At 53.8% G+C, this 262,599-nt stretch overlaps 11 protein-coding genes and 1 long non-coding RNA gene across 22 annotated transcripts; 7 read left to right on the forward strand and 5 right to left on the reverse strand.

Annotated features, from left to right (window-relative positions):
• The first annotated feature begins 3,948 nt into the window (after positions 1–3,948).
• On the forward strand, positions 3,949–13,164 carry EBI3 (Epstein-Barr virus induced 3). Its single transcript, XM_010367259.2, has 5 exons — positions 3,949–4,246; positions 5,978–6,110; positions 8,167–8,345; positions 9,707–9,864; positions 12,577–13,164. Exons 1-5 carry the CDS (start codon positions 4,135–4,137, stop codon positions 12,727–12,729), a joined length of 735 nt encoding a protein of 244 aa, XP_010365561.1. The 5' UTR covers positions 3,949–4,134; the 3' UTR covers positions 12,730–13,164.
• Positions 13,165–17,493: 4,329 nt separating this feature from the next.
• LOC115899212 lies at positions 17,494–23,554 on the reverse strand. The gene is made up of 2 exons (XR_004058922.1): positions 23,300–23,554; positions 17,494–17,728 (listed from the first exon to the last, which is right to left on the reverse strand). It is a non-coding gene; the product is annotated as an uncharacterized LOC115899212 (long non-coding RNA).
• On the forward strand, positions 23,273–47,755 carry YJU2 (YJU2 splicing factor homolog). The gene is made up of 8 exons (XM_010367258.2): positions 23,273–23,371; positions 25,481–25,581; positions 27,244–27,388; positions 31,347–31,481; positions 35,339–35,520; positions 39,358–39,478; positions 45,383–45,533; positions 47,245–47,755. The coding sequence occupies exons 1-8, from the start codon at positions 23,348–23,350 to the stop codon at positions 47,355–47,357; spliced, it is 972 nt and encodes a 323-aa protein (XP_010365560.1). The 5' UTR covers positions 23,273–23,347; the 3' UTR covers positions 47,358–47,755.
• A 9,201-nt stretch (positions 47,756–56,956) lies between these two features.
• SHD (Src homology 2 domain containing transforming protein D) lies at positions 56,957–70,213 on the forward strand. The gene is made up of 6 exons (XM_010367257.2): positions 56,957–59,180; positions 62,393–62,498; positions 62,577–62,765; positions 64,642–64,765; positions 68,360–68,479; positions 69,937–70,213. The coding sequence occupies exons 1-6, from the start codon at positions 58,884–58,886 to the stop codon at positions 70,121–70,123; spliced, it is 1,023 nt and encodes a 340-aa protein (XP_010365559.1). The 5' UTR covers positions 56,957–58,883; the 3' UTR covers positions 70,124–70,213.
• A 1,367-nt stretch (positions 70,214–71,580) lies between these two features.
• On the reverse strand, positions 71,581–82,192 carry TMIGD2 (transmembrane and immunoglobulin domain containing 2). 2 transcript variants are annotated; one of them, XM_010367255.2, is made up of 5 exons: positions 81,948–82,192; positions 76,975–77,334; positions 73,808–73,849; positions 73,616–73,714; positions 71,581–72,235 (listed from the first exon to the last, which is right to left on the reverse strand). In XM_010367255.2, exons 1-5 carry the CDS (start codon positions 81,991–81,993, stop codon positions 71,967–71,969), a joined length of 816 nt encoding a protein of 271 aa, XP_010365557.1. In that variant the 5' UTR covers positions 81,994–82,192; the 3' UTR covers positions 71,581–71,966. The 2 variants fall into 2 exon arrangements, with proteins under 2 accessions (XP_010365557.1, XP_010365556.1); XM_010367254.2 differs by having other exon boundaries at positions 73,604–73,714.
• Positions 82,193–84,516: 2,324 nt separating this feature from the next.
• On the forward strand, positions 84,517–99,824 carry FSD1 (fibronectin type III and SPRY domain containing 1). Of its 4 annotated transcripts, none has more exons than XM_030936929.1 (13): positions 84,517–84,678; positions 85,846–85,941; positions 86,098–86,229; positions 87,835–87,936; positions 88,876–88,898; positions 89,077–89,198; positions 90,456–90,665; positions 93,450–93,548; positions 94,620–94,779; positions 95,146–95,225; positions 98,965–99,125; positions 99,327–99,415; positions 99,512–99,824. In XM_030936929.1, the coding sequence occupies exons 1-13, from the start codon at positions 84,664–84,666 to the stop codon at positions 99,534–99,536; spliced, it is 1,314 nt and encodes a 437-aa protein (XP_030792789.1). In that variant the 5' UTR covers positions 84,517–84,663; the 3' UTR covers positions 99,537–99,824. The 4 variants fall into 4 exon arrangements, with proteins under 4 accessions (XP_030792789.1, XP_030792787.1, XP_030792786.1 ...); XM_030936927.1 differs by having other exon boundaries at positions 98,965–99,216; positions 99,512–99,819; XM_030936926.1 differs by lacking the exon at positions 84,517–84,678 and having other exon boundaries at positions 85,740–85,941; positions 98,965–99,216; positions 99,512–99,819.
• A 212-nt stretch (positions 99,825–100,036) lies between these two features.
• Positions 100,037–114,145, reverse strand: STAP2 (signal transducing adaptor family member 2). Of its 4 annotated transcripts, none has more exons than XM_010367249.1 (13): positions 113,921–114,145; positions 109,545–109,616; positions 109,266–109,388; positions 107,591–107,647; positions 105,394–105,494; positions 104,170–104,304; positions 102,967–103,036; positions 102,775–102,877; positions 102,606–102,671; positions 101,074–101,244; positions 100,894–100,986; positions 100,449–100,661; positions 100,037–100,191 (listed from the first exon to the last, which is right to left on the reverse strand). In XM_010367249.1, exons 1-13 carry the CDS (start codon positions 114,020–114,022, stop codon positions 100,127–100,129), a joined length of 1,371 nt encoding a protein of 456 aa, XP_010365551.1. In that variant the 5' UTR covers positions 114,023–114,145; the 3' UTR covers positions 100,037–100,126. The 4 variants fall into 4 exon arrangements, with proteins under 4 accessions (XP_010365551.1, XP_010365552.1, XP_010365555.1 ...); XM_010367250.2 differs by having other exon boundaries at positions 100,449–100,523; positions 113,921–114,119; XM_010367253.2 differs by lacking the exon at positions 101,074–101,244 and having other exon boundaries at positions 100,449–100,523; positions 113,921–114,119.
• Positions 114,146–117,937: 3,792 nt separating this feature from the next.
• Positions 117,938–136,151, forward strand: MPND (MPN domain containing). 2 transcript variants are annotated; one of them, XM_030935791.1, is made up of 13 exons: positions 117,938–118,005; positions 118,097–118,380; positions 120,018–120,254; positions 127,879–128,011; positions 129,976–130,060; positions 130,255–130,351; positions 130,902–130,974; positions 131,051–131,127; positions 133,374–133,542; positions 133,638–133,708; positions 134,201–134,290; positions 135,224–135,316; positions 135,981–136,151. In XM_030935791.1, the coding sequence occupies exons 1-13, from the start codon at positions 117,999–118,001 to the stop codon at positions 136,065–136,067; spliced, it is 1,503 nt and encodes a 500-aa protein (XP_030791651.1). In that variant the 5' UTR covers positions 117,938–117,998; the 3' UTR covers positions 136,068–136,151. The 2 variants fall into 2 exon arrangements, with proteins under 2 accessions (XP_030791651.1, XP_030791652.1); XM_030935792.1 differs by lacking the exons at positions 129,976–130,060; positions 130,255–130,351; positions 130,902–130,974 and having other exon boundaries at positions 135,981–136,147.
• A 257-nt stretch (positions 136,152–136,408) lies between these two features.
• SH3GL1 (SH3 domain containing GRB2 like 1, endophilin A2) lies at positions 136,409–176,677 on the reverse strand. 3 transcript variants are annotated; one of them, XR_748406.2, is made up of 11 exons: positions 176,425–176,677; positions 142,821–142,889; positions 142,396–142,468; positions 141,449–141,592; positions 140,174–140,307; positions 139,813–139,971; positions 139,498–139,601; positions 138,731–138,855; positions 138,443–138,499; positions 137,580–137,911; positions 136,409–137,153 (listed from the first exon to the last, which is right to left on the reverse strand). XR_748406.2 is itself a non-coding variant. In XM_030935793.1 (11 exons), the coding sequence occupies exons 3-11, from the start codon at positions 142,827–142,829 to the stop codon at positions 137,715–137,717; spliced, it is 1,002 nt and encodes a 333-aa protein (XP_030791653.1). In that variant the 5' UTR covers positions 142,830–142,889; positions 143,588–143,780; positions 176,425–176,632; the 3' UTR covers positions 136,410–137,714. The 3 variants fall into 3 exon arrangements, 2 of the variants coding, with proteins under 2 accessions (XP_010365549.1, XP_030791653.1); XM_030935793.1 differs by adding an exon at positions 143,588–143,780 and having other exon boundaries at positions 136,410–137,911; positions 176,425–176,632; XM_010367247.2 differs by having other exon boundaries at positions 136,409–137,911.
• A 3,800-nt stretch (positions 176,678–180,477) lies between these two features.
• CHAF1A (chromatin assembly factor 1 subunit A) lies at positions 180,478–223,846 on the forward strand. Its single transcript, XM_030935715.1, has 15 exons — positions 180,478–180,682; positions 184,092–184,142; positions 186,811–187,667; positions 196,198–196,254; positions 201,429–201,658; positions 202,508–202,568; positions 202,980–203,048; positions 207,557–207,783; positions 208,335–208,503; positions 208,605–208,685; positions 209,583–209,675; positions 210,959–211,223; positions 212,410–212,873; positions 222,728–222,824; positions 223,359–223,846. The coding sequence occupies exons 1-15, from the start codon at positions 180,631–180,633 to the stop codon at positions 223,457–223,459; spliced, it is 2,874 nt and encodes a 957-aa protein (XP_030791575.1). The 5' UTR covers positions 180,478–180,630; the 3' UTR covers positions 223,460–223,846.
• Positions 223,847–225,465: 1,619 nt separating this feature from the next.
• UBXN6 (UBX domain protein 6) lies at positions 225,466–238,604 on the reverse strand. Its single transcript, XM_010367244.2, is given in 12 exon segments — positions 225,466–226,082; positions 226,540–226,688; positions 226,780–226,910; positions 226,992–227,119; positions 227,121–227,212; positions 227,329–227,413; positions 228,029–228,104; positions 228,779–228,876; positions 232,842–232,970; positions 233,932–233,996; positions 234,406–234,569; positions 238,065–238,604. Coding segments are annotated over 12 exon segments (1,326 nt in total). The 5' UTR covers positions 238,148–238,604; the 3' UTR covers positions 225,466–225,956.
• A 16,165-nt stretch (positions 238,605–254,769) lies between these two features.
• HDGFL2 (HDGF like 2) lies at positions 254,770–259,316 on the forward strand. Its single transcript, XM_030936863.1, has 4 exons — positions 254,770–254,931; positions 257,985–258,061; positions 258,155–258,378; positions 259,309–259,316. Exons 1-4 carry the CDS (start codon positions 254,860–254,862, stop codon positions 259,314–259,316), a joined length of 381 nt encoding a protein of 126 aa, XP_030792723.1. The 5' UTR covers positions 254,770–254,859.
• The last annotated feature ends 3,283 nt before the right edge of the window (positions 259,317–262,599 follow it).

The raw sequence follows: 262,599 nt of genomic DNA on the forward strand, positions 1-262,599 counted from the left end.
CATTCTCCTGCCTCAGCCTCCCGAGTAGCTGGGACTACAGGCGCCCGCCACCTCGCCCGGCTAATTTTTGTATTTTTAGTAGAGACGGGGTTTCACTGTGTTAGCCAGGATGGTCTCGATCTGCTGACCTCATGATCCGCCCGCCTCGGCCTCCCAAAGTGCTGAGATTACAGGCTTGAGCCACTGCACCTCTTTTTTTTTTTTTTTTTAAGTGGAGTCTCCCTCTGTCACCCAGTCTGGAGTGCAGTGGAGCGATCTCAGCTCACTGTAACCTCTGCCTCCCGGGTTCTCGTGATTCCCCTGCCTCAGTCACCCGAGTAGCTGAGACTACAGGCGCCGCCACCACACCTGGCTAATGTTTATATTTTTTCTTTTATTTTTGAGATGGAGTTTCGTTCTTGTCCCCAGGCTGGAATGCAGTGGCGTGATCTCAGCTCACCGCAACCTCTGCCTCCTGGGTTCAGGTGATTCTCTTGCCTCAGTCTCCCCAGTAGCTGGAATTACAAGGCACACACCACCACGCCTGGCTTGTTTTTGTATTTTTAGTAGAGACGGGGTTTCACCACGTTGGCCAGGCTGGTCTCGAACTCCTGACTTCAGGTGATCCACCCGCCTCGGCCTCCCAATGTGCTGGGATGACAGATATGAGCCACTATGCCCGGCCTTTAGATAAACTCCATCTTTTTTTTTTTTTTTTTTTTTTTTCTGAGACGGAGTCTCGCTCTGCTGCGCAGGCTGGAATGCAGTGGCCAGGTCTCAGCTCACTGCAAGCTCCGCCTCCTGGTAAACTCCATCTTAATGCAATATTTCAAAAAGGCAAAATGGGTGCAAAAAAAGTGCATGATGAACTAAGTATGGAAATGTTAAAGAAAGGCAGGATTGGCTGGGTGCGGTGGCTCATGCCTGTAGTCCCAGCACTTTGGGAGACCAAGGTGGGAGGATTGTTTGAGCCCAGGAGTTGAAGTCCAGCCTGGGCAACATGGGGAAACTCCATCTCTATCAAAAATACAAGAATTAGCTGGGAATGATGGTGCGTACCTGTGGTCCCAGCAACTCAGGAGGCTGAGGAGCCCAGCAGTTAGAGGCTGCAGTGAGCCATGATCGCACTACTGCACCCCAGCCTGGGTGACAGGGCGAGACCCTGCCTCTAAAAAAGGAAAAAAAAAAGAAAAGAAATACACTCTCCTAAATCCTAAGCCTGGCCATGGTGGGAGCCCCTCCCCCCAGCCTCTCCCTGCCCCTTGGCAAATCCCTCGAAATCCCCACGGGTTTCTTGGCATTTTTCAGCAAACAGAGGGGAGGTGGGAGTGGGAGTGGGGATCCCCGAGCCTGTCCAGCCTGCTCCTGGGGGTTTCCTTGTTTCTGGGCATCCTGATCACTGGGATATCTGGGGTGGCAGCTGCTTCCCCAGGCCTGCACTCCTGTGTCTCTCTGTCTCTCTTCTCCATGTCTCTCTCTTTTTTTTTCTTTTTTTGAGACGGAGTTTCATTCTTGTTGCCCAGGCTGGAGTGCAGTGGCGCGATCTCGGCCCACCGCAACCTCCGCCTCCCGGGTTCAAGCGGTTCTCCTACCTCGGCCTCCAGAATAGCTGGGATTACAGGCACGCGCTACCACGCCCAGCTAATTTTTATATTTTTAGTAGAGACAGGGTTTCGCATGTTGGTCAGGCTGGTCTGGAACTCCTGACCTCAGGTGATCCACCCGTCTTGGCCTCCCAAAGTGCTGGGATTACAGGCATGAGCCACTGTGCCCAACCTCCCTCCATGTCTCTGTCTCTATCTCTTGGTCTCCATCTCTGTCTCTCTTGCCGTTTTGTCTCTGTCTCCCTGTACCTTTGTGCCTTTCTCCTCTCTTTTTTTTTGAGACGGAGTCTGGCTCTGTCGCCCGGGCTGGAGTGCAGTGGCCGGATCTCAGCTCACTGCAAGCTCCACGTCCCGGGTTCACGCCATTCTCCTGCCTCAGCCTCCCGAGTAGCTGGGACTACAGGTGCCCGCCACCTCGCCCGGCTAGTTTTTTTGTATTTTTTAGTAGAGATGGGGTTTCACCACGTTAGCCAGGATGGTCTCAATCTCCTGACTTCATGATCCGCCCGTCTCGGCCTTCCAAAGTGCTGGGATTACAGGCTTGAGCCACCGCGCCCGGCCTCTCCTCTCATCTCTGTCTCTCTGTGTCTCTTTTGCTCTGTCTCTCTCATCTCCCCATCTCCCATCTCTCTGACTCTTTCTATCTCTGTCTTCTTTTTCTTTGACACAGAGTCTCACTCTGTCTCCCAGGCTGGAGTGCAGTAGCGCAACCTCAGCTCACTGCAACCTCCGCCTTCCAGGTTCAAGCGATTCTTCTGCCTTCGCATCCCAAGTAGCTGGGATTAGAGGTGTGCACAACCATGCCCGGCTAATTTTTGTATTTTTAGTAGCGACGAGGTTTCACCATATTGGCCAGGCTGGTCTCAAACTTCTGACCTTGTGATCCGCCCGCCTCAGCCTCCCAAAGTGCTGGGATTAGAGGCATGAGCCACCTCACCCGGCCCTCTGTCTTCTCTTATCTCTCTCTCTCTGTGTCTCTCATCTCCCCGTATCTCTATTTCTGTCTTCCTCTCTTGTTTCTGTCTCTCTTTTGTCTTTCTCTGTCTCTGTCATCTCCCCATCAGTCTATCTTTTTTGTTGCTGTTGTTTTTGAGACGGAGTCTTGCTGTGTCACCCAGGCCAGAGTGCAGTGGTGTAATCTTGGTTCACTGCAACCTCTGCCTCCCAGGTTCAAGTGATTCTCCTTCCTCAGCCTCCAAAGTAGCTGAGATTACAGGCACCTGCCACCACACCCAGCTAATTTTTGTATTTTTAGTAGAGATGAGGTTTCACCATATTGGTCAGGCTGGTCTCGAACTCCCAACCTCAGGTGATCCATCCGCCTCAGCCTCCCAAGGTGCTGGGATTTCAGCCGTGAGCCACTGCACCCCACCATCTCTCTATCTCTATATATCCTGCTCTCTCATCTCTGTCTCTCTGTCTCTGACTCTTCCCATCTCTGTTTCTCTTTCTCTGTCTTCCTCTCTTATCTCTGTCTCTCATCTGTCTGTCTTCCTCGCTTATCTCTGTCCGTCTCTCTTCCTCTGTCTGCTCTCTGTGTGTCTCTTTCTGTTTCCATCATCTCCCTGTCTCTCTCTCTGTGTGTGTGTGTCCTCCTCCTCTCCTCTCTGTCTCTCTGCCCCTCTCATGTCTGTGTCTCTGTCTCTGTCATTCCCCTGTCTCTCTCTCTGTCTCTGTCATCTCCCTGTCTCTCTGTCTGTGTCCTCCTCTTCTCATCTATGTCTCTCTGCCTCTCTCATCTGTGTCTCTCTCTGTGTCTCTGTCTCCGTCATCTCCCTGTCTCTCTGTCCTCCTCTTCTCATCTATGTCTCTCTGCCTCTCTCATCTCTGTGTCTCTGTCTCTGTCATTCCCCTGTCTCTCTCTGTCTCTGTCATCTCCCTGTCTGTGTCCTCCTCTTCTCATCTATGTCTCTCTGCCTCTCTCATCTGTGTCTCTGTCTCTGTCTTTGGTATCCCCCTGTCTGTCTCTGTCTCTGTCATCTCCCTGTCTCTCTATCCCTCTACCTCTGTGTCCTCTCCCTCTCGTCTATGTCTCTCTGCCTCTCTCATCTGTCTCTCTGTCTCTGTCATCTCCCTGTCTCTCTATCCCTCTACCTCTGTGTCCTCCTTTCGTCTCTCTCTGCCTCTCTCATCTGTCTCTCTCTGTGTCTGTCTCTGTCATCTCCCCGTCCCTCTATCTCAGTGTCCTCCTCCTGTCTTCTCTGTCTCTCTGCCTCTCTCTCCAGTGTCTGCCTCTGTCTCCCTCCATGTCTCCGAGCCCCTGCCTGCCTGCCTGGGGTTTCCCCGACTTCAGGGCAGCGGAAGGAAGGCCAGCAGGTCTCCACTTCTCCCTTTCACAACCTCCTCCCCCTGCCCCCACCCTCGGGGCCTTCCGCGCAGGGCTGGCCTGCACTCCCCAGGGGGCTGGGGCTCCTCCGCACCCTAATTCATCTCCCTAGGAGCCTGGTCAGTGAGTCAGACCTGAAGGAAGTCGAAGGGGGGCCTTGACCCTGGACTGGGCTTTCCCCTGGGCAGGTCCCAAGTCCTCACCATCTCCCCTCTCAAGTCTCCCATGACGTTCCCACCCCTGCTCCTGAGAGCAGAGCTGGCCGCAGCCATGACCTCGCAGCTTCTCCTGGCCCTTGTCCTCTGGGCTGGCTGCCTGCCCTGCAGTGGAAGGAAAGGTATGTGGGGGGGCTGGGGGACCCAGGCAGACGGACGTGACGCGTGGACTGGCCTCGGATCATGTCTGAGGTGGGAACTCACGCGCCTCCTGTGTGCCCACTGGTGGGATGGAGTTACCCTCCCATTGTACAGATGGAGGAACTGAGGCACAGAGAGGCAGAGTGCCATGTTAGGGGTGGAAGGATGTCACCTTGTGGGTGATGGGGCCTGGCAGTCACAGCTTAGAGGTATCCATAGCGCTGCACAGACATAAGTACGGATTCAAGTCACAGTCAATCATTTTGTTTCTTCTGGTGTCTGTTTTTTGAGACGGAGTCTCTGTCGCCCAGGCTGGAGTGCGGTGGCACCATCTCGGCTCACTGCGACCTCCACCTCCTGGGTTCAAGCGAGATTCTCCTCCCTCAGTCTCCCGAGTAGCTGGGACTACAGGCGCCTGCCATCACACCCAGCTACTTTTTGTATTTTTAGTAGAGACGGGGTTTTACCATGTTGGCCAGGCTGGTCTCCAACTCCTGACCTCAGGTGATCCACCCTCCTCGGGCTCCCAAAGTGCTGGGATTACAGATGTGAGCCACCGCACCTGGCTGACATTCATTTTGCACTGGAGAACTTTTCCATGTCCTTGAAGACAAAATGGTTACAGCAGGGCATTGTGGCTCATGCCTGTAATTCCAGCACTTTGGGAGGCCAAGGCATGAGGATCACGTGAGGCCAGGAATTCGAGAACAGCCTGGGCAACATAGTGAGACCGGCCCCCACCAATCTGTACAAAAAATTTAAAAATTAGCTAGATGTGGTGGCACGTGCCTGTAGTCCCAGCTACTTGGGAGACTGAGGTGGGAGGATTGTTTGAGCCCAGGAATTGGAGGCTGCAGTAAGCTATGATTGTGCCGCTGCCCTCCAGCCTGGGTGACAGAGTGCGATACCTTGTCTCAAAATAATAATAATAATAATAATAATAATAATAATAATAATAATAAATAATAATAATTTATAGGCTGGGTTTGGTGGCTCACACCTGTAATCCCAGCACTTTGGGAGACCAAGGCAGGTGGATCACCTGAGGTCAGGAGTTTGAGACCAGCCTGGCCAACATGGTGAAACTCCATCTCTACTAAAAATACAAAAATTAGCCTAGCATGGCAGTACATGCCTGTAATTCCAGCACTTTGGGAGGCCGAGACGGGCGGATCACGAGGTCAGGAGATCGAGACCATCCTGGCTAACACGGTGAAACTCCATCTCTACTAAAAAATACAAAAGACTAGCCAGGCGAGGTGGCGGGCGCCTGTAGTCCCAGCTACTCGGGAGGCTGAGGCAGGAGAATGGCGTAAACCCGGGAGGCAGAGTTTGCAGTGAGCCGAGATCCAGCCACTACACTCCAGCCTGGGCGACAGAGCGAGACTCTGTCTCAAAAAAAAAAAAAAAAAAATTGCAAAAGAGAGAACACAGTAAAACATCTCCCTCTTACCCAAGTTCCTCTCTGTAGATGCTTAAACCTCAGCTTCCCTGTCTGGAAAATGGGCTGATAGTTCTCACTTGGATGCACTGCAGTGGGGATAAAAGATGACAGATGCCTTTCGTCCATGTACCTATTTATTCCACAGGCCTTTATTAGGCACCTACCATGTGCCTGGCACTGGCTGGCAACGTGGCAGAAGCCCAGCGCACAGGAGGGCTGTGACAATCTGGGGGTAAACCAGAAGCTCACTCTTTCTGTCTTCCTGCAGGGCCCCCAGCAGCTCTGACACTGCCCCGGGTGCAATGCCGAGCCCCTCGGTACCCAATCGCTGTGGATTGCTCCTGGACCCTGCCGCCTGCTCCAAACTCCACCAGCCCCGTGTCCTTCATTGCCACGTACAGGTCGGAGAGCCTGGAAGGGGACCTCGGGGACACTGGACTTCCTGGAGAGCCCTGGGGTCAGGAAAACTGGAGACCCAGACATCCCGAACCCCAGGCCGATGGAATTCTAGGGCAGCCCTGCCAAATAGAAATATACTTTCAGGGCCAGGCACTGTGGTGCATGCCTGTAATCCCAGCACTTTGGGAGGCTGAGGAGGGCGGATTGCTTGAGGTCAGGTGTTTCAAACCAGCTTGGGCAACATAGTGAGACAATGTCTCTACGAAAAATTTAAAAAATTGGTCACGTGCAGTGGCTCATGCCTGTAATCCCAGCTACTCCAGAGGCTGAGGCAGGAGAATTGCTTGAACTCAGGAGGCGGAGGTTGCAGTGAGCTGAGATGGTGCCATTGCACTCCAGCCTGGACAACAGAGCGAGACTCCATCTCAAAAAATATATAATAAAATACTTCCTGGGTTGGGCACCGTGGCACATGCCTATAATCCCAGCACTTTGGGAGGCTGGTATGGGAGGATCACTTGAGGTCAGGAGTTTGAGGCCAGCTTGGGCAAAATAGTGAGATCCTGTCTCTACAAACAATTTTTAAAATTAGCTGGGCATGGTGGCTCATGCCTGTAATCCCAGAACTTTGGGAGGCCGAGGTGGGTGGATCACGAGGTCAGGAGATCGAGACCATCCTGGCTAACACGGTGAAACCCCGTCTCTACTAAAAATACAAAAAATTAGCCGGGCATGGTGGCGGGCGCCTGTAGTCCCAGCTACTTGGGTGGCTGGGGCAGGCAGGACAATCACTTGACACAGGAGGTGGAGGTTGCAGTGAGCCAAGATCGTGCCACTGCACTCCAGCCTAGTGACAGAATGAGACTCCGTCTCAAAAATAAAAAAAAAAAAAAAGAGGCCGGGCGCGGTGGCTCAAGCCTGTAATCCCAGCACTTTGGGAGGCCGAGACGGGCGGATCACGAGGCCAGGAGATCGAGACCATCCTGGCTAACACGGTGAAACCCCGTCTCTACTAAAAAAATACAAAAAACTAGCCGGGCGAGGTGGCGGGCGCCTGTAGTCCCAGCTACTCGGGAGGCTGAGGCAGGAGAATGGCGTGAACCCGGGAGGCGGAGTTTGCAGTGAGCGGAGATCCGGCCACTGCACTCCAGCCCGGGCGACAGAGCGAGACTCCGTCTCAAAAAAAAAAAAAAAAAAAAAAAAAAGAAAAGAAAAAGAAAAAAATTAGCTGGGCATGTTGGTACCTGCCTGTAGTCCCAGCTACTCGGGAGGCTGAGGTGGGAGGATCACTTGAGTCCAGGAGTTTGAGATCAGCCTGGGCAACATAGCAATATCCTGTCTGTACTTAAAATCAAAAAAATTAGCTGGTTGTAGTGGCACACATCTGTAGTCCCAATTACTTGGGAGGCCGAGGTGGGAGGCTCACTTGAGCCCAGAAGTTAGACACCACCCTGGGCAACATACTGAGACACCTGTCTGTAGTAAAAAATATAAAAATTAGGAGTGGTGATGCGGCGCCTGTAGTCCCAACCGATCTGGAGACTGAGACAGGGAAGATCCCTTGAGTCAGGAGTTCAAGGCTATAATGAGCTAGGATCCTGCCACTGCACTCCAGCCTGGGAGCCAGAGGGAGACCCTGTCATGAATGAATGAATGGATGAATGAATGAATGAATGAACGGATGAATGAATGAATGAGCGGATGAATGAATGAATGAAGAGATGAATGAATGAATGAGCGGATGAATGAATGAATGAATGAAGAGATGAATGAATGAATGAATGGCTGACATCCCAGAAACCTTTAGAATCCAGGACCCTAGTATCTAGCTTGGGTTGTAATCCCCGACCTGAGCCATCAGGGGCACTGTGATGTTGGGGCCCATGCCCCGCTCCCGGGAGGGTGGCATGGCCACCACCAGGACCCCACCCCAGGATGCCCATCTGCTGCCCCCTCCTGTTCCTGCCTGTCCTTGGGGTCCCGGGTCAGGCCCGGCAGCAGGAGGTGCTGAGGCCACAGGCGCTCGCCGAGACGCTCAGCGAGTCCCACCCTGTGCAGGTTCGGCATGGCTGCCCGGGGCCACAGCTGGCCCTGCCTGCAGCAGACGCCAGCGTCCACCAGCTGCACCATCGCGGATGTCCGGCTGTTCTCCATGGCGCCCTACGTGCTCAATGTCACTGCCGTCCACCCCTGGGGCTCCAGCAGCAGCTTCGTGCCTTTCATAGCGGAGCACATCAGTGAGTGCGGGCGGCAGTGGGGGTGGGGGCGGGGCTGCCGTCTCCTTCCAGCTCCCCCCACCCCACCTCACCTCCCACCTGTCCTCCAGTCCTGCGGCTGCACCGTCACACTTCAGCAAAAATCTGACTCCTTTTTCCCCTTCCTCTACCAGTACGTGGAGCACCCCCATCACTGACAGCCCAGTCCCCTCCATCCTGAGCCCTGGCCCCACAGTCTGTCCTTCCCAGAGCAGCCACCAGAGGGCGCCTGAGAGCACCTGAGTCAGGGCCTGTCCCTCTGCCTACAGTCCTCTATGGCTCCCACCCGCCTTGGGGTCAAAGCCCAAGTCCTTCCTACTGCCCACCAAACCCTGGACAACCTTCCCTGTCTCCTCCATGCCCTCCCCTCCTCCCTGTCTCCCCCTTGCTCACTCTGCTCTAGCCACATGGGCTTTCTCGATGTTCCAACATGCCAGGAATGGTTCTGCCCCAGGGCCTCTGCATGGGCGGTGTCCTCTACCTGGAACACCTTCCCCAAAATGTCCCCATGACTTATTCCCTCACCTCCTTCGGGTCTCTGTGCATACATCACCTCCTCAGTAAGGCCTCTCCTGAGTAGATTATTAAAAATTGCAAGCCCTGGCTAGGCCCAGGGGCTCACACTTGTAATCCCAGCACTTTGGGAGGCCGAGGCAGGCAGATCACCTGAGGTCGTTTGAGACCAGTCCTGGCCAATATGGTGAAACCCTGCCTTTACTAAAAATATAAGAATTAGCTGGGCGTGGTGGCAGGTGCCTATAATCCCAGCTACTCAGGGGGCTGAGGCACGAGAATCTCTTGAACCCGGGAGGCGGAGGTTGCAGTGAGCTGAGATTGTGCCACCGCACTCCAGTCTGGGCGAGAGAGCGAGACTCCATCTCAAAAAACAACACAAAACAAAAAATGTGGCCACTGCCATTCTTGCACTCCCCAGCTTTCTCCTCTATTCTGTGTGACTATGGATTTCTTATTTCCCGCCTTCCCTCTGATGGATTATGAGTTCCATGAGGACAGGGGTAGGTCAGTTAAGGTCACCGCTATGTCCCCTCTGTGGCAGCCCCAGGCACGCAGTTTCTCAATAAATATTTATTGGTTGAGTCAGGCATGGTGGCTTACAGCTACTCGGGAGGCTGAGGCAGGAGAATCGCCTGAACCTGGGACCTAGAGGTTGCAGTGAGCTGAGATCGTGCTACTGTACTCCAGCCTGGGTGACAGAGTGAGACTCCGTTTCAAAAACAAAAAACAAACCAAATAGATATATAATATGTTGGTTGGTTGAATGAATGAGTGAATGAATGACTGGACTTACTGTCCCCTGACACTGCTTCTTGCTTGTCCGTCAGTCAAGCCCGACCCTCCAGAAGGCGTGCGCCTAAGCCCCCTCACTGAGCGCCAGCTCCAGGTGCAGTGGGAGCCTCCCAGGTCCTGGCCCTTCCCGGAGATCTTCTCACTCAAGTACTGGATCCGTTACAAGCGTCAGGGAGCTGCCCGCTTCCACCAGGTGAGGAGGATGAGACGGACGCCGGGAAGGGCGGTGCCCGGCAGAGGGAATGGCGTCTACCGAGACCAGCAGGTGTGCTGGGCTCTCGCATAGAGCTTGGGATTCCGGGTGCATTAAATAAGAGCAGTCCAGGCCAGGCGCGGTGGCTCACGCCTGTAATCCCAGCACTTTGGGAGGCCGAGATGGGTGGATCACGAGGTCAGGAGATCGAGACCATCCTGGCTAACACGGTAAACCACCCCACCCCCTCGTCTCTACTAAAAAAATACAAAAAACTAGCCAGGCGAGGTGGCGGGCGCCTGTAGTCCCAGCTACTCCGGAGGCTGAGGCAGGAGAATGGCGTAAACCTGGGAGGCGGAGCTTGCAGTGAGCTGAGATCCGGCCACTGCACTCCAACCTAGGCGACAGATCGAGACTCCATCTCAAAAAAAAAAAGGGGCAGTCCAGCAATCTGATTCCTGGGCCTCTGACTAAACGGATGGAAAGCAGGGACTTGCACAAGCAGTTGCACACCTGCTTTTGTTGTTGTTGTTGTTGTTATTGTTTTGAGACAGAGTCTCACTCTGTCGCCCAGGCAGTGGCACAATCTTGGCTCACTGCAAACTCCGCCTCCCAGGTTCAAGCGATGCTCCTGCCTCAGCCTCCGCAGTAGCTGGGATTACAGGCACGTGCCACCACGCCCAGCTAACTTTTGTATTTTTAGTAGAGATGGGATTTCACCATGTTGGCCAGGCTGGTCTCAAACTTCTAATCTCAAGTGATCTGCCTGCCTTGGACTCCCAAAGTGCTGGGATTACAGGCGTGAGCCACCGAATTGTTCACTTTATTGATGGATTGATTGATTGAGACAAGGTCTCGCTCTGTCACCTAGGCTGGAGTGCAGTGGCGCGATCTCAGCTTGCTGCAACCTCCGCCTCCCAGGTTCAAGTGATTCTCCTGCCTCAGCCTCCCGAATAACTGGGACTACAGGCCACCACACCCAGCTAATTTTTGTATTTTCAGAAGAGATGGGATTTTGCCATGTTGCCCAGGCTGGTCTCAAACCAATGAGTTCAGGTGATCTGCCTGCCTGAGCCTCCCGAAGTGCTGGGACTACAGGTGTGAGGACTTCATCTGGCCAATTAACCATTTTAAAGTGAACAATTCTGGCCAGGCAGGGTGGCTCACACCTGTAATCCCAGCACTTTGAGAGGCCAAGGTGGGAAGACTACTTGAGTTCAGGAGTTGGAGACCAGCCTGGGCAACATAGTGAGACTCCCATCTCTACAAAAAATTTAAACATTAGTTGGGTGTGGTGACACACACCTGTGCCCCCAGTTACTCAGGAGGCTGAGGTGGGAGGATCACTCGGGCCTGGAAGATTGAGGCTGCAGTGAACCACGTTGGCACTACTGCCTTCCAGCCTGGGCGACAGAGAGACTCTGTCTACCAACTTAAATTAAATAAAATAAAAAGCATGGTTAGGCTGGGTGCGGTGGTTCATGCCTAGAATCCAGCACTTTAGGAGGCCAAGGCAAGCAGATCACTGGAGGTCAAGTGAAACCCCGTCTGTATTAAAAATACAAAAGTTGGCCAGGCGTGGTGGCTCGTGCCTGTAATCCCAGCACTTTGGGAGGCCGAGGCGGGCGGATCACGAGGTCAGGAGATTGAAACCATCCTGGCTAACACGGTGAAACCTCGTCTCTACTAAAAATATGAAAAATTAGCTGGGCGTGGTGGCGGGCGCCTGTAGTCCCAGCTACTCCGGAGGCTGAGGCAAGGGAATGGCGTGAACCTGGGAGGCAGAGGTTGCAGTGATCCGAGATCACGCCACTGCACTCCAGCCTGGGCAGCAGAGCAAGACTCTGTCTCAAAAAAGAGGGCCGGGCGCAGTAGCTTATGCCTGTAATCCCAGTACTTTGGGAGGCTGAGGCAGGTGGATCACGAGGTCAGGAATTTGAGACCTGCCTGACCAACATGGTGAAATCCCACCTTCACTCTAAAAATACAAAAATTAGCCGGGTGTGGTGGCGTGCACCTGTAATCCTAGCTACTCAGGGGGCTGAGGCGGGAGAATCTCTTGAACCTGGGAGGCGGAGCTTGCAGTAAACTGAGATTGCGCCACTGTTCTCCAGCCTGGGTGACAGAGCGAGACTGTCTCAAAACAAACAAAAATTAGCCAGGCATGGCGGCGGGCGCCTGTAATCCCAGCTACCTGGGAGGCTGACGTGAGAGGTTTGCTGGAGCCCGGAGGCAGAGGTTGCAGTAAGCCAAGATTGCCCCACTGCACTCCATCCTGGGCGACAGAGTAAGACTCTGTCTCAAAACAAAACAAAACAAAAAGCATGGTTAATATAGTGAGACCAGAGGTAAAGGGAGGTTTGGGGCCCTATCCCAGAGGTCCTGGTTTAGTCCTGAGGAGGAGAAAGAAGAGGATCCTAGGGATCAGAGTGTCTGATGAACAAAGACCCTCATGGGTGAGACGTCTGCAGGGGCTACTGTGGTCCAGGAAGGATTCATGAGAGAGGTGGCTCTGGGGGCCAAACAGACAGAGGCCAGGATTGGGAGGAACCCATGATGCTATTTGGGGTGGGGCCGCACAGCTGGGGCCAGCGTCCCAGATTGGAGCCTGCAGCAGGCAGGGAGGACTGGGGGCTCCGTGGTGTGGTTCTGTGCACAGCGGCCCCTCTCCATCTTCTCATTCTAATGACCTGACGCTCTCTTTTCCCTCAGGTGGGGCCCATTGAAGCCACATCCTTCATCCTCAGGGCTGTGCGGCCCCGAGCCAGGTACTATGTTCAAGTGGCGGCTCAGGACCTCACAGACTACGGGGAACTGAGTGACTGGAGTCTCCCCGCCACTACCCTGATGAGCCCGGGCAAGTAGTGAGGGCTTCCCACTGCCTCCAGACAGGACCTGGGTCCTCGCCACCCTAAGCCCCGGGACACGTGTTGGAGGGCGGATGGGCTCTGCTCAGGCTGGGCTGGAGTCCTTGCTTTGCTGCTGCTCAGCTGCTGGGCAACCTTAGATGACCAGCTTTTCCCTTTGAGCCTCAGTTTCTCTAGCTGAGAAATGGAGATGTACTACTCTCTCCTTTACCACGGTGTGGGGCTTACTGAACCGTCACTGTGAGATATTTTTTATTGTTTAATTAGAAAAGAATTGTTGTTGGGCTGGGCGCCGTGGATTGCACCTGTAATCCCAGTTATTGGGAAGCCAAGGTGGGAGGGTGGCTTGAGGTAGGAGCTCAACACCAGCCCGGGCCACACAGTGAGACCCCATCTCTAACAAATTAATATAAAATAAATTAGCCAGATGTGATGTGGCACACCCACAGTCCCAACTACTTGGGAGGCTGAGGTGGGAGGATCGTTTGAGTCCAGGAGGTTAAGGCTGCAGTGAGCTGTGATCATACCATTGCCTTCATGCCTGGGCAACAGAGCAAGACCCTGTTTAAAATAAAAAAAAAATCATAGTTGAGGCCGGGCCTGGTAGTTCACGCCAGTAATCCCAGCACTTTGGGAGGTTGAGGCAGGCGGATCATGAGGTCAGGAGATTGAAACCATCCTGGCTAACACGGTGAAACCCTGTCTCTACTAAAAATATAAAAAATTCCCCGGGTGCGGTGGCGGGCGCCTGTAGTCTGAGCTACTCCGGAGGCTGAGGCAAGAGAATGGTATGAACCTGGGAGGCAGAGGTTGCAGTGATCCGAGATCGCGCCACTGCACTCCAGCCTGGGCAACAGAGTGAGACTCTGTCTCAAAATAAAAACAAAAAAATCAGAGTTAAAATGAAAACTCCAGCTGGGTATGGTGGCTCATGCCTGTAATCTCAGCACTTTGGGAGGCCAAGGCGGGTGGATCACTTGAGGTCAGGAGTTCAAGGCCAGCCTGGCCACCACAGTGAAACCCTGTCTCTACTGAAAATACAAAAATTAGCCAGGCGTGGTGGCGGGTGCCTATAATTCCAGCTACTCGGGATGCTGAGGCAGGAGAATTGCTTGAACCTGGGAGGCAGAGGTTGTAGTGAACTGAGATTGTGCCGTTGCACTCCAGCCTGGCCGACAGAGTGACTAAGACTCTGTCGGAAAAAAAATATAAAGAAATGAAGATTCCTCCCTTGGATTAGATGAGATCTGGTGAGGACTCAGCCCTAAACCAAAGGACACAGACACCACAAACCCCCACGCCCATACTGTCAGGGCTAGACCAGGAGACATCATGGGCCTGTGGATGCCAGGGTGGGGGGGCGGGGGTTCCACCTGGAGTGGGACAGTAGAATCCATTCAGGGGCAGGCATGGTGGCTCACACCTGTAATCCCAGCACTTGAGAGGCCAAGGCGGGTGGATCACAAGGTCAGGAGTTCAAGACCAGCCTGGCTAAGATGGTGAAACCCCATCTCTACTAAATATAATAATACAAAAAATTAGCCAGGCATGTTGGTGTCTGCCTGTAGTCCCAGCTACTCGGGAGACTGAGGCAGGAGAATCGCTTGAACCCGGGAGGTGGAGGTTGTAGTGAGCCAAGATCACGTCACTGCATTCCAGCCTGGGTGACAGAGTGAGACTCCATCTCAAAAAAAAAAAAAAAAAAAGAATCCATTCAGATTAGCAGTTAGGTTGGTTCACTTCCTTCTTTTTCTCTTTTTTTTTTTTTTTGAGATGGAGTCTCGCTCTATCGCTCAGGCTGCAGTGCATTGGCGCGATCTCGGCTCACCGCAAGCTCCGTCTCCCGGGTTCACGCCATTCTCCTGCCTCAGCCTCCCCAGCAGCTGGGACTACAGGAGCCCGCCACCACGCCCGGCTAATTGTATTTGTAGTAGAGATGGGGTTTCACCGTGTTAGCCAGGATGGTCTCGATCTCCTGACCTCGTGATCTGCCCACCTCAGCCTCCCAAAGTGCTGGGATTACAGGCATGAGCCACCGCGCCCAGCCGGTTCACTTCCTGAAAACCTGCCCAGATGTCAGCCCCATTGAGGATAGACACCCATAAGGTATGAGTGGCTCTGGGGAGATTTAACTGAACAGTGGGCAAGGAAGGCAGCCAGGCCCTGAAGGAGAGAGAAACAGCCTTGGGCTTGTCTGTGGGTTCCACTTGGGTCGCCAGTCAAAAGTCACCTCCTTCGAGAAGCCTTCCCTGACTACCCCATCTGTGGCAGGTAGAGTAACACTCCGCAATCCCTCAAAGACATCCATGTCCCATCTCCAGAGCTCATGAATATTTTGCCTGACGCAGCCAAAGGAACTTTGTAGAAGTAATTACATTAATAATCTCAAAGATCTTTAAAGATTAAAGATCTTTCATCAAATTAATGAAAATGGGCCAGGCACGGTGGCTCACGCCTGTAATCCCAACACTTTATGAGGCCAAGGCAGGAGGACTGCTTGAGGCCAAGAGCTCCAGACCAACCTGGGCAACATAGTGAGACCCTCATCTCTAAAAAAATAAAACAGGCCAGGCTTGGGGGTTCATGCCTGTAATTCCAGCACTTTGGGAGACCGAGGCGGGCGGATCACGAGGTCAGGAGTTCGAGACCAGCCTGACCAATATGGTGAGACCCTGTCTCTACTAAAAAATACAAAAATTAGCCAGGCGTTGTGGCATGCACCTGTAGTTCCAGCTACTCAGGAGGCTGAGGCAGAAGAATCACTTGAACCTGGGAGGCAGAGGTTGCAGTGAGCCGAGATTACACCACTGCACTTCAGCCTGGGCAACAGAGCGAGACTCTGTCTCAAAAATAAAATAAAATAAAATAAAAATTAATAAAACAAGTTAGCCAGTTGTGATGTCATGTACCCATAGTCTCCCAGCTAATCAGACTGAGGTGGGAGGATCTCTTGAGCCCAGGAGATCAAGGCTGCAGTGAGCTATGATCTCACCACTGCACTCCAGCCTGGGCAAAAGAGTAAGACCCTGTATCAAAAAAAAAAAAAAAAAAAAAAAAAAAAAAATTGACCGGGATCGGTGGCTCACGCCTGTAATGCCAGCACTTTGGGAGGCCGAGGTGGGCAGATCACGAGGTCAGGAGTTTGAGACCAGCCTGGCCAATATGGTGAAACCCCATTTCTACTAAAATACAAAAAAAAAAAAAAAAAAAAATTAGCCAGACATGGCGGCACACACCTGTAGTCCCAGCTAATCGGGAGGCTGAGGCAGGGGAATCACTTGAACCCAGGAGATGAAGGTTGCAGTGAGCCAAGATCGTGCCACTGCACCCCAGCCCGGCAACAGAGTGAGACTCTGTCTCAAAAAAAAAAAAAGTATTTCTAAAAAATTAATAGATGCCAGGCATAGTGGCTTACGCTTATAATCCCAGCACTTTGAGAGGCTGAGGTGGCTGGATTGCTTGAGCTCAGGAGTTTGAGACCAGCCTGGGCAACATAGTGAGACACTATCTCTACAAAAAATACAAAAGTTAGGCAGGCATGGTGGCACATGCCAGTGGTCCCAGCTACTCTGGAGGCTGAGGCAGGAGGATTGCCTGAGCCCAGGAGGTTGAGGCTTCAGGAAGCTATGATTGTGCCACTGCACTCCAGCCTGGGTGAGACAGTGAGACCCTGTCTCAATAGAAAAAAAAAAAAAAAAGACTAATAGGGATGGGGTCTCACCATGTTCCTCAGACTAGATTCCAACTCCTAGTCTCAAGCAATCCTCTCACCTTGGCCTCCCAAAGTACTGGAATTACAGGGCTGATGAGCCACCATGCCCAGTCCATTTTTTATTTCTGACCTGTAAAACTATAATAAATGTTGTAGGGAGACGCAGTGGCTCATGTCTATAATCCCAACATTTTGGAAGGCCAAGGTGGGAGGATCACTTGATCCCAGGAGTACTAGACCAGCCATGGCAACATATCAAGACCCTGTCTCTCAAAACAATAATTTAAAATGTAGCTGGGCATGGTGGCATGCGCTTTTAGTCCCAGCCACTCGGGAGGCTGAGGGTGGAGGATCTCTGAGCCTGGGAGCTCAAGGCTATAGTGACTGTGATCACAGCACCACACGCCACCCTGGGTGACAGAGCAAGACCCTGTCTCAGAAAAAAATATAAATACATAAAACAAATGCGTGTTGTTTTCAGACACTGAGTTGGTGGCCATTTGTTACAACAGCCATAAGCCCCTCAAGCATCACCTACAATTGCCCCCTTTCCATCACTATCCATGGTCAAAAGACAAAGCTGCAACCTTGGCCAGGTACAGTGGCTCATGCCTGTAATCCCAGCACTTTGAGAAGCTGAGGCAGGTGAATCACTTGAGGTCAGGAGTTCGAGACCAGCCTGGCCAACATGGTGAAACCCCGTCTCTACTAAAAATACAAAAATGAGCCTGGTGTGGTGGCACAGGCCTGTGGCCCCAGCGACTTGGGAGGCTGAGGCAGGAGAATTGCTTGAACTCGGGAGGTGGAGGTTGTGGCGAGCTGAGATCTCACCACTGCACTCCAGCCTGGGCAACAGAGTAAGACTACATCTCAAAACAACACAAATGCTGCAACCTATATAGTTCAGAGATCTTAATTGGGTTTTCTTTGCAATTCTGGAATCCGGCAACACCTCATTTCATCAGATTGAATTAGCTACTGAAACGCCAGCTGTTGGGTCTAGGTCTTGCTGCCGTCTGCACAGAAAGCCAATCACCGAGACAACAAGGATTGCCAGGGAGGAAGGCTTTATCCTGCGGCTGCAATCAAGGAGAAGGGGTGGTAAAGTCCCATATGTCTCCCTGACCAACTAAAATTGGGGAGTTTACATAGCTGGGGAATGGGCGAAAACAAATTCAGGGAGGATGTTAAGGAAGTAATCTTGATGGATGATGGGGTCTGGACTCTTCATTGTCTGGATCTGATGATCTGATGAGTTTCAGTTCCTTGCCTGATGGTCAGTTTCCTGAGGAAGGAACCAAGATGAGACAAATGTAAGTTTCAAGTTGTAAGACTAGGGAGGATCCATTTCTATGTTTATTCAAATAATCATAAGTATTCCTTCTATGGAACAATTGGACCAGTTTCAGAATGTTTCCATGAGCTGAGCAGAGAATACTAGGGGTTCTTTTTCTTTCTTTTTAGTCTGTTAAACCTTCCACTTTTGCAAAGCAGGTTTTATTTATTTATTTATTTATTTATTTATTTATTTATTTATTTATTATTTATTTAGAGACAGAGTTTTGCTCTTGTTGCCCAGGCTGGAGTGCAGTGGCGATCTCAGCTCACTGAAAAGGAGGTTGGCTTTATAGACAGGAAAAGGCTGAGGAAAGCAGAAATAGAAAACAAAAAGTAGATTGGTCCTTTCAAAGTTACTTTTCTTGTAAAGTTTAGAGCAGAGGGAACCTTATCATGCTGGCTGAAACAGGCTTGTTCAGGGATTTTTTTTTTTTTTTTTTTTTTTTGAGACAGTCTCGCTCTGTCACCCAGGCTGGAGTGCAGTGGCACAATCTCCGCTCACTGCAGCCTCCTCCTGGGTTCAAGCGATTCTCCTGCTTCAGCCTCCCAAGTAGCTGGGACTACAGGCGTGTGCCACCCCGTCCAGCTAATTTTTGTATTTTTAGTAGAGACAGGGTTTCACCATGTTGTTCAGGATGGTCTCAATCTCCTGACCTCGTGATCCGCCCGCCTCAGCCTCCCAAAGTGCAGGGATTACAGGCGTGAGCCACAGCACCCTGCCTTTTTTTTTTTTTTTTTTTTTTGAGACAGAGTCTGGTTCTGTTGCCCAGGCTGGAGTACAGTGGCATGATCTGGGCTCACTACAATCTCCGCCTCCCAAGTTCAAGCAATTCTCGTGAGTCAGCCTCCCAAGTAGCTGGGATTACAGGCACCCACCACCACACCCGGCTAATTTTTTGTATTTTAAGTGGAGATGGGGTTTTGCCATGTTGGCCAGACTGGTCTTGAACTCCCAAGCTCAGGTGATCTGCCCACCTCTGTTCATGGATTTGACTATTCCCTCTCTTTCTCTCTCTCCCTCTCTCTCTCTCTTCCCACTTCCTTCTGGTTCTCGATTTCTTGGAAAATCAGAAAAACAACTTAGTTTCAGCTTGGTGGTGTCAAACTTCTGCATGAGGGACTTTATTTTGGTTTGGTCTTTTGGGCCTAGTGCAGCAGCACAGTCCAAACCAATGGCCTCCTGTAAACTTTATTTAACACCATTCCATGTCCTATATTATTGCCCTCCTGGTGCCAGAAAAAAGGGTCCCTAGCTGGGCATGGTGGCTCATGCCTGTAATCCCAGCGCTTCGGGAGGCCAAGGTGGTTGGATCACCTGAGGTCAGGAATTTGAGACCAGCCTGGCCAACATGGCAAAACCCCAACTCTACTAAAAGTACAAAAATTAGCCGGGCATGGGGGCAGGCGCCTGTAATCCCAGCTACTCTGGAGGCTGAGGCAGGAGAATCACTTGAACCCGGGAGGCGGAGCTTGCAGTGAGCCGACATCACACCACTGCACTCCAGTGTGGGCGACAAGAGTGAGATTCCGTTTCAAAAAAAGAAGAAAAGGCCGGGCACGGTAGCTCACACCTGTAATCCTAGCACTTTGGGAGGCCGAGGCGGGCGGATTGCCTGAGCTCAGGAGTTCGAGACCAGCCTGGGCAACATGGTGAAGCCCCGTCTCTACTAAAATAGAAAAAAATATATATTAGCTGGGCGTGGTGGTGGGCACCTGTAGTCCTAGCTACTCAGGAGGCTGAAGCAGGAGAACTGCTTGAACTCAAGAGGCAGAGATTGCAGTGAGCCGAGCTCGAACCACTACACTCCAGCCTGGGTGACAGAGCGAGACTCCATCTCAAAAAAAAAAAAAAAAAAGGCCGGGCACGGTGGCTCAAGCCTGTAATCCCAGCACTTTGGGAGGCCGAGACGGGCGGATCACGAGGTCAGGAGATCGAGACCATCCTGGCTAACACGGTGAAACCCCGTCTCTACTAAAAAATACAAAAAAACTAGCCGGGCGAGGTGGCGGGCGCCTGTAGTCCCAGCTACTCTGGAGGCTGAGGCAGGAGAATGGCCTAAACCCGGGAGGCGGAGCTTGCAGTGAGCTGAGATCCGGCCACTGCACTCCAGCCTGGGCGACAAAGCCAGACTCCGTGTCAAAAAAAAAAAGAAGAAGAAGAAGAAAGGAAAAGCGGTCTCTATCCAGACCCCAAGAGAAGGTTCTTGGATCCTGTGCAGGAAATAATTCAAGAGAAGTTTCAGAGTGCAGGAAAAAAGGAGTTTATTGAAAGCTACTCAGTTGGCCAGGTACAGTGGCTCACACCTGTAATCCCAGCACCTTGGGAGGTCGAGGAGGTGGATCACCTGAGGTCAGGAGTTCGAGACCAGCCGGACCAGCCTGACCAACATGGAGAAACCCCGTCTCTGCCAAAAAGACAAAATTAGCCGGGCGTGGTAGCACATGCCTGTAATCCCAGCTACTTGGGAGGCTGAGGTAGGTGAATCACTTGAACCTGGGAGGCGGAGGCTGTGGTGAGCCGAGATTGCACCATTGCACTCCAGCCCGGGCAACAAGAGCGAAACTCCATCTCAAAAAAAAAAAAAAAAAAGACAGTTACTCAGTTACAAAGTAGGGCATCCTCAGAAAACGAGAGGAGGAACGCCTTGTCTTTGTTTTAAGTTTTTTTTGTTTGTTTGTTTTTTGAGATGGAGTCTTGCTCTGTCACCCAGGCTGGAGTGCAGTGGCATAATCTCGGCTCACTGCAACCTACACCTCCCAGGTTCAAGCGATTCTCCTGCTTCAGTCTCTTGAGTAGTTGGGATTCAGGCATGCACCACCACGCCTGGTTAATTTTTATATTTTTAGTAGAGACGGGGTTTCACCATGTTGGCCAGGCTGGCCTTGAATGCCTGAGCTCAAGTGATCCTCCTAACTCGGCCTCCTAAACTGTTGGGATTACAGGTATGAGCCACCATGTCCAACCGGTTTTAAGTTTTTCTTATATAGGGGTCTTATCCATGTGAAAGCGATGTCCATGTGCGGGTAGGCTGACAGCATGACAAAGTGTGCTTTGTTGACTTAAAGAAAGTTATCCTAGCTGGGTGCAGTGGCTAACACCTGTAATTCTAACACTTTGATAGGTCGAGGCCTAGGATTCACTTCAGCCCAGGATTTCCAGACCAGCTTGGGCAACATGGTGAAACCCTGTCTCTACAAAAACTGTAAAATATGAGCCAGGTGTGGTGGTCCCTATAGTTGCAGCTACTCAGAAGGCTGAGGTGGAGGATCGCCTGAGCTGGGAAGTAGAAGTCACAGTGAGCCATGATTGCGTCACTGCACTCCAGCCTAGGTGACAGAGCGAGACCCTGTCTCAAAACATATTCATACATATCCTTGCCATCTTAGTGCCTAAGTACATTACACCATGACTAGAATGATATTTTCTTTTTCTTTCTTTTTTTTGAGATGGAGTTTCACTCTTGTTGCCCAGGCTGGAGTGCAATGGTGCAATTTCAACTCATTGCAACCCCTGCCTCCCGGGTTCAAGTGATTCTCCTGCCTCAGCCTCCCAAGTAGCTGGGATTACAGGCATGCACCACCACACCCGGCTAATTTTGTATTTTTAGTAGAGACGAGGTTTATCCATGTTGGTCTGGTTGGTCTTGAACTCCCGACCTTCACCGCCATGCCTGGCTAATTTTTTTTTTTTTTTTTTTTTTTGAGGTGGAGTCTTGCTCTGTTCCCTAGGCTAGAGTGCAGTGGCGCGATCTCAGCTCACTGCAACATTCTGATCCTAACATTCTGATCATTCCTCATGCCCTGAAATGACCCTTTTTATCTATTGTCTGTCTGTCCCATCAGACAGTGATCCCCGTGAGGGCAGGAACCTTGTGTCTTTTCTGTTTTAACGTAGAGACGGGGTCTTGCTATGTTACCCAGGCTGGTCTTGACCCCCGGGGCTCAATCACTCCTCCCACTTCAGCTTCCCAAAGTGCTGGGATTCCAGAGGTGAGCCACCTTGCCTGGCTGGAGTCTTAGGTCTTGGTGTCTCATGGGTCTGCATTTAGTGAGCAAGTCATCTTGTTAGAGGCATTTGAAGCAGAGTGACTCCATTTTGAGTAGGGGCTGGGTAAAATAAGGCTGAGACCTACTGGGCTGCATTCCCACACGATTAAGGCATATTGAGTCACAGGATAAAGCATAAGTTTGGCACAAGATACAGGTCATAAAGACCTTGCTGATGAAAGAGATTGCAGTGAAGAAGCCGGCCGAGACCAAGATGGCAACAAGAATTACCTGTGGTTGTCCTCACTGCTACACTCCCACCAGCACCATGACAGTTTACAAATACTATGGCAGGCTGGGCGTGGTGGCTCACACCTGTAATCCCAGCACTTTGGGAGGCTGAGGTGGGTGGAACACTTGAAGTCAGGAGTTCGAGACCAGCCTGGCTAACATGGTGAAACCCTGTCTCTATTAAAAACACAAAAATTAGCCAGGCATGGTGGAACGCGCCTGCAATCACAGCTACTTGGGAGGCTGAGGCAGGAGAATCACTTGAATCCTGGAGGCGGAGGTTGCAGTGAGCCAAGATCGCACCACTGCCCGCTAGCCTGGGCAACAGAGCAAGACTCTTTCTCAAAAGATAAATAAATAAATAAATAAACGATTGCCACAGCAACGTCAAGAAGTTACCCTATATGGTCTAAAAGAGGGAGGTATGAATCATCCACCCCTTGTTTTAGCATATCATCAAGAAATCACCATAAACATGGGCAACCATGGAGTAGCCATTCTTTTATTCATCTACGTTCTAAATAAACTTGCTTTTGCTTTGCACTGTGGACTCGCCCTGAATTCTTTCTTGCACGAGATCCAAGAACCCTCTCTTGGGGTCTGGATCCGGACCCCTTTCCTGGAATAATCTGACATAGAGGGAACGTCCATGAAAGGAGGCTGAGGAAGGAATGGGATGGGAAGTCCTCTTTAAAGGGAAGGCACAGGTGGGCAATGGAGGGACATTTGGGAGACTCTGCGTATGTTTAGGAAGTGGGTTTGGAGCCTGATCTTTAAGTCAATGTCTGTGACTCAAGAGGCGTCCAGGGTCCTCTTAAGTCATGCTATATGTGGCCCCAACCCCATGTGAGAGCTGCGGGCACAGGAACGATGTGTGGATTCCCAGAGCCCAGAATACAAGGCAGGCGCATAATACATATTTGCTGAATAAAAGAATGAAGAACAAGGGCTGTAGCGACGTGCAGCCAGGTCACGTTACAAAATTTTAACCAGCCGCTGCCCGCTTCTAGGGGGCGCAGCGCACTCTACAAAACTCTCCAATTCCGTATGGCTCCCGGAACCCTTACTTCGCGCTACTCAGGTTGCAACTCCGGAGGGAAGACGCCGGGACTTCCAGCTTGATAGACGGGGATTGGAACCAATGAAAGAAGTCGGTTATGTAGGCTGCAGCCAATAACAGAGGATGAAGGAAGTGACGTTTACGGAAGTGAGGCTTCCGTCGGAAAAGCTCGGTACTTACCCAGGCTTACCATTTCTCAAGTGCTTGCGAGGTGATTAGGAGGCAAAGATGTCGGAGCGAAAAGTATTAAACGTAAGTGTTGGGCGACTGGGGCTTTCCAATCGGAGCGGGACATCCCGGAACTCCGGGAGAGGGAGGAGCTTCCTCGGATCTCCTCTTTGGAACCCTTCTTTCCCAACGGCCTTCCACGGGACGGGGCTTCCCAGACTCTTCCCCAGACTCCTCCCCATCGCCTTCCGTGGGGGGTGGGCCTTCGCTAAGTCTTCCCTTCCGGGCTTGGGTGTAGCCAGTCACCTGTGGGGCGTGGCTTGGCCTTTTACCCAATCACTTCACCAGATAGAGTTTTTCCCGGAGGGAATGATCCAATCACGTTATCTGGGGGCGGGGTTCCTTAAAATACTGGCGGTCTTGTGCCCTCCTCTTGAGGGGCGTGGCTCTAAGAAGCCCTGTCCCTCTTGGGGCCTGTAGCCAATCCTGTTCTTTGGGTGGGGGTGTGTGTGTGTGTGTGTGTGTGTGGTGTGTGTGTGTGGTGTGTGTGTGTAGAGGGGTGTGTGTGTGTGTGGTGTGTGTGTGGGGAGAGGGGTGTGTGTGTGTGTGGTGTGTGTGTGTGGTGTGTGTGTGTGTGTGGGGAGAGGGGTGTGTGTGTGTGGTGTGTGTGTGTGTGGGGGTGTGTGTGTGTGTGTGTGTGTGTGTGTGTGTGTTTGTTTTTATTGGGGTCTGGTCATGCAGATACCCTCTGCCTGACAGGGGTCAAGATTCCAGACTCCCAGAAGAAAAGCAGAGGTTCAGTGTAAACCATACTGTTCGCACAGTTCTGTTTTTTTGTTTTGAGACTGAGTTTTGCTCTTGCTGCCCGGGCTGGAGGGCAGTGGCATGTCCTTAGCTCATTGCAGCTTCTGCCTCCTGGGTTCAAGCGATTCTCCTGCTTCAGCTTCCTGAGTAGCTGGGATTACAGGTGCCCGCCACCACACCCGGCTAATTTTTTTTTTGTATTTTAGTAGAGATGAGGTTTCATTATGTTGCCCAGGATGGTTTCGGACTCCTGAGCTCAGGCAGTCCGCCCACCTCAGCCTCCCAAAGTGCTGGGATTACAGGCGTGAGCCACCGTGCCCGGCCGCATGCAGGTCTTTCTAGGAGAGCAGTCCCAGGCTTGCTGTAGGAATTCCTGGGAAACAGGAGCCCTGGGATACAAAGGGAGCATGAGTATGGATTATGACAGATAACTCCACTACACCACTGGAAAATAAAGCACTTTGTGTTTGAAGCACCTACTGGGTACCAGACACTGCAAAGAGCAGTTTATCCCCCTTGCCTCAAAGAACGCGTCTAAAGACTCTTGGAGACAGAAGACAATGTGCCCGTTTCACAGAGGAGTAAACTGAGTCCCGCAGGTTTCAGCTACTCAGGATTCAGATCCAGGGACATGACTGTGTAGGAAACGATGTAGTATAGTAATTGGGAGGCTGAGCTAACAGAGTCCTGGTTTACCCTCTACAGAGTTGCTGGGGAGTTGGAACACCTTGGGAAACTCAGTCTCCTGCCAGAACAACAGAAGCGCTAAGCAAAGCTTAACCTCTACAAAGGGCAGGGTATGGGGCCTCACGCATGTAATACCAGTACTTTGGGAGGCCAAGGTGGGTGGATCACCTAAGGTCAGGAGTTCAAGACCAGACTGGCCAACATGGTGAAACACCATCTCTACTAAAAATACAAAAATTAGCTGGGTGTGGTGGTGGGTGACTGTAATCCCAGCTACTGGGGAGGCTGAGGCTGAGGCAGGAGAATTGCTTGAACCCGGGAGGCGGAGTTTTGCAGTGAGCTGAGATCACGCCATTGCACTCCAGCCTGGGCAACAAGAGCAAAACTCGGTCTCAAAGCAAAAACAAACAAAAAAACTGGCTTTTTAGAGCTTCCCATGTAGATAACATTTCACGTGTATTGTCATGACTGGTATTTAGGAGAATCAAATGCATCCTGTATGTCTCCACTGAGAGAGAGTCAGGAAGCTTGTGCCTGGCCTCCCTCCGACTGTACTGAGTCCTGCCAGTCCTCCCTGCCTATCGCAGAACCTAGGGTGGGCTTGGGGACCCCCGACACAGCTCCCCAGAGCCCCTTCCCTCTGCCATGTCCTCCCCCTGCTTCTGAAAGTAACTCCCCCAATGTTTCCTTCCTCCCCTGCAGAAATACTACCCGCCGGACTTTGACCCATCAAAGATCCCCAAACTCAAGCTCCCCAAAGACCGGCAGTACGTGGTGCGGCTGATGGCCCCCTTCAACATGAGGTGAGCACCCCCCGTGAGACCCCACACACCAGCCATGACGGAAGGACGCAGTGCCTGGCATCCACAGAGGTGACTCGTCCTGTGTTCAGACCAGATCACAGGTCCTGGGTCAGACATTGAACACTCCAGGCCTCCTTTGCCTCACCATTTGGGATTAAGCTCTGGACCTTTTAGAACCCCCCTCGCCAGTGCCTGCCTTGAGATCTTGGTGGTTAGTAAACGTGTGAGCAGAGAGGATAGGACCCCACAGAGTTGCAGCCCCATGGATATATTTCAGCTCCTCCAACAGCCAAGCTCATCCTATCCCAGGGTCTTTGCACACACTGCTGCCCCTGCTTGGAACTCGCTCCCTCTACTTTCTTTCTTTTCTTGTTGTTGAGAAAGAGTCTTGCTGTGTTGCCCAGGCTGGAGTGCAGTGGTGTGATCTCGGCTCACTGCAACCTCCACCTCCCGCCTTCAAGTGATTCTCCTGCCTCAGCCTCCTGAGTAACGGGGATTACAGGTGTGCGCCACCACGCTCGGCTAATTTTTGTATTTTCAGTAGAGTTGGGGTTTCACCACGTTGGCCAGGCTGGTCTCAAACTCCTGACCTCAGGTGATCCGCCCTTCTCAGCCTCCCAAAGTGCTGTGATTGCAGGCATGAGCTACCACGCCTGGCCTTCTCCTTCTACTTACACATGCTGGGCTCCTCTTGTCTGCCATAGGTCATGGCTCCAATCTCACCCCCTCTGGGAGGCCTCCATTGTCCCCACTCACAGTACCCAGATCTTACCCTTTGTAGCACTTTAGAATTATTGTATTTCACCAACTGTAAACCCCACACCTTTTCATGCTGTAGCATATCTGAAATCACACACCTGACGAGGAAAGAGGCATCTGGGTCAGTGAAATTTGGTTCATGCCCATGTGTTGATGGCCTGTCTGCTCCTCCCCATCCTTCATTCATTTATTCATTCAACACTCATTCACTGGGCACCTGCTGTGTGCCAGGGTCTGTGCTGGGCCCCAGAAACAAAGTCCCTGGCCTCATGGAGCCCACAGTCTACTGGGAAGTGGAGATCATAGGTAATCAGGCAGGTGCACGGGCCCCTGGGGCAGTGGCGGATGAGGGAGGGCTGTAGGTAGCTGGGGTGGTCAGGGCGACATCAGGCAAATTGCTGGTGGTGCTGAGGTCTGAGGATGAAGGGTGTCATCAGCCATGGGACCATAGGAGCAAAAGCCTTGAGCTGGGACTGAGCTGGGGGTGTTTGCAGGCTCAGACAGGAGGCGGGCGTGCTGGGCTGGGGAGCAGAGCCCGGAGTAGGAGGGGAAGAGGGAGGTGGGGCAGCATTTTTCTGTGCGGCGTCTTTCCTCCTGGAGGGTGGGGTGCCCCGTAAGCACCAAGATTGCTTCTGGGAGCACATGACAGGCAGGCCTCACTTACTCAGGGGGCTTCCCAAGCAGGCGACCCTTGGACCGAGCCCCAGAAAGATATGAATGAGAACATGAAGTTCTCAGGTAGAGGAAATTTGGACACAGGGTAGGGCAGCCTGCCTCGTGAAGGAGGAAGCTCCCCATCGCTGGAGGCAAGCAAGCAGTGATCTTGCAGGATGCCGCAGGGATAGCCTACCAGTGGGAGCCAGAGTCCCAAGACAGCTCGCTCCCCTACATCCCGCCCCACAGGTGTAAGACATGCGGAGAATACATCTACAAGGGGAAGAAATTCAACGCTCGGAAGGAGACGGTGCAGAACGAGGTCTACCTGGGCCTGCCCATCTTCCGCTTCTACATCAAGTGCACGCGCTGCCTGGCAGAGATCACCTTCAAGGTAGACGAGACGGCCAGCCAGCCCGGTCCCTCTCCCCCAGCCCACCTCAGATCAGGGCAGGCCTTGGGGTTCCTTACTCCCATCCTCTCCATCCAGGGAATCTCCTTTCAGTTTATCCCCAATTAACAGACAACAGTTTGGGGGAGATGTTCATGGCAGCATTCTATATAAAGACAAAAAGACGGAAGCAACCTAGACAGATAATAAAAAGGGATGAGAAGAACAAATTAGCTTGCAGGCTGGGTGCGGCTCACACCTGTAATCCCAGCACTTTGGGAGGCCAAGGCGGGCGGATTGCCTGAGGTCAGAAGTTCAAGACCACCCTAGTCAACATGGCGAAATGCTGTCTCTACTAAAAATACAAAAATTACTGCACGTGGTGGCGGACTATAATCCCAGTTACTCGAGAGGCTGAGGCAGGAGAATCGCTTGAACCTGGGAGGCAGAGGTTGCAGTGAGCGAAGATTGCACTGCTGCACTCCAGCCTGGGCGACAGAGCAAGACTCCGTCTAAAAAAAAAAAAATGCCGGGCACAGTGGCTCATGCCTGTAATCCCAGCAGGTTGGGAGGCCAAAGCAGGAAAGAGAGCCCCTGAGGTCAGGAGTTCGAGACCAGCCTTGCCAACATTGTGAAACCCCATCTCTACTAAAACTACAAAAACGAGCTGGGCGTGGTGGCTCTTGCCTGTAATCTCAGGTACTTGGGAGACCGAAGCAGGAGAATTGCTTGAACCCAGGAGGCGGAGCTTGCAGTGAGCCGAGATTGTGCCATTGCATTCCAGCCAGGGTAACAAAGTGAAACTCCATGTCAAAAAAAAAAAAAAAAGTTAGCATGCAATGGAATATTACGCAGCCAATAAAAATCACAATTTGACTTTTAATTGTTACCCTGAGGATTTGAGGAAAGGCTGAAGAGAACGTAAAATTTTCTCTTCCTATGCTCAAGTACTCTTTGAGTACTTTTTTGCCATAAATTTTCTTTCTTTGATTAAAAAAAACCTTTTGGGCTGGGCGCAGTGGCTCACAGCTATAACACAGCACTTTGGGAGGCCAAGGCAAGTGGATCAGTTGAGGTCAGGAGTTCGAGACCAGCCTGGCCAACATGGTGAAACCCCAACTCTACTAAAAAAAATACAAAAATTAATAATAGTAATAATAATATTTTGGCTGGGTGCAGTGGCTCACGCCTGTAATCCCAACACTTTGGGAGGTCAAGGGAGGAGGATTACTTAAATCCAGTAATTCAAGACCAGCTTGGGCAACATAGTGAGACTCCACCTCTACAAAAAATACAAAAATTAGCTGGGCATGATGGCATGCACGTGTAGTCCTAGCTACTTAGAAGGCTGAGGCAGGAGAATCAATTGAGTCTGGGAGGCCAAGGCTGCAGTGAGCCATGATTTCACTGCTGCACTCCAGCCTGAGTGACAGAGTGAGACCCTGTCTCAAAAAAAAAAAAAACTTTTTTTAAATACTTCTAGATTTACAGAAAAGTTCCAAAGATACTAGAGACAGTTCTCACCTACCCCTCATCAGCTTCCCCACATATTAGCATCTTACATAACCGGGTTACATCTGTCACACTAAGAAACTAAGGGTGGGAGCAGGCATGGTGGTTCACACCTGTAATCCCAGCACCTTGAGAAGGCGAGGCTGGAGGATTGCTGGAGACCAGAAGTTCAAGACTAGCCTGGCAACATAGTGAGACCCTGTCCATCTCTACACACACACACACAAATTTTTAATTAAGAAAATAAACTAGGCCGGGTGCGATAGCTCAAGCCTGTAATCCCAGCACTTTGGGAGGCCGAGATGGGCGGATCACGAGGTCAGGAGATCAAGACTATCCTGGCGAACATGGTGAAACCCCGTCTCTACTAAAAAATACAAAAACTAGCCGGGCAAGGTGGCGGGCGCCTGTAGTCCCAGCTACTCGGGAGGCTGAGGCAGGAGAATGGCGTAAACCCAGAAGGTGGAGCTTGCAGTGAGCTGAGATCCGGCCACTGCACTCCAGCCTGGGTGACAGAGCGAGACTCCGTCTCAAAAAAAAAAAAAAAAAAAAAAAAGAAAGAAAAGAAAAGAAAAGAAACTAAAGGTGGAGGCCGGGCGTGGTGGCTCAAGCCTATAATCCCAGTACTTTGGGAGGCTGAGACGGGCAGATCACGAGGTCAGGAGATGGAGACCATCCTGGCTAACCCGGTGAAACCCCGTCTCTACTAAAAAATCCAAAAAACTAGCCGGGCGAGGTGGCGGGTGCCTGTAGTCCCAGCTACTCAGGAGGCTGTGGCAGGAGAATGGCATAAACCCGGGAGGCAGAGCTTGCAGTGAGCTGAGATCCGGCTACTGCACTCCAGCCTGGGTGACAGAGCAAGACTCCGTCTCAAAAAAAAAAAAAGAAACTAAAGGTGGAATGTTACCATTAACATTGTAGGCTGAGGCTGGGCGCAGTGGCTCACGCCTATAATCTCAGCACTTTGGAGGCCAAAACGGGAGGATCGGTTGAGCCCAAGAGTTAGAGACCAGCCTGGGCAACATGGCGAAACCGTGTCTCTACCAAAAAGAAATTTAAAAATTAGCCAGGTGTGGTGATGCATACCTGTAGTCCCAGCCACTCGGCAGGCTAAGGTGAGAGGATTGCTTGAACCCAGGAGGCTGAGGTTGTAGTGAGCCATGATCCTGCCACTGCACTCCAGCCTGGGCAACAGAGCGAGACCCTGTCCCAAAAAAAAACAAAAAACATAGTGTTACTATTAGCATTTAGACCGAAGGTAGATTTCAGTTTTTCTGCTAAGGTCACTTTTCTGTGCCAGTGTGTAATTGAAGATACCAGGTTGATTTAGCCTCTCTATTCAATAAACAATAACAGGGGCATGCTCTATACATATTCATACATAGGGTTTACAATCAAAGAAAAGGTGTTAATAAATACAAAGGGCGGAAATCACAACATGTGCAGAGCCTTGGAGATTTTTTTTTTTTTTTTTTTGAGACAGGGTTCCACTTTGTAGCCAAGGCTAGAGTGCAGTGTCACAATCTCAGCTCACTGTAACCTCAACCTCCCAGGTTCATGTGATTCTCATGTCCCAGCCTCCAGAGTAGCTGGGGTTATAGGCATGCACCACCTTGCCCCGCCTAATTTTTGTATTTTTAGTAGAGACAGGGTTTCGGCCGGGCGTGGTGGCTCAAGCCTGTAATCCCAGCACTTTGGGAGGCCGAGATGGGCGGATCACGAGGTCAGGAGATCGAGACCATCCTGGCTAACACGGTGAAACCCCGTCTCTACTAAAAATACAAAAAAACTAGCCGGGCGAGGTGGCGGCGCCTGTAGTCCCAGCTACTCGGGAGGCTGAGGCAGGAGAATGGCGTGAACCCGGGAGGCGGAGCTTGCAGTGAGCTGAGATCTGGCCACTGCACTCCAGCCTGGGTGACAGAGCGAGACTCTGTCTCAAAAAAAAAAAAAAAAAAAAAGGGGACAGGGTTTCACCGTGTTAGCCAGGATGGTCTCGATCTCCTGACTTCGTGATCTGCCCGTCTCGACCTCCCAAAGTTCTAGGATTACAGGCTTGAGCCACTGCGCCTGGCCTTGTATTTTTAGTAGAGACGGGGTTTCGCCATGTTGACCAGGCTGGTCTTGAATGCCTGACTTCCAGTGATCTGCCCGCCTTGTTGGAGATTTTATTTGCAGTCATGTTGAGGGTAGGGAGTGGAGACTGCGGGGGAGGCAGTGGGCAGATGAGAAGAGTCTTAAAGTCCATGCCAGGGCGTTGGGCATTTTTGCCCAAGGAGATGGGAGGAGCACTAGAAAGAAATCTCACCGGCCAAAGCAATAAGACAAGAAAAAGAAAAGGCAGTAGAATCAGTAAAAATCAGAGAGAAGGGGCCCTGAACTGCTGGCGCTGCTTTAGAAGATTCTGGTGCCTGGAGATGTAGGAGCTGATGTCTGTCTATCTTCCCCCCAGACAGACCCTGAAAACACAGACTACACCATGGAGCACGGAGCCACGCGGAATTTCCAGGCTGAGAAGCTCCTGGAGGAGGAGGAGAAGAGGGTGCAGAAGGAGCGGGAGGATGAGGAGCTGAACAACCCCATGAAGGTGAGTCGGGGGCCGTGCAGGTGTTCATGAGCACTGTGTGTGTAGGTGCATGTGTGTGCTGGGGGGGTGTGCCTTTCCTGCCTCAGGTCCCCAAGGAAGGAAGATGGGGTAGGGGACGTGGTTGGCAAAACTTCAAGATGTCCCCAGGAGGCCAGGCATAGTGGCTCATGCCTGTAATCTCAGCACTTTGGGAGGCTGAGGTGGGAGGATCACTTGAGGTCAGTAGTCCTAGACCAGCCTGGCCCACATGGCAAAACCCTGTTCCTACGAAAAATTTAAAAAATTAACACTGGGTGCAGTGTTAATCTGCCTGTAATCTCAGCACTTTGGGAAGCCAAGGTGGGCGGGTAATGAGGTCAGGAGTTTGAGACCAGCCTGACCAACATGGTGAAACCCTGTCTCTACTAAAAATACAAAAATTAGCTGGGCGTGGTGGCGTGCTTCTGAAATCACAGCTACTCAGGAGGCTGAGGCAGGAGAATCACTTGAACCTGGGAGGCAGAGGTTGCAGTGAGCTCACATCACACCACTGCACTCCAGTCTGGGCAGCAAAGCAAGACTCCATCTCAAAAATAAATAAGTAAAAGAAATTATGTTCACTTCCAATAGGACAATTTTGTTTTTTCTCAGAAATATTAAAATGAGTCAGGCATGGTGGCTTGAACGTGTAGTCCCAGCTACTTTAGGAATTGAGATAGCATGATCACTTGAGTCTAGGAGTCCAAGACCAGCCTGGGCAACATAGTAAGACTCTGTCTTTACAAAACATTAAAAAATTAGCCAAGTGCTGGCCAGTCATGGTGGCTCACACCTGTAATCCCAGCACTTTGGGAGGCTGAGGCGGGTGGATCACGAGGTCAGGAGTTCAAGACCAGCCTGGCCCAGATGGTGAAACCCCATCTCTACTAAAAATACAAAAAATTAACTGGGCATGGTGGCAGGCGCCTGTAATCCTAGCTACTTGGGAGGCTGAGGCAGAGAATTGTTTGAACTCAGGAGACAGAGGTTGCAGTGAGCCGAGATCATGCCACTGCACTCCAGCCTGGGCGACAGAGCAAGATTCTGTCTCCAAAAAAAAAAAAAAAATTAGCCAGGTGCTTTGGGAGGCCGAGGCAGGCGGATCACCTGAGATCAGGAGTTCAAGACTAGCCTGACCAACACGGCAAAACCCTGTCTCTACTAAAAATACAAAAGTTAGCCGGTCATAGCGGCCTGTGTCTGTAATCCAAGCTACTCAGGAGGCTGAGGCAGGAGAATCACTTGAACCCAGGAGGCGGAGGTTGCAGTGAGCTGAGATCGCGCCATTGCACTCCAGCCTGGGCGACAAGAGTAAAACTCCATCTCAACAACAACAACAAAAATTAGGCAGGTATACTGGTGTGCACCTGTGGTCCCACCTACTAGGGAGGCTGAGGCAGTAGGATCACTTGAGCCTAGGAATTTGAGGCTGCAGTGAGCTATGATCACACCACTGCACTCCAGCCTGGGAGACAGAGCCAGACTGTCACTAAAATATATATATACAGCCACAGACACACATATATACACACACACACACGTATATACATGTATATATATAATAATTTTTTTTTTTTTATTTTGAGACGGAATCTCGCTCCGTCACCCAGGCTGGAGTGCAGTGGCACAATCTCGGCTCACTGCACGCTCTGCCTCCCGGGTTCATGCCATTCTCCTGCCTCAGCCTCCCAAGTAGCTGGGACTACAGGTGTCCGCCACCATGCCTGGCTAGAGTGCAGTGGTGCAATCTCGGCTCACTGCGTGCTCTGCCTCCCGGGTTCACGCCATTCTCCTGCCTCAGCCTCCCAAGTAGCTGGGACTACAGGTGCCCACCACCACGCCCGGCTAATTTTTTTTGTATTTTTAGTAGAGACAGGGTTTCACCATGTTAGCCAGGATGGTCTTGATCTCCTTACCTTGTGATCCGCCCTCCTCGGCCTCCCAAAGTGCTGGGATTACAGGCGTGAGCCACCGCGCCTGGCTAATAAATTTTAAAATGACTGTTCCCTGCTGTCCCCTCCTGCTTCCATATTTCCCATCCATTCCTATCTATTCCTGGACCCACTCACCTCTGCCAAATGTGAGTTTTCTAAGCAAGCCACATCAGAGCAGATCCAACGTTTTCTATGACCATACGGAGCAGCTGGGCGGGAAATGAGCTTTGGCAAGGATTTGGTGTGTGCCTGAGCCTGTCGCACTGCTGTCTGCGTGTGAATTTAGTTACACTGACAGCGGGGGGCTCTTACCCTGGTATTAGTCAGCTATTGCTGCATAATAGGTTATCCCAAAACTTAGAGACTTAAAACAACAAACATTTATTATCCCACAGTTTCTGAGCGTCAGGCATCCAGAAGCAACTGAGCTGGATGGTTGTGGCTTAGAAGCTCCCATGAGGTTGCAGTCAAGGTGTTGGCCAGGGCAGTATCATCTGAAGGCTGGACTGGGGCTGGAGGAGCCACTCACAAACTGGCTCCCCCTACTGGCTGTTGGCTGTCGGCCTCAGTTCCTCACTGTGTAGGAAGCTGCTTGAGCATCCTCACAACATGGCGGCTGCCTACCCTAGAGCATGTGACCCGAGAGTGAGAGCAAGGAGGAAGCCTTGTGCTTTTACTTCCTAGTCGCAGAAGTTAATATGTCGTCACTTCTGTCATATTTCATTAGAGCCAGCCCCTGCTCAAGGGGAGGGGAGTCATCTCCGCCCCTTAAAAGGAGGAGCATCAGAGTTTGTGGACATATTTTTAAACTGTCAGAATTGACTTTTTTCCAAAGGGCAAATACAGCAAGGTCACAGCACTGGGAAGCAGCCAGGCGGGATTCACTCCCAGCCCTGCCTGGCTCCTCGGGGGCCTGTGGTCGCCGGACTTGCCTCCCTCAGCCTCAGTTTCCTTTTCTGTAAAATGGGGGTTGTGAGGATTAAATGACATAGCATATGGAAACGTCTTAGCCCAGGGTTCGGTGTACAGTAGGTGCTCAGGTTGTCTTTTACAATTTTTCCTTTTTATTATTATTTTTGAGATGGAGTCTCACTCTGTCACCCAGGCTGGAATGCATTGGCATGATCTCGGCTCACTGCAACCTCTGCCTCCCAGGTTCAAGTGATTCTGCTGCCTCAGCCTCCCAAGTAGCTGGGATTACAGGTGTGTGCCACCACGCCTGGTTCATTTTTGTGTTTTTATTTTTATTTATTTATTTTTTTTTAGATGGAGTCTCACTGTCACCCAGGTTGGGGTGCAGCAGTGCAATCTCAGCTCACTGCAACCTCTGCCTCCCGGGTTCAAGCAGTTCTCCTGCCTCAGCCTCCCAAGTAGCTGGGATTACAGGTACATGCCACTATGCCCGGCTAATTTTTGTATTTTTAGTAGAGATGGGGTTTCATCATGTTGATCAGGCTGGTCTCGAACTCCTGACCTCAAGTGATCCACCCACCTCAGCCTCCCAAAGTGCTGGGATTACAGGCATGAGCCACCACGCCTGGCCAAATTTTTCCTTATTATTCTTACTGAAAGATGTATTATTCATACTGAAAGTTCCACCAGGCCAGAAATCCAGGCTACCTGAGTCCAGGGCCGGCCTCTTTCCACCCCACCCTGCCCAGGGGCTCAGATCCTGGCTCCACCACTGCTCAGCCCCATGTGGTCACTTTCCCTCCCCAGACCTGAGTGTTCTCACCTGTGAAATGGACACAGAGCTCTGGGCATGGGCAGGGGTTTCCCTGAGCAGGATGGAAACACTGGGGTAGGGGGTTCCTCCCTTGGCCCGTGGCGGCCCCCGAGGCCAGGCAGGGTTTGCCCCGGGGTGCGATCCCCATGCACTCAGCCCCACCGCCCTGCCCCCACCAGGTGCTGGAGAACCGGACCAAGGACTCCAAGCTGGAGATGGAGGTACTGGAGAACCTCCAGGAACTGAAAGACCTGAACCAGCGGCAGGCACACGTGGACTTTGAGGCCATGCTGCGGCAGCACCGCCTGTCCGAGGAGGAGCGGCGGAGGCAGGAGCAGGAAGAGGACGAGCAGGAGACCGCGTGAGTCGGGGCCGGCCCAACCCAGCCCCACCTCGCAGCCTCTGCACTGGCAGGCGCTGCCTCTGCCCCAAACCCTTCCCCCGCTCTCTGGAGTGTCGCTTTTCAGGGACCCCTTTCCCACTGCCCATCTTACTTTCTCCCTTGCGTCATCTGTCTCGGGGGTCCCCAGCCCACCGCCAGGCACGGTGACTCAGCACATGGTCACCCGCAAGGCTGCGGTTTGTCACAGTGAGAGGACACAGCAGATTCAGCAAAGGGAAAAGGCATTTGGGATGTGTCGGGGGCCAGGCCTTCCAGATCCTCTCCTGGTGCAGCATCGCAGGACACGCCTCATCCCCCAGCCTGAGCCGGGAGAACTGGAGAGAGGCGCCATCCTCAGGAAATCTCATAGAGACCCAGCGTGGGGTTCCTATGGGAGGTCCCACAGCCCCCGCTGCCTGGCCCATGCCGGGATTCCAGACTCGACAGGAAAGCAGGGGTCAGGCATAAACCATGGTGTTTGCAGGAACAGCTGAGGCCTCAGAGCCCGTCCCATCCATGAGGGTGGGAGGTCCCCAGCACAGGCTCCCGGACACCCACCAAGGGCCGCCCTCACCAGCCGCCTTCTGAGGACACAGCCTCAGGCCTCCTGGGTGAACACTTTTCTTTTCTTTGAGACAGGGTGTCGCCGTGTCACCCAGGCTGGAGTGCGGCACTGCAGCCATAGCTCACTGTAGCCTCTATCTCCCAGGCTCAGGCGTTCCTCCTGCCTCAGCCTTCTGGGTAGCTGGGACCACAGGGGCACATTACCATGCCCAGCTAACTGTTTTTATTTATTTTTTTTTTTTTTTGAGACGGAGTCTTGCTGTGTCGCCCAGGCTGGAGTGCAGTGGCGCGATCTCGGCTCACTGCAAGCTCCGCTTCCCAGGTTCACGCCATTCTCCCGCCTCAGCCTCCGAGTAGCTGGGACTACAGGCGCCCGCCACTACGCCCGGCTAGTTTTTTGTATTTTTAGTAGAGACGGGGTTTCACCATGTTAGCCAGGATGGTCTCGATCTCCTGACCTCGTGATCCACCCGCCTCGGCCTCCCAAAGTGCTGGGATTACAGGCTTGAGCCACCGCGCCCGGCCAACTGTTTTTATTTTTGTAGACAGGACCTCGCTATGTTGGCCAGGCTGGTCTTGAACTCCCGGCCTCAAGCGATCCTCCCGCCTCAGCCTCCCGAAGTGCTGGATGACAGGTATGAGCCCCTGCGGCTGGCTGGTGAATGCCTTTGACGCCAACCACCTCTGAGCCCGCATGCTGATCCCCTCCTTTCCTGGTACCTCGTCTCCCCTCGGTCCTTTAGATTCTGAGCTGTAAGGACAGGGACGTGGTGGCCTCTCCTGCGTCCCCAGGGCTTCGAGCAGGTTTGGGTTTATGGTAGGTTCCTCATCGGTGCATAATTGGTGCGCAGATCAGCGATGCCATGCAGAACAGTGTTGGGAGCCTGCGTTCATCCCGCACCTTCCGGGCGCTGGGCGCGGCTCTAACCTCACTACCTTCCGGGCGCCGGGCGCGGCTCTAACCTCACTATCCGCACAGCCCTGGGAGTCAGTGTGATTTTCGTCATGGGCAGGAGGGCTGAGGTCCAGGGAGGTCCAGACAAGGGCCGCACCAAGATTACCCTCCAGGCTCCATCCAGACAGGCTGGTTCCAGCATCCAGGCGCTTAACCACACCACTGCCCTCAATGGACATGGAAAAGTTAATGTAAAAACGTAGAAAGGGACGGGCACGGGGGCTCCTGCCCGCCGCCATCCTGCACTGTGGCAGGCCGAGGTGGACGGATCACCTGAGGTCAAGAGTTCGAGTCCAGCCTGGCCAGCATGGCCAAAGGCCACCTGTACTAAAAGTACAAAAACAAATTAGCTGGCCGTGGTGGTGGATGCCTGTAATCCTAGCTGCTCTGGAGGCTGAGACAGGAGAATTACCTGAACCCAGGAGGCGGAGGTTACAGTGAGCCAAGGTGGTGCCGCTGAACTCCAGCCTGAGCGACAGAGCAAGATTACGTCTAAAAAAATGTTAAAATTAAAAATTAAAAAGTAGACTGGGTGCGGTGGCTCACGCCTGTAATCCCAGCACTTTGGGAGGCCGAGGCGGGCAATCACCTGAGGTCAGGAGTTTGAGACCAGCCTGGCCAACATGGAGAAACCCCGCCTCTACTAAAAATACAAAAATTGGCCGGGCACGGTGGCTCAAGCCTGTAATCCCAGCACTTTGGGAGGCCGAGACGGGCGGATCATGAGGTCAGGAGATCGAGACCAGCCTGGCTAACACGGTGAAACCCCGTCTCTACTAAAAAATACAAAAAACTAGCCAGGCGAGGTGGCGGGCGCCTGTAGTCCCAGCTACTCGGGAGGCTGAGGCAGGAGAATGGCGTGAACCCAGGAGGCGGAGCTTGCAGTGAGCTGAGATCTGGCCACTGTGCCCCAGCCTGGGTGACAGAGCGAGACTCTGTCTCAAAAAATAAATAAATAAGTAAATAAATAATACAAAAATTAGCTGGACATGGTGACGTGTGCCTGTAGTCCCAGTTGCTTGGGAGACTGAGACTGGAGAATTGCTTGAACCCAGGAGGTGGAGGTTGCAGTGGGCCAAGATTGCACTACTGCACTCCAGCCTGGGCAACAGAGAAAGACTCCATCTCAAAAAAAAAAAAAAAAACCACACACAAAAATTAGCCAGGAATGGTGGCAGGCACCTGTAGTCCCAGCTACTCGGGAGGCTGAGGCCGGAGAATCGCTTCAACTCAGGAGACAGAGGTTGCGGTGAACCAAGATTGCCCCACTGCACTCCAGCCTGGGCCACGGAGCGAGACTCTGTCTCAAAAATTAAATGAAATGAAAATTGGCCAGGCGCGGTGGCTCAAGCCTGTAATCCCAGCACTTTGGGAGGCCGAGATGGGCGGATCACGAGGTCAGGAGATCGAGACCATCCTGGCTAACACAGTGAAACCCTGTCTCTACTAAAAAATGCAAAAAACTAGCTGGGTGAGGTGGCGGGCGCCTGTAGTCCCAGCTACTGGGGAGGCTGAGGCAGGAGAATGGCGTGAACCCGGGAGGTGGAGCTTGCAGTGAGCTGAGATTCGGCCACTGCACTCCAGCCTGGGTGACACAGCGAGACTCCGTCTCAAAAAAAAAAAAAAAAAAAAAAAAAAAAAAAAAAAAAAAAAAAAAGAAAATTAAGGAGACATAGGGACACACGCCTGCGGACCCAGCTACTCAGGAAGCTGCGTGGGGAGGATCGCTTGAGCCCAGGAGGTCGAAGTTGCAGTGAGCTATGATTGTGCCACTGCACCCCGCCTTGGGTAACAGAGTGAGACCTTGTGTCTTTTGTCGTTGTTGTTGTTTTGGGACGGAGTCTCGCTCTGTCGCCCAGGCTGGAGTGCAGTGGCGCCATCTCGGCTCACTGCAGCCTCTGCCTCCCAGGTTCACACCATTCTCCTGCTTCAGCCTCCTGAGTAGCTGGGACTACAGGCGCCCACCACCATGCCCGGCTAATTTTTTGTATTTTTAGTAGAGACAGGGTTTCACCGTGTTAGCCAGGATGGTCTCGATCTCCTGACCTCGTGGTCCGCCCGTCTCGGCCTCCCAAAGTGCTGGGGTTACAGGCGTGAGCCACCGCACCCAGCCTAGACTCTGTCTCTTTAAAAAAAAAAAAAAAGTAATCTGTGTGCCCCCTACTCCCTCCCACCTCTGCTCACTGAGGGCAGAAAGAGGTCTCTAGGCACCCGGGCCCCTCGCCACCCCAGCAGGCGCATCCCAGGCCCTGTTCCCCATGCAGAGCACGTCCAGGTTCCCATCTTCCATCCCACAGAGCCCTGTTGGAGGAAGCCAGAAAGCGAAGACTGCTGGAGGACTCCGACTCAGAGGATGAGACTGCTCCCGCGCCCCTGCAGCCAGCCCTTCGGCCCAACCCCACCGCCATCCTGGACGAGGTGAGGGGGGCTGCCTGAGTCCCGGGGACTCCCAGGTGAACTAGCGACAGCTGAAGCCAGGGGTCAGCTTGACTTTTTCTTTTGTTTGTTTGTTTTTTTGAGACAGAGTCTCGCTCTGTCACCAGGCTGGATGCAGTGGCACAATCTCGGTTCACTGTAACCTCCGCCTCCCAGGTTCAAGTGATTCTCCTGCCTCAGCCTCCCAAGTAGCTGGGACTACAGGCGCCCACCACCACACCCAGCTCATTTTTTGTCTTTTTAGTAGAGACGGGGTTTCACCATTTTGGGCAGGATGGTCTCAATCTCTTGTCCTCATGATCTGCCTGCCTCGGCCTCCCAAAATGCTGGGATTACAGGTGTGAGCCACTGTACGCAGCCAGAGCTTGACTTTTTCTTAAAAGGCCAGTCTGCATCCTAACTCCTCCACTCTGTGGCTATAGCCCAAAACAACCATGATCAGGTGTAAATAAGTGGGCGTTGCCTGGTGCCAATAAAGCTTTATTTATAGGCTGGGTGCAGTGGCTGCTACCTGTAATCCCAGCATTTTGTGAGGCCAAGGCAGGAGGATCGCTTGAGGCCAGGAGTTTGAGACCAGCCTGGGCAACAAAGTGAGACCCCTTCTTTACAAAATTACAAAAATTGGTCTTGGGTGGTGGTGCATGTCTGTGGTCCTAGCTACTTGAGAGACTGAGGCAGGAGGACCGCTTGAGTCCAGAAGGTCAAGGCTACAGTGAGCTGTATCAGTGTCACTGAACTCCAGCCTGAGCAAGAGTGAGACCCTGTCTAAAATAAATAAATAAAAATTAAGGCTGAATGCAGTGGCTCACGCTTGTAATCCCAGCTACTCGGGAGGCTGAGGCAGGAGAATCGTTTGAACCTGGGAGGCAGTGGTTGCAGCGAGCCAAGGTCGTGCCACTGCACCCCAGCCTGGGCGACAGGGTGAGACTCTGTCTCAAAAAAAAAAAAAACGTAATTTATTAAAACCTGTGGCAGGCCTATGGGTCTGTAATTTGCCATAAGCTGCTGAAAGAAGGGAATGTAAAGAAAGAACATAGAAGTTTATTTCTCAATCACGTAACAGCCCTGGGCTGACACTCTAGGACTTCCAGGCAGCTCTGCTCCATGGAGCCATTCAGGAATTCAGGCTCCTTCCTTCTCCTGGAGCATGGCTTCCTGCGCTGTGGTCACAGCTGGCTCAGAGCACCTTCAGGTTCTGGCTGTGGGAAGGCAAAAGGTGTGTGGAGGACCACCCAGCCTCAGATGCGGCCCAGTTCAGTTCTCTCACACCATAGGCCACAGTATAGTCACAAGGCCCCATCTGGCTGCGAAGGAGACTGTGAGATGTATCCTCCAGCTGGTCTGTGCCTGGCTGTGCTGCTAACTAGAACAAAGGGAGGCCGGGTGCCATGGCTCAAAGTGCTATAATCCCAGCACTTTGGGAGGCTGAGGCGGGCAGATCATCTGACGTCAGGAGTTCAAGACTGGCCTGGCCAACATGGGGGAAACCCTGTCTCTACTAAAAATACAAAAATTAGCCAGACATGGTGGTGCATGCCTGTAATCCCCCAGTTACTCGGGAGGCTGAGGCAGGAGAATCACTTGAACCTGGGAGGCACAGGTTGCAGTGAGCCAAGATTGTGCCATTGCAACTCCAGCCTGGGTAACAGAGTGAGACTCCATCTCAAAAAAAAAAAAAAGTGTGGGTGGAAGGAGCTTTGGCAGATGACCAGCATTTTCCACCACAGCTGACTCATCCAAGGTGGCCTCAGCCACTCTGGTTTGTTCATTGAAGAAGGTGGTAAAGGTAGGGGCTCATAAACCAATGACACAGACACACAGAAACGATTGTTCTTTATTTCTTTTCTTCTCTTTTTTTTTGTTTTAAACACAAGGTCTTGCTCTGTTGCCCAGGCTGGAGTGCAGTTGTGCAGTCCCAGCTCACTACAGCTTCAACCTCTTGGGCTCAAGCAGTCCTCCCACCTCAGTCTCCTGAGTAGCTGGGACCACAGGCACGCACCACCATGCCTGGCTAATTTTTCTTTTCTTTTTTCTTTTTTTAGACAGTTTCACTCTTGTTGCCCAGGCTGGACTGCAGTGGTGCAATCTTGGCTCACTGCAACTTTTGCCCCCCGGGTTCAAGCAATTCTTCTGCCTCAGCCTCTCAAGTAGCCGGGATTACAGGTGCCTGCCACCATGCCTGGCTAATTTTTGTTTTTGTTTTTGTTTTTTCAGACGGAGTCTCGCTCTGTTGCCCAGGCTGGAGTGCAGTGGCGCGATCTCAGCTCACAGCAAGCTCCGCCTCCTGGGTTCACGCCATTCTCCTGCCTCAGCCTCCCGAGTAGCTGGGACCACAGGCGCCCGCCACCTCGCCCGGCTAATTTTTTTGTCTTTTTTAGTAGAGATGGGATTTCATCATGTTGGCCAGGCTGATCTCGATCTCCTGACCTCAGGTGATTCAACTGCCTCGGCCGCCCAAAGTGCTGGGATTACAGGCATGAGCTACTGTGCCTGGCCCCTAATTTTTCAAATTGTTTTTGCAGAGATGCGGTCTGGCTGTGTTGCCCAGGCTGGTCTCCTGCTCCTGGCCTCCAGCAGTTCTCCTGCCTTGGCCTCCAAAGGCACAGGGATTACAGGCATCAGCCACCATGGGTGACCCCCAAGACAGTTTTCTAAGAGATCCTTTCTTTGAAGCTATATCCCCTGATTCGAGTTCTCACACTGTGGTTCTTGCATAAACTACTCCCAGAATTCATTGTCTACAGCTTCCTCTCTTTTTTAAAAAAAAAATGTATCAACAGAGTAAAGCTACTTTGAAAGCAGTCCAACCTTTTATGATATATTCCCTCAGTCTTGTGCCTGTACTTGATTTTATAGCAGATGTTTTCTTTGGTTTTACATGATACACCTTCATCAAGACTTTTCAAACCTTCACCCTAACTTTTATAGGAAGGAATATCTCCACACTTGCATTTTCTTGGTTTATTTTAGAGATGAGGTCTTGCTCTGTCACCCAGGCTGGAGTGCAGTGATGTGATCACAGCTCACGGCAGCCTCCAACTCCTGGGGTCACATGATCCTCCCACCTCAGCCTCTCACGTAGCTGGGACTACAAGTGCATGCCACCACAGCCAGCCAGCTCATTTTTAACTTTCTTTTTTTTTTTTTTTTTTAGAGACGAGTCTGTATGTTGTCCAGGCTGGTCTCAAACTCCTATCTTCAAGCAGTCCTCCCACCTTGGCCTCCCAGTCCTTCGTTTAGTTTAATGATGATGAGAACCACCTGTAGAAACAGGTTTGGGAACTAACCTAGGTATCTTATTTTTATTTTTGAGACGGTCTCGTTCTTTCGCCCAGGCTGGAGTGCAGTGGCGTGATCTTGGCTCACTGCAAGCTCCGCCGCCCAGGCTAAAGCAATTGTCCTGCCTTAGCCTCCTCAGTAGCTGGGATTACGGGCGTGTGCTGCCACACCTGGCTGTTTTGTAGTTTTATTTATTTATTTATTTATTTATTTTGAGACAGAGTCTCGCTCCGTCGCCCAGGCTGGAGTGCAGTGGCCGGATCTCAGCTCACTGCAAGCTCCGCCTCCCGGGTTCACGCCATTCTCCTGCCTCAGCCTCCCAAGTAGCTGGGACTACAGGCGCCCGCCAGGTGGCCCGGCTAGTTTTTTCTATTTTTATTTAGTAGAGACGGGGTTTCACCATGTTAGCCAGGATGGTCTTGATCTCCTGACCTCGTGATCCGCCCGTCTCGGCCTCCCAAAGTGCTGGGATTACAGGCTTGAGCCACCGCGCCCGGCCTGTAGTTTTATTTTTATTAATAAAGTGACAGGGTTTCACCGTGTTGACCAAGCTGGTCTCGAACTCCTGACCTCAAGTGGTCCACCCATCCCCGCCTCCCAGAGTGTTGGGATTACAGGTGTGCGCCACTGCACCTGGCCATCTGTGCCTTTTGACTTGTTTTCCTCATTCTGACATCAGCCCAGAGCCATTACTTTTTTTTTTTTTTTTTTGAGACAGAGTCTCGCTCTGTCGCCCAGGCTGGAGTACAGTGGCCGGATCTCAGCTCACTGCAAGCTCCGCCTCCCGGGTTTACGCCATTCTCCTGCCTCAGCCTCCCGAGTAGCTGGGACTACAGGTGCCTGCCACCTCACCCGGCTAGTTTTTTGTATTTTTTAGTAGAGACGGGGTTTCACCGTGTTAGCCAGGATGGTCTCGATCTCCTGACCTCGTGATCCGCCCGTCTCGGCCTCCCAAAGTGCTGGGATTACAGGCTTGAGCCACCGCGCCCGGCCACTTTTTTTTTTTTTTTTTCGAGACAGAGTCTCGCCCTGTCACCCAGGCTGGAGTGCGGTGGCACAATCTCGGCTCACTGCAACCTCCGCCTCCCAGGTTTAAGCGATTCTCCTGCCTCAGTCTCCCGAGTAGCTGGCATTGCAGGCATGTGCCAGCAAGCCTGGCTGATTTCTTGTATTTATAGTAGAGATGGGGTCTTGATCTGACCTCGTGATCCACCCACCTTGGCCTCCCAAAGTGCCAGGATTAGAGGCGTGAGCCACCGCGCCCGGCCCAGAGCCACAACTTTAAGGAGGCCTCTCCACCACCTTAGCAGTGGCCGCCCCTCACACCGTCGGCTTGGCACTCAAGGCCTCTGCCCATCCTCCATCCCACATAACCTGCCCTGGCACTTCCTGAATCACACTGTGGCTTCTCATCACACCTTTACCCGTGCCATTCCCCTTACGTGGGATGCCCCCTTGTCCTTCTCGCTTGGTGAACTCCTACCCACCCTTCAATACCCAATGCAAGACGCCCTTCCTCTGAGAAGCTCATGCTCACAATTCAAGCTCATGCACCCTGGCTTCTCTCTCACCCAGATGGATCTAGTCCTGCGTATTGGTCTTCTTGTTCCTCTCCCTCCCCACACAGTGAGCTCCGTGAGGGTAGAGCACCCACTGGGACTTCCTTAACCCAGTGGTTACCACTTCCTCTATTTAAACATAAAACAGATTAAAGAGGCCAGATGCAGTGGCTCACGCCTGTCATCCCAGCTTTTAGGAACGCTGAAATGGGAGGATTGCTTGAGCCAGGAGTTCGAGACCAGCCCGGGTAACAGAGTGAGACCCTGTCTCTACAAAAATTAAAAATTAGCCCGTCTTGGTGGCGTGCACCTGCAGGAGGCTGAGGCAGGAGAATCGCTTGAGCCCGGGAATTCGAGGCTGCAATTAGCTATGTATGATTGCACCACTGCACTCCAGCCAGGGCAATAGAGTGAGACCTCCAAAAAAATTTTTAATAAATAAAATAGATTAACGGGTCCCTTCTGTTGCAATGAAGGAACTGGAGGTCTTTTCTACCCGCCCCCAACTCTTTCCCAAGGCGGCTTCCTCCATTTTCACACATTCTCTCAAATACATTGAGCACCTCCTTGTGCCAGGAACTGTTTGTGGCACCGCAGAGCCAGAGACAGGAGCTCAGGGCAGCGCTGGGGAGAGAGTTATAACAGCCAGCAGAGGGCACTGTGAGCGTGGACATGCAGCCTGCATGTGAGCCTGAACCATGATGGGCTTCTCAGAGGAGGGGTGTCTTGTGTTGGCTATTGAAGGGTGAGTAGGAGTTCACCAAGCGAGTGCAGGGAAAAGGGGGCATCCCTGGTGAAGGGAATAGCATGGGTAAAGGCGTGGAGATGAGAAGCCACAGTGTGATTCAGGAAGTACCGGGGCAGGCTATGTGGGATGGAGAATGGACAGCGACCTTGAGTGCCAAGCCTAGGGCAGTGGGAGCCATAGAGGAGTTTAGAGCAGAGGAGGAACATGGTCAGCGCAGCAGTGGAAGAGTGGGCATGGGGCAGTGAGCAGGGGTTGAGGGCAGCGGGGCCAGACCCCCACACATGTCCCCATCACCTGCAGGCCCCAAAGCCCAAGAGGAAAGTGGAGGTCTGGGAGCAGAGCATTGGCAGCCTGGGTAGCCGGTCCCCGCTGTCGAGGCTGGTCGTGGTGAAGAAGGCAAAGGCCGACCTGGACTGCAGCAATGGGCAGCCTCAGGCAGCCCCTGCCCCAGGTAAGGTCACAAGAGTTCCCAGAGCCGGGCGCGGTTTCCATAGTGACCTCTAGGTGGCGGCAGCGCTCCCTGTGCAATTACAGAGGCTTCATGGGGTGGGTTGGGGGTGGCCTGCAACCCCCACAGGACCAATTAGTGGAGTGAGCAGAGAAGGCGGGCGGCTTCTTTTTGTCTTTTTTCTTTCTTTCCTTTTTTTTTTTTTGAGACAGTCTTGCTCTGTTGCCCAGGCTAGAGTGCAGTGGTGCCATCTCGGCTCACTGCAACCTCCGCCTTCCCGGTTCAAGCAGTTCTCTGCCTCAGCCTCCCAAGTAGCTGGGACTACAGCACCACGCCCGGCTAATCATTTGTATTATTAGTAGAGTTGGGGTTTCTTCATGTTGGTCAGGCTGGTCTCGAACTCCCGACCTCAGGTGATCCAGTCACCTTGGCCTCCCAAAATGCTGGGATTACAGGCGTGAGCCACTGCGGCAGGCCTCTTTTTGTCTTTCAATTACAAAAGGAGCCAGTGCTTGCTTTTAAAGCCCAAATCACGTGGGAGTGTATAAAATAAATGTTGAATCCGTGTTTCCCTGCCCAGCCTTCGCTGCCAGCAGGTGCCAGGATCCGCCGTCCCACCTCCGGGGTTGTCTGTATGGCATGTGTGTCTCTGTTGTCACATACCTGGTGCTCTGTAGGGAGGAGAGTCCCACACCCCCAGCCCCGGGGGATGGAGGATAGGGGTGGGGTCAGCGTTGCCAGGTGGTTAAGACCAGAGTTCGGAGCCAAGCATCCTGGGGGCAGGTCCTTTGCACGCCTACCTGCTTGTCCCATGGCCTTGGCCAAGGGCCTTTCCCCCCAGCGGGGCCTCAGTGTCCTGTCCTGTAAAATGCAGCCAAGGGGACCTACCTCGCGTAGGTAGGGTCGGCTCCCGGTTTGGGTTGATTCTGTGAGCAGTGGCACTTGAGTAGACCCTGGCACACGGCGAGCCTTTGGGACATTGGAGACATTTTTATCAGTGCTGGTAAAAATTATGCCATCTGGCCGGGCGCAGCAGCTCACACCTGTAATCCCAGCACTTTGGGAGGCCAAGACCGGCGGATCACTTGAGGTCAGGAGTTCAAGACCAACCTGGCCAACATCATGAAACCCCATCTCTACTAAAATTAGCCAAGCATGGTGGCGGGTGCCTGTAATCCTAGCTACTTGGGAGGCTGAGGCAGGAGAATTTCTTGAATCTGGGAAGCGGAGGTTGCACTGAGCCAAGATTGCGCCACTGCCTGGGTGACAGAGCGAGACTCCGTCTCAAAAAAAAAAAAAAAAAAAAAATTATCCCATTTGTCAGAGGAAAAGCCTGAGACTCAGAGTGGCTTTCAGAGCCGGGCATAGAATCTGCCCCTCTTAATTACCTTAGTGTGATTTTTCCTAAGGCGATTAAGTCCACAGTGACTGGACTTTGAACTTTGCACCTTTTCCATTTTTGGCAGCGCACGTTGCCTGCCTGGGCAGGGTTTGCGTGGGCCATTGTTCGGAAGTGGAGCTGTTGAGTCCCGGGTGTGCAGACGTAAATCTGCGATGGGTCCCATCAGGTGCCATCCAGAAAGGCCAGGCCATTGACATGCCGTTGCCTCTGGGCTTTGCAAACCTGCAGAGGTGGCCGGTCCTGTGCTCCAGGCCTTGTCCCTGGCCCGTCTGCTCTGGAGCTGAGATGAGCTAACTCTCACTCTCCCCCCAGGAGCCCCGCAGAGCAGAAAGGAGGCTGACCCTGCACCCCTGACGCCTGGCGCATCCTCCCTGAGCCAGCTGGGTGCGTACCTGGACAGTGACGACAGCAACGGCAGCAACTGACCCCGCCTAGGACCCCCGCCCTGGGTCAGGGTCACACGTCCAGCTTCAGCCACGTTGAGGCCGGCGTTGCTGGTGGTCGGGGCAGGAGGCCTTGGCGTAACCGGAAACCCTACAGACAAGTGCCAGCGTGCTCCAAGCACATAGGGTCAACAGGAACCTCAGCCCCAGGAGGTCGCTTCTCTCTGCCCTCACCAGCCTCTCAACACCTCGGGGACACCTGCTGCTCCTGCCTCCACCTGTCACCATGCTTAGGACTGCAACATCCCTAGAGCGTCTCAGCTTCTAACACTACTTCAGGGTGGCAGTGTCTGGGGCACTGGGCGAGCCCACTGGCCTCTAGATGGCCTCATCTCTTCCTTCCACAAACTGTCTAGAACCAATAAAAGGAAATCTGCCAATCGCCCGGGCCCCTTCTCTCTCCCAGAGTCTGAGGAGGCCCCAGGGCAAGGCTCTGTTAGCACAATTCAAGGGGCATTCACAGAGGTTTGTTTTTTGAGACAGGATCTACCTCTCACCCAGGCTGGAGTGCAATAGCGTATTCTTGGCTCCACTGCAGCCTTGAACTTCCGAGCTCAGGTGATCCTCCCTCCTCAGTCTCGTGAGTCGCTGGGACCTCAGGTGTGTGCCACCATTCCTGGCTAACTTTTTGTATATTTAGAAGAGACTGGGTTTCGCCATGTTGCCCAGGCTGATCTTGAATTCATGGGCTCAAGCGATCTTCCTGCCTCGGCCTCACAAAGTGCTGGGGTCACAGGCATGAGCCCAGATATTTATATTTAGTTGTCGCCTAAGTGTGCCCAGGCTTACCACCTGGGCTTTTTTGTTTTCTCTTGTTTTTTTTTCTTTCTTTACCTTTTTTTTTTTTTTTTTTGGAGATGAAGCCTCGCTCTTGTCTCCCAGGCTGGAGTGCAATGGCGCGATCTTGGCTTACTGCATCCTCCACCTCCCAGGTTCAAGCAATCCTCCTGCCTTAGGCTCCTGAGTAGCTGGGATTACAGCCACCTGCCACCACATCCTGCTAACTTTTGTATTTTTAGTAGAGACGGGGTTTCACCATGTTGGCCTGGCTGGTCTCGAACTCCTGACCTCAGGTGATCTGCCTGCCTTGGCCTCCCAAAGTGCTGGGATTACATGTGTGAGCCACCATGCCTGCCCTTTCTTTCTTTCTTTCTTTAAAAAAAACAAATTGAGAAACAGGGTCTGGCCATGTTGCCCAGTCTGGACTCGACCTCCTATCCTCAACCAACCCTCCTGCCTCAGTCCCCTAAAATCCTGGGATTACAGGAACATGCTGCAGTTCCTATCCTGGGCCTAGCTTCCCTCCCCCGACCCCCACCTTTTTCATGCAGGATCTTAGTCTTTCACCAAGGCTGGAGTGCAGTGGTATAGTCACAGCTCACTGCAGCCTCAATCTCCCAGGCTCAAGTGATCTTCCCACCTCAGCCTCCCAAGTAGCTGGGACTGGAGGCAGAGCCACCACACCTACCTAATTTTTTAATTTTTTTCTTTTCTTTTTCTTTTTTTTTTTTTTTTGAGATGGAGTCTGTCTCTGTCACCCAGGCTGGAGTGCAATAGCACAATCTCGGCTCACTGCAAACTCCACCTCCCAGGTTCACGCCATTCTCCTGCCTCAGCCTCCCGAGTAGCTGGGACTACAGGCACCGCCACCTCGCCCGGCTAATTCTTTTTGTATTTTTAGTAGAGACGGAGTTTCACCATGTTAGCCAGGATGGTCTCGATCTCCTGACCTCGTGATCCGCCCGCCTCAGCCTCCCAAAGTGCTGGGATTACAGGCTTGAGCCACCTCGCCCAGCCCCGACACCCTTTCTTATGTTAACTAATTTTTTTTTTTTTTTTTTTTTTTTTTTTTTTTTTGAGACAGCATCTCACTCTATCACCCAGGCTGGAGTGCAGTGGCATGATCTTGGCTCACTGCAACCTCTGCCCCTGGGTTCAAATGATTCTCATGCCTCAGCCTCCAGAGTAGCTGGGATTACAGGCACACACCACCATGCATGGCTAATTTTTCTATTTTTAGTAGAGATGGGGTTTCACTATGTTGCCAGGCTGGTCTCGAACTCCTGATCTCAAGTGATTCGCCCACCTCAGCCTCCCAAAGTGCTGGGATTACAGGTGTGAGCCACTGTGCCCAGCCAAAAAAACTTCTATGTATTAAGTTTTACAATAACATACAAATAAATAAAATTATACCAAAAGTGGTGATGACTATGATGAAAATAAAGCAGGTGAGTTCTAAGAGGGTGCAGAGAGGATGCCTTGGGGGCATGTTTATTGTTCACCTCTCCCTCTGTTTGTTTTCTTGTGCTGCATAACAAATTATTCCAAAACTGAGCAACTTAAAAAAACAACAGAGAGCAGCCGGGCGCGGTGGCTCAAGCCTGTAATCCCAGCACTTTGGGAGGCCGAGGCGGGCGGATCACGAGGTCAGGAGATCGAGACCATCCTGGCTAACACGGTGAAACCCCGTCTCTACTAAAAGAATACAAAAAAACTAGCCGGGCGAGGTGGCGGGCGCCTGTAGTCCCAGCTACTCGGGAGGCTGAGGCAGGAGAATGGCGTAAACCCAGGAGGTGGAGTTTGCAGTGAGCTGAGATCTGGCCACTGCACTCCAGCCTGGGTGACAGAGCAAGACTCCTTCTCAAAAAAAAAAAAAAAACAGAGAGCTGGGTGTGGTTTCACTGGGTCTCCTGCTTTAAGGTTTAGCAAGGATGCGATCAAGACAGAGGCCAGGCTGGGCACAGTGGCTCACGGCTGTAATCGCAGCACTTTCAGAGGCCGAGGCAGGCAGATCACTTGAGGTCATGAGTTCAAGACCAGCTTGGCCAACATGGCAAAACCCTGTCTCTACAAAAACTACAAAGATTAGCTGGGCATGGTGGCTCATGCCTGTTATCCCAGCTACTTGGGAGGCTGAGACAGGAGAATCACTTGGACCCAGGAGGTGGAGGTTGCAGTGAGCCAAGATTGTGCCACCGCACTCCAGCCCGGGGGACAAAGTGAGAGTCCGTCTCAAGAAAAAAAAAAAAAAGGACACAGGCCCGGGCTGGGGTGTCATCTGAAGGCTCAACTGGGGAAGGACCTGCTTCCAAACCTTTGTGGTTGTTGACAGAATTCAGTCCCTCACGGCTGTTGGCCACAAGACACTCAGTTTCTCACCTACACAGACCTTGTCTGCAGCTTGTCTTTGTCCATTTGCTGCTGCTTTCGCAGAACACCACAGATGGGGTAAATTACGCACAGTAGAAGTTTATTTGGGCCACGTGCGGTGGCTGATGCCTATGATCCCAGCATTCTTGGAGGCCGAGGTAAGTGTATCACTTGAGGTCAGGAGTTTGAGACCAACCTGGCCAACATGGTGAAACCCTGTCTCTACTAAAAATACAAAAATTAGCCGGCTGTGGTGGCAGGCGCCTGTAATCCCAGCTGCTCCAGAGGCTGAGGCAGGAGAGTAACTTGAACCCAGGAGGCAGAGGTTGCAGTGAGCCACTCCATCCAGCTTGGGACAACAGAGTGAGGCTCCATCTCAAAAAAATTGGTACAACCCAGCACGCTGAAACCAGCCGGCACATTGTGCGTGCTCACAAATGGGTTGAGTGGGCATCACCCCATTCCCCAGTGAGGAAGCAGGTTCAGGGAGCCCCAGGTTTCACCTCCTCCCTTCCCACACACCACTCTTTCATACACCACTGGAATTTTATTTTTATTTCTTTTTTTTCCCTGGGAAGCTTTGTTCTCTTACCCTGTATCCCAGGGGCAATTCTGCTGTCGGCTCCCAGTTCGCTCCTGGGGATTCCCAGGGCTGAGGGAGTAGAGGGGCAGGCACAGCCATGCATCGGGCTCTGTTCCTCCTGACCAGTGGGGGACTCCTCCCTGCCCTGCCCCACTTCCCAGCGCCCCCTACCTTCACCCTCTGAAGCCTGCCCTTCCCCCATCCCTGCCGACAGTACCCGTTCCCCACCAGCCCGCGTCTGTCATCTTGTCTTCGGGAGCTGTCAGCCTTCGTCTGAGATCTCCTCCATCAACTCCTCTGGGGCTGCCTGGCTGCCGGAGCACATCAGAGGGACGAGGAGGAGGGGTGATGGGAACCCCTTCTGCTGGAGCCTACTGCCACCCCAGCCTGGGCTTACAGGAGAAGAGGGGCCACGCCGTGTGAACTTGGGGCTCCCTGAGCCTGTTTCCTTATCTGGGAATTGGATGACACCACCCACTCGGTCCACAAACGCCCCCGGGGACATCCTCTGTTGCTGCCCCATTTATGGGTAAGGGAGGCTCCAGGGTGAGGGAGGGAAAGGGCCTGGGTTTGAATCTCCAGGCTCCAAGGCCACGCCTTTGGTCATCCGCCCCACTGCAACTCCACTGCAATTGCCTGCATGTCAGACTGGAGTCCTGGACGGGCTGGTTCATGCCTCCCCCATCAGACAGGGGCCTCTAGAAGGAAGGCTCACATGTCGTCTAACAGACTGGGACCTTGTGAGTTAGTTGGGGCCATGCCTCCCGTGTTGGACCGGGGCCCTTGACGTTTACTCCATGCCTCTGCCATCTGACTGGGGACGCTTGAAGTTTGGACTATGCCTCCCTTATCAGACTGGGGACCCTTGAAGGCAGGCCTGTGTCTCCTCCTTTACTCTGGGATGCTTGAAGTCAAGGCTACGTCTCCTGCATTAGACAGGGGGCCTCTGAAGGTTGGACCTGCCTCCCCCATCAGACTGGAGACTCCTGAAGACAGGCTCATGTCTCCTTCATCAGAGTGGGAACCCCTCAAGGTAGGGCCATATCTCTCCCATCAAATGGAAGTTCCTGGCCGGGCGCGGTGGCTCAAGCCTGTAATCCCAGCACTTTGGGAGGCCGAGACGGGTGGATCACGAGGTCAGGGGATCGAGACCATCCTGGCTAACACCGAGAAACCCCGTCTCTACTAAAAAATACAAAAAACTAGCCAGGCGAGGTGGCGGGCGCCTGTAGTCCCAGCTACTCAGGAGGCTGAGGCAGGAGAATGGCGTAAACCCAGGAGGCGGAGCTTGCAGTGAGCTGAGATCCGGCCACTGCACTCCAGCCTGGGCGATAGAGCGAGACTCCATCTAAAAAAAAAAAAAAAAAAAAAAGGAAGTTCCTGAAGTGAGAACCACAACTCCTCCATCAGACCGGGGGCTCCTGTGGACAAGGCCATGTCTCTGTCATCAGACTCTGAGTTACGAAAGGCAAAGCTGGCTGGGCACTGTGGCTCATGCCTATAATCCCAGCACTTTGGGAGGCCAAGGCGAGTGGATCACCTGAGGTCAGGAGTTCAACACCAGCCTGGCCAACATGGTGAAACCCCGTCTCCATTAAAAATACAAAAATTAGCCTTGTGTGGTGGCATGCGTCCTGTAATCCCAGCTACTCAGGAGGCTGAGGCAGGAGAATTACTTGAACCTGGGAGACGGAGGTTGCAGTGAGCCAAGGTCATGCCACTGCACTCCAGCCTGGGTGACAGAGTGAGACTCCGTCTCAAAAAAAAAAAGAAAGAAAGAAAGAAAGAAAGATGGCTGAGTGTGGTGGCTCTCACCTGCAATCCCAAAGTTTTGGGAGGCCGAAGCAGGAGGATCACTTGAGGCCAGGAGTTCAAGACCAGCCTGGGCAACATTGCAAGACCCCAATTCTAGAAAAAAAATTTTTTTTGAGATGGAGTCTCATTCTGTTGCCCAGGCTGGAGTGCAGTGGCATGATCTCGACTCACTGCAACCTCTGCCTCCCACGTTCAAGCAATTCTCCAACCTCAGCCTCCCAAGTTGCTGGGATTACAATGTGCCCGCCACCAAGCCTGGATAATTTTTGTATTTTCAGTAAAGATGGGGTTTCACCATGTTGGCCAGGCTGGTCTCAAACTCCTGACCTCAGGTGATCCACCTGTCTCAGCCTCTGCAAGTGCTGGGATTACAGGTGTGAGCCATCACACCTGGCCCTCTAGAAGAATTTTAAAAATTAAAAAATACAGGCCTGGCCAGGTACGGTGGCTCAAGCCTGTAATCCCAGCACTTTGGGAGTCTGAGGCAGGTGGATCACGAGGTCAAGAGATGGAGACCATCCTGGCCAACATGGTGAAACCCAGTCTCTACTGAAAAACCACTGAATTGTACACTCTAAATGGGTGAATTGTAGGATATGTGAGTTATGTTTTATGGGGTTTTTTTTTTTTTTTTTTTTTGAGATGGAGTCTTACTCTGTTGCCCATGCTGGAGTGCAGTGGTGCAATCTTGGCTTACGGCAACCTCCACCTCCCAAGTTCAAGTGATTCTCCTGCCTCCCAAGTAGCTGGGTTACAGGTGCCCGACACCACACCTGGATAATTTTTGTATTTTTAGTAGAGACAGGGTTTCACCATCTTGGCCAGGCTGGTCTCGAGCTCCTGACTTCAGGCGATCCGCCCACCTTGGCCTCCTAAAGTGCTGGGATTACAGGTGTGAGTCACCGCACCCAGCCAATGTGAATTATATCTTTAAAACAAACAAACAAACAAAAAAACGCAACAAGTCCGTGCACGGTGGCTCACTCCTGTAATCTCAGCACTTTGGGGGGCCAAGGCAGGCGGATCACGAGTCAGGAGTTCAAGAGTAGCCTGGCCAACATGGTGAAACACCATCTCTACTAAAAATATAAAATTTAGCTGGGCGTGGTGGCGGGCACCTGTAATCCCAGCTACTTGGGAGGCTGCAGCAGGAGAATCGCTTGAACCCAGGAGGCAGAGGTTGCCGTGAGCTGAGATCGCACCACTGCACTCCAGCCTGGGCGACAGAGTGGGACTCAACCTCAAAAAAAAAAAAAAGACCGGGCGCGGTGGCTCAAGCCTGTAATCCCAGCACTTTGGGAGGCCGAGACGGGCGGATCACGAGGTCAGGAGATCGAGACCATCCTGGCTAACACGGTGAAACCCCGTCTCTACTAAAAATACAAAAACTAGCTGGGCGTGGTGGCGGGCGCCTGTAGTCCCAGCTACTCGGGAGGCTGAGGCAGGAGAATGGCGGGAACCCGGGAGATGGAGCTTGCAGTGAGCCGAGATTGCGCCACTGCACTCCAGCCTGGGCAACAGAGCGAGACTCCGTCTCAAAAAAAAAAAAAAAAAAAAAAATTTTAAATAAAAAAAAAAAAAAAAGAGCAAGGAAACTAGGCAAAAAGCACCAAAATCAGTGCCTGGCCATAAGTGCTTAACAGGGGTGAGCTGCTATTCTCTCATTTACCAGGTGAGAAAACGGTCTCTGTCATGGACCAGTGTCTGACAGGCTGGGATTCCGGAACCTGGGAGAACCTCCGGAGCATAGTTCCTTGGGCCCCACCCACCCTGGAGGAGCCCGCCATCAGCTGCCTCTCAGACCCAGAATGCTAGGGAAGGAGGGTCCCCGCTCCCCCGCCCACCTCCTTGTTATTACCCACTCAGCGCCCACCTCCTGGTAGCCCTCCCTGGTTCCCTCCTCTCCTGGTAGAAATCCAAAGCTGGTGCGGTGGCTCAGTCCTGTAATCCCAGCACTCTGGGAGGCCAAAGTGCTGGGATTACACTCCCAGCACTTTGGGAGCGGGGAGGATTGCTTGAAGACAGGAGTTCAAGTACAGCCTGGGCAACATAGCGAAACCCCATCTCTATAAAAAAAATTAGCCAGGTGTTGGCCAGGTGCGGTTGCTCATGCCTGTAATCCCAGTACTTCGGGAGGCTGAGGCAGGTGGATCACGAGGTCAGGAGTTCGAGACGAGCCTGACCAACATGGTAAAACTCTATCTCTACTAAAAATACAAAAATTAGCCAGGCATGGTGGTGCATGCCTACTATAATCCCAGCTACTAAGGAGGCTGAGGCAGGAGAATTGCTTGAACCCGGGAGGCGGAGGTTGCAGTGAGCCGAGATCACACCACTGCACTCCAGGCCTGGGCAACAAAGCAAGACTCTGCCCCCCAAAACAAACAAACAAAAAAATTAGCCAGGTGTGGTGGTGTGCACCTGTAATCTTAGCTACTGGGAGGCTGAGATGGGGGGATCGTTTGAGCCCAGGATGTTGAGGCTGCAGTGAGCTGTGACTGCAATGCTACACTCCAGCCTGGGCAACAGAGCGAGACCCCTGTCTCCAAAAAAAAAAAAAAAAAAAAGGAAAAGAAAAGAAAAAGACATCCAAAGCTCATGAGGTTATGTGGCTGATTCAAGGTCACGAGGCAAGGTGACTGGACCCCCAGCCTAGATCTCTGTCTCTTCTACCTCCTCCTCCTGCCTCTCCTGCCAGCCTCTCCCCTCTCCCCTCCTTGGGGTAGGGTGGGGATGCAGCCCCAGGAGAAGCCAGCTCCAAAGCACAGGAAAGTCAAATGCCGTTTGATTCTGGCCCAGGGGCCTCTAATTGCTATTCCTGGCACAGACTGTAATTAGAAGGCCCCTTTCAAATATTTATACCTCAGACATCTAGTTTTATCCGGCAGGGAGACGACTCGGATTTGATGAGATCTGTCAACAGCTCATCCCCGCACCCTGGAATTGCCTTGCGGCTGACAGAAAGCAGGACAATTACCCGCTGTGCTCCCTGGCCGCCCCGTGGGACGCTGCCTTGTCGCTGATCTGAAAGGGTGGGGGGAAGCGGGGGTGACCATGCACTTCAGGAAGGAGGAAGGAGTTCAACAGGTGTGTGTTGGGGAACACAGCCAGTGCAGGGAAGGGGAGGAACAGAAGGGTCTAGACACCTGCATCCTTCAGGGACTTTGCCTTGTTGGCTCCAGGCCTCAGTTTTCCCATCTGGATAATGGAGCTCATCATGGAGAGGAGTTGCAGGACGGATTCCATGAAGACCACTTTGGGAGGCCGAGGCCACTGGATCACCTGAGGTCAGGAGTTCAAGACCAGCCTGGCCAACATGGTGAAACCCCATCTCCACTAAAAGTACAAAAATTAGCTGGGCGTGGTGGTAGAAGCCTGTAATCCCAGCTACTCGGGAGGCTGAGTCAGGAGAATCGGTTGAACCCGGGAGGCGGAGGTTGCAGTGAGCCGAGATCACAACACTGCACTCCAGCCTGGGTGACAGGGCGAGACTCCGTCTCAAAAAAAAAAAAAGAGAGAGACTCCAGTGCCACCCTAGGCCAGGCCCCATGGCAATGTCCAGGCAGAATGAGCTGTGGAGTGGCTCTGAACAAGTCCCTCCCATCTCTGTGCCTCGGTTTCCCCATCCATAAAACGAGGAATCCAGGTGATAACTCAGTCCCTCCTGGAATCCTTCCTAGAGCTGCCTGGGTTTTCCTGTTAGAAACCACATCTTTTTTTTCTTTTCTTTTTTTTTTTTTTTTTTTTTGAGACGGAGTCTCGCTCTGTCGCCCAGGCTGGAGTGCAGTGGCCGGATCTTGGCTCACTGAAAGCTCCGTCTCCCGGGTTAACGCCATTCTCCTGCCTCAGCCTCCCCAGTAGCTGGGACTACAGGTGCCCGCCACCTTGCCCGGCTAGTTTTTTTGTATTTTTTTAGTAGAGACGGGGTTTCACCATGTTAGCCAGGATGGTCTCGATCTCCTGACCTCGTGATCCGCCTGTCTCGGCCTCCCAAAGTGCTGGGATTACAGGCTTGAGCCACCGCACCCGGCAGAAACCACATCTTTCAAATAAGGAAAACCAAGACTCAGGGAGTGACAGACCCTGCCCTCAGCCCTGCCGGGCTGCTAGGAGGGCCCAGTGATAGCAGTGTTAGTTCTGACTGCTGTCTCATCCTCCAACTGTCCCCTCCAAGTTATGACTTGTGCCCAACCGGGGGGCTGGCCACCAGTGGAGAGAATCTGGGGTCCCATCATTCCTGACCACCCCTCACTCCAGTCATTAGGGGCAGCTGGGCAAGCCCCCTTATGGGGAAAGAAAAAAAAATGGTTCTGCACTGGAAAATTGGTCAGTGGCTTCCTTTTCCTCTCCCACCCCCCAAACCTCTCAGTGCCCTCACCCTGAGACAACGGCAGCGGCAGCTGACAACAGGCAGCCAGTTCAGGCCAGGCCCCTCTCACTTCTGCCCCTCTTCCCGCCACCCACCCCCCAGAAGCCACAAAGGGACAGATGCAGAGGACAGGCGCCAGGCACAGATACCATCTCCCTTCCCCAGGCCAGCTGCCCCAAACCCTCCCCCTGCCCGCAATTAGTCCCCTGGGAAGGGAGCGGGGGAACAGAGCAGAGCCCTTTTGGGGGAGGGGAAGCCTGATCCCCACCCTCCCTTCCTTTGCCCCCCTCTTCCTTCTGCTGCGTCAATGTCAATTTCAACCAGTGACCTCTCCACCAATTTCCACACCCCCACTCTGCCGGTCCGTTTCACCGCCAGACATCGGTTCCATTTCGACCCTCAGTGGCGGTCATTCCCACCCCCTCTGCTGGTCAATTTCACCCCTTCTGGCGGTCAAGTCCAGTCCCCCATTTCCCGGGCAATTTCCCCCTCCCCTCCTTCTCCCCCTCCCCTACCCTCCCTCTCTCCCTCCCCAGCAGTGTCACTCCCAGCCGGTCCCCACCTCCCACGCTCCGCGCTCGCTGCGGCCAGTCTCGGGCGTCCGGGTCAGTGTCCAGCTGCCGCGGCCTCGGCCCCGGCGACTCCCGCCCCCAGCCCCCCCTTCCCTCCGCGGGCAGCGGCTCCCTCCCTCCCCAGAACAGCTGAAGGTCTCAGTCACCTCCGAGGGGAGCGCAGGGGGAGGGGAGGGGCGGGGGACGCGGCCGAGGGGAGGCGGGGGAGCCTTGACGCTGCTGCACGGGACGCGGCCCCGGGCTGGTGGGAACCGGGGCGTCCTCCCGCGCTCCCCCCTCCCCAGCGTCCCACCTCCCGGCGGCGGCGGGGAAAGTGTCTCCGAAAGCGTGAAGGGGGATTGGAGGAGGTTTTTATTTCCCTTTGTGCGGGTGGCTGGGGCCGGATCGAGGCGGCCCGGCCGGGGACCGCGGGATTGGGGGCTCCCCGCTGAGCCCAGACGAGCGCGACAAAGGATGCGTCCCGCCGGGGTCACCGTCTCCGCGGCCCAACTTTGCGCGCGGCGCCCGCGCCCCTGGGGAGCCCGCCCGCTGCGCTGAGAACCCAGGCGTCCGGTCTGGGCGAGGGGCCGGGAGCGTCCGCAGGTGGCGCTGGCCCCGATCTCCCGACCCCAGGAAGGGATCCCAGAGCTTCCCGGAGGCGGCGGGCGGCCGAGTTGCTCCAGGGAACCGCGCTGCCCGCGGAAACTCCGCGCGCCTCCGCGGATGCCCCTCGCCCTAGCCCCTAGCGCGCGGCATTCCGGGCTCTGCGGGACGCCCCTTCCCCTGCGGTGCTTCCCAAACCGGGCTAAAGCGGGCTTGTCCTCCCTCCCTCCTCTGTCGCCTCCTTTTCCTCCCCGTCGTTCACCTTTTCCTTGCCTCTATCCATCCAGAACCCCGCCAAAGGGCGCACCTGATCTTTCTCCTCCTTCCCTGCTCTTCCCTTCCTCTCCTCCTCCTCCTCCTCCCTGAGGAAAGGGGCCTGGAGAAGGGCATGTGGGGGCCCCTCTGACAGTGGCCCGATTGGGGTGACAGGCGCCCAAATGGCCAAGTGGCTACGGGACTACCTGAGCTTTGGCGGTCGGAGGCCCCCTCCGCAGCCGCCCACCCCGGACTACACCGAGAGCGACATCCTGCGGGCCTACCGCGCGCAGAAGAACCTGGACTTCGAAGACCCCTATGAGGACGCGGAGAGCCGCTTGGAGCCGGACCCCGCGGGCCCTGGGGACTCCAAGAACCCCGGAGATGCCAAGTACGGCTCTCCCAAGCACCGGCTTATCAAGGTGGAGGCTGCGGATATGGCCAGAGCCAAGGCCCTTCTGGGCGGCCCCGGGGAGGAGGTGCGTGGCTGGGCGGCCCCGGGGGATTGGGTGGCCGGGAGGCTCAGGCTGGGCTCTCTGGATGGTGGAGAGCTTGTTTTATGTGTGATCACAGCGGGGAACCGGAACACCAGACAGACCCTTCCCAGTACCCCAGACCTCCACCTGCTTGGGGAGGTCTGTTATTTTATTTATTTATTTATTTATTTATTTATTTATTTATTTATTTATTTATTTATTTATTTGAGACCGTGTCTCTCTCTGTCATCCAGGCTGGAGTGCAGTGGTGGGATCTCGGCTCATTGCAACCTCCACCTCCTGGGGTTCAAGCGATTCTCCTGCCTCAGCCTCTCCAGTAGCTGGGATTACAGGTGTGCACCACCACACCCAGCTAATTTTTATTATTTTCAGTAGAGACGGGTTTCACAATGCTGGCCAGGCTGGACTCAAACTCCTGACCTCAGTTGATCCTCCTGGCTCTGCCTCCCAAAGTACTGGGATTACAGGTGTGAGTCACTGTGCCCTGGCCGATATCTGTCCCTTTTCAATGCATAATGCTGTTTATCCTCCTGCCTCTCTGACCACCCTGCTTGGTCTCTGGGTCCTCCTCCTCCATGGCCATCCCCCGCGCCGCCCCCCCCCAGCCCCCTCCGCTCAGCACCCCTTCCTCTTCAAACCTGGTGGGATCTTCCTAAAATAGATCTGAGTGAGTTGCTCCCCTGCAGGGCACCTAAACACCCCACCCATGACGCTGCCCTTCCTACCACTATGTTCCCATTTTGTGTAAGTGAAACTGAGGCTCGCAGAATGGCAGTGACTTGCCTAAGGTCTCATGGGGTTCTAGCTTACTAGGATTTGAACTCAGGCCACCAGGTGCAGCAGCTCATGCCTGTAATCCCAGCACTTTGGGAGGTTGAGGTGGGAGGATTGCTTGAGCCCAGGAGTTCGAGACAAGCCCAGGCTAACAGAGTGAGACCTTGTCTCTACAAAAAAAAAAAAAAAAAAAAAATCAAAACATTAGCCAGTTGTGGTGCACACCTGTAGTCCCAGCTACTCAGGAGCCTGAGGCAGGAGGATCGCTTGAGCCTTAGAAGATCAAGCCTGCAGTGAGTCATGATTGCGCCACTGCACTCCAGCCTGGGTGACAGAGCAACACCCTGTCTCAAAAAAACAAAAACAAGCAAACAAAAATAAGCCTGGGTGTGGTGGCTCACATCTGTAATGCCAGCACTTTGGGAGGTGGAGGCAGGTGGATCACCTGAGGTCAGGAGTTTGAGACCAGCATGGCCAACACAGTGAAACCCCGTCTCTACCAAAAATACAAAAATTAGCCGGGTCGCCTATAATCCCAGCTAATCCTGAGGCTGATGCAGGAGAATTACTTGAACCCAGGAGGCAGAAGTTGCAGTGAGCCGATATAGCGCCACTGCACTCCAGCCTGGGTGACAAGAGCAAGACTCCGTCTCAATAAACAAATAAATGAGAAGTAAGACGTTGGTAAGAAGAGCCAGGGACTCGAGGAAATCCGTCAGATGGGATCAAACTCTGCCTCTTTTTTTTTTTTTTTTGAGACGGAGTCTTGCTCTGTCGCCCAGGCTGGAGTGCAGTGGCCGGATCTCAGCTCACTGCAAGCTCCGCCTCCCGGGTTTAAGCCATTCTCCTGCCTCAGCCTCCAAGTAGCTGGGACTACAGGCGCCCGCCACCTCGCCCGGCTAGTTTTTTGTATTTTTTAGTAGAGACGGGGTTTCACCGGGTTAGCCAGGATGGTCTCGATCTCCTGACCTCGTGATCCGCCCGTCTCGGCCTCCCAAAGTGCTGGGATTACAGGCTTGAGCCCCCGCGCCCGGCCCAAACTCTGCCTCTTACTTACCAGCTGTGTGTCCTTGAGCAAAACACTCTTTCTGTGCCCTGGCTTCCTTGTCTGGAAAATGGGGACGGTGTGCTTACTACATGTTGGTATTACAAATCAGCACAGGTAAAACCTTGGCAACAGTGCTGGCACCTGAGAAGCACTGAAGTGGGCGAAGGAGGGAGGCAGGTATCTGTGCTGGGGAAATGGGATCAAAATAGAGGGAGACGTGGGAAGCTGTCATCTGTCTGCAAGCACTTTTGGGTAACAGACTCCCTCTCCAACCCCCAAAAAGAACTCTTGGAGAGTTCTTTTTGTGCGGTGGCTCTTGCCTGTAATCCCAGCACTTTGGGAGGCTGAAGCGGGCAGTTTATCTGAGGTTGGGAGCTCGAGACCAGCCTGGCCAACATGGTGAAACCCCATCTCTACTAAAAATACAAAAATTAACCAGGTGTGGTGGCAGGCGCCTGTAATCCCAGCTACTTGGGAGACTGAGGCAGGAGAATCGCTTGATCCCGGGGGTCAGAGGTTGTAGTGAGCTGAGATCACACTACTGCACTCCAGCCTGGGCAAGGGAGAAGACTCCATCTCTAAATTAATTAATTAATTAATTACGGCCAGGTGCAGTGGCTCAAGCCTGTAATCCCAGCACTTTGTGAGGCTGAGGCAGGCGGATCACGAGGTCAGGAGATCGAGACCATCCTGGCTAACACAGTGAAACTCCGTCTCTACTAAAAATACAAAAAATTAGCCAGGCGTGGTGGTGGGCGCCTGTAGTCCCAGCTACTCGGGAGGCTGAGGCAGGGGAATGGAGTGAACCCGGGAGGCGGAGCTTGCAGTGAGCTGTGGTCGCGCCACTGCACTCCAATCTGGGTGACAGAGCGAGACTCCGTCTCGAAAAATAAATAAATAAATAAAATAAAAATTAATTAATTAAAAATAAAAACTCGGCGGGGCGCGGTGGCTCACGCCTGTAATCCCAACATTTGGGGAGGCCGAGGCAGGCAGATCATGAGGTCAGGAGATCGAGACCATCCTGGCTAATACGGTGGAACCCCATCTCTACTAAAAATACAAAAAGTTAGCCGGGCGTGGTGGCGGAAGCCTGTAGTCCCAGCTACTCGGGAGGCTGAGGCAGGAGAATGGCGTGAACCTGGGAGGCGGAGCTTGCAGTGAGCCGAGATCGCGCCACTGCACTCCAGCCTGGGCGACAGAGCGAGACTCCATCTCAAAAAATAATAATAAATTAATTAATAAAAATAAAAAATAAATAAAAACTCTTGGAGAGGTGTCAGAGGGCCCTGCAAGCAGGCAAAAGGTGCAGCATCACTTAGCAGGGATGCCCCTCTGAATCCTTGTCGTCTCGCCTTCCTTCTCTCCACAGCTGGAAGCCGACACTGAGTATTCAGACCCCTTTGATGCTCAGCCTCATCCTGCACCCCCGGATGATGGGTACATGGAGCCCTACGACGCCCAACGGGTCATGAGTGGTGAGTGGGCAGGGCTTGGGAGAAGGTGACAGGGTCCCAGATGGGAGCAGGAGCTGAACAGTATCCTCGACCTCCTAGAACTGCCCGGCAGAGGGGTACAACTCTATGACACCCCTTATGAGGAACAGGACCCAGAGACAGCAGATGGACCCCCTTCTGGGCAGAAGCCTCGGCAGAGCCGGATGCCCCAGGAGGATGAACGGCCAGCAGATGAGTATGATCAGCCCTGGGAGTGGAAGAAAGACCACATCTCCAGGGCTTTTGCAGGTGCTTCTCAGACCCACACTCTGACACCTGAATGCCCCATCCCTGCATTTCCTCATCCGTCATGTCTCCTGTTTCAGTTTACAAAGTAGAGTCCAATCGGTCAGGCGTGGTGGCTCACACCTGTAATCCCAGCACTTTGGGAGGCCAAGGCAGGTGGATCACGAAGTCAGGAGATCGAGACCATCCTGGCTAACACGGTGAAACCCTGTCTCTACTAAAAAATACCAAAAAAAAAAAAAAAAAAAAAAAATTAGCCGGGCGTAGTGGTGGGTTCTTGTAGTCCCAGCTACTTGGGAGGCTGAGACACAATAATGGCATGAACCCAGGAGGCAGAGCTTGCAGTGAGCCGAGATCGCGCCGCTGCACGCCAGCCTGGGGACAGGGCAAGACTCTGTCTCAGGGGGGAAAAAAAAAAAAAGTAGAGTCCAATCGCCACTTTGGTAGTTTATTTATTCTCACTAGAGTGTGAATGACTGATAGTCCTAAACTCTTTCTTCCAAGACAACCTCCATCTTCCTTGGAAATGCAAACACTTTTTAGAGTGGAATGGAATCTACTTATCCTGCTCAGTGTTGTGTGGGGAGGGGAATATGGCTTGCTTTTGGAATAGGATGTGGGGGTGGCAGGGGCAGCGTTTCTTACTAGCTGCTAGTAAACTACAGGTTAATTTCCAGCTGAATTGGATGAGCTTGAACAAGCCTCTGAACCTTAATTTTCTCTTCTGTAAAAGAGATAATGATAAAATCAGCTTTAAAAAATAAAATAGTTGCTGGGCACGGTGGCTCATGTCTATAATCCCAGCACGTTGGGAGGCCGAGACGGGTGGATCATTTGAGGTCAGGAGTTCGAGACCAGCCTGACCAACATGGAGAAACCTCCGTCTCTACTAAAAATACAAAATTACCCGGGCGTGGTGGCACATGCCTGTAATCCCAGCTACTCAGGAGGCTGAGGCAGGAGAATTGCTTGAACCCGGGAGGCAGAGGTTGCGGTGAGTCAAGATTGCGCCACTGCACTCCAGCCTGGGCAACAAGAGCAAAACTTTGTCATAGCATAGCATAGCATAGCGTAGCATAGCATAGCATAGCATAGCATAGAATTTGGACCAGATTCCAGTTGTGCAAACAAGACTTTGCCCCCAAAGTTTTTTTTTGTTTGTTTGTTTGTTTTTTTTTTTTTTTTTTGAGACGGAGTCTCGCTCTGTCGCCCGGGCTGGAGTGCAGTGGCCGGATCTCAGCTCATTGCAAGCTCCGCCTCCCGGGTTCACGCCATTCTCCTGCCTCAGCCTCTCGAGTAGCTGGGACTACAGGCGCCCGCCACCTCGCCCGGCTAGTTTTTTTGTATTTTTTTAGTAGAGACGGGGTTTCACCATGTTAGCCAGGATGGTCTCGATCTCCTGACCTCGTGATCCGCCCGTCTCGGCCTCCCAAAGTGCTGGGATTACAGGCTTGAGCCACCGCGCCCGGCGACCGCAAAGTTTTATACTGGGAGGGTATTTAGAGCTCAGTGCCTTGGTCCACCTGTCTGTAGATTGGGGGTGATTTTGCAGTTTTAGGACTTGGCTCCTGTCTGGGCTGAACCGAGAAGGAATTTAGGAAGCAAGGCTCCCCTTTGGAAATTTCTAACCCACCCCCTCTAGCCACGCCCCTTGTGCTCCTTGCCACCAGATTTATAAATGACCACACCTGTTTCTTCTGAAGGCCAATAGGTTGCACCTGTGGGCGATCCAGCCCCTGCCTTAAGCCCAGCCCCTGGGCTCTGATAGGTTGTCCCAAGCTCCCTCTGTCTTCCTACTGAGATTCCATTGGCTTGCCCCTGCCCCGCCCCCCCAAGATAGGCTGGACTTAACCCTTTCCTCTCTAAATCGCCCTTCCAGTGCAGTTTGACAGTCCAGAGTGGGAGAGGACTCCAGGCTCAGCCAAGGAACTCCGGAGACCCCCATCCAGAAGCCCCCAGCCTGCGGAGCGTGTGGACCCAGCCCTGCCCCTGGAGAAACAGCCGTGAGTGGGGAAGCTGAAGGTGGAGGAGCCCCGTTGAACGTATCTGCAGACTCCAATGTATCAGGCAGAAGTTTTTTCGTTTTCCCAGATTAGAGGAACTGGGAGAACTTAGATTCATTCATCCACTTATTTCGTTTCTTCAGCTAATCTTTACTGGGCGCCAGAGCCTGCTGTGTGCCAGGCACCCAGGTAGACACAAAACAATCTGATGGGGTCCCTTTCCCTCTGGTATCAAGTTCTGGTTTCAAATCCCTTCTCTCCCCTCCTGGCTGTGTAGCCTGGGGCAAGTCACTTAACCTCTCTGAGCCTCAGGTTCCAACAGAAAAGGGAATTTCCCTCCTTAACCTGAGTGGGGTTTACAGCCTCAGAGCCAAGAGACAGAAATCATTCTCAGCCAGAAGTTCTTGGTTCCTGGGATGGAACCAGGGGGCGCAGCATTTTGGTGGGCTCGCAACTCCGTACTGGGGTCGCACATCAGCTGGGAGACGCTGACTGTGTGTCTTTCCAGCCTGGGAGGTCCTTGAGGGACTGCCCAAGTCCCCGGAATCCAGGCCATATTATCTTTTTTTTTTTTTTTTTTTTTTTTGAGACGGAGTCTCACTCTGTCGCCCGGGCTGGAGTGCAGTGGCCGGATCTCAGCTCACTGCAAGCTCCGCCTCCCGGGTTCACGCCATTCTCCTGCCTCAGCCTCCCAAGTAGCTGGGACTACAGGCGCCCGCCACCTCGCCTGGCTAGTTTTTTGTATTTTTTAGTAGAGACGGGGTTTCACCGTGTTCGCCAGGATGGTCTCGATCTCCTGGCCTCGTGATCCGCCCGTCTCGGCCTCCCAAAGTGCTGGGATTACAGGCTTGAGCTACCGCGCCCGGCCCAGGCCATATTATCACAGTCACGCCTAAATCTCTTCGGTGGGCCATACAGAACTGGCTATTTAACTCTGAGGCCTAGGGAGTGAAGACTGTTCTCTTTTTCTCTTTCTCTTCCTCCCTTGCTCCCTCCCTCCCTCCACGAGTCTTGCTCCGTCGCCCAGGCTGGAGCACAGTGATGCCATCTCAGCTCACTGCAACCTCCGCCTCCCAGGTTCAAGTGATTCTCCTGCCTCAGCCTCCAGAGTAGCTGGGACTACAGGCCTGCACAACCACGCCCGGCTAATTTTTGTGTTTTCAGTAGAGACAGGGTTTCAGTATGTTGGCCACTGGTCTAGAACTCCTGATCTCGTGATCTGTCCACCTCAGCCTCCCAAAGTGCTGGGATTACAGGTGTGAGCTACTGCGCCCGGCCCTTCCCTCTTCCTTCTTTTCTCTTCTCTCCTCTCCTCTCCTCTTTTCTCTCTTCTCTTTTCTCTTTTTATTTTTGACAGAGTTTCGCTCTTGTCGCCCAGGCTGGAGTGCAATGGCACATTTCATCTGGCTGCAATCTCCGCCTCCCCAGTTCAAGCAATTCTCTTGCCTCAGCCTCCCAAATAGCTGGAAATACAGGCTCCTGACACCACACTTGGCTAATTTTTGTATTTTTAGTAGAGATGGAGTTTCACCATGTTAGCCAGGCTGGTCTCAAACTCCTGACCTCAGGTGATGTGCCTGCCTTGGTCTTCCAAAGTGTCGGGATGACAGACATGAGCCACTGCCCTTTCTTTCTTCTTTCCTCTCCTTCCTTCCTCTCCTTCCTTCCTTCCGTCCTTCCGTCCTTCCCTCCTTCCCTCCATTCTTCCTTTCCTTTCCTTTCCTTCTCTTTCTTTCTCTTTCTCTTTCTCTTCTCTTTCTCTTCTCTTTCTCTTTCTCTTTCCCTCTCCCTCTCTCTCTCTCTCTCTTTCTCTCCTTCTTTCAGACAGGGTCTCGCTCTGTTGCCCAGGCTGAAGTGTAGTGGCACAATCATAGCTCACTGTACCCCTGAACTCCTGGGATCAAGCCATCCTCCTGCCTTCGCCTCCTCCATGAGACCACAGGCACGCCATATGTGCTTATTCTCTTTTCAGATTTCTTTCATTATGAACAACAGCAAAGGCTCTGGAGCTTCTCTGTCTTTGATACCTTGCTTGCAACTGCAGACCCCTTTGTGAGCACATTGAAGCAAAACATGAGGCTGGGCGCGGGGGTTCACGCCTGTAGTCCCAGCGCTTTGGGAGGCCGAGGTGGGCAGATCATGAGGTCAAGAGATCGAGACCATCCTGGCCAACATGGTGAAACTCCAACTCTACTGAAAATACAAAAATTAGCTCTGCATGGTGGTGCATACCTGTAATCCCAGCTACTCAGGAGGCTGAGGCAGGAGAATCTCTTGAATCCAGGAGGTGGAGGTTGCAGTGACCTGAGATCACGCCACTGTACTCCAGCCTGGTGACAGAGAGAGACTCCCTCTCAAAACAAAACAAAATAAAAAAACATTAAGAAAGGGGCTGGGTGCTGTGGCTCATGCTTGTAATCCCAGCACTTTGGGAGGCCGAAGCAGGCAGATAACCTGGAGTCAAGAGTTCGAGACCAGCCTGGCCAATATGGTAAAACCCTGTCTCTACTAAAAATAGAAAAAAATTAGCCAGGTGTGGTGGCGGGCGCCTGTACTCCCCGCTACTCAGGAGGCTGAGGCATGAGAATAACTTCAATCTGGGTGGCGGAGGTTGCAGTGAACCAAGATCGTGCCACTGCACTCTAGCCTGAGAGACAGAGTGAGACTCCGTCTCAAAAGAAAAAAGAAAGGGACAGGCGGGTGAGGTACAAGATGAAGCACCGCTTTTGTGAAAGTGATTGAAGTTGACAAGGACACGAGGGAGGCTGTGAAGATCAATGTCAGGTATACTATAACCAGGGCTGCTCTTGAAAAATCCAAGGGGATGGGCCAGGCGCGGTGGCTCAAACCTGTAATCCCAGTACCTTGGGAGGCCGAGGAGGGCAGACAACCTGAGGTCAGGAGTTCCAGACCAGCCTGGCTGACATGGTGAAACCCCATCTCTACTAAAAATACAAAACTTAGCCGGGTGTGGTGCTGTGCACCTGTAGTTCCAGCTACTTGGGAGGCTGAGGCAGGAAAACTGCTTGAACCCGGGAGGTGGAGGTTGTGGTGAGCCAAAATTGCACCACTGCACTCCAGCCTGGCAACAGAGCAAGACTCTGTCTGAAAATAAATAAATAAATAAAAAGAAAAATCCAAGGGAATTTTCCTTCTTCATTTGCCGGGAGGCCACAAGCCCACACACAAGCTGTGCATGGACCCAACTGATCTCAGAGTGGGTTTTGTTTGTTTGTTTGTTTGTTTGTTTGTTTGTTTGTTTGTTTGTTTTGAGACAGAGTCTCACTCTGTTGCCCAGACTGGAGTGCAGTGGCTGGATCTCAGCTCACTGCAACTTCCACCTCCCCGGTTCAAGCCGTTCCCCTAACTCAACCTCCCGAGTAGCTGGGATTTCAGGCACCCACCACCACGCTCAGCTAATTTTTTTGTATTTTTAGTAGAGACGGGGTTTCACCATGTTGGCGAGACTGATTTCCAACTCCTGACCTCCGGCAATCCGCCCACCTCGGCCTCCCCAAGTGCTGGGATGACAGGGCCCCAGAGTGTGTTTGAAGGGGGACAGTCCTTGATGAGACATCTGTCTGCACTCCATAGGTGGTTTCATGGCCCCCTGAACAGGGCGGATGCAGAGAGCCTCCTGTCCCTCTGCAAGGAAGGCAGCTACCTAGTGCGGTTCAGCGAGACCAGCCCCCAGGACTGCTCCTTGTCTCTCAGGTGAGACCTCAGCCTCACAGGGATTGCGTGGGTCACAGGATTGTATGAGTCACCCTTTTGGGTTAATTCAGAGGGAACGGGAGGGTGTGGCTCCAGCAGCCATTGGGAAGGGCTTCCAGGTCAGTGGGTGGGACTTCTAGGAGAAGGGGTGGGACTTCCGGGGAGGCCATTACCTGGTTGCAAATTGAGGATGAGCTCCCCATCACTGGAGGTATACAAGAAGATGGAGTGGAAGGCACAGAGGAGGTCCAGGCCTCAGGTAAGACGAGGAACTAGGTGCACAAGATTCCTTTGGACTCCCCTTGTCCAAAAATGGAGGTATATCAATTTGTGTCTGTCTGAAGCCAAAATTTCAGGGTGTGCCTGTAAGCGTTTTAAGTTGAGACCCTGTTTGTATGCACTTCCGTCCCTAAAATTCTGTCTAATTATAAACCTAAGATTCTGCTAGGTGTCTGAGTGCAAGATCTAAAAGCACAAGATTGGAGCTGGGCACGGTAGTTCATGCCTGTAAACCCAGCACTTTGGAAGGCCGAGGAGGGCGGATCACTTGAGGTCAGGAGTTCGAGACCAGCCTGGCCAACATGGTGAAACCCCTTCTCTCCTAAAAATACAAAAATTAGTCGGGCATAGTGGTGCATACCTGTAATTCCAGCCACGTCGGAGGCTGAGGCAGGAGAATTGCTTGAACTCGGGAGATGGAAGACTACAGGCACACACCACCACGCTCGGCTAATTTTTGTATTCTTAGTACAGACAGGGTTTTGCCATGTTGGCCAGGCTGGTCTCAAACTCCCACCCTCAAGCAATCTGCCTGACTCGGCCACCCAAAGTGCTGGGATTACAGGTGTGGGTCACTGTACCTGGCCTCTTCCTATTATTATTTTTATTATTATTATTATTATTTGAGATGGAGTCTCACTCTGTCACCCAGGCTGGGGTGCAGTGGCACAATATCAGCTCACTGCAGTCTCTGCCTCCCAGGTTCAAGGGATTCTCATGCCTCAGCCTCCGGAGTAGCTTGGACTGCAGGTTCCTGCCACCATGCCTGGCTAATTTTTGTATTTTTAGTGGAGACGGGGTTTCAGCATGTTGGCCAGGCTGGTCTTGAACTCCTGACCTCAAGTGATCCACCTGACTTGGCCTCCCAAAGTGCTGCGATTACAGGCATGAGCCACCGTGCCCGCCTAATTTTTTAATGTTTTTCTGTGCAGATGGGGTCTCACTCTGTTGCCCAGGCTGGTCTCTAACTCCTGGCCTGGAGCAATCCTACAGCCTCAGCCTCCCACATCACTGGGATTACAGGTGTGAGCAACTATTCCAGCCACCACACTGCTGTTTACCAGAGACTGGAGATGCACGAGCACCTGGCCCTTGGCAGTGTGGGAGGTGGCTTTGGGGATGGTGGCTTTCTGGGTGGGCCCAGGGTACTAGGAGTCCCTTTCTCCCTCATCACCCAGGAGCAGCCAGGGCTTCCTGCATCTGAAGTTCGCACGGACCCGAGAGAACCAGGTGGTGCTGGGCCAACACAGCGGGCCCTTCCCCAGCGTGCCCGAACTCGTCCTCCACTATAGTTCACGCCCACTGCCGGTGCAGGGCGCCGAGCATCTGGCTCTGCTCTACCCCGTGGTCATGCAGACCCCCTGACAGTGACCCTCGGCCCCCTTTTGAGTCCTCAGGCCCAGAATTGTATCCCAAAGCCTTCTCATGGCCTAGAAAATAAAGAAGTTATTATTTGTGTTAGTTTCCTTTCTGGGCTGCAGAGGGAAGTGGGATCACTGACTCCCAGCGGGAAAGCCCTAAGCAGCCCCGGAAAGGGGGACGATGGGGTAATTGAAACCCTGGATGAGGCCGGGCGTGGTGGCTCACGCCTGTAATCCCAGCACTTTGGGAGGTTGAGGCAGGCAGATCACCTAAGGTTGGGAGTTCGAGACCACCCTGACCAACACGGAGAAACCCCGTCTCTACTAAAAATACAAGATTAACTGGGCGTGGTGGCGCGTGGTAGTAGCTCTAATCCCAGCTACTCGGGAGGCTGAGGCAGGAGAATCGTTTGAACCCAGGAGGCGCAGATTGCAGTGGGCTGAGATCGCACCATTGCACTCCGGCCTGGGGAACAAGAGCGAAACTCCGTCTCAAAAAACAAAGCAAAACAAACGAGAGAAAACCTCGAGGCCTCAAGGGCCACGCACATCCCCAGCTCTTTGTTTTGGGAGCAGAGTTGGGACTGGAACCTGAATCTCCCATAGGGAGAGACCAGAACTCAGAGAGCAAGAGACAGAGCAGTGTGGAGCAGATGAAAACCGCACTCCTTAGAAACCGACAGACACAAAGATGGAGAAACTGAGGGGGGCCAGGCTCTCGGGCCAGCCCCGCTCCCTCCTCCCGGCAGCAGTGGCTTGATCTGCAGAAAGGACATCTGTCCCCATGGAAACAGCAGAAGTAGGGGAGGGGAGCTGGGCCTAGCTGGTGTCACTTCAAGGTGACAGGCAGAAGACCCGGGGGGCTCGTAAACACCACGAATCCCCTGACCTCCCCGCTCCTCCCCCCACCTCCAGGCCTGCCTGGGGGTGATGCCAGCTGCAGAGAGGGTCTTCCAGGGCAGTTTGGAAGCCAGAGCACTACTTCCTGCTCCTTGGATTTGTCCCTACAAGTATAAGGTGGGAGGGGGGCTTTGAGTTGTCACCAAGTTCCTTGGCCACAGTGGGCCTCTCCAGCCACCCCTGGGAGCTCTGGGACCCCCCACATGACCCCTTAAATCTTTTTGGTGCATGTATGTGACAGGGACTCTACCACCCAGGCTGGAGGGCAGTAACATAATTATAGCTCACTGCAACCTAAACCTCTTGAGGCTCAAGTGATCCTCCCCACTCAGCCTCCCAAATAGCTGAGACCACAGACATCAGCTGCACCACCACGCCTGGCTAACTTTTGTATTTTTAGTAGAGACGGGGCTTCACCATGTGGGCCAGGTTGGTCTCGAACTCCTGACCTCAGGTGATCCGCCCGCCTTGGTCCCCCAAAGCGCTGGGATTACAGGCGTGAGCCGCCGCACCTGATTTCTTCAGACCTTTTTAGCAGTCCCAAATCGCACAAACACCAGCTTTGCTTTTTCTTCACAAGCCTTTATTAAGCGTTCTTGGGAAAAGTGGGAGCGAGATCCATCATCATAGAAATGAGGACGGGGGCTCAGGATGGGGCTGTCGGGCTCCCAATCCTCCTGCTTTTTTTTTTTTTTTTTTTTTTTTTTTTGAGATGGAGTCTCACTCTGTGGCCCAAGCTGGAGTGCAGTGGCGCAATCTTGGCTCACTGCAACCTCCGCCTCCCAGGTTAAAGCCAGGCTGGTCTCAAACCCCTGACCTCAACTGTTCCACCCGCCTCAGCTTCCCAAACTGCTGGGATTACAGGCGTGAGCCACCGTGCCTGGCCTCGATCCCCCTTTTTTGTGTGTACCTATGGGTGGGGTCCCGTCGAGGTCGCCTGGGATCTCTTACTCCTCTCCCACTTTGGGGAACCCTCTTGGCCTCGGCTGCTGGGTGGGGCCTGGGCTAGGAAAGACCCTGACCATAGAAATGGGGTGGCCGGGCCTGGGGCTGGGGCAAGGTCTGGGAGCCAGGTGCGGCTGGCAGGTGGCCAGCTGCGGGAACGAGGTTGAATAAATGCTCTGGCCTCTCTGGTCCTTCCCCTCTCCAGAGCGGTCCTCAGTCTTCTTTGGAGGCCCCCGAGGCCGGTATAGGACATTGCTGTAGAATGCATTTCCTAGGATGGATAACACAGATCAAGAGGGAACAGTCAGTAAAGACAGCCCAGCCCTCTCCGGCTAACCTCTGGAGGATTTGTCTCTCTTTTCTTTGTGTGTGTGTGAGACGGAGTCTTGCTCTGTCGCCCAGGCTGGAGTGCAGTGGCGCGATCTTGGCTCACTGCAAGCTCTGCCTCCCGGATTCACGCCATTCTCCTGCTTCAGCCTCCTGAGTAGCTGGGACCACAGGCGCCCGCCACCATGCCCGGCTAATTTTCTATATTTTTAGTAGAGATGGGGTTTCACCGTGTTAGCCAGGATGGTCTTGATCTCCTGACTTCATGATCCGCCCACCTTGGCATCCCAAAGTGCTGGGATTACAGGCTTGAACCACTGCGTCCGGCCGTTTTTTTTTTTTTTTTTTTTTTCAAACTTTTGTTTGTTTTTTGAGACAGGATCTGTCTCTGTCACCCAGGCTGGAGTGCAATGGGGAAACTATAGCTCACTGCAGCCTCTACCTCCCAGGTTCAAGCAATCCTCACACCTCAGCCTCCTGAGCAGCTAGGACCACGGGCGTGTGCCACCAAGCCTGGCTAATTTTTTTGTTGTTGTTGAGATGGAGCTTGCTGTGTCACCTAGGCTGGAGTGCAATGGGGCAGTCTTGGCTCACGGCAATCTCCGCTTTCTGGGTTCCAGTGACTCTCCTGCCTCAACCTCCTGAGCAGCTGGGACTACAGGCACAGGCCACCACGCCTGGCTAATTTTTGTATTTTTAGTAGAGACTGGGTTTTACCATGTTGCCCAGGCTGGTCTCAGACTCCTAACCTGCCTCGACCTTCCAAAGTGCTGGGATGACAGGCATGAGACACCATGCACAGCCTAATTTTTAATTTTTTTCTCTTTTTTTTTTTGAGACCGAGTCTTGCTCTGTCACCCAGGCTAGAGTGCTGCGGCGCGATCTTGGCTCAATGCAACCTCTGCCTCCTCGGTTCAAGTGATTCTCCTGCCTCAGTCTCCCAAGTAGCTGGTATTATAGACATCTGCCACCATGCCTGGCTAATTTTTTGTATTTTTAGTAGAGACAAGGTTTCACCATGTTGTCCAGGCTGACCTCAGCTGATCCACCCACCTCGGCGTGCCAAAGTGCTGGGATTACAGGCATGAGCCACCACGCCCAGCAATTTTTAATTTTTTTGTAGAGATGGGATCTTGCTAGGTTGCCCAGGCTAGGGGCTTTGTCTCTATTTCTGAAAAACGTGAGTATAAGATATAGGAGCCAGGCTTCTCCTCCATCCCTCCTCCCTCCTTCCCCTAGGTGTGAGCACAGATGCAATGGGTCTTTGTCAAGCAGCTGCAGTTCCCACCTCCTCCGCCCCACCCTCCCTTACCTGAGCTGTTACCTGAATCCCTTTGCTGGCAGCAGCGGCGGCCCCTGAACCAGGCGCCCAGCACGAGCGCCACACCCACACCTCCTGCCCCCAGCAGCACGAAGAGGAGTCCTGTGTCGGGGTGAAGAGATGGTCTAAGCAGGAGGGGAAAGGGTGGTGGTGGGGGAGGAAGATGCTGGGGGAGGAACACAGGGCAGGGCTCACCTGGGAAGCCTGGGGTCAGATTTCTGTTCTGTGTGGGGTCATCTGCAGAGAAGAAATCTATGTCATGGGGAGTACCAGGCTTCTCCACCCTCCAAGAACAGAGCTTACGTGGGGGGACCTAAGTGTTCCTCCTCCTGCCAGGCTTTGTGGTTTTGGGCAGGTGTTCACTCTGAACCTCAGTTTCCTCTTCTGAAAAATGAGACTCGCAGAATGCGGTGGCTCAGGGCTGTAATCCGAGCACTATGGGAGGCTGAGGCAGGAGGATCACCTGAGGTCAGGAGTTCGAGACCAGCCTGGCCAACATGAGGAAACCCCATCTCTACAAAAAATATAAAAATTAGCTGGACATGGTGGTGGACGTCTGTAATCCCAGCTACTCAGGAGGCCGAGACAGGAGAATCGCTTGAATCCAGGAGGGGGAGGCTGCAGTGAGCCGAGATCGTGCCACTGCACTCCAGCCTGGGCGACAGAGTGAGACTCCGTCTCAAAAAAGACAAAAAAAAAAAAAAAAGAAGGCCGGGTGTAGTGGCTCACATCTGTAATCCCAGCACTTTGAGAGGCAGAGGCGGGTGGATTATGAGGTCAGGAGATCAAGACCATCCTGGCTAACACGGTGAAACCCCATCTCTACTAAAAATACAAAAAAATTAGCCGGGCGTGGTGGTGGGCGCCTGTAGTCCCAGCTACTCGGGAGGTTGAGGCAGGAGAATGGTGTGAACTTGGGAGGCAGAGCTTGCAGTGAGATGGGATTGTGCCACTGCTCTCCAGCCTGTACGACAGAGCGAGACTCCGTCTTCCGCCATCTTTATCCTGGGATTTATCACTCTCCGGATCCTGTTTGGTTGTTTTTGTTGTTTTTGTTTGAGCCTCTACTCCATGTCATGCCCATTTTATAGACTGGGAAACCGAGGCTCAGAGAGCCTAATTCACTTGTCTAGGGTCCCCTACCCAGACAGCAGCAGGGACCAGCTTTGAACAAAGCCCTGCCTCACCTCAGCTCAGAGATCCTAACACTTAGTTTCCTTGAGCACTTACTATGTCTCAGGCCCTGTGTTAAGCATTGTTTCGTTGTTGTTGTTTGTCTTTCTGGAGACAGGGTTGCTCTGTGTCGCCCCGGCTGGAGGGCAGTGGCATGATCATAGCTTACTGCAGCCTCCAACTCCTGGGCTCAAGTGATCCTCCCACCTCAGCCTCTCACGTAGCTGGGACTATGGGTATGTGCCACCATGCCCGGCTAATTTTAGAATATTTTGTAGAGATGGGGTCCTGCCGTGTTGGCCAAGCTGGTCTCAAACTCCTGGCCTCAAGTAATACTCCCGCCTCGGCCTCCCAAAGTGCTGAGATATCAGGCATGAGCCATTGCACTTGGATTATAGCAAGCACTTTAGCGATAACTGCTCTAAAGTCACCCGACCTGATGAGGAAACACTATTTACTGTATTTCGACAGCCGAGGGAACTGGCACAGAGAGGTCAAGTCACTTGCTGAAGGTCACACAGCAAGTAAATGAAACAGAGGCTTGAATCCAGGTTTGTATAATTTACAGGAACCCCAGCTAAAGGCTGTGAATGCCACAATTAAGATAAGGTCCAGCACCCCAACCCCCTCCTCTTGCAGCCTCTGAGGTTGGCAGGCGATCCCTGGAGGCTGCCAAGCTGCTGTTCAGGGTTGGTGGGGGGGGTGGGGAAGCCAGCTGTGTGGGGCTGGACCCGCGCCCGTTCCCTGCTCTCTGGCAGCTGCCAATGCACAGCCTGGCGCCTCCACCACCCCGCCTTCTCTAATTGCTAATTGGCCCCTTTGACATTGGAGGGGTGGGGAGAGGTGGGTAACACACCATAACACGCCCCTCCCTTGAGGCAGGCACGTGTCCCTGCCAGCAGGCTGGTCCTACCAGCTGGAGAGGAACGGGCATCTCGAGGGGCTGAGAGCTGGGTGCTTCATTCTGCCAGAGAGGGCTGGTCAGAGGCCCAGGGCCCACAGGCACCTCTCACAGAGCAGGGGGCAAAGCCTGGATCACCTTGGGTTTCCTGATTCTGCCCAGGGTGGGTTCATAAGTGGGGGACATGGCAAAGGGGACAGTGCACAGGGTGCACCCCTACCTAGTACGTAACGCTAGACATGTCTTGGCCCTCTCTGGCTTCACCTGTCTCTTCTGTAAAATGAGGCGGCTGGCGTTGCTGGTCTGGAGAGCTATCTGGAGGGTTTCTCCCAACTTTGAGAGTCTATGGCTTTTATAATTTATTTTTTTTTATTTTGAGACGGAGTCTTGCTCTGTAGCCCCGGCTGAAGTACAGTGGTGCGGGTGTGATCTGAGCTCACTGCAACCTCCCTCTCCTGGATTCTCCTGCCTCAGCCTCCTGAGTAGCTGGAATTACAGGCTGACGCCAGCATGCCCAGCTAATTTTTGTATTTTTAGTAGAGAGGGGGTTTTCATCACGTTGGCCAGGCTGGTCTCGAACCCCTGACCTCAGGTGATCCACCCACCTAGGCCTTCCACAGTGCTGGGATTACAGGGATGAGCTACCATGCCCAGCTGATGGCTTTATTTTATTCAGAGACAGGGTCTGGCTCTGTCGCCCAGGCTGGAGTGCAGTGGTGCACTCATAGCTCACTGCAGCCTCCAACTCCTGGGCTCAAGTGATCCTCTCGCCTTAGCCTCCCAAAATGCTGGGATTAGACACATCAACCACTATGCCTGGCTGATGACTTTCAATTCTGTATTCTAGAATTCTTGGATTATGGGCTGGGCGCGGTGGCTCACGCCTGTAATCCCAGCACTTTGGGAGGCCGAGGCAGGTGGATCACGAGGTCAGGAGTTCGAACCAGCCTGGCCAACATGGTGAAACCCCCGTCTCTACTAAAAATACAAAAATTAGCTGGGTGTGGTGGCACGCGCCTGTAATCCCAGCTAATCAGGAGGCTGAGGTAGGATAACTGCTTGTCCCGGGACCCGGGAGGTGGAGGTTGCCATGAACCGAGATCACCGCCATTGCACTCCAGCCTGAGCAACAAGAGTGAAACTCTGCCTCAAAAAAAAAAAAAAAAAAAAAAAAAAAGTTTGATATGAAAAATTTAGAGCTTTTTATTTCTAGGAGTTTGAGACTCAAAAGTCTTAAGATTTTAGGATCCTCCCCACCGCCCCTCCCTCTCCCCACTCTCTTCGGTACCTGGGTCCACTGAGAGCCTTGTTACGTTGCCCTCAGCCTCCTCCAACTCAGGAATCTCTGTGGCCGCCCAGCACACGTATGCCCCGCTGTGGTTGAGGCTCACAGGGTCCAGCTTCAGGATGAGATGGCTGGGTGCCTGCCAGGAGAGCTGTCCCTGGGGCCCACAGACCCCCAGGCTGAGGCTGCCGTTGGTGATGTATGGTTGGCACAGGATGGCCCCATCCTTGGTCCACCTAACACGGAGCCGTTCCCAGGCCGGGGCCTGGTCCACCTGGCAGACAAGGGTGGCCCGACTGCCCTGCCTCACCTGCAGGAAGTTGGGCCCCTGCTGCACACTCAGGCTTGAGGCTCCCTGCAGGGCTGGAAGACAGAAGAGGTAGAGGCAACCTTTCTGACGGTGTGCATGTGAGGCTGTGTGACTCACTCCCCTAGTGAGCCGGCAGTCTGGGTTTGAAACCTCACTTGCCTAAGCCGGGTGCCATGGCTCACGCCTGTAGTCCCAGCACTTTGGAAGCCCGAGGTGGAAGGATTGCTTGAGCCCAGGAGTTCCCGACTAGCCTGAGGACATAGCAAGACCTCATCTCTACAATAAATATTTTAAAAGTAGCTGGGTTTAGTGGTGTGCACCTGTGCTCCCAGCTATTTAAGAGATTGAAGTGAGGGGATCACTTGAGCCCAGGCATTTGAGGCTGCGGTGAGCTATGATCGCACCACTGCACTCCAGCCTGGGTGACAAAGCAATACCCTGTCTCTAAAACTTAAACATAAAGGCTGGATGTGGTGGCTCACGCCTGTAATCCCAGCACTTTGGGAGACCGAGGCGGGCGGATTACAAGGTCAGGAGATCGAGACTATCCTGGCTAACAAGGTGAAACCCTATCTCTACTAAAAATACAAAACATTAGCAGGGCGTGGTGGCACATGCCTATAGTCCCAGCTACTCAGGAGGCTGAGGCAGGGGAATGGCGTGAACCCGGGAGGTGGAGGTTGCAGTGAGCTGAGATCGGGTGCCACTGCACTCCAGCCTGGGGGACAGAGTGTGAGACTCCGTCTCAAAAAAAAAAAAAAAATTAAACATTAAAAAAAAACCCCAAAGAACCTCACTGTCTGTATGACCTTTGGAAGGTCATGACTTGCTGAGGCTCAACAACCCCATCTGTAAAATGGGTATAAGTCGCTCAGAGCTTGTGGAATTCTGAGATAGTCTCCAGTACTCCACTACACAAATACCGCCTAGCATGTGCCAGGCCCTATGCTGGGTGTGGGGGACACAGACACAGGGGTGACCAAAACAGATGAAAATCCCTGACCTTCAGAAGCTGACAATCTAGGGTAAGAGAGACACAGGAAGTCATGAAATGAGAACTGCAATGGGGGAAAGGAATGACAGTGGCCACAGAAGACACCAGTGAGGTCAGAAAACATCTATTCATTGAGAGTAATCAAGGAAGGCCTCCTTGAGGTGGTGACTTATTTTTTTATTTTTTTAGAGTTGGGGTCTGGCTCTAAGGTCCAGGCTGGAGTGCAGTGGCACCATCACAGCTCACGGCATCCCTGAACTCCTGGGCTCAAGTGATCCTCCTACCTCAGCCTCCCAAGTAGCTGGGACTACAGGCACGTATCACTATGCCTGGCTAATTTTTTTGGTTTTGTAGAGGTTGGGGGGTCTCACTATGTTGCCCAGGCTGGTCTTGAACTCCTGGGCTCGAGTGATCCTCCCACCTACACCTCCCAAAGTGTTGGGATTGTAGATGTGAGCCACTGTGACCAACCTTTTTTTTTTTTTAAGACCACGCCACTGCACTCTAGCCTGGGCAACAGAGCGAGACTCCATATATAAGAAAAAAACGACTCCATCTCACTCTGTTGCCCAGTCTGGAGTGCAATGGCACCATTAAAGCTCACTGCAGCCTCAACCTCCTGGGCTCATGGGCTGGGTGCCGTGACTCATGCCTGTAATCCCTGCACTTTGGGAAGTCGAGGCTGGTGGATCACCTGAGGTCAGGAGTTCGAGACCAGTCTGGCCAACATGGTGAAACCCCGTCTCTACTAAAAATACAAAAATTTGGCCAGGCGCGGTGGCTCAAGCCTGTAATCCCAGCACTTTGGGAGGCCGAGACGGGCGAATCACGAGGTCAGGAGATCGAGACCATCCTGGCTAACAGTGAAATCCCGTCTCTACTAAAAAATACAAAAAAACGAGCCGGGCGAGGTGGCGGGCACCTGTAGTCCCAGCTACTCGGGAGGCTGAGGCAGGAGAATGGCGTAAACCCGGGAGGCGGAGCTTGCAGTGAGCTGAGATCCGGCCACTGCACTCCAGCCCGGGAGACAGAGCGAGACTCCGTCTCAAAAAAAAAAAAAATTAGCCGGTGTGGTGGCGAGCGCCTAGAATCCCAGCTACATGGGAGGCTGAGGCAGGAGAATTACTTGAATCTGAGAGGCAGAAGTTGCAGTGAGCTGAGACCATGCCACTGCACTCTAGCCTGGGCAACAGAGCGAGACTCCATATCAAAGAGAAAAAGACTCCATCTCATTCTTTTGCCCAGTCTGGAGTGCAGTGGCACCATCATAGCTCACTGCAGGATCAACCTCCTGGGCTTATGGGCTGGGTGAGGTGGCTCATGCCTGTAATCCCAGCACTTTGGGAGGCTGAGGTGGGTGGATCACCTGGGGTCAGGAGTTCAAGACCAGCCTGGCCAATATGGTGAAACCCTGTCTCTACTTAAAATACAAAAATTAGCTGGGCATGGTGGCGGACGCCTGTAATCCCAGCTACTTAGGAGGCTGAGGCAGGAGAATCGCTTGAACCCAGGAGGTGGAGGCTGCAGTAACCTGAGATCGTGCCAGTGCACTCCAGCCTGGGTGACAGAGCGAGACTCTGTCTCAAACAAAACAAGGCCGGGTGCAGTGGCTCATGTCTCCAATCCCAGCACTTTGAGAGGCCAAGGCGGGTGGATCCCAAGGTCAGTAGATCAAGATCGTTCTTCTCAACATGGCGAAACCCTGTATCTACTAAAAATACAAAAATTAGCCGGGCGTGGTGGCACACACCTGTAGTCCCAGCTACTTGGGAGGCTGAGGCAGGAGAATCGCTTGAACCCAGGAGGCAGAGGTTGCAGTGAGCTGAGGTCGTGCCACTGCACTCCAGCCTGGCAACAGAGCGAGACTCTGTCTCAAAACAAAAAAACAAAACAAACCACTCCTGGGTTCATGTGATCCTCCCACCTCAGCCTCCCAAATTGCTGGGATTACATGCACATGCACTGTGTCCAGCCTGACCAGAGCTCTTAATGGAAAGGGGTAACCAGTGTGAGAAGGAAGGTATTGGAGGGTAAGAGCATTCCAGACAGTGCACAGTCTGTGCAAAAGCCCTGGGGCAGGACTGTGCCTGGCGTGTTGGAGGAACAGCGAGGAGGTCCGTGTGGCTGGAGCAGAGTGAGGATGGGGAGAGAGGGAGGAGGGAAGGAGGAAGGGTTGAGCAGGGCCTGTGAGCCTTGGGGTGGTGTGGAGAGGTGAGGAAAATTAAGCAGTTTACGTTTTAATCTAAGTGTGATGGAAAATCAGAAAGCAGGGTAGAAATAGTCCAATTTAAGTTTTTGTTTGTTTGGTTGGTTGTTTTGTTTTTATTTTTTTTGAGACAGGGTCTCACTGCTGCCCAGGTTGGAGTGCAGTGACATGATCTTGGTTCACTGCAACCTCCGCCTCCTGGGTTCAAGTGATTCTTGTGGCTCAGCCTCTTGAGTAGCTGGGACTACAGGCACTCACTATCATGCCTGGCTAATTTTTGTATTTTTAGTAGAGACGGGGTTTCACCAACATGGCCAGGCTGGTCTGGAACTCCTGAACTCAAGTGATCTACCTGCCTCAGTCTCCAATTTAAGTTTTAATAAAAAGACCTTGGTTGGGCGTGGTGGCTCATGCCTGTTATCCCAGCACTTTGGGTGATCAAGACTGGATGATCGCTAGAGGCCAGGAGTTCAAGACCAGCCTGGGCAACATAGTGAAACCCATCTCTAAAAAACAAAAACGGCTGGGCGCGGTGGCTCACACCTGTAATCCCAGCACTTTGGGAGGCCGAGGCGGGTGGATTATGAGGTCAGGAGTTCTAGACGAGCCTGGCCAAGATGGCGAAACCCCATCTCTACTAAAAATACAAAAAAAATTAGCCAGGCGCGGTGGCCTGTGCCTGTAATCCCAGCTACTCGGGAGGCTAAGGCAAGAGAATCGCTTGAACCTGGAGGGCGGAGGTTGCAGTAAACCGAGATCGCGTCACTGCACTCCAGCCTGGGTGACAGAGCAAGACTCCTTCTCAAAAAACAAACAAACCAAAAAAATACGAAACAAACAACAAAAAAAGTGCAAGCGGCTGGAATTGGAAGAGAGGGAAAGAGGAATGGAGGTTTTCACCGGAGGAAATGTGTGAAGGGCAGTAGCCTTTGTCCTTAATTTGAAACACAGAGGGAGCTGCTGCTGGAGTACAAAGTTTGCTTTTAGCTGTGAGAAGTCTGGCGTGTCTGTTAGACTCCCGGAGAAGGTGAGGTTATGTGAAGTTCATTTGCGATGCAGTTGCAGAGGAGGGTAGAGACATGAGATCTGGAGAAGGGTATTAGGCAGCTGGAACAGCAGGTGCAAAGGCTCAAGGGCTGGATCCAGCCTTCCCATTGGAGAAACAGAGAAAGAAAAGCTTCCAGGCTGGAGCAAGGGGGAGGGAGCAAAGGCATCGCGGAGGGTGGAGATGAGAGAGGTCAGGCCAGGCTGGTATGTAGGGCAAGGTTTAGACTGTATCCTAGCGGCCCTCAGACGATCCTTCCTTAACCCTCCAGCCTCCATCAGGTTCTGAGTCTCGGAGGGAGATGAGCCTTATCTGACAGAGTAGAGAGACTTAAGTTTAGAGGGGTCCTGAGCTGGGGGGCAGGCAGCTGGGGATGACAGCAAGAGGTGGGTTCGGAGGGGAGGGAGACCCAGATACTCACCGCAGAACTGCACCAGGAGGCCCAGCACCATACCTGGGGACCCCATTCCTGGCCCATCAGACCCCTCTCCCCCTCCCAGTTGACAGACTTCCTGCCACAATCTCCGCCTCCCGCTGCAGAGACAGATGTGACACCCAGGGCCAGACAGCAGACGTCCGGTGTTCCAGGCTGCTGGGGGCTCCACTTCCTGCCGCCTCGTGCCTCAGTTTCCCCAATGCATTTCCTATCTGAAAGGCAGTGTACAGACCAGGTGACATGGCTCATGTCTGTAATCCCAGCATTTTGGGACGCCAAGGCAGGTGGATCACCTGAGGTCAGGAGTTTGAGACCAGCTTGGCCAACATGATGAAACCCCGTCTCTACTAAAAATACAGAAATAGCTGGACATGGTGACGGATGCCTGTAATCCCAGCTACCTGAGAGGCTGAGGCAGGAGAATGGCTTAAACCCGGGAGGTGGAGGTTGCAGCGAGCCGAGATCACGCCACTGCACTCCAGCCTGGGTGACAGGAGCGAAACTCTGTCTCACAAAAAAAGAAAAGAAAGGCAGTGTACGTAAGTGAGTTGGGGGAATGCACCCCTGTGAACTTTCTGGAAGGCTCTACATAAACACATTTGGGTACAGGAAGACACAGTGTGAGAGCAGGTGGCTCCGTGGGGGAGGGGCAGGCGGCCTAAGCCTGAGCAGTGAGTTAAATGACAGGGTTCCTGCCTCAATTATTTTGCTCCCAAAATGTCTTTCTTTTGCTGGGCGCTGTAGCTCACACCTGTAATCCCAGTACTTTGTGAGGCTGAGGTGGGAGGATCACTTTAGCCGAGTCTGAGATCATCCTAGGTAACACAGTGAGATCCCATCTCTATTAAAAAAAAAAAAAAAAAAAGATACAGGCTGAGCATGCTGGCCCAGGCCTGTAATCCCAGCACTTTGGGAGGCCAAGGCAGGCGGATCACCTGAGGTCAGGAGTTCGAGACCAGCCTGGCCAACATAGCAAAACTCGGTCTCTACTAAAAATACAAAAATTAGCTAGGCCTAGTGGTGGGTGCCTGTAGTCCCAGCTACTCAGTGGGGTTGAGGCAGGAGAATTGCATGAACTGGGGAGATGGAGATTACAGGGAGCCGAGATCCTGCCACTGCACTCCAGCCTGAACGATAGAGTGAGACCCTGTCTCAAAAAAAAAAAAAAAAAAAAAATACAAAACCAGCCCAGGGTGATGGTGCATGCCTATAGCCCCAGCTACTTGGGAGGCTGACACAGGAGGATTGCTTGAGCCCAGGAGTTGGAGGCTGCAGTAAGCCATGATTGTGCCACTGCACTCCAGCCTGTGCAACAGAGTGAGTCCCTGTCTCTAAAAAAAGAATAATAGGCTGGGTGCGGTGGCTCACGCCTGTAATTCCAGCACTTTGGAAGCCCGAGGCAGGTGGATTGCGAGGTCAGGAGATCGAGACCATCCTGGCTAACACGGTGAAACCCCATCTCTCCTAAAAATACAAAAAAAAATTAGCCAGACGTGGTGGTGGGCACCTGTAGTCCCAGCTACTCGGGAGGCTGAGGCAGGAGAATGGCGTGAACCCGGGAGGCAGAGCTTGCAGTGAGTCGAGATGGCGCCACTGCACTCTGGGCGACAGAGTGAGGCTCTGTCTCAAAAAAAAAAAAGAATAATATTAATTTTAAAAAGTCTTCCTTTGAGGTTCAGAGAAATAGATTTCTGTTGATAACTTTGGGTCCTATTACATGGCCTGGAGAAGCTTGAGGGTCCTGTGGAGGAGATTCATGGGCTCTGGAGTTCCTCCCAGCCCTGCACCCCTCACCCCTGATTCTGTAGTGCCTTCTGGGAGGAGGTGGCAAACCCACAGACCTCAATGTCTCAGACCCAACTGCAGAGTGACCTCCTTTCTCACTCGGACGGAGAAGGCCTGCATCATACTCAGCGTTCCCCTCCACCACAGTGAGGTTCTGCGGTGCCTGTGCCTGCACCTCCCCTGCAGACATACACACCCTCCCAGCCTCCCCTGCCCACTCCTTCCCGTAGTCAGAACGTTCTGAAGTTCCACCCTTCCCCCCGCCCTCTGCGGAGGGACCTTGGATAGATTAGGTCCCAGGTCCTTCCAAAGCGGGACATAGACATTCTTAGCTTCGCGCCTGGGCTGGCACGGAGACTTCTGGAGGAGCTGTTGGAACCTGGGGCTTTGTGGGGTGTATAGGAGTTCAGCTGTGACATAGGGAAATATGGAAACAAGGCATTGGAGGCTGAACACCTTCTTGGGCAAAAGCCTTAGATTTTCAGTAAATGCAAGACGTGAGAAGGCGGGCTAGACAATTTGAGTAGCAATGGATAACCTGTGTGAGTGAACAAGTGAGGAAACTGAGGCACGGGAGCACTAGAGATGATTCTGAGGTCCCACGGCAGGGCCGGGGGTCGAGCCCCCTGTCTTCTGATCCAAGGCTCTCTCCAGCTCACATATCACCACCGACACCGCCCGGTGAGCCCCAGGCGCTGGACGTGAGGGCTCCCGGCGACGCCGGCGCGGAACTACATTTCCCAGACGGCCGCGGCGGCCGCGCCTGCGCAGTGCGCGCGGTGATGGAGCGCTAACCGGGGGCGCGGCGGCGGCGAGGGCTCGGCGGGCCATTGGCTACCGGCCGCGGCACAGGCAGCTTAGGGACTCAGCGTGCGCGGGGCCCGCGGGCCGGGCCTGGGTGACCTGGGCTGCAGCCATGGAAGAACAGAGGGTAGGACGGGTGGGGCGGGGCGGGCCCTCTGGGGCGTCGGGGGCGGGGGAGGGGACCAGGTGTTGCAGCAGCGCCCCACTCCCTCCCCGCCTCCGCCCCAGCTGCTCTGCGGCCGAAGCCCCACCCCGTCGCGACCCCGCCCGGATCTAGCCCCCCACCCCAGTTTGGGACGCAGCCCACCCCCGACATCTTGGCTTGGGGCCAGGCAAGTGCCTTCTAAGCCCCCCACCCTGCCCAGTATCCCAGTCCCATCCCTGACCCCCATCCCCCACGCCCTCCTTCCTGGCTGCGGACCAGGCGTCCCGGCCCCCGCCCCACCCTCGGAGGACGCCCCGCCAGCTCCGCAGTGCGGACCCCACCGACCCTGCCCCGGGGAAAAGGAGCCAGTCGGAAGCCTGGATCCCTCCGAGCAGGATCCTCCCTCCCAGAATAACCTGCCCTTCCCCAAGACCTCCCTGCCCCTCCCCACTTACCTGGCGCCTCCGCATCCCCGGCGCCCAGGTTCCACCTTTGCCCAGGTAATTTCTTTCTCCTTGCTTGTCCTTCTTCCCCAGGTAGGCCTCACCCCTGTTCTGAGGCTAGCCCCTATCCCAGGCTATCCCACCTCCCTGGGGCTTTTCCTTCCACCGAGAACCCTTTCCCCAGGTTAGCCCATTTTCCAGCAGGCATCCTTTTCCTCCGGGGTTTTCTGTCCCCAGGCTAGCCCCTCACGCCCCACCTTCAGGATGTAGGTATGGAGTTGTAGCCTTTGTGCTCAAGCACACCTGCTTCGGGCCAGGGTCTGTCCCTTCCTGAGAGGTTCTCTGTGAGCCTCAGTTTCCTCTCCTGTAATATGGGGTAACTTAGGGCGCCCAGCTGCTGTAGGTGAGTTGTATCAGTCCGGAGCTTCACCTCCTGGCTGGTGCCCAAGTTCGAGAGCGTGGCGGCCCCCACATCTCCTCTCTGGATCCCTGGAGGCGAGCGTGGGTCAGGGAGCCTGGCCAGGCTGAGGGACTCACCTGCCTGCCGTGTGTGTGTGCACGCGTGTGTGCATTTGTGTGTGTGTGTGCATATGTGTGCACGTGTACACGTGTGCGTATACGTGTGTGCACGTGTGTGTACCTGTTTGCGCACATGTGTGTGTACGTGTGTGTGCACCTGTGTCTGTCCACACTTCTGGTGGTGCAGGAGGCCCTGAGGAAGATCATCACAACCCTGGCTATGAAGAATGAAGAAATTCAGAGCTTTATCTACTCCCTGAAACAGATGCTGCTGAACGTGGAGGTGAGGGTGGTGGGGGAGTCCTGGGCAGGTGAGGGGAGGGCAGGAGGCTGGAGGGTGCAGCCATAGGAACTGGCCTATTGCTGTTAATGCCTGTGGGAGGTCTCAGTTTCCCCGTCTGAACACGGGCTTTGGCTAATCCTGGCTGTTCCGACCCAGGCGAACTCGGCGAAGGTGCAGGAGGACCTCGAAGCAGAGTTCCAGTCCCTCTTCTCCGTCCTGGAGGAGCTGAAAGACGGCATGCTTATGAAGATAAAACAGGACCGTGCCAGCCGCACCTACGAGCTGCAGGTGAGGGCTGGGGGCATCCTCCTCTCCCCATCCACCCCCCTACTCAACAGAACGTAGCTGGCCTCTCATCTTCTTCCCAAAACTGGGGGCTTCTTGAATTTCTGATCTCTCCCCTGACCCCTCCCTGTCCATGGCCCCATCAATCCTCCATCCACCTGTACTCTCTCTGTTTTTTTTTTTTTTTTTTGAGATGGCGCTCTCGCGCTGTCGCCCAGGCTGGAGTGCAGTGGCAAGATCTCGGCTCACTGCAACCTCCACCTCCTGGGTTCAAGTGATTCTCCTGCCTCACCCTCCCAAGTAGCTGGGATTACAGGCACCCACCACCACACTGGGATAATTTTCGTAATTTTAGTAGAGATGGGGTTTCACCGTGTTGGCCAAGCTGGTCTCGAACTCCTGACCTCAGGTGATCCTCCCGCCTCAGCCTCCCAAACTGCTGGGATGACAGGTGTGAGCCCCTGTGCCCAGCCTGCCTGTGCTCTCTCTGAATCCCTTCTCCATCATGGTGTCCCCAGGTCTGACTCAGATCTTCCCCTTCTGTCTTCACTCAGTGCCTCCGGTTTCTCAGCCCTTCCCACTGGCCCCCCAGATCTGAAGGTATCACTTCCACTCATACACCACCCATGGCTCCCATGGGCTCTCACTCAGACTCCAAGCTGGGGTCACACAGGCTGCATCCAGACCTCCTGGGCATTTTCCTGACATCCCAGATTCCTGTCCCCAGGCAATCTGGCGCCCTGGAGCCTGGGTGTGGCCTGGGCATGTGAGTTTTTGGTTTGTTTGTGTTTTGAGACAGAGTCTTGTCCTGTCACCCAGGCTGGAGTACAGTGGCGCAATCATGCCTCACTGCAGCCTCCGCCTCCCAGGCTCAAGCGATCCTCCCACCTCAGCCTCCCAAGTAGCTGGGGCCACAGGAAGGTGCCACCACTCCCAGCTAATTTTTGGTTTTTTTGGTGAAGACTGGTTTTCACCATGTTGCCTAGACTAGTCTTGAACTCCGGGGCTCAAGCAATCTTTCTGCCTTGTCCTCCCAGATTGCTGGGATTACAGGCATGAGCCACTGCACCTGGCTCATGTGAGTATTTTTTTGTTTCATTTTTTTTTTTTTTGAGATGGAGTGTCGCTCTGTCACCCAGGCTGGATCAGTGGCACAATCTTAGCTCACTGCAACCTCTGCCTCCCAGGTTCAAGTGATTCTTCTGCCTCAGCCTCCCGAGTAGCTGGGGTTACAGGCGCATACCACCATACCCAGCTAATTTTTTCTACGTTTAGTAGAGATGGGATTTCACCGTGTTGGCCAGGCTCGTCTTGAACTCCTGACCTCAGGTGATCCTCCCGCCTCAGCCTCCCAGAGTGCTGGGATTACAGGCATGAGCCACTTCACCCGGCCTTATGTGAGTTTTTAAGGAAGAAATTCCCCATGGATTCTGTTCTGCTCCCGGAGCCCAGCCCCATTTGCTGGGGTGCTTGAGGCTGCAATCTCCGTCTCTCACCTGGAGTTCGAGAAGGCCATGGTACCCTGGATTCTGAATGGGGTGGGGAGCCCTCGGGGGGCCTGAGGCAGTGGGGTGAGTTGTCCCCTCCTTTGGTGCCTGGTATCCACAGAACCAGCTGGCTGCCTGCACGCGGGCCCTGGAGAGCTCCGAGGAGCTTCTGGAGACAGCCAACCAGACCCTCCAGGCCATGGACAGCGAGGACTTTCCTCAGGTGGGTGCCTCTGATACTGCCAGGTAAAGAACAAGGCGCCCAGTCACGTTCGCATTTCAGGTGAACAAGCACAATTTTAGTGTAAGTGTAGCCCACTCGTGCGATAGTTAGCAAAAGCACATACTGATACCAAGAAAGTGTCCAGGCCAGGCGCAGTGGATACGCCTGTAATCCCAGCACTTTGGGAGACTGAGGCGGGTGGATCAGCTGAGGTCACAAGTTAAAGACTAGCCTGGTCAACACGGCGAAGCCCCATCTCTACTAAAAATACAAAAATTAGCTGGATGTGGTGGTGAGCGCCTGTAATCCTAGCTACTTGGGAGGCTGAGGTGGGAGAATTGCTTGAACCTGGGAGGCAGAGGTTGCCGCGAGCGGAGACTATGCCACTGTACTCCAGATTGGGCAACAGAGGGAGACTTCATCTCAAAAAAAAAAAAGAAAAGAAAAGAAAAGAAAAGAAAGAAAGCGTTCAGGCTGGGTGCAATGGCTCATGCCTGTCATACCTGCAGTTTGGGAGGCCAAGGCAGGAAGATTGCTTGAGGCCAGAAGTTTCAGACCAACATGGGCAACATAGTGAAACCCCATCTCTACAAAAAATAAAGTTATAGGCTGGGTGCAGTGGCTCACGCCTGTAATCCCAGCACTTTGGGAGGCCGAGGCAGGCAGATCACGAGGTCAAGAGATCGAGACCATCTTGTCTAACACGGTGAAACCCCATCTCTACTAAATATACAAAAAGTTAGCCGAGCATGGTGGCGGGCACCTGAGGTCCCAGCTACTCGGGAGGCTGAGGCAGGAGGATGGTGTGAACCCAGGAGGTGGAAATTGCAATGAGCTGAGATCACCCCATTGCACTCCAGCCTGGGCGACAGAGCAAGACTCCGTCTCAAAAAAAAAAAAAAAAGAAATCTTTGAATGTTCTTCTGTTCCTCTCTCTAGGCTGCCAAGCAAATCAAAGATGGGTAAGATGCTGGGGTCTGGCCCCCACCCCACTTCCCTGCCCCTGGTGTGAAGACGGGGCCGCCTGGTGAGGGTGTCTCAGCCCAGAGCCCCGGACAAGAGCCCTGGGGAGGGGCCCGCTTGCACCACAGATGACCAGGCCTGGGCCCCCGGACAACGTCTGCCACCTCCTTCCCGCAGAGTGACCATGGCCCCTGCCTTCCGGCTATCCTTGAAAGCAAAGGTCAGTGACAACATGAGTCACCTCATGGTGGACTTCGCACAAGAGCGGCAGATGCTACAGGCACTCAAGTTCCTGCCTGGTGAGAGGGGCACGCACTGGAGGGCCAGGACTTCCGGGGAATGATCTGGGAGGCTGTGAGGCCCTGAAACAGGACCTGGAGTAAGGTGGATGGCCAGGTGTCTGAATTCCACCTGGGGGAGGTGGAGCCCTGATAATTCCACGCCCTGTGGGGGGTGGAGTCCTCATGAAGCCACACCCCTGGGTGGAGTCATGGGAAGACCCCACCCACTGGGTAGTGGCATCCTGGGAAAACTCTGTCCTCAGGAGTGGAGCCCTGGGAATACCATGTCCTGTGGTGGGCGGGCATTCATCAAGCCCCGCCCATGGGTGGAGCTATCAGAAAGCCCCACCCACCAGGGGGTGAGGTCCTGGGAAAACTCTGTCCCCAGGGAAGGAGCCATAAGAACACCACACCCTGTTGGGGGAGGGTTCTCATGAAGCCCCGCCCATGGGTGGAGCCATCAGGAAGCCACACCCACCAAGGGGTGAGGTCCTGGGAAAACTTTGTCCCCCAAGGTGGAGCCCTGAGAATACCATGTCCTTGGGGGAGTGGAGTCCTCACGAGACCTCCTCCCTGGATACAGCCATGAGAAGGGCATACCCACCACATGGTAGCTCCTGGGAAAACCCTGTCCACAGGGGTGGAGCCCTGAGAAGGCCATGCGCCCGAGGAGAAATGGGCTGAGAACCCAACCTGTCTATGATGCAGCCTCAAAGAAAGCCACATCCCTCATTGGCAGAGAATTTGGAATAATTCTGCCCCTAAATGATAGAATCCCGAGAAAGCTCAGCCCTCCCCCCGCCCGCTGATGGAACCTTCGAGTCTCCATGGCTGGGGGCGGTGGCTCACTCCTGTAATCCCAGCAGTTTGGGAGGTCGAGGCAGGTAGATCACCTGAGGTCAGGAGTTCAAGACCAGCCTGGCCAACATGGTGAAACCCCGTCTCTACTAAAAATACAAAAAATTAGCCGGGTGTGGTGGCGCATGACTGTAATCCCAGCTACTCGGGAGGCTGAGGCAGGAGAATCGCTTGAACCAGGGAGTCGAAGGTTGCAGTGAGCCAAGATCGTGCCAGTGGACTGCAGCTTGGGTGACAAGAGAAAGACTCTGTCTCTAAAAAATAAAAAGTCTCCACCCCCCCGCAAGCGTGGAACCCCCCAAAATTGGCCATGCCCCCAGAATTGTCCATCATGTAGTTGGGCGGCCCTGCAGCGAGCCCCCTGCCCCCTGCACCAGGCACAGAACCCTGACCCCCTCTCCCTTCCGTCCTGGGCAGTGCCCAGCGCGCCGGTGATCGACCTGGCTGAGTCCCTGGTGGCAGATAACTGTGTGACCCTGGTGTGGCGCATGCCCGATGAGGACAGCAAGATTGACCACTACGTGCTGGAGTACCGGCGGACCAACTTCGAGGGCCCGCCCCGTCTCAAGGAGGACCAGCCCTGGATGGTCATCGAGGGTATCCGGCAGACAGAGTACACTCTGACGGGTAAGGGCAGCGTGCGCCAGCTCCGCCCAGCTGTGAACAGCAACCCCTTCCAGGCTGCCGTCTCGCCATCAGTCATTGGGGGCCTTGGGCACGATCCCCACAACTCACAGAGTCTGGAAGCAGCCTGAGGAGGCAGATCAGAAGTATGAGACAGTGCTGGGCGCGGTGGCTCATGCCTGTAATCCCAGCACTTTGGGAGGCTGAAGCGGGCGGATCGCCTGAGGTCAGGAGTTCAAGACCAGCCTGGCCAACATGGTGAAACCCCGTCTCTACTAAAAATACAAAAAAAATTAACTGGGCATGGTATCAGGCACCTGGAATCCCAGCTGCTCGGGAGGCTGAGACGGGAGAATCGCTTGAACCAGGAAGGCGGAGGTAGCACTGAGCTGAGATCACGCTCTGCCCTCGCACGAGATGCTCTCCAGCCTAGGCAACAAGAGTGAAACTCATCTCAAAAAAAAAAAATAATAATAATAATAATAATATATTTTTCTAGACATGGGATCTTGCCATTTCCCTAGGCTGGTCTCCAACCCCTGGCCTCAAGCAATCCTGCCTCAGCCTCCCAAATAGCTGGGTACTGTCCTCGGAGCAGGGAACAAAGCAGACAGTAATCTTTTCCCTCCTGGAGCTAGCGTTCTGGATTCACCCTCCAAGTATTTGGGGTCCTCCTTGGCAGTTACAAGAAACTGAAAGCTGGCCAGGCATGGTGGCTCAATCCTGTAATAGAGCACTTTGGGAGGCTGAGGCAAGAGGATTGCTTGAGACCAGGAGCTGGAGACTAGCTTGGGTAACAAAGCAAGAGCCCATCTATAAAAAAAATTTTTTTTTAAAGTTACCAGAGCATAGTGGTCCCAGCTACCAAGGGAAGCTAAGGTGGGAGGATTGTTTGAGCCCAAGAATTGGAGACTACAGTGAGCCATGACTGCACCACTGCACTCCAGCCTGAGCAACAGGGCGAGAGACCCTGTCTCTACAAAACAGAGAGAGAGAGAGAAAGAAAAGGAAGGAACGGAGGGAGGGAGGGAGGGAAACCCAAGGAATCCACTCAGCTGTTGGAGGTAGGGTCTGAAGGGGGAAAGCCTCATGAGATGAAAAAGCCATCCTGGCCGGGCGCGGTGGCTCACGCTGTAATCCCAGCACTTTGGGAGGCTGAGGGGGGTGGATCACTTGAAGTCAGGAGCTCAAGACCAGCCCGGCCAGTGTGGTAAAACCCTGTCTCTACTAAAAATGCAAAAACATCAGCCAGGCATGGTGGCAGATGCCTGTAAGCCCAGCAACTCAGGAGGTGAGGAGTGAGAATCACTTGAACCTGGGAGGTAGAGGCTGCAGTGAGCAGAGATCGAGCCACTACGCTCCAGCTTGGGCAACAGAGGGAGACTCCGTTTCAAAAAAAAAAAGCCATCCTGATCGGGGAAACCCTCAGGGGCGGGGAGAGGCTGGCTGACAGGTTAACTGTTGACATTCTTTAGCTGCTTTTGGGCTGTAATCAGCCGGCTGGTTATCTGTAATTAGCATACGAGGTTAATCATGAGCTGGCTAATTGCAGGGGAAATAGTCACCAGCCCCAGGAGAGCTTACGAACAGCTCTTGGCTTATCCTTCGCTTGAGAATCAAAATAAACACACCCCTTTTATTTGTTGTAAATAGGATTCCTCAAATCCCTCCTCCAAGTGCCTCCGCCTTTTGGTTTTGTTTTCTTGTAACTTTGTATTTTGAAATAATTATAGATTCACAGGAAATTGCCAAAACAACTAAAACAAAAAGTACAGTGAGGACCCACATAGTTAGCATAAAACCCGGGAAATGTGGACTCACATCTTACCGGTTTTTTTTTTTTTTTTGAGACGGAGTCTCGCTCTGTTGCTCAGGCTGGAGTGCGGTGGCGCGATCTCAGCTCACTGCAACCTCTGCCTCCTGGGTTCAAGCGATTCTCCTGCTGCAGCCTCCTGAGTAGCTGTGATTACAGGCACCACCCCCCCACCCCCCCCGCCGCCCATTTTTATATTTTTAGTAGAGGTAGGGTTTCATCATATTGGCCAGGCTGGTCTTGAACTCCTGACCTCAAGTGATCTGCCCACCTTGGCCTTCCAAAGTGCTGACATTACAGGCGTGAGCCACCGCACCCAGACTAATTTTTTATGTTTTATTATTTATTTATTTGAGACAGAATCTCAAATAAATGTGTCGCCCAGGCTGGAGTGCAATCGTGCAGTACAAATCTCTGTATTTTGTGACAGGATCTTAAAGCATCCTGATTGGTGTATGTGGGTTGGAGGTAGAGGCAAGTAATTCATAGCCCCTCAGGGAGAGGAGGGCAAGGATGGTTTCTCAGGGATAGGATGTTTGTTTATTTTTTATTTTTTATTTTTTCTTGAGATGGAGTTTCGCTCTTGTTGCCCAGGCTGGAGTTCAATGGCATGATCATGGCTCACTGCAACCTCCATCTCCCGGGTTCAAGCAATTCTCCTGTCTCAGTCTCCCGAGTAGCTGGGACTACAGGCATGCGCCACCATGCCCAGCTAATTTTGTATTTTTAGTAGAGATGGGGTTTCACCGTGTTGGTCAGGCTGGTCTCGAACTCCCAACCTTAGGTGATCCGCCTGCCTCGGCCTCCCAGAGTGCTGGGATTACAGGCGTGAGCCACTGCGTGTGGCCAGGTAAGATGTTTATAAGGTGGTTCTTTGAATGGCGTTGAGAATCACAGTGGGACATGACAGCTTTAACCCATGACTCAGAGTCTCAGGGAATACACAGTGTTGAAATGCCTTTCTTGCCTCCCAGGTCTCAAGTTTGACATGAAATACATGAATTTCCGCGTGAAGGCCTGTAACAAGGCAGTTGCAGGAGAGTTCTCTGAGCCGGTGACTCTGGAGACACCAGGTGACTGGCTTCTACCCTTGCCCTACCCCTGACTCCCTGGCCCCTTCCTCCCACGGCCCCCAGAGACCATGAGAATCCCCAAAGCAGGGCGACTTTATTGCCCTGGCTGCCAGGAAGCTCAAAGCTCTGTCCACAGTGGCTTCCTTAGCCTGAGTGTCTGCTATAACCCTGTTTTTGTCCTTTGCGTCTGAGGTTTACCCCAGTATATCTCGATGGTTTTTATATACAGCCACACACACCCTCTCTTTGCCCAAAAATAGATAAGTCTTCTGTAGAGCTGGGGATGAGATTTGAGTAGTGAAGACCGATTCCAGAGCCTTTCACAGTGACACCTTCGCATGCCCTGCTAGGAAGTCCCTCTGAAATCTAGCCTAACTCCCTCGTGCTGTAGCCCAGACCCTTTCTTGGGATTAGTCCTCCGTGGAAGCACAGGGTAGTGCAATTGGCTTGAAAATGCCACTAGAGGTCGGGCGCAGTGGCTCACGCCTGTGATCCCAGCACTTTGGGAGGCTGAGGTGAGTGGATCACAAGGTCAGGAGTTCGGAACCAGCCTGGCCAATATGGTGAAACCCTGTTTCTACTGAAAATACAAACATTAACTGGGTGTGGTGGCGGGCACCTGTAGTCCCAGCTACTTGGGAGGCTGAGGCAGGAGAACTGCTTGAACCCAGGAGGCGGGGGTTGCAGTGAGCCGAGATTGTGCCGCTGCACTCCAGCCTGGGCGACAGAGCGAGACTCTGTCTCCAAAAAAAAAAAAAAACAAAATGCTTCCAGACCTGGGAGGGAGGCCTTTAGGCCACAACCCTCGGCCTTCACGCCTCTGGCTCCATGTTCTGTCCCCTCTGCCCTTTGCCATATTGTCTCTCCTGTTGTCTTTCTGCTGGTCTGTCTCTATATCTGTCTCTCTCTGAGCCTTTGTCGGTCTCTCTGTCTCCGTCTTGGACTCTTGTCTCCTCGGCTCTCTGATTTTCTGTTCCTGTCTTGGTCTGTCTTGGTCACTGTCTCTCTGTCTCTCTCTGTGTCTCTCCGGGTTTCCCCATCTCTGTGACTCCCACGTCTGCCCGGCCCCAGCGTTCATGTTCCGCCTGGATGCGTCCACATCCCACCAGAACCTGCGGGTGGATGATCTCTCCGTGGAGTGGGACGCTATGGGCGGGAAGGTGCAGGATATCAAGGCTCGCGAGAAAGATGGCAAGGGGCGGACGGCATCGCCCATCAATTCCCCGGCCAGGTAGCCTGCCCCCTCCCCTCCCTAAGTCTCTGGTGGAGAAGATCAATCTGGACATGGACACAGAGCCCAGTGTGGCCACAGCTGGGGTGGAGAGGGGACCCGGGGCTGGGGGAACCCAGAGAGGGAATGAGGGGAGAGGAGATTTTGAGTGGGGTTTTGATGGGTAAATAGGAGTTTCCCAGATGACAGAGGGCACAGGCATATTCTGACATAAACATGAGATGCTCGATGTATGGAAAGAGCCAAATACTGCCAGAGATTGACCCAACATCCACAGTGGCTGGGGTGGACTAGGGGAGCCGTACCCTGGGAGAGATGAGTGTTGAACTGAGTCTCCTGAGCCTGCCCACTCCCTGCCCACCACAGGGGTACTCCATCTCCCAAGAGGATGCCGTCAGGTCGTGGGGGACGGGACCGCTTCACTGCTGAGTCCTACACAGTGCTGGGTAAGGAAGGGGAGAAGAAAGGGGAGAGGGGAGTTTTGGGCAGGGGCCTAATGGTGGGGGCTGAGGGAGAAGCTTTGCCTTTGGCTGCGGAAACAGGCAGCCATCAGCAAAGCTGCTCCCGGAATAACAGGTTGTTCTGTCACTGCCGAAAAGGAAATATTTGGGGATAAGGGATTCCTGGGGAAAGCCAGAATTTATGGAGTGAAGGGAAGAGACTGTGGACCAGACGGTGCCTGGGCAGGAGCTTCGGGGCAATTGTCTGGACTCCATGGAGTATCTGGGACTTGGGGAGTAGCTGGGACTTGAGGAGTAGCTGGAAAGAATGGTTGCCTATAGAGCAGCTGGGTTTGTGGGGAAGCTGAAGCCAGGCAAGAGTTTTGGGGGATTGTCTGAGGGTATGTGAAGGAGCCAGAGAGAGCAGCCTGAAGAGAAGTCAATAGCAGCATAAGAATGATTGGATCCTGTGAAGAAGAAGCTGGAGTTAGTGGAGGAACTAGAGTTTAGGAGAATTGCTACTGTTCAGAATAGAGCTGGAGAAAGAGGCTAAAGTATGAGGAAGTCAGTGTGGTCAGGAATATCTAGGGAGAAGGAAGTTAGGGGGTAGCTGGGGTCATGAGGATAAGCTAGGGCCTGAGGGGAAGTTATGGTTCTGTGGGGATCTAGATTTTCTTGGGAGCACCAGGGATTGGTGAGAGTTTGGTTTAGGGAGAAGCAGAAGATATAGGGAGTTGTCATTGGGGTTGCTGAGATTTGTGAGAGAGAAACAGAGAGAAAAAGACATAACCCTTGGGAAAGGGCCTGGATAATTTGTGATTTGGGGAGTAGCTGAGATCAGAGAGGAGCAGACCTGGAGAAGACATGTATATAGAGGTTCATTTTGTATCTGGAGAGGAGCTGAGATACGATACAAAGATCAACTGTGATCTGGGAGGGGCAAGAGTATGAGGAGAAGCTGAAGCTCGTGGAATACCTGCATTGGGTGAAGGAGTAGCTGAGATGGCAAGAACCTGGATATGGGGCCTGGGGAGGATCTCAGCTCTGGAGAGAATCTGGACTGTGTACAGAGCTGAAGCCAAGGGGTGTCCCAATTCAGAGGGTTCCTGGAGAGTGGAATGGAGGTTTGAGGAACACCTGGATTCCAGGAGGAGCTGAGGCCTGGAGAGTATCTGGCTTGAGGAATGCCTTGGGGGAACTTCTGGCCTTGGCAGTAGCTGAGACCTGGGAGAACCTGCCTTCCACGCAGAGTTGGGGTCTGGATAGAATCTGGATTCAGAGAGCAGGAGGAGGGAGTCTTGAGTCCTGAGGAGTATCTGAACTCTGTCACAGCCAGGAGCTAGAGGGAGCTTCTAGACTCTGCCAGAACCAAGAAGTAGGGGGAGCATCTGGACCCTGCCAGAGCTGGGAACTGGGGGGAGCATCTGGACTCGAGGAGGACTTGAGGGCTGTGTGAACACTGTGAGTCTTCCAGGAACAAGGGTTTGAGGATGATCTCGTTTCTGGGAAGAACTGAGGGGCATTTGGACATGGGGAGGAACTGAAGGAAGTTTCTATGGCCTGGAGGAGTCTGGAAGGAGTAGCTTGGGCTTGTAGAGAATCTGAAAGGAGTAACTGAAGCTTGGGGAGTGTCTGGGCCTATTAAATTTCTGGAGGAAGTTGATAAAGCTTAGGAGTATCTGGGGGGAATAACCAGGAATCAATGAATATCTGGAGGGAATAGATGGGACTTGAGGAGCATCTGGAGGGGAATCGCTGGGACCGAGGAGTATCTGGAGGGGAATCGCTGGGACTGAGGAGTATCTGGGGGGAATAGCTGGGACTGAGGAGTATCTGGGGGGAATAGCTGGGACTGAGGAGTACCTGGGGGAAATAGCTGGGACTGAGGAGTATCTGGAAGGGAATCACTGGGACCGAGGAGTATCTGGAGGGGAATCGCTGGGACCAAGGAGTATCGGGGGGTAATAGCTGGGACTGAGGAGTACCTGGGGGAAATAGCTGGGACTGAGGAGTATCTGGGGGGAATAGCTGGGACTGAGGAGTACCTGGGGGAAATAGCTGGGACTGAGGAGTATCTGGGGGGAATAGCTGGGCCTGAGGAGTACCTGGGGGAAATAGCTGGGACTGAGGAGTATCTGGAAGGGAATCACTGGGACCGAGGAGTATCTGGAGGGGAATTGCTGGGACCGAGGAGTATCTGGGGGGAATCGCTGGGACTGAGGAGTTTCTGGGGGGAATAGCTGGGACTGAGGAGTATCTGGGGAAATAGCTGGGACTGAGGAGTATCTGGGGGAAATATCCGGGACCCTGAAGAGTATCTGGGGGAAATAGCTGGGCCTGAGGGGTATCTAGGGGAAATAGCTGGGACTGAAGAGTATCTGGGGGGAATAGCTTGGACTGAGGAGTATCTGGGGGAAATAGCTGGGACCCTGAAGAGTATCTGGGGGAAATAGCTGGGACTGAGGAGTATCTGGGGGGAATAGCTGGGACTGAGGAGTACCTGGGGGGAATAGCTGGGACTGAGGAATACCTGGGGGGAATAGCTGGGACTGAGGAGTATCTGGAAGGGAATCACTGGGACCGAGGAGTATCTGGAGGGGAATCGCTGGGACCGAGGAGTATCTGGGGGGAATAGCTGGGACTGAGGAGTTTCTGGGGAAATAGCTGGGACTGAGGAGTATCTGGGGAAATAGCTGGGACTGAGGAGTATCTGGGGGAAATAGCCGGGACCCTGAAGAGTATCTGGGGAAAATAGCTGGGACTGAGGAGTATCTAGGGGAAGTAGCTGGGACTGAGGAGTATCTGGGGGAAATAGCTGGGACTGAGGAGTATCTGGAGGGGAATAGCTGGGACTGAGGAGTATCTGGGGGAAATAGCTGGGACTGAAGCGTATCTGGGGGAAATAGCTGGGACTGAGGTGTATCTGGGGAAAATAGCTGGGACTGAGGTGTATCTGGAGGGGAATCGCTGGGACTTGAGCATCTGGAGGGGAATCACTGGGACAGAGGAGTATCTGGAGGGGAATTGCTGGGACTGAAGAGTAGCTGGGGGAAAGAGCTGGGACCCTGAAGAGTATCTGGGGGAAATAGCTGGGACTGAGGAGTATCTGGGGGGAATAGCTGGGACTGAGGAGTATCTGGGGGAAATAGCTGGGACTGAGGAGTATCTGGGGGAAATAGCTGGGACTGAGGAGTATCTGGAGGGGAATAGCTGGGACTGAGGAGTATCTGGGAGGAATAGCTGGAGCCCAAGGAGCATCTGGAGGGAATAGCAGGAACTGAGGAGTAGCTGGAGGGAATAGCTGGACTTAAGGAGTATTTGGGGGAAATAGCTCAGACTCTCAGGAATATCTGGGGGTATTACCTGAGATCCCAAGGAGTATCTGGGGAGAATAACTGGGGTCTGAGGATATCTGGAGGGAATAGCAGGGACAGTGGAGTATCTGAAGGGAATAGCTGGAGCCCAAGGAGTATCTGGGGGGAATAGCTGGAGCCCAAGGAGTATCTGGAGGGAATAACTGGAGCCCAAGGAGTATCTGGAGGGAATAGCTGGGGCCCAAGGAGTGTCTGGGGGGAATAGATGGGAACTTGAGGAGTATCGGGGGGTACAGCTAGGAACCTGAGGGGTATCTGAAGGGAGCAGCTGTGGTGTAGGGAGCACCTTGGGGGCGGGCCCTTTGTGGAAGGGCATCTGTGGCCTGGTTCTATCCAGTTCCCCTGCCCACCCCTCCTGCCCTGCACCACAGGGGACACGCTGATCGACGGCGGGGAGCATTACTGGGAGGTGCGCTACGAGCCGGACAGCAAGGCGTTCGGTGTGGGCGTGGCCTACCGCAGCCTGGGCCGCTTCGAACAACTGGGCAAGACGGCCGCCTCCTGGTGCCTGCATGTCAACAATTGGCTGCAGGTCAGCTTCATGGCCAAGCACGCCAACAAGGTCAAGGTGCTGGACGCCCCCGTGCCCGACTGCCTGGGTGTGCACTGTGACTTCCACCAAGGTGACCCCAAGCTCCAGCTGCCATCTCTGGCTGCCCCTGCCTGAGTCCCCTCCCTCTTCCCCCATCCCACTTCTGACCGTTCCCACTGTCACTCTGCCCCCCCACCCCAGGCCTCCTGTCCTTTTACAACGCCCGCACCAAACAAGTGTTGCACACTTTCAAGACCAGGTTCACACAGCCGCTGCTGCCTGCTTTCACGGTGAGCTGCCCTCCGCGGCCCAGGGGGAGCAGAGGGTGGTACTGGGCACTGGGGTTCGAAGCTGAGCCCCTCCCACCTCCTCCTGCTCTCCCTCAGGTATGGTGTGGCAGCTTCCAGGTGACGACAGGCCTGCAGGTCCCCAGTTCTGTGCGCTGCCTGCAAAAGCGAGGCAGTGCTACCAGCAGCTCCAACACCAGCCTCACCTAGGCCCCCAGGCACCCACCCAGCTGGGGTGTTTTTGGGGGAGCCGCTGCCAGGCCCAGGCTGCTGGAGCCAGGCACCCTCCTCTGTCATTTGCTGCTTGGAGCCTTAACTCCGGATGAGGGTCACCAAGAGGGAGTGGGCACCCTGGCGGGCCCTCCGCCCCACCTCACCTCTTAATAAAGGTCAAACACTGGCCAGGCCAGGCCACGGTGCTGGTTCTTTGGGCCTGGGCGGTCCTCTCTGCTCTGTGGCACTGGGACCTCAGCCTTCCTGGCTGTAAAATGGGCTTTTCTCACAGGATACGGTGGTAGATTTCACTGAGCTGAGGGTCACTGGGAGTAAATGGGGCCATCCGTAGGCAGACATCTGACGGAGCCCTCGTCCCCTACTCCCCCCAAGCCAAACCAGACACATGGGTCCTGGGGTCAGAGTTTTAATCCTGGGAGAAAGAATCTGGCCACTGGGCCATGCCCTGGGACTGGCCCACTGGTCCCCGGCGTGTCCGAATCAGTGCTCCAGTGCCCGCCTCTTCTCCAGCTTCTTCTGTAGCTCTGCCGTCATGTCCGCCAGCCCTGGGGGTTCAGGACCGGGAGCTGCAGCTGGCCCAGGGATCCCCAGTCCATGCCCTGCCCACTGACAGCCACCCAGGACCAGCTACAGATTTGCAGGGCCCCATGCAACATGACAGTGTGCTCGAAGGCATTAGGAATTTCAAGACAGAGACAGCAGAGCCTTAAAAGACAGGGTGCTTCAGAGTGTGAGGCCCTGTGTGACTGCATGGTCACACGCCTGGGAAACCTGCCCCACACTGACCCCACAGACCCCTTACCAGCTGTGGGGAAGAGAGGCTGGGCTGAGCTGGCTGGCAGCTTCCTGGCCAAGCCACCATTAAAGACTCTGGGCTCTGGAAGAGAAGACAGATGAGGCCAGGTGCGGTGGCTTACGCTGGTAATCCCAGCACTTTGGGAGGCTGAGGTGGGTGGATCCCTTGAGGTCAGACGTTCGATACCAGCCTGGGCCACATGGTGAAACCCCTTCCCTACTAAAAATACAAAAATTAGATGGATGTGGTGGCAGGTGCCTGTAATCCCAGCTACTTGAGAGGCTGAGGCAGGAGAATCGCTTGAACCCAGGAGACAGAGGTTGCAGTTAGCTGAGATGGCACTACTGCCTGGGGCGACAGAGTGAGGTTCCATCTCAAAAACAACAAAGACAGATGCGGGCTGAGGCTGGCCTGCCATCAGGTGAGGGCGGGATTTGTGGGGGACCCCTACCTGGCTTGGGTCCAACGGGTGGCTTTGGAAGCTTTGCAGGAGCCTTTGGCAACTTCTTTGGCTTCACGATGACCGGCCGACTAGAGGAAGCCACTGCGTGGACAAAAGTGTAATGTGTCACATCAGCTGTTCACCTGCTTCCCCAGCCCCCAGCTCTCAGCAGCTCTGTTCCCCACCCACCGTCTTGGTTCTCATAGTCAACAACTGGGGCATCTCCAATGGGGGTCACGTAGTTCTCTTCCTGGTTCGGTAGTGGGGGCAGTGGGGGTAACAGGGGCAGCTTGTCCTGGCTGGACACAGGCACAGAGGTAGGTGGCAGCGGCTTGGGGCCACCTGTGCAGGGTGCAGGACCTGATGGGGAAAGGTGGTCACTGTCAAGACCCACGTCATACAGGGACACCTTGGTGGGGGGTCCGTGTGCATGCCTGGAGACATGCATATGTCCCTGTGTGTCTGTGTGCCCCCATGTATAAGTCTGTCTGGGCTGGGCGCAGTGGCTCACACCTGTAATCCCAGCACTTTGGGAGGCCGGGGTGGGCGGATCACCTGAAGTCAGGGGTTCAAGACCAGTCTAGCCAATATGGTGAAACCCCATCTCTACTAAAAATATAAAAATTAGCCTGGCATGGCGGCAGGCTCCTGTAATCCCAGGCAGGAGAATCGCTTGAACCCAGGAGGGACAGGTTGCAGTGAGCTGAGATCACGCCACTGCACTCCAGCCAGGGTGATAGAGCTAGATTCCTTCTCAAAAAAAAAAAAAAAGTCTATATGTCTTTGTATGGCATATGCATGTACACTAATTGAATCTGGATACCAGGTTTGTACAAACATCCCTGTTGTGTGTATACATGTGTGACTCTGCACGCCTGCTAAGGTAGCTGCTTTAGTCCTTGTCTAGATGAGTGTGTTATGCCCATGTATCTACACATGTCCGATTTTGTGCCTGTGCATGGATGCGTCTGCATTTATGTGTACACACGTGATTGTGGCATGAGACAGGTGTATTTGTGCTACATAGCGTGTGTATGTGACTGGAATCGGGGGACATGTGTATTCATGCATGTGTGGATCTGTTGTACCCACACAAGTGTATGTCACCTTCTGGCTAGGCAGGTGGCCATAGTTCATGAATCATGCATGTGTGTGTGGATATGGCACTTGGGGGTCCTTGCATACGCCCAGCCCAGGGAAGACCAGAGTACCCACGCTACGTTCCTTTCTAGTGTGTTCTCTGCCTCCTCCTCTCACTCCATAAACAGGACCGATTCCCACCTCTTTCGCAACAGCCACCCTGATTCCCGGTCTCTGGGGGGCTACTGCTTCTCCGGATGCGCCTTCTGACCCCCTCAATGCCCATTTCTACCTAAGAAGATCCTTTGGGACCATCTACAAAGACCCACTCTTCTAGGAAGCTCTCCCTGCTCTGCCCCCATGTTCTCCCGAACTCTAGGCGCCTCCCCCGAGCCCACGTTTTTCCTCCAAATTCGACCCTACAGGGTGAGAGTGTCTGTGGGTAGCTCTGTCCCAAGCTGGGACTCCCGCCCTCTCCCCCAACACACACCCTGATGGCAGGGTCTGAGTCATTTCTGTCCTTGCAACTTTGGGAACAACATCAGACACAGGCGGTGCAGCCACCAAGCTGAGTGAAGGGGCGTGGCTGAATCGGGGGTCCTTGATCCCTCCCACCTCGGCCCGCGGGGAGGGGGCGTCACCTGGGCCCAGGGCGGAGGGCGCCACCCACACACTCTCGCCATTCTCCTTATCGGCTTCCACGTAACCTGGAACAGAGAAGGCGTCCTGGAGGAAGGGGCGGGGCGTCCGTCCAAGCGGGGGCGGGAGAGGTGAGGACTGGGACCCCGAACTCCCCGAAGGCGCACCCACCTAGCACCTTCTCGTAGTCCTCGTCCAACAGGAATGGCACCAGCGCCTTTTTGGTGTGCGACACGAAATAGTTGACTACGGCGTCCAGGGAGGTGCAAGAGAACTGGGGGCAGATGGGGGAGGGGTCAGGCTGCTGGGTAAGGGACGGCGACCCCACAAAGGCACTTCTAGGGACCCCGGCCCAACGCTCACCGGCTCTTCCACGTCGATCACGTACTTGGGGCCCTCCCGCTTCACCTTGTAATGCCGGACCACGTGCGTCCTGCACCAGCAGAAAGCGAGTGAGTGGCTCAGCCCAGGCTCCCACACCGCCCCCCAGGGAAGGCCCCGCTCCGAATCCAGGCTCCGCCCCCAATAGAAACAGGTGCATACTGGCTTTGCCCCCACAGAAGACCCAGCCACTGACTGGCTCCACCCTGTGAAGGACCTAAGCCCCTCTATCCTCCCGGAGCATTGACTGAACCGACCCACCCCCACAGAAGACCCCACCCCTAGTTTTGGCACCACCTCCAGGGAGGGACCAGGCCAGACTAACAGCCTAGGAAAGGTCAGCCCCTAATTCTGGCACCGCGCCTAGGGCGAACCAGGCCCTAAAGACTCCGCCCCAGGTAGGCCCCTCCCCCTGTAGTGGCTCCACCCCCTGGCCCCGACTCCACCTTCTACATCGCCTTGCCCAACCCTGGACTGGGCTTGAGGATTTGGCGAAAGGCTCTAACTCCGCCCCCAGGGTGGCCCCGCCTCCATAGCCCTATTCAACTTCCAAAGGGTCATGGCCGTGACTCCACCCATAGATCCTGACTCTGCCCAAAAAGCCCATTCCCACCGTTGGATTTGACTTCATCCCCTCCAGTGGCCCAGACCTGGCCCCCGCGTACCTGACGTTCCGGAGGAGCCGACCCTAACCGAGGGGTCTGACTCCACCTGCAGGGAATCCCAGCTCCTAACCCAAGACCTGACTCCTCCTGCAAAGGGGTCTGCCTGGGCTCTACCTTCTTCCCCAGGCATTGACCCCGTACCTGGGGCAAGGCCAGCCTCAGGATCCCACGATCCCGGAGCGCTGACCCCGCCCCCCAGCCCGGCCACCCCAGCTCTGACTCCGCCCGCAGTGTGCTCTGCTCAGCTCTAGCTCGGTCCCCAGTCTCCCCTGCTGAGGTCGACTCCGCCCCCGGTCTCCCCTGCTCAGCTCTGACTCCATCCCCAGCCCGCCCAGCCCAGCTCTGACTCCTCCCCCAATCCGTCCAGCTCAGCTCTGACTCCGCCCCCAGTTCGCCCTTCTCAGCTCTGGCTCCGTTCCCAGGCCTACCCACTAGCCGGTAGGGCTCCGCCCTTGCTCCTGACCACGCCCCTGCGCCCACCCTCCTCCCCACCCACGGCTCCCGAGACGCGCATGCGCACCCATTGTGCATCTGCCGCGTGGTGACCGACACGCCGTCAGCACCGTCCCCGCTGGGCCGCAGCAGCAGGTTCCCGCACTCGGGATAGCGCTCCAGGAGCAGTTGTGCCTCCAGCCGGCTCACCTTCAGGAAGCACCTGTGGAGGGCCGCGTCACCCACTTGGGATCCCGGAGACCAAGTCCGCTCTTCCGCACGTAAACCCCGCCTCCTCTGAGACCCAGCCCCGTCCCCATCCCCTAGGCCCAGGAGACCCTGCCCTGCTCTCCAGACCCAGGCCCCTTCCACGGAGGCACAGTCTGGCCTTCCAGGCTCCTAGTTTTTGTGGCTTTTTTTTTTTTTTTTTTTTTTTGAGACGGAGTTTCGCTCTTGTTACCCAGGCTGGAGTGCAATGGAGCGATCTCGGCTCACCGCAACCTCCGCCTCCCGGGTTCAAGCGATTCTCCTGCCTCCGCCTCCCGAGTAGCTGGGATTATAAGCATGCGCCACTAGACCCGCCTAATTTTTGTATTTTTAGTAGAGACGGGATTTCTGCATGTTGTTCAAGCTGGTCTCGAACTCCCGACCTCAGATGATCTGCCCGCTTAGGCCTCCCAAGGTGCTGGGATTACACGCGTGAGCCACTGCACCCGACCGGGTTTTTTTTTGTTCTTTTTTTCTTTAGAGACGGGGTATCGCGATGTTGCCCAGGCTGGTCTCGAACTGGGGTCAAGCAATCCTCCCGCCTCGACCTCCCAAAACGCTGAGATGACAGGCACGAGCCACCGCGTCCAGCCAGGCTCCTAATTCTGGCCCCGGGAGGCCCTGCCCGCCTCCGTAATCACCAAGAATCGCCCACAAAGACAATGCTCCGCCCCCAATCCAGGCCCCGCCTCTGGGGTCCTGGATACCCTCTCCGACAAATAACCCCTCCCCGGAGACGAAGCCCCACCTTCTAGACACCTAAACTGACCACCCCCAGACCCTGTCCCCACTCCTCAGGCCTAGGCCCCGCCTCTGAAGACCCTTCCAGTCCTCTAGGCCCCTAGACCCGCTTCTGGAGATCCTGCCCTGCCTCCCAGCATGTGCCTTAACGCCCCCTCCCCCTTCCCCACCCCCCATCCCCAATGCCATCGTCTTGCAAAATCCAAGACCCAACTCCAGGGGACTCAGCTCACGGCCCACCCTCAGCCACACACCCACCTCCCGTCCCCATTCTGCAGCCCCTCAGGGCACGCGGGGCACTCACGAGGGTATCTCCAGTGCACGGCGCGCCTCCTCTTTGGCCAAGACTTCAGCCATCATGTATAGGTGCCCAGGAAGCAGGGTCAGGTTGGACGGGACACGGAGCTGAGGGGCGATCGAGGGACAGTGACTGCACCCAGCCGGCCGGGAATAGATGGCTGTGCCCAAGTCACAGAGTGGCAAACTGAGGCCAGAGCTCAGAGCCAGGAACTCTGACACCTTAGGGGGCGAAGAGGGCTTCGAGAGGGTGCAGAGGAGTTGAACGAGAGTACATGCTGGGGCTAGGTGCGGTGGCTCACGCCTGTAATTCCAGCACTTTGGGAGGCCGAGGCGGGCAGATCACCTGAGGTCAGGAGTTTGAGACCACCCTGGGCAACATGGTGAAACCCCGTTTATACTAAAAATACAAAAAATTTGCCGGGTGTGGTGGCAGACACCTGTAATCCCAGCTACTCGGGAGGCTGGGGCAGGAGAATCACTTGAACCCGGGAAGGCGGAGGCTGCAGTGAGCCGAGATCACACCATTGCACTCCAGCCTGGGTGACAGAGTGAGACTCCATTCCCCGCTCACCTCACCCACCAAAAAAAAAAAAAAAAAAAAAAAAAAAAGTAGATGCTGGAATCTCAATCTAAAGTCTTCAGGGGCCAGTCTGGTCTCAAACACAATGGCCTGCCAGGGCGAGGAAGGAAACGGGCAAATCAGAGGGAAAACGGGAAGGTAGACTAAAATTCCCGGTTGATAAATGATGTCAGCTAATTTTTAAAAATTTAGCACTCTGTGGCCGGGCATGGTGGCTCACGTCTATAATCCCATCACTTCGGGAGGCCAAGGAGGGTGGATCGCTTGAGCACAGAAGTTGGAGACCAGCCTGGGCAACATAGTGAGACCCTGCTCTACAAAAAATTTTAAAAATTAATGAGATGTGGTAGTGTGTGCCTGTAGTCCCAGCTACTTGGGAGGCTGAGGCAGGAGGACTGCTTGAGTCTGGGAGTTGGAGGCTGCAGTGAGCTATGATCACACCACTGCACTCTAGCCTCGGCAATAGAGACCCTGTCTCAAAAAAATAAAATAAGAGGCCGGGCACGGTGGCTCGCACCTGTAATCCCAGCACTTTGGGAGGCTAAGGTGGGTGGATCACAAGGTCAGGAGATCGAGACCATCCTGGCTGACACAGTGAAACCCCGTCTCTACTAAAATACAAAAAAAATTAGCCTGGTGTGGTGGCAGGCGCCTGTAGTCCCAGTTGCTGGGGAGGCTGAGGCAGGAGAATGGCATGAACCCAGGAGGCGGAGCTTGCAGTGAGCCGAGACTGCGCCACTGCACTCCAGCCTGGACAACAGAGCCAGACTCCATCTCAAAAAAAAAATAATAATAATAATTAAATTAATTTAAATAAGAAATACAACTGGTCGCTGTGGCTCACGCCTGTAATCCCAGCACTTTTGAGTGGCCGAGGTGGGCCAATCACTTGAGGTTAGGAGTTTGAGACCAGCCTGGCCAACAGGTTGAAACCCCATGTATGCTTAAAAAACAAAAATTAGGCAGGCATGGGGACGGACGCCTGTAATCCCAGCTACTGGAAGGCTGAGGCACGAGAATTGCTTGAACTGGGGAGGCAGAAGTTGCGGTGAACTGAGATCGTACCACTGCACTCCAGCCTGGGCAACAGAGCGAGACTTAGTCTCAAAAAAATAAAATAAAATTTAGCACTCAGTTGATAAAACAAAGGATGTTTATGGGGTATATTTGGTCCAAGGTTTGAGGCCAGTGTACTATACTCTGGAGGCTTGTTTGGAGAATGAAAGATGGAAAGAAAAAGGAGTTTTTTTTTTTTTTTTTTTTTTTTTTTTTTTGAGACGGAGTCTCGCTCTGCTGCCCAGGCTGGAGTGCAGTGGCCGGATCTCAGCTCACTGCAAGCTCCGCCTCCCGGGTTCACGCCATTCTCCTGCCTCAGCCTCCCTAGTAGCTGGGACTACAGGCGCCCGCCACCTCGCTCGGCTAGTTTTTTGTGTTTTTTAGTAGAGACGGGGTTTCACCATGTTAGCCAGGATGGTCTCGATCTCCTGACCTTGTGATCCGCCCGTCTCGGCCTCCCAAAGTGCTGGGATTACAGGCTTGAGCCACTGCGCCCGGCCAAAAGGAGGCTTTTTGAGGAGATCTGGAGAATGGGAGAGAGGGCGCAGAGAGCCACTGCTCTTACCTCCACCACCGTTAAGATGAAGCCTTTCCACATTTCCCGACACTCCAAGGTCTCTACCTAGGGAACAAAAGAAAAAAAAGAATCCATGTCAGTGAACCTCAGTCTACTCATCAATGAAATGGGACTAGGGAAGAGTTCCTGCTTCAAAGGGCTGTTTTCTTTTTTCTTTTTCTTCTTTTTTTTTTGAGATGGAGTCTCATTCTGTCACCCAGGCTGGAGTGCAGTGGCATGATCTCAGCTAAGTGCAACCTCCACCTCCCAGGTTCAAGCGATTCTCCTGCCTCAGCCTCCTGAGTAGCTGGGACTATAGGCATGCACCATCTCGCCCAGCCTTTTTTTTTTTTCTCTTAGACATGAGGGTCTCGCTTTGTTGCCAGGCTGGTCTTGAACTCCTGGGCTCAAGCTATCCTTCTGCCTTGGCCTCCCAAAGTGCTCAGATTACAGGTGTGAGCCACCATGCTGGCTGATATTATGATTTTTGATGTTATTATATCTACATTTGAAAAACATAGGTCAGGCTGGATGCAGTGGCTCACCCCTATAATCCCAGCATTTTGGGAGGTCGAGGCGGGAGGATCACTTGAGCCTAGGAGTTGAAGACCAGACTGGGTAACATAGCGAGCCCCCTGTCTCTACAAAAAATAAAGTCTTAGCCAGGCATAGTGGAGTGTGCTTAGCTGAGGTGGGAGGATTGCTTGAGCCTGGGAGGTCGAGGCTGCAGTGAGCTATGATCTCATTACTGCACTCCAGCCTGGGCGACGAGCAAGACCCTGTCTCAAAATAAAATCATAAATAAAATAAAATAATAGAAAAACATAGATCAGTTCCCGGACCTCTCATTCTCTAAACCCTTCCATAGGCCAGGCACAGTGACTCTCGCTTGTAATCCCAGCACTTTGGGAGGCCGAGGTGGGTGGATCACTTGAGGTCAGGAGTTCGAGACCAGCTTGGCCGACATGGTGAAACCCCGTCTCTACCAAAAATACAAAAATTAGCCGCACATGGTGGCACACGCCTGTAATCCCAGCTACTAGGGAGGCTGAGGCAGGAGAATCACTTATACCTGGGAGGCAGAGGTTGTAGTGAGCCAAGATTGCGCCACTGCACTCCAGCCTGGGCGATAAGAGTGAAACTGCCTCAAAATAAAAAAAATAAATAAACCCTCGGCCGGGCGCAGTGGCTCACGCCTGTAATCCCAGCAGTTTGGGAGGCCGAGGTGGGTGGATCACCTGAGGTCAGGAGTTCGAGACCAGTATGGCCAACATGGTGAAAACCCGTCTCTACTAAAGATTCAAAAAATGAGCCAGGCGTGGTGGCACACACCTGTAATCCCAACTACTCGGGAGGCAGAGACAAGAGAATCACTTGAACCCGGGAGGCGGAGGTTGCAGTGAGCCAAGATTGTGCCATTGCACTCCAGCCTGGGTGACGGGATGAGACTTGGTCCCAAAAAAAAAAAAAAAAAAAAAAAAGAAATGAAATAAAATAAAATGAAATAAAATAAAATAAACACTCCCATAGCACCAGCTCCTTTGGGGTCAAGACCCAAGTCTTACCCAGGGCCCACAGGGCCCTGTACTACCTGCCCCTTTGTGGTTGGCACAATGGAGGGGAGGAACATTTGAGCGTCTTCCGCCAGCACCTCCCCTCAGCGCCCCTCCACCGAGGGACCTACCTTGAACTTGATCTCCTGATTCCGGAGAACCAGGCTGAAGTGGGTGCCAGGGTCACGTGAGCTTCCCCAGGGAATCTCATCAGTAAGTTTCTCAAATGCTCCCAGGTTGAGCTTCTCCACGTGCTGGGGGCACAGAAGCAGGGAGTCTGGGCACCAGTTCCTTGGCCTCCAGGCCCCCTGGATGATGTATCAGCCATCATGGCCACACCATCCTCAATGTCTGCTTGGTCTCTGGGGTCAAGGGAAGGCCAGCTCTGGAGCCTCCATTCACATCCTTACCTGGAAGTCCCGATTGCTATTGTAGAAATAAATGGTGAGACCCTGGAGGCCTGCCCAGAACTTCTTGTAATCCTGGGGACAAGAGGTGCAGAAAGAAGAGGTGAGGTGGCCAGGCTGAGTACCTCTCATGTGCTCAGTCTTGCCTCGGGGCCTTTGCACTGATTGTGCTCTCCCATGCTGCCCCCAGATCTTGATCACCTCCTGCCTTGAGTTTCTGATCAAATGTTGCCTTCTCAGGGAGACCCTCCCCACCCACAGCCCAGCTTCTGGGTATCCGTTTTCCTCTGAGAAAGGACCAGACGGAACCTTGACGTGATGAAGGACCCAGAGTAACCCCCGCCAATCTATAGAGGTGGGGGCTCTAGGGGTGAGTTGAACTAACTGGTTTAATGGTGTCCCATCCATCTTCTGTCATCCAGCTACCCACTAGCCATATATCTATCATCCATCTATCCATCCACCCACCCACCCATTTGTCCATCCACCTACCATTCACCCATTCATCTATCCATCCATCCACCCACCATCCATCCACCAATCCGTCCACCCACCCACCCATCCACACATCTATCCATCCAGTTATTCATCCACCCACCCGCCCACCCATTCATCCATCCACCTACCATTCACCCATCCACCTACCATTCACCCATCCATTCATCTGTCCATCCACCCATCATCCACCCACTCTTCCATCCATCACCCCCATCCATCTATCCATCATCCAGCCATTCATGATCTATCTCTCCACTCATTCATCCATACATACATCACCCACCATCCATCCAGTCATCCATCTACCCACTCATCCATCTGTCCACCCATCCGTCCACCCATCCATCCATCCCTACATCATCTATCCATCCATCAATCCACCCACCATCCATCATCCATCCACCCACTCATCCATGCATCCATACATGCATCTACTCATCTATCCGTGCATCCCTCCATCATCCATCCATTCACTCATCCATCCATCTACTCATCCCTCCATCATCCATCCACCTACTCATCCATCCATCCACTCATCCCTCCATCATCCATCCATGCACTCGTCCATCTATCCATCCATCCACCCACCCATCTGCCCATTCATCCATCTATCCCCCAACTCATCCATCCATCCATTCAGCCAGCCAGCCATCCACTCATCTGTCTATACATCCCTCCATCATGCATCCACCTACTCATCCATCCATCCACTCATCCCTCCATCATCCATCCATGCACTCATCCATCTATCCATCATCCATCCACCCACCCATCTGCCCGTTCATCCATCCATCCCCCAACTCATCCATCCATCCAGCCAGCCAGCCAACCATCCACTTATCCGTCCATACATCCCTCCATCATGCATCCACCTACTCACCCATCTATCATACATCCATGCACTTGTCCATCCAACCATCATTCACCCACTTGTATATGCACTCATCCATCCATCCACACATCCTCTCAGCCACCATCCAGCCCGCATCTATCCATTACCAAGTCTCCACTCATCCCCCCATCTACTCATCCACTTGTCCATCCGTAGACACACGCACAGGTACACACAGGCATTTACCTAACATTTACTGAAGGCTTTTTATGTGCTAGCCCTCCTCCAGGCACTGGGACTAGAGCAATATGGGATTAAACACCATATTACCAGTTACCATATTGCTTTACTATGTACCCACAATGTGCTGTTGAGCAAGTTATTTGAGCCATCTTTTTCTGTTTCCCCAGCTGTAAAATGGTGATAACAATGGTGCCAAGTCTGGAGGATCTCATGAGAATTAGGTGACTTTCCATACGGGAAGCACCGGGGCCTGCACTGAGTCAAGTCCTCAACATGTGAACTGTGACTGCAGCCCTAACTCCCCTATTTCCGAAGACAGAAAACTGAGACTCAAAAGATTAAGTCACTTGCAAAAGGCCTGGGAGTAAGGAAAGTGTGGAACTGGGATTAGAACCTGGGTCTTCTGAATTTGGGTCCATGATCTTTTTTGTTTTGGTTTGTTTTTTGTTGTTTTGGGTTTTTTGTTTTGTTTTGTTTTGTTTTTGAGGCAGAGTCTCACTCTATCACCCAGGCTGGAGTGCAGTGGCATGATCACGGCTCACTGCAAGCTCTGTTTCCTAGGTTCACGCCATTCTCCTGCCTCAACCACCTGAGTAGCTGGGACTACAGGTGCCTGCCACCACACCCAGTTAATTTTTTGTATTTTTTAGCAGAGATGGGGTTTCACCGTGTTAGCCAGGATGGTCTCAATCTCCTGACCTGGTGATCCGCCCGCCTCGGCCTCCCAAAGTGCTGTGATTACAAGCGTGAGCTGTTTTGTTTTGTTTTGTTTTTAAGAGACGAGTTTCACTCTGTCGCCCAGGCTGGAGTGCAGTGGTGCGATCTCGGCTCACTGCAACCTCTGCCTCCCGGGTTCAAGCGATTCTCCTGCCTCAGCTTCTCAAGTAGCTGCGACTACAAGTGCACACCACCACATCCGGCTAATTTTTGTATTTTTTAGTAGAGATGGGGTTTCATGATATGTTGGCCAGGCTGGTCTCGAATTCCTGACCTCAAGTGATCTGCTAGCCTCGGCCTCCCGAAGTGTTGGGATTACAGGTGTGAGCCACTGTGTCCGGCCTTCTTTTTTTTTTTTTTTTTTTTTTTTTGAGACAGAGTCTCACTCTGTTACCCAGGCTGAAGTGCAGTGGCACCATCTCAGCTCACTGCAACCTCCGCCTCTTGGGTTCAAATGATTCTCCTGCCTCTGCCTCCTAAGTAGCTGGGATTAAGGCGCCTGCCACCATGCCTGGCTAATTATTGTATTTTTTAGTAGAGACGAGGTTTCACCATGTTGGCCATGTTGGTCTCGAACTCCTGACCTTGGGTGATCTGCCCACCTCGGCCTCCCAAAGTGCTGGGATTACAGGCATAGCCACTGTGCCCGGCCTTCCCCATTATCTTTCTTAACCGCAGTGATCCACTGCCTCCAAAGTGTTTGTTGGCTGGGGAGGATTTGGATGCATGGAGGTAGAAGGAAAGTCCACTCCCCTATAGGTAAGGAAACCTGAGGGGCAGAGGCGGGGACATGGGCAGGGCAGGGAGGAGCTGGGGTGTTTGTTTTGATCTGTATCAGAAAATGAGGCAGGCACGGTGGCTCACACCTCTAATCCCAGCACTTTGGGAGGCTGAGGCAGGAGGATCGCTTAAGGCCAGAAATTTGAGACCAGCCTGGGCAACATAGCAAGACCCCAATTTTTTTTTTTTTTTTAGACGTAGTCTCACTCTGTTGCCAGCCTGGAGTGCAGTGGCACAGTCTCGGCTCACTACAACCTCTGCCTCCTGGGTTCAAGCAATTCTCCTGCCTCAGCCTCCCAAGTAACTGGGATCACAGGCGCGCACCACCACACATGGCTAATTTTTGTATTTTAAGTAGAGACAGGGTTTCACCATGGTGGCCAGGCCAGTCTCGAACTCCTCACTTCAGGTGATCCACCCGCCTCGGCCTCCCTAAATGCTGGGATTACAGGCGTGAGCCACTGCACCCGGCCAGCAAGACCCCATCTTTAACAAAAAAAAAAAAATTACGACAGAAAAATTAGGCCAAAAACTTAGCCAGAAGTGGCGGTGCACACCTGTAGTCGCAGCTCCTCAGGAGGCTGGGGCAGGAGGTTCACTTGAGCCCAGGAGTTTGAGGCTACAGTGAGCCATGATCATGCCCTTGCACTCCAGCCTGGGTGACAGAGTAACTCTGTCTTTTAAAAAAAGAAAGAAAGAAAGAAAATGAATATGGGGCATGGGGAAGGAGAGATGGGGCCTCAGGGAGAACGGAGGGCTGGGGGAGACATAAGCACACACACACACACACACACACGCACACACTGTCCATGGCCACTATCTGTCCTGTGGAATGTGGCCCCCACCAGCTCTTACTGTCCTCACATGTCACCTGTCCTGGCCTTCAACCCAGCAGCTGAGGTTCCCGGAGTTTGTCCTGGGCTGGGAGGGGGAGGAAGCCCGGGAGTCAGAGGGCTCCCCGTTTCCTGGAGACAGTGCCTGATCTTGTTTGTATTCAAGAGAGTGAAGGAGAGACAAAAGCAAAGATTGAGACAGAGAGAGAGAGAGAGAGACTGAGACAGACATTGGGAGAGACAGAAGGGCCAGGGAGAGAGAAAGAGAAAAAGAAACCAAATTCAAAGACACATGGAGACAGAGATAGACGCACAGAGAGGCAGATGGCCAGAACCCACCCCAGCCCCCAGCTCGTGCCCTGCCCCATCCAGCACCCACTCCATCCCTCTTGGCGAGTGAGGAGACTGGGGCTCCAAGAGGTGCTGCAGCTCCCCACAGTGACCGAACAGGGCCAGCCCCCGCCTCCCTATCTTACCCGGTCACAGGACCCCTTCTTCTCTAGAAAGCTCTCATAGTAGTGTGAAGGCAGGACACCCTTAGGCTTTGGGACCCGGGGTGGCCTCACGGCAGAGGCCATGGCACGGCCAGGGTCTTCCGCCTGGCCTCTCTTTCCAGTGGGTGCCCCAGCTGGGCCAGAAAGCTGAGAAACAGGTTCCAGGGAGTTTCCTCTGTCAGCCCGTCAACTCCCTCCCCTGCCAGGGCTGGGCAGAGGCTGAGCCGGGCAGGGCCATGATCCTAGGGAAATCCCCGCCTCTCTGGCATGGAACCAAGAAGAAAGAGAATGTGTACGTTTACTTTTATTTTTTTTTTTGAGACAGAGTCTCGCTCTGTTGCCCAGAGTGAAGTGCAGTGGCACAATCTTGGCTCACTGCAAGCTCCGCCTCCCGGGTTCACGCCATTCTCCTGCCTCAGCCTCCCAAGTAGCTGGGACTACAGGCGCTGGCCACCACACCCGGCTAATTTTTTGTATTTTTAGTAGAGACGGGGTTTCACCGTGTTAGCCAGGATGGTCTCGATCTCCTGACCTCGTGATCCAACCGCCTTGACCTCCCAAAGTGCTGGGATTACAGGCGTGAGCCACTGCGCTCGGCCAAGAATGTATAAGTTTACTTGAATGGGAGAATAATCCTGGCTATATCTGCAAAGAGAGATACATTGTCTGTCTCTTAATTTATTTATTTATTCCATTTTGAGATGGAGTTTCACTCTGTTGCCCAGGCTGGACTGCAGTGGTGCAATCTTGGCTCACTGTGACCTTTGCCTCCCGGGTTCAAGAGATTCTTCTGCCTCAGTCTCCTGACTAGCTTGGATTGCAGGTGCCTGCCACCACGCCTGGCTAATTTTTGTATTTGTAGTAGAGACGAGGTTTCACCATGTTGGCTCAGGCTGGTCTCGAACTCCTGACCCAAGTTTTCCACCTGCCTTGGTCTCCCAAAGTGCTGGGATTACAGGCTTGAGCCACCGCGCCCGGCCAGGACATGGATATCTTTAAGAGACCGTTATTCTGCCTACCACAGCCTGTTTAAGATGGTGGACAATTGATGAATTTTTGAATACTGAACCAGTGTTGGGTCCCTGGAGTAAACCCCACTTGTCATGGTATATCATTCATTTGATATATTGTTGAATTCTACTTTCTAATATTTTGTTAAGGATATCAAAACCTGGTTTTGGTATCAGGGTCATAGTTCTATAAAATGAACAGGGAAATATCCCCTTCAATTTTCTGGAAGAGACTATGTGAAATTGGTGTTAATTCTTCTTTGAACCTTTGGCAGAATTCCTTAATGAAACCATCTGGGCCTAGAGGTTGCTTTGTTGGGAGTTTTTAAATTACAAATTCAATTTCCTTAATAGTTACCAGGGCTAGACTTTGTATACATAGCAGAACAGGTGTTCCAGAAACCACAGAAAGGCCGTGGGACTATGGGCAATGTGTTCATCCACTGAACTGTCCGTTAAAGTTTATAGTATCAACTATACTGAGGTCAGTGAGTTCATTTTTGTTTCGTTTTATCTTTGTTTTTTTTTCTTCAGACAGGGTTTCGCTCCTTTTGCCCAGGCTGGAGCACAATGGCATGATCTCGGCTCACTGCAATCTCCACCTCCCAGATTCAAGCGATTCTCCTGCCTCAGCATCTGGAGTAGCTGGGATTACAGGTGCCCACCACCACCCCCCAGCTAATTTTCTTATTTTTAGTAGAGATGGGGTTTCACCATGTTGGTCAGGCTGGTCTCAAACTGCTGACCTCAAGTGATCCCAAAGTGCTGGGATTACAGGCGGGAGCCACCGCAGCCAGCCAGGGTCGTTAGTTTTCATTGTATTTGTCTAAGGCAATGTGGAGCCACAGGAGGATTTAGAGCATGGGAGGGGGGCAGGGTGCGGTGGCTCACACCTGTAATCCAAACACTTTGGGAGCCTGAGTGGGAAGATTGCTTAAGGCCAGGACTTGGAGACCAGCATGGGTAACATAGTGAGATCCCCTTCTCTTACAAAAATATTAAAAATTAGCCAGGCATGGTGGTCACGCCTGTTGTCTCAGCTACTCTGGAGGCTGAGGCAAGAGGATCATTTGAACCCAGGAGGCCAAGGCTGCAGTGAGCCATGCTTGCACCAGTGCACTCCAGCCTGGGAGACACAGCAAGGCCCTCTCTCTAAAAGAAAAGAAAATAGGCTGGGTGCAACGGCTCACACCTGTAATCCTAGCATTTTGGGAGGCTGACGCAGGTGGATCACCCGAGGTTGGGAGTTCGAGACTAGCCTGGCAAACATGGTGAAACCCCTTCTCTACTAAAATTACAAAAATTAGCTGGGTGTGGTGGCGTGCATCTGTAGTTCCAGCTACTTGGGAGGCTGAGGCAGGAGAATCGCTTGAATCTGGGAGGTAGAGGTTGCAGTGAGCCAAGATCTTACCATTGCACTCCAGTCTGGGTGACAGAGCAAGACTCCGTCTCAAAAAAAAAAAAAAAAAAAAACGAGAGAAAAGAAAAAAGAAAAAATAATAATATGGGAGGGAGGTGGTAACAGTGGTAACAGGTGCATCTTAGAAGGAGCCCTGTGGGGCAACGGTGGAAGACTGACACGGTGGGGCATGAGTTTGGAGGCCTGAGACCCATTACGACGGCCAGGATTCGGGTGCAAGAGGCTGGAGGTGTGGCTCAGGGTTTTGGAAGGCAGGGGACGGGCAAAAGCCAAAGAGAAAGTGTGTAAGGACTTGGGGAAATAAGCTGAGGCCGGTTTGGGCTATGCTGAGTCTGGAGGCCTTGGGGATGCCCGTGGTTGGCTGGACAGTCAGGGTGGGGCCCCTAAAGGGTGCCTGGGCTGAACAATAATAATAATAATAACAACAATAGTTCACATGTACCCAGCGCTTGCTCTATGTTAAGTCTTCTTCCTGAGAACATTCCCGAGCACCCTGGAGAGCCTCCCTCGCACCCCTACTGTCCAGTTCCCACTTCCCGACTGCGGTCTGGGCAAAGCCACCCGTATTTGAGCCCATTCCACGGCGTCCCGGAGCTTTAGGAAGTCCCCATCCTGGACTTTCAGCCCTGCCAGGGACTGAGGGAAATCCCAGCGCTCAGGCTCGGGGACGAAGGTCCCAGGACAGGGTCGAGGACGAAGTTCCTTCAACAAGGTAGGTGACAAAGGCCGGGGTTGCACTGATCCGGCGCTCAACCAGCCCGGCCCCGCCCCCTGCTCCGCCCAAGGGTATGGAGGGCTGGACGCGGCTGGCCTTATACCCGGAGCTGATTGGCTGGTAAGTCCGGTTCCTGCTTCTGATGGTTTGCGCTCAGAACTAAGGATTTCTGCTGACTGGCTTATGTGGACGTCTGCCCATTGGTCAAATCCGAGTTGGTTTAATCAGACAGTTAATACGGATTGGTTGGTGCGGGAATGCAGCAGCTTGTTATCGATTGGTTGAGGGTGAAATAAATGGGACTCTTATCATTGACTGGCGGGCTCCGCTACGGTCCAATCACGGAATCAGTCGAGGGCCGTCCGGGAGAGTGGGAGTTAATTCTTTAGCGACTGAGGCTGGCTTGAGCATTTTGACTCCACCTGTGTCTGCGCGAGGCTGTTGCCTATTGGAGTCCGCATTGTTCCCCCGGACCTCAATTTCTCCCCTGGTCCCAAAGACCGAGGCCTCTGAGTTTCTCAAGTGCGGTGGCCGCAGGCCTCAGCTTCTCCTCTCCTTGCAGCAGGATGAGCCACTCGCGCACCCGCCCCAGGCTTCCACCTTGCAACCTCTATCCCTGGACAGCGAGGCCTCAGTTTTCCCATTAGCACCAATGAGCTCCCGGTCACCACCCCGTCTCCATGGAGCGGTGCTTCAAGCCTCAGTTTGCCGAATGTTCCCGGAGGGCTGAGTTCCCGGTCTCTCCCGCGTGGACAGCCCCGAGGCCTCAGTTTCCCCGCCCACTCCAGCGCACCGAGCCCTTCCCCCGACGCCGGCGGCGGCCAATGGTTGGGGGCCCCTCCCCTCCCCGGGGCGGGGCCGCGTCACGTGCCGGGAAGCCGGCGTCTGGGGCTCCGGACGCGGGGAGGCGCGGCCATGGCAGGTACGGCGGGCCCGGGGGGGCGGAGGCGCGGGGCGCGGGGCTGCAGCTGCTGGGGGCGCGCGGCCTCCCTGCAGCCTCTCGCTGTCCGTAGCTCCGGAGCCGCTGTCCCCGGCGGGCGGCGCGGGCGAGGAGGCGCCAGAGGAGGACGAGGACGAAGCGGAGGCCGAGGACCCCGAGCGGTCAAATGCGGGAGCGGGCGGCGGACGCAGTGGCGGCGGCGGCAGTAGCGGCAGCGGAGGAGGCGGCGGCGGGGCCGGGGCGGGGGGCTGCGGCGGGCCGGGGGGCGCGTTCACCCGGCGCGCGGTCACGCTGCGGGTGCTCCTCAAAGACGCGCTGCTGGAGCCCGGCGCCGGGGTACTGTCCATCTACTACCTGGTGAGCACCCCGCCTCCCTCGTCCCATCGCGGCTCGGGCAAGAAGGGGAAACTGAGGCCCGGGGCTCCCTTGCTGCAGGAGAAGCCCCAGTGTAGGGAGGGGAAACTGAGGCCCGGAGCTTCCCTGCTGAGGGACGAGCCCCGGTGTGGCGAGGGGAAACTGAGGCCCGGAGCTCCCTTGGCTGCAGGAAGAGCCCAGGTGTGAGAAGGGGGAGACTGAGGCCTGGAGCTCCCTTGCTTTAGGACAAGCCCCAGTGTGGCGAGGGAAAACTGAGGCCCGGAGCTCTTTTCCTGCAGGAGGAGCTCCTGTGGAGGGGACACTGACGCCCGGAGCTCTTGTTGCGGGACAAGCCCCATGTGGAGAGGGGAATCTGAGGCACAGATAGGTCCTTCTGATTGGGAGGACGTAGATTTCCAAACACCCCATCCCACAAAGGAGAAACTGAGGCTCTGAAAGGAGCCACCACCCGCGCAGGGTCAGATGGGCAACACCCCGGCCTTCTTGTAGTTTCCCAGCCGTAAAATGGAATATTTCCCCACCATGGGAAAATTAGGGGAGGGTGAAATGAATGAAGCCTTTAGCAGGCGCCTGCCACATGCTAAGTGCTTTATTTGTGGTCGGTATTATTACCTTTTTTTTTTTTTTTTGGAGACAGAGTCTCGCTCTGTGGCCCAGGCTGGAGTGCAGTGGCGCTATCGCGGCTCACTGCAAGCTCTGCCTCCCAGTTCAAGCGATTCTTCTGCCGCAGCCTCCCGAGTAGCTGGCACTACAGCTATGCGCCACCACGCCTGGCTCACTTTTTTTTTTTTTTGTAGTTTTAGTAGAGACAGGGTTTCACTATATTGGCCAGGCTGGTCTCGAACTCCTGACCTCATGGTCTGCCCGCCTCAGCCTCCCAAAGTGCTGGGATTACAGGCTTGAGCCACCGCACCCGGCATTTTTGTTTTGTTTTTTTTTTTTTTTGAGATGGAGTCTCATGCTGTTGCCCAGGCTGGAGTGCAGTAGCATGATCTTGGCTCACTGCAACCTCTGCCTCCCAGTTCTAGCAATTCTCATGCCTTAGCCTCTTGAGTAGCTGGGATTACAGGCGCCTTCCACCATGCCTGGCTAATTTTTATATTTTTAGTAGAGACGGGGTTTCACCATGTTGGCCAGCCTGGTCTCAAACTCTTGACCTCAGGTGATCTGCCCGCCTCAGCCTTCCAAAATGCTGGGATTACAGGCGTGAGCCACTGCACCCGGCCCTGTATTATTACTATTACTGCTATCATTATTGTTTGTGAATGGGAGCACGTTGTTCACCTTGTGAATGGGAGTTTCTGAATTGAGCAACTGCTGAGTGTGTTGCATCCTAGAGACACAGCAGTGATCAAAACAGACAGACCCTGTCCCCGATCTTAGGGGTTTGTTGGTCCTGGTGGGCGGGCTGCAGATACCTGCTGGGCAGCTTTGTGCAGGCCGATCGGGTGTGTGGAAGTGGACTCCCAGGCACTGAGGAGGCCCTGCAGCCGGCCTGGGAGGCATTCCTAAAAGTCCTGTAAAGGGATGCCTCAGGGAGCGTGGGGCTAGGGAGGACCCCGGGAGAGAAGGCATGGTGGATGTTGGTCCCAGGCCCAGCCAGCTGACTGTCACTGCAGGGGAAGAAGTTCCTGGGTGACCTGCAGCCGGACGGAAGGATCATGTGGCAGGAGACCGGGCAGATCTTCAACTCACCCAGCGCCTGGGCCACCCACTGCAAGAAGCTGGTGAACCCTGCCAAGAAGTCGGGCTGTGGCTGGGCCTCTGTCAAGTACAAAGGCCAGAAACTGGACAAGTACAAGGCCACCTGGCTCCGGCTGCACCAGCTGCACACGCCTGCTACTGCTGCTGATGAGGTATGTGCTACAACCTCCTCCAGGAAGCCGCCCAGGTCACTGTGGAATGAGGGGTGCCCAGTATGACACAGCTGTCTCAGGAGGAGGTATTATAGTAATATATACAAACACGGGTGGAGCCCTTACCATGTGACATGCCTCTTCCATCCCTCCAGGACTGGGGTGGAGACAGGGGACATGGGAGCTTGGGCTTTGAGGGATGAGCAGGAGTTTTTCAGAGCAACTTGAAGGGAAGGGCTTTATTTTCTTTATTTTTATTTTTTATTTTTTTGAGACTGAGTCTCACTCTTGCCCAGGCTGGAGTGCAGTGATGCGATCTCGCCTCACTGCAAGCTCCACCTCCCGGGTTCACGCCATTCTCCTGCCTCAGCCTCCTGAGTAGCTGGGACTGTAGGTGCCCGCCACCACCCCCGGCTAGGGAAGAGCTTTCTAGAAGGATGGAATGGCATATGCAAAGTCACGTAGGCAAGAAGAAAGACGTGCTGGTGTTGTGGGTGGCTGAGGGGGCTGGAAATGTTGGCAGGGACCAGAGGGGCCCTGGGGAACTTCAAATGCTATAATAATAGATGTTCCTTGAGTGTTCACCAGCCAGGTGAACTTGGCCAAGAACCCTTTGTGTGCCTTAGTTTTTTTCTTTTCTTTTCTTTTTTTTTTTTTTTTTTTTGAGACAGGGTCTCACTCTGTGGCCCAGGCTGGAGTGCAGCGTCCCCATCTCGGCTCACTGCAGCCTTCACCTCCTGGGCTCAAGCGATCCTCCCACCTCAGCCTTCCTAGTAGGTGGACTACAGACATCCGCCAACACACCTGGCTAATTTTTGTATTTTTAGCAGAGATGAGGTTTCACCATGTTGCCTAGGCTGGTCTCAAACTCCTGGCCTCCAGCGATCCTCCCACCTGGGCTTCCCAAAGTCATGGGATTACAGGCGTGAGCTACTGCACCGGCCAATGTTTTTTTTTTCTTATGTGAAATGGAGATGGTAGGCCAGGTGCAGTGGCTCATGCCTGTAATCCCAGCACTTTGGGAGGCCGAAGCAGGCAGATCACAAGGTCAAGAGATCGAGACCATCCTGGCCAACCTGGTGAAACCTCGTCTCTACTAAAAATACAAAAATTAGCTGGATGTGGTGGTGCACGCCTGTAGTCCCAGCTACTTGGGAGGCTGAGGCAGAGGGATCGCTTGAACTTGCTAGGCGGAGGTTGCAGTGAGCCGAGATCACACCACTGCATTCCAGTCTGGTGACAGAGTGAGACTCCATCTCAAAAACAAACAAAACCCCAAAATGGAGATGTTAATAGTGCCCATGTGTGAAATCTGTAGGTCAGACAGGAAACTGAGGCAGGAGCAGATGCTGTAGTCTTGTGGCAGAATCTTGTTTCTTTTTCTGTGTTTGCTCTTACGGCCTTCAACCAATTGGATAAAGCCCACCCATAGTATCAAGAGTAATGTCCTTTCTTCTTTTTGTACATATGTTTTTATAAACTTTTTATGTATGAAGTTTATTGCATGAAGGCGTTAACACTAGTCCCCGTTAAAAGCAGACCACAACTGCTTACCTTATACAAGCTGTGAGGTTTTTAAACTTGTGACAAAGGACAGAAAGGAAATTCTACTCATTGCAAGGCAATCCTCACTTAAGCTTCAGTGAGCCACAAGCACTTAAAACCCATGAACCTGCCGGGCGCGGTGGCGAAAAAATACCCATGAACCTGCCGGGCGCAGTGGCAAAAAACCCCTGACCCTCGACATCATCCTGCTCACTGCAACCTCTGCCTCCCGGGTTGGTTCAAATGATTCTCCTGCCTCAGTCTCCCGAGTAGCTGGGATTACAGGTGCCCACCACCACACCCGGCTAATTTTTTTTTTTTTTTTTTTTTTTGAGACGGAGTCTCGCTCTGTCGCCCAGGCTGGAGTGCAGTGACCGGATCTCAGCTCACTGCAAGCTCCGCCTCCCAGGTTTACACCATTCTCCTGCCTCAGCCTCCCAAGTAGCTGGGACTACAGGTGCCCGCCACCTCGCCTGGCTAGTTCTTTGTATTTTTTTGGTAGAGATGGGGTTTCACCATGTTAGCCAGGATGGTCTCGATCTCCTGACCTCGTGATCTGCCTGCCTCGGCCTCCCAAAGTGCTGGGATTACAGGCTTGAGCCACCGCGCCCGGCCACATTTTTATATTTTTAGTAGAGATGGGGTTTCACCATGTTGGCCAGACTGGTGTCAAACTCCTGACATCAGATGATCCGCCCGCCTCGGCCTCCCAAAATGCTGGGATTACAGGCGTGAGCCACCGCACCCAACTGACTTATCCATATTCTGGATGCTCAATTACAGCATCATTGCAGGCAGGCAAATTGCAAATTTCTTTTTTTTTTTTTTTTTTTTTTGAGACGGAGTCTCGCTCTGTTGCCCAGGCTGGAGTGCAATGACGCAGTCTTGGCTCACTGCAACCTCTACCTCCCGGGTTCAAATGATTCTCCTGCCTGAGCCTCTTGAGTAGCTGGGATTACAGGCACGCACCACCACGCCTGGCTACTTTTTGTATTTTTAGTAGAGATGGGGTTTCACCATGTTGGTCCGGCTGTTGCCAAACACCTGACTTTGCGATCTGCCCCCCTCGGACTCCCAAAGTGCTGAGATTATAGGCATGAGACACCGCGCCTGGCCTAAATTTCTTCTTAAATACCTTCACTAGTTTCTTTTTATCATAATCGTCACTGATCTCTTGGACAGTAGTAAGGGTTTTCCTTCCATTTCTCTGTTGAATTCTCTTTTTTTTTTTGAGATGGAGTCTCGCTGTGTCGCCCAGGCTGGAGTGCAGTGTCGTAATCTTGGCTCACTGCAACCTCTGCCTCCTGGGTTCACGCCATTCTCCCACCTCAGCCTCCCAAGTAGCTGGAATTATAGGTGCCCGCCACCAGGCCTGGCTAATTTTTTTATTTTTTGTAGAGACGGGGTTTCACCATTTTGGCCAGGCTGGTCTTGAACTCCTGACCTCCTGATCCACCTGCCTCAGCTTCCCAAAGTGCTGGGATTACAGGCGTGAGCCACCGCACCTGGACTCTTGAATTCTTATATGGATAGAATCCTCAGTGCCAGCAGGAAGCAGGTCATCACTGTTACTTGCATCAGCAAAGGGGTTGAAAGAGTGGAGGTTCTGGATAGTGGACGAAAGATACAATTCCGTTTTTGAGATGGAGTCTCGCTGTGTCATCCAGGCTGGAGTGCAGTGCCCTGGTCTTGGCTCACTGCAACCTCCCATTCACGGGTTCACACAATTCTGCCTCAGCCTCCCCAGTAGCTGGGACTACAAGCGTGCGCCCCCACACCCAGCTAATTTTTGTATTTTTAGTAGAGATGGGGTTTCACCATGTTGGTCAGGCTGGTCTCGAACTCCTGACCTCAAGTGATCCACTTGCTTTGGTTTCCCAAAGTGCAAGGATTACAGGCATGAGCCACTGCAACCAGCCACAATTCCTTTTCCTTGGTGGGAACGGCCTGTGGAAGGCATTGGTGGTGGGAGAAGGTGGGTGGTATGGATGGAGCAGTGGGAAGTGAGGGTGCTCAAGGTGAGGCTGCAAAGTCCTCAGTGGCTCAGTGACTGGCTCTGTTTTTTATTTTATTTTATTTTATTTTATTTTATTTTATTCTTTTCTAGATGTAGTTTCGCTCTTGTTGCCTAGGCTGGAGTGCAATGGTGCGATCTTGGCTCATCGCAACCTCTGCCTCTTGGGTTTAGGCGATTTTCCTGCCTCAGCCTCCCGAGTACCTGGGACTACAGGCTCCCACCACCACGCCCGGCTAATTTCGTATTTTTAGTAGAGACGGGGTTTCTCCATGTTGGTCAGGCTGGTCTTGAACTCCTGACCTCAGGTGATCCACCCACCTCAGCCTCCCAAAGTGCTGGGATTATAGGTGTGAGCCACCAAGACCGGCTGGGTCTGTTTTCGTAAAAATTTTTTTTTTTTTTTTGAGACAGTCTCACTCTGTTGTCCTGGCTGGAGTGCAGTGGTGTGATCTCGGCTCACTGCAGCCTCCACCTCCTGGGTTCAAGCGATTTCCTGTCAGCCTCCTGAGTAGCTGGGATTACAGATGCCCACTACCACACCCAGCTAATTTTTGTATTTTTAGTAGAGATGGGGTTTCACCATGTTGGCCAGGCTGGTCTCAAACTTCTGACCTCGGGTGATCCGCCCGCCTCTGTCTCCCAAAGTGCTGGGATTGCAGGCGTGAGCCGTGGAGCCTGGTCAAGAGCAATGTGCTTTCTGAAAGTCACCTTACTGTAGAAGTGAATCACGTGTCACAAATGCCATCGCAGTAATGCCTAGATCAGTGTTCTGTTAAATTACCAGGCACTGTTGCTTAGCTAAGTTGACACAGGAAACTATTCTTTATGTATTCAGTAAGTGCCAACTGTGCGCAAGCCCTGTTGTAGGCACTGTATATAAAGCAGAGGGCAAAGAAGTCAAAAACCCCTGTCTTTGGGTGGGAGTTGTGGGGGAAGAAGGTAGTCAGGGCAGGCTTCACTGAGAAGGTGACATTTGAACAGAGAACTGAAGGTGGGGAGGGAAGGAGGGAGTTACGAAGACTTCTGGGAAACAGCCCTTGCGAAGGCCCTGGGGCACAACTCTGCCTGGTGTGTTGGAGGAACAGCGATGACCCTGTGTGGCTGGAGCCGAGTGAGTAAAGGGGAGAGAAGGAGGTGGGGAGGATGGGAAGGGGACAGGGCTGGTCATGCAGGGCCCTGTGGGTCATGGGGAGAACTTGGGCTTTGACCTGGAGGAAGGTGGGAGCCATGGAATGTTGCAGGCAGAGGAAGGACAGGATCTGACTGAGGTGCTCACAGGCGTTCTCTGGTGGCTGCTGCCGGGACTAGACTGTCAGGGGTGAGGGTGGGAATCCAGGGACTAGGGCAGAGGTGAGGGAGCTGGTCCAGATGAGGGATGATGGAGTGGCCCAGGCCGGCCACGAAGCAGGGAAAAAGTGGGCAGGTTCCAGGTGTTTCTGGAAGTGTATCCGCCAGGTTTGCTGATAGATCAGATGCTGGAGTCCTGAGCAAGTGGGTGGATGGAGCTGCCAAAACTGGGGGATGTGGGAAGGGCAGATTTGAGTGTTCATTGGGCCCAGCATGGCTGTGTTGAGTGTGACCCTGTGAGGCCCCACATGGAGACGTGGAGAGGCAGCTGGGCCCTGAGTCTGGAGCCGGGCGAGGCCTGGGCTGGAGACAGGACCGTGGGCAATGTTGGGTGTAGACAGGATTTGGAGCCCTGAGAGGGGACGAGGCCACCTGGGAGGGGTGTGGAAGGAGGAGGCCTGAAAACCCAGCCTGGGGCCAGCAACAGGGAGAGGGGAGGTGAGAGGGAGCCAGGTGAGCATGGGATCCGGGGGTCATGTGAGGACCATGTCCCTGTAGGTAGGAGGATGCGCTGGGTCAGATGCTCCCGAGAAGGTGACAAGGACAGGAACTGAGATGTGACCCAGAGAGGTCACCTCCACAAGGGTGGTTTAGGACAGAACTGGCGGAGAGGTTAATTTTAATTTTTATTTTTTTAGACGAGTCTCGCTCCGTCACCCAGGCTGGAGTGCAGTGGTGTGATCTGAGCTCACTGCAACCTCCGCCTCCCAGGTTCAAGTGATCCTCCTGCCTCAGCCTCCTGAGTAGCTGGGATTGCGGGTGTGCACCACCATGCTTGGCTAATTTTTGTATTTTTAGTAGAGATGGGGTTTCACCATGTTGGCCAGGCTGGTCTCAAACTTCTGACCTCAAGTGATCCACCCACCTCAGCCTCCCAAAGTGCTGGGATTACAGACGTGAACCACTGTGCCCGGCTGGGAGGAAAGGTTACTGAAAGACATTAAAATCATCTATGTATAGTGCTAGCTCACTCAATGAACAGAGCATCTGGGTGTATGCTAAATGATTTGTGCACATGATTTCACTTCACCCTGATGAAATGACCCCATGGGGTCATTCATGGGGTCAGAGGTCATTGTGCCCTTTTACAGATAAGAACAGAGTTGGCGGCCGGGCTCACACCTGTAATGCCAGCACTTTGGGAGGCCGAGGCTGGTGGGTCACTTGAGGTCAGGAGTTTGAGACCAGCCTGGCCAACATGGCAAAACCTCATCTCTACTAAAAAGACAAAAATTAGCCAATGCCAGCACTTTGGGAGGCCGAGGCTGGTGGGTCACTTGAGGTCAGGAGTTTGAGACCAGCCTGGCCAACATGGCAGAACCTCATCTCTACTAAAAAGACAAAAATTAGCCTGGCGTGGTGGCGGACAACTGTACTCTCAGCTACTCAAGAGGCTGAGGCAGGAGAATGGCTTGAGCCCGGGAGGCAGAGGTTGCAGTGAGCCAAGATCGTGCCACTGCACTCCAGGCTGGGTGACAGGGTGAGACCCTGTCTCAAAAAAAAAAAAAAAAAGGAAAGAAAGAGTTCAGAGAGTTTAAACCCATTTATGCCTGAGATTGCAATTCTTTGAATTTTTGCAATCAGACCTTGGCGAAGACTTTGAGCAGTTGGATGTAAATAGCTCCTATATGCTTGGCGTTCCAATAATGGAACACTAGGCATAACTACGGTGCTCACCCTAGGTTGCAGGGCTTGTATTATAAAATGCGAGGTCAGCCGGGTGTGGTGGCTTATGCCTTTTTTATGACTTGATAGCTCATTTTTTTTTTTTTTTTTTTTTGAGACGGAGTCTCGCTGTGTCGCCCAGGCTGGAGTGCAGTGGCGCGATCTCGGCTCACTGCAAGCTCCGCCTCCCGGGTTCCCGCCATTCTCCCACCTCAGCCTCCGAGTAGCTGGGACTACAGGCGCCCGCCACCGCACCCGGCTAGTTTTTTGTATTTTTAGTAGAGACGGGGTTTCACCGTGTTAGCCAGGAGGGTCTCGATCTCCTGACCTCGTGATCCACCCGCCTCGGCCTCCCAAAGTGCTGGGATTACAGGCTTGAGCCACCGCGCCCGGCCTAGCTCATTTATTTTAGTACGAATAATATCCCATTATCTGAATGTATCGCAGTTTAGTTATTCACCTACTGAAGGACATATTGTTAGCTGCCAATATTTAGCAAATATGAATAAAGCTACTTTAAAATCTATATACAGGTTTTTGTGGGGGCATACTTTTAGCTCATTTGAGTAAATAACAAGGAGTACGGCCCTTGGGAGGCCGAGGTGGGCGGATCACCTGAGGTCGGGAGTTCGAGACCAGTCTGACTAACATGGAGAAATCCTGTCTCTACTAAGAATACAAAATTAGCTGGGCATGATGGCGCACGCCTGTAATCCCAGCTACTGCGGAGGCTGAGGCAGGAGAATGGTGTGAACCCGGGAGGCGGAGCTTGCAGTGAGCCAAGATCGCGCCAATGCACTCCAGCCTGGGCGACAGAGCGAGACTCCGTCTCAAAAATAAATAAATAAATAAATAAATTACAAATAAATCAATGAATAAAATGTGAGGTCTTAGCTTAAGACCTTCTCTGCTCCCTCCCTCCCTCTAGTGGTCAGCTGGGGCAATGGCACCTACAGCTTAGGCCGAAGGGCTGGGGTGGGACTTAGTAGGGAGACTGGGGGGCACCCAGCCGAGGGTTCCACCACTGTCTCCGACCCCTAACCCCTCCAGAGCCCGGCCAGTGAAGCGGAGGAGGAGGAGTTGCTGATGGAAGAGGAGGAGGAGGACGTTCTGGCGGGGGTCTCAGCAGAGGACAAGAGTCGGAGACCACCGGGGAAGAACCCTTCAGAGCCTGCCCACCCGGGTGAGAGGCGTGGGTAGGGGAAGCAGGCTGGGGGGCGGGTACAGCTGGGGTTGGGGAGGAGGCTGGGGAGAGGTCGAGCATTGATTTTCCCCTAGGACCCCCAAGATGGAGACATGGAGAGGCAGCTGGGCCCTGAGTCTGGAGCCTGGCGAGGCCTGGGCTGGAGACAGTCCCACTGCCCAATTTCACTCGCTGCCTGACTTCTCAAGCTCAAGTGCTGGATTTTATTTTATTTTATTTTATTTTATTTTATTTATTTATTTATTATTTATTTTTTCTTGAGACGGAGTCTCGCTCTGTTGCCCAGGCTGGAGTGCAGTGGTATCATCTCCGCTCACTGCAAGCTCCGCCTCCCAGGTTCACGCCTTTCTCCTGCCTCAGCCTCCCGAGTAGCTGGGACTACAGGTGCTTGCCACCATGCCCGGCTAGTTTTTTGTATTTTTAGTAGAGACGGGGTTTCACTGTGTTAGCCAGGATGGTCTCGATCTCCTGACCTCATGATCCGCCCGCCTCGGCCTCCCAAAGTGCTGGGATTACCGGCGTGAGCCACCGCGCCCGGCCTATTTTATTATATGTATTTATTTATTTATTTATTTTTGTGATGGAGTCTCCCTCTGTTGCCCAGGCTGGAGTGCAGTGGCGCGATCTCGGCTCACTGCAACCTCTGCCTCCCGGGTTCAAGCCATTCTCCTGCCTCAGTCTCCCAAGTAGCTGGGACTATATAGGTGCATGCCACCACAGCTGGCTAACTTTTGTATTTTTAGTAGAGACGGGGTTTCACAATGATGTCCAGGCTGGTCTTGAACTCCTGAACACAGGTGATCCACCTGCCTCGGCCTCCCACAGTGCTGGGATTGCAGGCATGAGCCACTGTACCTTTTTTTTTTTTTTTGAGACAGGGTTTTGCTGTCCCCCAGGCAGAGTACAATGATGCAATCATGGCTAACTGCAGCCTCGACCTCCTGGGTTCAAGTGATCCTCTCACCTCAGCCTCCTGAGTAACTGGGACCACAGGCATGCACCACCACACCCGGCTAATTTTTGTATTTATTTATTTATTTATTTATTTTTGAGACAGAGTCTTGCTCTGTCGCCCAGGCTGGAGTGCAGTGGCCGGATCTCAGCTCACTACAAGCTCCGCCTCCCGGGTTTACGCCATTCTCCTGCCTCAGCCTCCCGAGTAGCTGGGACTACAGGCGCCCGCCACCTCGCCTGGCTAGTTTTTTTGTATTTTTTAGTAGAGACGGGGTTTCACCGTGTTAGCCAGGATGGTCTCGATCTCCTGACCTTGTGATCCGCCCGTCTTGGCCTCCCAAAGTGTCAGGATGACAGGCTTGAGCCACCGCGCCCGGCCATTTTATTTTTTTGAGATGGAGTCTCACTCTGTCACCCAGGCTACAGTGCAGTGGCACAATTTCGGGTCACTGCAAGCTCAGCCTCCCGGGTTCACGCCATTCTCCTGCCTCAGCCTCCCGAGTAGCTGGGACTACAGGTGCCCGCAACCATGCCCGGCTAATTTTTTGTATTTTTAGTATAGATGGGGTTTCACCATGTTAGCCAGGATGGTCTCCATCTCCTGACCTCGTGATCCGCCCTCCTCGGCCTCCTAAAGTGCTGGGATTACAGGCGTGAGCCACCGCGCCTGGCCTGTATTTTTTTTTTTTTTTTCAGAGAGCTCATCATCTTGTCCAGGCTGGTCTTGAACTCCTGGACTTGAGCAATCCTCCCACCTCAGCTTCCAAGTGAAAAAAAATTTCTTTTTTGCAGACTAGAGTCTCACTCTGTAACCCAGGCTGGAGTGCAGTGGTATGATCACAGCTCACTGCAGCCTCGACCTCCCATGGTCAAGCAATCCTCCCAGTTCAGCACTGGGATTATAGGCATGCACCACCACAGCCAGTGGCCACCTAGTTTGTTCCAACTTGGGCTGGGGAGGGACTGACCCTGCCTTTTTCTCCTCCCAGAGGCCACAACCCTAGGGAAGCGGGTGGACAGCAAGATCCGGGTCCCGGTCCGCTACTGCATGCTGGGCAGCCGTGACTCGGCCAGGTCAGACTCACCCCAAGCTCTGCCCGTGCCCCAGCTCACCTGGATCTCTTGCTGGTCTGAGGGTAGCAAGGGCAGGGGTGGGGGGTGGGACAGAGCCTCAGATCCTCAGAGCTGTGGGGTGGGGGGAGTCAGCATGGGGGCAAGGGAAGAGCCTGGGGGTTCCTGAGACTGTGTGACCCTCCTGGCCCCTACAGGAACCCCCACACCCTGGTGGAAGTAACATCCTTTGCAGCCATCAACAAGTTCCAGCCGTTCAATGTGGCTGTTTCCAGTAACGTGCTGTTCCTGCTGGTGTGTGGCCCACTTGTCCAGGGGCAAGGGGTTCCCAGGCCTGGGCAGGGGCCTGGGGAGCCCAGTCGGTGGGCAGCGGGTGGGACTCCCCTGTGTATCAGCTCCATGAGAGCTGGGACCTTGTCTGCTTTGTTTGCTACTGGTACACTGTGGGTGCTCAATAAATGTATGAAGGAGGGTGCACAGCCAGGCACGGTGGCTCACACCTATAATCCTAGCACTTTGGGAAGCTGAGGCAGTGGGTCACCTGAACTCAGGAGTTCGAGACCAGCCTGAGTAACACTGAAACCCCATCTCTACTAAACATACAAAACTTGGCTGGGTGTGGTGGTGCACGGCTGTAATCCCAGCTACCTGGGAGGCTGAGACAGAATCTCTTGAACTGAGGAGGTGGAGTTTGCGGTGAGCTGAGATCGTGCCACTGCCCTCCAACCTGGGTGACAGAGCAAAACTCAAGCCTCAAAAAAAGAGAGTAAGGGCACAGGCTGGCTCCAGCATTGGGGCAGGGCCACAGTCTGAGCCAGTCTTCTGCCGTCCCTCCCTTCCCCAGGATTTCCACAGCCACCTGACGCGGAGTGAGGTCGTGGGTTACCTGGGGGGCCGCTGGGACATCAACAGCCAGAGTGGGTATCCACAGCCAGGTGGGCAGGGGGTGTTGGGGGACCGGGGTCACGGGGTCACAGTTGCCCCTCCCCACAGTGCTGACGGTGCTCAGAGCCTTCCCTTGTCGGAGCCGGCTCGGGGATGCAGAGACTGCAGCTGCCATCGAAGAGGAGGTGAGGGGCTGCCTGGGAGGTGGCATTCTGGGGAGGGTTGGGAAGGGACATAGCTGTCCTGGCAACTGCCCAGGGGCTGGCAGTGTTAACACCCAGCGAGCGTGCAGGCGAGTGTGCCTGCCTCTGAGCCTGGGAGCCCACGGTGAAGGGTGAAGAACACTGCTTTGTTGTTGTGTTGTTGTTTGAGACGGAGGCTTGCTCTGTTGCTGAGGCTGGAGTGCAGTGGCACGATCTCGGCTCACTGCCACCTGCGCCTCCTGGGCTCAGGCAATTCTCCTGCCTCAGCCTCCCAAGTAGCTGAGACTACAGGCGCGTGGCACCACACTTGGCTAATTTTTTGTATTTTTAGTAGAGACAGGGTTTCACCATGTTGGTCAGGATGGTCTCTATCTCTTTACGTTATGATCTACCCACCTTGGCCTCCCAAAGTGTTGGGATTACAGGTGTAAGCCACTGCTCCCGGCCAGGATGGTCTCAATCTCTTGACCTTGTGATCTGTCCACATTGGCCTCCCAAAGTGCTGGGATTAAAGGTGTGAGCCACTGCGCGTGGCCTTTTTTTTTCCCCCTTGAGACAGTCTCGCTCTGTCACCCAGGATGGAGTGCAGGGTGTGATCTTGGCTCACTGCAACCTCCACCTTCTGGATTCAAGCGATTCTCCTGCTTCAGCCTCCTGAATACCTAGGATTACAGGTGTGCACCACCATGACCAGCTAATTTTTGTATTTTTAGTTAAGACAGGGTTTCACCATGTTAGCCAAGCCGGTCTCGAACTCCTGACCTTTGGTGATCCACCCGCATCAGCCTCTCAAAGTGCTGGGATTACAGGTGTGAGCCACCACGCCCAGCCCTAAGAGCACTGCTTTTGGATCTCCTAGCCCTGGTGCTGAGACCTTGCCAGCCCCCTCCCCTCTCAGAGCCTTGGTTTCCTTGTCTGTAAAATGAGTGGCTTCGATGAAAGGTCATCGGATCCAGGCGCGGGGGTTCACACCTGGCATCCCATCACTTAGGGAGGCTGAGGCAGGAGGTTTGCTGGAGCCCAGGAGTTCGACACCAGCCTGGGGCCACAGCAAGACCCTGTCTCTACAAAAGATAAAAAAAAATTAGCCAGGCATGGTGGTATGCACCATCTATTTGAGAGGCTGAGGCAGGAGGATGGATTGAATCCGGGAGATTGAGGCTGCAGTGAGCCAAGATGGTGCCACTGCATTCCAGCCTGGGTGACAGAGCAAGTCCCTATATCTAAAAAAATAAAAAGTGAAGGGCTGCCAATATTGAATGCTCAGTGCCAGGCCTCATCTATTCAAGGCTACTTTAAGTGCCAGCTGCTATTCTTTTTTTTTTTTTCTTTTTTTTTTTGAGACGGAGTCTCGCTCTGTCACCCAGGCTGGAGTGCAGTGGCGGCGGCTTGCTGCAAGTTCCGCCTCCCAGCTTTACGCCATTCTCCTGCCTCAGCCTCCCGAGTAGCTGGGACTACAGGCGCCCACCACCTCGCCCGGCTAGTTTTTTGTATTTTTTAGTAGAGACGGGGTTTCACTGTGTTAGCCAGGATGGTCTCGATCTCCTGACCTCATGATCCGCCTGTCTCGGCCTCCCAAAGTGCTGGGATTATAGGCTTGAGCCACCACGCCCGGCCTTTTTTTCCTTTTTTTGAGACACGATCTTGCTCTGTTGCCCAGGCTGGACTTCAGTGGCATAATCACAGCTCACTGCAGCACCAACTGCCCAGGTTCAAGAGATCCTCCTGCCTCAGCCTCCACAGTAGCTGGGAGTACAGACACGTGCCACCACACCTGCCTAATTTTTGTATTTTTACTAGAGAAGGGGTTTCTCCATGTTGGCCAGGCTGGTCTCAAACTCCTGACCTCAAGTGATCTGCCTGCCTCAGCCTCCCAAAGTGCTGGGGTTACAGGCGTGAGCCACCATGCCCAGCCTATTTTTAACTATTTGTTGAGTGCTTACTGTGTGGTGACCATTATTCCGTCAGCTGGGCTACAGCAGTTAAGAAAACGACTTGCGTGTCCTGGCTTTGTGGCAGGGTGCATCTTTTACATTAATAGATGTACTTGTTGGCTGTCTCTCCGGCTCCCACTGGACTCAGTGGTGGTGGGGGCAGGGCCTGTCTTGGTCATCACTGTGTCCCCAGGCCTGATACACAGCAGGAGTTTATTCAGGGCTGGCCGGCCGCATGAGCTCACTAGAGCCGTTCAGGCCCCTGTGCCCCCTGAGCTGCGCCTCTGTCCCCAGATCTACCAGAGCCTGTTCCTGCGGGGCCTGTCCCTGGTGGGCTGGTACCACAGCCACCCGCACAGCCCGGCGCTGCCGTCTCTGCAAGACATCGATGCGCAGATGGACTACCAGCTGCGGCTGCAGGGCTCCAGCAACGGCTTCCAGCCCTGCCTCGCCCTGCTCTGCTGTATGCCGGATGGGGCGGTAGGGGGAGCAAGGAGGGGGGATCCTGGGCCAGCCGAGCCTCCCAGGCCCAGCCCCTCTCTCCCTCTCCTCCGCCAGCCCCTTACTACTCTGGCAACCCAGGCCCCGAGTCCAAGATCTCACCTTTCTGGGTGATGCCTCCTCCCGAGGTAGGTGGGGCTGCTGGGAGAGCCTGGGGGGCCCAAGGGCACCGGGGCATTTGGGTCACAACTAGGCAGGGGCCCCTGGTTCCAGGCTCCACTGGAGAATTGGGGCCCCAGTTTCTCTGTGAAATGGGGACATGACTGCTGCCCTGCCGAGGCTTTGGTGAGGGCCTGGGCGGGGGGCCTCCGTGGGTAGCTGGCTGCTTGGCACAAAGAGGGCTCCCTTCCTGACCCAGCCTGGCTTCGCTCCCCAAGCCTGCCCCGAAGTCAGAGGTCAGCCGTGGGAAGTCATTTCAGGGCCCTGGCTCTTTTCGGGGCCTCTCCGGGAGGGAGGATGCTACCCTGCCTCCCTGGTCCCACCGCCAGGTGCCGATCCCGGTGCAGAGCTGGGCCGGGGTGTGCACTCTCCCATTCCCAGCCCAGGCACTACCTGTTGTCCCCAGCTGCTATGGGCTGGGGGCTAGCGAGGCTTCTCTGACTGGTCTGTGTCCCTGCCAGCAAAGGCCCAGTGACTATGGCATCCCCATGGACGTGGAGATGGCCTACGTCCAGGACAGCTTCCTGACCAATGACATCCTTCACGAGATGGTGAGCTCACTGCGGGGCAGGCAGGCGGGGGCTGGCAGTGCGCAGCTGGGCACACAAGACGGGCTGGTCTGCTTCCCACCGGTGGGCTCGGGAAGCTATGGCTGGTGGCGCCTTGGGGGCCTGGATCAGGGCTTCTTCCATCACTCAGGGCAGAGTCCCAGGCCCTTGCCACGGCCCCAACTTCTGCTCTCCCTCACCTCCCCACCTGCTGTTCTCCAAGGCGCTGGCCTCTTCTGCCAGGCTGTCCAGTAGAGAAACCCCAGGGACTTTGGGTGGTACCTGGATGAACACTTAACAATTGTGTGTTCAATGTGCATTTAAAAACACTAAACTAAGCCAGATATAGTGGCTCATGCCTGTAATTCCAGCACTTTGGGAGGCTGAGGCGGGTAGATCACCTGAGGTCAGGAGTTTGAGACTAGTCTAGCCAACATGGCGAAACCCTGTCTCTACCAAGATAGAAAAACTAGCCAGGAGTGGTGGCGGGTGCTTATAGTCCCAGCTACTTGGGAAGCTGAGGCAGGAGAATCTCTTGAACTCGGGAGGTGGAGGTTGCAGTGAGCCGAGATCGTGCCACTGCACCCATCTGGGCCACACAGTGAGACCCCCATCTCAAGGAAAAAACCCAATAAAACCCAAACTAGTTCATCAAACCTGTGACCTCACAGGTGTCGCTGCTGGGGATGAGGCCGAACCAGGGGGCCATGTCAGGCCCGTGTGGTTCTGGAGAGCTGGGCTCAGTGAGTGCAGGTCCAGGTGGACCTCTCGTGGCAGCCATTTGGGCAACGCTGCTGCCTCCCTGATCTCTTTGTGGTTGCTTTGTTAGTGACTGGGGTCATGTCTCGGGACTGCCTGAGACTGGAGCCCCAGGAGAGGGGCCGGTGCCCCTCCGGCTGGGAGGGACCTGGGAGTCCATGCTCCCCTGTCCCGTAGACGCTGCTGGTGGAGTTCTACAAGGGCGCCCCTGACCTCGTGAGGCTCCAGGAGCCCTGGAGCCAGGAGCACACCCACCTCGACAAGCTGAAGGTGAGCCCCAAGTCCCTGCAGACCTCCTAATGAAGCTCTAGGAGGGGCCCCCTGGGCAGCCTGAACGGTGGCAGCAACAAGCCCTGTGGGCCTCAGCGGCCCGGGACAGCCCAGCTGGCAGAGTGCACCTGACCCTGGTCACCCTGCAGCCACCCCAGCAGGGTGCAGGCCAGATTTGATTGGACTGTGGAGCTTTAAGCTCCTGCAGTGCTGGATGAGGTCCCAGCAGCGGGTTTGGGAGTGTTTCCCCTGCAGAGGGCCTGGGGTCCTGGCCACCCCTGAGTGTCTCAGGGTAGTAGTTCCTGGTCTCCCTCCACCTGGCATAGAAAGGGGCTCATTCTGCTCAGCTCTCGACTAGCTGTGGAGGCTGTGGTATCCCCATGGGTGTCTGGGACCCAGGCAGGGAGGGGCTGCGGTGGGGGCAGGATCGGGAGCGTGCAGGAAAGCTTCACCCCTCCACACAGCACCACTGCCCCCGGGAGCCAGGCCTTCCGGTTACCTACCGCCCCACTGGGTAAGCAGCAGGCTGTGCTGCGGGACCCCAGCCCTATGCCTTGGTCTCAGGGGGGCTCACTCAGGATGCTGGACTTGGACAGTAGACTGTGAGGTGCAGGGCTGGCTAGGACCCCCGGGCGCAGCCTGAGGCCCAGCCCCCTTGTTTCAGATCTCCTTGGCCAGCAGGACGCCCAAGGACCAGAGCCTGTGCCACGTTCTGGAGCAGGTGTGCGGCATCCTTAAGCAGGGGAGCTGAGCCTCCCAGGGCAGGGTGGGCTCCAGTTGTCTGGAGGGTCCGGATGGGCTCAGGTAATAAAGAAATGGAAGCAGCAGCCAGCCATGCGGGTCTCCCCAAGGCTGGGGTGAGGGTGGCTGGGTGCCCAGGCTGGTACCATCATGCCTGCTTCCTCACTTCCAGGACAGGGCATTAAACTCCAGGGCACCCCTCAGCCCCTGCACCTGGGAACTGGCACAAAAGCCTCAGGCCCTGTCCCACCTGTCTTGAGCACCTGGGGTGCTGGGGGGACCTCTTGGGGTGTGTGTGGCTATGGGGAGCCTGCCCCTCCGGAAGACGGTGGGTGGCAGGCCCACCCCTGCACCAAGATGAGGCAAGGGGCTGTAGAAAGAGACATTTAATACTTCTGTTTACAAAATTCAGGGGTACATTTCAGTTTGCCCTGGACCGTGCGCGGGGCTGTGTGCTCACCTCTGCTGGGTGTCTGTGCCCCTCATGTACTTCTGACGAGGGGGGGTGCAGGGCAGAGCCTGGGGTCCAGAGGCTTCACTGGGCCACAGGGGGAGGGGAATGTGAATGTGGCCCGGCCCAGAGGAGCCCCTGTTTCATTGATTTTGGATTGGGCAACAGGAAGCAGATGTTGGGGCTACAGACCTGCTGATCTGGGCAGGGGTCTGGAGACCCTGGGGCTGCCTGTGTTGGTCTAGAGGAGATGGCCGGGGCCACTTCCCACAGGGTGGGGTGGCAGTGGCTTGGCAAGGGGAGGCCTGGCCACCAGGGAGTGTAACATTCACTCACTGGAGCCTTTGTGCTTGGCCCTTGGTAGCGCAGCTGTGGCTGGGGCTGTGGTCCCGTGCGAGGTGTGCTGGGGGGGGGGTGTGGTGGCTGGTGATGGCAGCTTGTGCCAGAGTGACACAGGCCTCCATGGGCCTGGCTGGGGACAGTTAAAAAGCTGAAAAGGTACTTGGCTTTGTAAGGGTGGGGCTTGGGAGGCAGGGCCCTGCAGGAGACCATGTTCTCTGTCCTCGGGCAGATCCCAGCTGGCCTCTGTCCCTGGGCTGCAAGCTGACAGCAGGCCGGGGAGGCGGTGAGGCCCTCTGCCCTGGCCTTGGGGAGAAGGGGTGCATGTGTGAGGCGGAAGTGCAGTGGCCCTGGGGTAGGGCCAGGGCCCATCGCCAGCACCAGGCTGGGAGGGGATTTAAAACCAGGGTCCTGTCTCTGAGCCACCCCACGGGGATGCTCGATCCCATCCTGTTAAGGCTGTGGGACTCGAGGGTAGGCAGTGGGCCGGGCCCCCGTGGGGTCAGGATGGAGGTGGGGCTGCCCTGGAGGAACATTAGTGTTTCTGAGAGCACCTTAGTGTTGCCCCGCCTGGGCCAGCTGGGCGAGGAGTTGGGGAGCGGGGAGGAGGCCGGCGCCATGGAGTGGGGAAGGCAGCCGTCACCGTTGGGGGTCAGCGCTAGTGTAAACAGGCATCCCCACCCACCCAGATAAGCCCCCTCACCCAAGTGTGGGGCCCTGCTAAGGGAGTACCTTGAGGGCCGGGGCCCAAGTGGCGCCAGCAGGCTCAGACACTGCCCTGGCAGCAGGGGCTCCGTGGAATGCAGGAGACCCAGCAAAGGGTGCCGGCCAGTGTGGACGGAGGGGTGGGGCGGGGGCGCCGGCGAGTCACTGTGGCAGGGGCACAAGCACCTCCACGTAGCTGAGTGGGAAGAAGCCCGACTGGCCGTCCAGCATGCCCTCGTACCAGTTCTCGTCAATCTGGTTGGTCAGTGTGATGACGTCGCCCTCCCGGAAGCCCAGCTCCCCGTCGTTCTCCGGCTCGAAGTCGTACAGCGCCTTGCAGCTTGGCTGGTCCAGGGGCACTGGGGGAGGGAGCAGGCCGTGGGGATGGCGCCTAGGGCTGGGGCTGCTACATCTCACCCCGCCCAGTCTGGGGTCTCAGAGCTGCTGTGACCTGGAGCCTGTGGGTGGGCAGAGGCCTCCCTCCGCCCTGCCTGGGCCACCCCCTGCCCCTGCCATTTCTTCTGGGGTCTGGCCTCTACTGCCACCCAGGAGGGAGGATGGGAGAAGCTTGGTAAGTGGTCACCAAAGCTACTCCTGGGAGGTGCTGGGGACACCCAGTGCTGCTGCGGTGACAAGAAAGGACCAGATGCCCTCAGCCCTTGCAGCCACCACATAGCCTAGAGCTGGGCTAGTGCCCTTGGCAATCCCTCATTGACACAGTGAGGCTGAGACCCAGAGGCGTGGCGTCTCAGGCTGTGGGGCCTGTGCCCCCCGCTGCTGTCCGAGCCTGGCTCCTCCCTGCTCGAGATGGACAGAGGAGGAGGAGAAACACCCTCCCCGAATGGCCGAGAAGGCAGCACTAAGGTCGAGGCGGGCCTGGGAACACTCACGCATGCTCCGGCTAGGGGTTCGGATGGGCTTGTCGGAAGATCGGAAAGACGACGAAGCTAAACACAAGCAGAACGAGGAGGTTGTGGGCTCAAGACCATAGGGCAGGGCCCCTTCTGCAGAGGACCGGGACCAGCCCTTCCCATCTGCCTTGGTGGTCCAGATGGAGCAGGGCTGAGAGCTGCACCCAGGGGTCTGGGGTCTGGCACTCAAGAGACCCAGGACGAGGCCAGCCCTCGGCCACTCCCACCCGCTGGCATGTGCCTCCAGATGGCTCCATGTCCCGTTACCTGCGATCTTGGGGGCTGTGGTGCAGGGGAAGCCCCCGTTGGACTGCTCAGGCTCTCCGAGGTCAAAGGGCTCCCGAGGCTTGGGCTTATACTCCCGCCTGGGGCGTGAGGAAGCTTCCCGCATCCTGTGAAGGGAGAGGTGTGAGTGGCCGGAGCCCGTGAGTGTCACGGCTGAGGCAGCCCCACCTTTGTATTTATGCTGCTGCCTAGTAACCTAGCCTGGGACTGCAGGAAGAGGCTGTCAGTGGGGTGGTGACACATGGACCCTGGGACACAGCTAGACTGGGATGTCTACCCAGAGGGCCTCCAGCCTGGACCCCCGCCTTGGAGGCATCTCAGAGACTGCCAAGCAGATGGGTCCTGCCACGGCCTCTACCTACAACACCCCCAGTCGCATCCCCCCGCCTCCACCCCCCATTCCCTACCACAGCCGGTGCCCGACACACGCCTAGGCCCCCAAAGCAGGTCTGGCCTCTGTGTTCAGGGAAGGGAGCCTGGGTGTTCCTGTGGCAGCAGAAAGTGCAGCCAGGGAAGGAACAGGCATGTGGTTAGGAGTCGCCAGGGCCTGCATCTGGGGCAGGGCTTGGTGTTGACTCAGAGGTCTCACAGCCCCGGCTCCTCCTCCTCCAACCTTGTGGCCCCCCAGGCCATTCCACTCGGTCCCCAGGAAGAATCCAGGATGCTGCTCTGCCATGCCATGCGCTCACCCCAGAGCGAGGTGTGCTGCCCATGCGCGCTGGCAGAAGCCCATGGCAGCCCAGGCTCACCTGCGCTTGAGCTTCTCGGCCAGCTCGTCCAGGATCTGCACGGCCTGCCGGTGGTAGTCCAGCTGTGCGTCCACCAGGGCCGAGAGCTGACTCACCTGCTCGATCTGTGGGGACAACAGGGCTCAGGGGCTCCTGCCAGCACCACTGTCCTGTGCCTTCCCTGACTCACGAGGTGAAGCCACAGGAGGCAAGGGGGCTGACAGGGCACTGGGGCCTGCACCCTCAACCTCCCCTGCTGCAGAGACCAGGTCACTGCCACCTCCGGCCTCCCAAGGGCATGGGGCTTGTCAGGACGTGGCACCCCCAGCTACTCACGTCGGTCTCCAGGAGGTTGTGCATGCTGGTTTCTGCCACCTCCTTGGACTCCTCGAACTTCTCCAGTGCCTGGCGTAGCTCCTCATCAGGGATCTTGCCCTGCCGCTTCTTCTTGTAGTCAAAGTCCAGGCGGCGGCCCTCCAGCTTCTTCAGGTGGTGCTGGAGACAGTGGGGGACATGGGTCAGACCAGCAGCGGCCAGAGACCCGCCCCATGCATGGCCCTGACCCACTGTCCCTGCACCACTGGGGATCCCGCCTGCCCGAGTGAGACCCAGAGGGCAGTGCCAAGGGTGGCAGGAATGGGGCTGCCCCATCCAGCAGGGGGAAGGGATAGTATGCCCCGGGCTGGCGCAGCAGCACCTGGATCTCCTTCAGGTCTTTCTCACACAGGTTCTGGAGGGGATCAATGAAGTTCTGCTTGACCTCTATGTCCAGGGAGTCCTTCACCTCTGCCAGGCGCTTCATGGATTCGCCGGCATCCAGCAATGCGTCGCCTATGGAGAAGCTGGGCCTGAGACCACTGGACCGAGACACTCCTCAGCCTTTGTTTTTGAAACAGGGCTTCGCAGGCTGGAACACAGTGGCGCTGTCCCAGCTCACTGCAGCCTCCAACTGGGCTCAAGCCATGCTGGCACCTCAGCCTCCCAAGTAGCTGGGGCCACAGACGTGCACCACCACACCTGGATCCTTTCCAACTTTTTTTGAGACGAAGTCTCGCTGTCGCCCAGGCTGGGGTGCAGTGGCGCAATCTCTGCTCACTTAAACCTCTGCCTCCCAGGTTCAAGTGATTCTCTTGTCTCAGCCTCCTGAGTAGCTGGGATTACAGGTGCGCGCCACCACACCCAGCTAATTTTTGTATTTTTAGTAGAGACGAGGTTTCACCATATTGACCAGGCTGGTCTCCAACTCCAACTCCTGACCTCGTGAACCACCTGCCTCGGCCTCCCAAAGTTCTGGGATTATAGGTGTGAGCCACCGCGCCCAGGCTTTTTTTTTTTATTTCTGTTAGATGGAGTTTAGCTCTTGTCGCCCAGGCTGGAGTGCAATGGCACAATCTGGGCTACTGCAACCTCCACCTCCTGGGTTCAAGTGATTCTCCTGCCTCAGCCTCCTGAGTAGCTGGGGTTACAGGCATTTGCTACCACACCTGGCTAATTATATCTTTTATATATATATATATGTTTTTTTTAGTAGAGACAGGGTGGGGTTTCTCTATATTGGTCAGGCTGGTCTCGAATTCCCAACCTCAGGTGATCCACCTGCCTCGGCCTCCCAGAGTGTTGGGATTACAGGCGTGAGTCACTGCACTCAGCCCCATCCCAACTTATAACAGCCCCCGCACTCCAGGCCAAGGGCCTGGAAATTGGAACTCAGAACAAAACAAAGGATCCTAAAATCCCAGTCAATACTGGATGTTAAACCAGCCCCCTACCAACGCTCCTAAAAGGGCCTAGGTTTGCCCTTAACAGGCTGAAGGAGGTGGAAGGATTGATGCTGGGGGGGTTCCAGGCCCTGGGGAACCAGCTGGCTTGAGCTGGGGAAGGTCTGGAGCTACAGGAAGGGGCCCCATGGGCTGGACCTGGACCTGCACCTGCCCTGCCTGTGTTGAGGCGTGGCCTCGAGAGCACCACTCACCAAAGTTGGACTCGCCGCCCAGCTCCTTCCCGTGGCGGATCATGCACTCGCCCAGGAGCCCCTCCGACTGTGGGTAGCCGGGGTTCTTCACCTGGCCCCGGATCTTGGACACCGTGTTGAGCATGGTCAGCTTAGCCCGCGAGGCTGGGAAAGGATGGCCAGGTGGGTGTGGGCTGCGAGGCCTGCACTCCTCTGCCCCGGCGGGCTGCAGTCCCCACATCCCCTGCCCCACCTTTGCCTCCCGTGCAGTCCAGGCCACACAAAGCACAGTGGAATCCCCAGAGGGTCCCTTCCCTGCTCCCCCACTAGCCTCGAAGGAACTGGCAGCGGGTGGAGAGGCGACCAAGCTCCTCAGGGGGCAACACATCCTCCTTCCAAGGGCTTTTCCTCTTGGAACGTGGCTGTACCTCTCATCTGGGGGTCCCAGGGAGGAGGCACAGCAGTGATATGCGGTGGGGGTGGTGAGGCCAAGGCTCCTGGGGCAGGTGAGGAGCCATGTCCCTTCTGCTGCCCGCTCCTGGCAGGGCCTGAGTGGACGCTGCTGGGTGTGCGTCTGCCCCTGTCCTTGGCCTCCTATGGAGCCAGTGTTTGGGTTTTCCTTGGGGAAAGGTCCGTCTCTCGGCCAGGGAGACCCATCCCAGGGGCACTGGGTGAGGGGGCGGCCAATACAAATGGGTCCCACAAGTGAGCTGGGGGAGAGGGGTTTAAGGCTGGGACGGTCTCGAGGAACCAGTCGGCGTAAGAGTGAAGTCAACAGAGGGACTGAGCTGCTGGCTGAGGTGGAAAGGCAGCATGCGGCGCCAAGGATGGTCTCTGCACCCCTGGATCCAGCTGTGCTTGAAGCCTGCCACCCATGAGCCTGGTGGTTCTGTCATCTCCTATGTTCCCTCTGACTGACAGAGGCCAGAGGGCCTGGGGCAGGCCCTGGCAGTGGCTGGAACACCCACCTGGGTTGGGCTGCAGGTACTCAATGGTCCTGGCCAGCACTTCTGTCACCGCCTTGCTGGTGACATCCACCTTCTGTGGAGAGAAGCAGCATGTAAGACTCCACAGCCACTGGGGGCCCAAGGCACACAACGCCCCCACTGCTGCACCGCCTCCTGCCGTAGGAGCCCATACCAGGACCCCCCAACCCCCTCTCCATGTCTTCAGCTCAGCCATGTCCCCACAGCTGCCTGCCCAGGGCAGGGGAGAGAGCTGGTGCCCGTCAAGTCCAGCTGACGAGGCCCCCACACCACCCCAGCTCTCCACGCCTGCAGGGCCCCATGAGTCCAGACCCAGGCTCGTCACGGTTGGCCGCCTCCACTACGCCCTGCAGAGGTCAGGCCCCGGCAGCGCCGCCACCACACAGAGCATGCAGTTTCTTCCTCACCTTCTCCATCTCTTTGAAGTCATCGTCCAGCTTGGTCCCCTCGGCCCCTCCGACCTTCTCACTGACCAGCTAGAGGGCAGAAGAGGTGAAACACTGTGAGCCCAGGGGGAGGAGGAAGAAGAGCACAGGGGGCCCTGGGCTGCCTTCCAGCCACATCGCATCCACAGCCAGAGGCAGTAGGCCAAGTGATCAGGACACACACCTCGGGCACTGCCGTGGGCACCCCAGGGCCACACACTGCCTGCGGAGCAGGATGGGCCTGCAGGACAGGGAGGGTGAGGGTGGGGGTAGCCTGCCCGCCTGTGTGTGTCCCGACTGCCACTCACACTGCCACTCACATGCCCACTGGGGACCCTGCCACAGCAGGCCCCATCTCAGCCATGGTAGAGTCCAGAACCTCAGCCTGGGAACACATGGCTCAGAAGACACTGCTTCTGGAAGCGCCTACACAAACATCCCCACAGATAGCAATGTGGGGATTTGCCCCCATCCTTGAGTATTTGGGGTCTACTTAAAAAAAAAAAAAATCCTGCCAGCTTGGCTGGGAGAGGCAGCAGGAGCTGACAGTTACGAGCAGAGGTGCAGGCGGCCGGGCAGGGAGGCCACCACTATTCTGTGCTCTGGTGCCCGTGTCTGCAGGATGGGACAGTCCAGCTCCTGCCCCACGTGGACACTGAGTTTCACAAGGCAGTCGACACAGGCCTGGCACACCTCAGTCCTCATGGCTCTCAGCTACAATGAAAGCGATGACAATGACAGGCACTTACAGCATCTCTTTCCTCGTGTGGTGGGAAGGCAGAAGCAGGCACTGAATTCCCAAACCACTCCCTCTGACAGCGCCTGGGATGCGAAGAACAGCCCTGATATGTCCCATGGAACGTGGCGGGAGCTCCTGAACCCCAGTACCACTGTCAAAGAGCACAGGCGCTGCTTTCTTCATCCCGGGCATCCCATGTGTGCCTGGCACCAAGGGAGAGGGTCACTGTGAGGCCCTTCCCAGCACACAGCACTTCATGAAGAGCCGAGTGGCTGCTGGGCCCTGCCATAAATGGAGGCTCCCAGAGGGAGGCCACCTGAGGTCACACACACCTGCCCTCTGGGGGCCAAGTGTCACAGGGTGTGCCATCTCTGAAGTTATCAGCAAATTTAACGTCCCGGGTCTGATCACTTGTGTGAAGATGTGCACACACAGCCCGGGCAGGAGAGGGAGGTATTGTGTGCCGTGGGCTGCTGAATGTTGACATGGGCCATGGCCTGTGCCCCTGGACCAGGCAACCACGGTGCTTTCCAGGTCCGGTTGGTGCTTGCTTGCCCTGAGCTGTCACAAGATGTCGCCAAGGGATGTCATGAGCGTCCCTGTGGTGCCACATTGCGTTGGCTGTGTGGGGCTGGGGGGTGTCCAGCAGGGCAGTCAGGAGTTCAGGACCCAAGAGCAGGAAGTGCGGGGGCGGGAGAAGCTTGAGCCTGGGGCTCTGCCCACGCCAGGCACCTGCTGTACCCTCCAGCCCATGCCTGGAGGTCACAGCCCAGGGCACCATGAGTGCAAATGCCCCCAGCCCCACGCTCTGCAAAAGGTAGCCTGCCCAGAGTACACTGCTGGTCTTGTATCCCGGCATCCTGCCCCAAAAGACAGCAGTCCCTTTCCCAAGGAAATCCCGGCCCTCCTCCAGGGCTTGGCTCTGGAAGCCCCCACCCCACGGGACTGTCCTTACCCACGCATCGGGACCCTTTCTGTCCACCTGCCTTCATGTGCGCCAGGCATTCAGTGAACACAGGTCCTCCAGGTCCCACGCCTCTGACCCCTGTCCCTTTCCTGTGAGTTGGTGGCTCTCAACTCAGCCACACAACACTTTGGAAGCTTCTTAAAAATCCCCTCGTCACAGCCACCACGGGAGGGCTAGACTCTGGCACAGGTGAAAGGTAGGAAATGGCCCTTGCAAGGGAGGAGAGTGGGGCTGCCCTCCATTTCTGCTGAAGGCAGGAGGAGGAAGGAGCCCGCCCTCCCTAGGTGTTTTTGGGGCGTTCCACTCTATTTCCTGGGACAGTTTCACTTCTTGTGATTGTGGCGAGAGAGGGCGTGCTCAGAGCCAGCGGCTGCGGGAGAGGAAAATGAGTGGCTGATGTGAGACTAGACTCTTCTGGGAAGCTGGGAGAACTGAAGCCAGCGGGCCGCGAAACCACATCTTCTGGGCCGAGGCCACGCCGGCCCCATGACCTGCCCAGGCAGGACCCGGTGTGCAGGCTGGCGGGAGTGGCTCATCTGGGCCCTTCCCCAGCCCCCTGCCTCACGTAGGGCAGGAGGAGAGGCCCTGCCGGCGGGGACCACATCCTGCCTCTGAGGGGAGTGGCTGGGGACTCGCCATGGCACCAAAGACCCACCTGGTGGCCTCTGGCTCTGGCCCCGGCCCCGCCTGCCCATCTCACCTGGGAATCCAGGACCCTGCCTTCCTGAGACCCAGAACGACTCTTGCACCCCTGACACCCAGGAGGCTGTGTCCTAACTACCCAGGTCCCTCTGCTCAGCTCCAGCTAAGTCCCTTGTGGTGACTGACATTCCCCCACGGGCCAGGCACTGGGCAGGGCACACGACCCTGTAAGGTCCCTACTCTCCAAGGCTCACAAACTAGAAACCGGCACAGACGGACACAGGGATGAGTGGCCACAAGGGAAACACGGGAAAAGCAAGGCAGCCAGGCCAAGTGCAGTGCCAGCCGCAAGCGCGGAAACCAAGCGTGGGCTCCTGCCCGTCGGAGCCCTACTCACTGCGGCCTCCACACCAGCACTGCTGAGCATGGAGGGGACCGAGAGTCTGTGGCAGAGCCGGGCGCCACAGGGAGGCTCAGCAGAGAGCGCCTCTGGCCTCGCTGTCTGGAGTGGGCGTTCCTAACCCTGGTGCCATCTACCAGGCAAGAGCTGCCTGTTGTGGGGCATCCAGCCCCGATGCCCCCGCATCAGAGACCCTGCCGGTGGGGAGGGAGGACCGAGGCCATGGTCCCAGCAGTCCAGTCCTGCCGAGGGAGACTCTGCAGAGACCACCCTCCACTGACTGAGCCTGCATCAGGGTGGCAGGGTGGGTGGGGGACCCCTCCCCACTGCCCCAAGGGCCCCACCTTGACGGGGTCAGAGTACCAGCTGCAAACCCCAAGTGACGAGCCGCAGGCCCCACAAGGGCTGCCATCCTCAGAGCGACACCAGCGCCTCCTCTCACCAGTCCTGGAACAAATATAGGCCGGGCCCAAGAGGGAAGACTCTGCCTCTGCTTCAGATGCTGGCCTCCCACAGAGGCTGTGACATGTCCCACCTGGGGTAGGGGGAAGTGAGGTTTGGCCAACCCTGCCAGGTGAGGACCCGGGCTGAGAAGTCACCATGGGAGAGGCCCCGGCTCAGTCACGCCTGGCAGTGGCTTCTGGGAAGGAACCCACTGTTGCCTGCCAGACACTTCCCCAGGGCTTGGCCAGACTGGCTCGTAGTCTTTCAGATCTGCCCAGAGGCGCCCAGTGGAGACCTGCCCGCTCCATGCTCACGCGTCCCACCTGCACCCACCACCTGCACGCCCTCATGCCTTTTCTGCCTGACCCTGACTGTCACCTGTGAGCCAGGCGCCTGGGGAATGACAGAGCTGGACACGAAGAAGGGGTTTTGCCCCACAGCATGGGACTCCTGTGCCCCTGGGAGAAGGGGGCTATTCCTTTGAAGCCTGGCATTCATTAAAGTTTAGACCTTTGGCTCTCTTTGGAGAGGAGCAAGGGATGTGACATACAGAAGAACAGAGAATACATGGTAGAAAAACGCAGAAATGAACTGTGAAGATGCTATGGACTGAGAGCCAGGGCAGGGCTGCCGCAGGCAGGAGAATCCCAGGTTTTACCCAGAGGGGTGTGGGCTGCTGCCCTGCGCCCGGTAGGCTCAGCTGTGGTGGCAACTTGGCAGGAGCAGGAGGAAAATTCCGAATCCTGCCGAGTGGAGCTGGCTGCTGATTTAAACATCTCAGCCGGGAAACCTGATCCACACGGCACGGAACACAAACGCCCGTCTCAGGCTTGGTGCCCCAGCAGACAATCTGCTCTGATGATTTAACAGGGTTGTGTTTTTTCTCTCTTTTAAAGGAGAAGGCCAGCATGGGGGAGGGCAGGGGAGGGCTGCTGTGGCCCAGTCTGCAGGGATGTGCCGCATTTGCCCGCGGAGGGGTCGGCCCCAGGGTCCTCAGGTCTCACTGGCAGTCATGCTGGGGCGCTTGGTGATTTCTAGGTTCACAGCAGAGGTCACCTGTCCTCCCTCGGCTGGGGAGCACCTCTCTGGCTGGTGTCCACCTGCCCGTCAGCGTTGGTGGTGCTGTGGGGGTGCCCATGCTGTGCCACAGAGCCACCTCCATGTCCCTCCCTGCAGTCTTCCTCAGCAGAATCTGTGAGAGCACAGACCACAGGAGCCTCACCCAGTGCCAGACACAGGGTGGAGAAATGGCAGGTGGGCACAGCTGGTTAACCACAGCGAATACCTGTGAGAAAGCCTCATCTTTTTTTTTTTTTTTTTTTTAAAGAGGCAGGGGTCTCACTATGTTGCCCAGGCTGGTCTCAAACTCTTGGCCTCAAGCAATCCTGCCTCAGCCTCCCAAGTGCTAAGACTACAGGGGTGACACTGTGTGCCTGTCTAAGGCCATATATTTACGGGACTAGGGGACAACAGCCCCAGGACAGGGCACGGGTTGGGGAGCTGGGGACCATAGTACGGGTCCAGGCCCAGCCACCTGCAGGACCAGGGACAGGGCAGGAAGGTCATATGGAACAAGAGCCACTATTCACAGTCCCCATGCTAGGTACTCTGTGCTCCGCGCCCGACACCACGAGGAGGAAGCTGAAGGGGACGTGGAGGAGGTGAGGGCTCAGCCCCTCCTCACAGTGGGCGCAGTTCTAACACTGCAGCTGTGTTCAAGGCCTGGTCGGCCACGGAATGGGGCGAAGCCAGGGTAAGGCCTGTAGGAGCAGCAGAATCCTGATCAGACCTGTGTGCAGAACAACTGGAATGCAGGGTTGGGGTGGAGGCCCCAGGGAGGGACACAAGGATCCCTGCAGCATACAAAAAGCCCTGATGTGGGATGAGGGCAGGGGCAAAGGATATAAGGATGTATCATATCCGTGTGTCCCTGAATCCCTTTCCAACTGCAGTGCCCTTCCCTGATGGCCCAACACCTGGGAGCCATTGCCCAACACACATGGCCACCTCCTCAGGTCCATCACAGCTTCTTTCCCATGAGTCAAAAAGTCCCAGACACGCACAGCCTGGAGGCGGCCTGCTGCCCGGCGGCACAGGAAGCCACTGGCCTTCGTGTCCCCTTTTCCATGTGTGCTCCCAGGCTCCTGGCTTGGTGATGTGTCTGTCTGTCCTTGCTGGAAACCTCCAGTGGCCCCAGTGGCACGGGGCCTCTCTGGACCTGAGGCCCTTGTGTGCTGACTATGAAAGCTCACCTATCCACAGGGGCGGCGCTGCTGCAAGCAGCTCTGAGCTTTCGCATGGCAGTAAGCACAGGCGTGGGTGGGGTTGTGGCCAGGGGCTCCTGGTCCGGGAGCCTGCAGGGCATCCCCAGGTGGAAAGCAGTAGTCATTCCTGAACATGCGAAGGGACCAGGCTGGGAGCGGGAGGCAGAGGAGCAGTGGGAGGGGCCACAGGAGCACCATGGGTGCCAAGTGACCCTCACGGGTGCCAGGTGATCCTCATGGCCTGGCAGTAAGGAGTCAAGTGGCAGAAACCCACACCCCAGCCCAAGGGAAGATGGAGGGAGGCTCTGTCCCGGGGCCGACTGGGTCATCACCCACTGTGTGTGACGTGTGGAGGGAAGGGTCCCGACAGCCGGCACTCCCCTCAGCATCTGGGCGTTCTGAGAGCCCTGGATTTGCACTGTCCTTCAAGCCTCCAGCCTCTCAGCAGAGATCTCCCCTCCTGTCCATCAAGGCTGAATGTTTTTAAAAAGCAGTCTTTGGGAATGGGGGCACTGAAAACAATGAATCGGGACAAAGTTTCTGAAATCATTTTCCCACGGAAACCCCAAACCAGACGCCACCACCATGGCCAGATCAGGCACCAGGGGACAGCCACAGACCCACCTCTGTGGTGGTTCAGGGGCTCCTCTGGGAACGAAGCTCTGGCAGCAAAAGGACAGTGGCCCTGGAAGCCCCAGGCACCCTCTTGGCCAAAGGGGCCGTCCCTTGGGCCTGGGCTGGCAACCAAGATACTGGCTCTGGACTGGAACCAGAATGGGCTCTGCCTCAGACCAAGCCACAGAGGGCCCCTGAGAGCCTGGGTTCGCCATGGCCCCCAGCCTGTGGGGACAGGCCTGCCGCAGACTTCCTGGCCAGAGGTGGGGCTGGGTGCCATGGTAGGGAAAGAGAGCCAGACACTGGGGGCCATGGTCAGGCCCGGCCACCGCAGTCTAAACCGCCCCAGGAGTGCGTTTCTGCCAACTGTGGTGCTGGCCGTTCACGCCATCTCTCAGGGTGTCTGGGCCCTGCCCTGCCTGGCTCCTGGCTCTTGGAGCTACAGAAAGGACTCTCAGGTTGGCAAAAGGGAGATAAATGCTTTGCTGTGTGTGTGGCAGCGAGCCAGTGCCATCTGAAGTCACAGCCACCGCTCTCTTGCCCGGTACGTGAAAATGAGGGGGAGAAAAAAACTTAGGCAAGATAAATCCTCCAGATGGGCCCTGGGGGCCCCATCCAAGAGTCTGAGGCCGACACATCAGGGGAACTGGAAGCACAGAGGAAATCAGCCACTGGAAAGAAGTCATGCAGACGAAGTGGTGACGGCCACGGGCAGCTCTGTCACCATCCCCGAGACAGAAAGGGGACAGTCAGGCCTGGTCTATGATGGTCTGGTGGCCGGAGGCTCTGTGAGGGCAGCCCCAGGGCCAGACGGACCTCTCCTGTGCTGACAGTGAAGTCACCAGCGGAAGTCCAGCCCACACTGCCTTTCTGATGAGGCCTCTAGCTCTGGCTGCTGACTTTAAGCCCCAAGGAACCCTGTGCAGGGCCTGCATCCCAGAAGGCCTCCACCAGCCTGAACCTGACCCGTCCGCCCTAGCTGGGGCAATCAGCGTTTCTCCCGGGACAGCCTCCTCCCTGGCCTCCTGGCCCTCATCTGCATTGAGAGGCTCGGCCTCTGGTCCACATGCTGCCCTTCCCATGCCACGGCCTTGCAGCCTGGCCTCTCCCCTGCTGACCTCTTGGCTCTGGCCTGGCCCCTGGGCCTTGACCTCTGCATTTCTTCTGCGAGGGGCTTGGGAGCATGGGGGCTCCGGGTCTGTCCCCTCAGTCCAAGTTGCAGGCCAGTCCCCAGAGCATGGGGCTGTGTCTTGCTCTCTCCCGTGGCCATCCCCCGCCCCACACCAAGTTGCCCTGGGGACAACCCTCACTGGCCCTCTCATCGCCCCCACACCCTGGGCAGTGCCCGGCACTCAGGAGATACCCACGAACGTTACGCTCTTGGTCAGGGTCCCGCACCCCAGCCTCTCCCTCGCTTCCCAGACGACCTGGAGCTGTGGTACAGGCCTCTGAGATGCGGGCTAGGGAATCTGAGCACGAGGCTGGGAGCGGGGAGTGAGGGGTCAGGTGGACATGGGTGGTTGCTCAGGGCCTTTCTCCGCAGATCCAGCTCCAGCTGCGACAAGGCTGGGAAGGCGCCTTGGCCCTGGCTGAGGGAAGGGCCTCCTCCCCAAGGTGACTCAGCAGTCCTTGGAAACCCTTGCTGAGGACGCACCCTGCCTGGCCCAGCTCCACATGGGTGTGGGGGAGGCTGCGGGCTGCACCTGGCGGCCGTATGGGTCCCAGGCTGGCCAGTGCTGCCCAATGGTGGGGGCTCCATCACGGGCCATCTGGCAGAAGCCACGGGTCACACACTCTCCCAGCACATGGTGGCGGGGTGGTGACCTGGGCTCGGCTCTAATGACCAGCAGCCCTGGGGCTCCCATCACCGCTACCAGTCTGCCCAGGAGGAAACAGAGCACTCAGCCCCACCTGCTACTCTCGGGCACCTACGAGACCAATCTGCCTCTCCATGCGTGGGGAAGGAAGGGTGCCCTCTGCTGTGGAAAGCTGGGACCTACTGTCTGTGGCGCGAGGAGGACCCCACAGAGCTCCAGGACTACCCCGTGAGGAGTGGACAGAGCCAGCCGGGCCCAGCAGCCGCCTCTGGGCAGATGTCTCCACTTGATAAATAGGACAGCCAAGGGCCTAGAAGGGATGAGCCTGGCCCAAGGCCAGACAGCAGGGGTGGTTACGGAGGTCAAGGGATCCCCACTGCAGGCCCCACCAACCCTGGCTGTGCCTGGAATGCAGTCGGGGCAGGTGGAAGGGGAGGGGCAAAGCCCCAGGGCTGGCTGAGAAATCTGGGAGCAGGTGGAGTGGGAGCCAGGAGCTCATGCTACCTTCCCAGGAGATGGGAGGACAGGCCTGCTGACGAGGGGGCTCAGCTCTGTGGGACACACGCTCCCGCCCTTGCCCTTACACAGGGTTTCACCCAAACATGGAGATGCCAGTGAGTGCTTGGGGCTCCTCTCCTAGGACCAAGCCATACCCGGAGCTCTAGCCCAAGCGAACACATCTACATGAAAATCAGCCTCGTGCATCATGCATTGTAATTTCTCAGCTTGGGGACCAGGCAGGAGGGCCGTGTGACATACAACTGGTAAAATCAGTTTCTGATGAAAACTTATAAAAGGAAAAAGCCAACCCACAAACAAATGAGGTGCTAAATCCCCTGAGACTCCGCCTGGCAGGGAAACACCAGCTCCTGCAGCACTGGGCGCAGGCTGGTGTTCCCACTGGGGGCAGCGTGGAGGATCTGCATCCAAGGGCAGAGTGTGATGACATCACCCACGTGCACAGGAACCATAAGGCTTTCTTTCTTTTTTTTTTTTTTTTTGAGACGGAGTCTTGCTTTGTCGCCCAGGCTGGAGTGCAGTGGAGCGGCTCACTGCAAGCTCCGCCGCCTCCGGGGTTCGCGCCAATTTCCTGCCTCAGCCTCCCGAGAAGCTAGGACTACAGGCGCCTGCCACCACACCTGGCTAATTTTTTTTTTTTTTTTTTTTTGTATTTTTAGTAGAGACGGGGTTTCACCATGTTAGCCAGGATGGTCTCGATCTCCTGACCTCGTGATCCGCCTGTCTCGGCCTCCCAAAGTGCTGGGATTACAGGCTTGAGCCACCGCACCTGGCCAAGACTTTCTTAAAAATGGATCTTTTCTCAAGAGCGGAGCTGAGGCAATGCACAGCCCTGCAGGAAGAGACTGGAAATGGGGCTTGGAGAGAGAGCTGCGGGGCATGGTGACAGCGCTGGGAGGCTGCAGGTGCACAGGTCTCAACGAGGGGCTGTGAGTTCCCTCACTCCCTGAGAGCTGAGGTGACTAGCCCAAAAGCCCAGAGCCCTTTCTGAGACACAGAAACCATCTTCACCATCTCTAAGATCCCTTCCATTTCTGAAGGACTAATGAGAAGCCTCCCACAGGAAGCCCTCCTGATTGATCCCCATCACTGGTCTCCTCACCCTCTCCCATCACACCACTGATGCCTCCTCTCTCGTGCACCTGCCCCTTCCCACCTCATCTTACACCCCCATCTGCCTGGGTGCCCCCCCAACCCTCCTCAGAGCTTTTGCTCTCGCTGTTCCTTCTCCTTCACTGCGCCTCCCTGGATCTTCCCAAGCTGGGTCTTAGCCATCCACCAGACAGATGGATGACAACATCTGTCATCCATCCAGATGTCCCCATGACTGCCAGGCTGCCCCGCCCACCCCACCCTCCTGCTATCCTCTTGCTTGCTTGCTTGTGGGGCCCCTGCTGTCCGGTCTCAGACACAGGAAGCACTCCCCAATGCTTAGTGCCCTAGAATGAAGGACTCCAGGGAACCTCTTGGAGGTCCTTACCGCATCCCACCTCTTGACAGTGGCTAAGCTCCGGGGGCAGCAACTCCCCGCAGTGACCCAGAAGGCAGCCAGATGATACTCCTCCCACCACCTTCCTTTTTGTGGCTCACGGACAGTTCACCTGGGCTGATACTGACGGAGGCCGCCAGGCCCATTCCCACCTGGAGCTGGCTCCCTCCCCAGAGAGCTGCAAGGTTGGGAACACTTGGAAAGAATAAAACGTGAGCTAGGCAGGCTGAGCCTGACTCACATCCTGGGGACCCAGTTCCCACAGTTGGGTAGTTTCTTATCGAGGAGGATACCCAGGAACACTGACAGGTCTGAGGTCTGGACGGATAGCACATGGGAGAGGCAGGCACTGGAGGCCAAACAGAAACCGCCTAAATCCCTGCCTGGCTGCCGGCAGGGAGGAGGGTGCTGAGGTTCTCTACAGAATGCGCGGTGGGCAGAGCTGTGAGCAGGCTCTGAGGAATGTGCCTTCACCTGTCTCCTCTGCCCACCTGGCACACCTGCACAGGGACACCAGGCTCTGGTGACAGGTGACTCACGCCCATGGTGGCCCACAGTCATGGAGGCTGGTTTTCTGAGATGTGGCTACCAAAAGCACCCAGGCTGGAAGTCATCCCAGGCGGCACGGGGCAGGGCAGGTGGTGGTGAGAGGCGGTCAGCAGCTCTACACAGCCAGCCGCGCCTGTGCACTGGGACCCTCTGCGAGCGTCAGGTGCCAGCAGCTGTCACCTTGCAATGGCCACCCCTGCCCATCGCCAGCTCACGTGCACTTACTGTGGTGCATGGGTGCCCCCAGCCGCTCAGAGGCACCACCTGCTCCTTACACAGTGACGTCGGTGGTGGAAACCCAGGATGGGAATCTCAGAATTGCTGACCACAGCCTCAGCACAGAGGAAGTGAGCACATGGCCCGAGTCCCCCGCCATCTCCCCTGCAGCGAGAAGACTGCAGCCTCTCCTCTCTGAAGACTGGTGTTTGGGTCCCGGGCCCGGGAGATGCTGGTAGGTGCAGCCTGCTTCCCAGGGCCCCTTCTGCCCCGCTGTGGCTCATCGTCCTTGGAGGGACACCACTCAGGACAGGCTCTCGTCACCAATCCATCCCAAGTTCCCTGTTCTCAAACACGAGCTTCCTGCCAGCGGGGCCGAGCACGGGGACAAGGCTAGCAGAGGCAGCACAGGGCCTGGCATCCAGGTGGAGTCAGTCACTGAGTACATGCTGAGATAATAAATACTATCTGTTGAGATAACAAACAAATAAGAAGTGGCCCTGCCCTTGGGAGCTCAGGTGTGCCAGTAACACATCAGAGCAAAGGTGTGCCATGAGGTCACGAGGCAGGCAGGCTGACCCGGGATGAGGGTGCCTGGATGGGTGGCACCAGGACTGGATATGGTTCCAGCTCTGCCGTTCGGGGCAGTGACTCCGAACAGGAACGCAAACCCCTCTGAGTCTCGGGTTCCTCAACTGTCTCAGGGTGGATGTGCTTTAGAAACCACACACCACCCTACGATCCTAGGCTACTGTGCACTGAGCAACTGAGTCCCGAGGAATGATGGGTGTGGGACCAGGGGCTTCGCCTCCACCCCGTGACATGACCTGTGAGCCCAGTTTTTCTGGAGCAAGAGGCTTCATGCACACCCTTCTTTAAGAAGAGGGAGAAAAGGAACACGCCTTCCCTGAGTTACACCCATCTCCAAGGCACCCTGGTGAGGCACTCACAGGACCACACACACCAGGAAAAACTGTCTACAGCTGGCTGACTGTGCACGAACTCTCATGCTGCGCCCAGAGCACCTCCAGATCAGCCACAGAGTCAAGTCCCAGTTCCGAAACACTCACGGCACCGGACATATTTGTCAGTGGCCGTGACACAAATTCTGAGGTTCTACTGGGGGACGAGGGCGGGAGGAAAGAAGCAAAGGACTGCTGGGCTTGGTGGCTCATGCCTGTAATCCCAACATTTTAGAAGACCAAGGAAGCAGATCACCTGAGATTGGGAGTTCAAGGCCAGCCTGGCCAACATGGTGAAACCCCAGGCATGGTGGCTCACGTCTGTAATCCCAGCTACTTGGGAGGCTGAGGCAGGAGAATTTCTTGAACCTAGCAGGTGGAGGTTGCTGTGAGCCAAGATCGCACCACTGCACTCCAGCCTGGGTGACAGAGCAAGACACTATCTCAAAAAAAGGAAAAATAAATAAATAAAGAAGCAAAGGACCAAAAAAGAAATGACTCGACTTAAAGAAGGTTGGTAGAAAATTCCCCACGTCCCTGACACATACCTGTTGCTGTGTCACACCCCAGGCAGCTGCCACAGCCTCTGTGCCCCTTCTCCTGTTTCCCAATCAACCTGCACTCCTGTCTTCCTACCAGCCAGGAACACGGCACGGCTGCCCATCCTGACCTCCTGAGCACCCGACTTCCTGCCTCGCCCTCGCCCGTGGTGAATGCAACTCCTTCCCTGGGGATGTCCCCGCGCTCCCTCCACCTCTGTGCACCCACGCTCTCCCTGCCTTCGAGAACGTGCCTCTGTGTGTGAGCGAGCCTGTGGCCGTGACTGTGACCTCTCACTGCCAGGATGTCTGCTGCTGCGACGCCAACACAAAGCATGCCGCAGCCCTGCCTTATGCTTACTTGTATTTTGGGGGGAAAGCAGCCCTGCCTCCCGGGCCCACAGCCCTTCTCCCCAGGGTTTGCTTCTCTGTTGTCATTGCCCCAGAGAACAAGGAACTAGTGCTGCCACTTCCTGAGCTAGGAGCAGTAAGAATATTCAAACCTCTCCCACCCTGCCATCACAGTCTGGTAGCCAGGCTCCTCCCAGCACCCAGGGCAGCTTCCGCTCCCCTGGAAGGACCCTGGCCCCATGGATGCTGCCTGGGCTCAGGATGGAGGGGAAGGACACGGCAAGGCAGACCCATGCTGCTGGGGCCCCAGTGCTGGGGGCCTCCCTCCAACACCTGCCTAGGGGATGCCCAGGGCAGGGCTCTCTCCCTGCACCAGGAACTCTCCCTCCTTTCCTTGCTTCTTCCTACATCCAAATCCTACCCATCCTTCAAAGCCACGGTCTGGAGCCATCACTGAGGTCCAAGTCAGGTTGAATGAGTATGTACCTGTGCCAGGTACAGTGAAAAAGGAAGACGTATAACCCAGGCTCACACACACACAAGAACCTAAGGCCCTACGACAGACAGGAGGCCAGCAGGGAGGGAGCCAGGGTGAGTCAGGAAGGAGGTGGCCGTGGCCGTGGGCTTTGAAGGATGGGTGGGATCTGGGCGTATGCAGGAGAGAGGGGCACGACATGAGGAAAGGCAGGAAGGGGAGACACGGGGCCTGCAGCAGTGAGGCTGGCTTGGAAACAAGCCCAGGACAAGGTTCAGAAGTGCCCGTTTTGAAGATGTGGGAGGGCGTCACGGGTGGGTATCTGGTGTGGGCTCCAGCTCCTGGATCGGAAAAAACGTGCCGTCAAACTCAGGAACTGTCAGCTGTCTTCAGGACAGTCAGTGGTTTTGAACATGATCTGCTCTGGTGTTTCCGGGGTGCATGGTACCCTCAGGCTTAGACAGGCAATAGCATGTTCTGTGTAAACCTGAACGAGCGGGCGGTTTTAAAAATCCAAGTTAAATTACAGGAACTGAATTTCCTATCAGTCCACTAGCTTTTAAGTCACCAAGGTGGGATTCCAGAGACCAGGGAACAACTTCTGCGGAGCTGAAGATTAGTTCCACAGAGCGTCACAGCCAAGGAAGGCTGGATGGAACCCCAGCTCTTAGCAGGGCACCTCAAGCCAACACAGCAAAGTGAACCGGTCCTATTTTCTTGATTTCAGTTGATTTCAGGGATGAGAGCTAACAGAGGACAAAACAATTGTCTCCCCACAGGCCTCCTCTGCCTCTCTCTGTCCCCCTGCCTCTGTCTCCTCTGCTTCTCTCTATCCCCCAGCCTCTCTCTGTCCCCCTGCCTCTGTCTTCCCTGCCTCTCGCTGTCTTCCCTGTGTCTCTCTGATCCCTCTGCCTCTCTGTCGGCCTGCCTCTTGCTGTCTACCCCGCCTCTGTCTCCCCTGCCTCTCTCTGTCTCCCCCCACATGCCTCTTAAGGATTGAGATGAAAACCAAAATCAGGACAAGGCTTTAAGACAGTGTGAACCTGTGTGAGTTTCTTGTTGCCACCAAAACAAATTGCCATAAACCTAGTGACTTATAGCTACACACATGTCTTCAACAACACGCTAAAGCAACACAAAGTCTTCACTAGGTTAGATCCTGACAGGGATCTCCCCGGGCTAAGATTGAGATGCTACGAGCTGCACTCTGTTCTGGGGGTTCTGGGGCTTTCCTGCCTTTTCCAGCATCCAGAGGCCACCCACATCCCTTGGCTCACAGTCCCCTCCTCCGTCCATTGTCAGAGCTAGCAGGCACTGGCCCCTCAGCAGCTACCTCTGTTTTCTCTTCCTTGTCTCAGCTCCCTCTGACCACAGCAGGGAAGGTGCTCTGCTTTCCGAGGGCCTTCTGATGGGACTGGGCCCTTGTGGATAAGCCAGGATAACCTCCCAACCCCAGGTCCGTACCCTTCATCCCATCTGCGAAGTCCCCTTTGCCATGTGAGGGAACAGTCACGGTTCCAGGGGTGGAGGTGAGGGGCAGCTGTGGGGAGTGCTGTCCTGCCTGCCACAGGAGCTGGTCACTTCTCGTTATTCGTGGCAGCTCTGTTCTAGAAAGTTACCTCAAGCACAAAGTTGGCCAGTACTGAGCCACTTCTCAGAGGGGAAACACACAGCTAAGGTTTCTGTGAGCCTCTGGTCACAACATGTTCACCAAATGATCACTACGTAACCGTTCTGTGTATTCCATTTTTTCTTTTTTCGAGACAGGGTCTCACTCTGTTGCCCAGGCTGGGGTGCAGTGGCACAATCTTGGCTCGCTGCAACCTCTGCCTCCCGGGTTCAAGTGAGTCTCCAGCCTCAGCCTTCTGAGTAATTGCGATTACAAGTAATTACAAGTAATTGCGATTACACCACCACACCTGGCTAATTTCGTATTTTTAGTAGAGGCAGGGTTTCACCACGTTGGCCAGGCTGGTCTCGAACTCCTGACCTCAAGTGATCCACCTGCCTTAGCCTCGCAAAATGCTGGGATTACAGGCATGAGCCACCAGGCCTGGACATTTCTTTTTTTTTGGAGACCAGGTCTTGCTCAATCGCCCAGGCTAGAGTGCAGTGGCATGATCATGGCTCACGGCAGCCTTGACCTCCCAAGCTCAAGCAATCCTCCTGCCTCAGTCTCCCAAGTAGCTGGGACTACAGGCATGCATCACCACACCCAGCCTTTTTTTTTTTTTTTTTTTTTTTTTTTGGTATTTTTGTAGAGACAGGGTTTCACTTTGTTGCCCACGCTAGTCTGGAACTCCTAGGCTCAAGCAATCCTCCTGCCTCAGCCTTCCAAAGTGCTGGGTGACAGGCGTGAGCCGCTGCACCTGGTCTTTATGCGTATTTCCTTAGTCCATATCTACCGTGATTCACCCACACTAAACTCCTGGACACGGCGCTATCACTCCTGCCTAAGCGAGCTGCTCTCACACATGGTTTCTCTGTGAGGCTCATCCCAGTCTCCGCGCACTGAGGAACACGAGATAGCGCTGCTGCATGATGCTGGGGCCATTCTCAACAGCGAAATCACCAACAAAATCCACATAAATGTGAGACACATGGCGCTAAAAGCCTGCAAATCCATGCTGGAACACAGCACGAGAGCCGGCAGAAGGCAGTGTGGCTTTGTTTGACCTGGGCTGGGAACATAATGCGCTGGGTGACAAAAAAAATTTTTTTTTTTGAGACAGAGTCTCACTCTGTTGCCCAGGCTGGAGTGCAGTGGTGCGATCTCGGCTCACTGCAAGCTTCGCCTCCTGGGTTCACGCCATTCTCCTGCCTCAGCCTCCCGAGTAGCTGGGACTACAGGCGCCCACCACCACACCCAGCTTTTTTTTTTTTTTGTATTTTTAGTAGAGATGGGGTTTCACCGTGTTAGCCAGGATGGTCTCGATCTTCTGACCTTGTGATCCGCCCGCCTCAGCCTCCCAAAGTGCTGGGATTACAGGCTTGAGCCACCGCGCCCGGCCACATTTTTTTTTTTTTTTTTTTTTTTTTTGAGACGGAGTCTCACTCTGTCGCCGGGGCTGGAGTGCAGTGGCCGGATCTCAGCTCACTGCAAGCTCCGCCTCTCGGGTTCACGCCATTCTCCTGCCTCAGCCTCCGAGTAGCTGGGACTACAGGCGCCCGCCACCTCGCCCGGCTAGTTTTTTGTATTTTTTAGTAGAGACGGGGTTTCACAGTGTTAGCCAGGATGGTCTCGATCTCCTGACCTCGTGATCCGCCCGTCTCAGCCTCCCAAAGTGCTGGGATTACAGGCTTGAGCCACCGCGCCCGGCCCACATTTTTATATTTTTAGTAGAGATGGGGTTTCACCGTGTTAGCCAGGATGGTCTCGATCTTCTGACCTTGTGATCCGCCCGCCTCAGCCTCCCAAAGTGCTGGGATTACAGGCGTAAGCCACCGCGCCCGGACTGGGTGACAAATTTTTTGCTCTACAACTGTCTGCAAATGACTGCAAAAGGAACAATTTGGGGCTACAAATAAATTTTTTTTTTTTTGAGATGGAGTCTCGCTCTGTCGCCCAGGCTGGAGTGCAGTGGCGCGATCTCAACTCACTGCAACCTCTGCCTCCCAGGTTCAAGTGATTCTCCTGCCTCAGCCTCCCGAGTAGCTGGGGCTACAGGCGTGCACCACCACGCCCGGCTAATTTTTTGTATTTTTAGTAGGGACAGGGTTTCACCATGTTGGCCAGGATGGTATCAATCTCTTGACCTCGTGATCTGCCCGCCTTGGCCTCCCAAACTGCTGAGATTACAGGTGTGAGCCACCATGCCCGGCTGCTACAAATAAATCTTGGCAAGTAGGTGAATTTGCACAGGGAGTGTGTGAGGAATGGGGATGGTTCGTGCGTCCTGGCCCGAGCTGCCCTCTGCGACGAGCCTGGGTGCTAGGTGCTTTCTGTAAGCATGGCCTCACTGTGCACAACAAAACTGAAAACAGGGACTCCAGAGGAATTTACAGGCTGGAGGGGATGTTACATCTGTGAGGAGAGCACCCGGCAGAAGCAGAGTCCTCAGAGGTGAAGGCGCAGGAGCCCCCCCAGTTCATCCCGCTTCGGACCACACAGAGCTAACTCTGAGCTGGGAGCCTCCTCCCCGTCCACTTGGCTTCCTGGCCAAGGCCCCAGGCACATACAGCACAGTGGAGGAGGGCTGAAATAACACACTTTACGAGTGCGCAACACATGATATTGCTAGCCACGGGTCCAAGACTTTGGGTCATGCAAATTCAACGGGCTGTTTTTTTTCCAGGCTAGGACCGTTGAAAACCTATGTGGCTATTTTTCTTTTTTTGAAGGCAGGGTCTCGCTATGTTGCCCAGGCTGGAGTGCAGTGGCTATTCACGGGCACAGTCATCAAGCACTACAGTAGATGATCATATTAAGTATGGTACCACGCTGGAGAAGCTCTCAGATGTGTCGCAAAGGACTGCTCACTGCCAGGCTGTGCGAAAATGCAGAAACTTGGAGACTCTAAATGTCCACTGGCCAGAGAATGGATAGACACGCTGTGGAATAATCACGAGGGAAAGCCACGCAGCTGCGGATGCAAGCGGAGCCTCATGTGCCAGTGTGAACGGTACTCACAAGCAGTGCTCAGCCTAAAAAGCAGGTGACCAGGTACGGTGGCTCACACCTGTAATCCCAGCACTTTGGGAGGCCAAGGCACGCAGATCGATGGAGCTCAGGAGTTCGAGACCAGCCTGGCCAACATGGTGAAACCCTGTCTCTACTAAAAATATGAAAATTATCCAGGTGTGGTGGTTGGTGCCTGTAATCCCAGCTACTTGGGAGGCTGAGGCAGGAGAATTGCTTGAGCCCGGGAGGGGGAGGTTGCAGCGAGCTGAGATGGCGCCACTGTACTCCAGCCTGGGTGATGAGAAACTCCATCTCAAAAAAAAAAAAAAAAAAAAAGTAGGGTACAAGAAACCAAGCAAGAAAGCACGTGATCCTGCTGACAGGCGGTGTAGACTGCCGCACAACCCCGCACGTTTTGGAGCAGTAAACCCACGCGCAGTGAAGGTGCGCCTGCCCTGCTCTGGCTTCATTTGGGTGGTGTGGTGGGCACCTGGTCATCAGCTGGTCATTCTTAGGTATCTTTCTGTATCTGTATCTTATGATACAACCTTCATGAGGTGCCTGAACAAGGGAGGTGTCCAATGCCACATATTGGTGCTGACCAGCGTGCGGCCCAGGGAACGTGTTCTGAATGCAGTAAGAGGCAACCCCTCTTGGAAGGACGGCGACCCCCTACCAGCTCCTCTTGACAGCTGAGTGGACTCCTGGGCTCCAGAAACGTGATTGCAGCAGACGGACCAAAGAAACATGATTGCAGCAGACGGACCAAAGGTCTTTCCCCTGCCCTCCCTCTCAGGGCCCCAAGGATCCTCCCTGGCTGTGCAGCTGCCCACTATGGAACCCTCAGCCAGTCTAGATGGTGACACAGGGACCCCACTCAACAGAGGGGCCCACTAGTGCCTTCTTCTGACGGGCACTGGGTGCCCTGGGGCTAGCCGAGGAGGCTGCTGTGGGAAGGCTGGGCATGGGAGAATACTGGAAAAATACACAGGATTCTGCAAGTATGAAATAAAAATGTAAAAGCTGGGGGAGCAAAACCACCCCCAGTGCAGCATTCCAGCGGCCTCCGAGTCAGCCTCTGCAGTGGGCAGCACATACCTCCCGGACACTCACACTCTGCTCAGCCAGGGGTCCGGCAGCTCCAAGGTTCCTCGTGGGTGGAGGAAGGCTGACTTGACCAGAGTAAGCAAGAGATTCGCTCTGCAGTTCTGGGGGTTGTTCTTCCTTCCTAAATAATAGCAGTGATTCTCAACCTCAGAGAAAACCGACAGAGGCCTCAGGAGAGGACGAAGACGATCTTATGCTGGGGTGGGTGAAGGCTGGGAGATGGAGAAATTCCATCCAGGTCCCTGGGCTACCCTCTTCTGAGCCACAAAGGCTGGTCTTGAAGGGCCAGGGCTGCCCGTCCGTTTCTAACAATCGAGACTCTGATGAGTGAGGCTGTTAGGCTGATGGATGCCTGCCTGAGTCAGCCATGGGGCCTCATCCCACGGAGGCGGGTGGCAGGGGATTGCGGCGAGGGCGGGCAGAAAGTTCCCAGAACTTCCTTCCGCAGGGGCTTTCTGAGAACAAGGGTCTCTGCTTAGTACTGGGGCAGAGTCCCGAAATGAGAGCAGAAAAATAATCAGTCAGCAGTTCTGCTTCCAGCAGGCAGGGCTGGATGGGGGTGTCCTGGAGGAAGATATTTGCATTACTGCTTGGGTGATGTTTGGGAACTCTTTTTATTTCTTTTTTTACCTTTTTTTTTTTTCCTGGAGAACAGAGTCTTGCTATACTGCCTAGGCAGGTCTCGAACTCCCGGGCTCAAGCGCTCCTGCCTCTGCCTCCCTCAGAGCTAGGATTACAGGTGTGAGCCACCGTGCCCAGCAATATTTGGGAACTCCCTAAGAATGCTGACTGCAGGGTCTCCAGCCTCCATGCCTTTCCCCAGGTACTCAGGACCTGGCTGTTACCAAGCCATCAGCCCTCTTTCCTGAGCTTGAATCCCAGTGTGTGGGATCCCTCGATCCTATGAGACAAGACTGCAGAGGGTATGGCAGCGGGCCCCAAGGGAAAAGGCAACGTGCCTTCCGTGAGGCATTTCCCACAATGTGGCAGCTAACACAGGCACAAGGCACACGAATCACGTGGTCAGCACACAACTGCCGCAATTCCCCTTCCATATTTCTTAGTCTGGCAAGGAGGAACTTCCAGGTGGGCACTACTATAGCACAGATTTTTTTTTTCTTTTTTAAGCAGGTTCATGCTCTGTTGCCCAGGCTGGAGGGCAGTGGCACGATCACAGCTCACTGCAGCCTTGAACTCCTGGACTTAAGTGATCCTCCCACCTCAGCCTCCCAAGTAGCTGGGGCTACAGGTGTGCACCACTATGACTGGCTAATTTAATTTTTGGTACAGACGGGGTTTCATCATGTTGCCCAAATGGGCTTGAACAACTGGGCTAATGTAATCCTCCTGCCTCAGCCTCCCAAAGTGTTGGGATCACAGGCAAGAATCACCACGTCCAGCCCGAACAGCTCTTTCACAAGACAGAACACCTCAGGCTCAGGGGTGGGGTATCCAGGAAGATTTTATTCCATTGTTTTGTTGCTGTTGTATTTGTTATTCCACTTACTGTGTGAGTTTTTTGTTTGTTTGTTTTGTTTTGTTTTTGAGACGAGTGCAGTGGTGCTGTCTTGGCTCACTACAACCTTCACCTCCAGGGTTCTAGCGATTCCCCTGCCTCAGCCTCCCGAGTAGCTGGGATTACAGATATGCACACTACCACACCCGGCGAATTTTGTTTTGTTTTTGTTTTTGTTTTTTTGAGATGAAGTCTCGCTCTGTTGCCAGGCTGGAGTGCACTGGCGCGATCTCGGCTCACTGCAACCTCTGCCTCCTGGGTTCACGCAATTCTTCTGCCTCAGGCTCCTGAGTAGCTGGGACTACAGCCATACGCCATCATGCCCAGCTAATTTTTGTATTTTTAGAAGAGAGGGGGTTTCACCATATTGGCCAGGCTGGTCTCAAACTCCCGACCTTGTGATCCACCTGACTCGGCCTCCCAAAGTGCTGCGATTACAGGCATGAGCCATCGTGTACAGCCTATTCCAGTTACTGTTATTGAGCAAGGAAAAACACCACGATCCCCTTTAAAATAAATTTTAAAAGTGATAAAATAAAAGTAATTTAAGAGGAAAGAGGCCGAATCAACTAATGGGTTCAAACTAAAGGAAAGGCGATGAACCCTGGCTGTCAGTTCAGGGCATCACCGCTGGCCAGCTGTGTGCTGTGGTCTGCGAGTCATGAGAGTGTCACGTTTGAACCCTGGGACAGGGGACGCAGGCTTAGAAGGCAGGTACAGAGAGGGGTGACGAATGCACAGGAGACAGCAGGCTCAGAGACAGAAGGGGCCGTCCACAGGGAGAACGGGAAGGAGCCACAGGGCCGACTGTGGCAATCAGAGAGAAGTCACTGCAGCGCCTGGGCACGGAGGCCAGGGAAGGAGATGCACGACGAGTAGCCAGGCCCAGCCATGGCGAAAGCCCTAAGAATCTTGGCAAATAGGGCTGGGGAGCCGGTTTCTGGAGGCCGGGAATGGTTTAGTTTGGGGAAGCATTCAAGCCAGGGAACCACCAACTCTGAGCAGACTGGCCCAGCCGAGCAGCAGCAGGTACATTTCAGCCTGGCCTCAATCAAGGGGGGAAGTAGACGTCTGGGCTCGGCTTCCTCAGGACCCTGCTCAGGCAGGCTCCGGGTCAGAAACTGCCTGTGACATAGTCAGGCCCCTCTGACCCGGCCAAGTTCAGGTGACTGTCAGCTGCAGCCCTGGAGTTGGACACACACCCTAAACCACAAGAAACACTCCCCGAGCTGCTGATTTTTTCAGAGCAGTTGGACCTGCTCCCAACTGAGTTCTCAGAGGCCTTGCCAGCCACCTGCCCCCTGGTGTTCTGTCACGGCCTGGTCAGATGCCTGGCGGCAGACCGGGGCTGCTGCTGAGCCACTACCAGGGACACTGCAGGGGCCCCATGGAGGACAGCCCCCCACTCTGAGAAGGAGCCCTCCAGTTCAGCCTCTGCAGGGGGCGTCTCTGGCGACCTCATCAGCAGGCTAGTGCCCAGTGGAACATGGCCCATCACACATGCCTGGGCACAACCCAGCCTCAGGAGCTGCCGTCCGACAGGAGGAGAGCACCTCACACAAACACCAGTGTGCGGTGTGTGGGTGGGGGACTCCAAGGCCAGATGCTCCAAGGGCTGAGAACTCAGTTCCCACATGCAGCCCCGGAAGATGCCAAGAATAAGGGGAGATAGAAATGCACTCATTATAGGGCAGACAGGAAGTGGGGAGAGAGTGGGGTTGGGAGGTAGAAGAGGCCAATGACATGGACAGGAGGCAGGAAAGTACAGGGCCCCACACAGGATGGGCGGGAGGGGTTGACTGTGTGAGTTCCCTATGCAGGGGAAGAGTAGCATTTAAAGCTGGGACCAAGGCAGGGCTCCGGAAGCTCCCAAAAGTCAGCTGAGAGCTTGAACTGTACCCCAGGCCAGGTGGGGACGTGCTTCTCCTCTTCCTCTAGGGCGTGCTCACACAAACCCGACACACAGCCATCCGCTGTAGGGTGGGGGTCACGGTGGCCCATCCGTCCTTCCATGTGATATTTACCGGCTTCCTGGGGCAGGCTAGCCATTAAACCGAACACTGGAGATGCAGCAATGAGCAGAAATGCCTGGCTCTGGCGGCAACGGGCTAATAATCCAGTGGCAAAGGCAATGGAATAATCACTCCCATCAGCCTGAAACGACGCGGGGATCTGTCCACTCAGGGGCCAGGGCAGAGAAGACGCCCGTTTCCGGCCCAGGGAGGGGAGTGGGCCCACTCACCCCATGCCCTCGCTGGCCTGAGGCCGTCTGGATCCTGAGTATCTGCCATGACCACAGCCCCTACGGACTGTCACACGCGGCATGACTCCTGCTGGGTGCTTTGTCCCCTTACCCACGTGTGGAACTGCGGCCCGCCAGGCGGGAGCCCTCTCTCCCAGGAGGTCAGTGGGCCGCTGCTGAGTCAGGTCCAATGGAGGAAACGGTTGGTCTATTTTCCTACTGTGGTGAGGAAGTCTCCCCATGACCCCGCTCTCAGGGCCTGGTCAGCAGGTTTTTCTAGGAGTGCAGAGGAAAAGGAAGACAGGGCCGTCCTCCCAGAGCCTGAGTTCAGGGAGCCCTGGGTACTGCTTAACAGGAAATAAGCAGAAATGCACCAAGCTGCAGCGCTCAGAAAAAGTGCTTGCCAAATCCAGCCCTGCAAAAGGCGAGAGACAGAGAGAGAGAGAGACAGGCAGGCAGACAGACAGACAGGAAGAAGGCGTGGAGAGGAGAGAGACAGAGGAAGAAGAGGTGAGGAGGCAAAAGAAGGGAGAGACAGAGAGAAAGACAAGGAAAGAATGAGAACAGAGAGAGAGAGGAAGAAGAGGGGGACAGACAGAGAGAGGAAGAAGAGGACAGGAGAGAAGGGAGAGAGGGAAACCCGCTGCAGCCCTGGCCACCACATTCTTCCATACGCGCTCCAGGGACAGCTTTGAAAGAGAACCAGAAGAGACTGCCCCCTGACACTTCAGCTCACACATTAAAAAGCCATTAGAGTTGTTTTTTTTTTGTTTTTTGAGACTGAGTCTCACTCTGTCACCCAGGCTGGAGAGCTCAAGTCTGGCTGAGATGCCTCCAGAGCCTCTTGAGCTCCTGACACCCACCCCACCCCCACCCTGGGGCAATGCTTCCCCACCCAACCCTCCCGGAGCCTGGAGACCTCAGGGGCTTGGAAAGGAGAAACATGGAGGTCACTCTGAGCTCCTCCTTTAAGCTCTGCCCACGGCAGCTGCCGAAACCTGCAGCTGCCTCCGAAATCCTACTGGGGACGTTGGCAGCACACTCCAACACGACGTTTCCCCAGATCAGATCAGTTACAAAACACTGGCGACAATCACAGAGGCGGAAAAGGGCCAAGGCAGCAGTGAAGGCTTGGTTGTACCCTAGGCCCCTGGGTCAAAGTCCACTGGACACAGAGACACGGGCAGGTCTGAGCAGGACGGGCCCCAACCAGATTTCTCCTCTGAGAAAAAAATGCAACACACAGAGACACCTGAGGGGCCCAACAGCCAGCTCAGACCTCGGGTGGACTGCGCACATGACAGCAGCCACCCCTGGGTGGCCAGGGGCGGAGTGAGCAGTATCACGTTCTCTGTGTGCTTGATAGGTCTGGGGTCTCAAAATGTGACAGCCCCCAATGTCTTCAGCTGAGCAGGATAAGGTGAGACACCTCATCTCGCACTCACAAGTTGTTATTAGGGGCACCCGGAATATAATTACGTACTGCAGGGCTGGGTTTTAACACACACCCAGATAAGCAGGGCGATCAGCACCCACGGAACCCCAACTGGTCTTTGGTGAACACGGGATTCTGAGTCAGAGATGAACTTTTGGCCGAACTTTCAGCCCTTGACTTGATTTCCAGGGCCTGACGTACAGCAGTCACGGGTGCAGACACCGGAGTTTGTTAGACGGGAAAACGCAGGATGCTGCTTGGTTACAAAGTGCCCAGTGACCACCCACAGCCAACCCTGCGGGCCAGGCGAGCCAGGTTTCACAGACAGGCCCGGGGAGCAGCGGGGTGTAAGGAGCCTCCAGCTTCCTTCGGGGAAGGGCAGTCACAAACCTCTGTGTCTACACAGCCTAGCCAGCACACAGCTCAGGCCTCCACACAGCTGCTGGTTCCACCCATCTGCAAGCCAAAAACACAGCGGAGTGGGGAGAGTGAGCCCTGCCCGTCCTGAGCGGAGCCCAAGGTCCACACGGCCGGCTCCAATGCCTCAAGGCACATACCAGCACATGCCGCACGTTCCAGACTCAGTCACCAGAGCTTCCTGCAAGGGTGGACTTAACCCCGTTCCCATCGTACGTGGACATCACAAAGCAAAGTCCGTTCCTACATCTGTTGCCAGCACCTCCCCGAGGGAGACGGGGCTTCCGGAGGTCAGCCTGCAGCTGCTGGACTCACCGGCCTTGTCTCGGGCACAGCCTCTGAATCACCAACACCGCCCCTTACCAGCCCACACAAAAGGGCCTCGGAATCACCTGTCACTCCCAGCACAAGGGTATACATTTTTATCTGTGCCAAGGTTAAGGGGTTATGAACCCCATATTTTTGTATCTTAAGATCATTCTCAGTGGCTCACGCCTGTAATCCCAACACTTCGGGAAGCCAAGCAGGAGGACCACAAGGTCAGGAGTTCAACACCAGCCTGGCCAACATGATGAAACCCTGTCTCCACTAAAAATACAAAAATTGGCCAGCTGTGGTGGCGCACACCTGTAATCCCAGCTACTCAGGAGGCTGAGGCAGGAAAACTGCTTGGACCCAGGAGGCAGAGGTTGCAGTGACCTGAGATTGGCCCACTGCACTCCAGCCTGGGACAGAGCAAGACTCCGTCACACACACACAAAAAAAGATCATACCATGTTTATGGCTTAACAAGTCAAGCACTTTGGTAGGAAAACCAAGAGTGGCCCCACAAAGTGAGGTTTTAAAAAAGAGGTCAGGGTCGGGCGTGGTGGCTCACGCCCGTAATCCCAGCACAATGGGAGGCCAAGGAGGGCGGATCACCTGAGGAGTTCAAGACCAGCCTGGCCAACAAGGCAAAACCCCGTCTCTACTAAAAATACAAAAATTAGCTGGGCACAGTGGCAGGCACCTGTAATCCCAGCTACTCAGGAGGCTGGGGCAGAAGAATCGCTTGAACTGGGTGGCAGAGGTTGCAGTAAGCCATGATCGTGCCACTGCACGCCACCTTGGGAGTGGAGACAGAACAAGACTGCATCTCAAATACATAAAATGTTTAAAAAATCATAATAACCCAAGCATGGTGGCTCACACCTGTAATCCCAGCACTTTGAGAGGCTGAGGCAGGAGGATCACCACCTGAGGTCAGGAGTTCGAGACCAGCCTACTCAACACGGCGATACCCCTTCTCTACTAAAGATACAAAAATCAGCCAGGTGTGGTGTCACATGCTTGTAATCCCAGCTACTTGGGAGGCTGAGGCAAAAGAAGTGCTTGAACCCGGGAGGCAGAGGTTGCAGTGAGCTGAGATTGTGCCACAGCACTCCAGCCTGGGCAACAGTGTGAGACTCCGTCCCAAAAAAAAAAAAAAAAAAGAAAAAAAAAACAACACAATAAATAAACTAAAAAGAGGTCAGGGCCGGGCATGGTGGCTCACGCCTGTAATCCCAGCACTTTGAGAGAACGAAGAGATAGGATCACTTGAGCCTAGGAGTTCAAGACCTGGAGTGGTGAGGTTTAAGGAGCCTCCAGCCTAGGCAACATAGTGAGACTCTGTCTCTACAAAAAATTAAAAAATAAATAAAAATAGGCCAGGCATAATGGCTCACGCCTGTAATCCCAGCACTTTGGGAGGCCAAGGTAGGTAGATCATGAGGTCAGGAGTTCGAGACCAGCCTGAACAACATGTGTAATCCCGTCTCTACTAAAAATACAAAAAATGGGCGTGGTGGCATGTGCCTGTAATCCCAGCTACTCAGGAGGCTGAGGCAGGAGAATCACTCGAACCTGGGAGGCGGAGGTTGCAGTGAGCCGAGATCACGCCACTGTACTCCAGCCTGGACGACAGAGCCCTGTCTTAAAAATAAATAAATAGGCTGGGTGCGGTGGCTCAAGCCTGTAATCCCAGCACTTTGGGAGGCCGAGACAGGCGGATCACAAGGTCAGGAGATCGAGACCATCCTGGCTAACACGGTGAAACCCCGTCTCTACTAAAAAATACAAAAAACTAGCCGGGCGAGGTGGCGGGCGCCTGTAGTCCCAGCTACTCGGGAGGCTGAGGCAGGAGAATGGCGTAAACCCGGGAGGCGGAGCTTCCGGTGAGCTGAGATCCAGCCACTGCACTCCAGCCTGGGTGATAGAGCGAGACTCCATCTCAAAAAATATAAAAAATAAAAAATAAAAATAAACAAATAAAAATAAAAATAGGTCAGAAAAAGCAGTATCGTGGACATTCTGAAACACCAGCCATGTCCCAGACACTGCTTACTCTGACCTACAGCCCCCCAATAGGTGGTACCCAGGATCCCCCAGTAGACAGTTCTCCCTCAACCCCCCAAGCCTCTCTCTTTCTCCTAGGCACAAACCCAGGGCCTAAGGAGCATCAGGCAGATTTCAAAGCTACGGGAGGTGACGCTTGTGAATGTTCCTCCTAGCTCAGTCTGAAGCAATCTTTCCGTTGAAACATTCAAACCCTCTCCCTCCTTTCACACACCAAGAAAAAAAAAAGAAAAAAAAAAAAAAGCCAGCATTCCAGGCAGCTGCCAGCTCTATCCCTAGTTACACTCTCAATCTCACACAGCCTGGCCACAAGATTTATCAGGAAGCCAGTTAGCAGCTTAGGGCTGGAAATAACGTCACTCAAACCCCCAGCACACCAAGGGAACTTCTGAGAGCAGCTCTCACTAGTGGCGTTCTTTCACCCTCCTTAGTCCCCCAATTCTAGTTGCGAACAGATGCCAGGAGGCTCTTGAGGGAGTGAGTGTCACGCCAGCAGAAAGAAGGGAAGCAGGGAGATGGGACCACGATGGATGGCTATTTCTTTTACTGCTTTCTTCCAGATGATTCAACTTTCCCCAGCTCAGGCCTTCAACCAGTCTATGGCCAGTTCATGACAAGAAGTAAAAACTCACAAACTGCCCACTCAAGCCCAAACCAATTTTGAACAAGTTCCCAAAAGGTTTCGCAGGGAGATGAACTAGCCTGGAACCCACTAAGGTTCTTACCATTACCAGCAATGAGATCAGAAACTCGGAACCAACAACACAGCCTCGCCTGCTAGAAAGTAAGTTTATCTTTCCCAGCACTCTCTCCCGGATCCTCTCGGCCTCTGTTTCTCAGAAACTGTTTCTCTGTCTCTTTCTTAGAAAGGACACTGTGAGAACCCTTGGAAGTCTAGAGCCTGGTTTAAAGCAGGGTTTCTTAAGCTCGACTCAACTGACATAGAGCTGGAGAATTCTTCCTTTGCAGCGGGGGGAAACTGTCCTATGCATTGTAGGATGTTTGGCAAGCATCCCTGGCTCCTATACCCTCAATGCCATGAGGATTCTCTCCCAATCGCCAAGCGGAGGAGTGAGGACAGGGTCTGCGCCGTCCCCAGCTGACAGCGCTGATGGGAGTGTGCACCTCCTTCAGAAGCCCCGATGCCTGTGTCTCTCAACTATCAAATCAAGTTCCAGCAAAGAACTGGAAACCTTTAAGCTGTGTATAGAACCATTGTGTGTAGCACTGGAAACTCTTCCTTTTCTAAGTCCCTGTAAATGGTGTTTTTTTTTTTTTTTTGGAGACAGGGTCTGGCTCTGTCTCCCAGGCTGAAGTGCAGTGGTACAATCAGGGCTCCCTGCAGACTTGACCTCCCCAGGCCCAAGCGATAAAGGTTCCTCAAGATCCGCTGGAAGGTTCACACTGAAGAACATTAGTGGATGGTGGTATTTGGGGCCAGGAGTGAAAGTGTTTCCTCTAAAATAGTTCCCTACACAGTGGGAGACGTGGTTCTTCTGAGATTCATGTAATACGTTCTGTGTTTCTCTGAACCATTTTTCAGTCTTTGTTTCTGTCATCATATATGAAGGAAATTCCATAGAGACTACATCAGACAAAACTGACATTATTAATTAGGAGAAAATACAGGTGCTTACCTTTTCAAGGCTTATTAATACATATAGTTGCCACAATACATATATGATAAGCAGTGTACATATACATACGAGTTGTTTAGGCCAGGCATGGTGGCTCACGCCTGTAATCCCAACACTTTGGGAGGCTGAGGCGGGCGGATCACTAGGTCAGGAGTTCAACACCAGCCTGACCAACACGGTGAAACCCTGTCTCTACTAAAAATACAAAAAAAAAAATTAGCCAGGTGTGGTCGCGGGTGCTTGTAGTCCCAGCTACTTGGGAGGCTGAGGCAGGAGAATGGTGTGAACCTAGGAGGCAGAGCTTGCAGTGAGCCGAGATCATGTCACTGCACTCCAGCCTGGGCTACAGAGTGAGATTCCGTCTCACAAAAAAACAAAAAAAATTTAGCCGGGCGTGGTGGCGCGCGCCTGTAATTCCAGCTATTCAGGAGGCTGAGGAAGGAGAATCGCTTGAACCTGGGAGGCGGAGGTTGGTCACAGTGAGCCAAGATTGTGCCACTGCACTCCAGCCTGGGCGACAGAGCAAGACTCCATCTCAAAAAAAATATATATATATGTATCTATATACACATACATATACAGTTGTCACAATACGTATATGATAAACGGTGTACATATACACATAAAACGTTTATGATGGATCTAGCTCCCTGCTAAAAAAGAAGCCCAGACACTGAAAGATACATGAGTGTTTCTAAAGACTTGGGGGTAGGCTCGACCTTGGGGTCTGGATGCTGAGTTTTATGTAAATATCTACCTGTGGGTGGGGCACCATGGCTCACGCCTGTAATCCCAGCACTTTGGGAGGCTGAGGCAGGTAGATCACCTGAGGTCAGGAGTTTGAGACCAGCCTGGCCAACATGGTGAAACCCCGTCTCTACTAAAAATACAAAAAAATTAGCTGAGCATGGTGGTGGGTGCCTGCAATCCCAGCTACTTGGGAGGCTGAGGCAGGAGAATTGCTTGAACAGGGGAGGCGGAGGTTGCAGTGGGCTGAGATCGTGCCATTGTACTCCAGCCTGGGCAACAAGAGAGAAACTCTGTCTCAAAAACAAAACAAAACAAAACAAAAAACAAACTACGCATGTGGCTATCTGTGTTTAACACACTAGGAAAATCTTTAGTTTTTACTTTTTTTTTTTTTTTGAGATGAAGTCTGGCTCTCATCCCCCAGGCTGGAGTGCCCCCCAAACTGCTGGGATTAAAAGCGTGAGCCACCGCACCCAGCCAAACTAGGAAAATCTTAAGAATGCCTCAGTGGAGATTTTTTGTTCCTTTGTTTTGGTATAATTATCCTCATTTTTTTTCCAAATCTTAAAGCAGGGTTTCTCAAATTTGGTACTATTGACATTTGGGGCCAGGTAATTCTTGGGGGGCAGTGGGGAGCCCTGGGCACAGGAGGATGTTGAGCAGCATCCCTGACTTCTACCTACTAGTAGCCAGCAGCACCTCACCAAGCTGTGACAACCAAAAAGATCCCAGACATTGTCAATGTCCCCTGGAAGACAGAAGTGACCCTGTTTTATAGGAAGATAAACATCCCCAAATCCTTTTGTGTAAAAGGGGGAATGTTTTTACTCTTAGGCCAGAGAAGCAAGACCAGCTGAGACCTACTGGTATAAAGCATATCACCCATTCACATGGTGAGAATGCAGTAAATGTTCATACCACTAGCTAAGGAGAGATCCCGAGAGATGTCACTTTTCAACAGGCACAGGAGAGGGTGAAAGAGTTGTTATTATACTAAAAACAAAAAAAGAAACACAAATAGTTGGATACGCCCAGATAACAGCTGAGATGTCAGAGGGAACCATGGCAATGATCGCAGAAGAGCAAGGAACGCAGCCAGGGCGACTTCTAAGAGCATGACTCAAGACAGAATTGACCAGGAGGCCAAGACGACAGCCCTGAGGGTGGGCTGTGGCCATCATGCTTTGGGACTAGGCCTCAGGATGTGGAAATAGGCAATCCTAAGCCCAGCTAACACCACACTGTGCTTTCCAGGCTTCAAGGCGCCATTCACAGACCTGAATGCAGGTCATCCTGTTTCCCTCGAGAGAGATAAAGTCCTGGTGGCTGGCAGGAGAGGCCTGGCTCATTCCTCCAAAGAGGGTGTCAGCTCAGGACAACATGGGCACAGGCCCTGATCGCTGGGAGTGGGGGAGGGGTGGCTTCCAGAAACCTGTCTATGGCAGGGAACAAAGTGGCCCAGGAATTCCTCCAAGACCTCTGAGAACATCTTTCCTGATAGGGAGCAGCGCTCTATGATGCTCTAACCAAGCAGGTGAGGGTCTGATGCCTGATGGGGAAGGTCTAACCCAGGGCCAGGCTATCTGATTTCAAACTGCTGGGGCAAGGGGGTGGAGCTATTCTCAGCGACAATCCTAAAATTCATCTGGATTAAATCTTTCTCCAGGGTTTAACCATCATCTGGAGTCTAGAGATAGACCCTAAGTATCTATATCCCTAGACAACCACTAGGGTTGTTACTTTATTTTTTGAGACAGGGTCTCACTTTGTTGCCCAGGCTGGAGTGCAGCGGCACGATCATAGTTCACTGTAGCCTTGAACTGCTGGGCTCCAGTGGTCCTCCCGCCTCAGCCTCCCAAGTAGCTGGGACTACAGGTGTACATCGCCACACCTGGCTAACTTTTTGATATTTTGTAGGGATGAGATCTCCCTATATCGCCCAGGCTGGTCTTGAACTCCTGAACTCAAGGGAACCCCTGCCTCAGCCTCCAAAGTGCTGGGATTACAGGCATGAGCCACAGCACCTGGCAGGGTCCTTACTTTCTTCTTTCCAGGGACAAAAGGTACCAGCTGGGTGTTACTGGGGACTTGTTTCTCTTTGCTCCCACTGGGCCTCTCCAAACTGTGGGCAGAGAACCCTGTTTGCCACCAGAGATCATTGCTCAGGCTGGGCGTGGTGGCTCATGCCTGTAATTCCAGCACTTTGGAGGCTGAGGCAGGCAGATCACAAGGTCAAGAGATCAAGACCATCCTGGCTAACATGGTGAAACCCCGTCTCCACTAAAAATACAAAAAATTAGCCGGGCGTGGTAGCCGGCGCCTGTAGTCCCAGCTACTCGGGAGGCTGAGGCAGGAGAATGGTGTGAACCCGGGAGGCAGAGCTTGCAGTGAGCCGAGATCCGGCCACTGCACTCCAGCCTGGGCGACAGAGCGAGACTCCATCTCAAAAAAAAAAAAAAAAAAAAAAAAAATCATTGCTCATTCCTCGGTGGACTCTATCCACACAAATTCCACACAACCTCACCCTGCAGTGCATGGACCAATAGGATTAAACAATCTGAGGCTTTTTTTTTTTTTCAAGACGGAGTCTCGCTCTGTCACCCAGACTGGAGTGCAATGGCGCAATCTTGGCTCACTGCAACCTCTACCTCCCGGATTCAAGAGATTCTCCTGTCTCAGCCTCCTTAGTAGCCGGGGTTACAGGCAAAAATACAAAATATTTGTATTGTTAGTAGAGATGGGGTTTTGCCATGTTGCCCAGGCTGCTTTCAAACTCCTGGCTTCAAGTGATTCTTCCACCTCGGCCTCCCAAAGCGCTGGGATTACAGGCGTGAGCCACCGTGCCCGGCCAAATTTGAGGCTTGTTGGATTTGAAATTGCAAAGCGAAAATTTTAAGTGTGCCCAGTTTTATGGAGAGTGGATCCACAGCTTTCACCACATTCATGGGCAATGGGTCCTGCACTTTCCAAAAAATCCTTTATTTGTCCAAATCAAATGCATTTAGGCTGGGATTCAACATTCTACTTCCGGAAATTCATCCTATAAAACAAATCCCACTGGTGTGCAAACATATTCACTGGCTATTCATTGTAGTAATGGTAACAGAAAATTCCGGTAAAAAACAGAAATATCTATCAACTGACAACTAGTTAAATAAATTATGGTACACCTAATGGAATGAAATACAATGCGCCCATTAAAAAGATCCAAGGAGGCCAGGCACAGTCGCTCACACCTGTAATCCCAGCACGTTGGGAGGCCGAAGTAGGCGGATCACTTGAGGCCAGGAGTTCGAGACCAGCCTGGGCCAAATGGAGAAACCCTGTCTCTGCTAAAATTACAAAAAGTAGCCGGGTGCGGTGGCACATGCCTGTAGTCCCAGCTACCGGGGAGGCTGAGGCAGGAGAATTGCTTGAACCCAGGAGGCCGAGCTTGCAGTGAGCTGAGATTGCACCACTTCACTCCAGCTGGGGTGACAGAGAGTGACTCCGTCTAAAAAAAAAAAAAAAATCCAACAAGTGTGGAGTATGGTCTAGTGCAGTAGTCCTCGGGACAGGGAAGGAAGGGAGGGAGGAAGGAAAGAAGAGAAGGAAGGGAGGGAGAGAGACACTGAGAGGGAGGGAAGGAGGAAGGAAGGAAGGAAAGTAGAGAGGGAAGGAGAACTGATTCTATTCCTCAGGGGACACAGGGCGATGTCTCAAGATATTTTTGGTTGTCACGACTTGGGGGTGCTCCTGGCCTGGAGTGGGTGGAGGCCAGGACGCTGCTCAGCACCCCGCAGTGTCCAGGATGGCCCCACCACGGTGAACAATCCAGCCCCAGATGTCAACAGTGCTGACGGAGGGGGAGAAATCCCGCTCCAGTGTGACCTCCAAGTAATGAAAACCACAGCACACAGGATTCTGCGGCAAACGCTATCACAGTGTACGTGTTTTTAAAGGAAAGGCACACACGTATCTTAGGAAAGGGACATACGGAGTCGATGACAGTCCCTGTCTCTGGGGAGAGAGACGGGGCTGGCTGCCCGAGGAGCAGAGAGGGAAAACTGACTTCTCCCTCTACCTTTTCAACTTTGTACTTTACCCATCCGGAGGATTTTGAACAGAACTGCTCTAGAAGCAATTTTCCCTGGCTCTGGGTTATCTGGCAAGAATCCTGTGTCGACAGCCTCGGGACTCCTCTCTTCCCCTTCTCTCCCCGCACCCCGCCTTTGCAGGGGAGGGGAGGAGGGGTGAGGTCCGCGTCCCTGGGCAGCCCCTGGGTGCCTCTCCCCTCCTCCCAGGGGTTCTGTCCCCGCTTCTGGAGCCCGCATGGCGGGCAGGGCCTGGGCCACCTCATCGCCCCCGTCCGTCCCTTGCTCTTCCCACCCGGCGGGGACACGCACCAACGTCCCCACCTCGGTCCCTCCGGCCCCCTCCCGAGCCAGGTCGGGCCTGGCCCCCTCATCCGGGCAGCCCGGGGCCCAGGACTCGGCCCCCGTCTGGGCCTGAGCTCACCTGGCTCGCCTTGTAGAACTGCTTCTTCAGCCCCGCCACCGACATGCTGCCGCCCGCCGCCGAGCCTCCCGCCCGGACTGCGCCAGCGACAGGCTCCCTGGCGCCGCCGACCCTCTGCGCGCCTCAGCAGCCCCTGTCGGCGCAGCCTCCGCCAGCCGCTTGCCAGCTCCGCGTCCGCCCCGGCGCCGCCTCAGCCGCTCGCGCGCCCGCGCGGCCAGGATATTACATGGCAACCGCACGCTTCCGGTGCCGGCCCCCGCGCGCGCCCCCGGTACCGTCTGCGCACGCGCGCCCTCTGCCGGCTGGAGAGCGCACGTGCACGTTGTCTGCCGCGAGAGACGCCACCTCTGTCAGTGAGTTGAGCGGAGCGAGCCTAGAGGGGCCGTAGCAGGTGCAGCGTCCCCTGGAGTCCCGGAGGTGACCCTAACGTCTTGGGAAAGGCGCTTAGTTTAAACCTGGCCAGGGAGGTTGGGAAGCAGAAGGGGCCCCTCCCTGCTTACGATTCTCCAGATTCCTGTTTGCTCATGTTAGCTAAATCTAAATCCAGTTCCTCCAACTGTTCAGGCTCCCTCCCCTTCTTTTTTTTTTTTTTTTTGCTTTTTTTCTGAGACGGAGTCTTGCTTTGTCACCCAGGCTGGAGTACAGTGGCGTGATCTCGGCTCACTGCAACCTCCGCCTCCCGAGTTCAAGCGGTTCTCCTGCCTCAGCCTCCCGAGTAGCTGGGATTACAGGCGCGCACCACCACGCTTGGCTCATTTTTGTATTTTTAGTAGAGACAGGGTTTCGCCATGTTGGCCACACTGGTCTCGAACTCCTGACCTCAGGTGATCCACCCTCTCCTCCCCTAGCCTCCCAAAGTACTGGGATCACAGGTATGAGACACCGTGCCCGGCCACCTGTCTTCCTCTCTCTCTGTCCTGTGTTCATCCATTCAGTAGCCCACGTGACACATAGAGACATCGAGGTCTGTCTTCATGCCCTGACCATACTTTCCACCAGTCCTCCCCTCCAATTCATCCCTGGCATGGCGGCCAGAAAGATGCTTCTAGAATGCAATTCAGGGTCGGGCGCAGTGGCTCATGCCTGTAGTCCCAGCACTTAGTGAGGCAGAGGCGGGTGGATCACGAGGTCAGGAGTTCAAGACCAGCCTGGCCGACAAGGTGAAACCCCGTTTCTACAAAAACAAAAAACACAAAACACAAAAATTAGCTGGGCGTGTTGGCGCACTCCTGTAATCCTAGCTACTCAGGAGGCTGAGGCAGGAGAATCGCTTGAACCCGGGAGGCGGAGGCTGCGGTGAGCAGAGATCGCACCACTGCACTCCAGCCTGGGCGATGGAGTGAGACTCCATCTACAGAAAAAAAGAAGAATGCAATTCAGATCACACCAGTCCCCTGTTTTAATTCGGCCTACCACCCTTAGGATATACTCCAGACTTCCTAACATGTTTTACAAAGCCTGCATAATTTGGCCCCATCAACTCTCTCTGTCTCTGTTTTTTTTTTTTTTTTTTTTTGAGACGGAGTCTTGCTCTGTCGCCCAGGCTGGAGTACAGTGGCACAATCTCGGCTCACTGCAAGCTCCAGCTCCCGGGTTTATGCCATTCTCCTGCCTCAGCCTCCCTGGTAGCTGGGACTACAGGTGCTGGCCACTTTGCCTGGCTAATTTTTTTGTATTTTTAGTAGAGACCGGGTTTCACCGTGTTAGCCAGGATGGTCTCGATCTCCTGACCTCGTGATCCGCGCGTCTGGGCCTCCCAAAATGCTGGGATTATAGGCGTGGGCCGCCGCTCCCAGTCCCCATAGATTCTTCTCAACTATTCTTTCTTCCTCTTCTATAATTCATAATCCTTGCTGTTTATGAGACTCTGCTAACATCGTTCCCCTCTTCTACATTATTCCTGAGTCTTTCCTCCACCCTTTGTACCTAAAGAGGACTCTGTGTGGAGTGTCACCTCTTCCAGGAAGACTTCCCAGGTTGACACCTGGTTATTGATATGGATTTTTATATCAACTGTTATTGATAAAAATGTACAAAATGAATTGGAAATAATTAATTGGAATGACTAAATGAATCAAAAAAGAGAAACCAGAAAATGACTACAGTTAAAAAGCTTGGTACATAAAGGTGTTGAAATCGCTGAGAGATTTGGTTGATTTTTTGAAGCAGAAGATTGCTGGAAGTTTCCAAAAGCCTCAAAAGAAAGTAGTAGACTAGGCCGGGCGCGGTGGCTCTCGCCTGTTATCCCAGCACTTTGGGAGGCCCAGACGGGCGGATCATGAGGTCAGGAGATCCAGAACATCTTGGCTAACACAGTGAAACCCTGTCTCTACTAAAAATACAAAAATTAGCCGGGTGTGGTGGCTGACGCCTGTAGTCCTAGCTACTTGGGAGGCTGAGGCAGGAGAATGGCGTGAATCCGGGATGCAGAGCTTGCAGTGAGCCGAGATCACGCCACTGCACTCCAGCCTGGGCTACAAAGCGAGACTCTGTGTCAAAAAAAAAAAAAAAGGTAGTAGACTAGGTCAATCAGGGAGTTATTTCAGAATGTATACACCCTAACCTTACTTCCCAAGATTTTTATTAGGCTATTAGGAATACTTTGAAAGAGCTTATTGATGTGCTCTGATAAGCTCTGATAAGAGCTTGTTCATGTGCCCTTAACTGTGATCCACCGTTGTAAATCATTGAAAAATGCGAGAATGTCAGAAAAGGAGTTGAAAACATCTTCATATCTCAGACAGGGAAACTGAAATATTGAGCAATGACATGACTTGCCCAAAGTTGTGTCCCCAAATTTTCTATTTCTCCACACTTTTCCCAACAAACACTACTGGCTTAATTATCCAATCTACTTCAATAGAATTTCAAACTTGGGCTAAAGTCCAATCTTCTTTGCTCACCTCTCCTTCTGAGATTAAATTGGTGTGGAAGAAAACCTGTTTCCGCTGGGCGCGGTGGCTCATGCCTGTAATCCCAACACTTTGGAAAGAAAAAGGAAAGAAAGAAGAAAGAAAAAAGAAAAGAAAGGGAAAGAAAGAAAATAAAGAAGGAAAGAAAAGAAAAGAAAGAAAGAAAGGAAAAGAAAAGAAAGCCAGCCAGCCAGTCAGCCTGTTTCTAGACTCACAAGCTAACACTGAAGTTCTCTGTTTTGTGTGAGGCTTTAAATCTGTTTGATCTACACAGTTCAATCAAATATTTATATATTCACTCAAATATTTATTGACCTGGTAAATATGATCAGTTACTAACAGGTTCTGGGGTTCCAGTGAGGAATGAGTCCTACCCTCGTCAGAACTAATGACAAAAGCAGAAATTAATTCATTCGTCAAATAACAAACTAATACAAAGACACAGCTGTAATTGCTTTAAGAAAAAGAACAGTGCTGTAGGCACTTGATCTTGTCAGGGTTGGGGAAGAAAAGGCTTCCTGGGGTGCCGATATAAGATCTGAAAAGTATAAATTATCCAGGAAAAGAGCTGCGAAAAGATTGTTCTAGGCAGAGAAAACAGCATGTGCCAATTTCCCGAGGATTAAACCAGAAACCATTTCGTCCGTTTCCTTCATTCTACATGTTATTTACTGAATGTCAAATACGTCTGAAGCGCTCCCCAGACTTCGGTTTATTGTTCTTGTAGAAAGCAATTTATAATTTTAATTGCTGTTGCTATATTTAGCCGATGTCCCATTAGGATAAACTCAAAACTCCAGGTTCCTCATCTAAATCCCACTTTGAAGTTGTCATCTGCGTCCTGCGTAAAACGTACTCCTGGTGACGTAAGAGCCTGGGCCTCCCTCCTCTTAGGGACTATCCCACGCGATCAGCCAGTCGCAGCGCAGGACAATCAGCTTGACACCTTCTTTCCCCAATCGCAGGGCAGCTCCTCCCAGCCAATGGCAGGCCTCCGAGGGGAAGCCCCGTCCCCCGCGGAAATATCAATGGGCGAGCCCTGGGAGGAACAGAAGTCACGGCTCTCGCGAGGATGCCCCCGGCGCTCCTCAATTCCCGAGGCGGGCCGTCACGTGACCCGGGCTCGCCCAATTGGCGCGCGGACCACTGGGGTAGCCGCGGTTCCCGCCAAATACGAGCGCGGCGGCCGCGGCGGCAGCAGCGGCGGCGCGGGCGGGAGGGCGAAGAGCAGCGGCCGCCTGAGGGGAGCCCGCGCCTCCGCCGCCTGAGAGGAGCTCGAGCCGCTGCCGGGGCGATGCTGGAGGAGCCAGAGTGCGGGGCGCCCGGCGCCAGGGGAGCCACCGCAGGTCGGTTCGGGCCCACGCCGAGGGGAAGGGGGGGCGCGGCGCGCGGCCTGAACGGGCCGAGGCGGCGATGGGAGGCGGACGGGCCTCCCGGCGCCAAGCCTGGTCCTGTGGGCCGGGCGTTCACCCCCTGGAGTCTTCTCATCCCCAGCGAAGGCCTGGCATCCCCAAGGGCACTCTCCTTGACGTTATTGTTGTAGTCGCGACCATATTGTTTCCGGCGCTTTTGGGTCAGTTCGTCCCTCCAGGACCCTCTGGGGCGATGGGTCGGAGGAGCCGAGAGGGAAAACTGAGGCCCAGGGAAACGAAAGGGCTTGCCCTGAAGGTTACTGGGTGCGTTTGTGTCCCTTGACCATGTTGGACCTTGCAACGGGTGGGGAAACTGAGGCCCGAGCTCGCACGAGCTCGGGGACCGGGACCGATGCCTCTGCGGGTCTGGGCAAGCCCAGGTAAGAGACCCAGATGGTGGGGATGGCCAGGAGGCTGGGACTCCCGAGTTCTTGCTGCCGCCTGATAAGCACCGTGACTTTCTCCTCCCTGTGCCTTGGAACGGGGTCTTTGGATCCCACAAGCCTTCCCGAAACGTGGGAGGGTGAACCAAGGAAGACCAGACTGCCCCTTTCCCTTGCTGGACTCTGCGTTACATAACGCTTTGGCAGCACTTGGCATTACGCTCTGGCATATAGTAGGTGCTCAGTAAATAACGTGAACGAATGAAGAGCTAGAGTGGACACCACTCCAGTTTCTCAGCCTCAGCAGTGTTGATATCTGTTGCTGTCCTGGGCACGACACTGCAGGGTGCTCAGCATCATCCCTGGTCTCCGCCTTTTGCAGGCCAGTAGCAGCCCCTCTCCCCAAGTCTTAGTAACAACCAAAAATACCATTGCCCTGTGTTCTCTATGCAGCAGATTCCTCCTTGGCTGAAAATCATGGCTGTAGTTCCTTCTAGTCTTTGGGATTTCACGGAGACATGAAATTAATATAAAGTTGGTACTGTCCTGGAGCTGTGATGTTTTAAGTCAGGATGTTTAACTTTATTTTATTTTATTTATTTATTTTGAGACAGTCTTGCTCTGTTGCCTAGGCTGGAGTGCAGTGGCAGGATCCCGGCTCACTGCAACCTCTGGCTCCCTGGTTCAAGTGATTCTTGTGCCTCAGCCTCCCGAGTAGCTGGGATTACAGGCCTGCACCACCATGCCTGGCTATTTTTTTATTTTTCAGTAGAGCTGGGGTTTCACCATATTGGGCAGACTGGTCTCGAACTCCTGACCTCAAGTGATCCACCCACCTCGGCCTCCCAAAGTGCTGGGATTACAGGTATGAACCACCATGCCTGGCCAGGATATTAAATTAAAAAAAAAAAAAATTACTACTCGCTAGGATCATACTATCATGAAAGGAAAGTATATTTTAGTGCCAAATAAAATTAGAAAGGATGTAATCGCAGAATAAAGAGCAGTTAGTAACTTTATACACACATATGTGTTAATCGTGTGTATCTTTGGATCCCTGGATTGGGAGTGTCCCGTTTTATATACAGGATTTTTTAATGAGGGGGGTTCTGTTTTTAGTGAGGTTGTTTCTGTTCCACTTGCATCAAAGCTAGTGACTCAGAACCACACAAATAGATCTTTGTGATTGTCCTGAAAATAAAGTTAAGTGACTAAAAATCATATCCTTCAGCTGGGTAGAAATCCATGTCTTTTGGTAACTGGAAACTTGAGAATGATATTCTCTGAAGTGACTAGAAAGGAAACGAATTTTCTCAGTACCTTTTCTTATTCGCTAAGCTTGGGGCAGCTGGTGGGGTGGTTTCATGTATGGATGATGGAGGTTTTTAGGAAGCTCCAGTCTTCTTTTAAAAAATACTCACATAGCCGGGCGCGGTGGCTCAAGCCTGTAATCCCAGCACTTTGGGAGGCTGAGACGGGCGGATCATGAGGTCAGGAGATCGAGACCATCCTGGCTAACACGGTGAAACTCCGTCTCTACTAAAAAATACAAAAAACTAGCCGGGCGAGGTGGCGGGCGCCTGTAGTCCCAGCTACTCGGGAGGCTTAGGCAGGAGAATGGCGTAAACCCGGGAGGCGGAGCTTGCAGTGAGCCGAGATCCGGCCACTGCACTCCAGCCCGGGCGACAGAGCGAGACTCCGTCTCAAAAAAAAAAAAAAAAAAAAAACTCACATAACGCTTATAAAACATACGTAGATTAACCAAAATAACTAGGTTTTTCCACTCCAGATCTCCTGGTAAGTGTGAGCTTCCTAACCTTACTCTGTTTAAGGTATTTATCTCAAGACTTGGTTCTATTTATGGTCACTTCGGCATCTGCTTTGATATTATTAGATGCTTTTCTTGAGATTTTTTTTGCAGGAAAATGTTCTCTCTTATCTTTTGATAGCACTTCAGCGCCTGCCTGGCATGCTCCAGGTGCTTTAAATTGTGACACCTTCATGAATTATCTTTAAAAAGGAAAGGATCCCTTTTCTAATTTTACAAATTTGGTGGTGGTGTGGGGGCTTGGGTTGGAGGATGTTCGGGGATCATGTGAATGAAATAGATAATCCGATGTTTTCTCTCGTCCCTACTTTTACTCATTCCACTTTCATTTCATGAAACAGTTCCTGTTTCTCTCTTAGTTTGCTTTCTGATGTATTCCAGACCCTAACCAGGTACCATAGGTGGAGCATGGAACAAATCTTTCTGCTATCATAGAGTTGGCATTTTGTTTAGGGAGAGACATAATAAACACGAAAGTTTCAGATTAAATGCCACAAAGAAAATAAAACAAGACATGACAGTGTCTAGGGTAGGATTTCTCGAACTATTAACATTTTGCGGCCAGGAGCTGTGGCCAGCACTTTGGGAGGCCAAGGCGGGCGTATCATGAGGTCAGGAGTTTGAGACCATTCTGGCTAACATGATGAAACCCCGTCTCTGCTAAAAATACAAAAATTAGCCGGGCATGGTGGCACGCGCCTATAGTCCCAGCTACTTGGCAGGGTGAGGCAGGAGAATCGCTTGAATCGGGGAGGTGGAAGTTGCATTGAGCTGAGATCGTACCATTGCACTCCAGCCTCAGTGACAGAGCAAGACTCTGTCTCAAAAAAAAAAAAAAAAAAATTTTTTTTGGCCTATATAATTCTTCATTGTGGCGTGCTATGCTGTGCATTGCATTGTGGGACATTTAGCAGAATCCCTGGCCTCTACCCACTGGATGTGAAAAGCGTCCCTTCAAGCCCTCCCCACATCATGACAACCAAAAGCATCTCTAGACTGTGCCAAATTGGCCCCCAAGGGCAGAGGGGTCAGAATTGCCTCCACCTTGTACATTATTGGCTCTACATATGTGTTTGCTAACTTGATTATTTGCAACATTTAACAATTTACCCTTTGACACTTTTATTTGCAGCCATGGATTGCAAAGATAGACCAGCTTTTCCAGTTAAGAAGTTAATACAAGGTAATTATTTGGAAATGGGTTAAAGAGTTATTCCTAGTTTATAGTCTTCCTTGTCTCTTGTTGGAGACCTCAGTGGAAGCGTGGAGCTAGAAGGGAGAGAAACAGTTCCTCTTCAGACTAGGAAGCTGGGAAAATGCTTTTCACACAGTAATGTCTGGTGGGATTCCCACAAGTAAACCCCGAGGCCTCCACTCACCCACAATTGGCATTTTGTAACTTGCAGCTGGGGAGCTGTCCTGTGTATTGTAGGGAGCTTAGCAGCAGCCCCGGCGTCTTCCCACTGGATGCCAGTAAGTGGATCCTCCAAGTTGTAACAACCAAAAATATCTCCATACGTGGCTGATGTCCCCTGGGAGGTAGAACTGCCCCCATGGAGAACCACTGTTGTCCTGGAAGATAAATGTTCCCAAATCCTTCTGTGTAAAACGGGGAGTGCATTTACCCTTAGGCCACATGAGTGGTCGGATTTTTTTTTTTTTTTTTTTTTTGAGACGGAGTCTCACTCTTGTCAGGCTGGAGTGCAGTGATGCCATCTCGGTTCACTGCAACCTCTGTCTCCCGGGTTCAAGCAAATTCTCTTGCCTCAGCCTCCCAAGTAGCTGGGATTACAGGCGTGTGCCACCGCACCCAGCTAATTTTTGTATTTTTAGTAGAGACAGGGTTTCAGCATGTTGGCCAGGCTGGTCTTGAACTCCTGACCTTGCGATCCCCCTGCCTTGGCCTTTCAAAGTGCTGGGATTACAAGTGTGAGCCACCGTGCCCAGCCCAGATTGTATTGTTAGAAACTACAGTTGTGAGTTTTTCAAACTTGGGCTGGGTGCAGTGGGTGCATACCTGTAAAACCAGCTATTTGAGTGGCTGGGATGGGAGGATTGCTTGAGCCCAGGAGTTCAAGGCTGCAGTGAGCTATAATCATACCACTGCACTTCAGCCTGAATCACAGGAAGACTCTGTATCTTAAAAGAAAAAAAGGGAGAAGCCAGACACAGTGGCTCACACCTATAATTCCAGCACTTTGAGAGGCTAAGATGGGCAGATTGAGCTCAGGAGTTTGAGACCAGCCTGGCCAACATGGTGAAACCCCATCTCTATTAAAATACAAAATAGCTGAGCATGGTGGGGGGCACCTGTAGTCCCAGTTACTCAGGAGGCCGAGGCAAGAGAATTGCTCAAACCCGGGAGGAAGAGGTTGCAGTGAGCCAAGTGTGTGCCAATAAACTCCAGTCTGGCGACAGAGTGAGACTGTCTCAAAACAACCTCCCCTCCAAAAAAAAACAGGTTTTTATTTGGTCTATTACATGATGAAATAGTTAATAAAAAGATGCATTGGCATGGAAGTAAGTGAACATAGGTTCCTTGGGAAGTTCACTCTCTAAAGTGTTTCTGTGTCCCTCCTAACGAGCCCGAAGCCTGGCAGGCTCTGGGAGAACAGTCTGATTGATGAGAAAAGCCTAACAGACCCTGGGGTGCTGAGGCCAGGAAAAAAACAAAACAAAACAAAAAACCCTGTCCACAAATATGTCTGTATTTTCTACTTGAGAACCAGATGCAGTTATCATCAAATGAGATTTTCACCCATTATAAATAAATTTGGAATATGAACTGGATCTGAAATCAAAAAATGTCTCTTGAAATTCTGGCAGTAGCTCTGCTAAAAGACTTGTCAGGATTTTTTTTTTTTTTTTTTTTTTGAGATGGAGTCTCGCTCTGTCACCCAGGCTGGAGTGCAGTAGCCGGATCTCAGCTCACTGCAAGCTCCGCCTCCCGGGTTCATGCCATTCTCCTGCCTCAGCCTCCGGAGTAGCTGGGACTATAGGCACTCGCCACCTCACCCGGCTAGTTTTTGTATTTTTTAGTAGAGACAGGGTTTCACCGTGTTAGCCAGGATGGTCTCGATCTCCTGACCTCATGATCCACCCGTCTCGGCCTCCCAAAGTGCTGGAATTACAGGCTTGAGCCACCGCGCCCGGCCAGGATTTTTTTTTTTTTTTTTTTTTTTGAGGCGGAGTCTCGCTCTGTTGCCCGGACTGGAGTGCAATGGCCAGATCTCAGCTCACTGCAAGCTCCGCCTCCCGGGTTTACGCCATTCTCCTGCCTCAGCCTCCCGAGTAGCTGGGACTACAGGCGCCCGCCACCTCGCCCGGCTAGTTTTTGTATTTTTAGTAGAGACGGGGTTTCACCGTGTTAGCCAGGATGGTCTCGATCTCCTGACCTCGTGATCCGCCCGTCTCGGCCTCCCAAAGTGCTGGGATTACAGGCTTGAGCCACCGCGCCCGGCCTGTTTTTTTTTTAAATTAGGATGTTGAAGTGGGGCATGGTGACTCACGCCTGTAATCCCAGCACCTGGGTTCAAGCTGTCCTCCTGCCTCAGCTTCTCAAGTAGCTGGGATTACAGGCACGTACCACTACACCCAGCTATTTTGTATTTTCAGTAGAGACGGGGTTTCACCGTTTTGGTCTGTCCAGTCTCGAACTCCTGACCTTGTGATCTGCCTGCCTTGGCCTCCCAAAGTGCTGGGATTACAGGTGTGAGCCACTGCCTAAATAGACCCTTTTTAAACTTTAAAATTATCCCCCACCCCGATGTCCCAACAAGTCAATAATTTTCAAGCGCATGAGTGGTTTTAACTTGAAACGTTCACTAAAGATGGCTTTCTCTTTGTTTCAGCCCGTCTGCCGTTTAAGCGCCTGAATCTTGCCCCAAAGGGGAAAGACGATGACATGTCAGATGATCGGGTTACTTCTGTGCAAAGTAAAAGCCCCGATTTGGAAGCCTCTTTGGACACCTTGGAAAACGACTGTCATATGGGTTCTGACATAGACTTTAGACCGAAACTTGTCAACGGGAAGGGTTCCTTAGATAACTTTTTAGGAAATAGAGTCGAAACCAGTGTTGGCCAGAGCCCAGTCATCATTGATTTGACAGAGGACTCAAATGAGCAGCCAGACAGTCTTGTGGACCACAATAAACTAAGTTCTGAAGCCTCTCCCTCCAGGGAAGCAGTAAATGGCGACCGAGAAGACACTAGGGATCAGCAGGGGTCGTTGAAGGCCAATCAGAACGACAAGTTGGCATTTCCTGGAGAGACCCTTTCAAACATTCCTTACAAAACAGAGGAGGAAGGTATTGGCTGTGGAGGTGCAGGGAGGAGAGGTGACTCCCAGGAATGTTCACCACAGAGCTGCCTGGAGCTGACGAGTGGTCTGAGACTGTGCTCCAGAAAGGAGCAGGACAGTTGGAGTGAAGCTGGGGGCATCCTGTTCAGAGGGAAGGTGCCCATGGTGGTCTTGCAGGACATCTTGGCTGTGAGGCCGCCCCAAACCAAGTCCCCTCCAGCCACACCCCAAGGCAAGGACATGACCCCTGAGAGCGAGGTGCTGGAATCTTGTCCTGAAGAAGACTCTGTACTCAGTCATTCGTCCCTGAGCTCTCCCTCTTCCACCAGCTCTCCCGAGGGGCCGCCTGCTCCCACAAAGCGGCACAGCAGCACCAGTCCCTTCCCCACCTCCACGCCCGTCCACAGAGTGAGTATCTCCCATGGAGTCCCTACACATCAGTGCTCATGGATCTCAGAGCACGCTGTCAGTCTCCACCGGGTCACCCAGCTGGTCTGTGGCACAGTGAGCGGGGCCACGGGCTAGGTCCTGGGACTCAACATGGAGTTCTTGTATCAAAACTCAGTGTTCAGTTCTGCATTCGCTGTGATGCGCCTGGGACTTAATTCATCAACTGTGTACCTGGTGTACTGTGTGGATAACACCCTGCTATTTTGCCTTCGTTGTTTACATCTAATTAGTGATAGCTTAGCCGTTTTAGGGAATTAGGATCTGAGCTGGCGCTGTAACCCCTCACTTGAGATTCCAGGTCCAGCTTTCTCCGTGCCCCTCCCATCTAAGCATAGAACTGTAGGGATGGGGCTATGGACGCACTGAGCACTGAAGCGGCAGTGAGACGGCAGGAAGCATGACATGGGGAATTCTGTAGAGTCAGCACAGCCACCCATCTTAAAAACCTCACCTGGGTCCAGGCGCAATGGCTCATGCCCGTCATCCCAGCACTTGGGGAGGCTGAGGTGGGAGGATCACTTGAAGATCAAAACCAACCTGGGCAACAAAGGCATCATCTCTACAAAAAAAATATATATTTTTATTTTTTTGACAGAGCGACTCTATCACCCAGCCTCTGGAGTTCAGTGGCGTGATCTCTGCTCACTGCAACCTCCGCCTCCCAGGTTCAAGCGATTCTCCTGCCTCAGCCTCCCTAATAGCTGGGATTACAGGTGCGCACTATCACACCTGGCTAATTCTTATATTTTTAGTGGAGACAGGGTTTCGCTATCTTTGCCAGGCTGGTCTTGGATTCCTGACCTCAAGTGATCTGCCCGTCTTGGCCTCCCAAAGTGCTGGGATTACAGGCATGAGCCACCGCACCCAGCCCTGCAAAAAAATGTTTTTTAATTATCCGGGCATGGTGCCACATGCCTGTAGTCCCAGCCACCTGGGAAGCCGAAGCAGGAGGATCACTTGAGCTGAGGAGTTGCAGGCTGCAGTGAGCTGTGATCACACCACCGCGCTCCAGCCTGGATGACAGAGTGAGACCCCATCTGGAACAATTTTTAAGGACCCCATAAGAGGGACTTTTGCATGGTCTGTCTCTGTTACTGTTTTATTATTAGCACGATGGTGTCCTTAGGGTCTTATGGACCAAACTGATAAAATCAGTCACAAGTTTCATGCTGTGTTTAATGGTGTCTTTCTTGGTTTTATATATTTTTACTTTTTATCTTAAGTATGTAGAACCGGAAGAGACAATGCCTTTTTTTGGTTTTGGTTTTGTAGCACTTTTGTTTGTTCATGTTGGCTCTTTATATGAGAGTAGATCCTGAGATGGGTCATTTAATCTCTACCTGTAAGCAGGTACAGTAGACCACCTGGACTATAAACCACCAACCTTGTTCACTTTTGGGATTTTGAGCTCTAAGGAACCATTTCTTTTTCTTTTTCTTTCTTTCTCTCTTTTTTTTTTTTTTTTTTTTGAGACAGAGTCTTGCTCTGTCACCCAGGCTGGAGTGCGGTGGCGCCATCTAGGCTCACTGCAACCTCTGCCTCCTGGGTTCAAGCAATTCTGCCTCAGCGTCTCAAGTAGCTGGGGTTAGAGGCACCTGCCACCATGCTCAGCTAATTTTTGTGTTTTGTTTTGTTTTGTTTTTTTTTTTTTTGAGACGGAGTCTGGCTCTGTCGCCCGGGCTGGAGTGCAGTGGCCGGATCTCAGCTCACTGCAAGCTCCGCCTCCTGGGTTCCCGCCATTCTCCTGCCTCAGCCTCCCCAGTAGCTGGGACTACAGGCGCCCGCCTCGTCGCCCGGCTAGTTTTTTGTATTTTTTAGTAGAGACGGGGTTTCACCATGTTAGCCAGGATGGTCTCGATCTCCTGACCTCGTGATCCGCCCATCTCGGCCTCCCAAAGTGCTGGGATTACAGGCTTGAGCCACCGCGCCCGGCCAATTTTTGTATTTTTAGTAAAGATGGGGTTTTGCCATGATGGCCAGGCTGGTCTTGAACTCCTGACCTCAGGTGAGGGGAGGCCTTGGCCTCCCAAAGTGCTGGGATCACAGGCGTGAGCCACGGCACTTGGCCGGGACCATTTATTTTTCCAAATGATGTCATTTCCTGTCTTTCACTTGAGAAGAAGCAAAAGGAAAAAATGACTTCCTCTTTAGGTTCATGAAATGTTGATTGAAAAGTGGAACACTTTTTTTTTTTTTTTTGAGACATGTCACCCTGTCGCCCAGGCTGGAGTGCAGTGGCATGATGTCGGCTCACTGCAACCTCCACCTTCTGGATTCGAGAGATTTTCCTGCCTCAGCCTCTGAGTAGCTGGGATTACAGGTGCCCACGACCACGCCTGGCTAATTTTTGTATTTTTTCGGGTAGAGAACAGGTTTCACCACGTTGGCCAGGCTGGTCTCAAGCTTCTGACCTCAAGTGATCCGCTCGCCTTGGCCTCCCAAAGTACTGGGATTACAGGCACGAACCACTGCCCCGGTCTTCTTTTTTTTGTATGTGCTGGTTTGTTATATAGGTAAACTCTTGTCATAGGGGTTTGTTGTACAGATTATTTCATCACTCAGGTACTAAGCCTAGTACCCTCTTCTAAGATGCGAAATGTGCCAGACTGGGATGTACACATTTCAACTTCTACCTAAGCCACCACACAGTCTCCCAAAATCAGCGCTGAAGTGTCTCCCCATTGGCCGTCCTGTAGTGTACATTCGATCACTTGAATTTCTTCCAGGCTGCTGCCGCGTTGCAGAGTTTCGTCCTGTGGTGTGTTGCAGCCGTTTAGCAAGAACAGGACACATGGCCGGGCACGGTGGCTCACACCTGTCATCCCAGCACTTAGGGAGACCGAGGTGGGTGGATCACCTGAGGTCGGAAGTTCGAGACCAGGCTGACCAACATAGAGAGACCCTGTCTCTACTAAAAATAAAAAAGTAGCTGGGTGTGGTGGGGTGTGCCTGTAATCCCAGCTACTCTGGAGGCTGAGGCAGGAGAACCGCTTGAACCCAGGAGGCGGAGGTTGCGGTGACCTGAGATCGCGCCACTGCACTCCAGTCTGGGTAACGAGCAAAACTCCGTCTCAGAAAAAAAATTAAAAAAAAGAACAGGACACAAGCACATATTTCCATTAAGTTTGTTTCCATGTCCACAGCCTAGTCTACAAACTGGGAAGTCACCTCGTTGGTCATCATGGTGACACAATCCTGCCCGCTTTCTAAAACAAGTGAGCACATGAACCCAGTGTGCGACATTTAGGAAACCCTGCATTTAGGATACTAGATCTTGTTCTGAACACAGGCTCCAGGTTTTGGAATATACTGGAAGGCAGTATTATCCCAACTCTTTAGATAATTTGCAGGCGGTAAAGGCTTCAAGCTAGCCCAGAGCCTATGGCAGAAAGCGGCCACAACCACTCCCAGAGGGCCTGTCAGTCACCAAAGCTATGAGGGAAGCGATTATCAGGAGGCCTCCGCATGCCCTGAGATCCCGGCTGGAAGAGACTCTACCCCCAACTCCCTAAGTTATCTCTGTACCTTTGAGGAGTCCTGCATTTCTGGGTTGGTTGATTTGCTTCATACTTGGTACCTAACTCTTTTTTTTTTTTTTTTTAATTTTTATTTATTCTTTTGAGACAAAGTCTCACTCTGTTGCCCAGGCTGGAGTGCAATGGTGTGATCTCGGCTCCTGCAACCTCTGCCTCCTGGGTTCAAGTGATTCTCCTGTCTCAGCCTCCCGAGTAGCTAGGATTACAGGCGTGCGCCACCAGGCCTGACTAATTTTTCTATTTTTAGTAAAGACGGGCTTTCACCACGTTTGTCTCGAACTCCTGACCTCGTGATCCACCCACCTCAGCTTCCCAAAGTGCTGGGATTACAGGCATGAGCCACCGCGCCGGCCAGTTGGTACCTAACTCTTAACACCTTTCCTTGCCATGAGGTCCGAGCCACCCCCTGGCGACAACCCCTGTTACTCTGGGGAATACATTGTTTTCACACGTTCCCTCCCCACCAGCAGCTCTTTCCAGATTGCAAGGGCGAGCCGGTAGGAAGCTTGCAGATTGTTTCGTGCTGCTGTGTAATCTGTGTGCTTGTCACTGGGGTCTGTTCTTCGTGGAGCTGGTACCGTGAAATCTGCACTGAGCCCCGGGGCAGTCATTGCCACTGTACTTTGTGGGCTGGCTTGCCTTCTTTTTTCCTTCTTTAAAATAAAAGAAAATGGGAGTTTGTTTCTATACAGATCCTGCTGTCCCTGTTCTGGGAGCTTCAGGGCGTGTTTTTGTTTGTTTTGGTTTTTGTTGTTTTAGTACTGCAGGATCTGGAGAATCTCACTTTGGAAAACAGTGGTTTAGAAAGATCCTCTTCAGATACTCCTGGGGTCCTTTGAATGGCTGAAGTGTTCCTTTTTAGTATTAGAGTTTTCCACCCTGTGGGAAAGAACCATTTCTGAAGTTTGTTTGCAATCAGACTTGTAATTTAGCCTTTTCTGTTAGTGATCGAGATGATTATTCCACAAATGATCATGTTGGTGCAGTTGTGTTCCTGGAATCTGGCTTGCCTCTGTTCCGAGATTGCTGGAACTTCTTTCCATATACTTGAAGTTACATTTGTAATAAATTCTCCATGTTTAAAAGAAATAATGGTCCAGGTGCAGTGGCTCATGCCTGTAATCCTAGCACTTTGGGAAGCCGAGGTGGGAGGATCACTTGAGCCTAGGAGTTCGAAACCGGCTTGACCAACATGGTGAAACCTTGTCTGTACAAAAAATACAAAAATTAGCAGGGTGGTGGTATGCACCTGAAGTCCCAGCTCCTTGGGAGGCTGAGGTGAAAGGATCACTTGAGCCAAGGAGGCAGAGGTTGCAGTGAGTCATGATTGCACTGCGCTCCAGCCTGGGCAACAGTCAGACCCTGTCTCAAAAAAACAAAAAGGAAAGAAAGAATGGAAACCTAGCAGCCCTCTCTTCTCCCAGGAGGTGGCCATTATGATCATCATCATCACCTTGTATTTTTTTGTGTCCTGCATATCCAGAGAGATCTCTAGGAAACACCCAGTATCATTTTGTTTCCTTGTGTATAACGTATACTGTAAATATCTGTCTGTGTTACTCAGGGGAGTCTTAGATGTTTTTTATGTTAGGACGGAAAGATCGAGCTCTCTGCTGCGTGATATCCCATGGTGTGGACGTGCTGTGGGTTACAGAGCTGTCTTCTCAGTTCTGTTGTTTCTGTGTTTGGCTTTCACAAAATGATTGTTCCCTTGAGCTTCCTTCTACAAGTGGCCTTGGGCTGTTAAGGAGAACTGTGCGTTCTTATTTTCCCAGCTTGCACTCTACTCGGGCCAATTTGAGGTTTTCTCTTTTCCCCCTGCCTTCGCTCCCCTGATGTTAGGTTTTATCTCCTTATCTGATCTGGGCTTGGAAATTAGATACCCTTTAGTATAAAATCAGAGTCCATAGGCTCTGAGAGGATTATCCGAGAAAGGGTGCAGGAATTTTCATGCCCACCCATAGTGAGCTCTGTCCCGACTCCTTGGGATTGTCAGGTTTTGTGTTTTGGCTTCCTTCTGGGATCCTGGATCACATTTTTGGCAGTTGAGGGTGCTGTGTGACCTGGCTGCAGCTGGGTAGAATGTGGCAGCGTTGCATAGAATTTTGAGAGTGAGATCTATAAACACTTGGGTCAAATTTCAAGAAGATAAAGTTTCGCCAGACATCAAGGTCCATCTGAGTGTTTGGTAAAATAAAAGAGATACTGGTTTTAAATTAAGCCGTAATTGCTCTGTTTTGGTTGTTGGGGATTACTGAGCGGGCTCTTGCCGGTCATATCAAGTCTATTATTCTTGGACTCATAGCAGAGGGGGAGCATTGTAAGAGGCAGGAGATTGTGCAGCTGAGCTTCAGGTATGGGCAGGACTAAGCAACTGAGTTCCCTGCCGCCCCGAGATCATATTCCATACTATAATTTCTGAACACAAAGGGCAGCCCCGGAGAGCTGCGCCTCCCACATTCTGCAGTTAAATCCCTCGGGGGGCGGGGGGAACACAGCCTTGGCAGGCAGAATGGATGCTGGAAAGACATGCTTTTTCTGCAGCATTTGGTGAGGCTGCCTCGGGCTGGCATTTCTGTTGCCACATTCTCAGCAAAGACTGAGCACCCTGCTCGATCTCGGTGGTGAAGGAGCTCCCGCCAACACGGGCATCCTTCTCACAGCGACTTGGCCTTTCCCTAAAGAAAGGTTTAGTCCAGAAAGGACTCAGTGGGACCCAGGTGGAAAGGCTGTCTTCTTGAGTTCATTCATCTGAAGCTTTTATTCTGTGAGGGCCTAGTCAGGGCTTCAGCTTTCCCAGATAAAGAAATCACTGTTGGCCAGGCGCGGTGGCTCACGCCTTTAATCCTAGCACTTGGGGAGGCTGAGGCGGGCGGATCACGAGGTCAGGAGATGGAGACCATCCTGGCTAACACGGTGAAACCTCGTCTCTACTAAAAATACAAAAAAATTAGCCAGGCATGGTGGTGGGCGCCTATAGTCCCAACTACTCAGCAGACTGAGGCAGGAGAATCGCTTGAACCCAGGAGGCAGAGCTTGCAGTGAGCCTAGATTGCGCCACTGCACTCCACCCTGGGTGACAGAGTGAGACTCCGTCTCAAAAAAAAAAAAAAAATTGCTTCCATAATTTTGTTGACCCATCAGACCATTGCCAGGAAAATGGGCCTTTGGTTTTTCAGTTCAACTTCAGCCTTGCACTGCAAGTCTGCAATGAACCCAGAGAACTATTTCTTCCCAGTGTTAAGCCTCTCTTCCCACTGCTCTTCACTTCTACTAGTTTGGTTTTCAGGATTCCCTGTCCCGCTGGGAGATAGTTTAGGCCAAAGTCCAGACTCCCTGTTCGTCTTCCTCCCTGGGACCATTCAGGTGGATGGTGAGTCACACCATGGGTCCTATTGGTAATTCCTAGTAGCTCATGCTCGGTTTGAAGATAGGTGATAGAAAATATTGTGCCCTAGAATGTAGAGGTCCTAGACAACCCCAGCAAGTTTCCCTTTTGTCTTAAGCTTTCACTCCACACTCTAAAAAGCAGAGTTGACTAGGCATGGTGGTTCACGCCTGTAATCCTAGCACTTTGGGAGGCCGAGGTGGGTGGATCACCTGAGGTCAGGAGTTCAAGACCAGCCTGGCCAATATGGCAAAACCCCATCTCTACTAAAAATACAAAAATCAGCCGGGCGTGGCGGTGCACGCCTATAATCCCAGCTACTTAAGAGGCAGAGGAGGGAGAATCGCTTGAACCTGGAGGTGGAAGTTGCAGTGATCAGAGATGGTGGCACTCACTGTACTCCAGCCTCTGCCACAGGAGTGAGACTCCATCTCAAAAATAAAATAAAAAGCAGAGTTGAGCTAGACAATGTAAATTAGTGGTGCACAGGAAACCAGCCTGGAGACATGTTTTATTTGATTAATTTAGTATCTTTTTTTTTTTTTTTTTTTTTTGAGACAGTCTCACTCTGTCACCCAGGTTGGACAGCTCAGTGCAGCCTCAGCCTCCTGGGCTCAAATGATCCTCCCACCCCAGACTCCTGAGTAGCTGGGACTACAGATGTGTACCACAACACCCAACTAATTAAAAAGTTTTTTTTAGAGACAGGGTCTTGCTTTGTTGCCCAGGCTGGTCTTGAACTCCTGGACTCAAGCGATCCTCCTGCCTTGACCTCCCAAAGTGCTGGGATTACAGGCATGAGCCACTGTGCCCATCTGTGTCCATTTTTAAACACCTAGAAAAATTCGCATGAAATTCCCAATATCAGCTTCTCGGAGAAATTGGAAGGATCAGCAAATAGGGACCTATGTTCCTGTAAGAGCTCCATTCCCTTTGGACAGGCAGGTCCTCTCTCATTTGCTATAAATCCATCCTCCCTGTTGCCCAGGCCAGCTGTCTTTTTTTTTTTTTTTTTTTTTTTTTAAAGACAGAGTCTCACCCTGTTACCCAGGCAGGAGTATAGTGGTGCAATCTTGGCTCACTGCAACCTCCTTCTCCTGGGTTCAAGTGATTCTTCTGCCTCAGCCTCCTGAGTAGCTGGGATTACAAGCACCTGCCACCACGCCCGTCTAATTTTTGTATTTTTAGTAGAGATGGGGTTTTGCCATGTTGGCCAGGCTGGTCTCGAACTCCTGACCTCAAGTGATCTGCCCACCTCGGCCTCCCAAAGTGCTAGGATTACATGCATGAGCCACCGTGCCCAGCCTTGTCTGTTGCCTTTATTTCTGAGCTTGCCTTGTTTTTCTTGCGCATGGCATGCTTCACTCATTTCTTTATCTGCCTCCACAGTCTCCCCTGTTATCTAATCCCAGATACACACATGTGTGCATGCTTACTGGAGTTTGTGACCCTGCTATGACATTTTGGTTCTATTGGTGGAAAAACCGATCACCTGGAAAGGTTTCTCTTTTTCTCGAAGCGATTGAAATAACCCATGTTTAAAGATAAACGTCTTCTGTTTCAGATAACTAAGAAATTCGTCAAAGGCTCTACAGAGAAGAACAAGCTCAGACTGCAAAGAGTAAGACATTTTTCCTGAAATAGAAAATTAACCTGCTGTGCTTTTTGCATTAAATAGTAAGCAAAGCCCTTTGGAGTTCCTTTGGTCCAGTTTTTACGTTTTCCCCAGCCTTCTCTGACCATCATTTTGATTCCTGCTTCATTTTAAGTACTTGGACTTCATGGATTGTGGATTCTGTCATTTTTTGCTTTGCTGAGTGAGTCCTAAGGTTTTGTGTGTGGCCTTTTCTAAGCTTTTATCAGTAGTACTACCACTGTCTTAATGGTTCAGCATCCCTTTGTAGCTTCAAATTACCTTCCAAAAACGCAGTGCATTTCCCTGTAGTCCTGTCTCTCTCTCTTTTTTTTTTTTGAGATGGTGTCGCGCTCTGTTGCCCAGGCTGGAGTGCAGTGCTGTGATCTCGGCTCACTGCAAGCTCTGCCTCCCAGGTTCACGCCATTCTCCTGCCTCAGCCTCCCGAGTATCTGGGACTACAGGTGCCCACCACCTCGCCTGGCTAATTTTTTATATTTTTAGTAGAGACGGGGTTTCACCATGTTAGCCAGGATGGTCTCATCTCCTGACCTCATGATCCACCTGCCTTGACCTCCCAAAGTGCTGGGATTACAGGCGTGGGCCACTGCGCCCGGCCAGTCCTGTCTCTTTAATAGGGATTGAAGTTCCACTTATTCCTAAGTGCTGTAACATCTTAATAGCCCCTACACTCAGTGGGTGATTATGCTTTTTTTTTTCTTTTTCTTTTTTTTTTTTTTTTTTTGTGTGAGACGGAGTCTGAAAGCTCTGTCGCCCAGGCTGGAGTGCAGTGGCCGGATCTCAGCTCACTGCAAGCTCCGCCTCCCGGGTTTACGCCATTCTCCTGCCTCAGCCTCCGGAGTAGCTGGGACTACAGGCACCCGCCACCTTGCCCGGCTAGCTTTTTGTATTTTTAGTAGAGACGGGGTTTCACTGTGTTATCCAGGATGGTCTCGATCTCCTGACCTTGTGATCCGCCCGTCTCGGCCTCCCAAAGTGCTGGGATTACAGGCTTGAGCCACCGCGCCCGGCGATTATGCTTTAGTGACTCCGCTGAGTCTCTTATTCTGTGAGGGGATCACCACATTTTCCACACAGCAATGCAGGGGGCTTTTGGCTTTTGTTTTGTTTTGATTTTGAGACAAAGTCTTGCTCTGTCACCAAACTGGAGTGCAGTGGCATGATCTTGGCTCACTGCAACCTCCACCTCCCGGGTTCAAGCAATTCTTCTGCCTCAGTCTCCTGAGTAGCTGGGACTACAGGTGCATGCTGCCACGCCCAGCTAATTTTTTTTTTTTTTTTTTTTTTTTGGTATTTTAGTAGAGATGGGGTTTCACGATGTTGCCCAGGCTGATCTGAAACTCCTGAGCTCAGGCAATCCGCCTGTCTCGGCCTCCCGAAGTGCTAGGATTACGGGCCTGAGCCACCACGTGTGGCCGCAGGGGGCTTTTTACTTATAGCTTAAAGGTTTGAGAAATTGAACATCATGTCATACTGAAACAAACCAAAACTCCAGGGAAGGCCTCTGGGCTTTGCCTACCCAGTGCCAGCTCACAGGAGGGCCCTGGTGACCACGGGCTCTACGTTTACTGAGTGTTTCCTGAGCTCCCTGATGTTCACTGGGCATTTCCCGAGCTTCCTGAGGGCCGCACTGAGTTTTTGTGGGTCAGATTTGGGGTTGATTTTTATTTTATTATTATTATTTTTTTTTTTTCTTTTTTTTTGAGACGGAGTCTCGCTCTGTCGCCCAGGCTGGAGTGCAATGGCCGGATCTCAGCTCACTGCAAGCTCCGCCTCCCGGGTTTTTTACGCCGTTCTACTGCCTCAGCCTTCTGAGTAGCTGGGACTACAGGCGCCCGCCACCTCGCCTGGCTAGTTTTTTTGTATTTTTTAGTAGAGACGGGGTTTCACCATGTTAGCCAGGATGGTCTTGATCTTCTGACCTCGTGATCCGCCCGTCTCAGCCTCCCAAAGTGCTGGGATTACAGGCTTGAGCCACCGCGCCCGGCCTATTTTATTATTTTTTTTATTGAGACGGAGTCTGTCTCTGTTGCCTAGGCTGGAGTGCAGTGGTGCAATCTCGGCTCACTGCGGCCACTACCTCCCAGGTTCAAGCAATTCTCCTGCCTCAGCCTCTTGAGTAGCTGGGATTACAGGCACACACCACCACGCCTGGCTAATTTTTTTGTATTTTTAGTAGAGACAGGGTTTCGCCATGTCAGGCTGGTCTCAAACTCCTGACTTCAGGTGATCCACCCACCTCGGCCTCCCAGAGTGCTGGGACTACAGGTGTGAGCCAACATGCCTGGCCTGATTTTCATTTTTACAGTTTATCTCATTCTTTGGAACAAGAGCTCTTTTTAAGCTCATTGGAATCTCCGAGTCCCGCATACCTGGTTGGGGGTGTGGAGAAAATACCCAAGTGTGGCTGAAGACACCTGATTCACCTGCAGTTTCTAGAAGCCTTCTATTTCCTGCTTAGCAACAGGGCGGGAGACTCTTCTCCACCCAGTTATGTTTATAGTCTACTTGTTCAGTCCAGACGGTCATCTTCCTCATGTGTCTTGTATGTCAGATGCAGTCACACAGGACGCTCGCAGGAAATGAACATCAGACATCTTCCAGGCCGTGTCTCCGTGGCTTTTGTTAAAGCTACCAGAGATGTATTGGAACACATTTAGAATATTTCCTTAGAGACAAGGGCAGATACTCCTAACCCAAACTGAAAGCTGAGCTGTCAGACTCCAGACACATGGGAAGCCCATATTGGATGACACGTGGTCCTCATGCGGTATTAGGAGCGGGTACCTGTGGAGCTGGGCAGGTGAGCGTGGGTTTTTTTTTTTTTTTTTTTTTTTTTTTTGAGACAGAGCCTTGCTCTGTTGCCCATGCTGGTGTGCAGCGGCGCGATCTCGGCTCCCTGCAACCTTCGCCTCCCAGGTTCGAGTGATTCTCCTGCCTCATTCTCCCGAGTAGCTGGGATTACAGGTGCCTGCCACCACGCCCAGCTAATTTTTGTATTTTTAGTAGAGACGGGGTTTCACCACATTGGCCAGGCAGGTCTAGAACTCCTGACCTCAAGTGATCCGCCTGCCTCGGCCTCCCAAAGTGCTGGGATTACAGGTGGGAGCCACTGCGCCCGGCTGAGCGTGTTTAACATTGAACTTCAGATTACGTAAATGACTCAGTGTCCCAGGCCACTGCCAAGTCTTTGGAATGAGGAACGTAGTGATGAAGTGTTACTCCCTTAAAGAATTTGAAACAAGGCTGGGTGCAGTGGCTCACCCCCATAATCCCAGCACTTTGGGAGGCTAAGGTGGGAGGATTTCTTGAGCCCAGGAGTTTGAGACAAGCCTGGGCAACATAATGAGACCTTGTCTCTGCTAAAAAGAAAAAGAATTCTGGGCTGGTTGCAATGACTCATGCCTGTAATCCTAGCACTTTGGAGGCTGAGGTGGACAGATTGCTTGAGCGCAGGAGTTCAAGATCAGTCTGGGCAATATAGTGAGACTCTGTCTCTGCAAAAATTAGCCAGGTGTGGTGACAGGTTCTTGTGGTCCCAGCTACTCAGAAGGTTGAGGCAGGAGGATTGCTTTGAGCCCAGGACGGAGGTTGCAGTAAGCCAAGATAGCGCTACTGCACTCCCTCCAGCCTGGACACTAGAATGAGACTCTATCTCCAAATAAATAATGTTTTTTTTTTGTTTTGTTTTTCAGACAGAGTCCTGCTTTTGTCACCCAGGCTGCAGTGCTGTGGTGTGATCTTGAACTGCCTTGTAGGTTTAAGCGATTCTTGTGCCTCAGACTCCTGAGTAGCTGGGACTATAGGTGTGCGCCACCACATTCAGCTAATTTTTTTGTATTTTTGGTAGAGTTGAGGTTTCACCTTGTTGGCCAGGCTGGTCTCAAACTCTTGGCCTCAAGCAGTTTGTCTGCCTCAGCCTCCCAAAGTGCTAGGATTACAGGTGTGAGCCCCCTGCGCCCAGCAGGATTGTGTTTGAAATGAATCTTACATTGAATTGCCCGCAAGTACCAGGACACAGGGCTAATTCTTAACATTTTTCTCATGATGGAAGGAAGCATAATGGATTATAAAAATCACTTCTGTGGCTGGGTGCTGTGGCTCACGCCTATAATCCCAACTCTTTGGGAGGCTGAGGCAAAGGGATTGTTTGAGGCCAGGTGTTCAAGACCAGCCTGGGCAACACAGCAAAACCCCATCTCTAGGAAAAATACAAAAATAGCTGGGTATAGTGGCGCGTGCCTATAGTCCCTGCTACTCAGGAGTCTGAGGTAGGAGGATCACTTGAGCCTGGGAGGTCGAGGCTGCAGCCAGCTATGACCGCACCACTGCACTCCACCATGGGCGACAGAGTAGACTTCGTCTCAAAAAAACTAAAATCACTTCTGTGTAAGGTTGTTGACTGGAGGCTCCTCCTGGAGCTGGTCTCTGAATGCTTACTTATTCATTTATTTTTTTAACTGAGTCTCACTTAGTTGCCCAGGCTGGAGTTACACTGGTGTGACCTCAGCTCACTGCACCCTACGTCTCCTGGTTCAAGTGATTCTCCTGCCCCAGCCTCCTGAGTAGCTGGGACTACAGGTACCTGCCACCACGCCTGGCTAATTTTTTTTTTTTTTAGACGGAGTCTCACTCTGTCGCCGAGGCTAGAGTGCAGTGGTACTGTGTTGGCTCACTGCAACCTCCATCTCCTGGGTTCAAGCAGTTCTCCTACCTCAGACTCCCGAGTAGCTGGGATTATAGGCGCCCACGACGCCTAGCTAGTTTTTTTAGTAGAGATGGGGTTTCACTGTGTTCACCAGGATGGTCTCAATCTCCTGACCTTGTGATCCACCTGCCTCAGCCTCCCAAAGTGCTGGGATTACAGGCGTGAGCCACCGCGCCTGGCCAATTTTTGTATTTTTAGTAGAGACAGGGTCTCACCATGTTGACCAGGCTGGTCTCAAACTCCTGACCTCAGGTGATCTACCCACCTCAGCCTCCCAAAGTGCTGGAATTACAGGCGTGAGCCACGGCGCCCAGTCTTGGTCCATGAATTCTGTTCTTCCCATCCAGGCCCAGCTGTCCTGCATGCTCTGAACCGAGCTTCCACCTGGGAGCTGGAGGGAGGGCCACCTGTCACCTGCCACACTGTCTTGTAGGATCAGGAGCGTCTGGGCAAGCAGCTGAAGTTACGCGCAGAAAGGGAAGAAAAGGAGAAGCTGAAAGAGGAGGCCAAACGGGCCAAGGAAGAGGCCAAGAAGAAGAAGGAGGAAGAGAAGGAGCTGAAGGAAAAGGAGAGGCGGGAGAAGCGGGAGAAGGATGAGAAGGAGAAGGCGGAGAAGCAACGGCTCAAGGAGGAGCGGCGCAAGGAGAGGCAAGAAGCCCTGGAGTGAGTGTCCTCGGAGGCCGTGCTGGGCCTGCCTCCCTACTGCTGGATTCCGCTCCTGGCCACTCTGATGGGGCCTTTCCACTTCGCAGGCAGATGGCGGCTCCCTTCAGTTCCTTCCCATTTCTCCTGCGTGAGGTGCCCATGGGGCCCCAGCGTGGGAGTGGTGGAAAGCAGCTCCCTGCTCTTTTGTGCTCCCCTACGTCCAACTCACCCTGGGCCCCTTGTCTCTGCTGACTGTCCTTCCAGTTCCCAACCAACTTAGACATTTGCATCGCAGGATTGTGGGTTTTGTCTGTGCTGATTATGCACCGGCTGGCTAAAGTTTTTTTTTGTATATATTCTAGTGACAGGAAAAATTTTATTGACTCTCTTCCTTTTTTTTTTTTGAGATGGAGTCTTGCTCTGTCACCCAGGCTGGAGTGCAGTGGCGCGATCTCAGCTCACTGCAAGCTCCACCGTCTCCCGGGTTCCCGCCATTCTCCTGCCTTAGCCTCCCAAGAAGCTGGGACTACAGGCGCCCGCCACCATGCCTGGCTAATTTTTTTGTATTTTTAGTAGAGACAGGGTTTCACCGTGTTCACCAGGATGGTCTCAATCTCCTGACCTTGTTGTGATCCGCCTGCCTCGGCCGCCCAAAGTGCTGGGATTACAGGCATGAGCCACCATGCCCAGCCGACTCTTTTCCATTTTTATTGTGAAGACCTATATAAAAGCCTTATAGTAAACATGAAAATAACTTATATTCATTTAATGTAAAATGAAATACTTGTCATATACTAACAGTTGAGTGCTGCGGTCCCTTCCAGAGCCAAAGCAGAGTTGGCTGAAATGTCATTTGCTGTCTCACAGGGCTAAACTTGAGGAAAAAAGGAAAAAGGAAGAAGAGAAACGGTTAAGAGAAGAAGAGAAGGTAGAGCGTTTCCCACAGAGCTTCCCCATCCCAGCCTGTTGGAGAAGCAGATGCCCAAAGTGGAATTCTTGCCACAGCCGACACCTAATATTCTCTTGGTTTGGGGAAACCAAATGGCGCCCACAGGGAGGGGCGAGTCTGTCTAGATGCGTTCTTGTTGCTTTTTCCCAGTGCTGGCCTGTCACATGCCTACTGGCCCCGCAGTCCTGGCACTTCTGCCCACAAGGGCGACTCGGACATTTTGAGATTGGCTGGCTCGGTTTTGGGTCCGTGGGTTTTGAGAACTAAAAGTCACAGTAGTGCCTTCAAGCTAAAATGCTTGAGGTTCGGTTCTGGGGCCTTTGCATGTTTTGCAACATGTACTGTTTCTCTTCCTCTCTTCTTTCTCATCACCCTCTCTTAACATCACAGCGCATTAAAGCAGAGAAGGCCGAAATCACGAGGTTCTTCCAGAAACCAAAGACTCCACAGGCCCCCAAGGTGAGCAGCCGGCTGCCTTTGCTTTCGGGTTTCAGCTCCGTTCCACTTTTCCTTTCTAAAAGTGAAAGGGTCGGCTGGGCGCGGTGACTCACGCCTGTAATCCCAGCACTTTGGGAGGCCGAGACGGGCGGATCACTAGGTCAGGAGATCGAGACCATCCTGGCTAACATGGTGAAACCCCATCTCTACTAAAAAATACAAAAAACTAGCTGGGCGAGGTGGCGGGCGCCTGTAGTCCCAGCTACTCAGGAGGCTGAGGCAGGAGAATGGCGTAAACCCGGGAGGCGGAGCTTGCAGTGAGCTGAGATCCGGCCACTGCACTCCAGCCTGGGTGACAGAGCCAGACTCTGTCTCAAAAAAAAAAAAAAAGAAAAGAAAAAAAGAAAATGAAAGGGTCTCTCCCCAGCCAGCCCCTCTCATGAGGGAGGGAGCCTCCAGTGACCTTGTGCACTTCCATTTCTAGTAAAGTCTTGAGGCTCAATATTTTGTCCTTCGCTTTGTCCCAAAGAGGTAAAAAGTGGCATGTCTGATTAAACAGTGCTGTTTTCAGAGGTTACTTCATGAATAATTTTGTGTTAAGCGTAAGAGAAATTCACCATGTTTTTACCCTTGGGAAACTTACGCTTGAGGGAGCAAGATTAGCTGTAAAACAACAGTAGAGTTCACAGAGGTTTACTTTCCCTGCCTGGCATCGGTCACCTGGCATCTCAGACCTCCTGAGCCACCATCTGTGCATGGAAACCACAGCCCTCCTTTCCTTTTACCCTTCCCTTTTACCCCATCTCCAATGTTGTTCTTCAGTGCCTTTCCCTGCTCCACTCACGGAGTTTATACACATGTGTACTTAGCCACCTCAGATTTCTGCCATGTTGCCACATTTAGACGTATTTCATTCTTTTTAGTGTATCTGGCCTTTATTTATTTTTTGAGGCAGGCTCTCACACTGTCACCCAGGCTGGAGTGCAGTGGCACAATCATAGCTCACCACAGCGTTGACCTCTCAGGCTCAGGTGATCCTGTCACCTCTGCCTTCCGAGTAGCTGGGACTATAGGCACGTGCTACCACGCCTGGCTAATTTTTTATTTATTTTTTTGAGATGGAGTCTCACTCTGTCGCCTAGTCTGGAGTACAGTGGTGTGATCTCAGCTCACTGCAACATCTGCCTCCCGGGTTCCAGTGATTCTCCTGCCTCAGCCTCCCAGGTAGCTGGGATTACAGGTGCATGCTATCACACCTGGCTAATTTTTGTATTTTTAGTATAGACCGGGTTTTACCATGTTGGCTAGGCTGGTCTTGAACTCCTGACCTCAGGTGATCCGACCACCTCGGCTCCTGAAGTGCTGGGATTACAGGCGTGAGCCACCATGCCTGGCCTAATTTTTTAATTTTTTGTAGAGACGGGGTTTTGCTGTGTTGCCCAGGCTGGTCCCGACGACCTGGCCTCAAATGATCGTCCAAGCCTTGGCCTCTCAAAGTACTTGGATTACAGGCGCGACTCCCAGCACCTGGCCTGTCCTTTGTATCTTGAAGCATTTGACAACAATTGCATATCTTGAAGGTGCACAGTGTGACATTGTTGTACCCACACATCCTGTCGTGACAGCCAGAGATCCACATCATGTATTTTCACTGCCACATAATACTTCATAATGCAATGATATGGTTTATGGTTTCTCTCTTTACAAAAATTATTTATTTATTTATTTATTTATTTAGAGACGGAGTCTTGCCCCGTCACCCATGCTGTCGTGCAGTGGCGCCATCTCTCGGCTCACTGCAACTTTTGTCTCCCAGGTTCAAGCAATTCTTCTACCTTAGCCTCCTGAGTAGCCGGAAGTACAGGTGCCCACCACTACGCCCGGCTAATTTTTTGTTTTAGTAGTGACGGGGTTTCACCATATTGGCCAGGCTGGTCTTGAACTCCTGACCTTAGATGATCCACCCATCTCAGCCTCCCTGATTTTATTTTTAGTAGAGACTGGGTCTCACTGTGTTGCCAGGGCTGGTCTCAACCTCCTGGGCTCAAGCAGTTCTCTCACTTTAGTCACCCAACATGCTAGGATCACAGGCGTGAGCCACAGAGTCTGCCACTATCTCAGCCTCTATGCCCCTCAGTGGTGCAGTGGGGGTCCCTGTGCATGCTTCTCTGCACACATGCGTTCCTCTGGGACAGCCAACTAAGCATGAGTTTGCCTCTAGGACAAAATAGCACATTGCTGAAGCATCATGAGCCATGGCCAGAGTGCCCGCCAGATGAGAAACTTGGATGTACATTCCTGGCAATGCGTGGAAATCTCCCCATTTTCTGCTATCACTCCACGGGGATTAATTTTCTTTTAACTTTGCCAGTCTGATGGATTACAAAAAAAATTGATACTGTTTTACTTTCCATTTTTACTTGACTCTTGGTGCAGTTGAGCATCTTTTTCTGTTCGTTTGCCATTTTAGTTCTTCTATGTCTTGCCAATTCTTTTCTTTTTTTTTTTACCTATTTTTCTATAGTATTTTTTTTTTTTTTTTTTTTGCCTGATCTGGTATTTGATCTTCTGATATTTTGTCTCAGCCTGTTACCTCTTTGTTACAGTGTCTTTCTTTTTTTTTTTTTGAGACAGAGTTTCACTCTTGTTGCCCAGGCTGGAGTGCAGTGGCACGATCTCAGCTTACCACAACCTCCGCCTCCCAGGTTCAAACAATTCTGCCTCACCCTCCCGAGTAGCTGGGATTAGAGGCATGCGCCACCACGCCCAGCTAATTTTGTATTTTTAGTAGAGACGGGGTTTCTCCATGTTGGTCAGGCTGGTCTCGAACTCCTGACCTCAGGTGATCCGCCTACCTCATCCTCCCAAAGTGCTGGGATTACCTGCGTGAGCCACCGCGCCCAGCTACAGTGTCTTTATTATACTGAAATTTCTCCTTTTGGCCAGGTGCGGTGGCTTAGGCCTGTAATTTCAGCACCTGGGGAGGCCAAGGCAGGTGGATCACCTGAAGTCAGAAGTTAGAGACCAGCCTGGCCAACATGGTGTCGGGCGTGGTGGCATGCACCTGTAGTCCCAGCTACTCAGGAGGCCGAGGCAGGAGAATCACTTGAACTTGAGAGACGGAGGTTGCAGTGAGCCGAGATCGTGCCACTGCACTCCAGCCTGGGGGACAGAGCGAGACTCCGTCTCAAACAAAACAAAACAAAAATTAGCTGGGCATGGTGGTGGGCACCTGTAATCCCAGCTACTCAGGAGGCTGAGGCAGAGGAATCACTTGAATTCGGGAGGCAGAGGTTGCAGTGAGCCCAGATTGCACCATTGTACTCCAGCCTGGGCAACAGCAAGACTCCTCAAAAAAACAAAACAAACAAAAAACTTTTTTTTTTTTTTTTGAAAGATCACACCTCCTCTTCTTTTTTCTGAGATGCAATCTCGCTTCACTGCACAGCCTGGAGTGCAGCGGCGCAATCTCGGCTCACTGCAACCTCCGCCTCCCGGGTTCAAGCGATTGTCCTGCCTCAGCCTCATGAGTAACTGGCATTACAGACACCTACCACCATGCCAGGCTAAGTTTTGTATTTTTAGTAGAGACGGGATTTGGCCATCTCGGCCAGGCTGGTCTCGAACTCCTGACCTCATGATCCACCCTCCTTGGCCTCCCAAAGTGCTGGGATTACAGGCACGAGCCACCACGCCCGGCCTAATTTTTGTGTTTTTAGTAGAGATGGGGTTTCACCATGTTGGCCAAGTTGGTCTCGAATTCCTGACCTCAGGTGTTCTGCCCTCCTCAGCCTCCCAAAGTGGTGGTATTACAGACATGAGCCCCTGCCCCGGCCTTTTTTTTTTTTTTTTTAAAGTGAGGTTTGGCCGGGCGCGGTGGCTCAAGCCTGTAATCCCAGCACTTTGGGAGGCCGAGACGGGCGGATCACGAGGTCAGGAGATCAAGACCATCCTGGCTAACACGGTGAAACCCCGTCTCTAATAAAAAATACAAAAAACTAGCCGGGCGTGGTAGTGGTGGGCGCCTGTAGTCCCAGCTGCTCGGGAGGCTGAGGCAGGAGAATGGCGTGAACCCGGGAGGCGGAGCTTGCAGTGAGAGGAGATCCGGCCACCGTACTCCAGCCTGGGCGACAGAGGGAGACTCCGTCTCAAAAAATAAATAAATAAATAAATAAAGTGAGGTTTGTTGAGATATAATTTACATCCAATAAAATACACCCTTTTCAGGACATTTGTGTTAACAAATTACAGGGCCAGCTAACCATAATGAAGATAATACACTATTTCCATCACTCAAAACAGCTCCCTTGTAGTCTCTCCCCCCACCGCTGGCCCTTGAGACTGCCAGTCTGCCCTCTGCCCTGTAGCTCTGTAAACTCACCTCTGTGGACCTACACAGTGCCTGGGCTTTTGAGTCTGCGCCCTGACCTTAGCCTGGATGAATCCCACCAGCACCCTGCTGTGTGCGTCCATGGTGCCTCCTTTCTCCCATTGCTGGAAGACCCCATCGGGTCTCTTCTTGATTTCAGACCCTGGCCGGCTCCTGTGGGAAGTTTGCCCCCTTTGAAATTAAAGAGCACATGGTCCTGGCCCCTCGGCGTCGGACCACCTTCCATCCAGACCTCTGCAGTCAGCTAGACCAGCTCCTCCAGCAGCAGAGCAGCGAGTTCTCCTTCTTGAAAGACCTCAAAGGCCGGCGGCCCCTGAGGTCCGGACCCACCCAGGTTTCCACCCGGAATGCAGATATTTTTAACAGGTCAGAGCCTGAGGAGGTCGGCCTTCACCCACTAGTGACGCTGGAGGGCAGCATCCTGATCCCTGGGGTCCCCGAGGTGGGAGCTCGGGGTCCTTCTGCTGCTTGGCTCCTAGTGCCCTCGGGCCCTGGACTTTGGTGCTGACTAAGGCCTCTCTCCACCTGGCCTTCCTGTGAGCCCCTGAAGTCTTCCTCTCCCTGTCTTCCTAGCTCTTCCTGGAGGAATCTTACTTCCCTGTTGGTCTCCAGTGAAGGATGCCCCTCCCTTCCCCCCATCTTACAAATTTCCTGTTTCCACAGAACCTCCCTTGGTAAACATGCTCTGCGGCTGCACCTGGGCAGCCTTCTTCCCTCTCCCCCTGCAGACTGCACCCTCCTCTGTCTGTCCTTTCAGTCCATGTTCCTGACCTTTCTTTGGGGATAGGCAATGCTGCTTTTTAACAAATGCCCATCTTTCTAGAATTGTTAGGCCATCTTCACTGGGAGGTTCCCGAGAGGTTTGTGAGCAAGTCTGTAAGGCAGCGCAATCCTGAGCCTGGGGTTTTCCTTCTCAGTGACGTCGTGATCGTGGAGCGTGGGAAGGGCGATGGCATTCCCGAGAGGAGGAAGTTCGGCAGGATGAAGCTCCTGCAGTTCTGTGAGAACAACCGGCCGGCCTACTGGGGTACCTGGAACAAGAAGACGGTGCTCATCCGCGCACGAGACCCCTGGGCCCAGGACACGGTGAGTCGGCCCTGGAGTGCCTCTGTCCCTGCATCTCCTCACTGTGCCCCTTTCCTTCAGCCCCAAAGGCAGCTGTGAGTCCCGTGTGTTTCTTTTCTCAGAAGCTCCTCGACTATGAGGTGGACAGTGATGAGGAGTGGGAAGAAGAGGAGCCCGGGGAGTCCCTGTCCCACAGTGAGGGGGTAAGGATGTGCCCTAGCTGTGTTCACTGACAGATGGCTTGTATTTGAGTCCCTGTCCCACAGTGAGGGGCTAAGGATGCAGCCCAGCTGTGTTCACTCACTGACAGCTGGTGTTTGACCTGCTGTGTGGCCTGAAACCCGAACATACCTCAACATCCAGACTTGCAGCTTCTCTCCCAGCATCTCATCTGGTGACACTCGCCCACATGGCTGCTGGGGGTGGGAGCCTGTCCGCATCTGCACCGTGGCCCCACAGCCCCCTCTCGCCTCCTGCCGGCCTGCCACGCGCCATTTCCACCTGACTGCCCAGCTGCTGTGACCTAGTGGGCTTTCTGCCGATGCTCACAGTGTCTGTCGGGAGGCCATGCCGAGCAGATGTTCACAGCTTTACATTATTTTGTTTCAAGACAGAGTCTCACTCTCACCCAGGCTCGAGTACAGTGGCGCGATCTCAGCTCATTGCAACTTCTGCCTCCCAGGCTCAAGTGATTCTCCTGCCCTAGCTTCCAAGTAGCTGGGACTACAGGCGCCCGCCACCATGGCCGGCTAATTTCTTTTTTGTATTTTTAGTAGAGACGGGGGTTTCACCATGTTAGCCAGGATGGTCTCGATCTCCTGACCTCTTGATCCACCCATCTCGACCTCCCAAAGTGCTGGGATTACGGGCGTGAGCCACTGCGCCCAGCCAAGATTTGTATTTTTAGTAGAGACGGGGTTTCACCATATTGGCAAGGCTGGTCTGGAACTCCTGACTTCAGATGATCCACCCACCTCAGCCTCCCAGAGTGTTGGGATTAGAGGTGTGAGCCACTGCGCCTGGCCTACTTTATGTTTTTAACAAGGCATATACTCTGCTTTTCTATCTGATGAACTCTTTTTTTTTTTCCTCCTTTTGAGGATGATGACGACGACATGGGAGAGGATGAAGATGAGGACGATGGTTTCTTTGTGCCCCATGGGTACCTGTCTGAGGACGAAGGTGTGACAGAGGTGAGGGAGTGAAGAGGGAGTCACCGGCTCAGAAAAAGCTCATTTCCGGACTGGTGCTCAGTGGCCTGACCTGGCAGGGTGACAGGGGTCCCAGCCCAGCCATATGAGATTTGGACTGCCTTCCCAGCATGCAAGCTCACTTGTGGGAGTGGCTGGGCCTGAACTTGGTATTACCTGGGAGGGTGGCAGACAGAGGAGGAGCCTGCAAGTGAGGGGAGCCATAGGAGCAGACACCCTGGTGAGGGAGCATGGCCGTGGTCTGGGTTAGAAGGCTGGAAACCACCCTAGCTGACGTACAATCAGCATGCAGCAAGATGTGTGCATCATAACTGTTGCATTTGATGACTTATAACAATCGAGTGAATGTGGGTAACCACCGCCCAAAATAAAACACAGAACTTCCTATCTCTCCAGAAGACTCCCCACGTCTCTGCAGGTGAACTTGCCTGCCACCCCTTTCTGGATTCCATAAGGTTGTGGAACTTTCTTTCTTTCTTTCTTTCCTTTCTTTCTTTTCTTTCTTTTTTTTTGTTTTTGAGATGGAAGCTCATTCTGTTACCCAGGCTAGAGTGCAATGGCCTGGTCTTGGCTCATTGCAACCTCCGCCTCCCAGGTTTGAGCAACTCTACTGCCTCGGCCTCCCAAGTAACTGAGACTATAGGCGTGCGCCACCACAACTGGCTAATTTTTGTATTTTTAGTAGAGACGGGGTTTCACCATGTTGGCCAGGCTGGTCTTGAACTCCTGACCTCAGGTGAGCCACCGTGCCTGGCAGGAACTTTCTTTCAAGCAAGTTGTTTTTGGGGCTCTGAAGCCCTGTCATTTGGGAAGTGGGGATTTGGTGGGAGTGTCTCATGGTTGTACTGGAGGGCCATGCATTCCTTGTGCATATCTGACCACTGAGGCCTGAACTGTCTGTCAGAGAGTGGCCTCAGGCCCTACATGTGTCTGCCAGATGCCCGGGCCATGTGGGTAGGCACCCGACCCTGTTAAACGGCTCCGTGATCACACATTCACCAGAAATTCAGAGGGGTGTTAAAAGAGGCCTCATGGGTGAGCTCAGAAATATCTTGTGACTCTCGCAAAGGAGACCAGGTGTGAATTACTCCATCTGGAAGAGGGGCAGCCAGCGCATGGTGTGCTCTGCCCTGGCCCTGACACTGAGTTTTGCACCCCTGTCCTTTCCTCTGGCTCCCCAGCCGGCTGAGACTGGAACCTCAAAAGAGTGCCCGGGCATAGGGGAGCAAGAACCCCAAATAAACTTCTGCTTTCTAACCCACAAGGAGTGTGCCGACCCTGAGAACCATAAGGTCCGCCAGAAACTGAAGGCCAAGGAGTGGGACGAGTTCCTGGCTAAGGGGAAGCGCTTTCGCATCCTGCAGCCCGTCAAGATCGGCTGCGTGTGGGCAGCTGACAGAGACTGCGCAGGCGACGACCTGAAGGTACTGCAGCAGTTCGCAGCCTGCTTCCTGGAGACCATGCCTGTCCAGGAGCAGCAGACGCCCAAGGCCTCCAAGGCCTCCAAGCGGGAGAACAGAGACCAGCAGAGTGAGTGTGGGTGGGGCTTCAGGCAGGACCTCCCCTTCTCAGGGGTGTGGCCGGGCCACCCACCTATTCCTGGGCCCAGCTAATTTCAGGGCTGAGGGCAAGAGTCTCACAGGCTAGTAGGTCCATGATGCAAATGTTCTTTCCACAAATAACAGGCCAGCCCTCTTCCCGCACACATCCGTACATTCAGTGATGTCCCCAGCGGCAGGACGAGGCAGGTCCAGGCTTGTTTTATCAGCCAGGACTCAGGCACAGAGAGTGCTGGAGTGGGGGCTACGCTTTCTCAAAAGCCAGGGAAGGGCCAGGCACAGTGGCTCAAGACTGTGATTCCAGCACTTTGGGAGGCCAAGGTGGGAGGATTACTTGAGCCTAGTGTTTCGACACCAGCCTGGACAACATGGCAAAACCTCATCTTTGCAGAAAATACAAAATTACCTGGGGGTGGTCTCGTGCACCTGTGATCCCAGCTGCTCATGAGGCTGAGGTGGGAGGATTGCTTGAGCCTAGGAGTTCCAGACTACAGTGAGCCATGATACTGCCACTGCACTCCAGCCTGGGTGACAGAGCGAGACCCCGTCTTAAAAAAAAAAAAAACTCGGCCGGGTGCGGTGGCTCAAGCCTGTAATCCCAGCACTTTGGGAGGCTGAGACGGGCGGATCACAAGGTCAGGAGATCGAGACCATCCTGGCTAACCCGGTGAAACCCCGTCTCTACTAAAAAATACAAAAAACTAGCCGGGCAAGGTGGCGGGCGCCTGTAGTCCCAGCTACTCGGGAGGCTGAGGCAGCAGAATGGCGTAAACCCGGGAGGCGGAGCTTGCAGTGAGCTGAGATCCGGCCAGCCTGGGCGACAGAGCGAGACTCCGTCTCAAAAACAAAAACAAAAAAACTCAAAAAACTGGGGAGGGACTATGGCACACAAGGAGAGCAGGGCTGCCATTTGGGTAGGAACAGCAGGCATTTGAAGTCAGCCCTGGCAACGCATATTCCCGGCCAAGGCTCACTTCTAGGCAGGTGTGTGGGTGCTGCCCTGTCTTACAACTGCCCTCATGAGGCCACCTATCCCTGAAGCTGGCCGTGCCCGAAGCCTTAATGGCAAGGAGGAGCTGTATGTGTGTTTTGTTTTTTGGCCTGTGGTGATAGGTGGCTCCCCAAACCTCATGCCCATCCATGTTCCCTCCCGCCAGTCCTGGCCCAGCTGCTGCCGCTCCTGCACGGCAACGTGAACGGGAGCAAAGTCATCATCCGGGAGTTCCAGGAGCACTGCCGCCGGGGACTGCTCAGCAAGCACACCGGCAGCCCCCCAAGCCCCTCCGCTACTTGCCTGCACACCACCAGCGAGGACACCACCATCCCCTCCAAGTCCCGGCTCAAGCGGCTCATTTCCGAGAACTCAGTGTACGAGAAGCGGCCCGACTTCAGGATGTGCTGGTACGTGCACCCGCAGGTGCTACAGAGCTTCCAGCAGGAGCACCTGCCCGTGCCATGCCAGTGGAGCTACGTGACCTCGGTGCCCTCGGCCCCCAGAGAGGACAGTGGCAGTGTCCCCTCCACGGGACCCAGCCAGGGCACTCCCATCTCACTGAAGAGGAAGTCAGCGGGCAGCATGTGCATCACCCAATTCATGAAGAAGCGCAGGCACGACGGCCAGGTGAGGTGGGGCGGGCAGGTGGGTGCCCCTGCGGGGGGGTTTTCTTTTTTTGGTTTTTTGTTGTTTTATTTTTGAGATGGAGTCTTGCTCTGTGTCACCCAGGCTGGAGTGCAGTGGTGCGATCTCGGCTCACTGCAACCTCTACCTCCCGGGTTCAAGCGATTCTCCTGCCTCAGCCTCCTGAGTAGCTGGGACTACAGATGTGCACCACCACACCTGGCTAATTTTTGTATTTTTAGTAGAGACAGGGTTTCACCATGTTGATCAGGCTGGTCTTGAACTCCTGACTTCATGATCCACCTGCCTCGGCCTCCCAAAGTGCTGGGATTACAGACGTGAGCCACCTCGCCCAGCACTTTTGTGTTTTTTTTAAAACTACTTTTTTTTTTTTTTTTTTTTTGAGACGGAGTCTCACTCTGTCACCCAGACTGGAGTGCAGTGGCCAGATCTCGGCTCACTGCAAGCTCCGCCTCCCGGGTTTACACCATTCTCCTGCCTCAGCCTCCCGAGTAGCTGGGACTACAGGCGCCCGCCACCACGCCCAGCTAATTTTTTTGTATTTTTAGTAGAGATGGGGTTTCACCGTGTTAGCCAGGATGGTCTCGATCTCCTGACCTCAAGATCCGCCTGACTCTTAGAGCAGTTTTAGGGTCACAGCAAAATTGATTGGAAGGTACAGAAAGTTCCCATACACCTCCTTCCCCAAAGCCAAGCCAAGCCACCCGTTACCAACATCACCTTCCAGAGCAGTGGACTGGTTACAATCAGTGCACTCAGGCCGGGCACTGTGGCTTAAGCCTGTAATCCCAGCACTTTGGGAAGCCGAGGTGGGAGGATCACTTGAGCCTGGGAGTCGGAGACCAGCCTGGGCAACATGGCAAAACCCCATCTCTATAAGAAAAAATTTTTAAATTAGCCAAGCAGTGGTAGTGGCGTGCACCTGTAGTCTCAGCTACTCAGTAGGCTAAGGCGGGTGGATTGCTGGAGGCTAGGAGATTCAGGCTGCAGTGAGCTATGATCATGCCACTGCACTGCAACCTGGGTGACAGAGTGAGACCCTGTCTCTAAAAATAAATACATAAAATCACCACCCAGAGTCTACAATCTCTGTTAGGGTTTGTTCCTGGTGTTGAGGGTTCTGTGATTTGAATGAATGTTGGATGCTGTGTGTCCACCTTTATTGTTCTGAACAAAGAGGCCTCTCCCTGCTGAAAGTCCCCTGTGCTCTGTCCGTCCAGTCTCCTGGAAATCACCAACCTGTCTGTCTCCGTGGATCGGCCTTTTCCAGATTGCCCTGTAGCTGGAATCGCACCGTGTGTGGCTCCTTTCACTTGGCAGTATGCATTGACAGTTCCCCCATGTCTGTTCGTGGCTTGATAGCTCATTTTTTTTTCACACCGAATAATATCCCATGTGGTAGCGTTTTTATTTTTGTTCAATGGTTCTTGAATTTTGCATTCAAGCACAGTTACTAAGCACTTACTGTGTGCCAGGCACTCTGATCGGTCTTTTAGACACAGGGATATGCAGAACGCCGCCCAGTGTAAGCCACAGACAGGAGCCTGTAACGGGAATGAATGGCTGTGTGATTCCAGCCTCATGGGTGCCTCAGAGGCACAAGTGCATCGAGCCATGGGGTGTGTGGTAGGGGCACTGCCTGATCTTAGGAAAAAACTCCCATGCCCATAGAGCCAGTGGCCCCTGGCACCCACCCCTGGCCATAGATCAGCTTTATTAACGTTTATTGCATACTTTTTGTCCTTATCACACTGTTCATAACTGAGTTTCTCTCTCTCTCTTTTTTTTTTTGTTTTGTTGTTTTTTTTGAGCCGGGGATCTTACTCTGTTGCCTAGGCTGTAGTGCAGTGGTAAGATCACCACTCACTGCAGGCTTGACCTCCCCAGTCTCAGGCGATTCTCCCACCTCAGCCTCCGGTGTAGCTGAGAGGGACTTACAGGTGCATGCCACCACACCCAGCTAATTTTTTGTAGAGACAGGGTTTCACCATGTTGCCCAGGCTGGTCTCCAACTCCTGGGCTTAAGCAATCCCCCTGCCTTGGCCCCGCAAGGCACTGGAATTATAGGTGTGAGCCACTGTGCCTGGCTCCCTGAGTTTCATTTCTAATCTGTACTCTTCACGCAGACCTATCTGTCCCTGTGAACCTTGGGCTTTCCTTCAAGGCCATGATCTGATGGCGTTAAGGTTTTCAGAGACTTGGAACAAGGAGCAAGACGGTGGATAACCCCAGGCCCCGACTTGCATCCTCTTCTCTGAGGTTAAAAGTGGTTGTTAGGTGGCCGGGCGTGGTGGCTCAAGCCTGTAATCCCAGCACTTTGGGAGGCCGAGGCGGGCGGATCACAAGGTCAGGAGATCGAGACCATCCTGGCTAACACGGTGAAACCCCGTCTCTACTAAAAAAATACAAAAAACTAGCCGGGCGAGGTGGCGGGCGCCTGTAGTCCCAGCTACTCGGGAGGCTGAGGCAGGAGAATGGCGTGAACCCGGGAGGCGGAGCTTGCAGTGAGCTGAGATCTGGCCAGTGCACTCCAGCTTGGGTGACAGAGCGAGACTCCGTCTCAAAAAAAAAATAAAATAAAATAAAATAAAAGTGGTTGTTGGCTGGGCGCAGTGGTTCACTCCTGTAACCCCAGCACTTTGGGAGGCCGAGGTGGGCAGATCACCTTAAGTCAGGAGTTCGAGTCCATTCTGGCCAACATAGTGAAACCCCGTCTCTACAAAAAATACAAAAATTAGCTGGGCATGATGGCAGGCGCATGTAATCTCAGCTACTTGGGAGGCTGAGGCAGGAGAATCGCTTGAACCCAGGCGGTGCAGGTTGCAGTGAGCCGAGACCACAATATTGTACTCTAGCCTGCGCAACAACTCTGTCTCAAAAAAAAAAAGGCCGGGCGTGGTGTAATCCCAGCACTTTGGGAGGCCGAGACGGGCAGATCACAAGGTCAGGAGATCGAGACCATCCTGGCTAACACGGTGAAACCGCGTCTCTACTAAAAATACAAAAAAAAATTAGCCGGGGCCGGGCGCGGTGGCTCAAGCCTGTAATCCCAGCACTTTGGGAGGCCAAGACGGGCGGATCACGAGGTCAGGAGATCGAGACCATCCTGGCTGACATGGTGAAACCCTGTCTCTACTAAAAAATACAAAAAAACTAGCCGGGCGAGGTGGCGGGCGCCTGTAGTCCCAGCTACTCGGGAGGCTGAGGCAGGAGAATGGTGTGAACCCGGGAGACGGAGCTTGCAGTGAGCCGAGATCGCGCCACTGCACTCCAGCCTGGGTGACAAAGCGAGACTCCATCTCAAAAAAAAAAAAAAAAATTAGCCGGGCGTGTTGGCGGGCGCCTGTAGTCCCAGCTACTCGGGAGGCTGAGGCAGGAGAATGGCTTGAACCCAGGAGGCAGAGCTTGCAGTGAGCCGAGATCGCGCCACTGCACTCCAGCCTGGGCAACAGAGCGAGACTCCGTCTCAAAAAAAAAAAAAAAAAAAAGTGGTTGTTAGGGGCAGGGAGGCGAGAGAAATGGCTCCTGAGATGATGCTGCCAGCATAGCAGGGCCTTGATATGCTGTGAACCTCCCTTAACTGTCACAGCAGGAGGGGCCACCAGAACATCCCAAAGGGTCCAGGGCTGTAACTGAAACTGTTCCTGGCACTCCCTAGAGCCCATGTCCCTTTACAGTGTGTTATGTGCATAGCTCCCCTGGCTCTCTGGAGGCAGCTTGGCGCCAAGGGGAGCCCAGTGCATTGGAGCTGGGGCCCCAGGAGGCCCCCACACAGCTTTGCTGGACGCATTCTTTGTCCAGGCCCTGTGTGAGCAGTGCTTTTTTCCCTGGTCACCTGAACAGCCTTAGAGGGAACCAGAGCTCCCCAGTCTGAAAATGATCGGGGCGGGAAGGTCCTATCTGGCTGTGTCACTATCACTATGCAAGCAATGTTCCGGGGCCTTTACCAATCAGCCCTCCCCTGGGAACCCCTGTGTCCCTCACATGTTCCTTCGGGGTCTCATGCTCCACACAGCAGTCCAGACCCTGGACGGCCTCCTTCCCCACCCGCCTCCACTGATTTGATGTGGCAACTGACTCTCCCAGCTGGGGTGCAGTGCCCTGCCTCGGCCTCCCAAGCACTGCTCTTGCTGCCTGTCAACATGTGGAACTTGCATTTCCCCACCCAGAAAATGGAGCCCTGAGCCCTACACGCCTAGCACCAGTGTGAGTTACTGTGTTTTGGGGACAGTGAGTGCCTGTTATCATCCCTAACCACAAGGAAAGAGGGGTGCACCCAGTTTAACTAGAGTGGGTCAGAGAGGTTGGGAGGGCCTTGGAGTCAGCAAAACATGGCATCTCACCTGCTAATGGATGGCAGTGGTGGCTGCATGTGCGTGATTGGTGGTCTCTGCTGCGTGGCCCAGGTGAGGGCCTCCTGAGGCTCAGCAGTGCAGTGGATGCACGAAGGTCACACGTGAAGAAGTGGAGACCCAGGCCCAGCTTGATGCTTACCCTCGAGCGCTGAACCTCCTGCAGTTTGAGACATAAATGTCCCTGGGGAGCAGAGCCTGGTACTGCTCAAAGCCTGTGTTGGGAGGGGCACACAGGTGGGACCCAAAGGTGGGGCTGGAAGCACATGAGCCCAGATGGGACATGTGTCCTGGCATTGTCTGCTTTTTTTTTTGAGACAGGGTCTCACTCTGTTACCCAGGCCAGAGTGCAGTGGTGCAGTCACAGCTCACTGCAGCCTCCACTGCTGGGCGCAAGTGATCCTCCTGCCTCAGCTTCCTAAGGAGCTGGGTCTATAAGGCACGTGCCACCATGCCCAACTAATTTTTCAGTATTCTGTAGAGACAGGGTCTATGTTGCCCAGGCTGGCCTCCAACTCCTGGGATCAAGCGATCCTCTCTCCAGCCTCCTGGCATTTGGTAAAACTGCTGACTGATGCTTCTGCACCCCGGGTAGCGATAAGCCGTTCATCTGCAAGTGGGTGTGCGTCCATATGTTTTTACTAGGTTGCACTTTTTGTCCCGATTTGAGAGTTTTCATCTTTTTTTGTTTTCTTCTTGTTTTGCTCTAATTTAAAGAAACAGGGTCTTGCCCTGTTGCCCTTTATTATTTTAGGTTCGGGGTACATGTGCAGGCTGGCAAACTCATGTCACCGGGCTTTGGTGTATAGACGATTTATTTGGTGTTAAAGTATTTTTTCTGCATTTCTCCCTCCCACCGTCATGTAGGCTCCAGTGTCTGTTGTTCCCCTCTTTATGTCCACATGTTCCTATGAGAACATGCGATGTGTGGTTTTCTGTGCCTACATTAGTTTGCTGAGGGTAATAGTTTCCAGCTTCATCCATGTTCGTGCAAGAAGAGGTTTATTATTATTATTATTATTATTATTATTATTTGTAGATATTGGGTCCTGCAGCGTTGCCCAGGCTGGTCTTTGAACTCGTGGGCTCAAGCAATCCACCTGCCTCGGCCTCCCAGATTACTGGGATTACAGACCTGAGCCAAGGAGTCTAAATCTTTTCATTCAGAGCTCAAAAGAGATATTCATAAGGCATTCTGACCTAGTGGGGTGAAGTGCCATGTATCTGTGAAGCTCTAGGACACCTCAACTCTTTGAGCCTCCGTTTTATTTAAAAATTTTAGGGCCGGGCGCGGTGGCTCAAGCCTGTAATCCCAGCACTTTGGGAGGCTGAGACGGGCGGATCACGAGGTCAGGAGATCGAGACCATCCTGGCTAACACGGTGAAACCCCGTCTCTACTAAAAACACACAAAAAACTAGCCGGGCGAGGTGGCGGGCGCCTGTAGTCCCAGCTACTCGGGAGGCTGAGGCAGGAGAATGGCGTAAACCCGGGAGGCGGAGCTTGCAGTGAGCGGAGATCGCGCCACTGCACTCCAGCCTAGGGGACAGAGCGAGACTCCGTCTCAAAAAAAAAAAAAAAAAAAAAAATTTTAAAATACAAGGAAGGATGTATTTGCCCTTGCCGACAAAACGTTATGTGATCGAGAGAAAACTAAAGAAGCATAGCTGGCTGGGGGCGGTGGCTCAGGCTTGTAATTGCAGCACTTTAGGAGACTGAGGCACTTGAGAGGCCAGGAGTTCGAGACCAACCTGGCCGACATGGTGAAACCCCATCTCTAAAAATACAAAAATTAGCTGAGCATGGTGGTGCACGCCCATGATCCCAGCTACTCAGGAGGCTGAGGCAGGAAAATCACTTGAACTCAGGAGGTAGAGGTTGCATTTGAGCTGAGATGAGCAGAGTGACGGAGATTGCGCCACTGCACTCCAGCCTGGGCAACAGAGCAAGTCTCCGTCTCAAAAAAAAAAAAAAGGCGTAGATGTTAGTGACACCATCTTCATCCCATGTAGTCGCTAAACGTTTTCTTGACTCCCGTTTTCTATAGTCTGCGCTCCTCCGTGTCTGCGTTTAGCACTTGCAGTGTTGCTGGCGAGATGACAGCTGTCCCTGTGAAACAAGCTGCTGGCTCGGTGTCATGTGTTAAAGCCTGTCTTGGGCCTGAAGGGTGAAGAGTGGTGATTACTCTGAAAAATTTTGGATCCAAAAAAAGCCTAGTGTGTCAACATGTCTCCTGTGTGGAGGAAGGGCCCAGTGACTGGAGGTGGCTCTGAAGAAATTGGCGTGTTCCTTTTGTTTAATGTCCCCAGACACCTCCAGATCAGAATGTCCCACAGCAGAGTCTACAGGGGACTCTTAAACTCTTCTTTGCTTAACTATTCTTTCAAAAAGGTAATTGAAAATGGCCATAGGCCAGGCTCGGTGGCTCATGCCTGTAATCCCAGCACTTTGGGAGGCTGAGGCAGGAGGATCACTTGAGGCCAGGAGTTCGAAGGTGCAGTTACCTATGATTGCACCACTGCACCCCAGCCTGGGTGACAAAGCAGGACTGTTTCTCCTGTGTCCTCACAGGGTCAACCCATGCTGCCTGGGGAGAGGGACAGCCTGGGCTCCCAGCCACTGAAGAGGATCCAGGAGGGGAGCCCCTACCCAGGAATTGATGGGGCTACAATAGGAACCCAGTCTGCCTGGCCAGGTGCTGTGCTCTTACGTGACAGCCCACGAAACCAGTCTACTGCCTGACCGTTGTGTTGCTGTGCGGTCACTTTTCTAGGCGAATGGAGGTTTTTGTAGAGAAAGACTTCCTGGAGTGTTTTGAGGACTAGCCTCCCTGCTGAAATAAGTGTGGCTCTGTGTCCTGGGAGGGGCTTGTCCCTGCTGAAATAAGTGTGGCTCTGTGTCCTGGGATGGGCTTGTCCCTGCTGAAATAAGTGTGGCTCTGTCCTGGAGGGGCTTGTGTTCATGCACGGAGGGTCAGCACTGATGCAGAGGCTCGTGGTGGCCTCCATGCATCCTGTCTTTCTCCTTTGGGGAAAGCAAATGGAAACAGCTCAGGAATCTCACTAGGGCCAGGTGCGGTGGCTCACACCTGTCATCCTAGCACTTTGGGAGGCTGAGGTGGGAGGATAGCTTGAGCCCAAGAGGTGGAGACCAGCCTGGGCAACATAGTGACACCCCCTTGTCTCTACTAAAAAAAAAAAAAAAAAAAAAAAAGAAAGGCCGGGCCTGGTGGCTCACGCCTGTAATCCCAGCACTTTGGGTGGCCGAGACGGGTGGATCACAAGGTCAGGAGATCAAGACCATCCTGACTAACATGGTGAAACCCCGTCTTTACTAAAAATACAAAAAAATTAGCCGGGCGTGGTGGCGGGTGCCTGTATTCCCAGCTACTCAGGAGGCTGAGGCAGAAGGGCGTGAACCCGGGAGGCAGAGCTTGCAGTGAGCCGAGATCTGGCCACTGCACTCCAGCCTGGGCGACAGAGCGAGACTCCACCTCAAAAAAAAAAAAATAGCTGGGCGGGTGATGATGGCGGGTGCCTGTAGTCCCAGCTACTCTGGAGGCTGAGGCAGGAGAATGGCGTGAACCCAGGAGGCGGAACTTGCAGTGAGCCGAGATCATGCCACTGCACTCCAGCTTGGGTGACACAGCAAGACTCCATCTCAAAAAAAAAAAAAAAAAAAAAAAAAAAAAAAGGCCGGGCGCGGTGGCTCATGCTTGTAATACCAGCACTTTGGGAGGCCGAGGCAGGTAGTCCACAAGGTCAGGAGATCGAGACCATCCTGGTTAACATGGTGAAACCCTGTCTCTACTAAAAAGTACAAAATAGCCGGGCGTGATGGTGGGCACCTGTAGTCCCTGCTACTTGGGAGGCTGAGGCAGGAGAATGGCGTGAACCCGGGAGGTGGAGCTTGCAGTGAGCCGAGATCGCACCACTGCACTCCAGCCCGGGCAACAGAGTGAAGAGTCCGTCTAAAAAAAAGAAAAGTAATTCACAAGTCACAGTCATCGCTTCACGTCAGGGACATGTTTTGAGAGGTGTCCTCAGGCAATTTCATGGTTGTGCTTATGGACTAGGTTGCTCTTAACATACCATAGATGGACAGCCTGCCACACGCCTGGGCCATGTGGTACATAGCCCAGGGCTCCTGGACTATGGACCTGTGCAGGCAGGTGACTGACTGCTCAATCCTGTAGGCACTTGTAACCCAGTGGTATTTGTGTCTCTAACATAGAAAAGTCACAGCAAAGGCCAGGCGCGGTGGCTCACGCCTGTAATCCTAGCACTTGGAGAGGCCGACGCGGGCGAATCCCAAGGTCAGGAGTTCGAGACCAGCCTGGCCAAGATGGTGAAACCCTGTCTCTACTAAAAATACAAAAAATTAGCTGGCCATAGTGGCGGGCACCTGTAATCCCAGCTACTCAGGAGGCTGAGGCAGGAGAATCGCTTTAACCTGGCAGGGGGAGGTTGCTGTGAGTCGAGATCGTGCCACTACAGTCCAGCCTGGGCAATAAAGTGAGACTCCATCTCAAAAAAAATACAAAAAGACACAGCAAAAATATAGTTGTGCGGGGCATTGGCTTATGCCTGTAATCCCAGCACTTTGGGAGGCTGAGAGGGCAGATCACTTGAAGTCAAAAGTTCGAGACCAGCCTGGCAACATGGTGAAACCCCATCTCTACTAAAAATACAAAAATTAGCCGGATGTGGTGGCAGGTGTCTGTAATCCCAGCTACTTGGGAAGCTGAGGCAGGAGAATTGCTTGAACCTGGGAATCAGAGGTTGCAGTGAGCCAAGATAGCACCACTGCAGTCCAGCCTGGACGATAGGGCAAGACTCTGTCTCAAAATATATACATACCAAATAAGTAAATATACAGTTGTCTGTAATCCCAGCACTTTGGGAGGCCGAGGCGGGCAGATCACAAGGTCAGGAATTTGAGACCAGCCTGACCAACATGGTGAAACCCCATCTCTACTAAAAATACAAAAATTAGCCGGGCGTGGTGGCATGCACCTGTAATCCCAGCTACTTAGGAGGCTGAAGAACAAGAATCGCCTGAACCCAGGAGGCGGAGGTCGCAGTGAGCTGAGATTGTGCCACTGTATTCCAGCCTGGGTGACAAGAGTGAGACTCCATCTCAAAAATAAAAAATAAAAATAAATACAGTTGTAATCTGATGGGACCACTGTCAGGTGTGTGGCCCGTCACCGATGAGATGATTCTGTCGTCGGCAATGATGGACGTTTTTGGAGATGTGAATCCAGTTCATTTGAGGGAACCCCCAAGGTTCTCTGGTTGTGGCCTCAAATAAACCTCACATTTGGACAGTTTGTTACCAAATTGGGTTCTGGATCTTGGGTTCCCTTCAGTATTGAGGGTGGGAGGGAGGGGTCACACCCACAGAGGCCCCCCACCCCCACCCCTGCCAGCACCAGTGTGGCTGCCACCTGCCGTGCTGATGGCCATGCACCTTGTCTTTCCAGGTTGGGGCTGAGGACATGGACGGCTTCCAGGCAGACACAGAGGAGGAGGAAGAGGAGGAGGGCGACTGTATGATCGTGGACGTCCCAGACGCTACGGGTGAGAAGGGCTCTAGATAGCAGAACGCACTGGTGAGGTGGATGGGGGAGGTAAACCTCAACAGGGAAGGGATGGGGCTAAGACTCGCTCTATTGTGAGCTGCCAGGAGGGTTTGCAGCTGGAAGTGGCTCCTACCCTGCCACGTCCTCTGCTACTTGGGCAGAGCCACAAGGGCCTGTGCTGGGAGTCTCAGGTGGCGAGACGTTAGATAGGGGTCAGGGAAGACTGCACTGAGGCAGCAAGGGAGGGCCAGGTGGATTTCTGGAGGACTCCCCAAAGAGGAAGTGCAGAGGCCTTGCAGCAGGCTGTGCAGGAGGAGTGTGCCTAGGTAGTGGGGGGCAAGGTCAGCCTGAGAGCAGGTGAGCAGGTCACCTCTAGAAGGGGCACAATGCCCCAGCTTCCGCCTGCCCCCCGTCAGGTGAAAGGTTCCGCCCTGGGGCTGTTGCAGGCCCCATGAGGCAGCAGGGTGGGGTCCTCCCCCAGGGAGCCCAGCAGGCACAGCCAGCTCAAGACCTTCCCTTTCTTGCCCTGCAGAGGTCCAAGCCCCGTGTGGAGCTGCTTCCGGAGCTGGGGGTGGTGTGGGGGTGGACACCAGCAAGGCCGCCCTGCCTGCGAGCCCACTGGGCGCGTCGTGAGGGCAGTGGTGATGTATGTAGAACGCTTAGGTTGTCCTCCCCACTGGAGCAGATACTTGAACCGACTCGATTCCTGTGTAAAGAGCACTTTGTCCTGCTTCACGGACCTCCCCAAGGTGTGCAGAGTTCTATATAGGATGCTGGATTAGTTCCTTTGGTATTTGTAAAAATTCCCCCAAGAGCTGCATATGAATCTGCCCTTTAATAAAGCATTATTGAGATTGCTGGCCTATCGGGGAAGCCTGCAGGCACAGGAGCAGGCGTGGAATCCAGTACTTGTAAATGAATTGAAGCGCAAGGACCACCCACCTGGCCATGTGCACGGGCCCCGTGTATAAAGAGGCAGTGTATAAAGAGGCAGTGTATAAACTTATTCTCTAGCCCTGAGCTGCTCTGTCTTTTCTGAGAACATCGTGTTTCTCTCAGAGTGCGTCGTGTCTGGGGCCAGCCTTGTGCCCTGCAACAGCACTGTCCCATCTGTTAAGACACTAAGTCATCCTCATACCAGGCTGACCTGGGTCAAGGTGCAGGTTTTTCCGCATGTGCTTCTGTCCAGCCATCCCTCCTGCCCTGGGTTGGGGGGTTAGGAGGGGGTTTTCCCGGGGACCTGCTGGGGTCTCCTTCCTCAAACCAGAGCTGCTGGGAGCTGAGTTTGGCTTGGAGTCTGAGACTTCGTGAGAGCCCACCCCTAGGTCGGGTGCATCTTTCGTGAGTGCTGGAGCTAGGAGGTGACCTCCTCCCTGCCCCACGTTGAGTGGGCTTTATCCCCACTGTCCCCGAGGGAGGACTCTGTGGTGCTGAGCAGCTCAGAGCACATGCAGCCATGGGGAGAGTCACGCTCGCCAGCCCTGCTCCTGGCCACACCCCACCTGAAATCGAAGCTTCCCTTCAGGGAACCCCATGTGGGAAAGGTGTCAGCTACCTCCATCCACCCATTCAGGGACAGCAGGAGGCCCCGGCCAGGCCTTCCTGCTGGGAAGCAGGATTCGGCTGTGCACGAAGCAGAGGCTGCCCCTGTGCCACACCTTCGACGAGCTTTAGAGGGGCTCCCTGACAACCTGGGAGTCGGGGGTTCCTGACAACCTGGGAGTCAGGTCCCGGGGTCTGCAGGGACGCAAGACTGGAGTGACAGCCTTCATTCTCAACAGACCAGGTGCCCACACCAGCTAGGGCAGTACCAGGGGCGAGGGAGGGACCAATGCAAGGTCGGGGCATGAGCAGAGGCCCCGGGCACCTTCCCCAGGTGCAGACATGCATCCCCAAGTCAGCAGTGGGCCCAGGGCATGCATGCTTCCACATTGTAGGGCGGAGTCCCTGTGTCTCCAGGGACTGCCACACCGCAAACTTGCTGGTTTAAAGCAACAGTCACCATCTCACAGCCTGGGGGTCAGAGTGCACGCGTGCCTCACCAGGCTGACATCAAGCTGTGGGCAGGACCAAGCCCTCCTGAGACTTTCCCAGTGCTCAGAGGCACTGCATCCCTCAGCTCGGGGCCCCTTCCTCCACCTTCACAGCCACAGCGCTGCCTCTTCCAGTCTCTCTCTGACCTCTGACCTCTGCCTCACCCTCCTGCCACCTCTTGTGAGGACACTGGATCCTGGACCACGCAGAATCATCTCAGGTCAAGACCTTTCATCATACAATCCAAGCCCCTCTTGCCAGGTGAAGTCGCGCATCTGCAGGTTCCAGGAAGAGGATATGGCCGTCTCAGGAGGCCCTGTCCCTCTGGCCGCAGAGAAGCCAGGCCTGTGACAGCACTCACCTCCCAAGCTGGGGGAGGCCTGCGGGGACTGGGCCTTTGTGGGCACAGCACAGCCTCCTCTAGCGCACGGGATTTCCTCCCCAGGCAAGCGGCTCATCGGGCACTTGTGGCCAGGCATTGGCCCGAAAGCAGGTATCCACCTGGTGCCGCCTTAACAGGGAGCCATGCCCAGCCCCTGTGCCGTCTGCTCTGTAGCAGGTGAGCCTGCCCTGTGTCCCACGGTTTCAATGGAGCACCAAAAAACTATATTCAAACACCCTGTTTATTTGGGCTTATGATTTACTAACTGCAGGTCTGCGTGCGGGAAGGCCAGCGTCCCCCGCTGCCGTCGTCACCCACATCCACAGAGCAGCCCTAGCGCCAAGTGCAGCTGCTGCCACCCACAGCACACGGGAACGGGACCCATGCTGCAGGCCTGCTCTCCTGCCCAGGGAGATGCCACGTGTGTCTGGCAGCTTCATGACACAGTTACCAGCAGCTAGGGAGGGCTTAGATTTGGTGGCGTCCCCAGGCCTCTCCTTCGGGGGCTTGGGCGCAGCTCCACAGCCCCCAGGAGTTGGGGGCTCTGCCACGGGGCCCAGTTCCACAGCTCCACAGCTAGCTGGCGCCCCTCCCGTGCCCATGGGGCAGAGCCAAGTATTTCCAGAGGTGGCTTGGAGGCCCTGGGGTGGCGGGGAGAGGAACAGGGAGAGCATGAGACAGACCCACAGGGCTGAGGCCAACCCTGCTTTTATTTCAAGAGAGCTTCTCGATGGCTGACAGGAGCTCGGGTTTCAGGATGGCGTCCGGCTCGACCCCCGCAGCCTTGATGTCCTCCAGCACAGCCATGTCCCACGAGAAGGTCAGGAGGGCAGAGGGCACCTGCAGTGGGGGCAGGCTGTCATTCTGTCTCCATGTGGCCGTGCAGTGGACGGACAGAGCCGAGCACAGTCGGCCCTTCCCGCCGCGGGAAACTCAGCGGGCAAGCTGGGCTGGGGGATACCCTGGCCTGGAAGCCATCTCAGCTGGTGGAGGCTGTGGCTCACACCCTGGCCTCCTGCCCTCTCCCTCCGGGACTCCCGGAACCTAAGCCTAAACTCACTGCACTAGCTAACACGCGTCACTGCTCCCATTTGACAGGGGAAACTGAGGTGTGGAGTAGTTATGAACTCGCTCAAGGCCCTGTTGCCAGTAAGTGGGAAAGTGGGATTCAAACCCAGGGACCTGCCCAGGCCCCCTGCTCTGAGAACAAGGAGGCTCCCTCCTGAGGGGCTGTGCCAGTCCCCGGAGAACCTGCAGAGGCACCGGGTCAGCAGTGCCCCTGCAGGCCAACACTCACCAGCCCGCACTCATTCAACGCCAGGTTCTCGTCCTCCGACAGCTTCTGCCCTCCCGAGGCCAGCAGCTCAAAAGGCAGCCAGTCGCTCTGCAGGGCCTCCCGAACGAACCCATACACTGCCCCCAGCCGTTCCCGGGCGTAGAAGGTCCCTGGGGAGTGGGGAGGTCAGAGCAGGTGGGGCCCGGGGCCCAGGGCCCCCACCAACCCGAGCCATCCTCCCTGGGAGTCGCAAGTGCCCACCCTGCAGGAGGCAGCCGTCGGGGAGGCGCACGCGCAGCAGTGTGTAGGTGTACTTGCGCAGCCCGCGCTGCTCCTCCTTCTCCCGCATGGCCTTGGTCCTCAGCACGCTCAGCCGCTCCACTGCGTCGGACCTGCACATGAGGGCCACGTCAGGAGGGCTGGCCCGGGTTCTCCCACCCCGCCCCACTCCGCTCTGCGGACACCAGGCCCACCTGAGCCTCTGCTCCCGCTTGATCTCCTCTGCCGTGAGGTTGAAGAAGTCCCCTGGCAGTTCGAACTGCGAGGCCAGGGGCGAGGGCTGGAAGACGCGGCGCTGCCGGTCCAGCTTGGCGCGCACAGGGCTCCGCAGCCAGCAGCTGTTCCTTGTGCCTCTCCAGGCTCTGGGGCTGGGCCAAGGTGGTCTCGCTCAGCACGTAGAACTCCTCGGGGTCCTCTACAGCGCGGCAGGACATGTGTGTCACTGTGCAGCGGAGAGACCCCCAAGCCAGGCTCTCCTGCCCCAAGGCCCCTTGTCCCCATTCCCCACTCAGCCAAGCCCTGTCCGCTTACCTTGATCCTGGATGGGAAGCAACACCTTTTGGAACCCAATGGCCTCAAAAAACTCGTGGGTCCCTTCCAGGCAGTTAATGCGCTCCTGAGGGTGGAGATGGGGGTCACTGGGGACCCCTGGCTTCCTCCATGGCCCAGCCACACCCGACCTGGTCCAGGGGCCCAGCTCTCGCTATTGGGATAAGCTGTTGCCCCTGTATGGGGCCCAGCCCTGGGGGTGCCTCAGTACTAGGTGCAAACCTGCTTTTCTAAGGTGGGGGCTATGGAGTTTCCACCAGCTCCGCACAGAGGAAAAAGTCACAACCAGGCACAAAGAGTGAGGCTGAGGAGCCAGATACTGCTGGGGCCTGAAGTGAGGCTAACACGGGCCAGGGAAGCCAGACCCTGCCGTTTCCCCCAGAAGAATCTGGTTTGCATGAGAAACCTCCCCAGTGCCGACATGTTGCCAAACAAGCCCAAGTGAAGAGGAGGAAAAGGATGTGGGTGAGGAGAAGCAGAATTTGTTGATTTGGGGTGACTGGTGCATTAAAATCTTGCTCTCTATCTTGTCCTGCTACCTTCTACTGGCCGAACGCTTCACTGCTTGGGGCTCAACTCTCGCTAGCTCCTCCAGGGACTGCCTGGTGTGGGCCACCACCGGCTCCTGCAGGCCGGCTGCCCCCACCCCAGCCTGGGCCCAGGGGCCAGGAGGCATGCCCACCTGGAACACCTTGTTCTGCAGCTTGATCTTCCGGTACTTCTCCTCCTCGGGGTGCAGGTGGATGTTGTCCAGGTACCTGGGGTAGGTGGAGAGGGTGAGTGGGGCACAGCCCAGGCTGCCCCAGGTCAGTGGCTCAGCCACACTTGGCCTCTAGTCAGAGGGAAGAAGCGGCCCAGTGACCCCAGGGCAGGAGACCATCTCCGGGTGGAAGGCATACCTCGCACACCCCACGGAGCCCACCCCTGGTGCCAGCAGGAGCCCCATGGAACCCCTCACTGTCCCACCAGTCCTGGAAGGGCATCAGTGAACCACAGCGGTGGGGGAGCCGCAGGGCCGGAAGAGTGGAGAGCCAGAGCCGAGGGGCCGCAGCGCCAGCAGGGGGCTCCTGTGGGGTGCTCCCTCGGGGCTGGCGGGCAGCGTGGACTTCCAGGCCTGCCCCCAATCCTGAGACTCGGGGAGTGGGGTGGGACCCTGTCTCCTCCACACGCTCCCCGAGTGGTCCCCAAGGAAGCCAGGGTGGGGAACCCGATTCCGTAAACACCTTCATTTTGCACATGGGTAAACAGACCCAAAGAGGCCCAGTCCTTTGCCCGAGGCCTCTGGGTGGAGCTGCCTCACTCTCAGCCCTGTGCTCCCTTCCTAGCCCACCTCAGCAGGTCATGAGGGGACAAGAGAGGGTGACAGCCCCAGTGGGAAGGGTGCTGGGGTGAGCCGGAGGGGCCAGGCAGGGCAAAGGGGCCACGCACTCACTTGGCAATGGTGTCCACGCCCAGCTTCACCCGGTCCCGGTCTTTGTTGAACGTGTGGATCTTCATGATGGAGGCAGCCACTGGGTCGGTGGAGAAGTGCTGGGAGGAGGGAAACAGGGAAAGCTGCTCACTGAGAACCCGGGCCACACGGCCCTCCGCTGCCCAGGTAACAGGGACAGGAAGAGGAAGGCAGAGCAGCGGTGTGGAGCAGCCCTAGCTGTGAACTCATCACAGAAAGGAAAAGAGAGACCCTTGAAGACCCCGGCCCTGCCCACACCCCAGGGCAGAGGCGGCACAGCCAAGACGCAGCAGAACTTAAGTCTGCCCTTCCGCCTTCTCCAGGCTAGATCCACGGGGCTTGGGGGCCGGTGTGACGTGACAGAACTTTGCCTCACACTCTGGCTTTCGAACTCGACCTCAGTGCTGAGATCCACCAAGGCCACTGCCCCTTACAGAACCTCCTGCCACCATGGACACCGCATCCCTCCTGATCTCACAGCCCCATGATGGACGTTCCGGAATGACTCCCGGGTCTCATGTGAAGAAAGAGACCGAGAGGCCCCTTGTCCAGGGTCACAGGGATGGCAGGTGGCAGAGAGGATACAAATGAGTCTGCAACCCTCAATGTCTGAAACTCAATGGCTGGAAGATGGATACCCCCAGCCCCTGCCCCAACCCGAGGTCCCGCCGTATGTTACTAGGGGAGGGGAGAAGTCACAGCTGGAATTCCTGGGGTTTCCCAGAGCCAGCCCTGCTGACTGCGATGTACAGCGTTCCAGCACGCAGAGGCTGAGAACAGGTACCCTAAGACCCGGACAAGACTGAGGCACAAATCCATTCACGCTCGGCACAGCTACCGCACACGGCCACACCCAGAGAGCCACCCATGGCCTGGCAAGCAGGGCTGCCACCCGCAGCTCCCTGGGCTGCCCAGATGAGGGCAGGTGAACAGCAGGGCCACCCAGGGCCACATGTCAGGATTCGGGCCACCTGCCCAGGCAGCCCATAGCTCCACCCACCACCCTCCACCCTCAACTGCACAACAGGGTCCCTCAGCAGCCCCCTGCGTCACACGGACCCATGACCCACACACTGAGCCAGGGCTCATGCCAACAGAAAATTGGGACCCAGCCCAGTCTGCTGGTTTAGTTGCCGAGGTGATGTGGGGAGCGGGGCAGAGCACGCAGCTGCAGAGAGGCAGAGCTGCGAGACGCCCCTGCCGTCCCCAGGACAACAGCTTCCTGGGGATCAGAGTGCCCAGGACAGCACACCTGCCAAGGGAAGGGCGTCAGCTCCAAAAGCGGCCCTCAGGCGTTTTGGGCGACTGGCCACCAGGCTTAGGTCAGGATCTGGGTACGTGCGCAGACAAGGGACGAAGGAACAGTGGCCAGGAAGGCATCCAAATCCATACAGGAATGTACTTTGTGAGAAAGGTGGGATTTCACAGCTGTAAGCAAAAGACAGGTGCTCTCCACAGGTAGGGCTGAGACGAGAACTGAGCCAAGATCTAGAAAAAAATAACATCAGCTCCACCCTGCCATGTTACATAATAACACGCTCCAGCTGGATCAAAGCTTCAACCATGGAAACAACAAGCAAGGAGTCACTGAGAAGCCAGAAGAAAAGCACTGGAGGCCGGGCGCGGTGCCTCACGCCTGGAATCCCAGCACTTTGGGAGGCCGAGGCGGGTGGATCACAAAGTCAGGAGATCGAGACCATTCTGGCCAACATGGTGAAACTCCGTCTCTACTAAAAATACAAAAGTCAGCCGGGCATGGTGGCGGGCGCCTGTAATCCCAGCTACTTGGGAGGCTGAGGCAGGAGAATCGCTTGAACCTGGGAAGTGGAGGTTGCAGTGAGCCGAGATTGCACCACTGTACTCCAGCCTAGTGACAAAGCAAGACTCTGTCTCAAAAAAAAATAATAATAATAACACTGGAGAGGCCACAAAAGAATTCTCTCAGCATGGAAGTGGGTAAAGCATTTCTAAGAATGGCCCCAAACCCAAAGCCATGAAATAAGACTGACACATTTAATTATACAGAGATCAAAACATCCTATGCAGCAAAGTGACCGTAAGCAGAGCCAGCATATGAGCAACTAGAGGGAAATATGTGCAACTCGTATCACAGGCAAAAGCCTAAATTGCCTAATATATAGAGTGCCTACAAATCACTAAGAAAAAGACAAACGATCTAATAATGTACAAAAGATGCATTTTCATATGAAACATGGCCAACCCAACCCAAAATAAGGAAAGTGCAAATTAAATCTATCCTGGGATGTTATTTTCACTTGTCAATAGGGGTAAAGATCAAAGTTTGGTGATTTACAGTACGGTGAGAGCACGGGTGCTTTCGCACACACTGCTGGAGTAGGTGTGAGTCTGGAGAGTCTCTATGGAACTGTTACTATTTTCTTTTTTTTAGACAAAGTTTTGCTCTTGTCGCCCAGTGCCCAGGCTGGAGCTCAATGGCATGATCTCGGCTCACGGCAACCTCTGCCTCTGGGGTTCAAGCGATTATCCTGCCGCAGCCCCCCGAGTAGCTGGCATAAAGGCGCCTGTCACTACGCCTGGCTAATTTTTGTATGTTTAGTAGATATGGGGTTTCACTATGTTGACCAGGCTGGTCTTGAACTTCTGACCTCAGGTGATCCACCTGCCTCGGCCTCCCAAAGTGCTGGGATTACAGGCGTGAGCCACCACACCTGGCCACTGTTACTACTTTTTGAGAAAGGGTCTCACTTATCACCCAGGCTGGTGTGCAGTGGCCTGATCATGGCTCACTGCAGCCTCCACCTCCCAGGCTCAAGCAATCCTCCTACCTTGGCCTTCTGAGTAGCAGGGACTACAGGTGCACGGCACCATGCCCAGCTAATTTGTTTCTGTTTTTGTTTTTGGTAGAGACAGGGTTTTGCCATGTTGCCCAGGCTAAAGCCGAAGTTTCTGAGAACCTATTGATGGTGTTAAGTGAGGACTTGCTGTATTACGGGAAAAAAAACGCTGTGAAAGTTATTTTTGTTCTTTTGTTTGTTTGTTTTTTGTTTTTTGAGTCCGAGTTTCGCTCTTGTTGCCTAGGCTGGAGTGCAATGGCACGATCTCAGCTCACCACAACCTCCGCCTCCCGGATTCAAGCAATTCTCTTGCCTCAGCCTCCTGAGTAGCTGGGATTGCAGGCATGTGCCACCACGCCTGGCTAATTTTGTAGGAAGTTCTTTCTGTACTGAAGCAAATAATACATAACCTTTTATGAAAAACAAAACCAGGCCAGGCACGGTGGCTCACGCCTGTAATCCCAGCACTTTGGGAGGCTGAGGCGGGTGGGTCACTTGAGGCAAAAGTTCGAGACCAGCCTGGTCAACATGGTAAAACCCCGTCTCTACTAAAAATACAAAAATTAGGCCGGGCGCGGTGGCTCAAGCCTGTAATCCCAGCACTTTGGGAGGCCGAGACGGGTGGATCACGAGGTCAGGAGATCGAGACCATCCTGGCTAACACGGTGAAACCCCGTCTCTACTAAAAAAAATACCAAAAACTAGCCGGGCGAGGTGGCGGGCGCCTGTAGTCCCAGCTACTCGGGAGCCTGAGGCAGGAGAATGGCGTGAACCCGGGAGGCGGAGCTTGCAGTGAGCTGAGATCCGGCCACTGCACTCCAGCCTGGGTGACAGAGCGAGACTCCGTCTCAAAAAAAAAAAAATACAAAAATTAGCTGGGCGTGGTGGCAGGCACCTGTAATCCCAGCTACTTGGGAGGCTGAGGCACGAGAATCGTTTGAATCCAGGAGGCAGAGGTTGTAGTGAGCCGAGAATGCACCACTGCACTCCAGCCTGGGTGACAGAGTGAGACTATCTCAAAAAAAAAGACAAACCTAGCTGGGAGAGAGGAGACACGGATGCATACACAATGGTGTGCCTGGATTCGGGGTATCAGAAGAGGGACTTCACTACTAGCAGTGGGCTCTGGGGCCTCTGGGAGGGACCTGTACCACCTGGGCTTCCGATGGGGGGTGGCTCAGGCACAGGAAGCTACAGGTTGGGGCAGGAGCACACGGGGCGCCACTCACCGCAAGAATGGCTTCCTTGATGCGGGCGTCCCGCTGGTCCTTCCTCAGGGTGGCCCCAGTGAGTGGACAGGTGAAGTACACACCAGGCACGGCCAGGTGGGCAGAGCCTTCCTCTCTGGGCTCAGATACCTGGGGCGGTGAAAGTGTCCGAGTCTGGACTGTGGACAGAAGCCACCCCGAGCCTCGCCGAGCACCACAGTCCTGAGTGTGGCCCGTAGAACCAGACATCTCTAGCCTCCATGCTGTCCCTTCCACTTGGTGGCCATGGGAGACACCCTGGCCAAGTGACTGGATCCCTGAGTCTGTTCCCTGGTACGTCAAATGGCCCTGTGGGGCCTACTCAGAACTAAACAAGGTAAGGAACAGAAAGCACAGAACAGCTTCTGACACACAGGAAGCACTCAGCAGACGGCAGCTGGGCTCCTGCTGGTCCTGTCCCCAAGCTGGTGAGGAAGGAGCTCTGTGTGGGAGTCCGTGGGCACAGTGTCCTGGACAAGGCCTGACTTTTGGGCCTCCATTTCTAAGGGCCATCTCTAAGGTCCCTGCGTGCTAAAATTCACTGAATCTTCGACGATCAAGCTGCTTAGAACTCCTTTCAGCAGAGCTCTCAAGGCCCACCTCCTACAGGAAGGCCTCCCTGATTCCACCCGTCTCCACAGAGCCCCTTGACCTCCAAGGCAGGCAGGAGCAGGCCGTGGTAGGGGACAGGCTCTGAAGCCACAGACTAGCCGGTCCTGTCTTTGCTGGTTCTGGGGTGTAGGAGAGAGGAGAGCTGGTTTGACCTCTCTCAACCCCGGTTCTCTTTCTGAAAAGTGAGAACTGTAACTGCATCCACCTTAAGGGGTTAAGGGGAGGGAGCGATGGGCTTATGTACCTGAGGCCCACTTTTCCAGGCCGAGCCAGCATCCTCAGCTGCCAAGCCCCGAAGGTCCGGACAACACTATGTTCCACCACAACCCGCCTCCACCTTGTGAGGCAAGGTTTCCTAACCACCCTGGAGCCCCAAGTTCCAGGCCACATCTCCCCCACGATGAAGTCAAGCTGTCCCCACCCGTCCGCGTGGGACAGTGCCACCAGTGGCTATTCTTACCACGTTGGTCCCTGGGGCCTGGGGGCTCCCGCTGATGGTGGCTTCGGCTTGAAGTTCCTTTCTCACTGGAAGGCAGCCCAAGAAGGAGAAGCAGAGACAGGATGGTGAGCACGCCTCTGTCCTGACCCAAGCCCCCGCATTCCTGGGGTGGGCCTGTGACCCACGCACAATGCCCCAGCCTGCTGCTGCTGGAGGTCAGGCTGGGGGTCCCCTGCAGGACTCGCTGTGCACCCACCCCTCAGCCTGAGCCAGCACCCCATTGCCTGGGCAGTCCCTGTTTCTGCTCGAAGTCTCTGCTCCCACCCCCTCCCCAGGAAGCTGCCCTTCCCCCAGCACCTGCCCTTGGTGAGTCGCTCCCAAGGGTGACCCTCACACCCCCACAGCTGCTCATGTGACTTCTGTGTCCAGGGCCAGGCACTAGGGCTGGGAACCTCAAACAGCCCCGACCTGGGCCCGAGGAGGGCCACACCTCACCCTGGTTTCGGATGCTGTCCTGCGACGTGGGGCCCCAGGCTCGGGACTGCTTCTGCTCCAGCCGGGCCAGGGCGGCAGCGGCCGCCATCTGTGCCTCATTGGTGGGTCCCTGGCGGGGCGGCCTCGGGGCTGGCTGGCTGGACTTCTGTTTGGGGGCCTTTTCCCTGGGGACAGACCGAGGGAGAGCGAGTGTATCCTCCTGAGGTGGCCGGCAAACCTGACGTGCAGTCACACAGGGGAGCTTCTGCTGCTCCCCAGCTCCTGCCACCAGCACCACCAGTCAGACATGTCCCTGCCTACGTGGGCCAGGACGCCTAGTTCCCAGGGGCCACCCGCAGCCACAGATGGTTCTTCTGCAAGCAGAAGAGCCCCTGGAGAAAGGAAATGCTGGTTCCGCTCAGTTCTGCACCATCCGGCAAGTCCTGCCCCCACTGGGCCTCAGCATCCTCATTTGTAAAATGGGTGGCAGCACCTGTCCCGAGGCGAAGGCACCTTGATATCCTCAGTGCTTTTTTATTTTTCTTTTTGAGACAGGGTCTTGCTCTGTCACCCATGCTGGAGTACAGTGGCACAATCATGGCTCACTGCAACCCTGAGTTCCCAGGCTCAAGGAACCCTCCTGCGTCAGCCTCCCGAGTAGCTGGGACTTGGAGGGAAGCATCATCACGCATGGCTAATTTTTCTATCGAGACAGGGTCTCGCTGTGTAGCTCAGGCTGGTCTCGAACTCTTGGCCTCAAATGATCCTCCCACCATGGCCTCCCAAACTGCTGGGACTATAGGCATGAGCCACAGCACCTAGCCCACATCCTCAGGAATTGAGGAGACTCAAGGGATGCCACATCCTCCCCCACTCCCTGCTGTGAGAGTCTCCACCCTCAGGTCACAGATTCGTTTGCTGAGCACCTACTGTGTGCCAGGCCCCCTGCTGGGAGCTGGTCGGCTCGGTTGGTTGACTCCTCCTAACGAGCTGCCAGGGAGGCCTCACCATCCCGTTCCCAAACCCAAGAGGGTCAGGAAGTCCGGGCAATGTGCCCCATGCCACACCACCCTTGTGGCAGGACCCTGGGGTCAGCGGACAGTAGAACCAGCCTCGGCCTGGCCACTCCATGCCAGGCCCGGGGCTGTGCAAGTACGAAGAGCTCATGGACTCGCGGTTCTGCCCTGTTGAGCCCTACACCAAGGAGGGTTCCGTAATCCACTTGGCACAGCGGCCTGGCAGAGAAGCTCTTTCTGCCAACCTGCTCGGGCGCGTCTGTCTCGCCTGTCTCCTCTCAGGCCCCTCCCGTGAATTCAGGGACTGTGTCACTTTCCGCGCTGTAAGCCTATTAAAACTTCCTGGGAGGCCAGTCCCTCAGTTCAAGCCCTATACTCCTCTGGCTCTGCTCAGATACCCAGGCAGCCCTCCCTCCTCGTCTCGAGGCTTAGCTTCGTGCCCACCCCTGCCTAACTAGTCCTCCCACAGCTGAGCATCTTGGGTGGAAGAGGAGATGACTCATGAAGACCCATCCCGGCCCCATCCGATATCTAGGTCTTTCCAACAAAATGGCATTTCCCAGGGCACCTCACCCCAACCGGTCATGGACCCTGCCCCCATGGGCAGCCACACGGACCCTTCTGGAACCTCAGCCAGGGAGCATCAGCATCACTCCACTGCACGACGCCCTCCCACTGCAAAATCCTAAAGCTTCCCTCGGCCAGAGAGCCCTTCCCGGCCTGGCCCACTGCCCTCCCCTGGCCTGTCTCCCCTGGGCTCCCCACGGTTCTTCCCATACCCCAGCTGCTCCCCGCTGCAAGCCCCTGCACTGTCTGCGCCTTCTGCCCAGAATGTTCTCCGGGGGGGAGGGAGGAGGACAGGCGATCTGGAAAGGGCTAGAGCTGCCACAGGAAGAGACGGAGGGGGCTGATTTCCCCATGGCTGAGTCTCACTTTGTCCTGGGATAGGCCTTCCCAAACCACCTGATGGCATCTGCTCACCCTCCTTCAAGGCCCTGGACACCGCCTGAGCTCTTATCTGAGGTCTGTTGGTTTATTTGTCCATCAGCAACCTCTAGAAGGTGAGCCCTGGGACAGCAGAGGCCTTCTCATGTCCACCACTGTAGCCTAAAACAGGACTTGGCACCCACACACCCCACACACCCTGGATATCCAGTCTCGCTCCAGAGGGGACCTCCGCACCCCTTCCCTTCCCGAGTCTCCCCTCTTACCTTCCCCTCTCCGCCCGGCTCTGGGCTGACCCAGCCATCACCCTGATGCCCTGCATCCTTCCTGTCACGCCCAGTCCTAACCCCACCCACTACTGGTTGAATCAATGAAGGGCTCCCCCCATTTGTCCACTTCTCTCCTTGACCCCTCTCCCTCTCTCACTCAGCCTTTGCTCTCCTGCTCTCCCCTAGGAACCCTGAAGTCCTCACTATGCCCCTACCTCCATCACCACCGCACCAACCCGTGATTCCCTGATCCCCACTTCCTGCCACCTCCCTGCCTCTCCTTCTACCCCCTCCCAGCCCCCATGCCTTCACAATCCTTTCCATTATTGCTTACAGACCCCTGCATGGCTGCCTGGCTGACCTCCTTCCTCAGTTACTCTCCATCAGTCTCCACCACCCCCTGGCCAGCCAGCTCCCTGCAACAGCCCCAGCTCTTCCAGCTTCCCTTTTCTCAACCCAGCAGCCCTCAGCCTCGCACCCTCTCCAGCGCCACTTCTTTCCCGGCCCTCCACCTGCCCTCCCAGCTGGCTCAGCCCCGCTCAGGCCCTTCTCTCCAAGTCCTCCCTAGACGATCCGGAAGCCTGCCCGGCACCTATCTCCTTTCCCCTCCCCTGTCACCTCCATAATCCACTTGGCATAGTGACCTGGCAGAGAAGCCTCCCAGAGAAGGCCTTTCTCCCAACCTGCTCAGACGCGTCAATCTCGCCGGTCTCCTCTCAGGCCCCTCCGTGTCACAGTCCATCTGTCAAAGTCCTTCACCTCCACTCTCCTCACACACCTTCCTCAGCCCCTCCCTCTCAATTCGCCAGGACATCTCAGGTCACTGAAGACGCTACCCACCCCGGCCTCCTTGGCCTTCCAGACTCTTCCTGGTCTCCCATCTGCCTCCCACGTGCTCCAGATCCCAAGTCCAGAACCCCTCTTCCCATGGATGCCTCAAAACAATTCTCCACCACCCTACCCCACAGCTGTGCGTCTTCCTCCAAGCTCAGCTCTCATCCATGGTCACCTAGATTCCCCCAAAACATCCCGGCCACTTAAGGACCAGCCGGGTCCCCAGACCTCTCCCTCACCACTCGTCTCAGAACTGATTATCCCTTTTTTCCCCCCAGGGTCGCTCCACTGACCCCCAACTTCCTGCAGCCCCGCCGCCCTAATCCCCCGTCACTGCCTCGGACACTCCTGCGGCCCCGCCCCCGAGACCTCCCCTCCCACCCGGCCCGCTTTCCCCGCCCCGCCCCCGGCTCACACCCGCCCCCTCCTGCCCCGACCCTAGATCTCTCTCCCCTCCCCCTGACGCCCATCCTCGGCCCCGCTTGCCCCGCCCCCGGAGCCTCTCCCCCTCCCCTGACTCTCGGCTGCTGCTCCCAGCCCCTCGCCCTCTCCGATCTCCCGAGCCGCCCAAGGCCCCAGACCCCTCTCCCCGGCCGCCCCTGCGTTCCTCACGCACCCCACGGACTCTGTGAGCTTCTGACCGGGTCCCGCGCTCTTGAACTTGATGTCGGCCTTGAACTCCTGAAAGAATTTCTTCATGGTGGCGGCTGGCCCGGCGGCGAGGGGCCGCGGGGGCGGGGGGCACAGGGCCCAGTCGGGGAGGGGCCGCCCGGGACCAGCCACCGGAAAAAAAATACCGCGCCGCCGGAAGTCCCGCCTTCCCCAGGCCGACCACGTGACAATAGGCTAGAAATGCCTCTCTAGCGCTCGGTGCCTCGCTGGCTCAGGGCGGCCGCTCTGTACGCTGCAGCCGCGTCTCTATGGTTCTTCCGGACTCCGTTGCCAGGGCGTCGAGTACGCCTCTCGATTAGAGTCAGTGCCTTGCCTGGTACCTTCCGTGGCGCTCCCCAAACGGTGACAGACGGTGACAGGAGAGGGACAGGACGACTGAACCTCGCAGAGAAAGCACTGGGCCCTATCCCTTTCGCTGCTCAACCTAAGCTGGGCGCGGTGGCTTACGCCTGCAATCACAGCTCTTTCCGAGGCTGAAGCGGGAGGATTGCTTGATTCCAGAAGTTGGAGACCAGTCTGGGCAACATGGCAAAACCTCGTCTCTATAAAAAAAAAAAAGTAAAATAAAATAATAGCCGAGGGTGGTGGCACGCACCTCTCAGCTACTTGGCAGGCGGAGGCGGGAGGCTCACTTGAACCCAGGAGGTCGAGACTGCAGTGAGCTGTGATCAAGCCACTGCATTCCAGCCTGGGCGACAGAGAGAGACCCTGTCTCAAGCAAAACAAACAAAAATCCAACCTTCCCTGTCTCCCCAGAGCTTACGTGATAAAGTCCCAATTTAATGTGGGGTATTGGAGGCCCCCACCTTCTGGCCCTGTTTTGGTCCCTGAAGTCCCCCCCATCCCCCCAGCACCACCACCACCACCACCACCACTTACCCTATGTAGAAGCTGTTTAAGAGGATGCACCCAACTGGGACCTGGGGATCCACTTTGGTGGACAAGACAGAAAAACCAGTTAATAGTGGCGTACTTTGGGCTGTGCGATCCGCAAAGAAGATACACAAAGTGACAGTTAAGCCTCCAAAAAAGGGAGTTGGGGGTCAGACATGGTGGCTCACGCCTATAATGCCAGCACCTTGGGAGGCCGAGGCCGGCGGATCATTTGAGGTCAGGAGTTTGAGACCAGCCCGGCCAACATAGTGAAACCCTGTCTCTACGGGCGCTGGTAATCCCAGCTGCTCGGGAGACTGAGGCAGAAGAATCGCTTGAACCCGGGAGGTGGTGGTTGCAGTGAGCCGAGATCTCACCACTGCACTTCAGCCTGGGCAACAGAGGGAGACTGTGCCTCAAACAAATAAAAACAAAAACAAAACAAAACAAAACAAGGAGTTGCGGCTGGGCGCGGTGGCTCAAGCCTGTAATCCCAGCACTTTGGGAGGCCGAAGCGGGCGGATCACGAGGCCAGGAGATCAAGACTATCCTGGCGGCCGGGCGCGGTGGCTCAAGCCTGTAATCCCAACACTTTGGGAGGCCGAGACGGGTGGATCACGAGGTCAGGAGATCGAGACCATCCTGGCTAACATGGTGAAACCCCGTCTCTACTAAAAAATACAAAAAACTAGCCGGGCGTGGTGGCGGGCGCCTGTAGTCCCAGCTACTCAGGAGGCTGAGGCAGGAGAATGGCGTAAACCCGGGAGGCGGAGCTTGCAGTGAGCTGAGATCCGGCCACTACACTCCAGCCTGGGCGACAGAGTGAGACTCCGTCTCAAAAAAAAAAAAAAAAAAAAAAAAGACTATCCTGACTAACACCGTGAAACCCCGTCTCTACTAAAAATACAAAAAATTAGCCGGGCATGGTGGTGCACGCCTGTAGTCCCAGCTACTCCGGGGCTGAGGTGGGAGAACGGCGTGAACCCGGGAGGCGGAGCTTGCAGTGTGCCGAGATGGTGCCACTGCACTCCAGCCTGGGCGACACAGTGAGACTCCGTCTAGAAAAAAAAAAAAAAAAAAGGAGTTGGAATGAGATACACAGAGACTGAAGGAGGAGAGGCCTCTGGGTGAGGAAACAGCCCACTCTAAGACTGAAATTGAAATAACATGGGTTGGATGGGTGGCTCCGGCCTGCAGTCCCAACATTTTGGGAGGCCAAGGTGGGAGGATTGCTTTAGCCCAGGAGTTTGAGGCTGCAGTGAGCTATGATCACACCACTGCACTCCAGCCTGGGCAACAGAGCCAGACCCTGTCTTATTAAAAGAGGAAAAAAAACTGGGCTGGGCACAGTGGCTCACATCTATAATCCCAGCACTTTGGGAGGCCAAGGCGGGTGGATCACTTGAGGTCAGAAGTTCAAGACTGACCCAGCCAACATAACAAAACCCCATCTTTACTAAAAATACAAAAATTAGCCAGATGTGGTGGTGTGTGCCAGTAATCCCACCTACTTGAGAGGCTGAGGTAGGAGAATCGCTTGAACTCAGGAGGTGGAGGTTGCAGTGAGTTGAGATTGCGCCATGGCACTCCAGAAAAAAAAAAAAAAAAGAACATACTGGGCCAGGCGCGGTGGCTCAAGCCTGTAATCCCAGCACTTTGGGAGGCCGAGACGGGCGGATCACGAGGTCAGGAAATCAAGACCATCCTGGCTAACACGGTGAAACCCCGTCTCTACTAAAAAATGCAAAAAACTAGCCGGGTGAGGTGGTGGCGCCTGTAGTCCCAGCTACTCTGGAGGCTGAGGCAGGAGAATGGCGTGAACCCGGGAGGCGGAGCTTGCAGTGAGCTGAGATCCGGCCACTGCACTCCAGCCCGGGCGACAGAGCGAGACTCCGTCTCAAAAAAAAAAAAAAAAAAAAAAAACAAAAAAACATACTGAGTTGGTTGTACTACTCTTTTCTTTGTTGTTGTTGTTGTTGTTGTTTTGTTTTTTTGAGACAGAGTCTTACTCTGTCACCCAGGGTGGAGTGCAGTGGTGTGATATAGTCTCACTGCAACCTCCGCCTTCCAGGTTCAAGTGAGTTTCGTGCCTCAGCCTCCTGAGTACCTGGGATGACAGGCGTGCGCCACCACGCCCAGCTGATTTTTGTATTTGTAGTAGAGACGGGTTTTCACCATCTTGGCCAGGCTGGCCTCAAACTTCTGACCTCAAGTGACCCACCTGCCTTGGCCTTCCAACGTGCTGGGATTACAGGCATGAGCCACTGCGCCCAGGCTCTTTTAATCATTTCTTAATATTTTATACGGAAAACTACAGGCTGGAATCAGTGACTCATGCCTATAATCCCAGCACTTTGGGAGGCTGAGGCAGGCAGATTGCTTAAGCTCATGAGTTATTGTTGTTGTTGTTGTTGTGTTTGAGATGGAGTCTTGCTCTGTTTCCCAGGCTAGAGTTCAGTGGTGCCTGCCATCTTGGCTCACCACAACCTCCGCCTCCTAGTTTCAAGCAATTCTCCTGCCTCAGCCCCACAAGTAGGTGGCATTACAGGTGTTCACCACCACGTCCAGCTACTTTTTGTATTTTTAGTAGAGATAGGGTTTCACCATGTTGGCCAGGCTGGTCTCCAACTCCTGACCTCGAGTGATCCGCCTGCCTTGGCCTCCCAAAGTGCTGGGATTACAGGTATGATTGACCATGCCCGGCCAAATTCATGAGTTTGAGGCCATAATCGGCAACACGGTGAGACCTCTTCTCTACAAAAAATACAAAATATTAGGCTGGTGTGGTGGTGCACACCTGTAGCCCCAGCTACTAGGGAGTGGGAGGTGGGAGGATCACTTGAGCCTAGAAGGTTAATGTTGCAGGGAGCTGTGATCCTGCCACTGCACTACAGCCTGGGTGACACAGCAAGATCTTGTCTGAAAAAATAAAAAATAAAAAAGGAAGAAAAAAGATATAAAAGAAAGGCAAAGTCTATTTCTTCTCTCTTTGATTGTCAAGTAGACTTTGTGACTCATTTTCAACAATAGAATAAGGCAGAAGCAACAATGTGGGACTTCTGAAACTAGGACATAAAATTCACTGATGCTTCCTCTTTGTTCTTTCTCTGGGCTCACTCACCTGGGGAAAGCCATCCGCCATGATGGGAGGAAGCTCAAGCAGCTCCATGGAGAGGCCCACGTGGTGAGGAACTGAGGCCTCCCGCCAACAGCCGCATACAGCAGCCACCTCGGAAGGGGCTGGGTGACAGAACAAGATCATGTCTTAAAAAAAAAAAAAGGCTGGGCACAGTGGCTCACGCCTTTAATCCCAGGACTTTGGGAGGCCAAGGTGGGCGGATCACGAGGTCAAGAGATCGAGACCATCCTGGCCAATATGGTGAAACCCTGTCTCTACTAAAAATACAAAAACTAGCTGTGTGTGGTGGCATGTGCCTGTAGTCCCAGCTCCTCAGTCCCTCCTCGGGAGGCTGAGGCAGGAGAATTGCTTGAACCAGGGAAGTGGAGGTTGCAGTGAGCCAAGATTGCACGACTGCACTCCAGCCTGGGCGACAGAGTAAGACTCCGTCTCAGAAAGAAAAGAAAAGAAAAGAAAATTACAGCTCATTGTTGTGAATAAGGAATTGTATACCCTATAACTGAAATAAAGGTACAATACTGGGCTAACAAAGCTAGAAAGTGGTTCTAGTCACACAGCTAGAAAGTGGCAGAGACCTGGCTGGGCGCGGTGGCTCACGCCTATAATCCCAGCACTTTGGGAGGCAGAGACGGGGGGATCACAAGGTCAGGAGATTGAGACCATCCTGGCTAACACAGTGAAACCCCGTCTCTACTAAAAAAATTAGCCGGGCACGGTGGTGGGTGTCTATAGTGCCAGCTATTCGGGAGGCTGAGGCAGGAGAATGGTGTGAACCTGGGAAGCGGAGCTAGGAGTGAGTAGAGATCGCGCCACTGCACTCCAGCCTGGGCAACAGAGCAAGACTCCACCTCAAAAACAAAACAAAAGAAAAAAAAAGACAGTGGCAGAGACCCACCCCACTTCTCCACGAATAAAATCCTATGGAGCCCCTCAGCCTGGTCTAAGGAAGTCCTAACATTAACAGGCCCTAATACATTTCTATTTCAGGTTCTAAGTATTCTGGGGGTTTCAGAAACCCCTTTTCTTGTTATTGCTCACGTTTCCACCTCTGCCTCAGTTACCTGGAATTATTTCCAGCTCACCTCTGCGCCTTTGCCTAGGCGTTCTCCTTTACTAGACGGGACCTCTCGTCATCTGTCTTCACTCAATCACCTTCCACCATGACACTCTCCTTGACTATCTTCCTCATGTCGGATGAAGTTATGAAATTCAATAATTCAACATTTCTGCCAGGAGCGGTGGGTGGCTCATACCAGTAATCCCAGCAATTTGGGAGGACATTTCTTTTCCTTTTATTGTATTTATTTATTTATTTTTTATTTTTTTATTTTTTTTTTTTTTTGAGACGGAGTCTCGCTCTGTCGCCCAGGCTGGAGTGCAGTGGCCGGATCTCAGCTCACTACAACCTCCACCTCGCAGGTTTAAGCAATTCTCCTGCCTCAGTCTTCCAAGGAATTGGGACTACAGGCGCCCGCCACCACGCCTGGCTAATTTTTTTTTTTTTTTTTTTTTTTTTTTTGAGACAGAGTCTTGCTCTGTCACCCAGGCTGGAGTGCAGTGGCGCAATCTCCGCTCACTGCAAGCTCTCCCGCCTCCCAGGTTCACGCCATTCTCCTGCCTCAGCCTCTCAAGAAGCTGGAACTACAGGCGCCCGCCACCACGCCCAGCTAATTTTTTTGTATTTTTAGTAGGACAGGGTTTCATCAAAATGGCCATGCTGGTCTCAAACTCCTGACCACAGGCGATCCTCTTGCCTCGGCCTCTCAAAGTATTGGGCTTACAAGCGTGCACCATCACACCCGGCCCTAATTTTTGTATTTTTAGTACAGACAGGATTTCACCATGTTGGCCAGGCTGGTCTTGAACTCCTGGCCTCAAGGGATCCTCCAGCCTCAGCCTCCCAAAGTGCTGCGATACCAGGCGTGAGCCACCGTGCCCAGCTGCTTTTTGTTTTCTTTTTTCTTTTTTTTTTTTTTTTGAGACGGAGTCTCGCTCTGTCGCCCAGGCTGGAGTGCAGTGGCCGGATCTCAGCTCACTGCAAGCTCCGCCTCCCGGGTTCCCGCCATTCTCCTGCCTCAGCCTCCCGAGTAGCTGGGACTACAGGCGCCCGGCACCGCGCCCGGCTAGTTTTTTGTATTTTTAGTAGAGACGGGGTTTCACCATGTTCGCCAGGATGGTCTTGATCTCCTGACCTCGTGATCTGCCCGTCTCGGCCTCCCAAAGTGCTGGGATTACAGGCTTGAGCCACCGCGCCCGGCCTATTTATTTATTTATGTATGTATTTATGTATTTAGACAGGGTCTCACTCTCTTCCCCAGGCTGGAGTGCAGTGGCACAATCATGGCTCACTGTAGCCTAGAATTTCTGGGCTCAAGCAATCCTCCCCACTCAGCCTCCCAAGAAGCTGGGACTACAGGCATGTGCCACCACACCCAGCTAATTTTTTTTTTTTTTTTGAGACGAAATTTCGCTCTTATTGCCCGGACTGGAGTGCAATGGTGCGATCTCGGCTCACACAACCTCCATCTCCCAGATTCTCCTGCCTTAGTCTCCTGAGTAGCTGGGATTACAGGCACCTGCCACCATGCTCGGCTACTTTTTTGTATTTTTAGTAGATACGAGGCTTCTCCATGTTGGTCAGGCTGGTCTTGAACTCCTGACCTCAGGTGATCCACCTGTTTCAGCCTCCCAAATTGCTAGGATTACAGGTGTGAGCCACCGCACCCGGCCTCTGGGTAATTTTAAAAAACTTATTCAACCATGTACAGTGGCTCACGCCTGTAATCCCAGGACATTGGGGGGCCGAGGGGGGAGGACTGTTTGAGCCCTGATGTTCAAGACCAGGATGGGCAACATAGTGAGACCTTGTTTCTTTTCTTTCTCTTTTTTTTTCTGGAGACAGAGTCTCGCTCTGTCACCCAGGCTGGAGTGCAGTGGCGCGATCTCGGCTCACTGCAAGCTCCGCCTCCCGGGTTCCCGCCATTCTCCTGCCTCAGCCTCCCAAGTAGCTGGGATTACAGGCGCCCACCACCACGCCCGGCTAATTTTTGTATTTTTAGTAGAAACAGGGTTTCATGTGTTAGCCAGGGTGGTCTCAATCTCCTGACCTCGTGATCCTCCCGCCTCTGCCTCCCGAAGTGCTGGGATTACAGGTGTGAGCCACCATGCCCAGCCAGTGAGACCTTGTTTCTACTAAAAAATAAAAATAACAGGCCAGGCGCAGTGGCTCACGCCCGTAATCCTAGCATTTTAGGAGTCTGAGGCAGTTGGATCACGAGGTCAGGAGTTCAGGACCAGCCTGGCCAACATGATGAAAATTTGTCTCTACTAGAAATAAAATACAAAAATTAGCCTGGGGTGGTGGCAGGCACCTGTAGTCCCAGCTACTCGAGAGGCTGAGGCAGAGAATTGCTTGAACTTGGGAGGTGGAGGTTGTAGTGAGCCAAGATCGCACCACGGCACTCCAGCCTGGGCGACACAGCGAGACTCCATCTCAAAAAATAATAATACTAAAAAACAAAATAAAAATAACACCCTGGCAACATAGTGAAGCCCTGTCTCTACAAAAAAATAAAAAGAAAGAAGAAAGAAAAAAAAATTAGTGCTGGTGGTGCATCGCTATAATCCCAGCTACTTGGGAGGCCAAGGCATGAGAATTGCTTGAACCCGGAAGGCAGAGGTTGCAGTGAGCCGAGATCACACCACTGCACTCTGGTTTGTGAGACTCTGTCTCAAAAAACAAACAAGAAATTAGTGAGGCATGGTGGCGCACACCTGAAGCTTCCGCTACTTGGGAGGCTGAGGCAGGAGGAGATTGAGACCAACCCGGCTAACACAGTGAAACCCCATCTCTACTAGAGATACAAAAAATTAGCCAGGCGAGGTGGCGGGCACCTGTACTTCCAGCTACTCGGGAGGCTGAGGCAGGAGAATGGCGTGAACCTGGGAGGCGGTGAGCGGAGATCGTGCCACTGCACTCCAGCCTGGGCAACAGAGAGAGACTCTATCTCAAAACAAAACAAAACCAAAACCAAAAAAAAACTTTAAAAGGTAAACTCAAAGTAAATAAATAACTTCTAATTTTAAAAATAAAATTTTAGGCAGGGCGCGGTGGCTCAAGCCTGTAATCCCAGCACTTTGGGAGGCCGAGACGGGCGGATCACGAGGTCAGGAGATCGAGACCATCCTGGCTAACACGGTGAAACCCCGTCTCTACTAAAAAATACAAAAAACTAGCCAGGCGTGGTGGCGGGCGCCTGTAGTCCCAGCTACTCAGGAGGCTGAGGCAGGAGAATGGCGTGAACCCGGGAGGCGGAGCTTGCAGTGAGCTGAGATCCGGCCACTGCACTCCAGCCTGGGCGATGGAGCAAGACTCCATCTCAAAAAAAAAAATAAAAATAAAATAAATAAATAAATAAATAAATAAAATTTTATTATACTGATGGGGTCTTGCTAGGTTGCCCAGGCTGGTATAGATCTCCTGGTCTCAAGCGATCCCCCTTAGCTTCCCAAATCACCAGGATTAGTGGTGTGAGCCAACTCGCCCAGCCTTTGATTGTAAAGCTGTTGGAACTTTAAATTCTTCTTCTTCTTCTTCTTCTTCTTCTTATTATTATTATTTTTTTTTTTCGATGGAGTTTTTCCTCTTGTTGCCTAGGCTGGAGTACAATGGTATAATCTCAGCTCACTGCAACCTCTGCCTCCCAGGTTCAAGTGATTCTCCTGCCTCAGCCTCCTGAGTAGCTGGGATCACAGGCGCCCACCACCATGCCCAGCTAATTTTTGTATTTTTAGTAGAGATAGGGTCTCACCATGTTGGCCAGGCTGGTGTTGAACTCCTGACCTTGTGACAGACCCACCTTGGTCTCCCAAAGCAGTGGGATTACAGGAGTGAGCCACCATGCCTGGCCCAAAAATTTTTTATACAGATATGATCTTCCTATGTTGCCTATGCTGGAGCACAACTATAGTGGCCATTCACAGGCACAATCACAGGTCCCTGCAGCCTGGAACTTCCAGGCTCAAGTGATCCTCCCAACTCAGCCTCCCGGGTTCAAGTGATTCTCTTGCCTCAGCCTCCCAAGTAGCTAGGATTACAGGCATGTGCCACCATGCCCAACTAATATTTGTATTTTTATTAGAGACGGGGTTTCACCATCTTGGCCAGGCTGGTCTAGAACTCCTGACCTCGTGATCCACCTGCCTCAGCCTCCCAAAGTTCTGGGATTACAAGTGTGAGCCACCGTGCCCTGCGTTCTGGGATTACAAGTGTGAGCCACCGTGCACTGCCTTTCTTTTTTTTTTTTTTTTTGAGAAGGAGTCTTGCTGTGTTGCCCAGGCTGGCTGGAGTGCAGTGGTGCGATCTCGGTTCACTGCAACCTCCGCCTCCCGGGTTCATGCCATTCTCCTGCCTCAGCTTCCTGAGTAGCTGGCACACGTGCCCACCACTATGCCCAGCTAATTTTTTTTATTTTTAGTAGAGACGGGGTTTCACCGTGTTAGCCAGGATGGTCTCGATCTCCTGACCTCGTGATCTGCCCGCCTCGGCCTCCCAAAGTGCTAGGATTACAGGTATGAGCCACCGCGCCCAGCCATTAACCACTTTTAAGTGTACAGTTCGGCGGCATCAAGAACATTCACATTGTTGTGCAACCTTTACAGCAATCATTACATTTCATCTTGTGAAATGTAAATTCCGCCTAATTGAGTAATAACTACCCCCAACCCCTGGTAACCTCTAGTCTCCTTTTCCTCTCTGTGAATTTGACAACTCTAGGGACCTCCTACGAGTGGACACAGAGAAGACAATACTTGTCTTTTTACGTCTGGCTGATTTCATTGAGGATAATGTCCTTAAGGTTCGTCTAGGTTGCAGCATGCGTAACAAATAGCTTTTTTTTTTTTTTTTTTTTTTTTTTTGAGACGGAGTCTTGCTCTGTCGCCCAGGCTGGAGTGCAGTGGCCGGATCTCAGCTCACTGCAAGCTCCGCCTCCCGGGTTTACGCCATTCTCCTGCCTCAGCCTCCAGAGTAGCTAGGACTACAGGCGCCCGCCACCTCGCCGGGCTAGTTTTTTGTATCTTTTAGTAGAGACGGGGTTTCACCGTGTTAGCCAGGATGGTCTCGATCTCCTGACCTTGTGATCCGCCCGTCTCGGCCTCCCAAAGTGCTGGGATTACAGGCTTGAGCCACCGCGCCCGGCCGACCCACAAATAGCTTTTAAAACATATTGCAGGCCGGGCACAGTGGCTCACGCCTATAATCCCAGCAATTTGGGAGGCCGAGGCTGGTGGATCACTTGAGGTCGGGAATTCAAGATCAGGCTGGCCAACATGATGAAACTCCGTCTGTACTAAAAATACAAAAACTAGCTGGGCGAGGTGGCGGGCGCCTGTAGTCACAGCTACTCGGGAGGCTGAGGCAGGAGAATGGCGTGAACCCGGGAGGTGGAGCTTGCGGTGAGCCGAGATCGCGCCACTGCACTCCAGCCTGGGCGATAGAGGAAGACTCTGTCTCAAAAAAAAAAAAAAAAAAAAAAAAAAAAAAAAAAAAAAAAAAAATTAGCGTGCCATGGTGGTACACATCTTTAGTTCCAGCTACTTGGGGGCACTGAGGCAGGAAGATTCCTTGAGCTCAGGAGGTCAAGCCTGTAGTGAGCCAAGATTACACCACTGCACTCCAGCCTGGGTGACATAGTGAGAATCCTTCTCAAAAAAAAAAAAAAGAAAAAAAATTGCATAGGGCCAGGCAAGGTGGTTCAGATATGTAATCCCAGCACTTTGGGAGGTCGAGGCAGGAGGGCTGCTTGAGTTCAGGAGTTTGAGACCAGTCTGGGTAACAAAATGGGACCCCGTCTTTATAAAAAATTAAAAATTAGCCAGGTGTGGTGACACATATCTGTAGTCCCAGCTACTCAAGAGGCTGAGGCAGGAAGATCACTTGAGTTCGAAGGGTAGAGGCTGCAGTGAGCAGAGATCATTTCACTGCATTCCAGCCTGGTCAAGAGAGCAAGATCCTATCTCCAAAAAAAAAATAATAGTAATAATAATTGCTGGCCAGGGCGGTGGCTCATGCTTGTAATCCCAGCACTTCGGGAGCCTGACGTAGGCGGATCATGAGGTCAGGAGATCGAAACCATCCAGAGAGGCCAACATGGTGAAACCCCATCTCTACAAAAAATTAGCTGGGCGTGGTGGCACACACTGTAGTCCCAGCTACTCGGGAGGCTGAGGCAGGAGAATCACTTGAACCCGGGAGATGAAGGTTGCATTGAGCCAAAATCGCACCACTGCAGTCCAGCCTGGTGACAGAGCAAGACTCTGTCTCAAAAAAATAAATAAATAAACTGGGCATGGTGGCTCACGCCTGTAATCCCAGCACTTTGGGAGACTGAGGCAGGTGGATCACGAGGTCAGGAGATCGAGACCATCCTCCCTAACATGGTAAAACCCTGTCTCTACTAAAAATACACAAAATTAGCTGGACGTGGTGGCGGGCACCTGAAGTTCCAGTTACTCAGGAGGCTGAGGCAGGAGAATGGCGTGAACCCGGGAGGCAGAGCTTGCAGTGCGCCGAGATCACGCTACTGCACTCCAGCCTGGGCGACAGAGCGAGACTCCGTCTCAAATAAATAAATAAATAAATAAATAAAAATTGTATGGGAAGATATTTATACTAATAAATCATTCAGCCAGATGTTGTGGCTCATGCCTGTTATCCCAGTACTTTGGGAGACAGAAATGTGAGGATCTCTTGCGCTCAGGAGTTCTAGATCACCTTAGGCAACACAGTGAGATCCTGTCTCCAAAACAAAGAATATCATGTGATGTGTATATCTGCTCTTCAGATGCAACTTGACATATTGAATTTTAACTGGAAATTCTAACTATAGCCCTTCTCAATGTAGCAGGCTAAAGGATCTTTTTTAAAAAATGGCTTTGGCTGAGCGTGGTGGCTCACGCCTGTAATCCCAGCACTTTGGGAGGCCGAGGCAGGCGGATCGCAAGCTCAGGAGTTCGAGACCACCTGGCCAATATGGTGAAACCCCGTTTCTACTAAAAGGTACAAAAATTAGCCGGGCGTGGTGGTGAGCATCTGTAGTGCCAGCTACTCAGGAGGCTGAGGTGGGAGAGTCGCTTGAACCTGGGAGGCAGAGGTTGCAGTGAGCCGAGATCACGACACTGCACTCTAGCCTGGGCAAGAGAGCAAGACTCTGTCTCAGAAAAAAAAAAAAAAAAAAAAAAAAGGCATTCTTTGTTTTTTTATATTTTGAGATGGATTCTCACTCTGTTGCCCAGGCTGGAGTGCAGTGGCACGATCTTGGCTCACTGCAACTTCCGCCTCCCAGGTTCAAGTGATTCTCCTGCCTCAGCCTCCTGAGTAGCTGGGATTACAGGTGTGTGCCACCACACCCAGCTAATTGTTTTGTATTTTTAGTAGAGATGGGGTTTCACCATGTTGGTCAGGCTGGTCTCCAACTCTTGACCTTGTGATCTGCTGGCCTTGACCTCCCAAAGTGCTGGGATTACAGGTGTGAGCCACCACGCCCAGGTTGTGTGTATATGTATATAAAAAAATATATAAACATACATAATATATAATATATATACAATATATAAATATATAAATACATCTTTATATATAAAAACATATATATATATATATTTTTTTTTTTTGAGACGGAGTCTCGCTCTGTCGCCCAGGCTGGAGTGCAGTGGCCAGATCTCAGCTCACTGCAAGCTCCACCTCCTGGGTTTACGCCATTCTCCTGCCTCAGCCTCCTGAGTAGCTGGGACTACAGGCGCCCGCCACCACGCCCGGCTAGTTTTTTGTATTTTTTAGTAGAGACGGGGTTTCACTGTGTTAGCCAGGATGGTCTCGATCTCCTGACCTCGTGATCTGCCCGTCTCGGCCTCCCAAAGTGCTGGGATTACAGGCTTGAGCCACCGCGCCTGGCCATATATGTTTTATGAGACAGATTCTCGTTCTGCTGCCCAGGCTGGAATGCAGTGGTGCCATCTCAGCTCACTGCAACCTCCGCCTCCTGGGTTCAAGCAATATTCCTGCCTCAGCCTTCTGGGTAGCTGGGATTACAGGTGCCTGCCACCACGCCTGGCTAATTTTTGTATTTGTAGTACAGATGAGGTTTCACCATCTTGGCCAGGCTGGTTTTGAACTCCTGACCTTGTGAGCCACCTGCCTCAGGTTTCCAAAGTGCTGGGATTACAGGCGTGAGTCAGCGTGCCCAGTTCCTGTCTATTTATTTTTAGTAGGGATAGTCTTGCTATATTGGCCAGGGTGGTCTCAAACTCCTGCCTTCAAACAATCCTCCCACCTCAAGTGCTAGGATTACAGGCGTCAGGTACCATGGTCACCCAGCTTTATTGATATGTATTAACAAACCATCAATTTCACTTCTTTTAGTATATAATTCAATGAAGTTTATAATGTATTTACAGAATTGTACAACCATCATCACAATCTAAATTTGGAAAGTTTGCATCATCCTAAAAAGACACCTCAGGCCGGGCTTGGTGGCTCACGCCTGTAGTTCACTTTGGGAGGCCAAGGTGGGCGGATCACCTGAGGTCAGGAGTTCGAGACCAGCCTGGCCAAAATGGTGGCATGCACCATCACTCCAGGTTAATTTTTGTATTTTTAGTAGAGACAGGGTTTTACCATGTTGGCCAGGCTAGCTTCAAGCTCCTAACCTCAGGTAATCCACCTGCCTTGGCCTCCAAAAATGCTGGGATTAGAGGTGTCAGTGACTGTGCCTGGTCAGCCTCCTTAAAGGCCATATCTCCAATATGGGTTCCATGGGAGGTCTGTGCTTCCACATATGCATTTGGGAGGACGATACAAAATTCAGTCCCTAGCAGTTAGGAATGGAATTGCTGGGTCGTATGGTAAGTCTATGTTTTTTCTTTTCGTTCTTGTTTTGAGACAGAGTCTTGCTCTGTCGCCCAGGCTGGAGTGCATTAGCACAATCTCGACTCACTGCAACCTCTCCCTCTCGGGTTCAAGCAATCCTCCTGCCTCAGCTTCCCAAGTAGTTGGGATTGCAGGCATGCGCCATCACACCTGGCCAATTTTTTTGGTATTTTTAGTAGAGACAAAGTTTCACCACGTTGGCCACGCTAGTCTCAAACTCCTGACCTCAAGGGATCCACCTGCCTCAGCCCCACCGAAGTGCTGGGATTACACGTGTAAGCCGTGGCGCCTGACCTATGTTTAATTTTTTTTTTTTTTGAGATGGAGTCTCGCTCTGTCGCCCAGGCTGGAGCGCAGTAGCGCGATCTCAGCTTGCTGCAACCGCTGCGTCCGGGTTCAAGCGATTCTCCTACCTCAGTCTCCTGAGTAGCTGGAATTACAGGTGCGCACCATCATGCCCAGCTAATTTTTCGCATTTTTAGTAGAGATGGGGTTTTACCATGTTGGCCAGGGTGGTCTCGATCTCCTGACCTCAAGTGATCCACCCGCCTCGGCCTCCCAAAGTGTCGGGATTACAGGCGTGAGTCACCGCGCCTGGTCTTGTTTATTTTTTGAAATGGAGTCTCGCTCTGTCACCCAGGTTGCAGTGCAGTGGCACGGTCTCGGCTTACTGCAACCTCTGCCTCCCAGGTTCAAGTGATTCTCCTGCCTCAGCCTCCCAAGTAGCTAGGACTATAGGCGCCCACCACCATGCCTGGCTAAGTTTTGTATTTTTTCTAGAGATGGGCTTTCACCAAATTGGCCAGGCTGGTCTAGTACTCCTGACCTTAAGTGAGGATCAGACACTTGTTTTTGCTCTTCCCTCTGCTCCTCATGCCCTCCCAGGGCTCGCCTCACTATAGCGTCCAACTTCTGTTCATCCTCCCAGTGTCTGGTTAAACTGACTTCATCCAGTAACCCTCTGTGATCCCCCAGGAGAGAAGAAGTCGTCTCCATTAATCAGCTTTTTTTCCTCAAGCACCCTGGTTCTTTTTAGTTCTTACCATGGATCCTAATTACAAAAAAACAAAGCAAAACAAAACATAACAACATCAACAAATTTAAAAAGTTAACATTTCTTGGCCCTGGTATACTTGATTCCTGGAAGGTAAGAGTTATAGCTTCTTTTTTTTTTTTTCTCCGCTCTGTCGCCCAGGCTGGAATGCAGTGGCGCGATCTCGGCTTACTGTAACCCCCACCTTCTGGGTTCAAGTGATTCTCCTGCCTCAGCCTCCTGAGTAGCTGATATAGATAAGCGGCCACCATGCCCGGCTAATTTTCGTATTTTTAGTAGAGACGGGGTTTCACCATGTTGGCCAGGCTGGTCTGGAACTCCTGACCTCCTGATCCGCCCGCTTCGTCCTCCCAAAGTGCTGGGGTTACAGGCGTGAGCCACCGCGACCGGCCGAGTTATAGCTTCTAATATTTCCTGTATTTCCTGTTGCCCGGTTCAGTCTAGAGCAGGGTCCTCACAATCCTATAAGATCTTGTGGCCGGGCGCGGTGGCTCAAGCCTGTAATCCCAGCACTTTGGGAGGCCGAGACGGGCAGATCACAAGGTCAGGAGATCGAGACCATCCTGGCTAACGCGGTGAAACCCCGTCTCTACTAAAAAATACAAAAAACTAGCCGGGCGAGGTGGCGGCGCCTGTAGTCCCAGCTACTCAGGAGGCTGAGGCAGGAGAAAGGCGTGAACCCGGGAGGCGGAGCTTGCAGTGAGCTGAGATCTGGCCAGTGCACTCCAGCTTAGGTGACAGAGCGAGACTCCGTCTCAAAAAAAAAAAAAAAAAAAAAAAAGATCTTGTAAGATCGGTACCATTATGGGCCCCATTTTCCAAGTGCAGAGACTGAAAGCCCAGGACAATCAAGCGACTCGGCCCCACGGTATTCAGTACATTTTTCTTGAATGAATATGTCTGTGGGGCGTTTGGTGGCCCTGGCATATAGTAGGTACTCAGTAAGTTTTTAACTAAGTGAAGAAATAACTATTCTGTGCATTTTGCTACTGTTTATCCTAAGAGCTCCCCGAGAGCCCGCCCCTTCCTCTAAGCCCCGCCCCCTCGAGCTGGCAATCTCCCGTCCCTGTTTTATGTTGTATCGCTCTTCTTTCGATAGCCAATGGCCGACGTTCCCGCTGAAGCCCCGCCTCTTGTGATAGCCAATGCCTGCTCCCTACCTTGAGGCGCTCTCTTGTGGTATCCAATGTCTTGCATCTCTACTTTAAGCCCCTCCTCCTGAACGGGAGAGGCTGTCAAGGACCCTCCCCTTGCGTTGACTGATTGGCCTTCTTTTCTGCGGTATCCAATGTTCTGCCCTACTTATATCCCCTTCTCTTGTAGCGTTCTGTGTCCCGCCTCTTTCCCTTAAGCTCCACCCCTTCACTCTCAGCGCCTCTGTTCGTCTCCTCCCACCTTTCCCTTTCACCTCCCATAACCTCCCATTAGAGTCTCTGGGTTACGCCCCTTGGTTCTGTCCGTTATCCAATCCCGTTAACTATTGTGCTCCAACCTCTGTTCTCATTGGTCGCCTGGCTTCTCTGTCCGCTGCACGTGGTCCTGAACGACGGCTTTGCAGGCCCGTGACGGCCGGAGGGCTGAACTTCCGTTGGCGCAACGCCCAATAAGCGCGCGCCGGCAGGCTGCCCAGGTAGCCGCCCCCGCCCCCTCGGCGTCCCGCTCCCGCCCCCGGCTTCGCCTCCCGCTGCCGCCGCTGCTGCCGCCGCCGCAGCCGCTTTCCGCGGCCTGGGCCTCCCGCCGTCAGCATGCCACACGCCTTCAAGCCTGGGGACTTGGTGTTCGCTAAGATGAAGGGCTACCCTCACTGGCCGGCCCGGGTGAGGCCGCGCGGGTGATGGGGCCGCCGGGGGGGGGGGTGGGGCAGCGGGGGCCCCGGGACAGAGGCAGGCGCGCACCGGAGGGCAGGGGGTGTCCTGGGCCCGAAGAAGCTGCGCCCCTGGGATCTGGGGTTCCTGGGATCTGGGGGTGTCCGGGGCCCGCAGCGGCCGCGCCCTGGGGGTCTGAGGGGCCTGGGCTGCAGGGAGCTGCGCCCTAGGGGTCTGGGGGTGTCCGGGGCCTGCCGGAGCCGCGCCCTAGGGGTCTGGGGGTGTCCGGGGCCTGCAGGAGCCGCGCCCCGGGGTCTCGGGGTCCTGGGCCTCAGGGAGCCCCGCCCTTAGGGTCTGGGGGTCCTGGGCTGCAGGAGCCGCGCCCCGGGGTCTAGGGGTCCTGGGCCTCAGGGAGCCCCGCCCTTAGGGTCTGGGGGTCCTGGGCTGCAGGGAGTCGTGTTCTTGGAGTCTGGGGGTGTTCGCATCCTGCCGGACCCGCCGTCTGGACCTGCAGGAGCCCCTCCCGAGGTCTGGGGGTCCTTGGCCTCAGGGAGCTGAGTCCTGGGGTTCTGGGGGTGTCCGAGCCCTACAGGAGCCGCGCCCCGGGGTCTGGGGGTCCTGGGCCTCAGGGGGCCGCGCCCAGGGGTTCTGAGGGTGTCTGGGACCTGAGAGACTCTCGCCCTTGTGGTGTGGGGGGCCTGGGGCTCAGGGAGTCGCACTCTGGGAGTCTGGGGATATTCTGGGCCCGAGGGAGCCGCACCTTGGGAGTTTGGGGGTGTTTGGGGCCTGAAGGAGTCGCTTGCCGACGTTCTAGGGGTCCTGGGCCCGAGGAAGCCGTGTCCTGGGGCTCTGGGGCCTGATAAATTCTCTCCCTGGGGGAATGGGGGTCCTGGACCTGAGGGAGCCGTGCTGTGGCGGTCTAGGGGGTGTCCTGGGCCCAAGGGAGCCGCGTCTTGGAGGTTTGGGAGTGTCCAGGGCCTGAAGGAGCTGCGCGCCAATGGTCTGGGGGTCCTGGGCCTGAGAAAGCTGTGCCCTCGGGTTCTAGGGGTATCTAGGGCCTCAGAAACTCGCCCTGGGGGTCCTGGGCCTGTGGGAGCTGCGCCCTGGGGGTCTGGGGATGTCCTGGGCTGGAGGGAGCCGTGCCTTGTGTATCTGGGGGTGTCCGGGGTGCCTCGAGGAGCCAGGTGCAGGGTGTCTGGGAGGGTCTGGGACCTGAGGGACCCTCGCCTGAGGGTCTGGGGGTCCCAGGCCTGAGGGCTCAAGGTTCAAGTTTGAGCAAAACTGGGTAACTTGAGATTTGAGGCCAAGGGTCAGATGTGATGGGAGGCTGAACACTCCCTTGCAGGTCCGGCAGAAGCCCAGTTTTGAGGGGCTGGGGAGTCGAGGGCCATGTGCTAGGGTTCCATGGTTGGAGGAGGCAGTCATGGGGGAAGGCTGAGGGTCTAGGCTAAGGGAAGCTGGGACTTCTGAGTGAGGTGCTGGGGTTGGGGTAATGGGGCTGGAGGCTCTGTTCACAGGGGTCATTGGGACTCGGGGAACTAGACCTTAGAATGAAGTCAGCATCGGGGCTGTTGGGGTACCCTGGGAACTGGCCCCCTGTGGGGAGGAGGATGTAGAAGCTGGTTTTGGAGGGACTTGACGGTGGGGTGGTCCAACCCTAATGCTTGAAATGGAGACAGGCCCAGGCCCAGGGAGTGGGAGCGCATCTGAGGGAAGGGGGCTGGCCGAGGGGACCTTGGATGCCCCTTTATGGAAACTGGGGTCCCGAGGACCTGGATAGTCCCAGGGGTCCTGGCTTGAAGGATGTTCTGCACCTTGGAGTCCCAGGTATGGAGGGGGTGAGTTCCAGGCCCTGAGCGGGACAGGCCAGCGGGGAGCAGGGACCCCAGGCTTTTGTCATCCCCAGGACTTATGGCTGAGTCTCCCAGGGCTGAGGTTGGTGGAGTTGGCCGGGCAGGACTGAGGAATTTGGCACTGGGGGTGGAAGGCTGGGGCAGCAGGGAGGGGCCGTGGAAGGGGAGGCCAAATGGTGCCCTGGTCCAGAACTAGCCCAGGGCGAAGCTGGCGTTGCCGCTGGGATGGGTAGGCCTTGGAGTACCGTGGGCGGGTCCTGGGTGGGGCAGGAGGAAAAGGGGCCTGTGAAGCATGCCAGGCTGGTCCTCGGGTGGACTGAGTTTGGGATGCTTCTGGTGGGAGAGGGATGCTGGGCCTGGCTGCCCATGGCCAAGCCCAGGGGCCAGGACTCTGAGAGTAGCTCCGAGGAGACCTGGGCAAGAAGGAGTGGGGCAGGGAAGATCAGGAGCCCCCCAGAAGCTGGAGAGGTGGATGGGGAAGGAATGCATTGGGAGCGGAGAAGCCACTCTAGCCTGCTGTGCTTGCGCTGACTTTCTTGGGGGAGACCAGAGCAATGCAACTTTCCAGGCACTTCCCTCCCTTTCCCAGCTCTCTTCTTCCCAGAGCACTCGCTTTTCTCTACCCCGTCCCCGCTTCTCCAGCCTCCTCTCCTAGCCCCAGACGTTTCCAAGCACCTGATTGGAAGTGAAGGGGCTGTTAGCCTCCTGTGGGGAGGTGACTGACAGCTGCCGGAGCCCATGGGCCTGCAGGGAGAGGGTGGGACTTCCTGGATGCTCAGAGCCGTTTCTTGTAGCCCACCCCCCACCCTCTGCATCCTTGGAGCTGCCAGCTGCATCCTCTGGGGGACCACCCGTGAGCCCCTCTTTGCGGGAGGGGTCCCCAGGGAAGGTCCTGGGAGTCCATAGACGCTGAGCTTGGCCCCACCCCCTGGTTGCTTCAGAGGGCCGGATCTGGCTTTGCTCAGGTAGAGCACCTGCCCTGGGTGGGCCAGCTCTCTCCCTGGGGTCGGGGGAGATCTCTCTGGATGAGGCACAGCTTTGCAGTGGAGGGGACACAGAAGAATGCAGCTTCCCATTGGGAAGGGGCTGCTGCTTCCCGGGTTGAAGGCTCCCCTCCTCCCAGCGTGATTTGCCCCAAGTAACTTGGATGATTTCTTGGTGATTTCCTGGGTCCGTGGGTAAAGCCACCCCCTGACTGGCCTCTCACTGCAGATCGATGACATTGCTGACGGCGCCGTGAAGCCCCCACCCAACAAGTACCCCATCTTTTTCTTTGGCACACACGAAACGTAAGTGTCTCCTGCTGGGGCTTGGTTTTCTCCTCTGGTGCCTCCTGGGGTGGCCACACTCACCTGAGACTGGCCCCCGTTTCCCTTCTCCAGAGCCTTCCTGGGACCCAAGGACTTGTTCCCCTATGACAAATGTAAAGACAAGTACGGGAAACCCAACAAGAGGAAAGGCTTCAATGAAGGGCTGTGGGAGATCCAGAACAACCCCCACGCCAGCTACAGCGCCCCTCCGGTGAGTACCTGCGGCGGAGAGCCAGCGCGAAGGGTGCTTCTGAGGCCAGAGGAGGCCTCCAGACAGGGTCTCTCACCTGGGCACTGTGGACACATGGGGCTCGATCGTTCCCTGTGGTGGGGCGTTCGGGGCCCCGTAGGTGCTGAGCAGTGTCCCTGGCTACCACCTACTCCATGCCAAGGCCACCGCTACCCCATTCATGGTGATGACAGATGTCCCCAGACATTGCCCAGTGTCCCCTGGGTGGAGGGGAATGGGACAGAATCAGCCCTGGCAAGAACCCCTGCTCTAGAATCAGCCCAAGTTTCTTTTTTTTTTTTTTTTTTTGAGACAGTCTCGTTCTGTTGCCCAGGCTGGAGTGCAGTGGCGCGATCTCGGCTCACTGCAAGCTCTGCCTCCCGGGTTCCTGCCATTCTCCTGCCTCAGCCTCCCGAGTAGCTGGGACTACAGGCGCCCGCCACCACCATTTTTTTGTTATTTTTAGTAGAGACGGGGTTTCACTGTGTTAGCCAGGATGGTCTCAATCTCCTGACCTCGTGATCTGCCCGCCTCAGCCTCCCAAAGTGCTGAGATTACAGGTGTGAGCCACTGCGCCCAGCCTTTTTTTTTTTTTTTTTTTTTTTGTGAGACAGAGTCTTGCTCTGTTGCCCAGGCTGGAGTGCAGTGGCGTGATCTCGGCTCACTGCAGTCTCTGCCTCTGGGTCCAACTGATTCTCCTGCCTCAGACTCCCTAGTAGCTGGGATTACGGGTGCCCTCTACCATGCCCAGCTAATTTTTGTATTTTTGGTAGAGACAGGGTTTCACCATGTTGGCCAGGCTGGTCTCGAACTCCTGAACTCAGGTGATCCACCCGTCTCAGCCTCCCAAAGTGTTGGGATTACAGGGGTGAGCCACTGCGCCCAGCCAGCCCGAGTTTCTAACAGAGTGTTGTCATAGCTCTCTTAAAACTTTGTTTCTTAGGTAAACACATTTTTTTCTTTTGAGAACAGTCCCCTCTTCCACTGTTACTGCCAGATTTTTGAGGAGTGAAAAGGCCATAGTGTGTAGACGTGAGCGTTCTCAGGTGGAAAAAAACATCAAGAATCAGATGACATCTCATTGGCAAATGGGTTTCTGGAAATAGTCAGGGAAAGAAAGGAATTTAGAAAAGTGGAAGGCAAATGGCTAAAAGGCCGTGGAAGGATGGGAGAAAGGTGCCTTACTCTTCAGTATTTTGGGGTGAGATGGGGAGTGGGGAAACTGGGTTGGGGTTCTTTCCTCTGCTGTAACCACACTATTTTTGAGGTTTCTGTGAGAGGCTGGGGGCCGGGGGTAGCCCAGGCTTAGCAGGGGCAGGCATGAAGTTGGCGGGGAGGCCCAGGTAACTGACTACAAGCTAGGGAAAGCTTGGCCGTCAGGGAAGAAAAGGACACCCAAGGTGGTCTGAGCGGAGGAAGGCAGGAGGGGCCCAGACTTTGGCTTTTGCGAGTGGAGGATGGAGTCTCTTTGTGGTGCCTGGTCCTGCTTGAGAACCCAAGGTCTTGAGGCGGCCCGTCTGTGCCTCTGCTTCGTCTCGGCCTGGGCTGGGTGGTGCCTGTGAGCATTTGCTCCAGGATCCGCAGATGTTTCGACGGTGGCACCTGCCATGCACATATGTCATGGGGACCAGGAGCAGTCAGGCACAGTCCTTTGCCTTCTGGGAGCTCATGGTCCAGAATTTGAGGATTCACTCAACAGTTGTACTTTGAGCGCCGAGGATCTGGCAGCCCCTTCTCAAGGGTCCGGGCCCCACTGATGTTGCATGCTGAAGGTATTTTACTTTAACACCTGTGGTGTGTCCAGGAAACTGAGGTTTCCCTGGTTCATACTTGCCATCTTTCCCCAGGCTGTGCCTGTCCCCAGCCTGGATGGATAGGTCGGAAATCCTTCAAGGTAGCTGTTGCATGAGATCTTTTTCTGGCCCCAGGTCAAATTCTCTTTGGTTCCGTCCTGAGCTCATTACCTCCTGGTGAATCATCACACCATTTAATATTTATTGGACACCTACAGCTTGCTAAGCACTGTATGGAGGCCTGTCTTCGAGGAAAGGAAATTGAACAAGCCCTGTACAGATTCCCCAAGATGAGAAGTAGCTTTAGTTGAGGCCACTGCTACTCTTAGCTTCTCTAGCCCATCTATGCTTCCAGATGGAACGTGTGTTTAAAATGCAGATTCCTGGCCGGGCACTGTGGCTTACGCCTGTAATCCCAGCACTTTGGGAGCCTGTGGCTGGTGGATCACGAGGTCAGGAGTTCAAGACCTGCCTGTCCAAGATGGTGAAAGCCAGTCTCTACTAAAAATACAAAAATTAGCCCGGCGTGGTGGCAGGTGCCTGTAATCCCAGCTACTTGGGAGGCTGAGGCAGGAGAATTGGTTGAACCCAGGAGGGAGAAGTTGCAGTGAGTCAAGATTGTGCCACTGCACTCCAGCCTGAGCGACAGAGCGAGACTCCGTCTCAAAAAAAATGCAGATTCCTGGGCCATCTTTCTAGAGGCATAGATTTAATCGTGTAGGACAGGAGCCCTGAAGTTTTGTCCTGGATGCTCCTCTTTTTTTTTTTTTTTTTTTGAGATGGAGTCTTGCTCTGTCGTCCAGTCTAGAGTGCAGTGACATAATCTTGGCTCATTGCAACCTCCACCTCCCGGGTTCAAGCGAGTCTCCTGCCTCAGCCTCCTGAGTAGCTGGAATTACAGGCGCCCACCAGCATGCCTGGCAAATTTTTTTTTTTTTTTTTTTTTGAGACGGAGTCTCGCTCTGTCACCCAGGCTGGAGTGCAGTGTCCAAATCTTGGCTCACTGCAAGCTCCGCCTCCTGGGTTTACACCATTCTCCTGCCTCAGCCTCCCCAGTAGCTGGGACTACAGGCACACGCCACCTCGCCTGGCGAGTTTTTTTTTTTTTGTATTTTTTAGTAGAGGCGGGGTTTCACCGGGTTAGCCAGGATGGGCTCGATCTCCTGACCTTGTGATCCGCCCGTCTCGGCCTCCCAAAGTGCTGGGATTACAGGCTTGAGCCACCGCGCCTGGCCACCTGGCTAATTTTTATAGAGATGGGGTTTCACCATATCGGCCAGGCTGGTCTCGACCTCCTGACCTCAGGTGATCCGCCCGCTTCAGCCTCCCAAAATTCTGGGATTACAGGCGTGAGCCACCATGCCTGTCCTGTCCTGGATGCTTCTGATGTAGCCAGTACATATCCAGTGTTTAGAAGCACAGCTTTGTGGAAATCCAAGCAGCACCCCCCCCTTTTTTTTTTTTTTTGAGGCGGGGTCTCGTTCTTTCACCCAGGCTGGGTTACTGTGGTACAATCATGGCTCACTGCGGCCTCAACCTTCCACACTCAGGTGATCCTTCCTCCTCAGCTTCCTGAGTAGCTGGGATTGCCATTGCACTCAGCCTGGGCACAAGGCGAAACTCTGTCCAAAAAAAAAAAAAAAAATGAGCCTGTTCTCTGCATCGTGGTGTAGACCAAGTTTCAAGATATAAAGCTGGGTGAATAAAACACAGTTCAGAATTACATGCTTAAAAACAGAAAACTGGGGATGGCTTTCTAGGAATGAAGAATCTGGGAAGGATGTTACGGGACTGGGAGCTGCAGCTATCTTGAGAGGAAAATAAAATAGAGTGACCAGCAGGCAGGAACGGGAGTGAGACTGGCTTCTCACTGTAGGCCCGTTTGTTCCTTTTGAATTTTTAACGTCTGTATTCCTACTCAAAACATAAAAATAAACTAATAGGCGGAGCACGGTGGCTGATGCCTGTGATCCCAGCACTTTGGGAGGCCAAGGGAGTGCGGATCACCTGAGGTCAGGAGTTCAAGACCAGACTGTCCAACATGGTAAAACCCCGCCTATACTAACAATACAAAGATTAGCCAGGTGTGGTGGCTCATGCTGGTAATCCCAGCTACTTGGGAGGCTGAGGCACAAGAATTCTTTCAACCCGGGAGGCGGAGGCTGCAGGATGTCAAGATAGCACCACTGCCCTCCAGCCTCGGCAATAGAGCAAGACTCCGTCTCTAAATAAATAAATAAATAAACAAAGAAATAACTTCAAAGATGGAAAAAAGAGACAGGGCTGGGAATAATGGTTCATGCCTGTAATCCTAGTACTTTAGGAGGCCAAAGTGAGAGGATTACTTGAGGAGTTTGAGACCAACCTGGGCAACACAGTGAAACCTCATGTCTACAAAAAATACAAAAATTAGCTGGGTTACACAATTAAATCTACGCTTCTAGGAAAATGGCCGACGAATCTGCATCTTTCTTTTTTCTTTTTTTTAAGTCCCA

Source organism: Rhinopithecus roxellana, chromosome 8 (genome assembly GCF_007565055.1).
Source record: "Rhinopithecus roxellana isolate Shanxi Qingling chromosome 8, ASM756505v1, whole genome shotgun sequence".
Taxonomy (NCBI): domain Eukaryota; kingdom Metazoa; phylum Chordata; class Mammalia; order Primates; family Cercopithecidae; genus Rhinopithecus; species Rhinopithecus roxellana.

Excerpts from the sequence above, each read along its gene's own strand:
- EBI3 (XM_010367259.2), top strand. The coding sequence starts at position 4,135 with ATGACGTTCCCACCCCTGCTCCTGAGAGCAGAGCTGGCCGCAGCCATG. Across the intron at positions 4,247-5,977 it reads GCCCTGCAGTGGAAGGAAAG|GGCCCCCAGCAGCTCTGACA; the intron begins GTATGTGGGGGG and ends GTCTTCCTGCAG. Across the intron at positions 6,111-8,166 it reads TCCTTCATTGCCACGTACAG|GTTCGGCATGGCTGCCCGGG; the intron begins GTCGGAGAGCCT and ends CACCCTGTGCAG.
- YJU2 (XM_010367258.2), top strand. The coding sequence starts at position 23,348 with ATGTCGGAGCGAAAAGTATTAAAC. Across the intron at positions 25,582-27,243 it reads ATGGCCCCCTTCAACATGAG|GTGTAAGACATGCGGAGAAT; the intron begins GTGAGCACCCCC and ends CCCGCCCCACAG. Across the intron at positions 45,534-47,244 it reads TCAGGCAGCCCCTGCCCCAG|GAGCCCCGCAGAGCAGAAAG; the intron begins GTAAGGTCACAA and ends CTCTCCCCCCAG.
- SHD (XM_010367257.2), top strand. The coding sequence starts at position 58,884 with ATGGCCAAGTGGCTACGGGACTACCTGAGCTTTGGCGGTCGGAGGCCC. Across the intron at positions 62,766-64,641 it reads CATCTCCAGGGCTTTTGCAG|TGCAGTTTGACAGTCCAGAG; the intron begins GTGCTTCTCAGA and ends TCGCCCTTCCAG. Across the intron at positions 64,766-68,359 it reads CTGCCCCTGGAGAAACAGCC|GTGGTTTCATGGCCCCCTGA; the intron begins GTGAGTGGGGAA and ends TGCACTCCATAG.
- TMIGD2 (XM_010367254.2), bottom strand. The coding sequence starts at position 81,993 with ATGGGGTCCCCAGGTATGGTGCTGGGCCTCCTGGTGCAGTTCTGCG. Across the intron at positions 77,335-81,947 it reads CCTCCTGGTGCAGTTCTGCG|CCCTGCAGGGAGCCTCAAGC; the intron begins GTGAGTATCTGG and ends TCTGTCTTCCAG. Across the intron at positions 73,715-73,807 it reads TCTGACCCCAGGCTTCCCAG|GACTCCTCTTCGTGCTGCTG; the intron begins GTGAGCCCTGCC and ends ACCCCGACACAG.
- FSD1 (XM_030936926.1), top strand. The coding sequence starts at position 85,792 with ATGTGTGTGTACGTGTGTGTGCACCTGTGTCTGTCCACACTTCTGGTG. Across the intron at positions 88,899-89,076 it reads GCCAAGCAAATCAAAGATGG|AGTGACCATGGCCCCTGCCT; the intron begins GTAAGATGCTGG and ends TCCTTCCCGCAG. Across the intron at positions 95,226-98,964 it reads TGAGTCCTACACAGTGCTGG|GGGACACGCTGATCGACGGC; the intron begins GTAAGGAAGGGG and ends CCTGCACCACAG.
- STAP2 (XM_010367249.1), bottom strand. The coding sequence starts at position 114,022 with ATGGCCTCTGCCGTGAGGCCACCCCGGGTCCCAAAGCCTAAGGGTGTC. Across the intron at positions 109,617-113,920 it reads AGAAGGGGTCCTGTGACCGG|GATTACAAGAAGTTCTGGGC; the intron begins GTAAGATAGGGA and ends TCTTGTCCCCAG. Across the intron at positions 100,987-101,073 it reads TGACTATGAGAACCAAGACG|TGGCTTCCTCTAGTCGGCCG; the intron begins GTGGGTGGGGAA and ends TTGTCCACGCAG.
- MPND (XM_030935791.1), top strand. Across the intron at positions 118,381-120,017 it reads TACTGTCCATCTACTACCTG|GGGAAGAAGTTCCTGGGTGA; the intron begins GTGAGCACCCCG and ends CTGTCACTGCAG. Across the intron at positions 130,975-131,050 it reads CTGGGACATCAACAGCCAGA|TGCTGACGGTGCTCAGAGCC; the intron begins GTGGGTATCCAC and ends CCCTCCCCACAG.
- SH3GL1 (XM_010367247.2), bottom strand. The coding sequence starts at position 176,469 with ATGTCGGTGGCGGGGCTGAAGAAGCAGTTCTACAAGGCGAGCCAG. Across the intron at positions 138,500-138,730 it reads CACAGCCCCCAAGATCGCAG|CTTCGTCGTCTTTCCGATCT; the intron begins GTAACGGGACAT and ends GCTTGTGTTTAG. Across the intron at positions 137,912-138,442 it reads AACCCCTAGCCGGAGCATGC|TGCCCCTGGACCAGCCAAGC; the intron begins GTGAGTGTTCCC and ends TCCCTCCCCCAG.
- CHAF1A (XM_030935715.1), top strand. The coding sequence starts at position 180,631 with ATGCTGGAGGAGCCAGAGTGCGGGGCGCCCGGCGCCAGGGGAGCCACC. Across the intron at positions 207,784-208,334 it reads AATGCAGATATTTTTAACAG|TGACGTCGTGATCGTGGAGC; the intron begins GTCAGAGCCTGA and ends TTTCCTTCTCAG. Across the intron at positions 212,874-222,727 it reads AGCGCAGGCACGACGGCCAG|GTTGGGGCTGAGGACATGGA; the intron begins GTGAGGTGGGGC and ends TTGTCTTTCCAG.
- HDGFL2 (XM_030936863.1), top strand. The coding sequence starts at position 254,860 with ATGCCACACGCCTTCAAGCCTGGGGACTTGGTGTTCGCTAAGATGAAG. Across the intron at positions 254,932-257,984 it reads ACCCTCACTGGCCGGCCCGG|ATCGATGACATTGCTGACGG; the intron begins GTGAGGCCGCGC and ends CTCTCACTGCAG. Across the intron at positions 258,062-258,154 it reads TTCTTTGGCACACACGAAAC|AGCCTTCCTGGGACCCAAGG; the intron begins GTAAGTGTCTCC and ends TCCCTTCTCCAG.